Raw genomic sequence first — 288,358 nt, forward strand, 5'->3', positions numbered from 1 at the left:
GTGAGTCCCAGAACCCTGGGAGCAAATTATCCACCTATTAAAACCTTGTAATTATTTACCTTCCCCTTCCTAAAGAAGGGCAACGTCTCTCAGATAAAGAAGAGCCTCTTGCTTTGCAAGTGCTGTTTGAGTTGAGGCTGGAGAGGGCTTGGACTAGACAGACTACAGTTGCTGTCTATTGTCAGAGCAAACATTCGTGAAAACAGGATCACAGCGATGGGTACACAAACTCGCAATCGCCACCCCCCGTACACACACAAACCAACAGTCTTGGCACACACCCACCCACACACATATTTACACACAGGCATTCTTGTCCCCTGGCTGCAAAGGGTAGGTCCTGGTCTGGTGAGGGGCACAGCAGTCAGCCTGGACAATGAACACAATGGCCATTAGGCAGCAACTGTCAAAGGCTGTAGGGTGTGTATCAGCCATCCTCAAGGTCCTAACCCAATATTTGAGCAGGCCTGTGGGTGTGTTGACCACAGAACGAGCATCCTCATGCTTGGAGATGTATACTTTCAGATCAGACGGGGAAGATGTTCCCTCCCTAACAAGCAGGTGAATAAACATAGTGTCCACAGTATCCATAGTAACACCAGTGATGTTTATCAGCTGCATACTCTGAGGACTCTAGGGCTCATACCAGGTACTGGGCTCCATGCCTTCGTGCACAAGGTATTTTGTGTGTGTCACGAGGACAAACAAGTAATCTTGTGTAGGCTCACCCGACACACGTGTCCTGGACTAAGAATTTGTGTTATGTGACACTTAATTTGTAATTTCCTAATGGAAATATGCTGCAGTATGTTCTATTTAAATGAATAACAAATACAGTATATATAGAAATTACTATTATAAAAAAAAGAAAAGAAAGAAAGAAAGAATTCATACTTTTATCCAGCAAGGACACATAAAATTGTTTAAAACGGTCAGTGAATTAATAATATTAATTTCACAATATTGAAAATGAAAATAAAATAAATGAAAATTATCAAAATGATATTACGGTGTCCTTGTTACGGTGTAATTATACATTTAAGTACTGAGTAATATACCTACTATATGGTTAGGGTTAGGATGGGGGTTTGGTTTAGAGTTAGTTGCATGTAATTATGTATAATTTATTGTTACATTGGTTCTTTAGTACATGTAACCTGTAACAAGGACCAAAATTTCAACTAGATTAAATTTGGTCTCATCTAGTGCTGCAAAGCTACAGAGGAAATGCAACCAGCATTCGGTCTTGTAAAGAATCTCTGCTTCAATGCAAAGGCTCTACACTTGTTTGCCAAAGGCTTTAGCATCTGCTAAGATACCATTCTTGCCAATGAAGTAATGTCACCAGACTCCGTTTGGTGCAGACACACTATACCACTTACACAGTGAATGCGGCCCTTAGAGTCCCCTACGCTGTAGTGGCAAGCCCCTACAAGAGCCACTCTGCTAGGAGGGATCAGCCAGCCTGTGGATACACTTTCATCCTGGCAACCGATCCCCCCTTCGTCCCTTCTCCGTACCAAACAGCAGTGTTTACCTAAAGGATGAAGGAGCTGAGCAAGGACCTCACCTGCTGGCCCCGAGGTTGCCATGAATACCCCAATAATCCCTCTAAGTCCATGCAAATTCACCCAGGCTGAGTCCTTCGGCCCAGCAGAGGCGGCGCTCTGTTGTTGATCAGTTTGCCATAGCAGCAGCCCTTATCTCCACATGAAAGAGGAAGCCTGTCATGATGCGGACCTCGTTCGCTGCCTTCGCCGCCCTCCCGCCATCACAGAGCCTTTCACGGGATGCTGCGTGTTTACTCCCAGCGCTCGGCATGTTAAATTAAACCTCTAACAGTAAGCATTCGTGTCCCTTTATGAGCGAGAGAAAGAGCCTGGCTTGTTTTGTCTTGTGAGTGGAAAAGAGCCACAGAGGGATTAGGGAGCCGAAATATAGATTTGCCATCGGGAATCCATTAAATGGCCTCGTTCCCCCAACAAAGGAGCTAATTCATTTATGACATTCCAGGCCATGAGACAGTGAGGTAATCTTATTGATTTTTCCCACTTTTACTATTCAGATGAATAGTGAAGGAAAGAAAGAAAAAAAAATGACACATCCAGCGCTTGAGAAACTGAATCGTGGATCTATTCAACTTCTCCCATAAGCAGTAGGGATATGTGCGTCACAACCGGTGGCTAATATCTATGCTAAATAGTTATAGTAATTTATGGCACGTCCTGAGTCATAGGCCAGGGGGATGGGGTAGAAAATAAGTGACCTTTGTGTCTTGGTCAAAATCCCCATTGGCCTAATTCAGCTGGGGGAATGGACCCCACAGCAGCAATGGGAAGATGCCTCAAACATAATGCACACAATAGCCAATTGTGCAGTGGTTTCTCTCCTCGGCATAAAGCAAAGAGCCCAGGGGACAGTAAAGGGTGAATGAAGCCTGTTGCTTTTCTCAGGCACGATGACACTCGGTGATGAAGGGGTGTCGACTCAGCAATCAAGAGGGGCAATAGGATCTCATCGTGAGATATACAAGGCCGTGAATTTAAGATAGATGCTAAAGCTGTTTAGCACGTTTACAGTAATAAAAGCAGTGTTCTTAAAAGGTTGAGAAGGCAATAATCATTATTTTTCTCTTTGGAAGAGACAGAAAGAATCCATTTGCAGTGCATCAGACTCAAAACTAAAAATACTAATTTGTGGCATTAATTAAAAATCAGTTTGTGTTCATGTGAGTACATAGCTTCTTTATTGTATAAAAACATATATTGTAAAGTGCTATGTAGTATATAAATATCAATTGTAAGCGCTATATAAATAAATTTGACTTGACAATTGGACCTTTGTTACCATTAATAATTGATTAAAATAACAAAACTTGTGACTATTATTGTTAAAATTACACATTTTCACATGAACCTGGAGTCAGTAAACACACTGATGAAGTCTCATAAACCTAAAACATACATCACAGTTTAAATAAATGACTCATTTTTGAGTCATTTAGAATAAATTCAGTGACTGTAAGTCTGATTCAAATCACTAATGCCGTGTTCACACTATTACTTACGCATTCAAAATTTCTATGCAAAACACTGCAACAGTAGTAATAGGAATGTCACATGCTGCATGTTTTTTGAGAAACAATGTATCATAATACATCCAAAATGTAAAATTATGCAATCTACTGCAATACTGCAGATTAGTGTTATTTTAATTCGGCTAAGAGGTCACTCTGTGATGTATCGATCTTTTATCGTAACTTTGCAGGGCACAGTTCACCAAACTAAAACTTCGGAAGGCAGTGAAATTTGCATAAGCTAAATTGTTTTGATTGAGTTTTAAAAACAACCAGTGCAAAAGAGAAATTTGTTTGCAAATCAAAGACTTAGACTGTATTCATTGTTGCTGCAAAAGCGTGCACTAGCGCTCCTGAACAATCATCTTATTTGTCAACTAAAAAAAGTAATTTGACTCATAAATGTCTGTTTTAGTTCTTTTTTTATGAACTGGAGTCCTGCTAAGCTGCTGTTTTATTTCCACATGACAGAAAATAAGGTAAAGTGGTTAGAACAACACAAGAAGAACAATAAAGTCTGTTTAAAATATGTTTTTAGACAAAATAGTAAAAAATCTTGTAAAAAAAAAAAAAAAAAAAAATCCCAACCAAATAATTAAAAGTAAAAAAGAGTTCAAATATCAAGAGATATTTATCAAGAGCACAACTATACACAAAACAAATGGCTTCACTGCAATTGTCATTAGCTTTTGGCCATATCAGGGCAGTAAAAAATTAAAATCCCACCCTGTCTTACAGCCCTTTATCAACTGCAATCTGTATAGGACCGGGACAGCACAAAGCCCAGAGGGGCTGGCCTGTCCCAAAAGACAAGCCTGTGAACAAATGGTTACATGGCCAAAACAGCCCAAGAGCTGAACTGCTGAATTTATTTCCTTTTTCCCAAGCTTTATTCACAGAGTGACTCTGCGTGGCCACCCTCCCCAAAATAGGCGGGCGGTGAGGTAGACTGGGGGCCGATGACAGAAGGGGCATAGACAGAACAAGTCAGTGTCTTTTGAGGGAAAAATAAAGCTTTGTGAGCAACGGCAGTGGTGGCACATTTGACAGGTCTTTACCAGTCTTCAGCTCCTTTGTGTCACTCACATAATGGACAAAAACACAAACTGAGCCACTGTGGCGTTGTGGCCCGGGCTATTAGTCAACGTGACGGCCTTTGGAGATGCTAATGGCCATATAGTGTGTCCTCCCCCGTCTTCAGAAGCCGGTTATCTGATAGCACAAAGGCATTTCGCTGGAGGTTGACTTCTTCTTCGCCCCTATTGAAATGCTACAGAGTCATTAGGTTAAAGTCTTTCTCTTTTTTTCCCCTCCAAACACTCCTCCTTCTCAGACTATCCTTTTTAACAAACGGGGAATATAATCATTCTCCAAGACGTGAGAGAGGCTGGAGCATATGTATGCATGCGGCCCCTCAGGTGCTGGAAAAGAAATAGAGCACTCTCTAAAAAACAGACACCCCGCAATTCCCTCCGCACCCCTCCGGCGAGGTAACGATGCCAGTAACAATCAAGGCCTTGTGAAATGGGAGAGGATGCCCAGGAGTTAAAGACCTCTTGCCCACTGTGTTATTCATCAGTGAGGGCTGGAGCTGAGAGCTCAAGGGCCCCACGCTTCCACACGTAGCCCAGAGGTCTGGCTCCACAACCCTGCACTGATGATGAGCACAGGCCACGGAGCATAGAGTCATACTTCAGAGCAAGGGCCACTCACACCTAACATACATAATTCCAGCTTCATTAGCTGCAGGAAATGCACATTGACGTACATAGACTCGAAAGCATACAGCATCTAGAAATTGCCCATTAAACAGCAATTCAAAATAACACTGTTATATGCATTTTTTTTTTTTTTTTGTAAACTGATCTAGGGCAGTGCTTCTCATTCTGGACGTTAAGTGGCAACAAGCACACTAGCAAAATGTACTGTTCAAAGTTCAGAAATGCCTTTAAAGGCATAGTTAAAAAAAACAAATATATATATATATATATATATATATATATATGTATTTCTTTATTCACTCTCATGCCATTACAAACCTGTACAATTTTCATTCTTCTGTGGAATTTTTTTTCATGAAATGCTTTTTGGTTAGCAACATTATCCAAAATATCTTCTTTTGTGTTCCAAAGAAGAAATGATGAGGTAATGTAATTTTCCCTTTTAAGATCAAACTGCACAACAATTTGCACTATGTCTTCCACATTTAAGTCTCTGCGGCCACCGGAGCCTCCGTCGCAGTGCAGTTATGGAAATTGTGAGAAAATCATACCTTGAAGTGTTGCACAACAGGGTAAAGCAAAATTTATACAATCCACCTTTACACTAAAGGTATTTAAGGCTCGTTACAGTAACTCATTACTGTAATATTGTTTTTAAATTATTTACTAAATGTTACATGTACTATATATACAGTGCCCTCCAAAAGTATTGGAACAGTAAAGACAAAATTGCACTGTTGGCTGTGGAGTCAAAACATATACAAATATGATTAAAAGATGAATATGAGACAAAACTACAGAATGTCACATTTTATTATTGGGTGATTCAACACATAGATGTTTTACCAGCTAAGAAGTTCAGCACTTTTACAGTTTCATCCGTCTATCTGATGTAAGCATAAGTATTGGAACAGTTGCCTCACAGGTCTTTCTAAGTGATCAACTGTGTCCTGTTGCATTAATTCTTCAGATATTAAAAGCAGGGAATGTGTTGTATCAGTTATATCCATTACTGCTGTATTCTGAATCCTGCAATCGATGATGACACACACATACCAGGATGAAGACGAGGGAGCTGACTTTGAGAGAAAAGCAAGCAATTTGGATGCTACACTCTTAAAAATAAAGGTGCTTCAAAAGGATCTTCAAGCGATGCCATAGAAGAACCATTTTGGTTCCACAAAGAACCATCTCTTCCTTAACTTTTTATAATCTGAAGAACCTTGTTCCACCACAAAGAACCTTTTGTGAAACAGAAAGCTTCTTCAGATGTTAAAGGTTCTTTATGGAACCATTTAGACAAAAAGGTTCTTCTATGGAATCATGAATGTAAAAGAAAATCAAATCAGAGTGTAAAAGAAAAGAGGAAGTCAGTTAGAGCTCTTGCAAAATCAAAGGGCACGGAGAAATCAAGAGTTTGGAAACCACCAGCGACACCAGCAACCAACAATGACCTGATCGGCTGAGAAAACAACAGTAGTTGATGACAGACAGATCATAAAAGCTGTGAAAATGAATCCTAAAAGCCGTGTCTGTAAAATCACCAACAACTTCCAGAAAGCTGGGGTGATGCTGACAATCTACTGTCCTCAGGAGACTTTGACACAGAATTACAGATGCTACACAGCAAGATGCAAACCTCTGACCAGCACCAAAAATAGAAAGGCAAGATTAGAGTTTGCAAAAAAGCACAAAGGTGAGCCAGAAGAGTTTTGGAACCGTGTTTATGGACCGATGAGACAAAGATGAACCTTTATCTAAGTGTTGGGAAAGCAAAAATGTGGAGAAAAAAAGGGAACTGCAAATGATCCCAAGCATACAGCCTCATCTGTAAAGCATGGTGGAGGTGGTGTCATGGCATGGGCATGCATGGCTGCCTCTGGAACAGGCCCTCTCAACTTTACTGATGATTTAATGTATGATGACAGTAGCAGAATGAATTTCGAAGGGTACAAAACCATCTTTCCTACCAATATTCAAGAAAATGCCACCAGATTGCATCAGGACAATGAACCAAAACACCTTGCCAGTTCAGTCAAGGAATTTATAAGAGCAAAGAAATGGAAAGTCTTAGATTGCCCAAGTCAATCTCCAGATTTAAATCCGATTGAACATGAATTTCACCAGCTGAAGAGGAGAGTAAAGGCAGAAACTCCCCAAAACAAGCAACAATTGGAATTGGCTGCATTAAAGGCTGGGAAAAGCATTTCAAAGGATGAGACCAAGAGTCTGGTGATGTCTATGGGTCACAGACTCACTGCTGTGATTGGGCGCAAGGGATCTGCAACTAAATAATACCTTTTATATCTGCCTTATGTTCAACTGTCCCAATACTTATGCTCACATCAATGAGTGGGATGAACTCTAAAAGTGCTGTTCTTTTTATTCGGTAAAACATATTTGTGTTGAAACAATAATAAACATTTTGTAGTTTGTCTCATATTCATCTTTTAATCATATTTGCAAATGTCTTGACTCCACAGCCAACAGAGCAATTTTGTCTTTACTGTTCCAATACTTATGGAGGGCACTATATATATATATATATATATATATATACACACACACACACACACACAATCTCCCAGTTTGCTATGGGAGAATATCGGAATATATCGGAAGCTTGTGAACACTGAAACTTTAGCAGAAGTATAGGCAGCTGGAGTGCATAGATCCCATTAAGAATATTAAAATTGTGTGAGATAGAATTGAATTTTTTTTTTTAATTAATTTACATTATGCATTTGGTATATTCACAGTGACATAGATTGCATTCAAGGTATACATTTGATCAGTTTGATCAAATTGATCATTGCATTTCCTGGAAATCGAATTCACACCATTAATATAGCTAGCACCATGTTCTACTTTTTGAACTATATAGGAATGCTGAAATTCCAGGATGGAAAACCCACCAGTTAAGAACTAAGGCCTTTGGAGCAGGAGATTTTCATACTCTTTTTTCTTAATTACAACATTGGGATGAGTGAGAAATTTGGTGTTTATTCTGGTTAGCCTGCATTCATGCATAAAAACTGTATATTGATGAGGCCAGGGTCAAACCGACTCTTTCAATAGATGTTTTCCAATCAAGTGCATCAAGTGGATTCATATGGTGTTTTCAAGTGCATCAAATGCTTTATAATTTATCCAGTGTAAAACATGAGAAAACATGTCAAAAAGTTTAGCAGCAATCGTTAAATTAACGGCAAGCAAAATTCTCAACATTAGAAATTCACACACGTTGGATATTGTCCACACCCACCCACTCTGTTTAACATACATTTAAAGTCACTTTTATTACTCCTTTTTTTTAACACCAATTTAATAAATAAACCACATCTGATGGGATACAACATGCAAACATTACAATCTACAACAAAAAGGAGCCGACAGATATTCTGTTACAAGCACCACACTCAGATATTTTCCCGTTGTGACGACAGATCCATGATTTTAATGAATTGACTCTAGAGATACTTCACAAGTACATGTATATTACCATTTACATTTATGAGCAACCAGGAACAAATGTGTGGTGTCCCTTACACTCAAAATTAGCAGGACATTAATGTGGATTTGATATAAAACCCAGTGAGACCACAAAAATTCTAGGGCACAAAATAGAAAATGTGCAAGCAAAGAACTAAAAGTGCACTAAAGCTGAAGATGACTGATGAAAATCAGAACCATTTGAGTCCCTCCAAGTAAAGAGTCGTAAAATAAAGCAAAACAAAGTGAGAGGAAATGGTCAAAGGAACAAACAGGATATGCCAATGCATTTTTATCCACCTGTGTGAGCAGATGGTGTGATCTTATAAAGAAATGTTCTGCATCTTCAGGACCAACCCTTATAGCCATGTATTGAATATATTAAACTAAGCTAAGGATGACTACAAGAAAATGAGGTGCAGATGAGATCTACTGTACAAACAACTGCATATATCGATGGCAAATTCTACAAAATAATTACAAAGGATTCATATGGTGGTAATTGTAACTGTGACTTCACTAACTGTGAATATGTCATAAGAGAGATGTTGTATAAATGTTGTGAAATCACAGCTCTAAAATATGAATGAAGGCGGCAATTGGTGATAAGACATTTTTGAATATTTTCTCTATATAGCAAGCCCAATCAATAACAGATGCATTTTACCATTTGGCTTCACCATAAACATCACCTTAACTAATAAAGAAAGTCAGGGGAAAGAGAAACCCGGACAAAGTATTTTATTGGGAACGAGGGATTGGGAGATGTATGTGCATGTCTGTCTGACTGGTTTCTCGTAGAACATGTCTGGTGAACACATTGGTGGCTTTGAAGTGCTGGAGGAAGAGAGAATAAAGCACGGCACTGACATGTACCATTCTCCAGTCGAGTAAGTGCTTCTTCTCCAACAGAGATTAAATATACAGCAAACGGTACAGGTTTCCAGCTCACTTTGCTTACTTTCACTGTTTTGAAGGGGGAAGAGTGCGAGTGTGCATGTGTGTGAGAAGACTGAAAGCTGAAGCAGGATACATTAAAAACAGAGAAGACAAGAAGCTGGGAAGAAAGTTAATTTACAAAGGGCAAAGAGAAAAACTGTTGTATTTAATCAGTGCATTTTCTTCTGTAAGGGCATGACTGTCCAGAAACAAGTTGATCCTGAAAGAACACAAAAGATTAAGAATTATTTCTCATAATTCCCTATATACATATATACAGGGCTGTCCCTTGATTAACTTTAACACATTTTTTTAAGATTTTTGATGAGGACACAATGAATTTCTTAGATGTTTTAGCATTATTTTTTAATGTTAATGTGCTACTTTGGCAGCCCAATGTTATAATATTTTAAAATACAGTTATAATTTTTTTTATTAAAATATAAAAATTATATATTTATATAAATTATTAAATAATATTAATAATACATATTTAAATATGAATAATTAATTAATGATACATTGAATCATTAACTATTTCTAAAAAATTCTCTCTTTAACCATGCAGTAGAAATAAAAACCACCTACTGCTCTATTTCTCTTTGTGAAGAGCTTCAATGAAAGCTTCAAGTTTCTCCTGAATTTCACGTACTTTTTCTGTAAAGAGAAATGCAAATGTGAGTAAATCATATACTAATAATGCTACCATTTCAATGGCAAAGAATTACCATTTCATCTCCCCTGCACTGTACTTGACTGAATTCACTAGTCTTCTCAAGTTCAAGCTTCTCCTGGGAAAACCCCTAAACTGGCCACATCATTGCAAAAACACACTTTCAAGTGGACTCATATGCATACAGATATTTCTAGGTTTTCCTAAAGATAAAGTATCAAGTCGTGTCAAGTGCCACTGTGGGTACATTCTCTGACACTCAAACAGCAGATGGTGGCCACTGACAGTTCAGCACTCAAAAGGTGTATGCGGTTGAGGAGCAGATGATGAAGAGGTGGTGTTCTATTGCACCTCCTCACCTCCACATGCTACTTCAAAGCCTGTCCCCTTCAGGGAGTCATGGAGGAGGAGTAGGAATGGGTGACAACTTTTAACCATGTGAAAGAGTGCGGAAAATGTAATGAAAAGGTTTCAAATATGAAATTCTGTTTCATTCTCCATTTAGAATTGATGTTCTTGCATGGGTGAATCCCACAATGAGGTCCAGGTCACAAATGATTCCAAAAGTGAACAAAAAGAAAGAAAATAAATAATAAAATTAATAATTTTTATTATTAATTTTATTATTAACCCCATTTTTTGGGGGGTTGTTTTGCATTTAATAAAAAAAAACAAAAAAAAAATACTTTTTTTTCCCCCAAAATATCTGACCATTTTTAAATTAAAATATTCAATTAAATTTAAAAATAATGAGACAGGAAGCACCTGATATGGTGGTTTGGTGAGATCCATCCATATAAAAAAAAGGGGGAAAAAACATCAAATTAAATTAAGTCAAATCCAAGATGGCCAATGATGTAAGAAATTATAAATATACAATTTTTTCTTTAAAAAAAAAAAAAAAAAAAAAAAAAGTAAATGTAAAAAGTAGTAAAAAATTATTTTTAAATATTTTTGCATTGAATTCAATCGAGAGTCTAGTTGAGAACCTGAAGTGATTTCCAAATCGGTCACTTGTGAGTTTCATTGACCAGTTGGCAGCAAGGCAGCTCAGTAGGTTTTGGAACAGAGCTATTATGTATGTTATCTACGCACGCAAGACCATTTGTGGCCTAATAGTGTGAGAACAAACAATCTGAAGTCTCATATGACAACAGGTTAACTGGGCTTTTCAAGTGGACATGGCTACAAGGTTGTGGCTGTAACTAAATACTGTCATCTGAGGCTCGTGCAGCCGTTTTAGGTGTATTTGTGGTGTGGGGATTCCCCATTCTCCTCAGAGGTGTAGGATGAAAGAACATCTGGCATCTGACATCTCTAAGGTCTGAAATACAATACTATGATCCACACACAACCGCACACGTGCTCACAAGTACAAACACACAAACTTTCACAAACATCCTGAAGCCTGAAAACATGACCCTTCAGAACCTTCTGCGCACACACGCACACGCAATCTTGTGGCTTAGACTTTGAGTATTTTTTTTGTGCCTAGGGACATAAAGATTAATGGTGAAGGTTAGCGAATATAACAGGCATTAGGTTTTGGAGAGGGCCTTATGACACGGCAGGTGTGGAGATGAAACTCAAGCCACCTGTGGTCTTTTTGAAAAATGCAGAATAGCAGCAGGAAAAGATTCATAAAATTCATTCCATCTGAACAATTTGAGGATACTTGATCTAACTTTATGTAACTCAATAACAGTGACGTATGCATTTATTAAAGATTCACTTATATTTACCAATTAACTGATAAGTGTTAACATGTTATGACTGAATATAATATAATATGAATTAATTATTTAAATTTTATAGAGGAATTATAAATTATACATTACTATTATAAACATTATAAATTATTATAAATATAAATTATACATTTATATGTAATACTTAATAAAATAATATTTTATACTTAAAGAAAAAAAATCAGAACATAAATATCCAATATCTGCAAACAGCAATTGATTAAATATAAAACATAGGCCCCATATATTGTGCATTCCTAGCATTTATATACTGTTGGATATATTTTTGTTAATTTATTAATGACATTTCTGGCTTGCTTTTGTTTTGAAACCAGCATAGTAATGGTTGTACCATTTTCATTCATCAAAAAAGACTTTATAATACACAAATAGAGACTCAAAAATACAAAAATACTAGACATGGTATGAATGAAGAGGACGTGATGGAAGCTACTATTCTGCATGGGCCAACTGCAAATCCATGGAAACGGTCAAATTGAAAACGTGTACGTTTATAGTCAATTAAGTTTTAAAGAAGAATGGACAGCTAAGGATGATGTGAACTTGTGTATATATGGGCTTAAAGTGTCTGAAAAGACTGTGAGAAACAGATATTTATTTCTGGTCGCCATCTGTTTGTTTCACATGGAGGAACGCAGAATGACGGCTAAGAAAAGGCCAAAACAAGACGGTCTTTTCAGCGCCTCGGAAATGTGACGCAGGAGAGAGAACTGCTCCTTCCCCTGCTTCTGTGAGTCCGAGAACAGGGTCCAAACTCCATTTAGACCCCTGTTTACCTAAGAGATGAGCTTTTGGACACATCCATTCATAGGTCTTCTCCCTTTATCTGGTCATGAATATTCCCATAATCCTTTGGCCCCTGTCCCAGCAGCCTCCTTTTTTGGGAGGTGTGGGGTGGCTTTCTCTCTTTCAGGATTCCTCCTCAATCCCTTCTTTGAAAGGGTCTCTCGCCTGATCTCCACATGAAATGATATCTCTTTCACTCCCACTCTTGCGGGCCTCTAAGCCTCCTGGGCCGGAGCGGCAGAAGGCTGGAGAAAGCCCTTAATTGACCTGTAATTAGACTGTGAAACAGTGTGGCCGTGGAGAACAGAAGGACGAGGAAAAAAGCGATAGTCAGGGCACGGGATACCGCCAAGGAGATGGAGCTGCAAGGAGCTGAAGAGAAACTCAATCCCTTTTGATATAAATGGTGGCCTTCGGTATTTGCCATCAAGTAGCACGACCGTTAATAGGGAAAATGGCAAAGAAACTAAAATGTGGCAACAGCCTTTTCAGCAGATCACGTTTCCCTCCACGCCTTCCCGGAAACAAGACGACTAAAGACATTCCACAGAAAATCAGTGTCACGTCAGGTGCGAACCTGTGTGATAAAGCTTCTCAAGCAGCAAAAAGACAACCAGAGAGGTTGTTCTCGCACAAAAAATGTAGTTGCAAACACAAAAGAAGATATTTTGTAAAACATTTCAACTGTTTTTGTTCATGCAATGAAAGTCAATGGGGTCCAAAACTATTTTGGGAAGGTGAGGTTGCGTAAACGAGTGAGGGGGACAAAAGTGATGTATAATCCATGGAAAACAGCGTTTCCACAAATCAGCTCTCCAAGTTATCGCTAAAACATCTGGCTACAAGGAGGAAAGAAACCACTGCCGGAGTTCTGCTGTGGAGAACCTCAGGGTTCAACACAAGGGTAGCTTCCAGCTTACCTCAGAAAACAGGCTTATTTGAGTGTGTGAAATCTTACACACGAGCAGTTAAAGATGAAGTGTGTCATTTTTTTATTTTATTTTAAAACACTTACCCCATCACAACCATAGCAACAACTAGTGAGCCACTAGGAGGCTGATTTTCCAGAAATAACTTTCACTGGAAGGACTAGCTGAAAATGACATTCTTGAAGAACAAATGTCACATATATTTATTTTATCCAAATATGACAAAGCCATTCTTTCAGCATTTTTACCTTTTGATCCACTTATTAGAATCACATATCTTAGACCACATACCATATAGAGCTATGCTAATTGTCTCAATCTGATAATGCAACCACTATGGAAAATATATCACATTACTCACAGGGATGCATGATAAATTTGCAAAAAGTTAATTCATTGAAATGGATATATTAAGGGCCTAGTCCACCCAAAAACGTGAATTCTGACATCATTTACTCAACCTCACGTCATTCCAAACCTGTATGCAATTTTCTGCAGAACATCAGGAACCAAACAACATTGGAGCCCATTGACTACCACTGAATAGACCCCAAAAAAAAAAAATCTTATTTTACGTGGAACATAAAAAACTATTTATTAGTTATTGGTCATAACATTAAAACAATTATCATCTGATTGCTTTTGATTATGGTTTCATGATGACTTTACAGGTAATGAACCACTATAGACTTTTGTTACATTCATCTTGACATACCCAGCAGTCAGAACCTTTGATCTGATGGTGCAACTAATGGGAATTTTCTCTTTACTTTCCCCTTGGGCTACGTGAGAGACTCCTGCTTATGAGGGCTGTGCAGACAGCACTGTGTCAGCTCAGGTGTATGCTGAACTCCTCACCTCCCCTTCACAGCCTCCCTCCAGCCTGGCCTCCAATAAGCATCTAATTACAGGGCTTTGGCACAGGTAAAACAGGGGCAAGTCAAGACGTGGAACAGCCCGAAAACAGTCAACCGGACAATAGACGATCGTCCCTTTATTAGCATTTGAGACCAAAAGTTACCCATGCTGAAAAAGAACGATCTCATAGCTGCATGTCAGTCAGCATAAAGATCCAACTTTGAACTTGCACTCAAAATTGCAGGTGGCCACAGTTGGACTCAATCGCACCTATAATTCTTGGCAACACTGATGGTCATCTTAAAGTGAAATTCTGTCATTTACTCATTCAGTCATTTACCCTCATGTTGTGAGTGCCAACCTTTCTTCTTAGTGTTGTTTGTCCATGCAATGTGAAAGTCAATGGGGAACGATGTTGTTTTTGACTTCAACTTTCATTATAAGGACAAAAATAATAAAACTATTCTTCAAAACATCTTATTTTGTGTTCTAAAGAAGAAACAGGTTACACTTTATTTTAAGGTCTCCTTGTTACAGTGTAATCATACATTTAATTACTGAGTAATATTAAGTACATGTACTTACTATATGGTTAGGATTAGGGTTTGTCTTAGGGTTACTTGCATGTAATTATGCATAATTTATAGTTATTATAATAGTAAGCACATGTAACGTGACAAGGACACCTTAAAATAAAGTGTTACCAAGAAAGCAAGTCATACGGGTTTAGAACTACACTGAGGGAGATTAAATGACAACATTTTCATTTTTTTGGGTGAACTATCCCTTTAACCCCACTTGTATGGAAGCTGAGTATTACACTCATTTTAACCGGGTAATGTGTGTGCAAAAATCCATTGAGGCTTTCCATCAGATCCTGATTTAAATGGATCATTAGGTCGGACAACATTTTTACTGATGATGTTGTGCATTGGTTAAAGGGATAGTTCACCCAAAAATGAAAATTCTGTCAATTTACTCACCCTCAAGTAGTTCCAAACCTGTATGAATGTCTTTGTTCTGCCGAACAGAAAGGAAAATATTCTAAAGAATGTGGGAAACAGATCAGTTCTGGGGCACCATTGACTTCCATAGTATTTTTCTGGTTACAAACTTTCTTCAAAATATCTTCCTTTCTGTTCGGCAGAACAAAGAAATTCATACAGGTTTAAAACTACTTGAGGGTAAGTAAATGATGACAGAAATTTAATTTTTGGGTGAACTATCCCTTTAAGGGTTCAACTTTAGGACTCTTTAGGATTTTAAGTAGAAAACACTCTTTTGCTGCTGATGCCGGGACTGAAATTATAGCTTCAGTAAATCCCTTCTTTTAACTATGAATTGAACAAAGACATGATAAAGGAGCAGCACTATGTCACGCAGTGTCATCGCGACTGGGCCAGAAAGTGAGGCATTGCAACAAGCGCTCTATTTTTACTCGGCGAGGAAGGAAATGTATGGTTTTCCTATTACCTCATAACAGACTATCTGACATATAGATGTACAGTGCAGTGTGCGGAGGCTTCGAGAACAGCCTTGCAGGAGACCAAATGGCAATGGGACTCGATCCTGATGACCGCAGAGGCACTTTTTGTGAAAGGACAAATGGTGAAATGGAAAAGTAAGTTCTCTAGGTTAATTTCCCACTCATTTGACTTCCGCTTCCACAGGTTTGAAGGCAGGGTGACGGTAAAAAGGAGAAGAGGGAAATTACTTCCTTCACTCGGACGACGAGTGTTGAGAGATTTATATGTGGGGAGCAGGACCTTTGAGAGCACTTGGGTGGGGTGATGGGGATGCGTTGGTGGGAGTGGGCGGCCCATTATCAGCTTGCATGGGAAGACTGGGGCTACAAGCCAGCTTCGGGGGGGAATGGGGCTCGCTCCAGCTGTTTTAGAGATGGGAGCGGTTTCCTCTCGGCCTGAAAGAAAGGCATAATCGTCTTTCTGTCACTGGAGGGGCAGGCCAAAAATATGCTTTTCACATCAGAGCGATGGGGTGCAGGGAATATGGTGGGAGCGTGTGAGAAAGAGGAGGCGAGGGTGAGAAAAGGAAAAACACAGAAGCTGGCTACAGATGAAAGGCAAGTGCATATAGCGCTCCATAAATTGATGCATGACATCCTAAAGCAGGCCGTTTATTGTTGAATATAAGTTTATTGGTTGGGTTTTTGAATATGTCTTTGCTGAACTGAACATTAATTTGCATAAATCAATAAAAACAAGTTTTCATGTCAATACAGGGCTCAACAGTAAGAATGACTCAATGGTTGCCAGCTGAAGGGATCACAACAAGTGTTCTTTATGGAGTTAAATTATAGCTGTAAGACTTTGTACTGCTGTGAGTTAAGAATAAAGTTTATTTAAAAAACAGGGTCAAAAAATATTAAGTACAAATATTAGTAAATAAATAAACTAATAATCACAGGTTAATCAGGACCAAACAATTGCCTATTTTCACATTTCACATAAACCAATAAAATGCCAAAACATACAGTCAAGGGAATGATTAGATAGAGGACAAAGCGAGTGAGAGAGAACGACGCTGTAAGGAGGTGGTACACCAGCTTCTGTAGTGACCTAACGCCTCATGCAAACACAGTTAAACCCTGTGTATACAGAGTTTGGGACAGCAACAGAGGAAACGGAGGAGTGATTTTCATTGAGCACTAAAACTGGTTTGCACGTCATCCTTTCACAAGGGAGACAAAATGATGCAAAGGTGATGAGGGGGAGTGTGAGACTGAACATAAAAGCGTTTCTTAAGGACGGGCCAGCACAACACTGAGCTAGTTTAACATCTTTATTATCCTGCAGTAGGTGAAACTGTGGAGAAGCTGTAAACTAAAATTAGGGGTGGGTTGATAATTTCAGATAAATGACTTGAAATGATCCTCATTTTAATGAGCAAACAATGATTCTCAAAAGTGCCATAGAATGGAAAACAGTATTTACCTTGGCATAGTTGAATAATAAGAGTTCTGTACATGGAAATGACATACAGTGAGCCTCAAACACCATTGTTTCGTACTTCTTATGTAAATCTCATGAATAAAAAACACCACTGAAAAATAGGCGAATTAGAACATAACACTGACTGTCGGGATTACTAATAGTTACACCCCCAACATTTGCATATACACGCCCATGTTCTAGACCAGCCGCACCAGTCAAACCATCAGAAGTTCTGCAGGTATTGTGAAGAAACAAGCGAGGACAACAGCGAAAATGGCAGATCGTGGAAATAAATGTTATGTTCCAGGCTGTGCAGGGGATGTAAAGTGCAGGGATGGGTTGGTGTCTTTATTCAGAAAGGCACGAAAAGCAAATAACGCTTTCTAATAAAATAACACAAGTCACTAAAAGAACATGGTTAGCTCCTTGCTAGTGGTAGCCTGTTACATTGCAGTACATAAGATTTCACTTGTCACATAAACAGAGTAAGGAGAGATGACTGAGGATGATGGCGAATGATTTACAGATCCTGAGCACCACTTGACAAGCATCTAATCTTGTAAAATGTGTGGTAAGTACTGCTGCTCTATCGTATAAACAGAGTTTGTGCAATCGCAAAACTCGAAAGTGAAAGTAAAAAGCGATTGTGCATTTGAAAGCAGTTTCAGTGCCCCGCATAGCGGCTCCCTGATGAAATATTGAGTACTGATACTCCCTGAGTATTGAAATATATATTTTCCTCCCTGTGAACTACTGAAATGAGCCAAATAAGCCAATAACAGACCATTTCATTCTAGGGAGAAATCCCAGGGTTGTATATCGACATGTAAAACCGTTTCTGGAGAATTTTTGCCCTTACTAAAGCCCCATACCTTCTATGTAGATATCAGAGAACAATTTAAAATATTGTATCAATGCATTCTATGGCACCTTTAAAACCCAAAAATGGATTAGGAGTTTGTAAATTTGAATAAAATTTAATTATAAAATCTGTTATTACAAAGCCTTACTTCCAATGATGTGGTGTGTTTGAATTTGCCATAATCAAGTGTTTTTAAATTGCCAATACAAATACTAACTCGCCAAATCCATGGCCTAATGTATGATAGGCCTGTTGTTGTTAAACCAATTTACAATCACTTCTATCTCGGGGTGCTTTCACACTAGCACTTTTGGTGCACACCTGGGTTCGAATGATGTCAGAGTTAGTTTGGATAATGTGAACGCTGTCTTCCGACCTCGGGTGCACACCCGTGAACCGTACCCAAGTCCGCTTAAAAAGGGTGGTCTGGGGTACGGTTCAAGTGAACTCCGGTACAGTTCACTGCTGATCTGAACGTAATCGTAAGCTATTAATGCCGTATTATTTGATAAAAATGTGTGTTTGTGTGTGTTTCACTCACTTTCCTGATGAGCGTGACTGACGCGCTGCAAGCAGAAAAGCTTTCTGTTCGCCTTCAGCGTTCTTTAAAGCATTTGCAGTACATTCGAAAGACAGACATTAGTGCTTTATGCACTGAAAATTTGTAAACAAAACGAAAATGAAAAAAGTAATGGATTCCAAAAATTACAATTAAAATACAACAATACAAAAATAAAGTAATGGATTCCAAAAAAAATAAGTAAAAATAAAATAAAATAGCTCATATAAACTTTTGCCTGTGCACATGCTGTAGACATGTATTGCTGCAGGGATGCAAGTTTGAAGCCAGGCTATTTTTGGCCTGATTCCCCCTGCCATCTCTCCACAATAATGTCCAATCACCCCATAAAAAGTTAGCGTAATGCTCAAAATGTGGAAAAAACAACCCACATTTTGGTTGCCACGTCTCAAAGGCTAATTTTTGAGTGCTTGAGGGCCTTTAAAAAGCTTAAAAAAAGAAGTACCTAAAAAATAATTACTCTGGCTGTTTACACATCAATTTTCCAACATTAAAAAGAAAAAATAGTCAAATAGAAACTAAAAGCCAAGTCTATGACTGTCATACAGATTGACAAGAGAGGGAGCCACATACACCCTGAATTGCTGTAATTGAATTGAGTCTATTAGGTAAATCAAAGACTCATAAAACCGTCCTGACATGCCTGCAGTTGCATATTAGCAATTTAGGCAGAGTTCCAGCAAAGGCACAGTGCCATACAGCTGCCCTGGCACAGCATACGCACACACGACACATCACCCACAAGCAGCAGCCACAGTAACAGGCCTGAATGCAGCCATCTTGCACATCTAATCCCACGCATTCCCTCTCTCACTCTCTCTCACACACACACACACACAATCCCCAAGAGTGAAACCAGAGCAGCTCACTGCCTGCCTGCCTGCAAGTAAGGGCAAATCGCTCTTAACACCAGACTTTGCCCCAAGGGGTAAAAATTTTTCTCTTTGTTAAGGGAAGTGCCCCTGTCCTCCCCCAGCTCCTCATCTTCAAGCAGGCAGACAGGTGAGGCCAGGGTCAGCGGCTCAGCTCCCTGCACCTGTGGGAGTAATAGCCCCTCACGGCCTCGCGTGAGCCGGACTCAACCCCTGGCTCAGCCCCAGGTTCCATGAGCCCGTCAATACATCTCTCGCTTTATGAAGGGGGCTGTCAGTTTTTCCAATCAGTCTAAAAAAATAAAAAAAATAGGCAAACAGGGAGCGAGACGGAGAGCGTGTAACAACAGCTCATAGGTGGTTTAAAGATCACGGAGCTTGAAATCCCCCTGCTTCCTAACCCCTCCCGTCCGCTACTGGATTCTGGAATCTTTTCCTGTTGGGTCTTGTAAGGTGGGCGACATGGAATAGATGTGGCTTCAAGACATATTCCCAAAATAAATCGTTCACTTTCCAACTTCTAAAATCACCATCCAGTGGAACAAAACAAACCAAAAAGATCCAATTTTGTGAACTCAGTACAGTTCAAGATTGGTTCTACCAATGCGTCATCAAAGTTAACTGAAGCACAACGCTCAGAGTGCTTCGTAAAGAGTAATGAGCTTCACTGACTTGTAAAAACCTCAAGAAGCTCTCCAGAAGTCAGATGTCTATGAGGTACTTGTCATAACTGCTGGTCAGAAAGAGATGCTTCAAAGTGGATGGAACTTTAGGAAGAGCCAACTGAGAGAGTATGCTAGGGTCATTAAAGTTCTGGAAATGTTAAATTTTTTAATATGACAATGTGATTTCTGGGAAGGTGAGAAATGAAAGCTTATGCTTATTTTAGGTTTTAAACAATCTAAAACAGGTTTCAAGTGATGTCATAAAAGAACCATTTTTTGTGAATTTCAGTGAACAGTTCTTCGAAGAACCATTTTAAGTGTGAAGAACATTCAAATAATCGAAACACCCTTTTTCCACTATAAAGAATGTTATGAGTAATGGAAAAGTTCCATGGAGGTTTAAGGTTCTTCAAAGAAACATAGATGCCAGCAAAAAGAGAGTTTGAATCAGCTTGCAAGGTGATAACAGGAAAAGAAAAAAATATATTTTGAGAGTAGCATACCGGTGCTTGAAATCAGGCCAGATTGAAAGCCTCACTGTTTAAATGGTTTAAGAATTTAAGAGGTGAGCACAGTTGAAATAAGAACATTTGTTCTCTCAGAGAGGAAGCCAGGACAGTGCATCAAAATACATCAAAAGCTTCGGGAACCCTGGGAACATGATGCCACCACATGCAGGAAAGGCGGCAAGGCCAGACAGGCCCACAAATTCCTCCCTGTTATTTGTAAAGAAATTGGAAATAGCCAGGATTCTGTCCAAACTCATGTTCTTTGCATATCCCTTCAGGATGTGGCAGAAACTCTGGCCCCAAAAAAGGTGGCAAAACCATTGCATTAACAAAAACATCACCTCTAGTACAACACCACACTGCATATATTGTGTATACATAGACAATTTAGTATGCTCACACTAAACACATTTGCAAACCTCAATTATGCTTTTGATGTATCCAACGTACACCAAAATTGACAGTATACTGTGAAAGAAAATGGAAAAATAAACTCTGACACTGCAAATGATCAAACCATTATGACTCCTGTAACCTGATGCCAAATAGAAAAGCTAAAATATCCAAATAGTAATTTTCTACTTCATACTGAAAACAAAATGGACAACAATGACAATATGACGAAAACAGCTGGGTCTGAAATTATTTAATTCATAAGAAAGTTTCTGCTTCAATTCAGAACTTAAATTATGTATTGCAGTCAGAACCATGCTTAATGTGTATTAATTAACAAAATTCAATAAATTGTTAGGTCTGTCTAGGCCTGTCTGTCAATAAATTAAAACAATAAATCATGATTTATGTTTGTTAAATCCCTAATGTCTTTCAAAATCGACTATTGAATAGTGATGCATGGATTTTCCACTAATGCAAATAATTAAATATTAAATAGCATTACATTTATTTTTATTTCATTTTTAACTTTAAAAATACTTTAAGTATTAACTTTTTTCTTTTTATCTCAAAACAATTTTAAGGCAAAAAGTTTAGGAAATCTGCTAATGGTATTTATGACATGTAACATTAAATCATTCTCAAAAATGACCACTTTGCCAGCCCTAATTGTTAGTTTTTTTAAGAAACGCAGCAATTGTTTTTCATATCATGGCAACCATTATTAACAATCCAAGACCCGTCACTAGAGCCCTCTCTCTCTCTCATAAAGACTGACTGCACCTTAATAGAGTGACCATGTGTTTTGTGCAGTGGCAACAGCTAGGGCACTGATGCATGCATGCATGCCCAGACTTGCTTTTATTAGCATAACAGACACTTCTTGGGAGGTCATGCTTGTGTTTTCCCTAAGTGCTGGTTGTCCACCAGGCAACGTCATGCTTTACAGCACAGGAATCCACTCTAAGGGTTACCCAACGCCAAGCATCAGGCTTAAACAGTGGAGGGTCGGACATTTAAGACTAGTGGACACGCTCACGGGACCAAAAAAGCCCGACATCCTGGTCTTTATACAGTATTCAGGCAGATACAAAAGCAGACAAAACAGACGAAGCACTTCTTACTGATTAAAATCTGGTCCAACTCTGTCCTAAAGGATTGTGTCCTAAAGACTTAAGACCTGTTCATACCAAGATCTAGAATTATAAAGATGACTAAAACAATAACTATATTAGCATCCACTCCAATGCACAATAATATTATTTATTATAAGCACAAGCTACTGTTATGCGGATTCTGATTTGCTGTCAATGTATTTATCATTCATTAGCTTGATTACAACAATATAATTTCTCTGTGCCATTAACATGGTAGTTATGGTGTGGACTTCCCTATTCTCATAGCATTAGAATGATTATCAAAACTTTATAGTTAAAGTTTGTTACAGTCCTTGGTGCGAACAGGCCTTTAAACATGTAGAATATATAAAACTGCACATCAAAACATCTGTGTGAATATGTCTTTGAAAAGATTCAATGCTTTATTGACTGATAAAAATATTCTTGGAAGATATTTGTTGAGTTATAAGACAAAATCACTTCATTCATGCTTTTTCCAGTCCACTGCAAAGACACTTAAGCTAGTCAACCCGTTCAAAACAGACAGTAAGCATTTAGAGAGGCCTCTTATATACACAAAGAAATTCTTCTTGCAAAATGCAGAGAGGCTTTTTATGACTCAAGATAGACCATTGTGTCTAAGCACACATTAACCTGGGCGGCAGTGCCATTACCTCACTCTCTGTTATCACAGTAATGACAGAACGTGTGTGCGAGTCGTGTGTCTGCGCCAGATCAAGTCTGAGCATGTCAGTCGTGCCTCCACAAATTGCTGCTTTAATCAGCAGAGTGTTTAACAGTAACCAGGGCTGAAGACATGACAGACAGCAGGCAGTGTGCAGGCAGGAGCTCTCTCACACTGTGAAGGGCAATTAAGGGTTCAAGCCTCAACAGAGGAAGGAACAGGAAAAAAAAGAGAGAGTGTGGAAAGCTATCCGGTACCCTATTCAGAACTAATATCACTTAAATTGAGAAGAAGGTACAATGGAAAATGCACTGGAAGCAGCGGAATTCCGACGGCAGACACCTGACACTTAAGTACAAATGGGTTTGGTCTTTTTAAAAAAACTTTTAGAATACAAACGTGAGGAAATGCTTAGAAAACGCTGATTTGATTAACCTTTCTGACTCAATGTACGACAATAAAAAATAAGAATCAATCAACTGAATCATTGCACTAAAAAAAAAAGAAAATACACATCAAAAGTATTTAAAAAATGCAAATATTTAAAAATTGTATAAACAAAATAAAAAATAGAAAAGTAATGTTGGAGTGAAATTTGTTAAATTAATAAATTATCTATTGTAGATAACGTGAAAGTAGTCAAGTGCAAAACAACACTGCCCTCTGATGGTCGCCCTGCCTTGCTGCTGTTTCACAGGCTAAATCAGGAAAAAGCATGAAGATGGACTTACTGAGGTCTTCTGCCAACTGAACCCTCCTGCCTGTGATCAGCTGAACTTTCTTCTCAGTATCCTCTCCAAAGTCCTCTAATACTTCTTTAACGTTCTTCTCCAAGCGCCGCACTGTTAAAAAAAACAAAAAACACACACTTATTTGTGTTGTTTGAATGTGGGACGTAATGATACAAGTAGTCTCAGTCACTGTTTCCTCCCACTGAAGCCTGTCTAATTAGTAATAATAGATGATTTGTGCTAAGTAACCAGAACTGAAAACTTGCTTGGTGATGAGAACCCACAGACATACCCTCTGTATTAGTGAGCTGTTGTCTAAGAGTATTGCCTGTGATGGCCAACATCCTCTGGATCCTCCAGAACAGAACCACATCATTGCACTCAAGCTGGAACACAGAGAAATAAGTCAAACCATTAGCTAAATAGACCTTTAACATGACCTAACACAAAAATAAACCGATATTACAGTCTTTGGCCGAAAGATTCTATTACACAAAGAATGCAAATTACTTTTCTTTAGTTATGGTTTATTTATGTTTAATATCTGGTTTGCCTTTATGAATAAATGCCCTGTTAATAAAGTATTGAATATGGACACCAACGGAGTCATTTCACAGCTGAGAATATTTCAATGTTAAATTAGCATTACATTTATTGTACTTGTTCATTTTACTTTCTTTTTTTTACTTTAAAATTCTTAATTGTACCTTTTTTTATCTCCAAACTAAATAATATTTAAATAAATAAATGTATTCCCATAAAACATCTTTATTCCCAAAAGTGAAACGTTTGGGAGCTCTATTAATTATTTTTTAGTAAATTTGACTAAAAAGGTTTCTTCTTTACCTCAGAGTCTACAAAGTGTCTCTGGTAGTAGTAGAAACCTCTCCGGCAGAGGTTACAATGTAATAACGCCTTCTGCAGGAAATGACGTCGATAAAGTTGGTGCCATGTGTCCTTGATCTACAGAGAGATATCAGTTCAATTTAGTGAAAAAATATTAAATTTGATGTCCAGATAGTTATGTCAGATATTCTCTCCAAGCGTCTCACTTACTAGTACGGGGTCCACTTCCACTCCTCGGCCCTCCAGGTTTTTGCGCACTGTAGTGACCTCATCATTGGCCAGGTAGGCTGTGTGATCCTCATGCAACTTCAACAGACGCTCCAGCTCATTTTTGGTCTCATTACGGATGTGCTAGAGTTAGGGAACAAAATTATGTGGACTTTCTTATCACTAGCACCAACATGTAGTAATACCACAAACGCTGACACTAAAATATGGCTTCAGGATCATAAAAATGTATAGTGTTGTCTGTTCAACCTGCTCTGGTGTTCGATTTTTCCAGTTCAACCATCTCTGTTTCCAGTCTGGCCCCACCATATCTGCTATTACTGAGTCAGCTGCAACACAGGAAGATGAGTCACACACTCCATAGACTGACAGATAAGAAAAGCCTTTATGAGGGTAGACATACTGTCTTTAAGGCGAGACTGCAGTGTTTCCTCCATGAACTGAATAGCGGCATCCCACTGGGGCTTGTCTGTGATAGAACGATCCTCCAGAGTGTTGTGTTGAATCACTCTCTATACCACACATACATAAGAAACATTTACCAACAACACTTAAGAAACCCCTGTGTGCTGCATTAGAAAAAATCTATTATTTCTGGTAATTATATGTGTTATATTTACCAAGCTGTCCATTGCTCTTTCATTCCACTGGTGTCGTTTGATGCTTTCATCCCTGACAGCTTCCTTCAGCTTATCAAAGATGTCATCCTGGTCTTTCCCTTTGTATTCTGCCATAAAGCGGGCAAACTCCTCCTGCAATGTTTCCCAAGCAACCTGAGTAGCAAAGAAAAGAAGACAGATTTAAAAACTGATTAAGATAAATATTTTAGAAGATTTTGGTAACACTTTATTTTAAGGTGTCTTTGTTACACGTTACAAGTACTTACTATAATAACAATTAAGTATGCATGATTACATGCAAGTAACCCTAATCCTAACAATATAGTAAGTACATGTAGTTAATTAATATTACTCAGTACTTAAATGTATAATTACACTGTAACAAGGACACCTTAAAATAAAGTGTAACCAAGATTTCTATTTAAAATAAATACTGTTTGTTTGAAATTTCGATTTATTAAAGAATCCACAACTAAAAATGCTAGTTTCCACACAAAGTATTAAGCAGCCAAATTGTTTTCAACATTGATAATAAGAAGAAGAAATAATTCTGGAGCACCAAATTGTTGAATTGTTGAAGGATGTACTGGAGTAAATGTTACTACATTTTTTATGAATATTTTAAATAGTCATTATTTTTCACAATATCACAGTTTTTCTGTTTTCTGATCAAATAAATGCAGATTTACTACACTTTTTATGAATATTTTAAATAGACATTATTTTTCATAATGTCAGTTTTTCTGATTTCTGATCAAATAAATGCAGCTTTGGTGAACATAAGGGACTACTTTTTTAGAAAATCCTACTCCTAACTACATTATATAATAATAATAATATATAATATACTTTTTTTACCTGACGATTTGAGAAATTTAACTACCAACTATAAGCACACAGCAATAGCAGTGGTTCATCAGTGTTCATTACCTCCAGTGCTTTATGAGGAAGTTGTTTGTCAGTCCATTGCTTAAGTTTGATGTCTACAGTGGTGTTGAAAGTGCCTGAGTTCGTGGTCTGAGCTGCAGGCAGGTAGATGTTCTCAATAACGTGTGTCGAGACCCTTTCCCAAAGCTTCTTCTGTAAGATGGACTCCCTAAAATGACATAAAATTATGTTTGTTAATTCTTTATATATACATGACCAAGCTGCTATTAAATGTAGGCCAAGTGCACAATAAACAATGTTAATTACAGTGTTTTCAGTTCTCTCAACCATCAAATGAGAGAACACCAAAAATGTACTTCATAATTCTAAACAGTCAAGTGGAAAGTATAGGACTTGACATTAAGACGAAGATGAGAATATTCTGAGGGTGACAGTGAAGCTCATTTATCATAAAAGGAAACCATATTTCATAGCTTCCTGTTTGCTTTGTTCTAGTGTGGTACATCAATACACACACATCTCCAATACCACCAAACTAGCACTGCTCAGAGAAGCCACCCTCCAGCTATTCATCATGCCATTGATTTGAGAGGCTGATGTGGAGCACACTGGGCCCGCTACAAACATCTGATCTATTTCATTTAGCTTGCTCCTCTGGGTTTTAGGTTCATAACTCCGCGTATGAACAGCTTGCAGCTTTGCATTCTGATAGTAGAGTCAGTGCATTCTGATGGTATATATGTAATGATATTTAAATGCATTTTTAATAAACTGACAACCCAACAATTAATTTTGTAGTTAATGAAAAGAGAAGTGCTCACCAGTGTTTTGGTGTAACTTGACTCAAGCTGATCACCTCATCCAAGATCTCATTTTTGGCCTTCTCATACAGCTCGTTCTATGAATGAGGAACATGACATACACAGCATAAAACATACAAAACATTTCATAAGAACTTATAGTGGATTCCAGGATTTTTAAATGAATAAATAACTAATACTAGAAATATATTATTAACTAATGTTGTTTTTATTATTTACCATACATAAATTAGAATACTGGAATGCTGACACTCGACAAGGAGTCCTAGATCGAAAGATTTAGAATAGTTTAATCAGGAGCCAGTTCTTACCCTGTCCAGCTCTCGTAAGCGAGGATAGTTGTTTTTCCACTCAGTCTCCAGGTTAAATCGGGATGCTGGTCAACAGGGAACATGAAGAAAAGTTCAATTTAGATTATTTTCATTAATATCCATAGATTTTTTTTAAGGAAACTTTTTAATCTGGACAGTTTCAAAGGATACACCATTTAGAATTTTTTTTTTTTTAAACTAAGGATAGTCCACCCAAAAAAATGACAATTCTATCATTTACTCACCCTCATGTCAAACCGGTGTAGAAACAAAAGATATTTTGAAGAATTTTTGGCAACCAAACCATTTCAGTTCCCATGACATCCATAGTATTTTCTGACCAAACAACGGAAATCAATGAGAATGGAAACTCTTTTGTTACATTTTTCAAAATATTTTCCAGTTACACAGGATAAAGAAAGACTTACAGGTTTAGTAGGACTTGAGGGTGAGTAAATGATGAAAGCATTTTCATTTTTGGGTGGACTATCCATTTAATATACAAATTTTAAAAACAGCATTACTTAAGGTCACAACTGTGAAATTTCAGTACCTCTAACAAAAAGGTAAAAAGTGTTACAAAATTAATTACGAAAACTGCAGTAAGTATGTCAGATGTAGTTTAAACACAAGTAACTTGGCTATTAATCTCATACTTAAAAAAAACAAATAAATAAATAGATTTTCTATAAAACAATGTGTTCAAAGTTTGCATTGCCACTTATAATAATACAGTGAACTTTGACTAAAACTTTTCAGTGACAGCATCCCTATTCCACAGACACTTCCCATCTCCCTCTGTCTAATTCCCCATACAGGGACACCAGATAGACTGTGCTGTGGCCATGATCAATGCACCTGGAGCCAGGCGTGCACTGTATCAGCAACCCCACACTCCCCAGGGGCCCTGCGTCCCCAGCATACACACAGGCCGGGTGCCTCGCTCATACAATGGAGATGACGCTAATTGCTCTGGTTATCGGGCCGGCCCCAGTGCAGCCGTGGAGATCGATAGCCCACACAAAGGTTTGAGAAGCATCCCGGGTCAGGCAATAAATCTAGAGGCAGAGCATTAGCAGGGGTGGCCTGTTAATTGGCAGCGTGGAGGTCTACAGCGTGCCCTGTGCAGAACGTCTGAGCTGAGGTGAGGTGTGACGGGAATCAGCACGCACAGAACAGGGAAACGGTTCTGCTCAGGTGGGTTTCAGAGTTAAGTGGCTGTCGAGCTGTTGGTTTGGATTCTATTAAGGTTTATTTACTAGGTCTCCTGAGAGCTGATGTGCACTCCGCTTCTCAAAATGCCCTTGAAAATCAGCATTTTATTAGGGGATAAAAACAGCACAGATCAAGTTAAAGGCCTAAAAGCACGGTCCATGTGCCTTTTATATTTAACAATTTTCAGATATGTTGTAAAGCAGTAGTTATCAACCTTTTTGACTCCAAGGCTTCTCATTGTCGACAACAACAATTAAAGGCCCCATGACTTTTCCAGTTATTTGTGAATAAGAATGGACCCATTTCCCATACTATGACGATGTACATTTATATTAAGTTTTTCACATCTTCATTGTTTAAAAAATTTATGTACATTCATAATACTATACTTTGTTTACATTAATATTTAGTCATTTAGCAGACACTTATCCAAAGTGACAAAGTGAGCACAATAGAAGCATGTAACAACTGTTACATTAACTTAGCAAATTTGACATTTCTTTCTTCTGACCACCGTAAATAATCTCTCAATATTTTTTCCTCTTTTGGAAAGACACAGAAAAGCTATCTTAGCTATATTATCTTATAGCTATCTTTTGCTTCTAGTGCAAATGGAAATTAAAAATAAAAAACAATATAATACATTTTGTGAGTTTTCTAGGGTCCCCCCACTTTGGGCCCTCAACTCCCTAGTTGTGAACCACTGTCCTTTAACGATAAGGTGGATGTCAAATGTTTCTTGAAAACACGAAAAACATATGCTCAGTCTGTTCATTGCAAATGTATATAATATGCTTTAGATGATTTTAGGGGAAGAAGAATTATGATTTTTTTACATTACCACTCGTTTATTATTATTCTTGTACGGAAAAACATAGCCTAGACATTCTGTTTATTTTTTATTTTGTGGTCCACAGGGGTGGGGGGTGTGAATAAATAAGATTTGAATCAACATGTGGGTGAGTAGACAGAATGAACTTTTTTGAGTGAACGATTCCTCTAAGATCTGTTAAGATGGAGTCATCTTACCTTTGAAGGCATCTGCTTGTTGTTCTACTGACTCCCTGACCATCTTCCAAAAGCAGTCTGACACAGCAAGACTCAGGTTCTTTGTGGTCACCTGATGAGCTTTCAACATGCCATCCCTTTAGCAGGTTGGGAAAATATTGTACAATCAAAATATGTGACAGATTATAGAACAGATGAGTTAGAAATATGCATTTGACTCCTACCTCAGCAGTCTTGAGCTCTGAAAGAAGTCCTCCTCATAGTCCTTGATGGAGTCTATTCTTTCATTAGAACTGCCTACAAAAGAAGCATGGGACTGAATGATTTCATCTAAGTGCACCAAATTTCAAATGCAAATGGTTTCTAGAAAGATCTCATGCTTACCTTTGCCAGTTACTACAGCAAAGTAGCCCAGAGCCTTCATAGGGAATAATTTGCCTTCAACTATTTGCTGGATCTACAAATGGGGGAAAAATTAATCATTTGAAGCAAATAACATGAAGTAAAAGAAGTAAATGAATGTCATCATCTGCACATAACTGCAGTCAATATTGCTTGTTTAGTTTCAGAGGACATAAAATGCCTCCCTCTAGTGGCTAAAACAGGAAGTAACATTATCATGAGTTTATGTAGTGAAATATCTAAAGATCTTACTCTGCTTGGACTAGCTAGGTTCTTTTCTGCCAGGTCAACCTTGGTAAGAACAAAGATGGTCCTTTTGCCCTGAGGGTCCATCTGACTGACCAGATCAGTGACTATACTACGCTCTGCGTCTACTGAGCCATCTGAAAGAGAGAAATATTAGCAGAGTCGGCTAAAGAGAGTGCTAGTATTTTCTGACAGATATTTTAATGGAAGAAAACTCACCCTGAATGCAGAGGATGATGGCATTTGGATTCTGCATGTAGGCTTTACTGATGCTAAAAATGGTTTCTTTTGTGTCAGCAGCCATGCCGGTTGTCACAGTCTGTATACAAATGAAACAGTCAGTGACGTCAAACATGTTCTGCATAGATGTATATGGTTATATTATGTGTAAAATTGTATGAAATGTGCATAAAACTTACACTGATGACACCCGGCAAGTCAACGAGCACCATTCTCTGGATCCCTGGACCCTTTACGCTTAAAGAGATGGTCTAACGCAGAATAAAAACACATGAATGATGAATATCAAAGTATACGGGCAGATTCAAGTACAAATGTTGTCATAAAAGCAGTGAAGAAAACAAGGGCTCACTTCAGGACTGACTGTCTGACCTTCCTTCACACTCTTCCTCATCCTGAGTTCGATCTCGTGCCTCAATGCTGCAAGCTAGAAACAAAAAGAAACATAACATCATCTCAATGACCTGACAGTCAAATATAGAGACTGACAAATTTGTACTACTACATCATTTGAGTTAGGAAACTTACATCCTCCTCTTTCCCAAGGTCGAACTCACGAGTGCTGTCTTTGAACATTGCTACATGGTGAGGGCCTTCACTCAATGTCACCTACAGGAAAACACATCACAATTAATATAATATTTACTGTGTAATTATTATTCATGTGTTGTTTAACTACTATAGCCCCGTTTCCACGGCAGGAACTTTCCCCAGGAACTAGGGACTTTGGGCCGGTACTTTGTGTGTTTTCACTGCGGGAACCAGGATCTAAATAAAGTTTTGGGTACAAATTTGCCCATCAGAAAGTCCCTGTTTGCGAGATAGTACTTTTTCAAAGGTCCGGAACTCTCGGGGTGGGACTTGGGCGCTGAGCATGCTGATTGGTAGAGTTCACACAGCATTGCATTTCAACCACCATTATATTCGCATATTTTTTTTTTTTTATTACTGTTATTGTGTCATGAAATGTAGATTTAAAAGTATTTCAGGCAAGAATGCAGTAAAACTCAAATCTACAGTTTATTTATAAAGAAAGTGCCTAACAGGTAATCTTTGGTCGTTATTCTATTAATCTATTAATATGTTAAACTGAAAATGAAAAGAAGCAATGCTGTTTGATATAATATTTTGATTCATTGTAATGTACATTCCCTGAACTACATTTCCGCGGCTATTAGTATGTTTAAATGAAAACGAAAAGAGGCAGTGGTGTTGGGCATCATATTTCATCTTATTGTAAAACAGTGAGGAAGATTGCAGCAGCCAAGACCAGATGACTGACGTTATGAACAACGCTGCTGTTCCATTTGCAGAATTACCGGACTTGCGTCCTCGAGACGAACTTGTGAAGTCCGAATTACCGAGGATGCAAGTCTGAAATTTGCGTAGGCCTATATATATATTGAGAAACGCACGCAGACCTACGTCACCAGACTATTTGCCTAATCTTCTCAGTACTTTAGACTGCGATGGAAACAGGTCTGGTGTAAAAAAATAAAATAATAATAAATTCCTGGGACAAATTGTTCCAGGTAATTTCAGTGGAAAAGCAGCTTATCTGAGTGTAGTTTAATTCACCTTGACAGGAGATCTGGTCATCATTTCTCCAGAGCCTCTGGGGAAGATCCTAGCTTGAGCTATCATCTCCAACACACTTGTCTTTCCTGCACTCTGGTCTCCAACTACCACCACCTAGTGAAGAGAAGACAGAAGCTGGTTATGTCTGAACCATTAAGAGGTGTTTCATATAACCACATAACAGGGAAACAATTAGTTTAGTTTAGTTTATTTCAAATATATATATAATAAAATGCAAGAAAAAAAAAAAACATTTTACAGTGAAGAAAGAGGCAAAAAACACATGGGCTTATTTAAAGCATCCACCTAAACAACATTAAACTTTCACAAAAGTATATCAAAGAAATGTGACGCGATCTAAGAAAACCCAACACATGGTGAAATTTTACTTTTTTTAGGGTTTGATATCATATGAAAGCGGAGTTCAACCCTTTCCATAGCTTGACCGTAACAAAAGTTATGGCAATAAGTTGGCTGACAGCTATAATTTTCCGGAATGGAATTTTGGGTTTCACTTTCACTTCACGGGTTTAACGAGAGCTGTCTTTCAGGAGCACTATACTGCAACATTACACAAACAGACGTGTTACCTTGAAGAGGACAGTTTTCCATTTTTTATCATGGGCATAGTCTCTGAACTTTTGATCACCCCTTGTATGATTAGATAGCACAAATAGTGTACCTTGTAGTTTACATTTAGAAAAGCAAGCGCAGCGCAACTGTTTGCGCACCTGTGCATATAACAGACTGTCATCGGACTCCTCTACTTTAGTAACTTCATCATCTGATCCTTCATCTCTGGATGTGAAATAGTCCATTATAACATTGTTTTAGGGCACTGACATCAAGATTGAGCAGACTGAGACAAGCAAGATCGTTTAAGTGAGCAGCTACTTCAGACTGCGTTGTTTTCAGACTGTCCTAATTTTGACCAAATAAAAATTGACATTCAACCTATTTTTCGAATTCCTGACATCCGACGGGTTTTCTCAGATTGCATCACAAATGGAAATAATGGAACCGGAAAAGAAGAAGAATACTGACTCTTGGTAGATGATCTTGAGTATTGTAGTTGGAGTCATAATCTGAGAGAATGTCCAGGACCTCAGAGTACATATCAATCAAAGACTTCTGCACAATATCAAAAACAGGAGATATGCATCAATGAAACCCTGTGACCTGTTCTTTATGTACAGCAATGAAAAAGCCAACCATTCTAAAAAATAATAATAATAATAATTGGTTTATTGCATGTATCACATAATTGAAGAATGTTAAAATCTGACCTTGACTTTTCTTTGGTGAATACCCTTGTCATCCTTCTGCAACACCACTTTCCTCAGTTCCTTGTTCTCCTTTTCCAGACGCTCCAACATCCGTTGGTACTTTAACTGTATAAGCATGAGGGAAATAGATGATAAAATGTGTATAAATCGATTATGATGATAATAAGTGAAAAGGCTACAAGGTTAAGTATGGAAAAGCCAAGGCTTAAAATTAGAAACACATAGCTGTTAATACCTGTGTTCGAAGAAGTTCTTCCTGAAGCTGGTCAACTTTTTCTTTATCAGATGACTGAAAGCACAAGAAACAATGTAGCAGACTATGACCATGTTATTTCTTTTCAGGACAGCTGATGATCTTCCTAATATCCCCCTGTAAGAGCCACTGCACAAACAATCCACAACTCGTGCACTGAATTCCAGCAGGCATCCCAGCAGAGGAAAGGCAAATTAATGCAAAGAGAAGAAATTTCCCTTCAAGGTTTTTCAAGCATTTAATTAATCATTTATTCTTTACACAAATCACCACACTTCAAAAAATGATTTGTAAATGATGCATCAAGAGCACTGAAAATCATTTGTTGGCCCGCACCTGCAATGCAATTGTTGAGTACCAAATCACAGAAAAGCAGTGAATGATTTGAGGAGAGAAAGACACAAAGGAAAACATCAAACACACAAACACACATCTACATAAAAAGCAAGGGTGTGTGATTTGAAATGGTCTTTGTTTATTGCTAAATAAAATGTCCTATGCCTATGTGCAGATGTAATTAGTTGTGGTGTTAGGCAGGTTATATTTGCTGGCTAACAGCTGGAGCAAAGTGCATTGCACTCCATGTGGCAGGACAGCACACCACTCCATGCAGTGAATTTTAACTGTATACGTGGAACTGTGTAAATAAATGGGTTTGCATTAGAGAGGCAGAATGGATCGAGTTTTGGCTTAGCACAAAAATTGTGAAATCATACAAGTTTCACTTATTCTGCTAGCAATGGGTAGAATGCAAATATGATGTTTTTACTTTCACATAAGAAAATGTTTAGAGCAGGGGTCTTTTGAAAGCTGCTTGAATAAAACGAAGCATCTTACTGTATTGTTTAAATGGATAATAAATTGTTTCAAAGACACGCATAGTTTGACTGTTAAAAATCTAAAGGATTTAAAGTCTATGCCACATACCATGAGGTTCAAAAGTCTGAGACCACCCTAAAAATCTGATTCGGTCATTATAAGTTGTAGGAGTTTGCAGAAATATAAACCAAGAAATGTTTCATACATAAAGATTTTGCACTATTTCTAGGTCACCAATAAAATGAGCAAATTTGTGATACTGATCATGCGAACCCATTTGTGCAAAAGATAAGATTTCCTTCCACTGAAGCTCACAAAATGTTCTTTGGAACATTAACAAATGGGGGACGTTTTGCCACACACACTCCAGCTAAAGTCGGTTGTCATTTCTCCTTTTAGGGAATAATCCTGTTTTGTAAACACACAATTCAGTCATTTACGGGAGTGACAACTGCATTCCACATCCGAATTGAAAAATGCAGGTTATGACATTGCAGTGTATACAGAACTAAACTCAAATGATCTTTTCTGTATGTGTCGTGCAAGAAATCCCAGGCTACACTTTGACTCATTAGCGCAGCCGGACCTTGCTAGAAAAAACAACAAATGAGAGTAAGCACATAATAAAGTCAAATCCAAATGTTTTATCTTGAAAGAAGCCACATACCAAAATATAGCAACCTAAACCTGCCTACTTAACTTCATCAACTGGATCACTGATTGTGGTTCACTGAAGTGTTCACAACAGAAAAAAATCCTTTAAAAAAAACAATTACAGGCTTTTCAGCAACATCTAAACAGTAATATAATATTGAAATACCCTTGACCTGAGAACAGTTTAATATTTTTATAAAAATCTACCTATTGCAAAAGTATGATATAGTCATTTTAGTTTGGCCGTTTTTATTTATAAACCTGCCACAGTATCCCCGATTAAATGAAAAAAAAAAAAGTTTTATCTAGTGGTCTCAGACTTTGGACCCCAAGCTATGGGATAGAATAAGATCACAGTGAAATTTGGAAAAATCACGTAGCCATAGAGATGCTCAGATCAAATTAATATACAAGTGCAGATTAAGCTCTTGCTTAGGATATGATCATTCTGAAAGATGCCTACACTGGAGTTGCAAATGACAAAACTCTTGGATGGTTGGAGCTACTCATCTGGTTTGTAATTAGAGTATATTAAAGCTGTAGTTCTCTCACATCAGTCGTTAATACCTCCACCATTCATATTTTTTTATATTCAGCTAATAAGAATTTGGGAAAAAAATATTACCAAGTGTCAATTCATTATATGCTTTCAAAGGCATAATACGGCAACAAAAGAACGGTGTGGGGCAGTCAAAGACTGGCATGAGGGCCACAGCATCAGAGGGGTGGTGGGGGAGTGGACCTTCACCTTGCGTTTGGACTGCGAGGGGCTGGGGTTCGGGGCCGAGCTGGGACTGGGTTCACGCAGCGGAGGCGGAGCATTATTTGCTGCCGCCCGCTGCATCTCCTCCTCATGCTGCTGGATCTGCTGCTGAATGAGAATGAGCTCGCTGAGCAGCCCCTGCTGAGGGACGGCACAGTGACAGAGACGGGCAGTCAATCAACCTGCTTACCAACTAATAGGAGGACATGGCAGAGCTTTTGGGAAATGGTCTGCCTCAATATACTCCTCTTGGTCATACAGTAGTTTTAAATCTAACTCTGTTATGATGAACCTAAAATCTTGAAGAGCACAAGAGACAACCATAAGGGTTCTCTAAGCAAAAGGCAGGGGGAAGATTTCAACTGCGAAGATCAGAGGGAAATACAAATATTTATTCACACTAATAATGTTGAATCACATTCAAGACTTGCACTCACAGTCACTATTGTCAAGATGCTATAATTGCAGTAAAGGCAATTCTAATAGTTTTTAATAGATGAACTAAGATCACATAAAAACTACTGCTATTAACGAAAGCGGGCATTTAAGGTACAATGAGCGATTTAGTTCCAGAGCAGTGCAAAGCCTCAAGCTGGAGGGAGCAAATCTTACAAGACATGTCTTTCAAAAACATGCTGCTTCTGGACATTGGTATTCATTTGATTTTATAATTATGTCTAAAATTATTTACGCACATTATATCAAACCATGATGCATTTATGATTCTTTTTTGAACAGAAAGTTGAAAAGTAGAGTATTTATTTGAAATTGGAATCTTTTGTAACATTATAAACATCTTTACTGTCACGTATAATCAATTTAATGCATCCTTGCTGAACAGAAGTTTAAATTCCTTTAAAAATCTTACTGATGACAAACATTTGAACGGTTATGTACATGCTTAGACTGTTATTATTACTGCTAAAACCTTTTATGTTAAAAACATTTTATGGTCTATATCTTCTTTTATGCTAATATAATATAATGTAATATAATAATATGTGCTAACATGCTAATAAAATATGCTTATATGAAAAACTTCAACAAGTGCTACTTTAAACTGAAAAGTGTTTAGTTTTGCTGCAGATAATGAGGGATTTATGAGTGAGGAAACAGAAAATGAGGGGGAAAAACAAAAAACAAAACTGACATCAAACAGTAAAATATCAAGGAGTGAATTGCTCTCAGAGAAGCAATATTATTTAGAGAAAGTGTAATGATTATGACGGACAAACACGTAGCTGAAAAAGACAATTAGACAAAAAGAAATTCATCTCCAAATTTTCTGTTCCAGTATGACAGTCCACATACATTTTGGCCAAGCGTATGTTCATTTGTTATGGTGGGGGAAGCTTAAAAAAAAAGCAGCTTCACTTCAGCATTAGCCAGTTGCAACAAGCTACTAAAACAGTGTCCGTATTTAACAGGACTACAAAAGTGCACGATAGCCATTGACCAATGGTGTCTGTGTCTTGCAGTATATTTTCAAAACAAATGGCAAATGCACAGCGGTTAGCACCTTAGTTTAGCACCAAGCAACACAGCTAAGCAGAAAAAAGAAACTTAAGCTGCTTCAATTATTATAATCGCTGGAAATACAAAGGATCAAAAGGATCATCATATCATGGTCAAGCTTGAGCATTCAGAAAACAGTCATTTACCTTCTTAAACTGTTTATCGCCGCTGTCAGACATGGCTGCAGATGTTGGTGGGATATCTGTTGCTCTCAGGGTTGATTCACCCGTGGTTTCTGGGGGGACAAAAAAAAAAACATGCAAATGCAGATGTTTTTCCCCTTCTTGAAATACACATTTAGCATTTAGATTTTACACATTTAGAAAAAATAATTGCATGTCAAGTGACAATAAAAATTTGCATGCAAAAGCATATTAGCTTGCATTTTAAAGTAATTACATTATGTCACCATTTCCCAAAGAGACCCAAAGGTTTGAAAAGTAAATGGTGCAAATGTGCTTGATAAATAGTTTGTACATAATATAGGCACACTTTTAGAAGACCGTGTAATAGAATATAATATCATACTTTTATAGTGTGGTGATGAGAAAATGTGCAATTTGTTATAGAAAACATGAACATTATATAAAATACAGGTCTAAACAATCAATCCTTGTCTAAGATGCTAAGAAGAAAATCAGATTAGATAATCAGTAAGTGTACTTTTCAAAACTCTTGAGCTGTAAGAACTTCAAACATATAGGATAAATTAGTCATGAAGATGGAAAGAGAGAAAGAGACAAACACAGGGAATGACCCACAAAATCTTAAGAGAAGAGAAGGTGAAGTCAAGGGACCAAGTGGCAAGACAATTAAAATCAAGAGTAATCACACATTTACAGATGCTGTTAGTGTCTGGAACTGCATCTGGAACTGACCCATGTTAATTGAATGCTTTAGCATCCAATTTAAATTGGCTAAATTAAAAGTCAAACTAATTAAAACTTGAGTCTTTCTAATCCAAATATAGTCTTTGTAATCTAAACTAAATATACACTAGCATTAAAAAGTTTGTGGTCAGTAAGCTTTTTTTTATTTTATTAATACATTTAATTAGCAAAGATGTATTAAATTGATCAAAACTGACAGTAGGTACATTTACATTGTTACAAAAAAAAAAATCTCTTTTGAACTTCTTATTCATCAAAAAATGCTGAGTAAAAGTATCATAGTTTCCACAAAAATATTAAGCAGCACAATCGTTTTCAACTGTGATAAGAAATGTTTCTTGGGCACCAAATTAGCATATCATAATGACTTATGAAAGACCACATAACAATGAAAACTTACCGACCCCAGACTTTTGAAAGCTAATGTAAATATCAACGCAACACTGTAACGCAACTGCAACAGCAGGCTCAATTTATGTTTTCAATTTGACTTTCTGTGACAAGGCAACAGCTGACTAATAACATTATTATGATATATTATGAGATTATTTCCTTTGATAAGGGGTTTTGCTGGTCCATCCTTTGAGGCGCACACCCCATCAACTTAAATCCATTTTACGTCAGTGCAGCAGCGCAGGAGGAATCAGGGCACGCCAAGTGAGGCGTTTACACACCTAATAACAGACGCAGACCAGAAGCTCCATTGACTTCACTACCCAAACCTGCGAAGGACGTGAAGGGAGGGAGAGGAGGAGGAGGGAGGAAGAAGAGGAACAAATGAAATGAAAATAAAATAAAAAGTCTGTAGAAAAAAGTGTGAAGAGCTCATTCCATTGCACACTGGATTGTGTTTCTAACAGAAGAACAGTGTCAGCACAGTGCATACTGAAAAATATGTTAATGCAAACAAATAACTTGGACTGATGTTAATAATCTTAATATTATCATTAGGAAGATGCTGATTATGCATATATGAAAGTGATTATAAGCAGTGCACAGATGTTTTAAAACAGAATGTACAGAATATTCTAATTCATTCAGGTGACAGTCACAAGACCCCAAGGTTAGATTTAGTACCATTCAACTTTAAAAATCTGGCATTTATGAAAAATAACATTGCAGTGCATTTAATTTTTTTTTATTTTTGGAACTCAAAACATAGATGATACACATCAAACTAAAGAGAAAAACAGACACACACTCACTTTAAACCGAATACATGAAGAGGGAGTTTGGTTATATCTTATATGGCCCCAAAATGTTTTTGTTTTGTTTTTTTTTTACTAAATATTGAATAGTATACACAACCATTCAAACGTTTAAGGTCAGTAAAATTTGTTTATGTTTTTGAAAGAACTCCCTTATTCTCACCAAGTCTAAACAGCAAAAAATAAAAAATATTGCGAAACATTATTACAATTTAAAATAACACTTTTCTATTTCAATTAATATTTTAAATTGTGCTGAGGCGGAAAAGGTACATTTTCTTTAAGCAACCATTAGTGTTGAAAAACAGTTGTGCTGCTTTATGTTTATGAAAACCATTATACATTTTTTCAGGATTATTTGATAAATAAAAAAGCTTGTAATTGTAACATTATAAATGCCTTTAATGACACTTTTGTTCAATTTAATGCAACTTCGCTGAATAAAGCATTCATTTCTTTTTTTTTCTTTTACTGACCAAAACCATTTGAACAGCAATATATATTTTTAATGAATCATTACAATTTTATTTAACAGAATTGTTACCCTGTATTCCATTTGTGTCCATCATGAGGTGCGTTTAAAGGACATTGCTTACCACTGGAGAGGAGGCTCTTCAGGAAGGTGAAGTTCTCTCCGATCTTTTCCATATCAGGTAATAGTTTGGCTATGTCTTCTAATTCAGGCAAAGCACTGGCTAGCTTGTCTTTATTCGGGGACACAGAAATAACATTCACAGCATATAATCAGAAAGTCAACACCACCAAATAATTTGCAACTGCAGCATATGCACGTTAAACAGGTTTGATCAGAATATGATTCTACAAATTACTTACCTAAATCAATATTTTCACTCAGCTCCCAAACAAAGTCTGGCACAATCCATGTGTATTGGCTCATATCAGGAAACATATCTTTCCATTCATCATAAGTCTGGAAACAAACAAACAGACAGGCTACATTGACTAGTGATTCACTAATAAATATTTTACCTGATACCAACAGTCAATAGCATTTTTCTGTTTACAACTGATTTGATGGCTGATACTATAAAGAAAATCAGACAAATAGCAAACTCAGAGTGCTAAAATTCAGATCGAACCTTATTGTGGACTCTGACTTTGCAAGTAAAACAACCTTGAGTCAGTCATTTCATATGCACAACGCAACCAAACATACCTTTTTTGCTGTATATCCACCTCCAACTGCTGAGCCCAGCAAGATGTACCTCAATTTCAGCAGTCTGGCAGCAAGACTGGCCACCCAGAAGGACCGGTGCTGTTGATAGCCGTGGCCTCCTGATCGGGATTTGGGAGGACGCATGGGGAGCCTGGAGAGAGAAGTGTAATGGCGGGCAGCTGAGCAGTGAGGTGGTCTCTGTGGATTGTTGTTAGCAGAGTAGCGGTGATGGATGGCACGGGAGAGTGGGTGCAGTTTCTGCAGCGGAACTCTGAACTTCACCCCCATTCTGGAGGGAAGCAGATTCTTGCAGGCAATGCTGAGGAGAGAAGGACAATGTGATCACTCGGTCACATTTAAACATTTCTGAGTCATACATAACATACATAATAATGCTTGAAGAATTTAGCCTTTATTGTTGAAATGCATGGCTCGGTGGCCTGGAGCTCATTTGAAAGCGTTTTGAGCTAGTACAGAGAACTCACAGAAATCACTATCGTTTACTATTAAAAGGTTGTCAATTTAGAGATGTTATGAATGAGCATTATGGTTTTAAGCAAGAACACAAATAAAAGAACTCAGTTCGTGGTTGCTATTGCAGTTTTCCAATAGCCAGAGTGTTTAAATGGGGGAAAGAATACGTCACATTAGCTATTAATACTGTATTGATAAGAGCGTTCATATGATATAAAAGTAGAAATCTTGTTAAAAATCTAGGTAATGTAGAAGTGATTTCAGTTGTGAAAAGTGGGTCGGTGTTTTGGGTGGTGTCTATATCATTCAGTAGTGTAGCCTGTCAGTGTCATTTACAAAACGATACCAGCTAACGGTAACGTTAGTCATTAAAAACTAATCCTCGCAGTTCACATGTATAAATATAGATTAGTGTATTTATATCAGAGATGTGATAAGCCATTTTATATTGATACATAAAATCACCTAGTTTCCAATATACTGTCTCTGCGTTAAATTCAGTAACGTTAGCTGCTGCTGCAAACGTGCTGCTTTACTTACCAGGTAACTACACTTCCGGCTCGTAACATCCTGCTATTAGCAACTAATGGCAAATATAGGTGTCTATCAGATCTCTTTCCGATATAAAATTCAATTCATCTTTCCAAATGGGGCACTTAGGTTAGCTGCATGGCTAACAAGGGCATACAAGCAGGCGATCACCAGTGTCAAGCGCTGCTCGAGTGGAAAGTAGTTCCTGGTCCACAACGTGACGTCATGTTGTCAAAATAAAAGTAAAACAAAAAGAGTTAAAAGGACTTTTAACTGCGTCATTATACTGGTCTGTCAATCTAATTTTATAAAATGAAATTAAACTTGTCTCTTTTTTTCTGGCAGTAACCGTGTTAATTTCTTTTTCTTTTTTTTTAATTCACAAATTTCTTAACACTTTGCCTATGTTTGAAGTGTTTCTTGCTGAGACTTCCCATATTATAAAATCTCTTAAACAAGAATTATAATAACAAATACCTTAAGGGCTATGATTGTCTTATCTTTCTTACTAATTGAGGTGTCTTTTTTTTTTTACATGTTTGCATTTTATCTTTTCCTTTTTGTTTTATGATGCAATTCACTGCAGTGTAGTTTATTTACAATTGAAAAGTGAAAGAGAAACTAAAAAAAATTTAGGCTTAGTTTACTTTCATGTTCTCAGTTTACAGAATTTTAACACTTTATTTATTATTTATTTATTTGACTTATTTTTATTTATAAATGCAATATAATTAATATATATATATATATGCTACAGTGAGCTCGGAAAAGGTAGAACACCACCAAAACGCAATGATTTATAAATTACATTATATTGTCACAAATAAAGTAGCTTTGAGTAGCAGTCAGATATTTGACTATAATATGATTTCATCACAGTAAATAGACATGACATTTCCTAAATGTCTGCTCCTTAGTTTTAAATTAAACATTCTTTATTTAAAAAAATCTTTGCCTATTAAGAGGGTAATGAAACCTACAATGGTCAAAAATAAAGTAGGATATTACGAGACTCAATCAAGTCCAATTAGTAGGCAGAAGAAGATATAAAGATATGGTTATATTTATGATTGCAGTACAAATATATTCCACTAAAGGGACGAATGTGACAGTGTACAGCATAGATAGATGCTATTGACCACCTGGCTTTAACCTTTATATCTGTAACTTAAGATTTACTCAAATTAATTTAGAATTAAAACTTTAGTCATTCTCACTAGTGAAGGTAAGCTGTAAAAGTAATATATAATTTTCTGTGAATGAATGAATGTCCCCTGTCAGGTGAACAAAGACTGTACTGAGTGTGTTATCTTCCTCTTTTGAGTGTCTTCAGTTGGCAAGGTCAAATTCTATTGAACTGGTGGTGCTCTTTGTCTTGGTTCTGGACTATGAATAGTGTATAGACAAGTTTTTCAGGCCCACTGCAAGTGCTTATCATGTAACCTCTTTGGATGATGCCACAGTATTCTAGACTGCCTATTGGGTATGAAAGTGGAAAAAAAAGTATAGAAACAAGTTTTCACTCAGAAATTGCTGGTATATGAAGTACACGCATACATAGATTTTAGTTTATATATTATAGGCTTCTCATAGAGATGTTGATTAAAATACAAGTTTGATTTTAAATTTCCAAAAATTATATTTCAAAACAGTGTGCATGTTCAGTAGTCAAAAAAGTCTGCTGCACTGTATCTAGGCGCTCTGGTCGACACATGATGTAAAATGTCAATTGAATGCACACTGCCATAGCAAGTTTAGATCAATCATAGCTCTTAGCTAGAACACGAGACATGATCAATTTGTGTTTGCGCTAGTAATGCAGTTATGAAACAGGACCAAGGCTGCTGTCTCCCTGTATATGTTCAGCCTAGAAAAACGCCAGGGTCTCTTCACTCATCTTTCAGCGAAACTAGGTTAAGGCCCTTGAAACACACTGAAAATATATTCAAATTACATACTCCATTGCTCCTATGTTAGACGCCTTGAGGACAGTAGTTATCCTCATAAGACACTCTCATTTTCTCCTCAGTGTGGTAAACTGCGTCACAAAGTCTTCTAAGGCCTAATAAACACTCTCAGGCCATGCACACACAACAGCTAGCCTAAATCTAGTTCTGTACAGACAGAGTATAAACTACTAGTGTAAACTAGTATTGTTACTTCAAATTTCAGGATTGACTTGTATTCCATACAAAGAAAGGAGTTCATTCCCACATATAAATGCTGTTGTCATCAAAACCTCAGAGTGTATATGTGACCTCCTCTAGAGACAATTACTTATACTGCACATATGATTGAACACAACCAGGATTGGCTCCAATTTTAGAAGCATGTCCTTTTCGAACCTTAAGTTCATTATGCAGAGCTCTGTTTAGAAACCAAGAACAAATATTGTCCTCTCTGCTTTTTTTTAGATGGGTGAATATGGGACTAAGTGTATTTTAGTGTAAGAAAACACCTGAAATAGAACCACAAACAGAGGGGCCTTTATATGGTCAAATAAATCAGTTGCTTCATGCAAGTTTGCGCTAAAACTGGGAACAAGACTGGTTTAATAATATACATTATTCATCCATGTTTAATTGCTCTTTTTGACAAGTAGTAATTGTATTCGGTCACACTCAACTCAACCCTGAAAGGCCTCTTTTACTCATAAGACATGAATCAGCAGCTTTAAACCCTTGAGAGTGTTATAATCTAAATTATGTGAATACCTGCATAGGATAGCAGGATAATAAGATTAAGATCCTTGAATAGCTAAAAATGATGGTAAATAGATGGTAAATGGTAAAGACCATCAACTCTACCGTGCAACTCCACCGGGCAGGGACACTGGCAAGGGATAGAAGTATCGCTTTTTATTTTAGTTTATTCATTTCTATATTTATTATTGAAATGTTGTTATATGCATGTGTCAATTTTATGTAATTTCTTTATTTTCTTAAATATGTGAGTATATAGTATTTATAGAGCTGTAACTTTTAGTTTTAGTTACTTTTTCTTATTTGTAAGTCGCTTTGGACAAAAGCGTCTGCTAAATGACAAAAGTAAAGTAAGTAAGTAAGTAAAGTAATAGCTAAAGAGATGGTCATTTAGATTTCTTTGATTAGAAGCCGCTTGTGTTGGTGCATGTTAAGAACACAGTCCTCAAGAGTTGGAATAGTCTAACACTATTTACCCGAAGGTGAGAACAGGTCTTTCTGACACAATAACAATATTTGGAACACCTGAGAGAACACATATAGTATATTTTTAATTACCTTTATTGGATAAGGAGCTACAATGTTATTTTTTTTTCACATTCTAGTACTTTTGTTAGAAACAGTCTATCGAAGAAAATAATATTTACAGTAATTTCTTAGTTTTGGGCTGATGTTAAATTATGAAATTAGCTTCAGTTCTTTTTTATACTGTACTTTTGTATTCGTATTATTCACACACACACATAAGTGTAAACACTTAAATATGCATTTCTGTTCAAAGATTCTATCACTTCTATTATTTTTCTTTCGTTCTTTCGTTCTTTCTTTCTTTTTAGGAAATTAATATTTTTATTTAGCAATAATGCACTAAATTGTTACAATAAAGACGTTTACATTGTTACAAAAAAATATAGATTAAGCAGCATAACTGTTTTCAACATTGATAATAATTGAAAATGTTGCCTTAAGCACCAAATCAGCATAATATGATTTCTGAAGGATCATGTGACACTGAAGACTGGAGTAATGGCTGCTGAAAATTCAGCTTTTTAATAAAATGAATAAATGCAATTTAAATGCAATTTAAAATATATTTAAATTGTAAAAATATTTCACAAAATTACTCTATGTGTGTGTGTGGGTGCGTGCATGTGTGTGTGTGTGTGCGCTGGTATTCCCCACTTTATGGGGACCAAATATCCCCACAAGGAAAGTAATACCAGTAAATTTGGAAAATTTTGACCTTGTGGGGACATGTTTTTGGTCCCCATGAGGAAAAAACGCCTAATGTCCCCATAATTATAGGAATAACTGTGTGTGTGTGTGTGTGTGTGTGCGTGCGTGTGTGTTTGTGCTCTTTCACTCTATTTTTCCTCAAATTAATCATTTTTTACCTTGTCCCAGAATTTTCAATCATATCATCATAAAAATATTAAACACTTTTGAATTTGTGTATTTGTACATAAAATGCTAGCTATGAAAATTGCCTTTGCCTTAGACAAAGAAATTTCCACAACAGAAAAAAAACAAAACATTATTTGACATGGTAGAAAATACACTGTAGTGGGAATTTTCTGTTTTTTTTTTTTGTTTTGTTTTTTTCTTTTTTTTAATTCACATAGTTCACATAGTAACATCACCCTTCTGATTAAGGGCAAGGATCAAACAGACATGGCCACAGGTGTTGTGTATCATCAGTGTCTCTGGCCTCTCATACTGTACGCTCTGCTGCCCCAGAGTCCAGCGGTGGGAACAACTGGAGCAGGACAGTAGACGAGGCTTGAGGGCGGTTGCTGTGTGTCCCAGATTGCTTCTTCCTGAAGGGGAGGGGGTTTATCATATTCTCAAATGGGGTCAGCTGAAAATACACGGGCTACTGAACGTGCAGCTGCAACATTTAGAATGTGAGGCTAATTTGTGAATGGCTAAATGTTTTGTATTTTGCAAATATATGGTGGAGCACACATAATCGGTTATGATTAATCCATACTTAGGAATCATTATGTATTAAAAGGATAGTTCACCCAAAAATAATATGTTGTTGTTTACTCACCCTTGTTCTAAACCTCTATGCATTTCTTCTGTGCAACACAAAAGATATAAAAAAAAAAATAAAAAAAATGAAAGTCAATGGGATCCAAAAATATATTTTGGGATTCAAAATATCAAAATATCTTCAGTAACACTTTGGTTAAAGCCTTTATATATAATGCCTTATAAAGTGTTTAATGCACCTTATAATGCATTGTATGATATTACAAATCATTGTAATTGCAGTTCTAATAATAATAATACTTACAGTACCTATTAGCTTTAGAAATGATAATGCATTAAAAACATGACATATAATGCATTAAAAACATAACAAACAAACAATTTCAGATATAACAAGGAATCTGCAAATATTACAATGCATTTCAACTTTGGTTACAATTATTTATGAAAAGATATAATACTTTACAAACATACATTATATATACCTATATAATGATTTGCTTCAACTGTTACCCAACTGATATTGCTGCTCCAGTGGTTATACTACAAAGCATTTGTCATGATTAGAACAAAGTCTAGCCATTGCATTCGATAGATGTCATAAGCATTGATTAACAGTCTTACTTCACTCATTGTCAGACAGTACTGAAGCATAAATACATAATCACACCGACTCTCTAACACATACTGGTTCTCGCCTGCAGCAGTCCATAATTATTGACAGGTTTGATGTGCTCAGTGAGTGGAAAGTATGGGAGAATTGGAGTTGAACAGAGTGTGTGACTAACTCCCACCATCCCTTCCACCCCCAGGCCCATTGCTCTGTAATGGAAAGATTAAAAGCAGAGCACCAACCCAAAAACACCATCCTCTCCCTCTCTCACTCTTATTGTCTATCTAGCTCGCCCTCTCCCTCCTATACCTCTCCAAGCCCCCCCCCCCCCCCCCCCCCGTACTATATTCTCCTCCCTCTCTCATGTTAAATAGATTACAGGGGATTCACTTATTTAAAGACTTCGACAAAAGCTGTGTGTGCATACTTTTAGGTCGGCTTAGAGCAATTAAACCCACTCATTGTGAGCACCTAACTGGAGGAATCTAATTATAATCTACCGCCAAGCCAAGCCCATCCTACACTGTCTGGAGTCTGTACCTCACATTGCCTTCCACGAAAGAGTTCCTCAGAAGCTCCAGGACAACTTCAGCAGCAACAGCAGCCTCGTCTGACCCAGCTGGATCATTGTACTCCTGGTGCGTTTTTTCTTTGCAGGAGACAGGAGCCTCACCGAGAGCTCCACACATCGGTTCCCAAGCTGTCTCTTCGGCTGCTTCCCGCGTTTATGGACAATGATGAGGACGATGATGGGAACTTCACCAAGTGGATGAGCAGTTACTGGGGGCACGGGGTAGGGGAGGAGCACGCCAAAGATAGGAAGAGGAGTTTTAGGAGGCCCTCGCGCAACAAAGCTGACCGCCGTGCCTCTTTGCCCTGCATGGTAAGGTAGTGATCGCACATATGGAGTAAGAGAATGGGAATGATCAGAAATGCAATATGTAACTGTACAATACTAAACAAAACCCAGATTTGATTATACAGCAAGAGTTTCCTGTTATAAAATTGATAGTTTCTACTGATTAGACAAGCTATATTTAAAGTCATTGTAAAATGAGCCAACAGTTCAGTTAATAGGCTATAATATAATAAAGGATTACTATTCAGAAATGATCATAAGCTATAAACATATTATAATTATAAATGTAAATATGATATAAAAATAACAAAATTATATATGTAATTTAATTTTTTTAATTTTTTCAATATTTTTTACATTTATAATAATTAAATATTATTTTGTAATGTTTAAAATTATTCAACTTAAAATTATGATTTGACAATCCATGTTCAAAGTCATTATGAAACGAGCCAACAACTACATCAATTGGCAGAAATATTGCTTAATATATAATTATATATTAATATATTATTAATATACATAATAATAACATAACATATGTAATTACATAACAATATAATGATTTCAGTTATTTCAAAGGTCCTTACAGCCTACAACAGCAAAACAACCAAAACTCACAACAACACTGACCAAGCAAATAAATACAGTAAACTATAGGATAAAAATGACCGCTTCGAGTCATGGCTGCATCATCACCTCAGATGTGCATTATTGTCTAATAATTCGGCCTGCCATCAATTATTCATTAATATTAAGCAATGATAATAATGTATAAATATATGATAATTGTAAATGTATAATATAAAATAATTCATTTATAACTATTTATAATAATTAAATATAATCTTTGTATTGTTTAAAATTATTCAACTTAAAATCTTTAAAGAACATGGATCATCAAATCAGTTTCATAAATCATATATTATGAAACTATATTGTTTTATAATATAATATAATATAATAAACTATAAATATATTTAAATTATAAATGTATAATATATAACTATATACAAACATCTCATTATTAAACTTAAAATTCTGATATGATGAATAAATAAATAACTGTACAAAGAGCCAATGAGCTATATCATTTGGTAGAAATGTCATTTTATTTAATTTTATTAATTAAATATATAATAATTAAGCTGTAAAATATATAATAAATGTAATATAATATTAATAAATGATCATAATCATAGTAGATTGACTATATAATCAAATTTATAAAATTATAAATTAGAATGAACTTGTAAATTATAAATAATTGTCTTAATTATTAACAATAGATTCAACTGTTTATTAAACATTGATGCCTTTTATTATAGTACTGTTGCTGCCATTTTATAAAAGGAATAAAATATTTTTCCATGAGAAAGAGGAATTTATCAATATGAGCATACTTTGTAAACGTAAATGCACAGCCTTACACCTTATTGCATCTGGGAGCCAGCTAATCCATCGACAATGTCCAGCAGGGGTCTATTACTGTGTGTTTATGGCTTAAGTCATTATTTTTGCTGTGTTTGATATGCAGCCTGAGCTGATTTTGCAAAGCTGGGTAATGCATTTCATAATGGGTTTTGGAAGAGAACCTCTATAAAAACAGGAAAGTGTGCTCTGATTAGCGATAGTGACCCAGCAGCAATTTGTTCTCTTCCTCCACACATCAGTGCTTCACATGCTCTTTCTCACGCCTCACAAACCCCTTATGCGTACACACTGTACCCATGCTGCACATAAACAGGACTGTTTATAGCAATAAGACAAGAGAGAAGAATGTCCAAACAATTGTGATGGATGCCTGATTACTGCTAATTTTAAATTTAAAAAAATAATCTGTAATGTAGTATATACAAACAACAATACAATAATGTAGTATATACAAAACAATACACATTTGCAGGTGAGCCTGTAGATTTAAATCAGAGCTGATTATTTAAGTGGAATATTCTTCATGCATTCCATTTACAAGCAGTCAGCTTTAGATAATCCCAATTGACATAAAAAGTCAAATAAACATTTTATAAAATTTCAGTAGCTTTAGTTACAAAAGAAATTTGAGGCTGACTGTTATTTTCCTGCACTTTGTGCAAAGCATAATTTGTCATGTCATACTTTTTACTGATTCTAGCTTAAGTTATCAATTATGTGTGTGTGTGTGTGTGTGTGTGTGTGTGTGTGTGTGTGTGTGTGTGTGTGTGTGTGTGTGTGTGTGTGTGTGTGCGTGTGTGTGTTTGTGTGTGCGCGCCTGACAATATTGTCTATGTGGAGACCAAATGTCCCCACAAAGATAGTAATACCAGTACATTTTGACCCTATGGGGACAACAAACAAGATTATTAGTAATATAAAATAGCAGAAAGTTTTGTAGGAGAGGTTTAGGGGTAGGGTAACGGCCGGATAGAAAATACAGTTTGTACAGTATAAAAACCATTATATATGGAATATCTCCGACATATGTGTGTGTGTGTGTGTGTGTGTGTGTGTGTGCGTGCGTGTGTGTGTGTGTTTGTGTGTAAACTGGGATTATTTAAAGCTAACTGCGTGTGTTAAAAAACACTATTAAGTCAAATTAATTAATATGCTATGTATACATATATCTACAGTTGGTATGCAAAGTAGATTAAATTAATTACAGTAATAATAGAAAGCAGCTGTTTCTTGAAAACAAAATTAAAATTAAAATCATCAAAATGCTTATACATATTTACCACTTGCTTTATATGTCACAGTATCTATTTGTTTTATGCTCAGATCTGATTGTAATGTGATTAATGTAAAGAGTGCTATTCAAAAAGTCTAAGCTAAGGTGGCTTTGCATAATTTTACATGCACAGAATCTGACTAAAGTGGAGCATAAAACGGGCATTTCTGTGAGAATTTATTCATTCATTCAAGTACTTACTTGCATACCTATTTATATGGATAATTGATTTTCTGCATTCCATAGTAGCATGGAGGCATGTTATACTTTTTCTCAGGTTGTTTTTCTCTAGCAGTTCTCTGCTCATTTTTTTCAAATGTGTATTTTCTGCAAGCAGCAGATAAATGCATATTTGAACTATATTGCATTAGGTCAGGAAACTAGTTTTGGCAATGCATGCATGCTCAGTATGTCTTGGGGAAAGTAATGTAGCTATTTGTAAACAGTGTAATCCAGCCCAAGAGGCAATGCGTCAAGGTTAATAGGTGAAGCTCCGATGATTAGCTTGACTTCAAGTAATACACAAGTCATTATGGGGTGCTCAAGAATTATTAACCTATTTTTGACCCTTGCCATGGCAGAGCTAACAGAATATTCTGTCTATTTAATGCAATTACGTGCAAAATGATTATACACATTTCTAATACGGGTGTTTAAGCCTAACAATATTAACTTGATCATTACTGCTAACCCATTTATGCCATTCAGCTCAATATAAAATATGTACAACACTTCAAAATGTACAAACAATCAATAATAATTAATGAAATTAATTCATTTATAGCATTTAATGTTTCTGATTATTTAAATATGATTAACAGTATTATGAATATATCTTGTATGTAGCTTAACACTTCTTTCTATGTCATGGTCTTTCTCCCTCTCTTTCCAAGTGGATGCTGCACACTGGTGGTGGTTGAGGAGAGACCCCCACATGATTGTAAAGCGCTTTGGGTGTACGGCGATACACAATAAAAGCGCTATATAAATGCATCATTCATTCATTCTCCCTCTCTTTCTGTCTTGGTTTCTGTATTGAAAAGTCTCAGCTGGAAGCCATGCAGGCGAATCATCTCTATGCTAACAGCATGGTCCCTGTCCCTGTCAACCTAAAGGGCCGTGAGGAGAAGGAAGTGCACTCTCATCCTCGTGCCCGCCGTGTGTCTTCAGACGAAAACAGCCGAACCAAAGTGGGGGGACCTGAATGTCACATCAGCACCATTCCAGAGCTCACTGAGTGCTTAGAGAAAAGGCTGCGTTTCAATAAAAAGAATGCGATATCAGTGGTGGGTGAAGGACCAGATGATGTCAAGTCACATACAGTAGGCCAAAAAAAGTCATACTTAAAAATGGTCCAATGCAATCCCATAGTTGCATTCATTTCAAATATCAAACCAACAGGTCTGATGCAAGAGTTAATCAACTAAATTAACCTTTGGGTTTAGGGTACATGACAACAGTTTTTCCTTTTAGTTTTGGAAAAGTTTTGTGTGTTTGTGGTTTGCATGGAGATGATAGCAGTATTGTTTTCAAAATATGCATGTTCAGGCCCCCAAAACACCACTGTCATGCAAATGAATGGAAATGCATAATTTTTTTTCCACTTTTACTTGAAAAAGGTGTTGTGTAAATACTCCCTTAGTTCATCTCATTAATATCCTCTTAAATGGAATTGAATTATTAAATAAAATACTCAATGCACTGCTTTATGCATACAACATTTTCAATTTCAATAATTATGAGCTGTCGGGTCAGATTTCGCGGGCATGCATCATGCATTGCTTTAGTGTTTATTTCATGTCCAGAAAAGGTCTGGCTACTGCAGTATAGGCTATTTAACACACTGAAAAAAACAAGAAGTTAAATTTAGTTAATTTTTATTTTACAAGTTTTTGCACGCATATTTTTTAAGTAAAATTTAAATATGGAATTAAGTCAAATCTACTTAACTAAGTTATGTAAAATTAGCAAAGGAAATAAGTACATTTAATGTGGCCAGGCAGAGTTTGATGAGTAATTTCTACTTAATAATTTTAAGTTTACCCTGCAATACTCAAGTACATTTCACTCAGTCACTCAAACAACATACCACTGAAAAAAATGCCTATAAAGCATGTGGTTAAGTGACAACCACGTATGTAAGCAAGTAGACAACTCGTTATTCTTTTAAAGGCAATATGTTGACTCAATATATTTATTAAAGTCGGCATGAAACGGAAGTAGCGATTGTCTATTTTTCTCTACTGTGACGTCTATCCGAGTGAAACGGCATCTGAAATGAGAGGGCAGGACTTGATTTCGTCCTTTGCAGAGCCCAGCCATCACTACCTGAAAGTAGTCCCCAGCTAGGTAACTAGTTGTGATATAGCTGGGGACTACTTTCAGGCGCTGCGTAATATCACTGCGCCTGCTGCACCCATGGTACGGCAGCAAAGGCTTAGTTCACACTGCAGGCTAAAGTGGCCCAAATCTGACTTTTTGACAAAATGTGACCCATATCTGATTTTCTTATGGCAGTCTGAACAGCACAAATCCCATTTTTTCAAATCAGGCCCAGGCCACTTTCATATGTGGTCCTAAATCAGATACATATCCGATGTTTTGCAATGCGACTTCAGTCTGAACGGCCATGTCGCATGTCATGCGATTTTTACGTCATTGAAATGCGACAGACGTCACAATTCTGCGCTGGAGGAGGCGGGAAGATTAAAATCACAATGGCAGACAATATATAAACAATAAAATCACTTCGTTATTTAGGCTCCGATTGCACATTAACTTCAGAATTGCTAAACACACGCTAACACGAGCAGCATCCGTTTTTATTTCCGCAAACACAGTGCACTGCACGTCTTCTTCTGTGCATGCGGGTCACTTCAGGGCTGTATACGGTTCACACATGAGACTGATGGCAGTCGCATTTAAATGACAATGTGAACAACAGCGCAAAAAAAAAAAAACGGATTTCACCAAAAAAATCCGATCTGAGCATTAAGACCTGTGAACTAAGTCAAAGTTCCTTGATTATTACGCCGGAATGAGAGTATAGTTCCTAGCCATATCGGCCTAGAAAATCGCAGCTTTTCATTTTCCGTCAGTCTTAGTACACGATGTAACTACAGAAGTGTCAAATTTTTAATAGGAAAAATATCGAAACTCTTTGGTCATTTTTGAGCGAGATGCTAATGGTCTAATCAGATTCAATGATCTATGCTACGCTACGCTACGCTAAAAGTGCTACCGCCAGACCCAGAGATCGGCTGAATGGATTCAAAAACGGTAAAACTCAACTGTTTAACTCTTTGGGAGTTGAAAATGAGCTTATTTTCAAAAAAGTGGAGTGTTCCTTTAAATAACTCTTTCGCAAGTGACATGCAATTGTAGGCCTATGTTTTAACTACAGGTGGCGATATAGAGGCCAAAGTGAAGAATATCCTAATACCCAGAATTAAATGAATTCTGAAGCATCATGTGACACTGAAGTCTGGAGTATGGCTGCTTACAATTCACCTTTGCCATCACAGGAATAAATTTAATTGTAAAATGTTAAAATAGAAAACAGTTTTAAAATTGTATTATTAATTAATTTTTTGAGTTTTTGTAGCCTTGGTGAGCAAAAGGAACTTCTTTTAAAAACATGAAAAATAAAAACTTGTAAACTTTATACTTTAATATACTGTTTTAGACACACTGCATCAATGCCATAATATTAACACTTTTGGATGATTTTTTTTCCTGGTTTATTTATAGGGTGATGCAGATAGCATATGTCTTATTTGCCATGAAGAACTACGGAAAGGAAGGGGTGGCATCCAAGAACTTCACTGTGGCCATCATTTTCATAAAGAGGTAAACACTTCCTGCATAATTTTTCCTCTGTTGCCTTCTAACAGTGTCAAATTGTTAATTGAAGCAGTGTGTTAATGGACATAGCAGTTTACGAATGACGCTAAGTGAACAACAATGTTTTCAAAATCTGTGCTTTTCCCCGCCTGGCATGCATGAAGTTTATCTTGTTACTTGCTGCTTTTGTGCCAACTGTGACACTGAATCTGCTGTCGTCTCTAATTATGGATTGGGAAGGCAAAATGGCCAGAGCACGGCACACGTCCACGTAGTGGGAGCTCTGCACCTGCTTGTGAGCGAGGAAAAGAGATACCGTTCTGCCCTGGACAGGAGGAATATCGCTTACCCCGTCGCAAACTATCTTTACGTAGACAACGTTGATTGTTTTCAGTTTAACGTACACTCTAAAAAATAAAGGTTCTTTATTGGCATCGATGGTTCCATGCAGAACTTGTACCATCTGTGGAAACTTTCCATTGCACAAAAGGTTCTTTATAGTGGAAAAAGGTTCTTTAAATTGTTAAAATATTATGTTAAAAAAGTAACCTTTTTTTTTTAAGTGTACTGTATGTATGAATAGTAGTTAAAGTACACAGTAATCACTCAGTATATTATCAAAATAATTGTCAGTTTTACTTTGTGTTTAGCTACACACACAAAATGAACCTGCTGATCTCTTGTTTGCAGGCAAGTTTTGTCTTTTTCCCCCTTTTGAAATCAGAAAAGCAAAGAACAACAGTAGATACCAGCATTTTTATTTATCTTCCCATTCCAAGTCATTTACATTTTATAAATACTGCTGTTTCAAATGCAATGTTTTAGGACTTGTTGTGTTTTTCCTATGGTAAGAATTATAGGAACCATAATGTGGTTATTATAGTAAATGTGTATTAGTAAACTGTTAATCATATTTTGTTTAATGAGTTAATGTGCATTGATCTGATAAAATGTTGTTATTATTTATGATCCTGTTAATCATTTTATACAGCTATTTTGGATTAGAAAACCAAACTGTGAATATAAGATGTTTTGGCTTATGGATGCTGAAACTGTAAATATAGTAAAATCCTGAATTTGCAGGTCATATGTCAGGAGTTGCAGTTATGAAGCTACAGATGTTAAATGCACATGCTGGAAATTAGCTGGTGGCTAATCACGCCACTGTAATGGAAATCAATGATGGGTCACAGTTCTTCCCCTCAAAGGTCAACAGATCTGTTTTTCATGCATGCAGTTGTCATGCAAGTGCCATCATGCCTCTGCTAAAGATTTTCGCGATATATATATATATATATATATATATATATATATATATATACCATTCATTTATTTTTAAATATATTCATAGATATGTTGACAAATTACATTTAAGCATAAATGTGCAAATCAAAAGGTTTGTTACATCATATAAACTTAAATTCAAACTGATGTGTTTTGCTAAGCTTGCAGTTCTTTAAAAGCAAAATATGCAATATGTTTAGCATGTGCAGTTGTACGTTTCAATAGTTATCAGTGTTTTATAAACAGCCGCATTCTGGCTTTGAATGACCCTCCGTAATTTGGCTTTTCTTTCTTTCAGTGCATTGAGAAATGGCTTTGGCAGAAACAGTCAATGTCCCACCTGTCGTGTTTATGTGACCATGCCTGAACCCCTCTGCTGGTCCTCTGCTCCTGTCCAGTTTCCCTGACAATGTCCATTTTCTATCACTGCATGATCATTTCCATGTCTGCTTTTAGCCTGTGCTTTTAACACTGATTTAATGTGTTTATATGTAAATAAAAACAATAACAACAACAAAACATCATCTCTGGGTGGAGGCGAGTGTGTGTAGCAGTCCAGCATGATTATATGGTCTTTTGCTTGAACACACGTCCTAGGATAAGACCGTTATGGATGTGCATCTTTATATGAATCTGAAGAGCTTCAGCTTTATTTGTTCCTGATCCTCCTTTTCCATCTTTCTTGCTTATTTTCCTCTGTGGAGTGATGAGGAAAGGATGTTTGGCTATAGCCTGAAAACCGTGCATGCTAAGTGTCTGACTACAGAGCCTCCATCTCTCTGCTCTTATTGTACAATGCGCATCTGAATTATCCATTAACATACACATGCCAAATTCAAAGCCAGAGAATTTTAGACTCTGTCCAATGTGGTTTCAGAAATGTAAATATACGTTTTAAAGATGTAGAATATGTTGTTTGTATTAAAATCATACTTTTAATTAAATATCCACAGATTAAGAAATACCAACATTGCTGTAAAGTTTTTATATAGTGTCGTCATTTTGAAGGAAGTTGTTTCATACTTTGTTTTTACAAAATTAATTGAATTCAAAGGTTTGGTGCCAAGATTTTGTGTAGTTTAATGCATTCAGTTTCTGTATAATTACTACCTTATATGAGTGCCACGTTATAAAGTGTAAAATAAATAATACAGTGAGGCCCTCTCAACCCTGCCCTCATGTCCCGCCCTATACATTTATAAAACATATGACTTTGTAAAAGCTGTTATAATAAAACAGTATGTCATCAAAATGTTATACAACAATTGGACCGAAGCATTATGAAAACTTTAGCCTTTGGAGAGCCTATCTTCTCTTGCAAAGTACCTAAAACTTTAAAGAGACATGGAAATGAATTGTGAACTGTCTATCCATCTATAACTGATTTACCGAGGTTTAAAATACATAAAAACAAAACAAAAAAATACACAAATACGTTTTCAAAATATATTTTATAAGTTTATGCAACTGGACTGAAATTTCTGTTGACTGTTACAATAGCGGACAATCTTCTGCTGCTTCTTTTGGAGAAAAAATGCACACGTGGAAAAGAGACCAACTGTTGATTGACAGGTAAGCTAACCAATCAAATTCGAAAATAATGACGTCTGGTCCCTTCATGAACCAATCGTTTCATGAAATGGGAGGTTCCCGTGAGAAGACTCACTGAAAAAGATAAGCCCCCAAATCTGGGCTTCGAAACAGCTGGAAAAGTGGAAGAAGTTGCTAATGTGAAAGTTGCTGATGGAATAAAAAGTCATGATGCTGAAAAGGGACGAATAAGAGTCGTGTGGGAATGTTTGAAAGAATTTAGTATATTGCTACAGCATCAGATGACGGTCTCTCTCTCTCGAAAAAAAAGAAAAACATCGACTCTGAGATTTCTTCTCAAAATTTTCAAGAATATACCCATTATCTGGTCAATCTATAAGGTAAGATATCAACTATGTATTCTTAAATCATAATAGGCTACAGACCGCTTACTGTGCCCGAATTAAGTTATTCTTTTTTCCACTTTTATTTCTTAATAATGTTAACGTTACCTCAAACAACGGACCTAGGTGGCGAGCTAATGCAATTACTTGCGTGTAATTTTACCTAGAATATAATTTTTTATAATTATATCATATTTTCATAATTATATAATAGCATATCTCCGTCTGTAGATCTTAAGAAAGCCCAATAAAACGTGAACGCAGCAGACCTTCACCTTCAGATTTCATATATAATGTTTATCCCAATAAAGTTTATATAGTCTTCCACAGACAACGGTGCGTGTAACTTTTTTCAGGTAAGTTAAGGGTTTTATACGATTTAAAAATGTAGGCTACTTCCGTCATTTTATTATGAAGCATGATTGTTGTTATAGCATATTTTTACATCGTTTTTCATGTTTTATTCTTTGTAAAACTGCACTGTGGTTACTCTTATTTGGTTTAGTATTACAAAATGACTGATTGTTTTTATGTACAATTCCAAATAATGTGGTTCTTATGTTGTCATGAATACATGAAATGATCGGATCGGGCCTCTTCACTGGAGAGACTCTCAAAGCTTCAGTGTGTCTCTATGGTAACAGCGAGCATCCTGAAGAACAGATTTTAGACCACTGAAAGACTGATTTGATCAAAGCTGCAGAGATGCTACTAATTTCTATGATTTTTAATATCATATAGTGAAAAATACAATGCAGAAATAGTGACACAGTAATGAACAATGTCAACATTTTCTCACCCTCGTGTCTATGACTTTCTTTCTTCACTTTCAAAAAGGGGGAATTGCTTTGGAATGACATGAGGATAAATGGTGACAAATTTCATTTCTAATTTTAACATTTATGCAACCCTCTTGAAATAAGCTATTACAAAATGAAACATATGCAAAAATGTCCATCCGAATAAGATTCTCAGTTTTGTCTCAAACTCTCATTATTACATCACTTTGATATTTTTTTCTCCAATTGATCATTAAACCAATGTGTTTGCTGTCTCTGCTTTACTGCAGCCCTTCAATAGTGTTTGAATTTAGCTTACTTTCTAAAAGCATTTGTAAACAGAAGGAGATGTTTATGTGATAAGCTGTCACGGTCTCAAGGACACACTCTGATTGCACACTGATTATGGCAGTAATGACCACCTTCCTTTGGAATGTTATGGGACCTGGATGAGTTCAGGGTCAAGAACTGATCAGTCCGCTGATTAAACATTACAGGAAACATCCTCTGCAAGAGGAAAGGAGGAACAGAAGATGCCATTCTTATAATTTCCTTTGTTTTGTTTGGGTTACTTTATATTTCACTGATAAAAAAAAAAAAAACAACCATATTTTATTGATCTTTAAAGTTAAATGTTAAACTCATTTTCAAACATCTGTCAAGAGCAAACAGCTTTACTCTTCCTGTGTCTGGTGAATGTTTAAGACAGGAGACTGCTTTCAGTATGTAGGTTTATATTTCCAAGATTAATTTAGCAGACTTTCTGATTAATCATGGTTTTGGGATTTTTTTCCAGTTATCCCCACATTTCTGTTTAAAAATGGAAATGAAAGGTGCACGCCTGGACCCCTCATTAGGATATTTTGATTTGTAGCGCTGACATTTCCTTAACCCCTGCAGTCTATAGTGTGTGGAATTATTTGTTCAGGATATGCTGAATTGTCATTGATTGTCTAGCACTGTTAGTGTCCACACTGGAGTAACAAACCAGTGCCAGAAAATGTAATAATGGGAATCTTGTATTGATATGCCACTCCTAAGGGGAAAAGTGAGTCTCCAATATCGTCTTTAAGTGTGTCCAGTAAACACTGTCTTTTGCTTTGCCACATTTTGAGATATGGAGTATGAATTTTATAATGAGATATTTTTGTTTTGTAGGTTATTATATTATTATTGAATACAATTGTTATTCTGATTTCCAGGATATTTAGGAAAACATGGGAAGTTTTAAAGGCCATGCATTGCCTGGAAGTTTCTTCCTGATCACCGGCCTGTGGTGGGCTGCAAAGCAGACATTTTTGTACGCCACCCGCAGGAATAAAAGTGCTGGTGCGGGCAGACTTGCATCTCGAGCTACACAACGGCGCATAGAAATCATAGAAGGAGCTGTCATTTTATCATTTTCTATTATTGGTGAGTTACTGCTATGCCTTTATTGATAGAATAAGAAGCATCATCATACATATGGACAAATAAAGCTTTCTGATGTGTCTTTGAAACACCCTAGGTTCAGCAAAGAAACATTTTTGCTGTATAGGTTTAATAAATTGATTGCATAGTTAAAAAAAATGGTATTGCATTATAGGTTGTGTAATTTTTTGTGTATTATTTGTCCTATGGTAATAGTGGTCTAGAATGAGTGGTTCAATGTATAACATGGAGTTATACATTGTACATTTTTAAGATATATATATATATATATATATAATTCTTTCCAGGTTTAGATATCAAACTTTTGTAATTGAGCTTCTTCACATATCCAGGTTTTTCAAGAAGTGGGAAACCTGGTTATTCAAAGAAAAATACATATTTTGAATGGATGAATTAAAAATGGAAATGTCTTGATTTTTAGCTTATTCTTAAAGCTTGTTTTGTTTTTACTTCTATAATATTTTAACGCTTATTTTAAATCATTTTAAGTTGACTTTAGTTCTCCTATAATGAGTCATTTATTAGAGTAATGAAAGCAAGTTTATTTATTATATTTTTAACTCAACTAGTTTTCTTCTGCCCTTTACATAGGTATGTTAGCAGAGCAGCTTTTAGCAGGTGGGCCCAAGTTTCAGCTGTATGATTCTTCCACTCAGCACTGGGAGCAGCTGATGAACTGGCAGCATACCACCATGTACCTGTTCTTTGCCATCGCAGGGGCCATATCTCTCACTGTCCACAGCACAGACATCGCCCCGCTGGCCTTAGACCGGATGCTGCTGGGTCTTGCTTTCTTTAATGAGGGTAGGATCTTGTTTTTTCCCCAGACTGTTTCTAAAATGGTCTAAAAATACTATGCATGTGTTCTATTCATGTTCATGCCTGATGAAGGTCATGGGCCAAAATGTTGTCAGTTAATAAATATTTTGATACTTTTGCAAGTGTGGACAGTGTGCGGGATTTATACTTTTTGTTTTGAAGTTGGACCTTTTTTGGTCGGTTTTTTTTCACGCACCTATTGATTACTTACAGGTGTGCGAGGGTGATTGTTGATCAAAAATACTGTGTGAAAGAGTATTTTATAAATGTGGTTTTTGATGTTGGAGAATGTGTGAACTATTACCCAAACTGAGCACTCTTTGTTACTCTTGAAATTACTTTTTTCTATTTTGTGATAATTCAAAAAATAAAATTCAGCACATGTCTGCCTCCTGCAGGATTACTGTTTCTTTACCATCTCCATGGTAGAGACATGCTTGATGTCCATGTGCACACCCTTCTCCTCTATGCCATCTTTGGACAAGCTTTCATCTGCCTTCTGGAGGTTTTCCACAGAGGGAATATTCTACTCGAACTGCTCCGAGCCACTCTCACCATACTGCAGGGCAGCTGGTTCTGGCAGGTCAGTGTGTGTGTGTGTGTGTGTGTGTGTGTGTGTGTGTGTGTGTGTGTGTGTGTGTGTGTGTGTCTGTGTCTGTGTCTGTGTCTGTGTGTGTGTCGCAAGTGCATACATAAATATGCAAGTCATTTAGACTCAAGACTCTCATTGTTGTATTTTTCTAGATTGGCTTTGTGCTGTACCCACCCAGTCAAGTGAAATGGGATCAGACAGACCATGCCAACTCTGTCTTTGTCACATTATGCTACTGCTGGCACCTAGCGTTTGCAATGCTCACTGTAGCTGTAGTTTACTGGTCTGTTCTCTGGTGAGCATGACATATTCTATTATATTCTATTCTAATGTGAAATACAAAGAAATTACAATTCAGGCATAAAGGAGCATAAACTACACTACCATTCAAAAGTTTGGGAAATTCAGTAAGGACATATTAAATTATATGTAGCAGAAAAGAAACATTTACAATGTTACAAAAGATTTCTATTTCCAATTAATGTTGTTCTTTTGACCTTCTCTTCAGCAAAGAAACCAGGAAAAATTATCATGTGTATTCTCAATATATTAAGGAGCACAACTGTTTTAAATATTGGTAATAATAAGAAATCTTTTTGTGTTATTGTGTTTAAATAAATGTAGCCTTGGTGAGCATAAGTGGTTTAAAAGTTTAAAAATCTTACTGACCCAAAAATTTGACCAATTGTGTACATAGCATATGAAATAATACTTTTACTGAAGTTTCCTTTCTGATTCATTGAGTTCCTTCTTATTTTCCTTCATTGTTCTCCCTCCAGTGCTGTGCGTTCCAGACTAAGGAGGATGCCACCCATGGAAATGGGGCTTTTGAAACCAAGGGAGAAAGACGTAGAGTCTGAAGATGAGATTTTATGAGTATTTATCATTCTTACACATTCATGCCAGCATCCAAATACACTTGGACCTGAATCCAAAGAAAAATATAGAGACAGAGAGCGAGAGATACAGTAGATATGAACAGAGAGGCATTGTCACTAAATATTAGCTCTGTCTTAATTTCCTGAAGAGCAGATGGGAGATGACAAACAGTGACAGTCTTGCTTCCCAAGATCTGTTTCATCATATTATGACAAGGGACTGTAAGTAAATCACAAGAACCATGGTGTTATATCTCTGACTCATTTTCCCAGGATGATCACTCCAGTGATAATTACAACCCTCTGTCCATGTGGTCTGCTATCTTGTGTGGTCATTCCTTTTTTATTTCACTAATCCCTGTTTCTCTGATGCACCTCAGGACCAACCTACTCTAATAACTTAATTCAAACTTGATTATTTTCTATACAAGTTTGCTTCGAGTCAATCAAATATGATGTATTGATTATTTTTGAGTCTTTATGTACACTTTTTGTTGTCATTGCATTGTTTGGCTTTGACGCAATACTGTGTAAATTTGAGATTTTATTTGTGCGCCTTGTCAGTATTTTATATGTTGTCAACTAAGGACAGAGAATATAATATTTTTATCATGCTTTTAGTGGTACTATATGATCTATGTGCGAAAATTGTTATATTTGAATGCCTTTGAGATTTCAAGGTTTGTAAGACATTTTTTAGTCATCAAATGTATATGAATTATGCTTTTGTATTTTCTTGACAGCCAAAGCAGTGCCTCAGCTAGTCTGTTCATTTGTGCCATAGTATTCTTCTTTGCCTTGGCCCTTGACCGAAAAAAAGGCCATTGTATTTGGAATCTTTATAGTGTCTTGATTCCATGCATTTATTGATCAATTTAATTTAATTTGACTTGATATAAGTACATTTTTTTTTAAATAACTTTTTTCCAATAAAATGGTATTAGTGTATAAAAGTGTGCAATAACTGTGTATTAATATTAAATGATTTTTATTTGCCATGTGTTGGTATTTTTTCCCATATGTGACCCTGGACCACAAACAGCCAGTCATAAGTAGCATAGGTATATTTGTAGCAATAACCAACAACACATTGTAGGAGTCAAAATTATCAGTTTTTCTTTTATGCTAAAAATCAATAGGATATTAAGTAAAGATTATGTTCCATGAAGATATTTTGTACATTTCCTACCACATATATATCAAAACTTCTATTTTAATTAGCAATATGCATTGCTAAGAACTTCATTTGGTCAACTTTAACAGCGATTTTCTCAATATTTAGATTTTTTTTGCACCCTCAGATTTTCAAATAGTTGTATCTCGGCCAAATATCGTTCTATCCTAACAAACCATACATTAATGAAAAGCTTATTCAGCTTTCAGATGATGTATAAATTTCAATAAAAAAAAAAATGACCCTTATGACTGGTTTTGTGGTCCAGTGTCACATAGATATTTCTCTCAATGTACATTAATAAATAAAAACAAAAAATTTAGTTTTTGTTTTTAATAATGCTGTATTATATATAAATATAAACATATGGCCCAACTAAAAGAGAAAAGAAAAGAAATTGGATCTCTTAACAAAGTGGTCTTTTAATACTAATATGATTCCTTCGCCGTAAGCCACTTTTAGTGCACCTCAGAAGTACCAGAAGGCGGCGTGCGTGAGCACCAGGTGATAATCATGTTCAATGAAGGGAGCCTAAAGGTAAAGGTAACACGAACAGAATCATTTAATACAGACAGTAATGGACAAACTCAGAGCGGTTCTGAGTGGTCGTGATGGAAACAGTGACAACAGAAATGTCCTGCAGGTAAATTACTGTTTTTGAGCTCTGCTAACAACTCTTAAGATGTTCAAACAATAATATGGCGTATTGACATAACGACTTCATATTTTGAAACTTTTTATTTTGGTGAAAAATGCGCGTGTAAATCACATTCTGTATTTAGGCGGCGAATGAGGCGTCCACGCTGGGATGGGGAACGCGTGTCAAAGGTTTCCTCGTCTGTATGGTCATCGGAGTAGTGTGCACTATCCTGGTCAGTGACATGAACTTTAAATAATTGTATTTTAGTTATCAGTGGACTTCCTGCCTGTTGAGAAGGGAAAGGTGATATTTTTAGAAGCAGAGCTGTGTCACCGGTTTGACCTGTTCTCAGGAATTGATGCACACTGCAAAAGGCATTTCAACTATCTTGATTGAGAAGTGTATTATTCTTTGTTATTGTTAACCAAATTCTATTCTATTAAAAAACATATTTTTTTCAGGGAGTATGTTGCCTGTTTGTTCCTAAAATAGGGGTGATTCTCTTCATTGTGTTTTACACATTTGGCAACCTATGTTCATTAGTAAGGTAAGCTTGCAACTAAACTATTACTATTTATTATTCTGTTTTCGAAGACTTCACTGTTTAATTTGAACCTACCCTCAGCACCATGTTTCTGATGGGGCCACTGAAACAGCTGAAACGGATGTGTGACAAGACCAGAGCCTTTGCTACGGTTGTTATGCTAGTAAGTTATTCCTTTCCGTGCCACACACTCATTTTTTCATAAAACCAACCATGAGGATCTGCTTGAAATTGATCATAATAAAGACACCTATAATGTTCACGATCCAATCAAATTCTTATTGATAAAAGGAAGTACCACCATGCATTATGTATATATCCTCATTAAATGTTTGATTTGGATATACTCTCATTTTGGTAAAATTCATGTAGTATTTAAATAAATAACTTTTACATTTCTCCTAGAATTAGTGCCATTCCAAAACTGTATTGGATGCACCAGCCAGTAGGAAAATTATTCTAGTTCATGTGCATCCTTTGAAAATCTGCCAGTTACAGCGAATACAGATTCTGATTATAGATACAGTATTTTGACCAACTTTGCAATGGATACTGAGAGTTTGACTTTTTATTTTGTGGACTACAGACATGTCTGGTTCTCACACTCTGTGCAGCATTTTGGGTGAGTTGAGTTCTAGTCTATCCTTAATATATATTTCAAACTAAGTCTGGATCAGATGGTACAGTATTATTTGATGCTTTTTTTAACACTGATCTCTGTACCACAGTGGAAGATTTTTGCTCTCACTTTGCTGTTTGTCATTCTGCAAGTCCTTGCATTTGCGTGGTAAGTTTCCATGGATGCTGTGCAGTAAATATATTTTAAGCATGTTATTTAAATGAGTAATCTCATCACCCAATTAATATTGTACTGATCGCTTTTTATTAATTGATGTTTTTCTTCTCTGTAGGTATAGTTTGTCATACATTCCTTTTGCAAGGTTTGTTATGTTCTGTGATTTCAAAATACTGAATTGCACAGCATTAGATATCAACATATTGATGAATGTATTGTATTCAATTATAAATGAAACATTTTGCAATAGTTTATTCTGGTAAATGACAGCAGTAATCAAGCACAGGCTTGTTCGGACCTGTCTGCTTTAAAATATTGATTCTTTTATAAGGCCTTCATACTCTCTTTGCCTTAACCAGAGATGCCGTCCTGAAGTTTTTCTCCATGATGTGCACCATGTGTGTGAAATGAAGAGCTCAGGTTTGGCCTTTCATCACCCCAGGAACTTTCTGCTCAAGTATTTGGTGATTTCAGGATCCACAAATGATCACTGACAGAATGGCACAATGGGACATTGCTGTAATGGCTAGTTGAACATTTTTGTTAAATCTGAAGGCTGCCTTCTACTGAATGTGTTTTATTTTAAACTTGTTGGAAAACAGGATTAAACAGACCTACTTATATTTATAAAATCAAATATTTTGGGGGGGGGGTTGAAAGTTGTACTTTACATTTTTCCTACCTTTTGTCTCAATATTGTATGATTAAAAACCCTGTAAATAAAGATTAGTTTTATCAGCTCACTCTTTTTGTTTGTAAATATCTAAAAAAATAGTTTTTGTAATTGACACTTTCACTGATGATTTGTCTGGATTTTGTGAATTGGCCTTGATTTGTTTTTACGCGTGTGTGTAAAATGCATTTGTCTTTTTAAGGATGGCGCCTTTAAAGTACGTGTGTGCATTGCCGACTAGTCATTGGACGACCTCTGTCCTGGGTCCCGCCCACACTGTTGCAGGAAGTAGTTCATGCCGAAGTTCGCGTCAAACTCTGGCGCGGGCCATTTAATACTCCACTGAATAAAGTGCCTGAAGGTAGAGAGATAAACATAATTAAACCACAAAAAATGTCGACATTTCTTCGAGCAGTCAAAAACAACATACCAGAAAAGGAAAAATCGGAATTAGCGGAGAGTGACCTGAAAAAATGGGGATTAGAAGGTGTGTGAATTGAGAGCTTCTTGGGACTTGTTTAAAGCAAATACAGCAAAGTATTTATATATCATTTAAGATTTTTGAGCATGAAAATGTTTCACAGATTATGTGCAATATACACTATATTGCCAAAAGTATTGGGTCAAAAAATGTTTTTAAAGGCCCATTTTATGATTTGAAATACTCTAAAAGTTGTTTTAGGAACAACACTGCAATCCTTTATCTCCTTCCTAACAGCAATTCATCTGAGGTCTTATCAGGTGGATGGAGTGAGGTGGCTGTCACAGTGTATGAAGGACCAGCAGGGCTGCATCCTTGGTGATGAGATGGGTCACGGCAAGACCTGCCAGGTTAGTAATGGGATGGGTTTATCTTGCTTATAATGCTTGCTTTTAAGTCAGAGATTTATTCCAAGATGTCAGATATCAGATAAGTGAGATGTCATCCTCTGCTGTAGACCATTTCTTTGCTGGCATGTTCCTTGTGCTTTGTCCCTTATCTGTTTTGGAGAACTGGAGACAGGAGTTAGAGCGGTAAGGGTAATGCTGGTATACAGTTAGACTTGTGTGGTCAGTTTAGATTACATATTATGTTGATTTATTACTGATACTGCACTGTGAAATTGCTTGATGAATGTATGAATATTCCAGCATGAACTGATTTTACATGAAAGACAATGTGTTGTCACTGTCACTAGATGGAGACAGTAGCATATAAACGCTAGATTAGCATCTACCTTGAATCCAACTTAACATGAAAAATTAGTTAAGGTTCTCTTATTTTATTTTATTTTTAATTCAGCTTCTGTCCCAGTCTGTCTGTGATCTGTTACACTGGGGATAAAGAAAGAAGGGCAGAGCTCCAGAAAGAGCTCAGGAGTGACAGACACTTCCATCTTCTTCTCACCGCCTATGAGGTTAGTGTACCTGTTTTCAGAGAACATCTGTGATAACTGTATTCAGAGGGGTTGCATTCATTTCCAAGTCTTTGCACTGTTGAATAACAGAAATCATATTTAATAGATGTGCCTCAAGGATGCCAGATACCTGAAAAGGTAATCATCTTTATTTTTATTTTTGCTGTTTTTGGGAAACAGTTTCAAACTTTATATAAATGACTGTACTGTATTTCCACAGTTCTACTACTCAGGCATTTTACACATAATTAAACAACAATATTAGCTGGTTACTGGGTGATATTAAAGTTTTTTTTTTTTTTTTTTTAAGGTGTTACCATATCGGTGATATACAGTGGAGATCAAAATTAGAGAACACAATTTCCTACAATTTCCTTAAATTTTAAGGCCACTGCTTAGTCCTATTTGAAGTTATCTTAAAAGAACTAGAAGGGAAGTTTTTTTTAGCATTCCATAAATGAATTGTATTCTGAAGCACAGTATAAAAATTTTTTTTTAATGAGATATTTGAAAAATAATTAAAGATCAAAATTAAGGAACACTTACAAATACCTTCAAATTATTGGTGTTAATCTGGCACTTGGTGCTAATTTCCTTAAATATATGCCAAACCCTGTTTAACTGGCAGCATTCCAGTTCAGCAACAAACAGGGTATGGATCTGTCTCGGCACGTTTAAGAGAAGTCAGTCTGAAAACGCATTCTCCAGTGACGAAGCCTCTCATCAGTGAAAAAGAATCAGAAGACTAGATTAACTTTTGCTGAAGAGCATGTTGTGTGGACAGAGGAGAACTGGTATAAAGTTCACTTTGGTGATGAGAGCAAGGTTAATTTATAATTTATACTCTTATACAGCCACATAGCAGGGTGAATGCAAATATTTATCAGAACCTCCTTCAGCAACATGCAGTATGTTCCTTGCAAGCGTCTCCCAATCAGCCTGCAATTTTCATACAAGACAGTGCCCCGTTTCACTGCAAAACGGATAAAGCAGTTCCTTGAAGCTAAGGACACTGAAATGATGAAGTGGTTGGCCCAGAGATCTAAACTCAACTGAAAATCTCTGGAAAATCATTGTCAACAAAGTTATGGCTAAGAAACCCACTACAATTACCAAACTGTGGAAGAAGAGTGGACCGAGATCACACCAGTGCAGTCTGAGAAAACAGTAATGTCCTGTAGCCGAAGATGTGCTGAAGTCATTCGAAGCAGGAGCCTCTACAATTACTACTAATTTCTGACAACTGTAACCCTCCAAGATTTTAGTTGTAATCATCTTTTGTGCTACAGTGGTTATTGTTCTCTAATTTTGATCTCTGTGTTTTCCACAAAACAAAGGTTTTTGTTTAAATTCCTTCCTTGGTTATTTTGTCAAACATGTTACCCATAGCTAATATTTCGTCAACTTTTGAACAATGAAGATTAACAATATTTTAGAAAAAAAGCCTATGTCCCCGTAATTCAAAAGGCTTAAAAAACATACTAAATGGTGTTTTTTTGAAAATCTAAGGTCTCCTGTGAGGGCTAAGTTTAGGTGTAGGGTTGGTGTAGGGCAATAGCACACACAGTTTGTTCAGTATAAAAACCATTACGCCTATGGAGAGTCCCCATAAACCACAAAAACCAACGTGTGTGTGTGTGTGTGTGTCCTGTCTGTCTGTCTGTCTGTCTGTGTGTGTGCGCACACCTGTATTAGTGCTGTCAAACGATTAATTGCGATTAATCACAAACGATTAATTGCGATTAATCACATCCAAAATAAGTTTTTGTTTACATAATGTATGTGTGTACTGTATTTATGTATATAAATAAATACACACACATACATGTATATATTTAAGAAAAATATGTTGTTTATATATTAAATATATTTAGATATAATATAAATTATATGAATATAAATGTATGCATGTAAATATCATACTGTATGTGTGTGTATTTACATATACTTAATAAATATACGCAGTACACAAACATTATGTAAACAAAAACTTTTATTTTGGATGCGATTAGTCGTGATTAATGGTTTGACAGCACCAACGTGTATGTGTTTGTCATTTTGGATATTTAATATTTAAATGTGCATGCTCATTGCCCCTATTTTTATTTTTAAAATTACATTTTGCAGTCATATAACACTCGATTAAATTTAATATTTAAAACCTTTACACAGTTAAATGTACCATTTAACAAATTGCTAAATTAATATTTTTCATACTGTGCATTATAAATATTGTTTTTATATGTAAATTCACATATAGTTTTGAGTTGAATTTTTAAGCTTTCTTTTTCTTTATATAATCATAACACTGTGTAAATAAAGAATAATGTTTTATAAAAAATTATGTTTTATAATTTAAAACAAAATTATGAGAGTGACAAAATTATGTTTTATAATTTTATAAAATAAAAAATTATGTTTTATAATTTACACTAAAACTATATCTTTTGAAATTTTTAAAGTTTGGCTTTAGTGTTTTGTGTGTGTGTGTGTTTTTAATTTATTTATGACAAAATAGTGTAGTATTTTAATATCTTACATTTATCAGCCAAATAACATAAAAATAATTATCAGTTTATTGGTGTCGGTGACTGCATTTCATATTTAACTTTACCCTTCCCTCTCTTCCCACAGTTGGAAATGGAAGATTTTAGTTGTCGATGATGCTCACCGGCTGAAGAACCAGGAATCATTGCTGCACCAAACCCTCAAAAAGGTTACATGATTGCATTTTCATTGTTTTTCCAGTCACTGTCAGTCTGTAAAACCCCTGATAATAAATCTAGCCTTGCCTGTCTATTTTTCAGCCCTCCCCTGCTATTAACTGCCATTTGACATCTGCCTTCTCAGTTTACAGTGGGTTTCCGAGTGCTGTTGACAGGCACCCCCATTCAGAATAACTTGCAAGAAGTCTATTCCCTCCTCACCTTCATCCAGCCCAGTCTGTTTCTGCCTGAAGCCGTCGAGGACTTTGTTAGTGCCTACGCAGACGTACAGACTGAACCTGCTCTTGGTAGGGCTGCACAAACCTTTGCACTTTCAGTGTGACAATCCAACTGTTAGCTCCAGAAGATGATTTATATCTGCTACCACCCTTATTAACACTTACTGCTGCCATCGTTGACCTTAAGGGGTTTGGTTAGACAGTCATGCTTTTAAAAACTTGTTCCTTTAACTGGTTTTGCTTTAATTGATATTTGTGATGAAAATTACTGGGCTGTGGCTCACTGTAGCTGCTTATTATAAAAGCACCAATCAAACAGATCTAAGTGACACAGAAACATTTGACAGGTTTGGTGCCAAACTGAATGCCTCAGATAAATCGCAGACATGGCAGATCAAAAAAAGATGTCAGTTTCGCATTGCCAGTCTGGTGTAGAATAGATGCTCTCTCTCGCTCTCTCTCCTTGACTCACCTGTCGGATTTGCTTGAGACTATCAGAGGTTAGAGATCATAAATTCTCATATTTGGACTCGGGTGACCTTGTGTGGGAGTTTGTAACATTGTTGTTCTTGTCTGCAGCCGATGAGCTTCATTGAGTGCTCCAGTCCTTTTTGTTGCGCAGGGTTAAAGCAGAGGTGGCCGCCGAACTGCCTAAGAATACAGATCTCGTGGTTTTTCATGGGCTGTCTGCCCTTCAGAAAAGATACTATAAAGCAATTCTGATGAGAGACCTTGGTAAATCCGCCCCGACATGAATTACCTGTCACAACGGTCAAAATTGAATACTTAAGCAAGATGATAGGTGTTCATTTTAGTGTTTTAATCATTTCAGATGCCTTTAGGACTAATCAAAACACTAAGACCCGACTTCTGAACATTTTAATGCAGCTCAGGAAATGTGTGAACCATCCGTATTTGTTTGATGGTAAACACTCTATCACTTCTTGCGATTTCTTTTTTTTTTTTTCTGTATTCAAACAAAATAAAAACAACTAATTTTCATTATTCCGAACCTTTTCCATGTAAGGTGTGGAACCAGAACCATTTGGGATGGGGGAGCAGTGGAAAGCTCTCTCTTCTGGACACCATGCGGGCTTTTCTTCAAGAGGGGTGTGTCTTGCTCACCTAAAGTTTGCTTCCAGTCACTATAATTCTGTCGCTAACTGCATAATATGCTGATTTGGTGAATCATTAATTATTATTGTGACTCCATTATTATTAATGGTTCTAATCAATAATTTAATCAGTTATCAGTGTTGAAACATTTTTAATCAAATAACTACTGCCTTGTTAACCACAAAAGACTTCTTTCAAAACCTTAATTATTCCAAACTTTTGACCAGTAGAGTGTAATAAACCTAAAATAAACCTATGCTCATAATAATGATTTATATTGCTGTAGGAACAGATTTTGCAGGAAACCGCATGCGTCGTTGCAGATATATGTCGTGTCATATGTCTATACACAGATAAAAGTCCAGTAGTAAGGAGTTTCACACCAGTGCCTTGAACCACATTTATCCATGCACAGAAACAGAGCCAAAGCACAACCAAAACAATGTTCTTTCCCGAGACACATGCAGTTTTATATGTTAATGACTAGAGGGCCAAATGTTACGTAGTGTAGCTTTAAATGCATTTTATTGTTTTGGAGATATAAAATATATGTTGTTGTCTCTGTTTGCAGGGGCCATCATGTTCTTCTGTTTTAAATGACCAGGATGCTGGATATTCTGCAAGATTACTTGGAGTACAAAGGTACTAAGACACTCTTGGACTGTGTTAGAGCCATCGCCTTTACTTATTAAAATGTGGTCTGGTGATGTGCATGACAAGTGCTTACTTCCCTTATCTAAATGGAATCAAGCCAGAAAAAAAGTCAAAACAGACTTTAAATGATGAAATTAAGGTGAAAGCACGAATCACTTAGTGTTACCGCTCATGAAATTTTGTTCACTCAGGATTTTCATTTTTAAAAAGAAATTGTATTAGCTTTGTGTTCTTAAACATATGTTTGTTTGTTCTCAATTTGGAACGTTTATGTAACCATACCCTACATGTTCTCCTAGTAATCTAGTTCTCTGATCTAGAGCAGTTGATGTGGGTTCAGTATCACATCCTGTGTTTGTTGCTGCATGTGTGTTAATGTGCTACAGGCTGTGTAACTGCCAGCTCTGATTGGGCCCTCCTACTTCTCTGCAGGTTACAGTTATGAGCGTCTGGATGGAGAGGAACGTAACCTAGCTATCAAAAATTTCAGCACCAAAGAAGTTTTTATATTCCTCCTCAGCGCCAAAGCTGGTGAGTTCAAAGTCTGGGAAAGCCAATCTGAGATTCACACCATCACACTATAATCAACTGCAGTGCAAACTATATTTTTAGAGTGTTATATTTGAATACCATTCCAGGTTGCAAAATTGTCCTCATGTGTCTGATGCAAATCTTATCTGCATCTTTTAAACAGACACATGTAATTGAAAACTGAAAGTCGTGACAAAAGATAATGCATAAATATTGAGGCCATGCATTAAAACTGTCTCTGTATGAGATGGTGTTGCAAAAACGTAGATGTAGAGGTTCAGTTCATCATATGCCATTTTTTTTTCTCAGCTTTTCAAGATTATAATTACAGCTTCACTTTCAATGCAACATTTTATTTTCACACTGACATTTACTTCTTTTATTTTTGACCTTTCTCTTCAACAAAGAATCTTGGAGGAAAAAAAAATAAATAAAAATATATATATATATATATATATATAAGCAGCACACCTGTTCTAAGCAGTGATAATAATACAAAAAATCTGATTAATTTTCAACTTTGCCATCACAGGAAAATAGTAAATAAATAAAATGTATAAAAATAGAAAAGAGTTATTTTAAGTTGCAACTATATTTCGAAATATTATGTTTTGCTGTATTTTGATCAAACAAATGCAGACTTGGTGAGCATAAGAGACTTCTTTCAAAATCTTTCTATACCCAAATATTTTTGTTGTTTTAGGAGGGGTTGGCATCAATGGCATGACATCAGCAGATACGGTGATATTTGTGGGCAGTGATTTCAACCCACAGAATGACCTACAAGCAGCAGCCAGAGCCCACAGGATTGGCCAAACAAGGTATTCCACTGGCAATGGAATATGTTGTTCCATCTAGTTTGACGTGTCAGGCATCTAAAAAAATAAATAAAATAAAAGTACCACAAAAGTGATCCAATGTGACTACTAATCCCTGTCTTTAGAACCATTCGACCATTTTTGGTACTTGACTGCTCCTGGTCACCATATGCTTTCATTGTATGGCACAGAGCATCATTAACATGCATTAAATGTCCCTGTTTAAGGACACACTGCATAGATATGTAGATTCTGTTTTTGATTGCAGGCCTGTCAAAGTGATCCGGTTCCTCGGTAGAGATACTGTAGAAGAGATCATCTATTCCCGTGCTGTGTCTAAACTACGTCTCACAGACACCGTGATTGAGGAGGGACGCTTTTCTCTGCTTGACCAGGCTCAATCTGCAGCTTCTGGCCTTCAGGTGGAGAGAGAGACACATGTCCTTTTCTCTTAAGCTCATCACGTTGTGACTTTGCCCTGTTTCCTGGTTCATATCTTTGTCTGTGTACTTGTGGTTTCCCTTTTTGTGAAACTGCACGTTAACAGTTTCTCAGTGTGCTATCATTTACATCCCCACCAATCTAGTTGAGTGAGATCCTGAAGTTTGGTGTGGATAAGCTGCTGTCGTCAGAGAAGAGCTCCATTCAAGATGTAGACCTCAGGCTGATCCTGGGGCAGTCTCGAGACGGCCAATGGCTAACAGATGAAGAGCATGTCAAGCTTAATGAGAGCGATGAAGAAGAAGATGAGGACATGGAGGGTCAAAGTACAACACTTAGCTTCTGTTCAGTAATCTTGTTGTAACTGGCACTTGAAAATTAGATGATCCATTAATGTCTTTTCTGACTTTCTAGACCACATGTACTACTTCAAGGGTAAGGACTACTCTAAAGACCCCAGTGCCGAGGATGAGAAGACCTTTGAACTGTTACTTGAGAAGCAGTTAGCTGATCTAGAGGATGCTGGGAAGGAGGGTCGTGCACTTCGTAATAAAGCCGGGGTAACTTATTTGAAAGGTTACACTACTATTCAAACATTTTGGGCCATATGTGTATTTATATATGTATCAGTTTTACTATTATTTATTACTACTATTATTATTTTATTTTTTATTTAGTAATTAGTACTTTTACTCAGCATGGACACATTAACATTTATCAAAAATGACAGTAAATTATTATTACAAACAATTATATTGCAAAATAAATGATTTTATTTTGAATTTTATTTTCTTCAAAGAATCCTGGAAAAAGTATCAGGGTTTCCACAAAAATATTGTGCTCAACTGTTTTCAACATTGATAATAACAATAAGTCTTACTTGAGCATCAAATCAACATATTAGAATCATTTCTGAAGGATTGCGTGACACTAAAGACTGAAAATGTAGCTTTGCCATCACAGGAATAAATTACGTTTTAAAATATATTAAAATCAAGAACAGTTATTTTATGTTGTAATAATATTTTACAGCATTATTGTTTGATTGATGCAGAAATGCAGCCTTGGTAAACATAAGCGACCTGTTTTAAAAGCATTGAAAAATCTTACAAACCCCAAACGTTTGAATGGTGGTGTATAATGTGAATTAAATTATTTAGATTGTTATTTGGTAAATATTTGATTGCAGTCATTTTTTTTTTCATGATAAATGGATAATAATTCATATTTTATTATTTCTTTTCATTTATTGTATTTATTCATGTATTTATATTTAATTAAATCAAAAGTCTGTTGCTGCTCATCAGGTGTCCCTGTCTGGGCCTTTGACCAACCCAGGGAGGAAGAAGAGACCTCTTACAGAATCAGAGTTAGAACAGAGATGTCAGAAGAGACAAGAAGCTGCTGCAAAGAGGGCGAAGCTACAGGAGGAAAGGGAAAAACCAACAGGAAGAACTAAATTACAAGAAGTAAAAAATAATAATAATAATTCTGGCATTCTGTTGTTTTTTTGGCCAGTATATAGTACATTTATCTGCTAATAACATTACAGTCGATTTTGATAATTCATTGCATCCTTGCATTAGTATTCATTTCTGTCAAAAAAAATTTAAAATCTTAATCACCCCAAACTTGAATGGTAGTTTATATTTAACAGTGATATAAAATTATTAGATTTTTTAATCAATTTTCAGTGAGTGACTTCAAAGGTAAGTTAAATATAAAAAATAGGCTGAAACGTGCATGCACAATTCAATATCCAGTGAACAAAATGTATAAATGACAAAGTGATAATTGTGCATTGCAGACTTAGAACTGGGGAATGTTCTGCTTTTTCCTATTGATGACAAACAGTCGAGGATCAGTGGAAGAGACTATGTAAGTCGGCAAGCTGTTTATGTCTTTAATCTATTGCTGTTAATTATTTTTAATCATTAATTTATTGAATCATTTTATGCCTCCTGCTCAGCAGAGGGATGAAGCCAACAATTTGTCAGGCATTCAGCTCACTGCCTTGGATGAGGGCCTTAAGAAGATCTACAGAGATGCCAAACAAAAGAAGGGTACTCGGCACTCGTTTGTGAAACTAGTTGGTTGCAATGACGTGGCTTTCTCTATTCACCTTACAAACAATTGAAAACAATTAATTCTAAAATTAAAATCTGTTAATGTAGTCAAAACAGATGGTACAGCTGCCAATGAAATGCACATCCTTGCTGCAAACCTGTACTGAAACCAAAGTTCACTGCACACCACTTTTTAAGTATAAAGATTTGATTGTTTCCAAGAGGTGGATTCATTTCAAAACGCTTAGAAAAGCCAACTCCCTAGGCCTAGGCATAACAGAAACTTACCTAGTCTGGACTGTACAGCTGTATTTTGTTTTTACTCATGTCTGCAGATTTAAAATGCTTCTAAATAAGAATGTGTGCAATGTAACAGCTTTTAAATGGATCATTATCTAAACAGTCTTTTTAAATGGATCATTATGCTTTTAAGGCCTTTCACAAGGACTTTATGTTTGACAGCTTTTTATGTAAACATGCACTGGGAGGATGTGTTTGCCTATTGTGTTTGTGTCTGGCGCAAGACTTCAGCTTTGAAAAATGTGTTCTGTCTAAATGGCTCTTTAGTTAACACTTTCTGTGTTTTCTTCAATAGCAAGTGTCCATCTGCCTCAGATTGGTCACTCCACTAAAGGCTTCAACTGGTATGGAACAGAGAGACTCATTCGCAAACACCTGGCCACCAAAGGAATCTCCACGTTTATGTATCCTACCCAAGAAGAACTGAAAAGTGTGCCCTCATTTTTCTCAAAAAAATGCATGCTTGTAAAACAATGAACTAAAGTCGCACTTTCCTCTTAATAAAAAAAAAAAACTGACGAAAAAGAAACAGCAGTTAAGAAAGCATCTAATAATATCCAATCAAATCTGGTCACGTTTATTTATATAGCATTAAATATAATAGTTTGCTTTAGAGCAAGCAGCTTTACAGTATTTAGCCTGAAAAACAATGTCAGTGTCACTTTCAATTAGAATTATAACTTCAGTTTTACTAGTTCAGTTTAGCTTTCCAGTTTCCAGATTTTATTGGCATCTGACCTCAACGTTAAAATTAACCTCAAATTAACCAGAGAAAATTTCCACACCAAGGAAGGCAGAGCCCCAGAGCACACCTACTTGTTATGTAATCTCCACAGACGAATGGTATTTGAAGATGGCAATTAGCCAGAGCAAAATTTTCTGGAAAGTTTGCTTTTGCAAAATTTTTAAACAAACTGTTTAGCCTAATTTTGCTTGCGATTTTGTTTGAAGTACATTGGAGCCTTTAGAAACAACAGTGAACATCTTTTGTTATCCTTGACTTGTGTTTCAGCTACTATTATAAACGAACCACTTCACACTCTTCTACAGTTTTTTTCTACCACATGCACATCAGACCCAGCAGCATCCTTGCCATCTGGGTCCCCACACTCCTCCAGCGCCCTTGGTAACAGTGAAGACCTTACAAAGTCACTAAAACCCTCCTCTGTTTCACATGAAGGTCAGGGCGCACCAGGGTCGGCTGACTTTATGAGAGGTGTTGATGTCTACTTCTACAACATGGCTGCTACAGAGAAGAAGAAGCTCGCCCGATACCTTATCACATATCCTTTCACATTCCATCTTTATCCACACGTTCAACAAAGCCTACAAACCACTACACTACACAGGGCTCCAAACTGCGACTAAAATGGTCGCATTTGCGACCAAAAATATTAATTTGCGAGTGAAGTTTTTGCTGAGGTCGCCACTGGCGACTATATATAATTTGCATGAAAGGACTTTTTTCCCGATTGTTTTGCGCTCACATCTTTTGTTATGTTCACGTATTAAACTTACATAAGACCATGCGCATCAAAGTTTTACTGAAAAGAGTTTCAAACAGTCCTCGTCTCTGCCGCACACAGTCTGCTGAACGCAGTGAGAGAGACCTGAAAGGGCCTGTTTACACCTGGTCACTTCATGCATTTTCTCTGATCGGATATCTATATGATTTGTTAAAACGTTTCCCCATTTACACTTGGCCACATAAATGTGTCTTCGCAAAACGGATATAAATCCGTTCTTCAATTCCCGCTTCATATGCAAATATAACGGAGTTCACGTCAATGAAAGCAACTGATAATTTTATTAATTATCAGCTAATTTCAATATCAAGAGAGCGCGCGGCATCAGCACTGGAAAGATAGGCTAGTCTCGCTACTTTTAATGAAGAAGATTGTGTGTTGAGCGTCTGCGACTTACTTTCAGGTTCATTCAGTTTGCGCGTCTCTTGCTGAAGAAATACTCCGCTACTCATCCGCGGTGATGCTTGTTGCATTGCGCTGTCATATCTGACTATAACATGCCATATAGCCTATAAAACGCTCTCACACGTCTATTATTTTAATATTATGGGAGGAGTAAAATTACCATATGTGGTTTCAACAACCAGATGCATTTACACACGTCCGGTCGATCTTCTTATCGAGATCTTAGTCTATATGCTGTGTTCTGTTAATGCATGGACTTCCTGTTATTTGAAGCGCACTTGCCATCCAGTAATCGCAAAAAGCTTTGTGCTGTCTTACTTTTTAATAAACAAAGTATCAGCTTTAAAATGCTACGAAATTCAAATGATGCGGTTTGGGTGTTCTTTAATGCGGACCACAAGCGCACACTTTCGGTAATATAAACACCAGTACCCCGCGTCCACACGGTCCAGTGTATGCGTCCGGATCGCGCGAGCGGAGAGTATCGCACTTAATGCTCAGGCGCGATCTCTTTAGCGCCTCAGTTAAAGCAGCAAGTGAACCCATTATATATGTCGATTTACTACTATAGTATGAAATGAACATGATCAAAAGGTAGGCAATAAGAAAGCCTATAGTACAACTTACTGAAATGTTTTATGTAAAAGCTCATTGTTTCAAACTGAGGAAATGTATAAAGCTTGTAAACATTGCATTGTAATACATTTACCTCAGAATAACCACTCAGTGTCCATAAACTCATCAGTCAGCTAGAAAAATAACTATAAAGAGGAGCGTTTTGCTATATTCATGCACTGTTGCATATTAATATTTTTACTTATTCTGTTGTACATGATTCAACTCCTCCTATAAAATTGCATTTTACTAATGAAGAAAAACAGACTGAATGTGTGAAAGACGTGACAACATTTATAGGATGCACTGCACTCAGTTGCCAAGTGATGCTTATGGTCCATGATATTGGTATAGATTCTGTGTAACGAACAATTCTTTGTGACTGTATATTTCAAGTTGTAAAAGACATTTAATTCACACTTTAAGTGAACCTTGGTCCCTCGGTTGACCTGATCATCTACAAGATGGATTAAAATGCTGATAAAGCCTAGAAAAGATAAGACAAACACATGACAAAATGATTGAAATGTTAAAATAGGGGGGAAAAATAAAATGATAATAATAAAATAAACCACTTTTATTCTGTGGCACCTAAAAAAATTATTTGGCGCCTAAGTTTTTCTTTTATAGGAGCCAATGGCTCCTTACTCGATTTTTTTTGTCTGGAGCCCTGCTACAACAATAAATCTTAATCGCATTTATAAGAAAGCTTGTTGATGTTGGCGTGAGCTAATAGTTTACACCCTAACGTTTCTGCACATATGACGGCGATGAAGAGAATCTCATGAGCTCACACGTCACTCATATTGTAGGAGAGGTGGAAAGTCCTGTCCATGCTCAGGTAGTACAATCAAAACTAAATTTTTAAGGAAGTTTTAATTTGCCTAGTACTCTTATTTTTATTAATTTACAGCAATATGCTCTCTTTTTTTCTTCTCTTTCAGGAACTGCGAGATCTATTGCATCAATACCCTCGGACCCTGATTGTAAACAAAAAGTGGTTGGAGTCTTGCTTTGCTAACCAAAGGAAAGTCATTGTGTCTAAATATGTAATTAGGTTAACTTGACAAAGCTCCTCCTACGTTCCTTTCAAGTCAGTTTGCCTTAGGCTTATTCACAATCTCATTTAGTATCCATTTAGAGTTTGAAATGAACTGGTCTCTCTGTATATCCAGTTACGGCTAAATGACAGTAAGAGGTTTGTCATACTACGGATCAAATAAAGAAGCTTTGCTTTCCATTTAAAGGAACACTCCTTTAACTCTTGGGGAGTTGTAAAATGAGCCTATTTCCAAAAAAAGTGGAGTGTTCCTTTGAAAGAGAAACAACAAAAGCGGTGGTTTCACACTATGGAAAGATTTTACAGTAAACACTGATGCATTTACTTTCTTTTTGCATGGTTAGAATAAGTGCATGAAAAACTCTTACATTATTTGGCAATTTCTACATGATTTCATATGTGCTGTGGTTTAAAAGCAGCAGAAAAAGATGTAATATGTAACTGAGCATTTAAAAAACACTTAGATGCAACATCTATTTTACATACTTTTATTAATCAAAATCCCAGATTAAAGATGTAAAAGCTGTTCAGTGTCGGATCTCAGATGGCAGTTTTACTCAGAAATGCAATGCACTAAAAACCAAACCACTGATGTCTAAGATAATGTGAAAGTTAATAGATGTCTATTATATAACTTGTGTTTCTGGAAAGTCTCATTGACCTCTTTTTAATAATAATAAAAAAGTAACCTCCAGTAAACTACGGTGAGTGAAGCATTGTTTTGTTTATCCTTGTTTTAAACCACAGTGAAATAGTCCTAGAGTAAATATTTTTTTTTTTTTTTTTTTTGTCATTTTAGCAGAACTCTGGTTCATTAGGTCCTTCCTGTTCAAAGACCCAAAATGACTCTGCTGCAATTTACCTTTCATTTTTAGTAAAATTGATGCATATCTGTATAGGTGTCAAATATTGTTTTTATTGTTCAGACAATATTGTTGTCAGTAATGGTAACTATTAGTTGATTAATAAATTATCATTATTTATTGTCAGTATTCTTGCCAATGTTGTTCTCATCAAAGTCATTATTTTGGTGTCACGTGATTTACAAACACTTTGGGAATCGGTTCTTCAGTAAAATTGAGAAGAACAATTCGTTGATCACTTGTTTTGTTGAAGGCTCTGAGTCGAGGACGTGCTTTCTGGGAAGTGGGCGGGGTTTGTGGTGTGAGTACGCAGGTGTTGAGAAACTTCCGAACAGTATGTACTTCGACTGCTACAGCTCGTGTGCTCTATATAATGTCCAGCGGTTTTGTACACGGATATTAGAGTAATCGAAATTAAATAATTCACGCAATTAAATCTGCTGATCAGGTATGTACGTGATTTATGCTGTTTATGTCACGTCAGCGAGACAAAAAAATTGTCGTGTGATAGCTGAATGGGAGTTTTATTGTGTCTTTGTGTTGTCTCTATTATGTTGTATTTAAGCTTTTAATTGTTAACAACATTTTAGTTTTGGGAGTTGTTACGTTACCTGTAGTAATGTAGCCCCGCGGCAGAGCGATAGTTTCAAAGCGTGACACGTTGCGAATTTGGACGAAATATTTACAAAATACTACTTTAAAACTTTGGTAACACTTTATTATAAGATGTCCATGTTACACGTTACATGTACTTACTATTAAATTATGCATAATTACATGCAAGGAACCCCAAGACGCACTAATCCTAACCATAGAGCAAGTACATGGAGGCTATAGTTGATTAATATTACTCAGTACATAAATGTATAATTACACTGTTACAAGGACATCTTAAAATAAAGTGTAACCAAAACTTTCTGTTGTCATTATTATTATTATTATAAGCAATGTTACTAAAATGTCATATATTTATTGCATTATGATACTATAGTAACAGTATTTTGTGAATGTACAGTACACTTTAATGCTTTCGTTTATGCGTTTTAATTAAACATCTAGCTATCATCTGACCTTTTCAGAAAGGGGAATGACATGGTTTAACTTGTAACTCAGCGGTGTCAGAATATTCTCTAGTCAATGAAGAAATTATGTATAATATAGTGTTCAGTGTTATGCTAATGTAAGACATTAGGTATGTATTAGTACCTTCTCTGCTTCATTTGTGCATTTGATATTGACGGCCTTCATTTGGCCTACCTGTGATTTCCCATGTCTCATTTTGGTTTCCACTGCATATTGAGATGTTTTCCGCTGATGTGTAAAGTGCACTAAATTTCATACTGTAAGTTGAGAGAGAAAGCTAGAGAGAGAGAGAGAGAAAAAATTCCCTTAGCATAATTGTGGGTTCCTGTATTCAGTAGCCAAAGGTTGCTCGTTTTTATCAAATGCAGTTTTATTTAACAGGGTGATCATCATTCAAGGTTACCTGTGTTCATATCTTATTTTATTACAGATTTCTGACTGGGGATATGGAATGGCTGCAGCTCTTTTGTATTAGGCACAAGAATGACTTCGCAGTGCTTGCAATATAGGTAAAATATACATCTTATAATGACATAGTGCTCATTAAGGTACTCTATATGGACAATATTGGAACACAACTTAATTATTGTAGTTAGTTCCCCAGTGTATTAAAATCAAGCACCCATTCTGCATTTACAAACATTTGTGGAAAATAAAAATTGATCATTCTGAAGAGTGAAACCGTGAATTTAAGTTGCGATTAAATCAGTTTGTGAAATTTCATCTCTACTAGATATTCGACGGTCAACTGTAAGTGGTATTATTTTAAATTGAAAGTATTTAGAAACAGAAGACTGTAAAGCCATAGAGCGGGGTCACCAAGTGCTGAGGCACATGGTGCATGAAAGTCACCAACTCTATGCTGATTTCATAGTTGAAGAGTTCAGTGGTTGGATGAGTTTGGTGTGGAAGAACTTTACTGGCCTGCACAGAGCCCTGATTCAACCCAATCAAACACCTTTGGGATCAACTGGAACAGAGTTTGCGAGCCAGGCCTTCTCGTCCCATATCAGTGCCTGACCTCACAAATAATCTGTGAATGGGATGAATAGGCAAAAATTCTGATGGAATCTTGTGGAAAGCCTTCCCAGATGAATATAAACTGTTATGTAGACCCCCCCCCCCCTCCAAAAAATATTAATGTCTATGTATTTAGAATGCAATGCTATTAAAGTCCCAGTCGGTGTAATGGTATGGTGTCCCAATACTTCTGCCATATAGTGTATGTTTGTTCTAATTTTTTTGTTTCTTATTTTAAAGCCATTTTGCAACAAAACTAATTTAATTTGCTTACCAAAACCAGTTTTTTTTCTTGCATTTGGCAGCTTCCCAGTGTTAGTTTTTGGCCCTGTATATGTATCGCTTAAAACATATGATTACTGTTTCCTATTCTTGTATTGTGGTGTTTTTAAACCTTTTATATAAGGAAAAATTGTTTTTTAAAGGTAGTTTTGAACACAAACAAACACCTTGTGCATACGGGATAGCAGGTTAGTGCACATAACCCAATATGTAGGAAGAATAAAGTCCCACGCTTTTCCAAAGCTTGCAGGGTTCTTAATACAAGGCTCAAACAAAAAGATTTTGAACTGCAATTTTAACACATTTATAGATATTTATAATATTGTTATTCAGTTTTTTTCTCTCTTTATTTTAATACCTACAAAAGACGATCTTCAGATTAATTGCTATAATTTTATTCTATTGACAGCTCTAGTGTGAAACATAAATGAACATTCATTGACATGAAATGTCTTGAAATTTTTATTTTATATTAAATTCATATTTAGTGTGACAGTTGAATTTAAAATGTTTCTAATATAACAGTGATCAGAAAAAAAGCGAGACCGTTAACATACAGATAATTCAGTACAATGAAAATATATAAAAAAAATACAAGTTAAGTTTGAAACATATATATACCACACATATATAGCAACAACACAGCACTTTCCCAAAACTCCCACTGGCCATATTGCCCTGTTTATTTAAACATTTTAGTCTGACAGCCTTATTCTGGCACCAGTTGTTTTTAAAATGCCTAAAGGGTTTTTTGACTGAAATGACTGTTTCAGTAAATATTGAATACTTATTAATTATTTGGTAATGAATTAGTAATTATTTGGATTTATTGTTTGGTGGTTGTGCTAATTTTCAAAAGTTAAGTTTTTCCCATACTGTAAGAGTGCTCAAGAACGCTTGTATTTCCCCCCCCCCCCCCTCCATTTTCTAGGCATATTTCTCCATTCGGCCACTACAGTTTACAATCCCTCAACTTTCCAGAAGAGAACGACGAAACTATGGAGAAAATCATTACTAAGGACTCCATCTGTGACTCAAACTCCACCGATTCCCAACTCTCTCACGCCGACTGTTGCATGTCTGGAAATGAGTCCTCTTTGAGCGCACAGGCTGACTTCAAGGATGTCTGCAGAGACAGAAAGAGCAACTACAGATCCATACAGACCAGCTACAGCCCTTACCAGCCCCCGCTAGGTCTACCTTCTGGCTACAATCCCCAGACGCCCTTTCCCAGTCAGACGGAAGTATGTCTGAGCACCCTAGAGCCACACAACAGGGACCTGCTCCACTCGAGTTCCGTAGGCAGCAGTTCGGTGGAATATCCCAGTGGCAACCTCCCCTCTTGCTTAGTGTCTGGAAATTACTGCAGTTATCCTGGTGATTCCAGCTACTCTTGCTCTCCAGACAGGCACAGTCTGGGAGAGGGAAGTCTGGAACAGCCGCGTTCACTGCGCTCTATCCCAACTGCATTCACGCCTCACAGCTACTGCATGCCTCTGCACCCCTGCGCGTCCCGTGGGCCGCCCTGCTGTAGTCAATACCCTGTGGATGTGTATCAAATGGATCAGGGCTCTCATTACAGGCCACATTACCACATGCCCTGTTGGCCTTCACGTAAGTCTCGGTTCTTTATTCAAGTGAGTCAGTTTCTTTCTTTTACATGGAACTTGTTAATTTGTTAGTCACATGATGAATAATTCCAAGCCTATTGCTCCTTTCATAAGCCTATTGCCATTAAAATTGCCTCATACTGTATGTGATGTGTTCTTTATCAACCTTACGGGAAATTTATTCAGCCAGTGCCAACCCGATTAAATTGCGAAAACTTTTTGCCAGATTAAGCAACCAGTTTCCATTTTACAAGTGACGCCCATCTTAGAAGACAAACATCTAAATATAAGGATTAGATCATACTCAAAACTACACCTTGTATATATGTTACTGTCCACTGACAGTCCATCTAGCGTGTTCTTTGGCTGGCCTTTTAAAAATGAAAGAGGATTGGTTGCCCCTACTAAATGACCAATTGAATTTTTTTTTTTTAACTTGATTAACAAATTGATAAGGAAAAGCGTTTGATAAAACGTCAAAGAAAAGCAATTGGAAAAATCCAATTTACAATGTGCATTAACAAATTACTTGTAATCTACTATTTTTTTGTATTTAATTTTAAAACATGAATTAAATAGTTTTCATGTCAGTTTATGTTCACCCTTAAAAATTATTTATGATTTTTTTTTATTTACTTCCTTTTAATACATTAAATAAGCACTTTGAAATATGCCTATTAGTCTGTCCATTTAAAAAGTAGTTTCAGTTATAAAACTGATAACTTATTGCTTCATTTTATTTATAAATGTCATTCCTAACCCTCCACAGATTTTTGTTTGGCACAGTTAATGGTGAGCTGTTGCCACACACAAAAGGCAGGTAGTAAATGTAATTTTACAAAAAATAAACGTTAGTGTACATTTTTAGTGAACATGGTAGCAGCAATTCATCAAATGATGGAATAACACATTATAAATGGTCATGTATCTATAATAAAGATAGTTTACTTGATCTGTAAAGTGTAAGTGTAACTCAAATTATCAGGTTGAACCATTTATATGAAATAATATTTTTGGTTTGAAAAATAAAATCAGTTTGTTACTGTATTGTAAATTACCTGACAAAACATGTTTTGAGTGTATGCAGCAGGGCTCAAGTCTGGGACAAGTGGATTTTTTGAAAGGACAAGTAAAAGAGGATTTTATGCCCAAGTAGCCTGAATAAAAGGACAATAACAAAAAATAAATACGAAAGCACCGTAAAATTGAAATGTGTTGACAGTAAGGTTGTGCCAGCTGAGGCTCGTGCAGCCTGGCAGTGTGTGAGAAAGAGACTCATTGAGAAATCAAAACAAATGAGCGCAACGGCACACACCAAAGAACTCACTGAACAAACATACCGTGGTAAAACTTCTAAATGTGGTGTTTGTATTTGTAACATATGATATCACAAATATGTTTAAGTTAGTAAAAGCTATTACATTTGTACCACAAAAAAAAAGCTAAACTTTTTTTTCTATTCTTGACATGGAACATTTTACTTGAATGCGAATGACTGATTTACATGTCCAAAGGACAAGCACATCAAGGCTTAATGTTGAGCCCTGTGCAGATTAATGCCTCACTCACTTCATAATTTCATTTCCAGGCTCTGAAAACAGCAGACAATCAGCCGCGGAGTTCACTTATAGGTAATGTGTGATTGTGATGAGGTTTTCTGTACAATTAATATGGGACAGCCAGTCTTGTAAGTGATTTCAGTATTGTAAATGATTTCATGGCTTTATGATTTTGTGCTGTCTGTGTTCTTTATGCAATGGTTTCATGTCTTCCAGTGGCCACACCTCACCTCATCCACGAGCTAAACTAACCCCAAGCACAGCCCCTCTATCCCTGGAGCAGAGTAAGTTTACACGCTATTGTTGAGTAACACTGAAACAATGTCAAATTTGAATAAGTGGAAGTAACATCAGATAATAAGAAACAAATGGCAGTTCTTGTTTATTTCTTGTTATCTCTTCTTCTTCAAAGTCATGTGATCGAAAAGTGTTTATGTGGTAAAACTGCTATATATAGTAGATTAAGTTTAGTTCATGGTACTTTTTAATTTTAATTTAATTTTTTTAAACAATTCACTCAATACTTTACCTTCACTGTAATATAATGTAATATAATATATCTTGAGGTATATTTCTGGAAGGAATTTTATGTTCTTTTCACTCTTCATTATTGCAGGGAAGGTCTTTGTTACATATGAAGCAGACAGTGAAAAACATGTCAAAGAAATCATCAACTTTGTCGCCTTACTGAGACACAATGGTTTCTACACTCACGTAAGACCTGTACCAGACATTGCCTTGCAGCCATGCTTGTCTCCTGATATTGGGTCTGCCAGAGATCATGTTCAGTCTTTTTGTTCTTTTTGCGCAGATTGACATGTTTGAACAACAGTTCAAGAGCATAAGCAAGATCGACTTCATGGAGAGATACATCAGCGAAGTAAGTAGAAACCAGGCCTGCTAGTATTTCAGAGAGCGTGTTTTTCCTAGTTTGACTTACACAACTGAAGATCTAGTCCACATTGCAGATAATTCTGGCCAAGAACCACCTACAGGAAAAGACTGTATGACCGAAAACTCTGAAGAAACTCAAAACCGTTTCGGTTTTACATGGCATTTTGGAGTAGGTTTTTTGGAAAGAGATGATGTCACAATAATAGACCAGAGTGAAAAAAATAAATATTTAATTAATGGCACAGCAGTCGCTGTGAACACACACAAAAAAAAAAAAACCACTAGAATAATAGTTAAAAATGTATTTAGAAGGAGTGCATGTATGATTTTGTATTTTAAAATGTAATTTATTCCTGTGATGGCAATTCCATTTTTAAGAAATCATTATAATATGCTGATTTGGTGCTCAATTATTATCATTGTTGAAAACGTTTTTTGCTGCTTAATATTTTTGTGGAAACAGTGATGCATTTTTTTGTATTCTTTTATGAAGAAAAGGTTCAACTGCATTTATTTGAAATAGAAATCTTTTGTCACATTATAAATGTCTTTACTGTCACTTTTGATCAGTTTAATGCATCCTTGCTGAATAAAAATATTTCTTCCTGTCTTTCTCTCTTTCTTTCTTTTAAAATCATACTTTTCTCAGACTTTTGAGCAGTAGTGTATCGCGGTTTCCACAACATATTAAGCAGCAAAACTCTTTTCAACATTGATAATAAAAAATGTTTATTGAGCACCAAATCTGCAAATTATAATGAATAGCATATTTAGAAATATTCAACATTTTCAGAAGATATATTCAAATATAAAACATTAAATATATATAAAAAAAAAACATATTTATTCCGGTACAGCATTCTTTTATTATGTTACCAGTGCATTAAAACAAGTTAAATATTTTTGTTTTGTTTTGTTGGTGAGTTTTAAATTTAATGCATTTAAATAACATTTAGTGCTTCTTGGTGTAAATAAACTTTTCATCTGCAATCGTTTATTTAATTTCCTGAATAGACACTGCTGTGTCATCGATACAGGTTATACATGTATCCTTGGCTTCTAAAAAAATGACATGTAATTCCTAATATCATTAATGACATGCGAACTCTGTAACCTCTTAAATAGAAAAGGGCGCAGCTGGGAAAACTTGTTCAATGGTTGCATTTGTACAGCAGTGTTTCCTATTGAATTGCAAACAGTGGAAGAACTAATACCTGTTTATCATCAACACATACAACCTTGGGGTGCTCTCCATTGTTGAGGATGTCTTCAACTCTCACAAATCTCACATATTTTAGTTATTGACATTATATCTGAAAAATGCCACCATTTAACCTTATAAACTTTATAAATGGCGAGGACTGATCCCTGACATACACTTGAACATACTATCATATATTCTCTTTCAAATTTATGACCACAAGTGGTTGCTTTTGGCGATTTCATTTGTGCTGAGAAAATGAACCGGTTTCGTGGGGTTTTGTCTCACAGGCTGTGTTTTTTTTCCTATTTGTGTTCAGTATTTGCTTCTACTTCTAAATGCATTCAGCCAGTTTGAGCGTGGACATCATTTATTTATCTGGCTGATATTTGATGAAAGCATGATGGCAGGAAACAATCCAACAAAACTTTTAATTTATGCATTTTGAGGGGGACGAAAAGAGAACATTTAATTTTATAAAATCATGTAACCCTGAAACATATAATTTTAATTAAGAGCTTAAGTGAGGGAGGACATATTTCTGGCATTTCTTTTTTTTTTTTACAAGAAAACTGTACTGCAGTGAGAACGATAAACCTTGAATGTCTAATTTCAGTAGAGTATCTGAAGTTATTGTTCCCTCATGTCCATTCAGTACTAATTTTGTGTGTTTGTGTTTTGTTATGCACAGAAAGACTATCTGATCATCATAGTCATTAGTCCAAAGTACCATGAGATTGTGACCAATGCCTCGTTTTTCATGGAAAATGATGAAACACTCAACACTGTCTACATACACAAGCAGGTACAACTTGGGTGGAAAGAAATCTAAGTTTTTCTTTATTTTTCTTTCTCAATTGACTCATAAGGGCTCCTTGTCTTTTAGTTACAAAACGAGTTTATTCAGAACGGTGCCAGGAATTACAGATTTATCCCCATCTTGTTTCCCGGTGCTAAGAAGGTAAAGCTGCAACTTATAAACCCAACTGCTTAACAAACAGGATGTTTGTGTTTGCACAAGTACTCGCTCAAGGAGCCAAAATACTAATTTGCAATGAACTATTATGATAACAGCAATAGACATTTGTGATTGTTTGTACAGTACTATAGTAACACCAAAAGGATTGCTCCATTTGATTCCACTTAAATCCAGTTCAGATGTAATGATGCCTTTGTGTTCGTTTACAACATTTCTGCGTCTGCTTCTGTCTCTCAGTGCCACGTACCTTCATGGCTTCAAAGCACACAAATCTTCACCTGGCCCAGAGACCGTGATGATATTCTTCGTCGACTCATGCGTGTTGAGAAGTACAACCCTCCACCCATAGGAGAGCTACCCACCATTGTCTCCATCCCCATTTAGTTGGTTAGGTTTGTTTCTGTATATAGACCCATGATATGTCAGTTGTAAACAGACTTGGTATTCGTTTTAAATTTGTTTACCCCCCTGAGCAACTAGATGAGTGGTTAGTATGTTAAAATCCCTGAAGCTACAGTTATTTGTAATGTTTATAGTAACCTCATGTCATAATTAATATTTTACCAACTCATCAATGATGAATAAGTCAGAATGTGTCCCGACATGAAGAAGAACTGCAAAAGTGTATTAAGTTCATGAGTTACATTAGTTTTAGTGCCATGATTTTTGGAAGTTAGCTTAGTTTTTTCTTTACTTTGTATTAAGTTGTCAAATGATAATTTGGGGGGCAAAAAAGGTCCATTGTCAATTGTGTATTGATGTGCTTCCACAGAACTTACTTTCAAAACAAGCAGCTTTCTGTTGGTCATTGGCACAAATCCAACTTGAACACATTGTAAAATCTACATGGGGAAATCTTTTGCTCCATGCCAAGTTCTTGATTTTGTGGATTTCTATGAAATCAATTTTTTCCACAAACATTCAATGAACAATGATAAATGTGACCACACCTTTAGCCTTAATGAAACTTTGTGTAACGCCCAATAGCTATAAATAAAAAAATATTTTTATCATAGAATCACTAAAGTAGACCAGTAATCTTCAAAGACACAAACCTTTTCATCATGTTTCTCTGCTGTTGTGTGCACCTGAAAGGAACCTGAAAGCAGCTGGCACTACAATATCGTGTCACACTGTACAGAGTTTGTTATAACAAACCACTTGTTCATTGTCCTATAGAATTTCTGTTTGAGTCATTACTATTGTGCCAGAAAAAAACAAAAACTTTTATGTTGTGAGCTTCACATTTCATGGTCATTCATGTTCTTAGATGATCATAATCTGTTTTTAAAAATATTAACCCTTTTAATAAATGAAATAATCCAGATGGTTTGTTACACGACTTGTACAAGAATAGACATCAGGGCTTTGAGGGACAAAAGTATAACTCATCTTAACTTTTATAGAGCATATTTAAAAACAATACACTGCAAAAAATGCTTTTCTTAGGTTTTTTGGTCTTGTTTCCAGCCAAAATATCTATTTACTAATATCTAAAAACTCACTTAATTTTCTGAAAACAAAACAACAATTTTTACTTGTCTAAAAAAATCCTTTTTGATTTAAGAATTTTTTGATACTTTGGTTAAAACAAATGCTTTACTGTACAAATTCAGTCAGAATAACTATGCTCACAGAATAATATACAAGTACCAATACATAAAAGTAAAAATTATAGGAACAGAGCAACAGAAAAAGATGTTTTCAATAAAAAAAACGTCAAGCTGGTGATCTTAATTAAGCAATGGGTGATTGTTCCAAAGTTTAGAGCCTACTATAGAAATGTATAGTTTAATGTAGCATGTTATTGAATGCACTGGTGGTGAATGCACTTCAATCAAAGAAACTGAATTGAGTTGAAGATGCTTGGGATTTCATCGATTAGATAAACAATGGGGGGGGGGGGGGTGAATGCATGTTTATGTAATTGCAGTTGCCTATAAAAAAGTTTGAATGCTGTGTGCTTTGCCAGAAAATATGGTATGATGTGCAAAACAATACCTGCCTGACGCTATTGCCGCATGCTCTAGAGAGACTCAAAATTCCTCACTCCTCACTTTCTTTTCTAAAAAATAAAACTGTATTCCCAATCTAACTGCCTGGTAGAGTTATGCCCAGACTTTTTAATCCTGTTTTATTTTTTTAACAATCTGATGGGTGGATGCACACACCCTCTCACAAACAAGGTTTATGAACTGATAAAATACATCTTGAAATGCAATGTAGGTCGCTTTTGGATAAAATAATTTGTAAAAGGAGCAATGCCAGTCTTGTATAAATTTGTTTTCACTGAAAACAATTGAAGTATTACTATATGGGTATTTTATATATCTACAGGACTGTTAAGGAGTTTGTGTTAAAAAAAAAGGACTTAAATATATTACTTTTCTCCTGCAAAGCTATTTTAGGGTCACCTTTTTGAAGTTTGACAGCCTCAGTCAACCATCTACTTTAGTCTAAAACACCATCTTTTGTATTCAATGGAATAACGAAACGCAGGAATATAAATTAGGCTATGTCAGAACTTTTCACTTTTGGGGGTGAAATATATCTTAAAAGCTTCTGAACTAAACATATATCAACACACCTGTCAAAACAAACTTGTCAAAATCTCTCAACTGTCATGCAGGATGGAATATCAGAGAGCTCAATTCATTTAGTTTGTCTTCAAGGAGTTACTGAAGGTTAATTAAGTCCCATTAAACAAAGTGTAACCCTTCCTATTGAGGCTTATCAGGAATGAATTATTCTAAATCAGCCGTAACAATATAATCAAGAGGATTTGGTCATAGAGAGACTGACATAATCCTCATATGAACAATATTAGCGGTATCCAAAAATGATTTGCTGAGAAGAAATGGTTATCAGTTTGTAATTAAAATCAGATGAGAAACAGAATGATTGATTACTCAACGCAGTGACAGAAAAGGTTATGGGAACAGGATCTCCAACATAGTCTTTTTATAGCTGGTTAATTTCTAGATGAAACAAGTTAATTCCAGGAATATGTCATCCATCAACTACAACACAGCTCTGTGAAATATTTTGAAAGCTTGTCAGTGACAATATGAAGTGACTATTTTCTTACACCTTCACATTCTTTTGGAAAATCTACAGAGTCCAATCATCACTGGCAGGACAAAACTGCTGTTCTTTACTTTATTGTGCCTTAAGATGGCACTCTTTACATGTGCCATTAGATGTTTGGATATCAGGCCTACTTAATATTAATAGTATTAATAAGACATTATTGTGGTGGCTAGTTGTCACACTTTTTACTCGAGTGAATATTTTCCAAGTAGGTTTGTTTTTGCAAGTCGCTTTATGTATGATCACTTACCTTTCAGTGTTATCAGAACACAACTGCAGGGCAGGTGGTCACTTCTTATATTTAACTGACGTAGTCCATCTTACCTATGATGCTTGTACATTAAAATACAAATCTTTACATTAATGTTTTAAATTTTTAGCCAGTGCAGTTGAGATTATAGCTACATTTGTGTCCCAATAAGGTAGTAAAAATATATTATTCATGTTTTTTCCGTCCGCGAGTTGCACTGTAGTCAAATGTATCCCCAGGGGAAAAACTACACAAAAAAACATTAAAATATACATATTGTACATTAGCATTCTGACCTCATCTTTGTTACCCTGGAAAATGATTTTTCACTGAACACAATAGTGGGGCATGTTGTCACAATCGATACCTGCTATTGAATAGCCCTTCTCCCCTATAATGCTGTAAATACATATTACAATATCAATATTAATGCAAATCCCCGCATTAACGCTCAATGGTTTTTGTCATTATTGGAACTCTGTGTTCTTTTAAGCATTTGCCTACTTGATGTTATTTTTCTACGGAATGTTATTATAAAGTATTACCATAATCTCTTTAACTTTTAGCCAGCACAGTAGAGATAATTTGTTTTCCAATTAGGTTGTAAAATATATTATTCTGGTTTTTGTGTCCTCCAGTTATACTGCAGTCCACTGTGATCTTTAAAAAAACATATAAAGGCTAATATTTAATTTTTCTTTCTAATACCAAAGCAATACTGCTGGGAGAAGGAAAAAATGTTACTGTACATTAGCATTGTGACCTAATTAGAACATCATCCATAATAAAAGATTCTGCATTGCCGTGGCTGTCCTTTAGGGGGCAGCATCTCACCAGGACTTTGTTTCGGATAGTTTGCAGTTCCACCCAGAATTGAAGGTTTCACACATTCTATTTTTACACTGCTGAATAATTCAATACAGAGCCATATATGATCAGTGACATTTCCTCTTTTCTAGCAGTCTGACAATGGGGTTGCATCACTTGATCCTCGATGTGGAGTCTAGAAAGTGATATACAGCTGTGAAACTAGGAATAGCTTTGTTCTAGGACACAAAATGACATTAATGAATATATACTGACCTAAAAACCACCCTCGATTTTCAACTTCAATTGACTCTCTGTTTACGGAGATGATATAATTATGCTGTCATAATAGATTTCTTTGAGCATATTCCGTAACGGTCCATTGCCATGCTGCTGAACCCCCACTAGATCAGTGACACAGTATTTCATCATTAAATTACAATTTAATATGTGCTTTATGGAAAATAAGGCCAGGAATATCAAAGGAGGAAACGAACTCTCCTAGGAAGAAAAAAAGAGTGTTCAAATCACATTTTTGACGCTTCCAAAGCATTATTTCTTTCATTTTGATTGCATTTGGTGGGAGCGTTTTATAGGAGTTACTTCAGTAAGTATCTGGGGAGTAATTCTGCGCATGAAATCACGGCTGCTGTTTTGTTCCTGCAAGGGGAAGCCGGGTGATCCTTAAACTTGCCAAGTGTTGTTGCCATGGTAACATCACAGCTCATCAAGGTTCGGTGCTATAAAATGAGTCAAAGTTTAAATGATAATTATGGACCGACGCAAACTACTAAGTAAGGATACAATGACATGCTGGCACTCAACAACTAACTGATGAAATGATACTGAAACTAAATTGATTTCATAATATGTGCGGCACTTTCAGATCGTGTGTAGCCACGCCCCTCACTGCGCTCATTGTCTTCTGTCTTCCGCTTTGTATTTTCACAGCATGAAGGTAAGATTTTATGAATTTATGATTGAACTGCTCGTTTTTAAAATCTTCCTGGTCTACTTACATTTGTTATGACATCCGCTTCAAACATTACATGATACATTTCATTAACTCTACAATAAGCAAATCCACTTCAACAGCGTTAATTTTTAATTAACGTTATTTTTTGACAGCAATGCCATTGACGGTGTATCCAAAATTGCATACTGAGTAGGTACTACATTTGAATTAGCTGTGCGAATGTTAAAAAAGTACATCCGCCATGTTGTTACTGTCACGTGACCTACCAATGCGTTGCTTCATTCCCATTCATGAATCCTCTCCCTTGGCCAAAAAAAAAACCCCAAAAACATTTGTCCTTTCTACTTTATTACTTTTGCGTCAAATTACAAAACTTAATGCTGCTGTCACAGTGTTTCTAATGCAGCAGCTGGTAACGTTGACATCTTTCTTCTGACTACTGTCAATCTCTATATTTCCTCTTTTTGAAAGTCGTGAAAACACTATTGTGGGGTTATTATTTATCCAACTTTCTCACCGCTGCTGAGAAATCCATCCAGTTACAAGCACATTGACCCTCTAACTCTAGCACTCTCGATTCTAATTCTATTCTTAATAAAACAGTAAAGTCGCACTTTATTTCGATAGTCCATTTTAGACATTCTACTAACAGTAAGTAACTTTGCAACTGTCAATTAGCAGGCATTATAGTATAAGTAGACTGTCTGCTTAATATCTTCTAAGTTTATTTTGATGGGTCCCCAACATACAGCATACTGAGTATTAGAAACTTTACATGAGTGTGTCAACTTATTCTACTAACCCTAAACCTACCCTAACAGTCTGCTCTGAGAGTCAGTATCATGTAGTTGCAAATTAATGAGAATTAGTTGACATGTAGTTACAAAGTTACTTCTAGTTAGTAGAATGTCTAAAGTAGACTCAGAATAAAGTGTAACCAAAAAAAAATAAAAAAATTGCACTTTTAGACTTGCAAAAAGCAAAAAAAGGCTTATAACACTAGCTTGCTCTATTCTTTTTCTATTCCATCTCTTTTCTTTTTATTCATTATAATTAAAAGAAAAAAACCCTTGCTACGTGTACTGCGTTAGGCTAACTGAGACTTGCCAGCACTTGCATAGACTATCATTGCTTTTTTGTTGATTTTGATTGCTTCTATAGTCCTCATTTGTTTGTCGCTTTGGATAAAAGCATCTGCTAAATGACAAAATGTAAATGCATATGAATTTAACATGGATAAGGAGGCTGTGATGGATCAACTTACAGTCTTTACAATGACACACAATGGTCGTAGATCATGTTATTTCCACAACTCACAATGTTTAAACCGTTTGATGGAGTTTTTGTGTACTGAAACTTTCATTCCTGTCAAAAAAATTAAATATGGCGCTACTTCAAGTAAATTGTGTTATACTGCTATAAGTATAGGCTATCCAGCTCTCTAGCTTAAAGTACAAAAAAAAAGAAAGAAAAAAACAGCAGATGCACTCACATTTCCTAATTGTGCCTGTTATCATTCTCACTACGTGGACCTCATTTTGGTCAGTGGAATTCAAATGTGTGTTGTTCACAGCAGGTGAGATATGTCTGAGAAAACTAAATATGTGGCCGGCACATCCAAGGAACCCCTCCGGCTCATTTGCCTGAGTGTTTTTTCTGTGACTCACAAAAGAAAAAGCATTACAACTCTCTATAACAACTGACAAAGAAGCTTTACCCATTACATCAATGCAGTCAAGCTCAAAACTCAATGCTTAGGTCAGTCCTGTGTTCAAGGGCCTCCTCCAGAAAAATAACTGCCTACAGCAGCAGTCTTTTGGGAAAAGCCTTCATCTCTTGCCCTGCGGGAAACAATGAAAGCTGAAATGAGACAAAAATCAAAGTAGTCATCTTCCCAGACCTGCTCTTCACTCAAGAGCGGAATGAGTCCTGACAAAAAGGATTGAACTGGGTAAAATGTGTCTTTCTGTATTACTTGTGACTGTCGGATATTCCTGACCTGTAATGAATTCATTTCTAGTATTATTTTGTATTAGGAGACAGTGTGCCAACAGTAATTAAACCTGGAATATGGGAAAGAAACCGAACCAAGGAAATAAACGAAATCCCAGTTTAAACCAATTTGATTCCAATTTATGAATCATTCCAGAGTTCCTCAGAGACAAACCCTCAGAATCACTCTATGTCTTTCAGAAGCCATGTTTCACAGTTCATTTTATACTTTGTTTTCCAGAGCTAGAAAGGGGGAGAAAGAGGCAGATATTTTCTGGGAATGGAAATAAGTCACTGTCACTTACAAGGACTACTTTCAGTTATAGGCTATTGCATATTAATGTTTAGCAGACGTCCTATGTACTTGTTATATATCATTATTAAAATGAATCACTAGCCTATTAATCACTATTGCACAGTGCAAGAAAAAAAAATTGCAGTAGGTTGCCAGAGCTTAACAAAATAAAATCTGGTAGACATTTTAAGTTTTAGAAATGAAAATCAAATTTACAGTAAAAACATATAATTAACTGAAAAATGTTAATATACCAAACAGCATTGTAATACCAATAGCGCATTGTAGTGCCATCCCAAAGAAGCACAAAATCACATCCACAGACTTTTACCTTAACTGTTCCCTCCTGGTAGAATGCTCTGCCCAACTCAATCCCAGCAGCCTTATATCTTCAAGAAACCCATAAAACACATCTCTTCCATCTTCACTTGACCCTCTAACACTTATTCTGTTTCTATTTTATCTACTTGTTTTCTTTGTGTTTATTTAAAAAAAAAAAAAAAAAAAAAACTTGACCCTCTAACATTAGCGTTCTCTGATTTTTTTTGCTATTCTATCTGCTTGTTATTTATTAAAAAACCCTCTAACACTAGCATTCTTTATTCTCTTTCTAGTCTAATTGTTTTCTTTTTATTTATTATATTAATTTATTTGCTATGTGTACTGCTTTAGACTAACCGAGACTTGTCACAGCACTATATGTATAGATTATAACAAACCATTGACCAATTAACAAGTGTTTACCATAGGTCCTGTTGTTAAAATTATGATATATTTTTTTCAATGAACAAGATGCTACATAGCTTGCATTTTACAGATATATTACCTCATATATTTTACCCCAAACCTGAGAACCACATTCAGTAACTGTTCTATAATGAAAGATATACAGTCTTAAAATGGCACTTTATTACATTTCAAATGCAATCTTAAAAAGGAAATAGGTGGTATATCCCATGGTTCCAAGCAGTCAACATAAAATATATCTCTTGGGTTTCTGATTTATTAAAATATAATTCACTATAAACTGTCTACTCTAAAACATATCACAAACTGTCCTTATTTCTGTCTTACTTTGCCCTAAGGCCAGGAATGGACATGAATGGCTGTCCATTATAAATGAGCATAGCATAGAAAACTGGGTCAGTGAACGAAAGGTGAAGGATTACATACATATTGTTCTATCTATCTATCTATCTATCTATCTATCTATCTATCTATCTATCTATCTATCTATCTATCTATCTATCTATCTATCTATCTATCTATCTATCTGTCTGTCTGTCTGTCTGTCTGTCTGTCTGTCTGTCTGTCTGTCTGTCTGTCTGTCTGTCTGTCTGTCTGTCTGTCTATGTCTATCTATCTGTCTTGTCTGTCTTTACAGTCTTTATATTCTTAAACTAGAGGCCACAATGAATCCTGTATTTTTATAACATAAGGGATAAGCATCACACCAGCCTCCAATTAAACCAACCTCTGCCACTTCTTTCTGGCTGAAAAAGGTAGATTTAAAATAGCAGAAAAACACTGCTGCCCTACCGTGACCCCGTCCTGTTATAGGGGATGAAAGAGAGAGAGAAAAAGAAACGAGGAAGATGGATTAATTACCACAGTCACTTTCCACTGTCTGTCCAGGGGAATCTCTATAGGAATGTGGGTCCACCCAGACCCCTGCTGCTCTCTCCATCTGTTCAGCACAGCTCACTCCCTCAACAGTAGGCATATCAAAAGGTGCCTCGTTTCTGATGTGCCTTAATTTCATGGAGAGTAGAGTGTCAAGGATGTGGGGAGGTTGTCTTCTGGCTGCAAGATCAATCATTTCTGCAGCATACGCTTTACTGTTGCATCCACTGTTTTTATTTATGTATTTAAGTGATATTTTAATTTAATGTTTTTTATTATTAATCATTTTGACACAGGGGGAGGGGGGTTGTTCTATTTCATGAAAATGCTAGTAATATTATCACAATGGACTAAAATATACTGACTTTGCTTACAGTGTATAACAACTTTCTAAAAAGAATTGACAAATTTTGTACTTTTCAGGGATTTTTTTTGGTTCACATTGTGGTGCTCACAAATGACCAGCCTACAAAATATTGCTTCTACATTTCTCATTATGCTATACTGATTGATCATATTGCCACCATACGCATTTGGTCTCAGCTTATGCACCTCAGTTTTTGAGTGAACATTGCTAAAATGATCCACTAATAGTGTGTGTGTGTGTGTGTGTGTGTGTGTGTGTGTGTGCACGTTTTTGTGACAAATGAGGACATAAATTTGTATAATGACACAGGTATTACAAGGTGAAGGTGACTTTTCAGGACATCGACCCATGTCCCCACTTTTCAAAACGCTTATAAATCATACAGAGTGAGTTTTTGGGGTGGAAATTTGAAATGCACAGTCTCCTGTGAGGGCTAAGTTTAGGTGTAGGGTAGGTGTAGGACAATAGCACATAGAGTTTGTACAGTATAAAAACCATTATGCCTATGGGATGTCCCCACTTTTCACAAAAACAAACGTGTGTGTGTTTGTGTGTGCTTTCACTCAAAGGTTTTCATTCAAAAGCCAAGGAGTTCCAAAAAGAAATACAAAAGCTGTGCAAATTGAAAGAAAACAAGTTGAAAAAAAAAAATTAAATCCGAGATTTGACCATTAAAAGCTATTTTTAAAAGGCCATTTTGACCAGAAACACAAAATTAGGTGCTGATTTTTAGCATAGCACAAGGGTTATTTTTTTACAATAGAGAGCATTATCGTGTCTCAAACATTTTTAAAGGTTGGATTCCTTCTGTCGTCAATTTAATTTCACCTTCCAGACGCTTTTCACAGAAGGGATGAGATCAGGAGATGGCAGTCTGACAAATGATAAATGGGCACACATTTATTTTCTGCTAACTTCCCCGAACTGTACCAGAGAGCCCTGTAAAGATGTGGTGTGAATTTGCTTTATACAACCGCATATGAAACGTCACAAGTAATTTTCAAGTATTTGGCGAATGTCATTTAGAAGGAAACTTGTGGGGACACCATGTTACAAATCTGCAGAATCTGAAAATGAGACATTCGAACTGCAGGTGGCCTCCAAAGATGACTGAACGTGGTGACACTACAAGGTGACATATTTCCAGGTCATTGCTTTGATGAAGTAGAAGGGGAAAATGAGGGTGTTGATCATAAATAGCCAAAAATATCTACTCTATGGCTGGAAAGTTGTTCTCTAAGCAGATACATATCGAATACAGTCTGATTTGCAAAACGGAAGTCATTACAGCAAAAGATGTAGAGCTCATGTTCGAATATCCGAGGATGTGCTACAAGCAGCCTTTCCTAAAAAAGATTTTACGACAGCATATCTATTTATCTCAAGTTAAAATGTAATTTTGGAATTCTCCATGAAAATTAATAAAGAGTTAAATAATTCAATGTGAATAAAACTATTTGCCGTTTGCCCTTGTGCTATTTTTTTTTTTTTTTTTAGCATTTACATGATTGATGGACCTCTGTGTGCTAGTTGAATGAGAACTTTTGATCATTTGGAACAGAAATAGGAACATTTGCACACATGAATGATCAAACCGAAAGGAGACCCCTTTCCTTTTCACGTGCATACACCAGGAGCGAAATGTTTTTCCACATCATTTTAACTTAAATCAGTAGAATAATGAATTTCACAATCCACTGCCTTCTTCTCTTCTTTTTAACAGTTCCTAGACGTGTGCTATCATTGACTGGCAAGCCGAAATCTCTTGGGATAACAGTACTTTGTTTAATAAATGTCCCATATAATAGAATCACAAACTATATATTGAGATGCACAATATGAAGTATACAACATCTAGTGGTTTAATATTCATGATCCTCAAGATGATGGTTTTAAATATTTATAATATTTTGAATATCGTAGAATATCATCAGTATTCAGAGAAGTAAGTCGGCCGAGCCCCAGCAGTAATCACCTGGCTGAGAGGTTTAGGTTATAACTTTATGATAACAGAATAGGTAATTTAGCAGTTCTTTGTAATTCCCTGCGGTCATTATATGCGATATATTAAAAGGAGCTCTAACCGAAGGTGATGTGGGCTTTGGCATAAATGTATTTGAAAAAAATGAGCTGCGTTATTGGAGAAGACAGTGAGCGGCTTGAAAAGATTAACGATTTGATCCTGATTCTGTCATAATAGGACACTGGTAAATTTGTTGTCTTGAATGCATAACGGCCCAGGTTAACACGGCACCTTTGTTGTCACGTTATATCTGTGAACCTGTGAATGCGACTGAGATAAATAACACTAATTCACAGAGGAGACGTCAGATGGTACTCTAAAACGATACAAGAGCAGTCATGTCAGCTGAGAGTTGGCTATGAATCGAAGAGGAGAAATCAGGCCTTATTATAATGCAAGCAGCAATCCGCGCATTTAAAAAAAAAAGAATTAGTACTATAGCAGGAGAATAAAAGCACCAAATCAAGCTTTATCCCTGGCGCTTGTTTTCACACGAGCAAGTTATGATCACAGAAAGCATGTTGAATATGAAACACTCAAACCTTCATTCAAAAACGGTCCCAGAGGGCACATGACTGTCTTTGTCATCCACAAGTATCTTTGAATCTTCGAAGATGCTAAGGTCCCTCTGCAGAGGGAAGAGAAAACCTAGTTGAAATGCATCAGCTGCATTTAAATGAAGCCAAAGTAAGGGAATCAATTCAGGTGGTAAACTGAATTTACCACATGGAAACACCAGCATACATTTAAATTGGCAAGTAAACTTCGGTGCATCTCCTGAACCGGCTCAGCGAAGATGAAATGGACTCCAACCCAGCTCTTCAACCATAGCACTATATGGCTGTTTACTTGTGCTCTGCTTGTGTGTCTGCAGATATTGGGCCCTTACCACAGGGACCCCACTGGAATTGAATAGCATTTCTCCTCACACAAACATGTTCGCCTCCATTGCTTCTGCTCCACAATGGCTCGCTGAAATTGTCAGGCACTACAAATAAAAGCTCATGCTTATGTGGCAGGAGAAAGCGGACAAAAACAACATGTGTGGATAAAGAGTCGAGTTCTCCTGAACGTGAGGTGCGAATCGTCAATGTGCCCACCTTTAAACGGCGTTCAGAATGCCTGGAGGCCTTTTATCTGGCCTTTCTGCCTTGCCCCATCACTTCTCATTATCTACTGCTGAATATCACAATCTAGCCAATTCCAGACTGAATAAGTTGCTTCCTGCCTTCTCCTAGGGTTTATTTGCCAGCCGCAGGAGCGAGAAGGGAAGAGTCTAGATATTGCTGGTCATTTCCTGAACTACTCACAGCTCTCAGATGTATTTTATTTCCTGTTTTAATGAGCCCCTTGACAGCTACCGCTAAAAATGCTTGCAGTGGGAGCTCTGGCTTGGACGCTCTGTATCTCTGTATACAGAGGGAATCAAACTACTAATCAGAGATATGGTCTTGCACGGAGAGCTACTTCATTTTTTTTCTTTGGACCAATGAGGCCTATCGATCTGAATTAGGTATTCTGAAATGATCAGGCCACACAAAAGATCTTTGCGAGTATTCGAAAAGACTGCCGGAGGGCAGTCCTTCTTGTCTTTGAATGTGAGAAGGTCACCACATTCATATGAATATATTGATCTTTGCAAAACGTGTGACATGGCCTCTTTAAATAGCTTCCCCATCCCTATTCACAGAGAGCCAAAGTTTTTAGCAGAAGGTGAAAATTCATTCTACGGGTGTAATCACATTAGACTAATTTTGCAAAATTTCACTGTCAAAAAAAAGGTTAACTGTCTATTGTCAAAGTACAGCTTTTACAGAAGTTATACTTTCAAACCAAGCTGTTTTTTGTTGGTCAACATCGAATCCAAGTGACAAACTTGAACCCGTTTTGAAATCTGCTTTGGAAAAATTTGCACTCTCACGCAAAATTCCTCATTACCTGGATTGAAATGACTTTTGTCAAAGAAATTACTGATGAAAATACTGTTTTTTTGCTCTAAGCCTTTATGTGTAATGCATTATAAAGGGTTATTGAAGGGTATAATGCATTATTACTATTCATAATGTGTGTTGTAATACATTATATCTTCTCGTAAATAATTATAACTAAATTTAAAATGCATAGTGTAACAATGAAATAAGTGTTGTAATGAATGTTGTTACAATTTTTCAAGAGAATTACAAGGCATAATTAATGCATTCAAACTGAAATGTTTTGCTAGCTAGTTAATTCATTCACTCAAATGCATCATGTACACATAAAATTAATCCCATATATAGAGAAGATATTTTGAAGATTGTGGGTAACCATCCAGTTGCTGGTAGCCATTGACTTCCGTAGTACGTTTTTCCATACTATGGAAGTCAGCAATGGGTTGGTTATCTTCTTTTGTGTTCAACAGAAGAAAGCAACTCAAACAGGTTTGGAACAACATTTATTTTTATGTAAACTATCTGCACAAAATGATGGAAACACACTAGTAAACTTCAGCTGTAGTTCTTGTCAGAATGTGAAAGTTGATGTTGTGAATACACTCTTTCTGTTACAACTTGCTAAGCAATAATAATCCACACTGTATTATGTAGAGTATATATACTGTATGTTTGTTGTATATATATCATTTTATTTAAATTTTACACTGTTATTTCGTAAAACTGACTGAAATTAATGTAAATAATACAACAGAATTGTAGATACATTTGTCATCAAAAGACCAAAAAAAAAAAAGCTTAAATAATAATACTACAAAAATAAGAGTGCATTCTAACATAAGCATACGGAAAGTCTGCTTGCTGCACCAAGACCTTTTACTCATTGTCAGTGTTGGGGGTAACGCATTACAAGTAACGCGAGTTACGTAATACTATGACTTTTTTCAAGTAACTAGTAAAGTAATGCATTACTTTTTAATTTACAAGAAAATATCTGTTACTTTTTCCCCATTTATTGACTGACAGTGCGCTGTGTGAACATACTGTAGTTCTAGACTAAACGTGAATGTGCATTAATTCATCTCACTCGCAAAAAACAGATTTAGTATTCATCAAAATAAATTAAAACAGTGAAATAAAATTAGAAACTGAAATTAGAACTTCTTGTATTAATAACAATCAAGCCCTGCTCATATTTTAAAGGTAATGCAAAAGTAACGGAATGCATTACTTTCCATAAAAAGTAGCTAAGTAATGCAATTAGTTACTTTTTAGGGAGTAATGCAATTTTGTAATGCATTACTTTTAAAAGTAACTTTCCCCAACACTCATTGTTTCAGTGTTGTGTTACTATGGACATTCAGCTCAAGGCAATGGATTTAAATTGCATTTACGTTGAGCTCTGATAAAGCTGTTCTAGGTCTAAGTGCACTGTGGGTAGTCTACCTTTCCATGTGAGAGGGTCAGGCAGATTAAAACCTGCTTTGAAAATCCCAGTCTTCCGCAGCACTATCTGCAGGGGAAACTCAGCCTCTCTGATGACTGGCTTTAAATGAGATGTAAAATTAACTTCCAGTCTGGCATATGAAAGGTCAGACTCTTGAACACTGTCTATTTTCATTGGAAAAATTCCCCTGGGCATGTGTTGTAATTTAGAAAAGGGAACTGACAGTGTAGTTTTCAGTATTTTTCACAAACATGTTGTAGCTTTTATTGTATTCAAATAAGTTGAGCTACAGATAGGCTAATTCATCAAAAAATAAAAATAAATACAATACTAATGATTAAAAAATAACATTCTCTCTTTTTACTTTTAAAAATGAAAAGTCTTCCAAGTTTTTACTTTGCAGGCACTATGTTCCAGTGTATTTTGAAAGTTTTTTTTTATGTTAAAATCAAAGAACTGCAAGGACTCCAACTGTGACCAACTGTGTTTGTACTGGTGGGCAATATCCTGTTGGCATCCACTGTCACTCTCTTTGATGATGCCAATTGAGCATAACGCAGGATAAAATTTTCTTTTTCATTTTGGCAGAACAATAACTGTCAGTGTGGTGGATCTTTGCATGCATAACTAAATTCATCCCGTGATCTTCCTCCTGTAGACCATCTCTGTTTACAGAAATGAAACCTTTTGATGAACATATTAGCGTTCTGAATACATCTTTAAACTAGTCTCATTATGCATTAATTACATCTTGCTTGCCGAACTCCAGCTACTAATCAAAAGTGAAAATGTCACCAAAATGCCACCTTGATAATCAAAAATAGTGATATCATTCTTGTTGATCTCAGCTGTATTTATTGCATTATTTACTCAAGACAGAATCCTTATGTCTAATCCTTAAGTCTCTGAAACTAATAGAATTTGACTTCAACTTCAATCTTTCTTGACTTGGAATTTTACAGTTGAAAATTTGATTATGACTCTTTTTATTTGCCAAACAGCATATCTACAATGAATAATATCTGAATTTCTCCAGACACATCACCCAGTCAAAATGCAATGTTTAAGAGAAGGTTATCTCTAATGACCCCATTTGTCACTGTTTGATGCATCTTAAAGGTCATTCTTGGATCTTGAGATTAATTGAAAATATAAATCAAATACTTCAAAACAGGCCTTGATGTGCACCACGAAAATAATTACACTTTTTGTTAAGATAATAATAAAATAATAATAAAATCCCATCACTATTATTACATTAGAAATATAGTAACACTTTATAATTAGGTTCATTTTGTTAAGACTAGTTAACTGTATTAGTTAAGTTTAACAATAAAAAATACTTCTAATGCCTTTATTAATCGTAGTTAATATTAATTTCATAGCATAGTTAACAAATGTTAGTTAATGCATTAACTAATGTTAATAATGTGACCTTGCTGTAAAGTGTTACCAGATCGCGCTCCTGCAATGATTCAGGGTTTTGAATGAATCGGTTGAATTGAACACATCAGTTGATTGATTCAATGACTCACTGAAACATAATGACTGTCAATTGGCAACTGAGAGTTATAAACTCACAATTCTGAGGAAAAAATTCAGAATTGCGAGATATAAACGAGTTTGAGTTCATATATCACAATTCTGACTTTTTTCCTCTGAATTTTGAGTTTACATCTCTCAATTCTGACTTTTCTCTTTTTTATGAATTCTGAGCTTTTGTTTCTGCCACAGAAAATTAAAAAGGTCATTGGAATTAAAAAAGGTCATTAGAAATAAAAAGAAATTCTCACAATTGCATGTTTATATCTTGCAGTTCTCGCAATTATACTGTAGGCCAATCTCACAATTTTTTTATCACACTGTAAAAAATTTAAAGTTGAGAAAACTTCAAAGTTTAAGGCAACGAGCTTCAGCAGATTTTTTGAGTTTTATCAACTTGTCTTTATAGGAGAGTTTTCTCAACTTGTTGAGAAAACTCATAAATCTGCTGAAGCTGGTTGCCTTAAACTTTTACGTTTTCAAAACTTTTGATTTTTTTACAGTGTAGAATTGCAAGAAAAAAAAAAACCAGAACTGAGAAAATCATAATGAGAAGAAACAAGATTCCCAGTCTTGTTGGCCTGTATCATCACATTGTTCAAGCCATCAAATTCAAGGACAATTACAGTATTATCTGAATAGTTGCACTGTATACGGATGTCCTCTGACTGCATTACATCACTTTTATTGTTGAGTGCATTGCTCTTCTAGTTGCTCTCCCCATACCAGTAAAGTTACTGCAGGGTGCACAAATCATTCCTGGACTGCTCATGTCAGGCATGTAACCGATGTCATGCAAGTGTGAGGAAAAAATATTCTGTGATTTAAGCCTCCAGCCAGGCTTACTTTTCAAGTAGCAAGTTCATGAAGAGATGAAACTTTCCCCTGACAAACATTATACTTTATTCTATTTTACTTTGAATCATTGACATTCTTTGAGGGATATAGCTTGTTTAATACTCTGTGGTATAAAATAATAAGAACTAAGGACTATAAATGTGTCTCTCTCTTATAAAGGTTTTGGCAAGACAGCACAAAACAAAAGACCCTGCCACTGTGGTAGAATCCTGAGCGTCATTTATCTTGTCCATTATTTCAGGAGCTGCATTGTGCAAAAGTGTGAAAAGCTCCCATTTCCCTCATCTTCACAGAACTGTGTTGAGGATGGGGAGTAATAATAATCACAGCTTTCATGCATGAGCAGGTAGACTCAGTTCTGTGTGCTTGAGAGAATTTCAAAAGTCATTTCAGTTATTAAGAGACTGGTTTTGCTGTATTGTTTTGTCTTAGGTTACTTTCGTATGGGTGAATGGACTCCTTTGATCAAGCCTCAAACTCGTTCCCTCGACAGGGAAGACTGCGAGCAATTGTAATACTGGGGTAATTGTGACACACTAAATTTCTAAAAAAAAAGGAGAAAAAGGAGTGATTCATTGATTTTGAGGTATGATTTCTTTATCATGTCATATTATATTATTCTATATTGTTGTTATTTATAAATATATGTTAAGTATTTTCAATGCAGTTGAATTCAAAGTAATTTTTTTCATTTTTCAGTTGTTGTTTATACGTTAACAGGAATCACAGTTGCAAATACTATTGTATCATTATTTGTAATAAAAAGTCACAGAATTGAAAAACTCAAATATGTAATGAACATTATTTCATCCAAGCAATTATGTAATTAAAAACAAAATTGGTTCCTAAAACAGACTATTTAGAAATATTAATAAAGGTGACAATTATTCAGAATATTAAAGCACTCATTTAATTTTGAGACATGCTGTTATTTTATATACAGCGGATTAATATAATTTATTTTTCATATTTTCATGATGTAATAACCTCATTATAACGCTAGTTATTTTGGCACATATAAGTCGTTTCTATGGTAAAAGATGGTAAGCATGTTTGTAGTAGTCTGTCAGTTATGATGGAAAGTGTAAAAATTATAATTGGCACCAGTCTCTCACAGCAGCTGGCAAAACATAATTATGACTATGTTTAGATACTTTTTAACCGGTGAATTTGATTTTTTCTGCCCCCATTATTCTCAATAACTACTAAACCAATATCTCATTGTCGATATTTCTCAATATAGGTGTTACTTTAAAAAAAAGAAAGAAATATGTTTAATATGCATGTATTCTCATCCTATTCAAACATCAGGCATGATGCTAGAATTACCTAGTAATGAGTGTTTGGCTTTTGGCAGTGTAAATGATTAGCACAGACCAACTATCCCAGTCCAATTTAGATACAGAATGGAATGAAGGGACTTTGGTTGCCATTAACACTAATGACATTCAGGCAATTATATCCAAACCATGTCTTTCCCAATTAAAACAAAAATACTCAACAGGAGCAGGTTCAAAATGCTTTTATCAGAGCCATTATACAAATAGCCCAATCATGTCAGTGAGTCAACAGTAAATATATTCCTTATATAAGACAAATCCATTAGTTTCAGCATGCACAATCTATAAAACTAAAGTCAATGTGTATGAAGCTGGTCTAGGTGCACACATGTACCTTAGATCCTCATCTAAAAAAACTTTGGTTCCACCGACACTGAATGTTGTGCGATTGTACAGTATGTTGAGTGTATTATTTAGAATAAAGAAGGCAATACCACAGACTGCAGAGAGAAAAGTAACAAAGAAAATAGATTTTTTGAAAGGAAACAAACAGTACAGAATACCCAGCAAGATGATGGGAACGGAAATCAAAGGAATGGTCATCATGAGGAGAAAATGAAAACATTCACTGAGCACATGAAAACTACAAGCGCAATAAAGAAAAACCTATATCCCTTATCAAAGCCCGTCTGTACACCTTGTAGATTCTTCAACCTCACTATCAAAGAGAGGTAAATGTGAGCAAGCCAACAAGTAGTTGCTGCTGTGGAAAGTGCAGTGTTTCAGATGGCGCCAAAAGGAAAAACTTGCGATGATTGTGAGAAATTCCCCTAGCTTATTAGTGAAAATGCTGATCTGGTCCTCACTTTGTTTTCAACTATACTAGCTATATTGTACTCTATCGTGATTCCTAAAAGCATACTGCTTTTCGTCTCAAAAGAGGCTATAGAGTAACAGCACTGACGATTATAGCCTTGAGCAGTGAGGGAAAAAAGAAAAATGTAGGTTACTTTAAGATTTCGGTGTAGCCTATAGCTGCTATTGTGGGATGTGTCAACCATTATTTTAGCTGTAAATGATTTTTCCTTCAAGCACTTCCTTTGTTCTAAAGCAGTGGCTTTCAACTGGTGTGCCGCAAGTCTGTAATGATTGGGTCATGGACATCAGAGGAAAAAAAATTCTCAATGCAGATAATAAAATGGAAGTATCTAATTGTGTATAGTATTGATCGCAAAAATAAATTGGCTTCCCAACATTTTTAAAAGGTAGAAAATACTTCCCCTATCTTTTGTTGTTAATGTCCAACCTCATGGCCTGTCATAAACTGGCTTATCAACATCATAAATTGGTTTACCATCATATAGGCAGAAAATGATTTAGTTGTTGACATCCACGTTATGACGCAGACCTACTATGTATTCATTAATTAGTATTAGTGCTGTCAAACGATTAATCGTGATTAATCACATCCAAAAAAAATTTATTTACATAATATGTTTACTGTGTTTATTTATTATATATATATAAATACACTCACATACAGTGTACATTTTGAAAATGTTTGTATATTATTATATATTGTATATAAAATATATTGTATAAACTATAAACATTTATATTATTATATTTGATATTATATATAAATATATTTAATATATAAACATAACATATTTTCTTAATATATACTTGCATGTGTTTGTATTTATATGTACATAATAAATATACACAGTACACATAAACTTTTAGTTTGGATGTGATTAATCGCGATTAATCGTTTGACAGCACTAATTAGTAGATATGTTTTTAGTGTGTTTTGTACAGGGAATTATTGGCTAGTTAAAAATAGATCTTCATTATTATTTAATCTTCACTATTATTTATCTTCGCTTATTTAATTTTTGACATGAATGACAATGAGGCTGAGGGATAAAAGTGCAGTGTATTCAATGGATTCTACTGTTGTTTAACAACATACCGATTGTTCAACTGACAAAACATTTTTCCAAAAAAAACTAGGACCTCTATAGAGTGTGTGTAAAACAGTAAATCTATCCCTCACAGCCTTAAATTCAATATGGCGCCTAACCTGACCATTGGTATGGCTTGCTTCTTACATGGCTTGCTGGAATACTTGATTCTTATTGGTCAATTGACACTTCGCAAGGAGTTTGTTTGACAGCCGATCTGACCAATCATCTGCCATTTTTGTCCGACAAACAACAGGGAGAGTAGATTATTGTCGGTGGACTTGAACTTGAAAAATGGTGTGTATTGACATCTTTCTGTAGTTGAAACGATACCTTCTGATGTTCGTTCATGTTTATTTTGTGCTTTAACTATTAGTTAAACTACTAGTTACTATAGTGCCACTTAAGCTGAGGCGCTACAGTGATCTGTCACGGCACATTAAAGAGCCATATAACAGTATTTGTTGTTTGAATTTCTTTTTAAAAATTACAAAATGTAAAAGTTGAGACTTTTATTTCAAAGTAACCTGCTCTGTCTTGTCTGTTGGCGCGTTGTCAGTTTTCTTTTTGCTCTGCGATGTATTTTTCATTAACATGACAGCAAATGTAACAAAGGAGGGCGGGATGGTTTTTGTGAAGGGTCAATTGTGAATTTCAGCACACACTTTCAGGACACTGAAACAAAAACTTTTTATTATGCATAGTAGTAAGCAATTATAGAAATATGTTAAACATATCTCATGGCAATTTGTAACTATTTTATGATTTGAGTGAATTGGTGTATGATCTAATTTGTAGCTTTCTTCTTTTCATGCCCCATGGATGGTTAGGTTTGAACCTTCGTGTTTGTTTTTGTTTTGTTTAGTTTTTTTCTTTAAACTTTTGTACAAATCATATCATACGAATTCATATGAAATCGCCACCTGGAAAATAGTTAGATTTTCTTATGAGATTGGTTTGACATTTATAAATGTTGTTTGTCTGTACTAAGAATATCTAGAGTTTATGAAGGAGACAATTTTGAGAGAGGCCCTGATTTTTCCCGACACCAAACTAGTTTTTTGTTGCATAGAAATGCAACTGGCAATAGTTGTGAAAATTAGGAGGACTTCAGTATTAATATTAGACCTAAAGTTGCAGCTGTTGTTGCAAAGTCAGGACTATTTTGGCAGAATATTTAAGATACATGCTAAATTGTAAAGTAATTCAAATTCAAATCACTATTTCATGTCCACAACACTGTATGTGTTTATTTGATGAGTCACATATTAAGCCTTATATGTGACCCTGGACTACAAAACCAGTCATAAATCACATTTGTAGCAATAGCCAACGATTCATTGTATGTGTCAAAATTATCAATTTTTCTTTTATGCCAAAAATCATTAGGATATTAAGTACAGAGGATGTTTTGTAAATTTCCAACCATAAATATATCAAAACTTAATTTTTGATTAGTAATATGCATTGCTAAAGACTTCATTAAATGCGATTTTCTCAATATTTAGAAATTTTTTTTTTTTGCACTCTCAGATTCCAGATTTTCAAATAGTTGTATCTCGGCCAAATATTGTCCTATCATAACAAACCATACATCAATGGAAAGCTTATTTATTCAACTTTCGGATGTATAAATCTCTCTCTTTTTTTATTACCCTTATGACTGGTTTTTGTGGTCCAGGGTCACAAATGTTTAATTTTAAGGACATTTTTGTTTACTTAAAAAAACACTTGATCTGAGAGAACTATGCAATCTTTAAAGCTACGGAGTCTAAAAATGGATGAGAACATCCAACAGTAACTTCTCGGAACAAATAGCAACCCACTGCAGGGCTGCATGGGCCACCGATGACACAAACAAGACCTGACCTGTGTCATTTTACATCTTGCCCTTTTCATCGACTCGATTTTGGAGACGTCGCACGCAATAGGCTAAAACAAAACAAAGTGCGTGTTTGCAGGAGGACGTCTCGAGGTTGCAGGGCGTTAAACTCCGGGTGGTCAAAACTCACTCATTTAAATAGTATTGCCGTATCAAGAATAACCACCCGCTTAACTGCTCCATCACGAGCTACAGGGAACAGGTTGCCTGGGAAACGGCCGCATGGCAACAGGATCAGAGCCGGGGGGTTGTCTGCTGCTAGCTCTGCTCCCGTTTCCCATTTCCTCACTAGATGGTGTGCAAGCCACTGGAGAGTCGACTTCATCCCGCGGTCAGGTTCCGATCAAAACAAATCTGGGAAACTACACGGAACGCCGTTTCTCGGGGTTTTCGCGGAGGATTATTGTATTTTCATCCAGATATTTTTATTTTTGATAACGGCGTGGATCGTGCTCCATTCGGCGGTGATGGACATAATGATTGCAGTGCAGGATGCGTGCGTCTCCGGTCAGTGGCTCACCGCTATAATTCTTAGTCTTTGCTGCTTTTTACCGTCGTGTTTGCCCGCTGGACAAACTGTGGACTATGCGTCCAGCGAGAGTGTGGTCAGCAGACAGGGAGACACCGCGCTGCTCAGGTAGGAGACTCAAGTCGCTGTAGAAGTGTTCAAACTTAACTTGGCTGGCACCTGCCTCAGTCTCTATGCTCTGCTCTCAGTTTTGTAAACAACGCTCGGCAGATCCCCCAGTGCCGCTCCGTCACTTTTATTTGGGTCATAAACCCTGCTGATTCCCATATAGACCAGAACAGTTTGAGACCGTGATGATTTTTTTCCCGAGTTTGGTAGATGGACTGGCTCAGTTATAGATGTTTAAAGTCTAGGGTCCAGGGTGTCTCTATGAGGGGTTGCATAAGGAGCTGGGGAAGGGGGTAGATTTTTGTAAACCCCGCCAAGCGGAACACTTTGCACAATTACAATGAAGTAATTCATGATTCCCACCGTCCGAAAGAGCCCCACTAATGTCTTGGAATTCTTTTATTTTTTTATAGAGAGAGAAAAGTTGCACACGATTATTATGTGCGAGATTAAAGGGGGGTATGAGTCACGTCAATATATGAGTAACGTAGTTTATGATGAACATGTACTAAAATTCCAACCCATTCGCGTTTATTGAAAGCTTTTTCATGGGTGTGTCTGACGGTAACTGATGCAAGTGTCTGATGATAAGTTCTAATTAAATTTTTTTAGGTTTCACAAGTCTATTCTTGCCGTTTGCAGCTGGATGTTGTGCTCTAATTTAAATAAAATGGATTTTCATAATATCAGATATTGAGTGAAATCAGCCCTGGGGAGCCTATGTATTTTTTCTTCTTAATAATTGACCCACACGTCGTTTATATTGTCCTCCGTGAAATCTAACTTTCAGGATAATTTGAAACATTATATGACATTTTTATATACGTTAGAATACATGTTTGACTCCTTGCAAATTTAGCTTGTCCCCCTTTACATTTCTAAATATATACACAGGACCACTACGATGAACCGACTCATTTCGTGGAGTCGGTTCTTTCGAACAGTTCGTTTCAAAGAACCTGTTCAAAACCCCATTTAGCAATTATTTTGCGTAAGTGCGTCATCACGTAGTCCGATACACTCTGGCGTTGCACGTTGCATGCTCGAAAAGTTTTTTTTTATTTTTTAAGTAATATACACGTTGCTCCAATGGTTTATTGTAGTGTCACGAGTCCAGTATGCTGTAGCTAAAATAATTAAGTGATTTAGAACCTAAAACCTAAATAATATTTGTGTTTTATTAATTTTGATTAGGCCAAGTTACATCTTGCGGCGTGTTTTAAAATAAAATATTGTTTATGAAAACAAACTGTCAGCTTACTCGGTGGTCAGTTTGTTACAAATACAATTTCTACCATTGGTTGTTTAGCAGGATATTCAAACATCAGTTTTGCACCTTGCTGTTTTTTTCCCCCAGAAAGCCTTGATTGTTATCTTAGATTTTTTCTTATCCTCGCTTTGAGTAAAATACACCCTAGAATGTTTCTTGTATTATTGTTACATTTTCACAAGTGAAGGCACTTATGCCACGTAATTTCAATGTGACAACATTATTGCATCTCAAAATTGGGTAAAAGATTGTAAAGGGGGGCTATTGTGTACTGTGAATAGGGCTGTCATCACTGTCCCAGATGACCAGAAAATGTCAGATGGTGGTCTGTGATTGCTTAGTGCCTGTGCTTTAAACGTGTCCCTCACCCGTGTCAGTGTTACATGGAGACTTGGGTGGGAACCTGCTCCCTTTCTCCTCAGGCCACACCTCTTACTGTCAGTGCTGATTAATCGGAAGGATGTTACTGTGAGATTTTCTCCTCTGTTTTATCTCTTCTGTTGTATTATTAACTTGAACACCAACACTTTAACTAAAGTGCTGTGCTCTCTGAAATATTTAATGGATGTGTTCGAATTATTGATGTTTTGCTGATCCAGTTATTACAGAGGGATGTGTCAGTTGTGTCAGTGTATAATGGTATACATATATTGATGAAATATATACAATCAGCTTCTCTTGAATTTTGCTTCATTTGTGGAATCGTGCTGTTTTCAACACAACATGATCACAAATTTAATCATGTACACTGTAGGTATTGAAGAGAATATTTAGGATTTAATATGTTAATAACTTCATAGAGTGTATCTAATCTGTCTTTATCCTTGGCATTGTTGGTCTCTTGAGCTGAAGAGCATAAATTATGACAAATACTGTGATCTCGCTAAAATGGTTCTTGACTTTGTGCCAGTAAGCCCACGTTTAATATTTGCAATTTGGCTGCAATATATCAGCATACTGTATACTACAGATGTGATGCCAGTGGTAGGCTTAACATTATAATGTTCACATTATCAAGAATAACTCACGATCAGAGATTATCAACTTCACCTTCAATATTTAGTGTGCCACGTAGGAGTCTAGATTGTGTGTGGTATTCCACACTGCTCTTATAAATATAGAGAGAGGTGGCTATTAAAGGTGATACAGAAAGCTATAGAAAGCCAGGCAGGAATTTAACATTATCTGACATTCACCAGCCATGAATACCAGAAGGCAAGATGTTATTCTTTGTTAAAGACACTGCAGGAATGTACGGAAAATCTAAAAGAATATGGTTTAGTTGCTAACCGGTTTGTATATATATATATATATATATATATATATATATATATATATATATATATATATATACATGTAGTTAGATTTAATATAAGTTGCTTTTTTATTGATAACATGATATTATACACACAGCTATGCTCTTTTTCTTTTCCAGTTCTTTTCTGTGGCAGTATAATTGTATCATTACAATATTGTAATGGACTATTCCTAAAGAAGCCCCCTTTCCCAGTTGTGGGGGAGGTCACGAGTCTCAGGATAAAATATGCAGAAGAAAATAATAATTGCCACCAGATAATGGTTATCTTCAAAGCAATTATACCTGAAGCACTTCTGAAAAAACAGTAGTGCCTCTCAAGTAGATTTAACCTCCCTTCTCCTCAACCTGTCACTGATTTTCATGGCTTTTGATGAAGCAGGCTCACTAGATACCAGATAAGCTTCTTTGTCCCTCAGGTGATAGACACCCACTCTACTCTCAAACTGGAGAGCATACAGGCCTGCACCGTTCACCTTAACAGTAATCCTATCATCAGTCCTCACCATATTCAGTGTTAATATTTAAGACTCGTTTGTCATTGGCTCAGTACTATATGGTATTGAGTTTCATTTGAGTACAATAAAGTCCTCACTGAGAACATTAGGAACATTTGAACCATTTGTTAATATTTGGCTTAAATGTTTCCATTATTTTCTGTGCAGCATTAAAAGGAAACCATGTCTCAATTCATTTGTGCAGTGCATTGTCATGGCTGCAGGTTTTTAAATGGAGTCATGTAAGCAAGCCTTAAATTAGTCCCTGTCATTTGCATAATGAATCAATGTGTGTGGATTGCATGTGACTGTAAATGTTAAGTAGAGCCGAGTAATTGGAGGGACTGCATTGGTAATTATTAGTGAATGGAATACAAAGCAGTGAAGCAGATCAATAGCATTTAGGCTTTCTTTCCCCCTCTGAGAGCTTAATGTGACGTATCACTATGTTGGCCAACAAAGAAATCAAAAATTGCTTGATGTAAGGCAATGTTGTTCCCTTGTAGAATGGAAAAAAGTAATATTCTGGATGATTGGGCTATTTTATGAGGATTATTTATTTAACATAGATTCCTATTTCAGCTACCAAATTGTGTAATGATATGTTTATTTTAATTTTTTCTGTTATTGGAACCATATAATTCTCAGAAATAACAACTAGCTTGTTAGTCCAGGGCAATTTTCTGAGAATTAATTGCTTTTATTTGGCGTTGCTTACTTCCCATTTATTCATGGTAAACTTTTCTTCAACTTGTGTTTCCTGCAAACTAAACCCATAACTATATAAGTTTTTAGCACCATGCTTTACCAATTGATCCTATAAAGCTCCTTGAGTTCCTGTAGAGTTCAAATGTCTTTAACAGATTAAAAGGTCATGCATTCAAATATTTGAAATATCTGATTGTGTGCTGCTAGGCTTCTGCTAAGACATTTGGCAAGGCTTCACACTGAGTCACTGGTAGTTTTCAGATTTCTGAATGGCCATTGACCACATTTGTGTTACATAACAGACCCAGATTTCCGGCTGGATGGTGGTTGCAGTTTTACTTTGTTAGTGTCTGTGAAAAACACAGGGCAGTATCATGTTGATAGACCTTCCAGAAACTATTTTTAAATCTGAACGGAGAATATATATGTATAGAATATATAGCATAATTTGCAGTACTTGTTTGGTTTGCAATCAGTTTTTTTGATTTATGACAACTTATAACAAAATTATGTTCAACCAGCAAACTAGATTGAGATAGATAAATTTATTTTGTAGATTAAACAAAAATCTTTAAATTGATTGCTCAGAAAATTAAATTAAATTAATAAATTAAATGAATTCTTATTTAACATGTAAATTAAAAAAATAAAAGAGAGATCTTACTTTGTTCATTAAATTGAAGTTATCTGGTCCTATGCAAAGCATGCTGGGAACAACACAATTTCATTTACTGCAACTTAAGAATATTACACTCAATATTAAAGGGGTCCTATTATGCTCTTTTACAAAGTCTTGATTTTGTTTTGGGGGTGTACTAGAACATGCTCTCATGCTTGGTGGTTCGAAAATCACATTATTTTTTTCACATAATTTACATTATTACAATACCTTTCTCCCCAGCCTGGCACAAAAGGCTCGATTAGTTCCAGGTTCGATGAAGGCCCGCTTTCCGTAAAACTAAATGTGTTGTGATTGGTTAGCTGTCCCAGTGTGTTGTGATTGGCGAACAGCTTAGACGGCGTTTCAGTACTACCCCGCCCCTTGCCAAAGCGGCAAATTCGTCCTGATTCAGACCCCGAGAATATTGAACAAGAGGATCGCGCAGAACCTTTGCACGCACGGATATTGCAAGACATTTTAAAGTGGTAACGTTATTGTTTTTTTTTGTTGTTTTTTTCGGCTAAATCACGTTTTAAATAGGAATGTCAACAACAGCTTAAAAATAACTGCATTTACTATGTACAGATAAGTGCAGCGGTAATATGTATTATGTTTATTGTTCTTTAATTATAACATTATAACATGAAATTTCAGTGAAACTGTTATACAGTTGAATTTACTTATACCACAGTCCCACAGAGTTACACTATTTGTGGCGGCATATATATGCAAATTAATTCTCTGCCGGCAGGAGCCGCTGTTGGAGTGGTAGAGAGTGAGGTTTCTCCGGTAACGCTGTACCCAAAGCAGCCTCCTCTCACAAATGCTGCTTTATCAGACATTACATGCAAGATGAAATGAAAATGACATCCAAAATTTTCTGAAGACAGTCGGTTTCCTTCAGAAATACAGTGATATAAAAACACCCGCACCGGGTTTTGATTTTGAAACGTGCAGTGCTCAACCAAGCGTTCTCCCCACCCGCCAACCGTTCAAATTTTATTTGAATGATATTCTAATGGACCGCTTTGTGATATCACAAATGCAGGAAACAACTTTGTAGTCCAAACGAGCCATTTATTGTAGTTCTTGAAAAGGGATTTTTTTTAAACGAAATATCTCCTTTTGGAGTGGACTTTGAGATTTGTAACTTTGTAGATATTTTTATGCCCAAACATACACACTACACACGGACTAAAATTCAAAAAGTGAAAACGCGTATAGGACCCCTTTAAGTTGTCGTAATGATCAACATTATAATGTCAATACAACTGAGCAACTTAAAATGTCTAATTAAATCAATAAATTAAAAATTAAAAACTTGCAAGCTGTGGTGTAATAGGTCCCCTGCATTTTCTTTTTAGAGTGTGGATCTTCTCAGATGAAAACATAATTAGCACGTGATTCAGACTAATCAAACAAGCAAAAATAGCTCATGTGATGCCCCATTTATGGCTGCAGTGTGATTTTTGTCCTTCGGGACTCATTATGTACAAAACATCTATTTCCCCATTTCAGGCAAAGTTCTACCTAACTAGATTTGAAATGAACTGTCACCCGCAAGCTTGATCAAAACATTAAAATGGAAAACTGATGAGAAATAAACTTGTCTGGAAAGTTGCACGCCTGGCAGGTTCATTCAACAGCCTCTGCCATATGAGTGACACCTTACCAGCACGACAGTTCTGGACGTTCATAAATTGAACCAATTCTGGGCAGTTATCAGTGGCTAATTTAGTGGACCACAGTCTCAGAGAAGGAATTTGCAAGGTTGTCCAATTAGTGGTGAAAAGTGTTGGGTTGTGAGTGCATGTCAGCAGGGAAGAGAGGGCCAGTGGAGGCGTGTCATCAATCATCTCAACAGCATTGCCTCTGCATTCTTGGCAGACTGGAGGCACTGCTCAGACTGGGAATACCACACCATCATCACAGACTGTCAGCTGCTTCGCATATCTCGCTTTGTTTTCACGTTGCTTAATAGGTCTCATAATGTCGCATTTTCCATTTGTCAGAACCAGAGAGGATTGGCATTATGACACAATATTAGCCGATAGGAAGTGAGCTTATTTATGAAATTAAAGCAGTTGCCTCTTGAGAGACGGCAGCGCCTGGTTTCCTTCAAGAACATGAGACTTTTAATTGCAACTGTCAAAACCCAACCAACATGAACAATAGCATTTAATTTGTACCAGCTCACTACTTTTAACTTTTAGAACACCCAACTTTTCTTCCCTGATGCTTCAAAGATGTTTGGTAGTTATAGAAACAGCCTGAGACTCTTTAAAAGGCCATTATGAAATTGTGGTAAAAGCAGAGTACTCAAACTGTAATTATTTAAGTGCTGTTCTGAGCTGAGAATATGTTTTAGTCAGAAGAACAAACCCCACAATGCTTGGCATTGTTCACACATTGTGGATAGTGCAAAAGGCTTGTATTATTGTGCCATTTGGATAGCATTCATGCGCTACATGAATTTATCAGATAATAGGATACTGTAGTTCACCCAAAAATGAAAATTCTGTTATCTTTTACTCACCCTCATGTCGTTCCAAACTATAAGACTTTTTCTTTTGTCTTCTGTGGAACTCAAAAGAAGGTTTCAGTTGTTTTTGTCCATACAATGGAAGTCAGTGAGGTCCAAAACAACATTAGACCCCATTGACTTGCATTGTATGTAAAAGAACACTTAGATGCTTTTCAAAACATCTCTTTTTATGTGTTATGCAGAAGATAAAGAGTCATACAGGTTTGGCTCATCATGAAGTTGAGTAAATAATGACCGATTTTTATTTTTGAGCGAACTGTCCCTTGTTATGTAAACGCCTACCAAAGTGTTTGAACTAGTGTTAGATAGCAGAGGGTATCTAGTGCATGTCCATAGGGTGTGTTGCCATGGTTACCATGGCCGGGTGTCATTTTCTGTATTGGGAACATAAGCACTATGAAGAAACCAGTGAGAGTCTCTAATATACATCACGTTGCTTTCTGTTTTTTAAAGATGTCTTAGAATGGACGCATTTTTAACGGATCTTCTGTTGATTCAGCCTCCCTTCTCTGCAGCATTTCAATTTTCCCCTATTGCAGCATCACAGCACCTATCATAGTCCCTTTAAAGAAAATGGTCCCCCCTGTTGACTCTCATCTAGTATTGAAATGCTCTGCAATTGTTTCTCTATTTGACTGTCAGCATGGTGGAATATTTTCCACTCTCTGGCACTATGCTGTTACAGCGTAGCAGGGTTGTTGTTGAAATGCTTTTGTATGTGAACGCATTAATGTTTTAATCACACTGATTACATTTTAGTGTTTCTAATCCCTTTGCTCTGTAGCTGTATCTGATTAAAGCGTTCTCGCATGCACTAGTTACTCCATGAATGTACGTGTGCTTTCAAATCTCAGTTATGAATGAAAGACCTTTGTGGGATGGACGTTAAGCTGGGCGTAATCTCTGCCAAATGGTCTCACAGAAAGCTTACCCAAGGAGGTTCGGTCCCTGCCAAAAACGCAAAGAATGTGAGGGAAGAACGCTCATTAGATTTCCTTATTCATCCAGTCAAATTAAGGGGTCTAAAATGCACGCCTTCATGTTACACGTCTTCCTCTTGCTATAAACAGCAACCTGGTACATGTCTTCTGTTTGTAGTTTGTTATGTCATGATCCATCAGCGAACCTGATTTTTTCTGACAGTTAGCACCTTCAATACTGGCATGAAAACCACAAAGAATGAGTTTCCTTCACTTGCTGCGTCTTCTTTTGAAGCGCTGAGATGATATCTCCCAGCGCAAAGAAAACATCAGCTGAATGATCGAGTTTTTCTATAGCCTAGTTCTTCCACTACATTAGGTGGCAAAGGGTGTGCTGGCTTGCAAGAAATATGTCACTTAAGGAAGGCAGTGAGCAGAATTAGGTCATGCAAAATATGGCAGGGTCCCAGCAGGCCCTCACACATATAATTTATCCAGTATTTGTTGTAGGAATTAGAATTAAAGTTGTGAGACACTTGCCCGTCTCTGTTGATTTATTCACATACCGTTCGTCTCAACAGGGTTTGAGTATTGGTACAGTACTGAAAGCTTCTTGTTCACATATGCTGTTTGTTATGTTTAGTTCAATTCAGTGATATTTGTATGCTGCTTGTCATAATTCAAATCATTCCAAAGCAGCTTTACAAGGAATTCAATTCAAATCATCCTGGACGGAACCACTTGTGTATAATTATTGCATCGATAGCTTTTATAATAGCTTTTTGGGGTATAATTATAAGGCCTAATAGAGTGGCATCACTGTAGTTAGCTGCATATATGGAACAAACTGATGCATCTCTTCCACTTTCACCGTGATGACACTACCGGTTTTAACCCAGTATCAGAGAGATTGTCACAAAAGATTACAGAAAAGCTGCACCTTCTAAAAGCTGAAAATACTGCCTAGTTGAACACACTTGAAACCTGATGATAGACTGGCTAGCTACAAGAAAATGGCAAAAACAAAAAAGGTTATATGTGACCCTGGACCACAAAACCAGTCTTAAGTCGCTGGGGTATATTTGTAAAAATAGCCAAAAATACATTGTATGGGTCAAAATGATTGATTTTTAATTTAGGCCAAAAATCATTAGGACATTAAGTAAAGGTCATGTTGCAATAAGATATTTTACTGTAAATATACCAAAACTTAATTTTTGACTAGTAATATGCATTGCTAAGACCTTCATTTGGACAACTTTAAAAGCAATTTTCTCAATATTTAGATTTTTTTTTTGCACCCTCAGATTCCCGATTTTCAAATAGCTGCATCTCGGCCAAATATTGTCCTATCATAACAAACCATACATCAATGGAAAAATCATTTATTCAGCTTTTAGATGTTGTATAAATCTCAATTTCGAAAAATTGACCCTTATGACTGGTTTTGTGGTCCAGGGTCACATATAGGTTACACATATATTTTATTAATAGAGCTAGGCGCTTGTATTATCTCTACAGTATATTTTTAATCCTTTATGAGTATACATAAATATACTCTAGAATGGCTTTACCCTCTAGTAAATCACACTTATATGCAAAAAAGTGCAATGTGACTAAATAATGTTTGTCTTTAGGCTAATAAATTGTTAGATTTCACTCACTACTGATTTATTGGCTAATAATTAGTGTAGCACAGACTCTGTTTTCGCTGCGTGTTGTGCCCTACGACCGCTTTACAGTAGAACATTCTGACAGAGCGTTAGACAGAAAAGAAGCTCATTAATGAGTATGTGAAAGGAGCTGTGGAATATTTAAATAAAATGAAAGTACATCACATTAGACTGTAGTCGCAGACAGTTGTATTTTCCTTCCTCGTCTTTACATCTTTACAGGGACATGCTTTTTTGGGGTGTCAAATAATGGTGCAAATACCAGTAAATTATTGACTGCCTCAAACCTTAGTAAATCACCTTGTGTTATTTATTTAAATACTCTGCTCCTATAAATGTTGCGTCTGAACAGAAAGCTACTATAAATGCATATGCAATAAGGTTAAAATGCCTTTTCATCGCTCATGTATCACTGCTTTTAGTATTAGCATTAGACAAGCCTGGCGAATAAACAAAAATATTTACTAGGTAAAGGCAATTCTATTGGCAATTTGTGGGTCATTTTCATTTTCAGTTATTGTTTCGACCAAACAGATTTTGCTGCCAAATAAATTCAAAATGTTTTAGGAGCAAGTGAACACAAGGAATAATTATGATTATTTCCTATGCACCAATAGTCATTAATTATTGCTAAAACATGAGAAATACCACATAGGGAATTTTTTTTTTTTTTTTTTTTCAAAATGATTATGCTAGCATACAGTAATGCAGATTAAAAGTGCATTTAAATCATTGCAATATTCACAACTTGTTGGATTGGTTAATGCAGTATGTCCCCGTCATATAGGCCTGTGTCTTAATATAATTTAAAATATACTTAAATATTAAAAGTTTATTAAGAAATAATTTCTCATTTCATTGGATTTAATGAATTATTTTTTATGAAGTTATTTCCATCCTTTTATGCATCCTGTTAATTGTCTTTAATTTTCTATTAATCAAGAGACACAGTAGTTAATTTAGTGGCTGAGCTATTTATGAAAGTCTGGTATGCAGTTTTATAGAAATACCCCCTTAAATTGTTACACAAGCCAGTCTTCCTTTTTTTTTGGGTAACACTTATTCCATATAGTATAGTGTTAAAAATAATTGTTTTCAATTGATAAAAATAACAATTCTTACTATTAACTTGTTGCTTATTAGCATGCCTATTATTACCATATTGTTTGATTATAAAGTTACTTATAAAGTATATATTACTTATAAAGCATTCTGCCTAAACTTAACAACTACTGTAGTTACCTTACTAATTATTAATAAGCAGCAAATTAAGAGTTATTTGAGGCAAAAGTCATAGTTTATGGTTTGTTAATAGTGAGAATTGGACTAAAATAAAGTGTGAACTTTAAAAAAAAAAGAGTTAAAAAAGTACTGCATAATAGTGACCTGCATAATATTATATTTGCAACAAATTTAGCACAAATATATACAGTGCTCCACCCTAATAAATTGTTATTAGGGTGGGGAAGTCGTGGCCTAATGGTTAGAGAGTCGGACTCGTAATCCAAAGGTTGTGGGTTCGAGTCTCGGGCCGGCAGGGATTGTAGGTGGGGGGAGTGAATGTCCAGAGAGAGAATGTCTCTCTCCACCCTCAATACCACAACTGAGGTGCCCTTGAGCAAGGCACCGAACCCCCAACTGCTCCCCGGGCGCCTATCGGTAAGCCCCTCCCCACAAACGATGACTAGCCAATGGCAGTCGTGTATCAGTTGCACGTGGAGCGGAACTCGGACATCTTTAGATTTAAGTACCATTATGGAAGATCCAAAGCTTGCATCGGTTTTATGGGGTTTATGCTTCAAAATTGGAAAAACGATGTGTCTGGGGTTCTTGTAACACTGATTCCAGGTACCCTGAGAGCATGGGCAATATAATTTATTTTATTACATTTCCTGAATCCAAACAAAACAGCAAAATGTCCCGAAGTATTCAACCCCAATTCAAATGAAGACAAAAACGTTCATTTTCTGGTTCATACACTCATTAAGCTACAATTTTCATCTGCTCAAGCAGAACGTTAATGTTATCTTGTGCTTCAGCAAGGTATCTCTGGCTAAAACTAGCTAACGTTAAAGTTAGTAAGTCCATGCTAACGTACAATCCTAAATAGCGGACTGTACAGTGTAGATCAAAAACACATAAACGAAGGTCTACATTTCAGTGCCTCTCCCTATTAAACTGGTTAAATTGACATTAATTTAATCATACCCTGCGATACATGAACAGTGTTGATCCTGCATGTTGTCATCCGCAATCGTGATGACCGACTGTAATATGAGACTTCTCCCGCTTGCATTGCGATCTGTAAACCCTCGCTTCGAGTTACCCACCACATTTAAATCGCTCCATGGAATATCTAATTCCCATTTGGTGGCCTTCTGTGTCCAAAATTGTGCAAAAACATAGTGGGACAAGGTTTTCACACTGCAGCTGTCGTTGTAAGACAGTGAACAACTCTTTCGTTTGTTTGTCAGAGGGAGCAACAATAATTAAGGGGGGCGGGGCTTACCGATAAGTCAATTATTAGAGAGAATAGGATCTCACCATGAAATTAACACTAATTGGAATGATGCATTTGTCTGGCATAAAACAGGCAAATAGCAACAATCATGATTTATTGAGAAATTGTGGCATATAATTGATGACTGATGATAAATGATTTTGGCAAATTTTAGATTTAATTAAAATTTGTCTCACCATGATGCTCTGCTTCCTGACTTACATATAAAATAAATGAAACACAGAATAAACAATTAGCATCAAGTCAAAGTTAAGACATATTCAGAACAGTCACGTTGACAGGAAAGTATAGTTATTATCCTAAAAAAGCATCTTAGGTGAGTGGAATCCGAATATGATGGAAATCCAAATGGAAACTTTAAATTTGTCCTTTGAGAGGTAACACTGTAATAACCATAACTATTAGCTGTCTGATGGTTTGGACTGGAGCACAGATGGCTAGGGGAGGCTGAGATCCCTAGTGGATTATTTGATGTATTTTTGCCGGTTTTGAATGGGTAATTTTAACACAGGAGATACAGTGTTCATTTGAAATAGCAGATGTTGAGATAATATTGTGCATGCATGTGAGAGTATGTGTATGTGTGTGCGAGAGCTAGAGGTAAATGGTAGTTAGCTGCAACATAATGTGCATTTTGCTTCATTTATTAAAACAGTTTTTAAAAAAAACACTGTCCTTTAGAAATCACGACCTATGTGCACTAAGGCAGCATTTTAATAGCTTCAGTCATCTTTATTAGTTTTGGCCATTGTTTGGCATCTGGCATCCATTTTCCATGTCCACGTACATCCAGATGTAATTATCATCATTTCTCATTGCTAAAGGCACTTATGGGAATGTCGCTAGTTGGTTTTCAACACATTAGAGACAATATTATAGCTTGGCTTTGACATTTAATCTGGTGTTGAGAACTTGTGGCACATTGTGAGACAAGATTTGTTGGCTGGGATCGACTTAATCATAAATTTTAATCCTTGGTCTTCACAAAAGAGTACCTCTCTTTGGCACATCAACAGTGGGGTCAACATTAGACAGGCACTATGTCTTATGAAAGAAAAAACAAGAGATAAAAAATAGTGGGAAAAAATGCTCCTTTGGGGTTTGAGGATGCTGCTGCAATCCCAGTGACATTTTGTTCTCTGATCTCTCTGATGTTCAGTTTAAATGTCTTTTGTAATACGATTTTCTCTAATAATGCAATTTTCATGTACGTAGTATGTATGTATTTTGCTGATGTCAAACATGTCAACATGAAATCAAAATTGACCCTATTTACTTGTTCCTGCTCTTATTGTGAGCCATTCATCTTTGCATGTTATTGTCTTTCTAATCTTTAATCAAAAGGTAATAACTTGCTCCATCTCTGAAACGCCTTCTCATTTTGCCTGACATTGTCGTGATCAGCGGGGGAAAAAAGCCAAACATGTTTCAAATACTGTCTGCTGCTTGCTGCAGCCACTGTATGAAACTAGCGTAGCGAACAAAGAGAAGGCTGGTAGGTGCATTTTCAGCTGTTTCCGTCCCAAAACCCTGCTCCCTGCTCCCTATTCCCATTCCCAAACTACCCTGGTTGTGTGCCTGCTGGCTTGAATTGTTCCGCTTTGAAGAAGGAAGAATATCTGTGAGGTTGCGGTTCAGTTTGAGGCATTTCTCTCCTGAATGCTTCCACAATTTGATCATGAAATGGAGTTTGCAGGCATCTTTTCAAGTATTAAAAGGTTTTAGTAAAAAAACAAATATAGATAAATATAGCTGTTTACTGTTACATTCCTATTGTGTGTTGCATATATGCTATCATTCAAGGGTAAGATGTTGTAATATTTTTGAAAAAACTTTTAAGCATTTATGTAAATATTGTGAAATATTCTTACAATTTAAAATAACTGTTTTCTCTTTTAATATATTAAAATGTAATTTATTCCTGTGATGGCAAAACTGAATTAACAGCAGATTTGGTCCTCAAGGAACATTTCCTATTATCAATGTTTTTGTGGAAATGGTTATACATTTTTAAAGAAAGTTCAAAAGATTTATTTGAAATAAAAACATTCTAAATGTTTTTGCTGTGAAATTTGATTAGTTTAATGCATGCTTGGTGAATAAAAGTATTCATTTCTGTCAACAACAAAAAAACTTACTGACCCCAGACATTTCAACAGGAAAAAACTGTTAAAAAACCTCAAAGATTTCTAAAAAAAAAAAAAATCTTTATTTATTATCTAAAATCTCAAATAAACACAGTGTTCGGAATTGTTTAAATCTTTAGTGGAATCCATCCCAAAGTCCCTGCCAGGAAACATACCTTTAGTGAATCATTCAGCTGGAAGGAGTTATCAGAAGAACAAAAGAAATCTGGGTCAATCCGAAATGAAAAGAAAATCCAGTTTAGATTACAGAAAACACCCAGTACATCTGTAGAACAGCAACTGTAATTGATGGAGCTCAGCGTGTTTTAAGGATATAGTACAGATTCAGAGTGTTTAACTTACCTTTGGCACGGTTCTTTAGATGCCTCAAATCCAAAAACTTGCAGCCAAAACAAAACAAAGGCCTCCTCAATCTGCTTTTCAGAAATCATGTTTTGAATCAGAAAATACCAGATGAAGACCTAATCAGTGTTCCACAAAGTGGAAAGCCTCAATGGATTCTGAATAGATCATGAGATGAAAAATCCCACCATGAGTGTGAAGAGGTTTGCCCTCATGAGCTTCACAGAGCAGTGCTTTCAAGGGATGAATAAAGATGATTAAGGGAAATTTCGGGGAAAGAGAAAGAACAAACATGACTTGATTACGGTCTCTTCTCTCTGCTGTTTTGAGACTTTGATAGCAGATTCTTATTTAAATTAATTACAATGCGCATTGGCCTGAAAATATATATTTGGATGCAAAATACATAGGGCTGCTGTGGGGACAGTGGGGTAAGATGTGTCAGTAAGCAAGCTGACGTTTCTATACAGCTGCCTGCGATATGAAAGATGCTCATGGGAAAGGTGATATTTTAAGAAAAATCTATGTTTTTTTCTTGGTAAAAATCTACTTTGCATGTCAAAGCACATTTTCTGCATGGTAGGAAAGATGTCAAAACAAATATATGTCTAATATATATATATCATACATATTACAAATGTAAAACCAGGCTAAAAATTTGCCATGAATTATTAAAGAATGTTTTAGTCAGGTTGTTACTGCTATATAAATAACAGTAAAAGAAATAGTTCACCCCAAAATGAAAATTGTCATCGTTGCACTCTCTCTCAAGTTGTTCTAAACCTGTATGAGTTTCTTTCTTCTGCTGAACACAAAAGAATATATTTTGAAGATATTTTGAGGTAAACGAACAGTTGATGGTACCCACTGACTTCCATACTATGGAAGGGAAAAAAGGAAGTCAGAGGTACTATCAAGTGTTTGGTAGGAAGTCATGGGTCTAGCTAGCCACTAGTGAATGATCTCTGAAAACACACGCACACACACACGCTCGCACACACAAGTCCTTCAGTCCAAGGGTTCAAAGACTAGCACATGCTAGTAGGCACATAAAATCAGCTTTGAACCTTTCCACCTGTTCATTCCAGGTGGTACAAAGGAAATATAGCACACATGGAGGTCCATACTCTTTCTTACACAGTTGCCTACACCTCAGTAGGAAGCACTTATGCCTTTGTGGGGAGTTATTGTGAGGTATGTCAGAGTAGATCTCTGGTGCTTTGACACCAGCCATCCTGCTGTTTCAGGTGTTAGAAATGGTGATGAAACCTTCAGTGTCGGTGATGTAGAGCAGTCTGAGGAGCTTTTATAGGAAAATCAAAAGAGTTTAATTTAGAATTGATCAGTTTGTATTACATAATTTATTAGTGGTCTATTGAGTTTTTGCCTTTATAAATGTTAATATCATTTAACTGTGTAGTGCTAGGAGCACTTTGTAAAATGTTTGTTCTGTTTGTAATCAACAATTTCTTTCTTTGCTCAAAACTCTTGATTTTTATTACATTAGGCAGATTATAAATCTTAGTGTTGTAAGTTATGCTTTTAAAGAGATAGTCCATTCTAAACTAAAAATGATCATCGTTTACTCACCCTTAAGTCATTCCAAACCTACGTATGTGACTGTCACTTTTGGTTACCAATGACTTCTATTTTATGCACTAAAAAACAAAAAGAAATTTCTCCAAATGTCTTTTTTTATGTTCCATATAAAAAAACACTTTAGTTTGGAGACCAATTGTCACTCAACTTTTGCCTCAACTCCTAATTTGCACAAGGGATATGGAAATTACATGAGATGTTTAAAAGCATTAAACATTTCAAAAGAATAACTGGGTTTTATAAGACAGAGTTGAGCATTAACATTTGCAAAATCCTTAGAATGTGCTTCCACGGTCTTCAGTTGTAGTTGTGCATGTTTGGTTGAACACTTAATCTGAAGTCATGGTTATATATGTGTGCTTATTTAGCACAAGTATTTATTTATTTAGATAATTATTTATTTAAGTGTAAAAACCGTTGCACCGTCTCATATCTCTTGTGCCATTAATGTTAATGTGAAGAATATATCATCTCTATTGCTGTTAATTACGTATGCATATGAATGTAGGCCTAAATAAGTTATACTCTAGTATCTGTCATTGAAATTCAGGGATGTGCCATGCATAAAATAGACAAATTATGACATATCACTAATATTTCAGATAGTTTGTGATACATTTCAGATTTAAGATGGTACTAATGGTACTAATAATAACAATAATTAATGTTTTAATAGTTGGTTTTATTGGATTTACAAAGTTGTACACGACATGCAATTTGACATTATGAAATGTTTTTAATTTAAAAGGTTGTATTCTAGAAGCATCAATACATTTTTAATAAGATCTGCTCTAAATCACATTCTCAAGTGGGCTTTTCTCATGCATAATGGTAACTCAACTGTATCGTTTTAAATCTTGTCTCATCATTCTGTGTACACTTTTTAAGTCCTGTTTCACAACATCAGCTTTTTTTTTTTGAGTGGCATGAGAACATATCCAGCACATTTCCAAAAGATCCAGTCAACTTTGGGACAGTGAGTTGAACCTGCAGTGTACTGACGGATATGTTGACTCCCATTTCACCTCTAACCTCAAGAGTATCCGGTGTGAATAACTAACAGAAGACACTCACACCGCTGCTGACAAACAACAAACAGATGTTAGACACGGTACCAGATTGAAGTTCTAAGCCATCTTTTTTTGTTCGTTTGCCGTTTTGAAGTCTTTTGTTTAGAGGTCAGAACTGTCAATTTGAACACGTCATGTTTAAATGAGTACGGAAGACAGGAATCCAGCAGACATGAAAAACAAAATGGGCCTTGGCCTTGAAACAAAATAAAAAACATGGCTTTTAAGGAAGAGGCCTTTTCAAGCAACCTGTCCATGTTGGCTTCAGCATAATTTGGCTTCTGCAAAGTGACGGAGGGATTTGCACCAAAATACTGTGGAGTTTAATTGGGCCGCATAGCTTTTGACGTCAACATCAACAGATATGGAAAGCATTTTCTCCTTTCTCCTTAAGCGTTTTCTTGAAATGTTGATAAGCCTGTTTAATTTGCTGTCCTAAATGCATGATTATACAGTTAGTTGCATTTTACTATTTGCATTTAACATTGTTTTTTTCTGTGCTGTGGACCTGCTGTGGACCTACGGCACATTTTTGGGTCACGACCCACCAGCTGGGGACCACTGCTTTAAATATTAAATAGTTATTTTGTTGTTGTTATTGTTGCTTTTGACAGTATCTTTTGTGCATACCAGGGACTGATGTAGTTTGTATGGTTTCCAAGTCGTGTTTATTAAACATTTTAGTATAACTTTCCTCAATATCTAACATTAAAAGTAGATCTGAACCATTTTTGGTTTGTTTCTGTCTTTCTATTTGCTTCCACTGGTCAGTTTGGAATGCTATACATGGAAATATGGGTTGTTTCTTAACTTTTTGCAAACTGTAAATCATATTCTTTGTGTATATGCACTTGATCTGTATAGATCTGAAATTACATACCGTTGTCCTTGTCCCCCACAGTCACAGGTTTTATCCCTTAAACTCATCTTTGGTAATCAAAATGACATATTTAAACATTTTACCTATGAAAATAATTTTTTTCACGCCTCAAAATAGCTTGAATAAAACATCCTCACCTCATTCAGTATACTTGGAATCATGAATATGCAAATTAATCTCCGCTGAAACTGATGTGCAAGTTATGCAGTGTCATCTACAAATCGATGTATCAGAATGGTAATGCATTTTATGTAAAAAATGCTCAGCAATGATGTTGACGGTTGAATTTGGACATGGTTTGTCTCGAAGCATTTTAAAAACACCATATAGACATGTAAACAATGCTAAAAGCTTGATTTTCACCACAGGGTGTCTTTAATTATCTGCTTTCTTTCTGGTTTCAGATGCTACCTGTTGGATGGGATCTCAAAAGGAGCATGGTTGAATCGTTCCAGTATCATTTACGCAGGGAATGACAAGTGGTCAGGGGATCCTCGTGTGTCTATCGTATCAAATGTGGGGGATAAACATGAATACAGCTTACAGATACAGAAAGTGGATGTAACAGACGAGGGCTTGTACACCTGCTCAATACAAAGTGAACGTAATCTACGCCCAAAACTCATTCAGTTAATTGTAAAAGGTGAGTGTTTCATCTACAACTACTTATTTCATCATGATTTGCCATGTTTTTTATTGATTATAAACTAATTTAGCATTATATTTGCACCTAGTTTGTTTTTTTAGTTTTGAGGAGGGACTTGAAGCTCTGAAGTATTGCATTTGTCCTCTTTATTGATAATATTTATTTATACTGATGAAATGAATTTGTGTTTACATCCATATTTATGACACTATATTTTGACTTCAAAAGGCCCAACCTCTTTGTCAAAATGTCAAAAATGGTTTGAATCTCTAGGCCACTGCATGCAATTTTACGTTATTGCTTAAAGCTTAGAGCACTTTTTCCATATGTGCATGTTTGCAGTCATACTGAGAATAAGGAGTGAATGTGTTACTAATGACTATGAAATCATCAAACGTTAGTAAAACCCTTTTTAATATTTCATTATGTAAATAGGGATTCTAGCTCTACATGTGTGTGTCCCCCTTTTATGGAATTAGAGTAAAGTCTGTGAATTAGCCTATAGGCTATAGATAGAAGTTGGAGTGCAGGATCGAGAGTGAGATTTGATGTTATGTTACATAATGATTAAATACTGCCACGTTTAAGTTGATCTAAATATACTTTTTTATGGGGGTGGATTGTTACTTTCATATGTATTGATGAAGTTTCTTCTTCACGGTGGGCAAATAAGTTAAAAGTAAATGTAAACTGCAAAAATTAGAGTGTCTTCAGAGGAGTGACTCCATTTGTCAAATTACAATTTTTTTCATCCTGCTCAGCAGCATAATTACTGATAATGTCCATATGGAATAACATTTTACATCATAGTAGTTTGTGCATATGTCTACTCTGCAGGCCTCATTTTTATTGTGTTAAATGGGCATTGGTTAATATGGTATATATATATATATATATATATATATATATTATTCTACTGTTAGCTTTGCATATTATCTTTGGCCGTCTATTCTAATCAATACTTTTTAACTCCCTGACTGAATGGTCATTAAGAGAAGAATTCCACCAATGAACAAACCTCCAGTTGCCAGCTGCAAATATTGGCATAAAGCTTTACATGTCTGCCTGATAATCCCCTCTTCTCAGTGAATATGCATAACCGTGAGGTCTGCTCTCAGAACTTATGTACATAAGCTTTATGTGTATGAAGAAAATGCTTTCGCTATAAACAGGCAATTAAAATAATGCTATTTGTGTCTTGCAGGTATGCTATTTGTGTGTCTTGTTTTTCTGGAGAGGTTTTTTTTTCTCAAATAAAAACTAGTTGGAGTTCTGCAATTTAGCTAGGAAAATACATTTGTATGTGTGTATGTATTGTGTATACTGTCGTTTCCAAATATATTGTTTTTAAGCATTCTTCACAGATAATAGAATGTACTTTTATGCATTTACATATTACTATTTATTTATTTTTTATTACTTCACATTTGTTTTACTAGCTTTTCAATTTAGTCACCTATTAACTTGATAATAGCTCTGCACAATCTGGGCTTTCTCTCAAGCAGTTTCATGAGTTGCCACCTGGGATGCTTTTTAAATTATATTGAAGGAGTTCCCATGTATCCCGGTTCCCTTGTTGGCTGCTTTTCCTTTACTATCTGTTCCAACTCTTTTAAAATTATTAGCTCATTTAAATTGGTTGCAATTTTAGTTTTATAGAGACATTCATATTTAGGCACAATATGTGTTTGCTGCAGCACATAGAGAAAACTGATGATTTTAATGAATATTTCATAGCTTTTATGTAGATATTTGTTTGGTCGCTGGCTTCATCAAACATCCTAGTCATTAGAAGATATTTCAATGATGGATTTTTATTTGAATTCTCTGGTAGGCTTAAATTGTGTGTTTCTTTTATAGGTTGATGTATACGGTTGACACCTCAGTAGGAGGTGCTGCTGATTCTCAGCAGTGGCAAATTTGCTATTTTTTTATCCGTATAAATCCACTGTCTGTAATTAACTAGAGAAAGATCACTGCAAGCACCCTAAACCTCCTTGAGATAAAGCAAACTTATACAGGCCAATCATATCTGAAGATGTGTATAGTTTTAGAGGCCGTAACCTGTATCCTGTCGCTGAGTCTCTTCTATGTAATTATAATCAACAAAATGAATGTCCTCCTTTTTCACTCTCTTAGCCGATGGCTGTTTCATGATCATGATGGATCTTTTGTCCTTAATAGAATCCATTACTTGCATGTATCTCTACATGATCTGGGATAATTAATAAGCACTGGTAAGAAAATATACATGCACTGTTGGGGTAATGACAACAGCTAAAGAGAGAGCGACAGGAAACACATGATGAACAGCGGTCTTGTAATAGAAATCGGTGAGTGGTACACTTAATCTCCTGCAGAATTGTATCAAAAATGAAATTGCTAGATTGACTCTTACAGTGGCACAAATCCTGGAACACCAAATCGTATGTAATACGATTAAAACGTCTTATTTGTCCTTTGTGAAATTTGAACAGACTGTACTTGCGGTTTCTTCGAGCTCTCTTGATGTATCCTGCACATTTGTGTGGACGAAACAGTTTCGCTAGGTCATTCTTTCTTGCCGACGGGTCAATACTGGGCATCATCAGAGAATGAGGGTGCTTGTTTGTTTTGTAGGGATCGAATGAGGATAGCCCACACACATTTTTCGGAGAATAATCACCTATCTTCTCCACCACTTAAATCTTAGCCTTGTTTGCCAGACAGTACCATTTGTCATAGTCCACAGTGAGTCACCATTAAATAGAGCAGTTTGAGACCACCATATTATTCTTTTATAGATGTGCTCAGTTAGTGAATGACAGATCAAATGTATTGCTATTCTGCACATAGGCCCTATATATCTAACTTAGCTAAATGTTAGGAGTGATGGTCTGTTTGTCATCAGCAAGCACCATTTTGTTTATTGTGGAAGATGAACCGAAGAAATAAGGCAGCTTGTCATTGCGTCCGTTCGAGTATTGCGCTTACAATGAAACGGAGCACAAAAAGACTTTTCTGTTGTGGCGTGTTTTGAAGAGAATGACTTCTGTGGAAGAAGTTCAGTTATGGTATATAGTGAGATATAGCTCTACATTTCAAGGGTTTCTTTAACGTTGAACTTCTAGGTCTTTTGAAGTCACAGTAGCTTTTTTGGTGAACACACTGAAATCTCAAGTCGTTATTCACAGGAAATCACCTCTCCTTGACTCTCTCAAATGCTGCTATGCTAGTAACTCATGCTAATGCTGTCTGCCTTGTATTTCTTTTTATTTTATTATGTTTTTCTGATCTACTTCTGTACTGTTTTCCTTTTATAATTTAGATTTTTTTGAAAGAGAAAGTTCAAAAGAATATAAATAAATTAGAAACAAAATAAAAAAAAGAAAAATGTAGAAACATTAGAAACATTTTTTACTGTCAATTTTGATCAATTGAATCAATATGTAGTAATTTTATTCAATTAATAAATCTTAACTAATAAGTCATAATATTGACTATAGTGTGTTAGGATCATACACTGTATATAATATTCAGTTCATCAAAAGTTACAGTGAACATTAATATACATACATATACATATATTGATATATACACATACATATTTATATATCAAGCAAAAACACTGGTATCACTAGTTTGAAGGTCTCCAATCCAGCCTGCTGACTTGTTTTTTCTTCTTTTCATTAAGCTAGGTTAAGATGTTTTGAACTTCATCTAAAATGTCATGAAATATTAAGCCTCATTTTAGATTCTGTACCAGTGAGTCTGCACCTCACAGCAACTCTGCAAAGTCTTTAATGTGAAAGTTGATCCTTTCATCCCAATGAATGCCCAGTGTTCCTCTCACTGATATCTCTGTTCATACTGTAAGCACTCCTGCTTATAGATTGAACTAATACAGTGTGCTGGAGAACAAAGCAGCGGGTCTACAGCAGAATGTTTCTTGTGTACCTTTTATATTGTATTAATATCTGATATAAGAGATGGATACATGACGGAACCGATATTCACAAAGAGCACCAGAATGTTATAAATGGTATTTCTTTTAATCATGCACATATTCAAAGTGCTACATATTCAATTAACTTTTCAAATGGACACGTGCACCAAGAGAGCTCATGTACTGGGTCGTGCAAATTCTCACTGTCTCACGTTCCGTGGCATTACCAACTGAAGAAATCCCAGTGGGTAGAGCAGCCTGTCAGAGTTTGTGTTTTGTTTCTGTCTATGACACCTAATTAGGGATCTAAGTTGGTTGGTTTTAGCAGCCTTCAGGTTGTATGGGGAATTGGGAACCACTATGAATGAATGTGGAATCTAGCAGTTTTGCAAGTGTAGCATATTTCCACTTCCAGCCACATGAGTATATTTAAAATGCATGTGCATATTTTTATCACAGTATAGTCATTGGATCAAAATATTCAGTATTCCCTTGTAATGGTGTGCATGGATGAATCACAAGGAGTATTCCCAGCATGCACTCTGTTTTATAACCTGTTAAGCTGTCTATTAAAGAAATAATTCACTCAAAAATGAAAATTTGCGGAAAATGTACTCTCCCTCAGGCTATCCTAGATGAATATGTTTCTTCACTGGAACAAATTTGGAGAAATTGAACATGACATCACTTGCTCACCAATGGATCCCCTGCAGTGAATGGGTGCCGTCAGAATGAAAGTTCAAACAGCTGACATTTTGTTAAACATAATAAAAATCTATCTATATGTTGGTGGATTTGGATATAAGAAGACAACATGGGATGGTCTTTATCACAAATATTGTGATATTTTTATCAACTGTTTGGACTCATTCTTATGGCACCAATTCACTGCATAGGATCCACCGGTGAGCAAGTGATGCAATAATCTGCTCCAAATCTTTTCTGATGACAAATTAATAAATTAAAATTATTTATTTTTGGGTTAAACTATTTCTTTAGGGCATCATATTAACTGTTTTGAAACACATTACCAGCACAAGGCTAATTTGGTGTTAGCATGTTGCTAAGCTAACATAATAATACTCTAATAAGCATAACAATATAAACACTAGCTCAATTGCCATTTTTTAATTAGACTGGATTATATTGATCAATGTTTTCAGCATTGCATAAATTATATACACCATCTTACAACACCTTCTTTTATTGAAGAATACATGTGATGTATTTTTCTTTCATTTTCTTTTTTCTTTGGTTTAGAAAAAAATTATGCATCTTAGAAGGCACCATAATCATGCTTCCTACCTTTTCAAACAGCCGTAGCGCTGGGTTTGTGCCTGTGATTTCTTCAAGTGCTGCCTATGTTGGCAGCTCGCTAGCATTTGGAACAGAGCCGCATTGTGACTCACAAGGGTTGTTCAGGACACACAAGAGTTTATTATTTTATTCAAAGTTGTTACTTACCCTCAGTGTCTCTTTCAGCTCAATTCAATGAATGTAATGTCTATCCTAACAGCTTCTTAACTGGTATGTTTTGTCTTACAAGTAATTCATAACAGGATTATCAGACTGAAGGCTTTTCACACACGAGTACATTTTTATTGATCTGTATCCATTTTTCCTCCTCTGACTGATTTATATTATTTGACTCCAAAGCGCAGTAGATTTGCATCATCGATAATGCTGTATCTCTAGAGGAGAAGGCAAAAGAAATGGAAACATTCGCTTTTTTTACTCCCTTTGGTTTTACTACCATAAAGAAAAACGTATGAACAGCACTTATATTTCTGATTTGTAAGACAAATGAAAAATGTGACTTGCTAAAATGTAATTTTCTGTGGAGAATAGTAGTAATTAGAAATACATTATTGTAGGCAATAATAGACATTTATACGTCATCAACATTGGTTCTCTTCCGCAAATTAGACCCAACTGCATTTAAACCAACTGCGTATCGTGCTGAAGTCCAAATGAGCCATCCTTCCTTCAGGCAAACTTGTGCACGCCAAAGTTCACAAAAAAAAAAGACCAAAAGAACTAAAAGCTCTAGTGTGAAAACTCATAAACTCTATTAATTTCAACGGTAATGCAGTAATGTTTTACTCTGTAATTTAAACATAAGTCAGCAGTTCTTGTGGAAAGGATAGAAACATTAATTTACAGTGGTTTCTGCATATTTTTTTGGCATGGCATGCAACAGATATTAAAGGTTAATGAAGGGCTCAGCTGTGCAATAGAGTGCATCTTTTATTGTACTGCCTACTATTGTACACTAATAATTTACCAACCAGAGCCCTCATATATAATCTAAATTCACCTCATTTATGCTATAAATATTTAGACGATACTGTAACATACAAGTCCATTTATTGAACATCAGTCTTAACTTTTTTGTTTTGTATTTTTTTCATTCATTTTCAGCCGGAAGACAACAAATAGATAAGAAATGCATCTGATTTCTTTGCCTGTCTCTGCTCGGCTCTTTGCCTGTGCTAGTCTGCATTATGACAGGAGCCCACTTTTCCCTCAGCTCTGTAATTGGAATGTGGGCTGGCAGTAGGTGTGAAGCAATGGGGTCTTGGAATTGGGTGGCAGCAGTCAGCCCTGGAGAACCTGTCAGAATTTATAGAAAGGCAAGCCATGTACTCTACTTTATTCAGAGGAAACTCTGCATTTTAATAGCTGTAAGCGTTTCAGTAATTCAAGGTGGCGTCATTAGAGGCTTATTTATTCACTCTGGGGCTGAGAGACTGATAATGCCTCCCCCGTCAGCTGTGGCAGCTCCATCTCAGCGCCTCCCGCCGAGGAGAGGAGGGAGAATTAGAGTGGAATGGGCAAACATGACAATCGTGCAGCAGTTAATGAATTAAACGGAAAACAAAGCATTAGGTTGTCTTGAATAGGGCCTTGGGGTAGGGCTTTAGCGTTGTCTTGTTTTTCTCTTGTCATCATTACCCTACCAATTGAACAGGCTGAGTGGAAATAAACAGGTTAAAAATATCTATGGCCAAAAGCGTTGAGGTTGACGCTCAGAAAGGATTCATAGAAGTCAAATCGCGGTCAGACCTTGAGCTTGAGATTAAATAACACGTGCTTTCATTATGAACTTAGTGATAGTTAAAAGAGCATATGGGGATAGGTTATTGACCTTTGCATCTGTTTATGCTGCCGTGTTCAGTGGAGTGTCAAGGCATACCGGTCCTTTCGGCTTTTCAGCTACTTGAAAATACAGAGAGGGTTTCATTTCATCTGATAATATACTCTGTATTCACAGGGGGTACACACAAGACCAGTAATGAAAGTCAAAACTGTCTTGGGCTGTAATGAGAGATATTCCTTCAATGCACCAAATCCTCTTGACTTTTTTATAAGCTCAAAAAGCTCAATTGTTTCGACACAATTTTGCCATTATTGCATTGTAAAAGTAAAGAAGTGTCTGGAAAAAAAAACAGCAATAAAAGACTTCAAATCTAAAGGTGAGCATTTACCAAGTTCTAGAATAGATGGCAAGATGATGAAACTGATGTTTCTTCGAACATGTTCAGTTTAAAGATCTGCAGAGGCCGCACATCTCATTTAAAAGGCCGGAACCTGACTCCTCAGGCGTTGACTAATAGGGTCTTGATCCTGTTGAAGGCAGATATGATCAGTTGACGAATGCAACATTTTCCATTTGTGCTATCAGTGATTGTGGACATTTGTCAACAGTGGGAGGAAGTTCAAGTAAACCTGCAGTGGAGAGCATGACAGTCAGAGCAGCGCTTTCAAACAATGAAAGGGTTCATTAGAATTTCAACTCAACCACTTAGTGCCAGCAGATTACAAAAACCAAGATAAGAAAGACCTAAACTGGAGATCAAATAGTGTAGGAGTAAATAGCGTTGCTGTTTCTTTGGAAGGTGACAAATGGCCGAATGTTTGGTGTCCTTTTGTTCGGAAAGAAGAAATAGCACCATTTATTTGAAGACTTGAATGCCCTGTTCAGCATGCTTTAAAGGATTTTATTTTAATTCTGTCAGTGTCTTGTTTTCTTCTAACTGATTTTCCCCAGATGAGTATTGCTTATTCTATAATAGCGATCATTCATGATTATATATATTGTGTCTGGTTATGCATGGATGCAATGGGGAGTCTGCCTGTCAGGAGAACTATTAATTAACATTTAAATAAAATTAAAGTAAATTACAACTCCATTTACTGTTTGAGAAGAACATATATAAATAGCTCTTGAGAAAGTTTGGTCATTATACATGCATCTTCAGTAATGCATGGTGTTTAGAATATTATATTGGGAGGAGGGAGTCAAAGAATCATAACCAGTCTAGTTAAATGCAATCCACTTCAAACAGCCTAGCACAGAATCACCGCTGGACGTCAAAAAATGAACAAAGGGAATAGCTGATTTTGCAGACTCCTGACAATTTATTGCCTTTTTATGTAGGAAAGCAAAACCAGGAGGTCAGACATTTATTCATAAACCCCTTGCCAACTGACATGGTGGTTTTGAGAAAGAGTGGAGGCTCTGTGTGATGAAAGGTGGGATAAAGATAGATTTACATCTAGATTTTTTTTTTGTTTGTAGTTGAGTTTGAGGTGCACCATGACACATTGTCGCGACAGTGTCTAGTTACCCTCTATATATCTATCAGAAAACCATCACTGCAGTTTTATCACCAAAATGTTAACAAAAATTCATTGAAGCGTTCTAAATAGGACTAGAAAATGTTTGAGAATACCAATTAATTTCTTCTTTCTTATATTTTTTTAGAGGTCCAAGCAGGACATGCTGGGAATCATATTATTTTTGTCAGCATTATTAGGTTATGGAAAATACTGAATCATGGTAGATCATGGTAGAAACGCCATTATGATTAAGTTATAGTTTTTGGTTATACACCATGAAATTTTTTATTTCACCGCTCCTTGGCTTATGGACTATGCATATCATTTATTAAATCATATTACACTTAGACTTTATAATTACACTTGTGAACTAATCCTAGAATTTTCATACTGTCAGAATGAAACCAGTGAAATAAGATTTTCATGTAAAGTGCTGTAATTCCTTAATAAAATGACTGATTTTCATGAAATTTGGTACACATGCTTAGAACATCATTCTAAAGACAAATTACAGATGTTTGTGGGGGTCAGTCCTGCTGTAACAATGAAAATGACATTTACGCTGGGCAGATCTGAAACTATATGGCTGCTTTTAGCTGCTTTTATTGCAATCAGCAATAATTAGACAATGTGAACAAAGCCCGACAAAAGAAAACACTTATTCTTTCAAAATATAAATGACAGACCTGTGACTTTACTGGGATAAAGTAGTATTGTGTTTGGACCCTGATAATTGCTGCTTGCAGCTATATTGGCTCTTATTGTTGTTCACATACTTGACTTTCTAGATCCAGACTTTTGGCATTGAGCTGATTTGTAGCTTTGTGTATCTAACTGTCTGTTTTGTTCCACAGTTCCTCCCAAAATCTATGACATTTCATCTGACATTACGGTAAACGAAGGCAGCAATGTTTCACTCATCTGCTCAGCCAGTGGGAAACCAGAGCCCAAAATCTCTTGGAGACACATCTCCCCATCAGGTAAGTTCAAATCAGTTAAAATACGTCACAATAAGTTAGACAGAATTTGACATTGACTTTGAAACACAGCAGGAATGTCTGTCCAAGTTGTTCAATGTGCTCAGAAGATTATGATGAAACTAAGATGTTTATTTTTTAAACCTTCTATAATGAACTGAGTTTAGGAAAAGACTTTTAATCAATTATCGCTTCAATTTGCTGTTGTTCTCAAAAAGTCTTCTTAGTTTTAAGTTATCACTCTGCTTCAGAGTAAACAACATGTGAGGATACATCAACCTCATTTTTACCTTTCATAGTTTATATTCAGCTGTTAAAACAAAATATTTGGCACATTTTCAAAGCGAATTGAAAATTCAGTGCACAGCAGTATTTTCGAGTGCTTGTGAATTTTTATTGAAGTCAGCTGTACTTATCTTTTGCACTGCCATATTTATTTCATTCTCCAGTGTATTTTGTGATCGAGTTGCTTTTTGAGATTCTCATCAAAAGACTTTGAAGTGTCATGAAACCACTACTTACCAAAGGTAGGATACTTCAAATTATAGAAACACTTTAAAACAGACGATAAGTGCATCTGTAATTAAAAAAAAAAAGTCCTCAGACAACCGTCCCGCAAATGGTGAACTTTCACTTTTGGTCAGCAGATTCAGTCTGGCCCAGATGTGACTGAAAGCCATTTGTCTGAACTATTTTTCTTCAGGCTAATTAACTTCTGTGTGGGCAGAGAGGATGACAATGAGTAAGAGCCAGTGACAATTGAACATTTTTTAAGATACTGCTGCTTCTGCCACTGAAGTTTGTGATGTACTGAAAAGATTCATTTACAGTATTTAAATAGTCGCTGTGATATTGTCAATGAGTCACATGATGACAGAGAGCAAAGTCAAAACGACACAAAAAATGTGTTTGAAACTTTTCTAAGAGTTGTATGAGGCTACAATATTTTTTCCTTCTGGATGAGTCAATATGTTCAGACTGAATACATTATTGCACACCATCACGTATAACAGTAATTGGTGCACATATGGCAGCACTGTGGTAATTGTCAGAGCTGTAATCACAGCAGTTCCTGGACTGTGATTTCCAGTAGTTCTTGAATGACCCTGCAGGAGGCTGAACCTGCAGCCTAGCACCACTAGATTTAATTGCCGAAACACTCTAAGTGCAGTTGGACATTTCTTGTGTGTGTGTATCATCAGACCTTTGACTTCTGTACCTCTCACTATTGCTTAGAATATAGACTTTTCATCAATATAAATGGGGTAATTACCCTTAAAGACCATTTAAAGACATTATGAATTGAAGACCTCTCAAAGATCTCTGACATGTAATGATGAACAGATTTCAATCTGACTCAAAAGTTCAGCCCCCAAGAAGCATTTGTTATAAATGGTAGTTGACTGAGCTGCTTGATTGCATTAGTATGCTGAAAGGGATAGTTCACCACCAAAACCAATATTTCACCAATATTTTGCAAAATGCACTTCATTTCTCTAGCAAATAACAAGCTGTAGACACTGATGAATTTCTTGAGGTAAGTGAAATGCTATGTGACATTTTGTTTACAAGCTGATTTAATGATGTCTTTCCATAGTTGAAATGCTAATTGAGCGATTGCGTGAAGGGTGAGATGTTCATTCATGTATATTTTGTGTTAAAACTAATAATAAAGAGGAAGGGGTGATCACGTTCACTCATGCTCCGCGCTGCTGGTAGAACGGAGACGTTAGTATGCGGTGATATGTCGCACCACATCAAAGAGCATCGAAAATGGCATTTATTGTCTGAATTTTCGGAAAAAATGAAACGATTTGTTCGGTACACATGCGTACCAAACCGAAAGACCCCTACCAAAAGTTTCGGTACGAATATGTGTACCGTTACACCCCTAAACATGGAATAAAAAGCCAAATTAATTCTGTTCATCATATAAATCAATCATATGTCTTCACAACACTTCACTGAAAGAAAGAAATCTGTAGAGTAACAGAAAAAATACTGGCAGCTCATTACTGGGTCATTATGCATTCATTTTAGGGACATTTCCGTTAACCCTAAAACACAGTGCAATAAAGTTGAAAAATTAAAAAAACAGGTAAAACACATGTAAAAAATAAACACAGAAAATTCCTTCAAATTAATACAGTACATTGTGCCTCATTTTTTTGTAATTTTTTAGAGTCTTACATTAAGAACTAAAAAAAAATCAAAAGTCAACCTATCAATTCCATGAATTCAATAATTAATGATACATTACTGTAGCTGATCATGAGCAAAATGCTTGTTTTAGACACTGTCAATAATGTGCGCTTCAGTTTCTAACACACACTTGCGCTAGAACCACACATTGGACTGACTCGCGAGTATATACAGCACATTCTTCTCACCGCTGTAGATTTTAAATGAGAACTAAAGAACTTTAAATGAGCAATTCCTTGTCAAAGCTTTAAATCACACTCTTTTAATACTTTCAGTGCTCAGGGCATTTAAAATTGCTTCACAGACATGATTTCAAATCCTGTAGACTAGATGAAGATAGATCCTAAAGCAAGCCCTATATAGAGATGTATTGAGGCTACAGGGCGGCCTCACGCTCTCTGTACAGCCTGGCCCAGCACGCTTGATCCCAAACATGCTTTCATAAGCTTTTTCCATTGTGATTTAAGGCCTCGGGATATAAGGAACTCTGACCTTTCAAATAGCTGACTATAACACTTCAGATTAGATTTTTTTTCTCATATGATAAGGCTACAGTGAAGCGTTCAATTGTCCTTTGTCAATCCTTTGTTCGTGCCTCTGCCTCCCAAAATTGTCTTTACTCTGGTTTATTGTTTCCTGAACAATAGCTTCGTACTCGGCACTGACAGTCTGTCTAAACATTGCCAAATGGTTTCAATACAATGACCAGCTCTTAAAGAGTGCTCGGACCGATATTCAGCAATTGTTTTGGGGCACTTTGGGACAATGAGGAGGCTATCAGGGTTAAGGTGAGATACGGGGAATGGAAAAGTGGAGGCGGCTCAGGTGCGTGTGCGAGATCGAGCGAGCGAGTATGTGTGGCGGTTGAATGATGGTTGATGGTTCATTGCTGACAACTCAATGAATGCCTGGGGGAAGCCTCTCATAATGCAACATTTGGGTTGCCGCAATATTCTCTCACGGGTTAACGGAAGAGATGTACAGAGAACTGCCACCTTAGCCCATAATGTATTCTTCACCAGCGCTCATCATATCAGCAGCAGGCAGACCTCAAGGAAATGTACTTTGTGCTCTTCACACAATGTGGGGAAAGTGCTTAGTGTGACTGCACTTAACACAGAGCAATGTGGAATCCTAGATTAACCTTGCTGTGATTTGGCTAATTTGGTTGGAGTGACATTTCCCAGAGGCTACGACAAGTCTCTCTTGAGCTTTCAAATAACTCTTAACGCACAATTTTGGAGGTGGTTGAGATTGCGGATGATAAGGGGCAAGTTTACATTTGAATATATTTCTGGCATGTAATTGGTGTCCATTAAGCCTTTAAAATGCTCCGGTTTTTGGTTTATAGCAAACAAGTTGGTTGATATAACAAAGGTTGATTTCACAAAGGGATCCATTCTTTATTAAATGTCACTAAACCTTGGTAATTTCCTCTTTTGGTGTAATCAGGAAGATAAATGATGGCTCACTGTGAAGTCTCTGTTAGGAAAAAGAAAATAAATGACTGAAGTAAGGGAATTATGGAGGGAGTTAATCACCGATAAAGATCCCTCTGGTTTTTAGCTGGAGGAAGAAATATGGTAAGTTATAGTCAATGTTTGTTAATTTTGTAAGTTTGCCTTTTACCTGGGAACAGTTGTTTTGTCATTGCTGTAATTTAAAACAGTTTGCCCTGAAAAAGTATACATTAAGTGTGTGGTTTTCATTTCATCACATAAAAAAAATAAGTGATAACTGTAAATAAATAGCTTTACTCAGAAACAACACTTTTCTTGGCTATTTCTGCAATATTGTTTGACTAACTGGACTCAAGGTCTTTTTTCATTTAGATGGTTGAAGTCATTTTTCTCACAGGTGTTTTAGCACCTTTTTAAAATTATGTATTATTAAAAATATATAAAAATATTTTGTTTAAAGTATGCACATGCTATTTTTATTTAAAGGGGACCTATTATGCCCCTTTTTTACAAGATGTAAAATAAGTCTCTGATGTCTCCAGAGCGTATATGTGAAGTTTAGCTCAATATACCCCACAGATAAATTTTTACAGCTTGTTAAAATTGCCACTTTTAGGGTATGAGCCAAAACGCGCTGTTTTGAGTATGCTGCTTTAAATGGGAGTGAGCTGTTGCTCCCGGAGAAGAGGGCAGAGCTTCAAGAGCTCAAGCGCCGCATTAGCAGTGCTAGCCTTTGCAAATAAACATTCCACTATTAAAGGCAGGGTAAGCGATTTTTCAAAAACGTTTTAAAGAAAACTGAGTCGGGGCCGAGTACCAAAACAAACTTGTAGCCAATCAGCAATAAGGGGCGTGTCTACTTATTATATGGAGGAGAGAGTGTTCAGTGAACAGCCGAGCAACAGAAAGATAGAGATGGAGGATAAAAAACAAAAGAGGAAAAATGTCTGCGTAACGATAAGGCAGGGGTCCTACTAAGAAGTAGGACCCCTGTAAATATCGGATCAGCTTTCCAGCACTAGAGAGAACTCAAGGAGCGGAATGCCTGCGATCGGACGCCGAGGTTGCCTTGGTTCTTGTCAGTAGGTGAGTAACACCGCGTCTACACTGGACACTGCGCACCACAACAACTAAAGCCTGCCTACACTGGACGTGTGTATTTCAGGCGAGAATGTAGTTGTTTAAAACTCAAATCTGCGGTTTATTTATAAAAACAGCGCCTATTTGAAAATGTGCGATTTCGGAGACGTGAGCTCCACGCGATCACCAGGCGCTCAGTGCTCATGTATCCCGAAGGGAGGAGCATAACCTCGGCTAATCCTTCTTACGTTTGCTGCTGGCTCTGATGTCTCTGTAGTGGTTAAACATAAGATATAATTGTAGCAACGTTCATAGGTCGGGAAGAAGGAGGCGGGAACCGGCAAACATTTAAGAATTTAATACCCAAAATAAATAAACACAAAAGTAAAGCGGCAGCCCCTCACGGACGACTGCCGCACACAAAACACAAAATAAATTCCAGGCCTGGTCCTCTCTCGTCTTCCACTGTCATCACTCCTCCTTTTATCCTTCCGGAGCTCCTCCGTGGGACTCGAGACCGGTGAGTGGCGCAGGTGTCGCTCATTATCATTCACTCCACCGGCCTCGTTCCGCTCCCATGGCTCTCGGCCCCGCCCCACTCACTACTACATACCCCCATCGCCCCTCGCAGGCCGGGGGGTACCCTCGAGACTGCGCTCTACTCCCCCCCCCCCCCCCCCTCCTCCTGGGGGGGCCCGTCAGGGCGGCCACGGCGTACCTGGGGGTATGGACAGACGAGGCGAGAGAAAAGGAGACGGAAGGATGAGGAGAGACAGCGACGAGAGAGGGGAGAGAGAGAAGAAAAAAAACATTCGGACCGGTTCCCAGACACACTGCTGGTTGGTCCTCAACCAGCTGAGAGGCTCTCCCTCACGGTGCCATGCGATGGTACTGGACCTCTTTGGTGGACGGCTCGACGCTCCGCCTCCTGGCGCACGGCGATGGCTCCTCCGGTCGAGGGCAGCCGGCAGCGAGTCCCCCACTCCCTGCTCCTCCCCAACATGGCGGATGGCAGCAGGCTACGGCCACATGGCAAATGGCGCCGACTCCTCCGCTCCCTCTCGGACGGCAGCCCCCCTCCTCGACCCAGGAGCACGGCAGCGAGCCTTCCGTCCCACCTGTTGTTCCATCGCTCCAGCACCACCGTCGCCTCGGCCGCCCCCGCTACTCCCTGCTGCCCGATCTCCTCAGCACCGCGATCCCCCTCAGCAGCGAGGGCTCTCTGACAGCGTGTCCCTCCTTCCTCCCGGGTTTCGGCACCAATGTAGCAAAGTTCGTAGGTCGGGAAGAAGGAGGCAGGAACCGGCAAACATTCACAAATTTAATAACAAAACAAACAAACACAAAAGTAAAGCGGCAGCCCCTCACGGACAACTGCCGCACACAAAACACAAAATAAAATCCAGGCCTGGTCCTCTCTCGTCTTCCACTGTCATCACTCCTCCTTTTATCCTTCCGGAGCTCCTCCGTGGGACTCGAGACCGGTGAGTGGCGCAGGTGTCGCTCATTATCATTCACTCCACCGGCCCCGCCCCACTCACTACTGCAATAATTTGTTATGGGTAAATCTAACAGGTAATCTTTGGTCTTTATTCTATTGTTATATTAATATGTTAAAATGAAAACAGGCAATGTTTAATATAATAATTTGTTTCATTGTAATATAGGCAATGTACGTTCCCTGAACTACATTTCTGCGGCTATTAATATGTTTAAATGAAAACGAAAAGAGGCAGTGGTGTTTGATATATTTCATCTGTAAATACAGTGAGGAAGATTGCAGCAGCCAAGGCGAGCTGACTGATGTCATCAAGTATGCTGCTCTTTGCAGAATTACCGGACTTGCATCGTTCCGTCCACGGGAGCTCACACCCAAGTCTAACTCATGAAGTCCGAACTACCGAAGATGCAAGTCCGAAATTACTTGGCATTGAGAAACACGCGCAGACCTAACGTTAAGTCACCAGACTATTTGCCTAATCTTCTCGGTAGTTTAGACCGCGATGGAAACGCAGACAGCAACAGGTCTGGGGGAAAAAAGTTCCTGGGACATATTGTTCCAGGTAATTTCAGTCGCCTTATGTTTCACAGAACTAATCGTTGTCTGGGTTGCGTAGGCTATGTATATATGTGGGGCGGATCTATCAAAATAGGGGCGAGACCCTTTTGGGGTATGGGCGTGTTTGTTTTGGTGATTTCAAATATCAACATTGGCTTCCAGAAATTGCTTACCCTGCCTTTAATTCAAGCCTGTTATCTTTACAGAAAACTACTCGGTTTAAAAGTCAGTCATCGGATTATAATAAATTTGCGTTTATGAATTACACAGATGGGAGCACGGCGGGATAAAAATAACAACATAGCTGATCTCATGCTATCACAAACTTTATAAGTCCCACTTCTGATTATGAGCTCGACAACTTCAAGCGATCGACTCACATTGCTTTCATACGCAACTTTTAACGACCACATTCCTGTTCACGATCGATCTGGCAGCACGTGGAGGCAGCATCAGTGCAAACACACAGAGACAATGATAGCTTTAGCAATAAGCCTTAAAGAGTGCCAAGAAGCTCTTTCAGAAAGGCAATTTGGAAAACAAATGCATGATTCTTACTTTGTCTGGAGCTGACGTTCGTGCACGAAGCGTTGGTATTAATTCCTAAACATATAGGGGACGTTACCGATTTTTTTCTGGGATATTTCCTTCAAAAATGAAATTTAACCACAGTGTCCTTGGCTCAGATGGGGGAGATTATGGAGACTCCTATGTTCATTAGTGCATCCCAAAACACAACACTTGTAAAGCCTGACATTGTATATAACTCCAGTAATGGCGGACCACAGCTTCTAATAGGCTAATAGGGCAGGGAGCGTCACAAATGGGCAGGACTTTTTCCCCTCAGTGACGTACACAGAGGGAGAATCTGAAACGGCTCGTTTGGAGAGACACTTGGTTTGTCATTCAGCAATCAAATGCTATTATTTTACAGTGTTATATATTTTTAAATAGTGGGTTAAATGTCCAAAAACATTTTGGTGCCACTGTATATCAGAACAGTATTTTATTTGTATTTATTTAAGTATTTTTTATAAGTATTCATTCATATTATGCAGTATTTTTAGATAAACTTTTTCATTGTTGTTTTAGTCATTTTATATGCTTTTACCAGTTTTACTAGTTTTAATTTGATATATTTTTGTTTTTATTTTAATTGAAGTAAAATATAGCAATTCAGCTTTAATTTATTTTCATTCTGTTCAACTGTTCTGATTTAAAAAAAAATTCACTTAATTTAAACATAAAAAATGAAAATCAGATTAATTTTTAGATTTATTTAAAATAACGGAAACTAGTTTTAGTTAACAATAACAACAATTCAGTTTAGTTAACTGCATTCTGCATACTAAAGGTCATTGCACACTGAAGGCCATTGCACACTGAGTCCAAAATTTTCAAAAATTTCGGACTCAGTGTGCAGTGACCTTAAGTCCAAAATTTTCGTCCGTCAAAAAAAATTTGAATCCGGTTCGATTTTCTGCGGTTTCACATCCGTAGCATGCATTTTGATAGGAAAGACAAAAAAACTGAAAAACGCATGCGAAAATTTCGGACTCAGTGTGCAATGACCTTAAGTACTAAGAAAAGCATGCAATATGCTTGGCTTAAATCTTATATTTATGCTTTGTCAGCAGCTGAGCTGTTGTGTCATGCTAAATACCATGTAGTTTTAATGATGAAAAAAAATGAAACACTCTTTATGTTATGGGTGAATAATGTCATACTATGATGTTTACTTCTTTTGCTCTGATGTCCTACTCGCTTTTTCATCTGTGTATAGCCAAATATGGGTTGTTTTGCATGAATATGTTTGATGCAATTTATCCTATTTTACAGTCTTTGCCTCTATTCATTTGTAAAGCATTAGGAACCAAATAGCACCTTGTCAGCTCAGATACACATCTTAGTCAGTTCCTTGATAACCCCAAAGAAAACTATTTTGTTCAATTGTTCAGTTTGTTACCTGCTATACAGATGTAATTGTTTTCATGCAACACACAAATATTTATGCAAATTACAAAAGGATGGAATAATTTGGACTTGGGGCTCCTTTGTTTCTATCAGTGTTGTAGCAGCTAGTCAGAATGATATTTGAGCAAGGTACAGATCAAAATGTCAAATTATGAGAGAAGTAGTGATTAGTGAAAGAATCAATCTTAAGTCAGATCATTTCAATAAATCAGTTGATCCAGTTTGCAAAACCGATCTGAATGATTCTTTCTTTACTCAGATTGATCTGGTTCTCAAGATGAACTGACTCAATAATCTGATCTCAGCTGCTAACATCTGACTGGACAGCGATATTAATTAAAAAAAAAAAAAAATCCATCTGTTTGTCATACAAAGCTCCCATATGGCTTCAGAAGAGTTGCAATAAAACACTACAATCCCTATTCATTGTAATTGCATGAAAAACTGCTATGCATAAGGGTGAGTAAATTATGTTTTTAGGAGAACTATCCCTTTAAAGCTTTCTTGATCTCGGGTCTTGAAGCTCTATGATGCTTTACACAAGACTTGGTAAAACACACCCCTCCTAAAGCCTCTCCATCCTCCTTTTTTTTTGGATCGCTCTCCATGATTTTTTTATTCTGTGGGGGTTTTGCTGAGTCAGAGGCTTCTCATCCATATGCCAATGCAGGATTTACCTCTCTGTACCATGAGAAAGATTCACCTCACTGTAAAGTGGGATATAAATAGGTTTCACTGAGGAATATTACAATAAGGTTGGATCCTGGTCTGGGGAACCTGGGGAGGTTTTTAGTCCAATAGAAGCATGGCAGCCCCACGCTGTGCTATATTGCCTCTCATTACTCAAGGACCTCAAGTCATATTTGTCATATTGGCACAGTTCCGATTTCCTCACAGTATTTGACTCCAATAATATTCCTCCCTGCGTGAATCAGGCTCACAGGGTAGATGCTTCCCACTGGATGTCTAGCCAACAAAACAATTATGTGCCTTAATAAAGCTTTTTCCAGTTTTCTGGGTACACTTGGGCATCTTTTACTGGCTTTTAAGACTCAATGGTGTTTGTACCTTTAAGCATTTAACCATTAATTAATACATGCCTGCAAAAGAACATTTCTGAAGGATTGTGCTTGTTTATTTTCTTGCGTTCACAGCCAGGAAGTACGAAAGCGGGGAGTATTTAAATATCACAAGCATCACTCGGGATCAAGCAGGGGACTATGAGTGCGGCGCCGAAAATGACATCGCTTCACCCGACACCAAGACCGTGAGAGTAACAGTCAACTGTGAGTACCATATACTACTTCTTTTGTTTCTGTTTGTGTACTGTCAGACAGTGTAGAATCACATGCACAATGACATTGAGTCTTTTTCCCTCTTACTGGAAATACCAGCTCTGTTCCATAACCTAGTGAGGCTGTCAACTGTCTACTGCATCCTAACTGAAATGGGACTTTGTAAGTGACCGATTTAGAAAGCTCTACATAGGCAGCAACTCCATGCATCACATAAACAGCAGTCCTCTTGGAAAGCACACAGAAAACTTGACTCGCAGTTGATCTATATAGAGCGCGTTGTTAGCATGTTGCTAAGCTAATGGCACAGTACATGTGTTCAAATCATTTTTAAATTACACTAAATTATCGATACTGACTGAAATATAAAGAGATTGTAATTATATATTATGTAATTCAAATTAATAATGTAATGATATATATTATTATATAGCCTAGTCACACTTTAGTTTAGTGACCAGTTCTTACTATTAACTAACTGTTAATTATGAATTTGGCTTCAATAAACTCCTAATGCACTTAAGTTTATGTATGGGGTAAGATTAAGGGATCTAAAATATGGTAATGCAGAATAAGGCATTAATATGTGCTTAAAAAGTACTAATAAACATCCAATATGCTAGCTAATTAGCAAATAAATTAATAGTGAGAATGTATCCTTAAAATAAAGTGCTATCATTGTACTTATATTAATATAATTATAAGTAATTATAGTTAACTAAAACTGAAACTAAAACCATAAAAAGTTACTTCAAATAAAATAAGCACCTTTTTTAGCTAGTTGCCAACATTTCACATTTTTATTCAGTTTAACTTGATGTACTAAAATAACTAAAACTGAAATAAAATTAATAAAGACTATATGAACATATAAATAATAAAGACTACTCAAAAGACTCATAAAATTACAAAAAAAAACCACAACAAAATTACTAATTTTATTAATAAAACCTTTAATAGTATCTTAAGTACTTATCAAGGACTTAACATTGATTTATATATAATTATGTAACGTATTACAATTTATAATCCACATTTTCATCCATTTTGAACAGTTTCAGCTCATCGCAGTACATTCTGGAATTGTTGTCTTCACAAAGAATACATGCAGTGCTGCTTTCGAATTTGGCTTTCGTAGGCTGCTCACTAGAATTTGAAACAGAATTACAGTCTTCCTTCTGTATCTCCAAGGTAGGCTGGGGTGGAAATTAGAATAGAATTCATGGTACTGGAGTTTCTTAATATTTAATGAGAGAATTCCCTTTTTTGTCTGGGATGGGATGATTAATTTTCAGTGAGGAATGGTCTCAGTGTTATACGGAGTCTTCTATTATGCAGGTAATGAGTCTCTCAAAGTGTGAAAAGACAGTAATGAGCACTCCAAGCATTAATGAATTATACTGACTTTACCCATCATGCTCATAGTGAGGATCTGCCTGCTACCAAATACAAGGGGAAGGACACTTGACAGTTTCTCTTCCTCCTCTTTTCTCTTTTAAGTCATTTTGTCTCATCTGCGGTCACAGGGATCATTAATCTCTTTGTCTCCGTATATACCATATGCTGAATCACGGCACACCGAGAGCACATAAATCAGATAGGCCGACACTCACACCAGAATAAATGTGGCGTTCAGACCATCAAAAGCCAGCTCCCTTTACTATCATGCAAACACAGACTAATGGGCAGATAACCACTTGGAAATGTCAAGATTTGAGCAGGAATGGCTGGATGACAAGGATGAAGTCATAAGTCATATCACATCTCCTCCCCGTCGATTGTATTGACACTCTCTAATGAGGAGTGAAGCGGAGAAGATAGAGGAACGGCTCTGTGCTGAGTCTGCTGGGCCGCAATTCTGCAGCTTAATGACCATTTTCAATGAGCAATCCATTTATTTTATAGCCACTATTTTTGCTCTGTTCTGCATATGTTTGAGTTTATCGGCTTGGATGGAGGCAAGGGGTCAGGGTTTGTTTGGTTTGCATGGCCCAGTTTGCTCATGTGGGTAGATGTCGTATCTACACCATCTGGGGGCATATTTCTCCATTGGCTGCCATTTGGATCCAAGGCTACATTTATTTTATGAAATATAATTTGATGAATACAGAAAAACAGTGTGACATCCTTGACACTTTCTTTGAATGTGTTGTTTTATTAGCCTTACACGAATGCAGATAGTGTGACTCGACTCTGACATTTCAAGGGTAATCAGCGTAATTAAATACACGCTAAAATAATCCGGTTTGAAAATAATTACAGCTTTTAGGTATGTGCGGAACTGACCTTCAGGTTAATTGCAGATTATGACCACTAATTGAAATAAGCTAATTTATTTGATGAAAACTAATTCTGTGCATGTGTTTTAATGCATTTAACGCATGTATAAGTCGTAACTTTATTAAAGCCACAAGGACTTGCGCCAGTTAATGCACTCCTTTTTGCAGCGGTATTTATCTCAGAAATAATAGTAGAAAATGGTGAATAGGCCTTATTTTGCTTTTCAGGGATTTATACCATAATAATTTTGAAATGAAGACCTACAGGTCAATGCCAGAATTTTGTAGGTATTATAACTGTCGACTTGTGGTAAATAATAGCCTAACGGACCCATGTGTGACAAACACCTTGAAACATTCACTGTTATTGTTGCTACTCGTTCCCTAGTGAGTGCTAAGATAGTCTTCTGTCAGCATTCTGTGAAAGACATTTAGATCACTCAGCTAACTGAAATAGTGTTAACACTTTAAATGCACATTACGTCACTTCAGTTTATAACCTTTATATGTAACCTCCATTCATGCAAATAAAAAAAACATGTTGTTATTGTTCCGGTTGGTGTGCAGCAATTGTATCTTTGGGTAAGCTTGCTAATTCCTAACATGCTGAAATTCGGCCTCTCGTAAACATTAGTCAGACCTGGTGCTCAATTCCAGCCAAATCAAACATTTAGAAAAAATAAAATGAAAAGAGCATTTTGCATACTGGGGTAGTGTTGAATTGTGAATGCCTTTTAAATGTCAGAAGTAGAACTGAATTAATTAGGTGAGGAACTGGGATTGTTACTTGTATAGTTATAAGGTATATTTATATATATTCATAATGTAATTGTTTATATATTATAAATATATAATGTAAAATAATATTTAAAAAATGTCAAATATTTTCTAACCGATCCCGATCCCAGAGAATCCAATTCTCGAGTCATGGCCAGGAATGCCGATCCCAGAGAATTCAGTTTTCACACCACGGCCAGGAGCGCCGTTCCCAGTTCCAGGGAATCAAACTTCCCATTGAGCCCAAGAAGGACACCTGAACCCATTCCAGTCCTCCTTTATCTTCACTAGTCTCTGCCAGCTCCGCTCCTCGAGCGCCCTTGAGAGCCCATTTCTCAAGTGCCCGTTCCTCCCGAGAGCCCTCAAGTGCCCGCTCTTCCCGAGCACCCCACAGAGCCTGCTCCTCCCGAGCGCCCCACAGAGCCCGCTCCTCCTCAACGTCTCCCAGAGGGAAACTTCCCCAAGAAAATTTTTGGGGGGGCATATAGTCATGGCCTGTGTGGCCAGGCCAAAGGCCAAGGCCAAGGCCATTGAGCTCTCTGATCCGCCATGGGCGTCCAAGCTCCCGGATCCGCCATGGTCTCCCGAGTCTCCAGTCCCGCCGTGGCCTCCCCGAGTCTCCAGTCCCGCCATGGCCTCCCGGGTTCCCTGATCCACCATGGCCTCCCGAGTGTCCAGTCCCGCCATGGCCTCCCGAGCCTCCAGTCCCGCCATGGCTCCCCGAGGCTCCAGTCCCGCCCTGGCCGTCCGAGCTGCGATTACTGCAGTTTATACCTACTTATACTCTTATACGAGATAAATAATATATACACGATATATAAACCGGCTGAAATCCGGCTGAGTTCTGATGTGTCAGAAATCGCCTGTACCCTACCTGATCGAAAAAAATCCAGTCTTGGATTTGAGTCTTGTTAAAGATGCCGCCAAGATGCTCCTCTGTCGGTCACGGATTATGGAAAGTGAAACTTAAATCTATAGGGGTGGTTGGATTTATTCACGCACATTAAAATATTTATTTAAAGCTTCCTTCTTTTCAGATTCTTATTTACTGCATTATCACAATAGGCTGTATATTAGCTAATTGGGAGAAAACCGTTAGTTCTATGTGAAATTGGACATCTGAGCACCCCCATATAGCCAAAATGGCATGATCATAACACCCCGCAAATATTCGACTGTAAGACTGGGAGTCGAATCAGTCTCCTCCTATCGAAGCATCGAATCGTCAACTATTCGGGGTCACCTCTAATAAATAAATATATATATATATATATACATTTATATATATTCCAACTCATAAATTGAAAAGTAATTTAATTTTGCTCAATTCTGCATACAATTATACAATTTACCATGGCTTTGTTTCTGCAACAGCTCTTGTATTTTAAGTCTGCACTGTTCTGATGTGAAATTAGTTGTCATAAAGCTCAATTTATCCTTTTTGTTATAACTATATGCCTCAGCGTTCTTATTTTCCTGTTGAAATTCGCACCAGATGTTTAGTTTTAACTTCCACTTTCATACAGGCGCTGCCTCTAAAGACATCAAGGAAAATAAATATATAAATAAGACAGATTAGGTGATGTCACATAGCTCACAGATATTAGAATGTTTATGCAAAATGCAATTGGTACAGTTTCGAAGAAGCAAGGTAATGTCATTTTGTCAAGACACATTTTGAGCTAATGTGACCTGGAACAACCACTTTGTTCTGCAAATTACATAGAAAGATATAGTCTGTTTACATTCAGATTTCACCTTCCTTTAAACCTCCCAGTGGTTTTTAAAGGAATTAGTAGTCAGAGAGGGATTGGTGTTATTGTGTTGCATAAGAGGTTGATTTAAGCTCTATAGCTGCATGAATGATTAGTAAAATACTAATCTTTAATGGATGTTAATCTTGAACTGGATAAGGTCATGTATTTTTATGCATACATGTTTTGTATATTTTAAACATGATGCTATGCATTAAAGGGGACCTATTATGCTCCTTTTTACAAGATTTAAAATAAATCTCTGATGTCCCCAGAGTTTGTATGTGAAGTTTTAGCTCAAAATACCCGATAGATACTTTTTTATAGCTTGTTAAAATTGACACTTTTAGGGTATGAGCCAAAACGCCCTGTATTTGAGTATGTTGCTTTAATGCAAATGAGCTGGTGCTCTCGGAGAAGAGGGCGGAGCTTCAAAAGCTCAAGCTCCCGCATTAGCAGTGCTAGCCTTTGCAAATAAACATCCCACAAGTAGTACAAGCCTGTTATCTTTACAGAAAACGTACTCGGTTTAAAAGTCAGTCATCTGATTGTACTGTGCATAATAAATTTGCCTTTATGAATTACACAGCGCGATAAAAATAACAACATAGCTGGTCTCATGGTGCATGGCATGCTATCACAAACTTTATGTCCCACTCGTGATTATGAGCTCAACAAACTGAAGCGATCGACTCACATTGCTTTCATATACAACTTTTAACTACCACATTCCTATTCACGATCATTCATGAAGGCAGCACCAGTGAAAACAGACAGAGATAATGGTAGCTTTAGCATCAGTGCAAAGAAGCTCTTTTAGAAGGGCAATTTGGAAAACAAACGCGTGATACTTACTGTCTGGAGCTGACGTTCGTGCACAAAGCGTTGGTAAGCGTTGGCGACCTTGTACCGTAAATGAAGAGGTAAGGGAGGGATGGTGGGGACTTTGGAGGAGGGCGAGGAGCTGGAGAAGGGCTGAAAAGGAGCAGGCAGAGGGCTGGTGAGAACGTCTCGGTTACGTACGTAACCCTCGTTCCCTGATGGAGGGAACGGAGACGTTATGTCGTGACGACATAGGGGATTTACTTGGAAGCCCCAATCATCTCTGACTTAAGAGAAAACGCCAATGAAATTGGCTAGTGGATTTTGCATACCTGAGCCACTCCCCGTGCATACGGGTATAAAAGGGCGACAGGTGCATCCACTCATCCGGTTTTACCCGCTGAGGAGCCGAGAACGTGTCCCTGGCAACCAGCGATGGTTCAAGATTGTGGCATGGGGACATAACGTCTCCGTTCCCTCCATCAGGGAACGAGGGTTACGTACGTAACCGAGACGTTCCCTATCTGTCGGTCACTACGAGTTATGTCGTGACGACATAGGGGTCATATGGAAAGCGCCACAACCTGAACCCCGTCACGACCTTGTGCATGCAAATGTTGACAAGCTAGTGCGTGACAGACAAATGCCATGCGAAGGTCGCAACCTTCCCATCGCCCCAGCGCAAATTCGCTAACCTTGGTGCCCGCAGGGACCACTGAGTACATTGCTGCTGGAGATAGCCAAGCCGCTGTTCCTTTCCCCAAGAAATCGGAAGGGATTTCGACCTTCTATGAAAGACTGCTTCAAGTCTTTCCTATTTGTTGTTACAGCTTGGCGGTAACGACGGGGAAGCGAGCCTTCCGGAGAAGGGCGCTACGGAGGCCACATCCTGCCCGAAGGGAGGTAACATGTGGAGACACTGATATGGACTGACCCAGGCCTGGGGCAGTACTACATACGACTGGACCCTGGGGCAGATCCTACCTAGGAGTAGGGAGGAGGGCTGCCAGCAGGGCCTGACAGAGCTCTGCCAAAGGGAAGACACGGGTTTACCGTGAGGGAAACCGTACCGTGGATGAATACACGTGTGGGATTACCCGAAGGGAGTCAGGCCATACGGACACCTAGCCGAGTACAGGGGCTGACCGGAGACCCGGGCGAGCTAGCACCAGTACTGGGCCTGGCGTCAGACTGCTCCGCCCAGTCTGACTGCCGGGGGTGCTGGAGGTCTCCACCAGGGTTCGCCGTCCGGGGAACTGAACTGGAGGAGGAAAACAGGCGCTCGTATCCCCGGGTGAGGGGGAATGGCGCAGCAAGCGTGACACCGGCCAACTCTTCCCGCCACTTACCTGTTACCCAACACACGGGAAGAGACTGGCTCCACGCGGAGACTGTAAAATCTCGCGAAGGTGTTCGGTGTCGCCCAGCCCGCAGCTCTACAGCTGTCTGCCAAAGAGGCACCGTGCGCCAACGCATAGGAGGAGGCAACACTCCGTGTGGAGTGAGCCCTCACCCCAAGGGGGCACGGCTCGCCTTGGGATTGGTACGCCAAGGCGATGGCCTCCACTATCCAGTGGGCCAACCTCTGCTTGGAGACAGCCTTCCCTTTCTGCTGACCTCCGTGGCAGACAAAGAGCTGCTCAGAGCTTCTGAAGCTCCGGGTGCGGTCCACGTATATGCGCAATGCTCTTACGGGACACAGCAACGCCAAGACTGGATCTGCCTCCTCCGAAGGCAGTGCTTGCAGGTTCACCACCTGATCACGGAAGGGCGTGGTGGGAACCTTGGGCACGTATCCCGGCCGGGGTCTCAGGACAACGTGAGAGTAGTCCGGCCCGAACACAAGGCACTCTTCGCTCACCGAAAATGCTTGGAGGTCCCCGACCCTCTTGATGGAAGTGAGCGCGGTCAGGAGCGCTGTCTTAGCCGACAGGAATTTCAGCTCGACTGAGTCCAGCGGCTCAAAGGGACCCCTCTGAAGTCCCGCCAGGACGATAGAGAGGTCCCAGGAGGGCATCAGGGGTGGCCTAGGCGGATTCAACCTCCTGGCACCCCTCAGGAACCTCACGATGAGATCATGCTTTCCCACGGACCGGCCGTCCACTGCATCGTGATGGGCCGCGATAGCAGCCACATACACCTTCAAGGTGGAGGGTGACAGCCTACGCTCCAACCTTTCTTGCAGGAAAGAAAGCACTACTCCAATCGTGCATCTTCGGGGGTCTTCCCGGCGAGAAGAACACCAGTTCGCGAACAGACTCCACTTCAGAGCATAGGCTTGCCTTGTTGAAGGAGCTCTAGCCTGAGTGATGGTGTCTACCACGGCCTGTGGTAGACCACTTAAGTCTGCCGCGTCCCGTCCAGGAGCCACACATGGAGGTTCCACAGATCTGGACGCGGGTGCCATATGGTGCCGAGCCCCTGAGAAAGGAGTTCCTTCCTCAGAGGGATACGCCAGGGAGGGGCTGTCGCGAGGAGAATGAGTTCCGGAAACCAGGTCCGGGTGGGCCAATACGGCGCGACCAGCAGGACCTGCTCCTCGTCCTCCCTGACCTTGCACAGTGTCTGTGCGAGTAGGCTCACTGGGGGAAATGCATACTTGCGTAAAGCCCGAGGCCAGCTGTGTGCCAGTGCGTCCGTGCCGCGGGGCCCCTCGGTCAGGGAGAATATAGCTGGCAGTGGGAGGACTCGCGGGAAGCAAACAGGTCTACCTGAGCTTCCCCGAATCGACTCCAGATCAGCCGGATCGTCTCGGGATGGAGTCGCCACTCTCCGAGAAAGTGAGCTGTCGTGAGAGCGCATCGGCCGCACGATTGAGCTCCCCCGGATTGTGGACAGCGCGCAGCGACCTGAGCTGCGTGTGACTCCAGAGGAGGAGATGGCGGGCGAGCTGTGACATGCGGCGTGATCGTACACCTACCGGCCGGTTGATGTACGACACAGCCGCAGTGTTGTCCATGCGGACCAACACATGCTTGCCTAGCAGCAGTGGCCGAACTGCCGCAAGGCCAGATGCACTGCCAACAGCTCCAGGCAATTGATATGCCAAAGCAGTCGAGGCCCTGTCCAGAGCCCCGAGGCTGCCTGCCCGTTGCATGTAGCGCCCTAGCCCGTACTGGAGGCATCTGTTGTGACAACAACATGCCAGGACACTTGTTCTAAGGGCACCCCGGCCCGTAGAAAAGCACGGTCCGTCCAAGGGCTGAAGGAGCGGCAACACTCGCGCGTGATACTCACCCGAAGTGAACCGCGGCGCCATGCCCACCTCAAAACTCGGGAGTGCAACCAGTGCTGAAGTGGTCTCATATGAAGCAATCCGAGCGGCGTGACCGCAGCTGCGGATGCCATATGCCCCAGGAGCCTCTGAAACTGTTTCAGTGGCACCACAGTCCTGCCTCTGAAGGAACTCAGGCAGTTCAGCACTGATTGGGCGCGCTCGTCCATGAGGCGCGCCGTCCTACTCACCGAGTCTAACTCCACACCGAGAAAAGAGATTCTCTGCACAGGGGAGAGCTTGCTCCTTTCCCAGTTGACCCGAAGCCCCAACTGGCTGAGGTGCCGTAACACCAGCTCCCTGTGATCGCACAACTGCTCTCGGGACTGGGCCAGAATGAGCCAGTCGTCGAGGTAGTTGAGGACCCTGACGCCCACTTCCCGTAGCGGGGCAAGGGCGCCTTCAACGCCCTTCGTGAAGACACGGGGAGACAGGGAGAGCCCGAAGGGGAGGACCTTGTACTGCCATGCCCGACCTTCGGACGCAAACCGTAGGAACGGTCTGTGCCGCGGAAGGATCGAAACATGAAAGTAAGCATCCTTCAGGTCAATCGCTGCAAACCAATCCTGGGGATTGCACCCCAGGATTGGTCGAAGACCACCGCCTTTCTTGGGTACGATGAAGTAAGGGCTGTAAAAACCCCTGCCTCATCTCGGCTGGAGGGACCGGCTCGATTGCATCCTTTGCCAGGAGGACAGCAATCTCCTCGCGCAAGACAGGAACGTTCCGAGCTACCACTGAGGTCTCGAGAACGCAGCTGAACTTGGGAGGTCGCCTGGCGAACTGAATCGCATAGCCGAGTCGAATTGTGCGCGTGAGCCACCGAGACGGGCTGGGCAGCGCAAGCCACGCTTCCAGACGCCGTGCAAGGGGCTCCAACGGCACAATCGACGTACCTGCGGTGGTGCAGCGCAGAGGAGTAGGGCTGGATAGTACAGAAGGCAGCGCGTTCTGAAGCATCCTTACCGAACTCCCTAGGTCCCAAAGGGGACTGGCTAGAGGTGCGTGGGGAGGCACTGCGTCCCCGAACCGCACTCTCTTGGCCGCTGGCAAGATGGGTCGCGGGCGAGAGTGAGGAGGCAGTGCGTCGCACACTGTCAACCCGCGAACCTGATAACCCGGGGAAAAAGGGAATTGCTCTTCTTTTGACAAAGTGGGTACCGCTGGCTTTCTTGAGCCAGCGGCGGAACAGAATGAATGATTCTCCCCCCAACCCTCCTTCGGGGGAAGGAGCGGCGCTGATCCCGCCATCTCCTGAGATAGAGCAGCTTCCCACACCTCCGGGTTGCCCGTGTCAGGGCCGTTTTATCGCCTCCTTGGACGATATCGGGGCCAGTTGGAACACGGGGGGGGGGGGGGGCGCGCCACGCTCCTGCAAGAGGCTCGACGCCCCAGCACAAGGCGGAGCAGCTCAAAGGGACACAGGAGGGCGCCCACGGTGACCAGCAGACTGGGGCTTGCCCTGTGGCGGAGCGGTGCATCACGCCGGGGCAAGATGTGCTGGACGGCCTCGGTCTGCTGCAGTACTGCCGAGAACTGCTGGGCACAGTCCTCGACAGTGTCGCCGAACAGTCCAGCCTGGGAGACAAGAGCGTCGAGAAAGTGTACTTTGTCGACTTCGCCCCTCTCCACAGGCTGAGCCACAGACGGCACTCTTGGACCACAAGTGTGTGCACATCGCCTTCCCGAGGCACTGCGCTGTGACTTCCGTTGCCCGTAGGGCAAGGCCAGTCGCTGAGCGCAGCTCCTGCGTCAACCTCGGGTTGGTACTACCCTCGTGCATTTAATGCCTTGGCCTGTGTACTCGCAGGATAGCCGTGGCATGCAGGGCAGGGGCGGCCTGGCCCGCAGCACTATAAGCTTTGGCCGAGAACGGCCATCAGCCTATAGGCTTTGGACGGGAGGCGCGAACGACTCCCCTAAGTGGCGGCGTTTCGCGGGCACAAGTGCACCGCGACCGCTCTCTCCACCTGGGGAATGTCCGCGTCACCCTTAGCCGCCCCGCCATCGAGGGTAGCGAGGATGGAGGAGGCAGACGCGCCGCTTCTGGCCGTAAAAAGGGGCCGTCCACGACTTCATCAGCTCCTCGTGCACTTCCGGGAAGAAAGGAACCAGGGCAGGGCGTGGTCGCGAGCCACAGCCTCTGCCGAGAAGCCAATCATCTCACCGCGAGGGCTCAGGACTGAGAGGTGTGCACGCCTCCAGCCCGATCTCGCGGCGGCCCGGGAAAGCACGGCCGTCAACTCTGGGTCCGATTCGGCGGCGGCCGCGAACCCCGCAGCTGCGCCGAACCTTCATCCTCAGAGGACGATTGCCCATCCCCCGATGCCGCGATCGACATCTAATCCTCTATCGGCGCGCCGAATGAAACTGCTGGGCACGCCGTGAGACGGCACAGCAGAATCACCGGGGAGCCGCACAGAACAGCTGCTGCAGGAGGAGTGAAAGGTCCGTGGGGACTGGCCCGGCGGAAGGCTCTCACTGTAACCCTCAGATCGCCCAGAGCACTAGCCGATGGTTCTCTGCTCGTGGCAGAGAAGCCAGCGCGGGTAGTGACAGAGGGGGCCCCTCCCATCCCCGTGAGGAGAGAGAGGCGCGATCGCAGCGCTGCTATGGTTACACGCTCAATGAACGCATAAACCATCCACGAACGCAGCTTCAGCGTGCTGGAGCCCCAGACACTGAAGACAACGATCGTGGCTGTTTACGGAGGACAGGAAACGACCGCAACCAAGAGGACACGGCCGGAACAGCGTCTTTAAAAAGACGTGAACCGACCATGATTTGCTCTTTTAGGAAATTTGCTCTTTCAGTTGAAGTGCCCAGGGGAATCGCTGCAGACAGGACACCGCTGTTCGCACCGTAACGCCAACCAGAACAGCTTCCAGACAGATGATGAATGGCTTTGTGGAGATCAAACGTTCATCCACTCGGCTCCGAAGCAAAAATCGGATGAGTGGATGCACCTGTCGCCCTTTTATACCCGTATGCACGGGGAGTGGCTCAGGTATGCAAAATCCACTAGCCAATTTCATTGGCGTTTTCTCTTAAGTCAGAGATGATTGGGGCTTCCAAGTAAATCCCCTATGTCGTCACGACATAACTCGTAGTGACCGACAGATAGGGAACAGGCAGACAGATAGGCAGAGATTCCACGGAGGCACAGATGGTGGGATCAACTATGGGGGCGATGATGAGGGGAGTGGCCAGATGTTGCAACCCCAGAGCACAGCAAGAATGACAGCGCATGGTGGAGTTGATGGAGGGAAGAGCCAAGGTGTTCGCATGGCCGACGACATCCACGGGACGACCGAAGGAGGCAGAGTCAATGTCAGGGGATCCCAGGGCAACGACGGAGAGCTGATGGAACCAAGCAACACTGCTGGCACTGAAGACCTAGGTGGAGCTGTGGCGACGAGCGTCTGAGGTGGAGCCTGAGTGGCCGAGGACTGAGGCGGAGCTGGTGTGTGGAGCCGGGGGGGGAAGGAGGAGCCTGCCGAAGCCGTAGGGGTGGAGAGACGGTGCACAGCGGAGGGACTCGCAAGTCCGTGGCACAGGCAGAGGGACGACTGACCAAGGTGGAGCCGGAGGGACAAGGGAACCCAGTGGAGTCGTAAGGCTGAGGGTCTCTGGTGGAGCTGAGGGAGGGAAGGGATCAGAGGCTGGAGGACTGGCTGGGATAGATAGTGTAGGTAGGAGAGTGAGGTTGGTTGGGATCACAGATGATAAGTCACAGTTCATGTCAGGTGATGAATCAGTCCTTGTGCTGGCTAAAACCAGCAATGGTGAAGAAAGTGTAGCGGGGGGCAGGGTGGGAAGCAGCAAGCAGCCCCATTTTATATCTGAGAACTAATTGTTATCGTTTAGCACACTATAAAAATATATTTGTGAACAGATTATTAATAATAAACATGGTCTAAACATTCTTAGATGCGTAGCATTCATCGTGTTGTAGTTTGAGAAAAACCCAACTAGTAATGTGTTCAAGTTTATGTCACAATAACACGTTAACTAATGCAAAACATAAACATTACTTACTCATCAGATCGATCTTCTCTACTTGATGAACTCTTGCTCTTATTTTGAGGGAAATCCAGCCTTTACTCAGCGCGTCTTCTTCCAGAAACTAACAGTATAGCAGCGATGAACAGTCTCCGTGTTTATGTTGCGTGTCTCCACGCGTGCGCGGGTCACGTGGTTATTTACATGTGAACACGAGGGGGCGGGATCTCATTAAAAATAATGAGTTAGACGGGACAGACTGAACATCGTGTTGGTTTCATACAGATTACTTCATCACAGAATATTTGTTTTCGATATAACTTACTTAATTTGAAAGAAGACACTTCAAGCTTTCTATAGAGATAACTCTCATGTTTCTGTGTTGAGTATTCGCAGAGTTACACTTCATTTTAGTGACGCATTTCTGAAAACAGATCGCGGAGACGGAGAAGACAGAGAGCGCACCCTGTTTGTTTTCTTTATTCTTCAAAAGCACAAAGTTTAGTTGTTATTTTGAGTGTATACAAATAAAAGTAGACCCCTTACAGATTCGAATGGTGTATTGCTCTTATCTGAACTATCAAAAATGGCAGAGTAATTCAAGCTAATTTCTGCCTTATCAGGAAAATCTGCCCCAAAACGCGTATTCGCGTTTGTCGGGCTCAGAGGGTTAAACGAATTACCAAGACAACTAAAGAGTGGTGGGAAAACTGAACAAAGGAATACATGTGACTGAAGAAAACCAATGACAAGTCCATGAAAACAAAACTAATAGTCCATCATAATGAAACTAACTAAACATAACTGTGACAGCTTGTGAGAAGTCATTTTGTTTTTAAGTTGTTAAACTATGTTACTGATCAAATCTTCAGAGTTGTGCTAAAAATATTAGCACTTATGTGTGCAAACTGTTGGCCTATGTGTGTGCGTCTGTAAGTGAAGTGACATACTGCCAAGAACATACTCGGAATTCGTGCTCTGCATTTAACCCATCCAACGTGCACACACGCAGCAGTGAACACACACCCAGAGCAGTGGGCAGCCATTTATGCTGCGGCGCCCGGGGAGCAGTTGGGAGTTCGGTGCCTTGCTCAAGGGCACCTCAGTCATGGTATTGAGGGTGGAAAGAGCGCTGGACTCCCCCCACCTACAATCCCTGCCAGCCCGAGACTCGAACCCGCAACCTTTGGATTACGAGTCCGACTCTCTAACCATTAGGCCACGACTTCCCACCGGGAGAGAGAGCGGGAGAGATAAGAGTATGTGCTTTCCATACATAAAACATAATTTTGTGGCAAAAACATGGATATGATCTGTAATTTTTATCCTGTTGTTTACTATATTTATTTGTTTGGCCAGTGTCGTTTTGGTTTGAGTTTTGGTTCTTTTGCTGTTTTAGGCTGTAAGGATCTTTGAAATAACTCAAATCACTTTGCGAAGTGATATTGATATGTAATGTGGTCAAGAGCTGCCTCGAACTTCGTTCGCTGTGCATTTCCCTGAAAATAATTGCACACCTTAGAACATTCACCAGCCAATCGGATTCAAGCATTCAGCGGCCCTGTAGTATAAATACATATTACTTATTTTTTCTACATGTTCTAATTTCTAAAATATTTTTCTAAAATAATTATCTTTTTTTTCAGATTTATTTTTGGCATCTTTTGCCTTTATGAAAGAACAGTTAGGCTATCAGCGCCGACACTAAAATAATTCTTGAAGCAAATTGGAATTGTGGAATTTGTGTGGAATTAGCAGCAGTAAACTAAATTGCAAAAATATGGACAAGTTCCTGAACACTCCCCATGTCTGCTATTGGTTGACCAAACAGATAGTCCCGCCCCCAAACTCACGCAATTAGTTGAAGTAATGTTGCAGTGTTCAGAATGTGCAAACAAACAGTCTCCATTCATTGCAGTTGAATTGAAAACAGCAACTGAGTCTATAGGCAATATATTTTCGGTAATGTGGCAAAACTTGTAAATGTCCATGTCTCAAATAGATGTTTACATGGTGCTTTCCTGTTATTGTCCTAATGAGGCCAAGAGTCCACTTCTGCACACTGTGTAAACATAGTCAGAGTAAGAGGTTATAGTGCACCTTAAACTTCAGCTTTAATTTAAGGTTATTTAAACTATCTGTGAACAATGTCGCAATTACTGTCCCTTTTTCATGCATTCTTTCCATTTTAAATTGGCTGTTCAGCCAGTTGTTTTTGCCCAAGTGTGTGCTGTTGCATTTTTCATGCACAAGAAAGCTGTCAGAAAGTCGTGAGTTAATTTTAGGCATTTGCATTTCGAGTCTTTTGCTGAAGTTTCTCAACACGAGGACCAAAGACAAGTCAGTTCTGATAAAGCATGTTGTCATTAAGCCGAGCAGCAGGATAAACTGATCAGAGGCAAAGCAGGTATGTTCAAATCACCTGTTTGAAAAACACAGAACACGGAAAAAGAAGTGCTTGTGATCCAAAGCATACCACCCTATTTGTGAGACATGGCTGTATGCTATGCCCCAGGCATGTACGGCTAATTCTGTCTCCCTTGACTTTAGTGATGTGATTGCTTATTAATGTAATGTGAGGTGTAATGAAGATGAATGCTGCTAATGCAACCAAGGAGTTTTTCAGAGGCCAGTAGGCGAATAGTCTTGACCATGCGAGTCATTCCCTTGCTTAATCCAATTGAGCCTGCTTTTCATTCACTGAAGACAGTTGAACATGCCTTTCAAATGCCCAAAACAAATTGCTGTCACTTTCTGAATGCTTGGGGTCTTACTACTATGTAATAAAGTGACTTCACTTAGGGGTTTTAGTTATTGTAGTTAACTAAAACCATAAAATGTTAATTAAAATAAAAAGTTAAATTATTTTATTTTTTTTAGTTTTATTTCAGCTAGTTGGTAAGACAGCATTTCTCCTTTTTATTTAAATCAAATTGATTTACTAAAATAAATAAAACAAACTAAATAAAAAAAAACATATAAAAACTAATAAAATTGACAAAACATTAAAATTAGTAAATGTAAAGATTCCACTGGAGGCAAGCGTAGTGATGAACCCAAGTGCAGTTTATTTGCAACGTGCAATCCAAACATCAAACATAATCCGAGACTTGACTTGAACAGACTCGACATGAAACAGACTTCGCATGAAACAGACTTGAAAATGGCCCTATTCGTCCCTAAATGGACATAATTTTGAGCTCCAATGTAAGCATCATCATTTATAATTTTAGGTTCATGTGTAGTTTGTAACACCTCCATATGCGTTTTCTAATATTAGCATAATGCATTTGTATATATTACATTGTAATTTCTATTCTCTGTGCAATTTTTCTCTTTCATAGCTATTATTGCCTGAACATTGTATATGTAAAAAGTCAAGGCTTCATCAGGGTTGTCCTGATTTGTATTCACCTTATTTGTGGTATTTGTAAATGCAATTAAAGACTTTATGCTGTTACTGGCTTGACATTTTACTCTAATGATTATATCTATGTACGGACACATGCATTTATGATTTGACATATTCGTATCACTGATAGAATTTTCAACTTGTACAGCTGTATTCATTGGGTTATGCACTACATTGCAGCCAACCAAGCATATGCTAAAAGCACGGCCCGATTTTATGGAACATTGAGATTTATCAGAAAAGAAATGCACTGTTACTTTGCACAGTCCGATAGTGACCCATCATTTCTGTATGATTTGAAGTGTGACTGAAATTGTGGAAGGTTTCCCAGTTAGGAAATGGCAAATGTAGATTTGTGAAAATTCCTGAACGTTGTAAAGCAATGAAAGGGCATCTTTGTCTGCAAGACTGGATAAGAAGGATATGGGGGAGGCCTCTGGATGGTATTCGGTATAATTTTACTTCAGTAGAAACCTAGCATTAAAAAAAAAGTAGCCAGAAGAAGTCAATCTTAACAGTTGTCCAGGGCTTACAATACGCTTTTGAAATCAATGAATGTCAGTACCTCTTGTTCCAAAACCTACTGAACTGACTTGCTGCCTGCTGCCTACATAGGCAGCAATTGATTTCAATTTTCAGTTGCTGTTAAGATGTTGAGGAAAATAATCTACAGTGTTTTAATTTTTATTTCCTTTTTATAATGTGCTGCTTAAACAGTAAAAAACTGAAGTTGTAAATAAAACAGATTATTGAAATGAAAGCCTGTGTTTCACAAGAAAATGCTATTCAATCTTTCTCTTTTTTTCCCATTACATATTTTAATAATCGTCCTAAATTGGATATCATTTGAAAGCTTAAACAGTCCAAATTCATCTTTTGAAAACCATTTTGAAATCAGACATTGTCGTTTAGCGAGCTCCTCCTCAAAGTTTCAAATATCATATAACAAAATTTATTAACCAAATCTTCTTGGACATTCATTGGAATTTAATTTGGACAAAACACATATAATTGAAAATGTCTGAGTCGCAAGGTTCTATATTCCAAGGTTCCATGTTTGACTATTTTGTGATAGAATTAATATTACGACAGAAATGTATACATTTGTGACAGGAAAATGCATGAAAATACAATAAATCACAGGAACATAAATGTTTGTGATATCAACTTTAAATTTGGAACATAACTTTGGCTAACTTTGCATAACTTTGACAAATGGCTTTGATTTGAATCAAAGTGTTTTGTTACATTTTTATTTATTTTAGTTAAGAGGCTAATTCAGTGTGATACTTGCTGTTCCTTTGTAATAGTGTTTTGTCAATTTAGTAAATTACTTTTTGTTTTCTGTGTAGTTCTCAATAGCCACAAACTAAAGATCTGTCTTTAGTGTAGTTTTGGCATGCACTGGACACACATATTGCTTTGTCCTTCACCATTTGCTGTGATGTGAATGTCGGTTTTGAAACCAGAAATTAAAAGTAATGAAAGGCCTCACTGATTGAACCACTCGGCCCCCAAAAGTGCAAACTATGTACCTCTGACGCACATACTAACGGAAGACCGTAATGCATTTCCATAAATGACTCTATGAATTATGCCCCTTTGATATTATAAGGCTTCACAGACAAATAACGGCTTGTCTGGAGTGCCCATCTTCACCGCACAGTACAATATGGTTCCTATTCTTCAGCATGATAGGCTAAAAGCCTATTTGTCTATTTACATAGATTTGTGACACTGTGGTTAATGATTTCATTCAACTCAATACTTTTCTCCACAGTGAATATTCTCTGTGGGACATACAAAGCCTGTGTTCCCTTAGCATGAGTGTTATTTATAAGGATTTGATATGTTAGAGAAAGAACATGATGTTATTCTTGAATTTTAAATGGAAAACTTAATGAATTAATAAATCTTGGCTGCTAAACTCAGAGCTGGCGAACAGAATAGGACAATGAGGTGGAGACAGCAATTGAAGCAGTCTCCCTGTTTATAAGCTGATAAGTCATGGACTGATGAGTCCATTCCTTAATTGTGAAGAAAACTCATTTTAGCCTCTGGCTGAAGAGGTGGGTTATTAATCGATCTTGTAATTAAAATAACATGTTATACTTGTTGGGAGGATAAAGGTGCAAGACTGTATAAATAATCCCTTCCTCCAAAGCGTCATGTGATAAATTAATTATTGTTGGTTCGGAGATGTGCCAGTTAGTCATTCTGTACATCCAACCGACACCCAACATCAGCGAACTTTAAAGTCAGACATGCTGTGATGTTATGAAACTTATTAAGAGGAAAAATAATAAACTGGATTAGCATGCAGTTTCAGTTCAACCCACTAACCTCTGGCTTCAGTGTGATAATAGAAAATCCTATTTAACTTGATTGAACTGGGGCTCCTATTCAATTTTTTCCCTTGAAAGATCAGGTTATACCATGCCTAGATTTATCCCAACAATAAAAATATCATTCAATAGCAGTCTATTTTGAATTAGTCAACCTGCGTTTTTGTATGTGTCAAATCTGTGCATGAAAGACGAATCACAAAGGCGCCGAACCCTAGGGAACCTTGTTTGGCATATATTGACGTATTCACCGATTTGCGAGGTGCTGTGTTCACAGGTATTCTAAAACATAATTTCTGCCTTGTCATTTTAATTTGCGTTTGTGATCAAGCCGCAACTGGCAAATTTGTCAAACAGTAAGCCCCGCAGCATCCATTTTTCATGCCAACTTTGCTATTTTCAGACCCTCCCATCTGGTACGAGCTTAGAAACTCACCAATGATTTACAGTTGCACTCTTTTGTTATGAAGCCTGTAAATGACTTGGATTGTAGGGCTTTCATGGTTTTTACACCATGATTCTGCATCAGCCTGTGCTGATGTGTGATTGCTATAATGAGAACTCCTTAACAGACTAATGTAATTGAATCTTAGAAGCCGTGAATATGGGTTTAATAGGGATTTTTTCTTCATGATTCATTGTGTGGATTATTACATTAGAACTTGTGCTCTCTTAACACAAATATTTAAGAGTATAGTTCACCTAAAAATGAATACTGTATTGTGTCATCATTGTACTGATAGCTGAAACATTCTTCATCAAAAAATATTCTTTATTGATCTGCAAAAGTGAGAGTCGTTTGATGTGAATGATGACAGAATTTTCTTTTTTGCATGAGTCATCTCTTTAATTCTTGATAAATAATCTGCTTTATTTACAGTATTATAAACTGCACTTTGCCGATGGTTTTTGTTGTGTATGCTCTGCTGGTTTTTATTCAAAATCAGTCAGGTGAGAATTTTGTGATTTGGCACATCAGTTCTGAAGCTTTATTTATTTGATCTGATTTTTTAAAGATGTATCCAAAGACTAGTTGATACGTTCATTTCCATTCTGCTTTAAAATATATTTTGATGTTTAAAATTGGATGACTTGCATGAATTCTGTCCCTCTGGACCCTTTATCACTGCAGTATATGTGCTCAAACGATTTTAATTAATGTGAAAAGTTGTGGTTGCAGTTGTGGCTAATGCTTTGTTTTCCTCCCTAGGTAGTTCTTGCTAATGCAGCTTTATAATGAACTGGATCATCCCTCAGTGAGGACAGATGCATTGGTTTGTTAGATAGGAGAAGTTAGCCGTGTGGATATATATCAGAGCCAGCTTCTCTTGTGCTATTAGGCAGCCTGCCAAGGCATGCCAATAGCTTACAATACAGCACAAATCTCAGTGATGAATGACACAGACAGATATATGCCATATCTCACCCTCAGCAGATTTCAGCCGCTCTCAAATCTCTTGTTTTTATGTGCAAAACACATAAGCTGAATTAACTTGAAATCCACTTGTGTAACCTCCAATATGGAGGTGTTCCGTTTATGTCTAAAATTTTAGAAAAAGTTGTGTCTGCTCAATTGTGTTCCTACTTGCAAAAAGTGATCTCTATGAAAAATTTCAGTTAGGTTTCAGGCCTCACCATAGCACAGAAACGGCACTTGTTAAAATTACAAATGACTTGCTTCTTGCTTCAGACCAAGGCTGCATCTCATTGCTAGTATTACTTGATCTTAGTGCTGCGTTCGACACTGTAGACCATGACACACTCATAGATCGATTCCAAAACTATACTGGTATTCAAGGGCAGGCTTTAAGATGGTTTAGATCCTACCTGTCCGATCGCTACCACTTTGTTCATTTAAATGGGGAGTCATCTCAATTATCATCAGTAAAGTATGGAGTACCACAAGGATCTGTCCTAGGCCCTGTGCTATTTTCAATATACATGTTGCCCCTTGGTAATATTATTAGAAAATACGGGATTAGTTTTCATTGTTATGCTGATGATTCTCAACTATATATCTCAACAAGACCAGATGAAACTTCTCAACTATCTAAGCTAATAGATTGTGTAAAAAATGTAAAAAATTGGATGACCAATAATTTCCTCCTATTAAATTCAGATAAAACAGAGATATTACTTATTGGACCAAAAAACAGTACACAGAATCTCTTGGATTACAATTTGCAACTAGACGGATGTACTGTTACGTTCTCTAAAGTCAAAAATCTGGGTGTTATATTAGACAGCAACTTGTCCTTTGAAAATCATATTTCCCATGGTACAAAAACAGCATTCTTCCATCTTAGAAACATTGCCAAGCTTCGAAACATGCTACATGTTTCTGATGCAGAAAAGCTAGTTCATGCATTCATGACCTCTAGACTGGACTATTGTAATGCACTGCTAGGTGGTTGTCCTGCATCTTCAATAAACAAGCTACAGATAGTCCAAAATGCAGCGGCTAGAGTTCTTACCAGGTCAAGAAAATATGATCATATTACCCCAGTTTTACAGTCTCTGCATTGGATACCTATTAAGTTCCTTATCATTTACAAAATATTATTACTTGCCCTATAAGGCCCTAAATGGTTTAGCTCCTGCGTACCTAACTCGCTTTCTACCACGCTACAATCCAAACCGCTCCCTAAGGTCGCAAAACTCTGGACTTTTGGTAGTACCTAGGATAGCAAAGTCCACTAAAGGAGGTAGAGCTTTTTCACATTTGGCTCCCAAACTCTGGAATAGCCTTCCTGATAACGTTCAGAGTTCAGACACACTCTATCTGTTTAAATCTAGATTAAAGACACATCTCTTTAGCCAAGCATTCATATAATGCATCTTACAATCTTTTACTGCAGTTATATCTGATCAAATGTACATTATTATTATTCTATAGCTTGGGTTGAACAAATAATTTTTGTTTAGATGGAACAGCAGCTACGCTAATTATATCTCTATTTGTTTCTCTGTTTCTGTCACGGGATTAACATTGTAACTAGGAATTACAGAAGCTTCAGTCTGGATCCAAACCTTAAATGATCTGAGATGACCGAAGACCTGAGAAAACATAATGACAACCCCTCAGAGGACCTCAGGGGATGCCAATGCTCAGACAACATACAGAATTACCAAATTTTGCCATAAGTTAAATATATTAAGGTTCTGCAATATAGAAATATATTGTGGAAACTTAATTTCCTGTAGAGCTGCTTTGCAACGATTTGTATTGTAAAAAGCGCTATACAAATACACATACAACAGATGCATATAGATGTTTCTAGTAAATGCACCCTTGGATTCTCTCACGTTGGCTCTATATGCAGAGAATTTTCTGGTTCTGCCTCTCAATGCCATATTATAGCATGCAAATCCATTTAAAGTGAGCTCACACTGATTAACGGGCCAGAGAAGGTGTGAAATATTTCGACTGCATCCCAACTAAAATGTCAGATGGTGTGGCAAATGTTTGAAGTGAACGGGGCTAGAAATTCAGTTTTCTTTTAAAGGCTGAACTTGGCGTCACAAATCCGGACACTTTCATATGACCTGACACCTGATTTGAATTGCTAGAATCTTTTTCACTGCAGAAACTGACGGTTCTAAATATGCGTTCACATGTATTTTAAATTGTTTTTGACACCCGATGTCAAGTTATAGAGCATGATTGTAAATGAAGAATATAGACTTATTTGAATCATCAGCATGGAGATATGTGTATGATTTAATTCTATTTTCATCTCGATGCATAAACATTTTATGGTGTGTGGATCTTATTTTCTTTCTTTTATTTATTGTATTCACTTTATTATATCTTGTGTCTTGTAATTCAATAAGGTTCTCACAATGTTTTATACATACTGTACGTACTCTACTGATCAAAAGTTTGGAATAATTTAAGCAATTTTATTCAGCAAGGATGTATTAAATTGATCAGAAGTAAAAAATTAAGACATTTATAATGTTACTTATTTAAAATAAGAAACCTAAAAAAATGGTTTCCACAAAAAATGTAAAGCAGCATAACATTAAAAATAAGAATTTGTAATTATTTATATCATATTCCCATTTTCACAATCTAACCCCATTTATTTATTTATCTTCTCATGTTTCACTCACTGACATACATCAGATTACTGCAGTAAAATGGGTTGCAAACGGCAGTTCACTTTGATTTAAAATTCTCTGCACTCTCAGCCTTGTCCTTTCTGCACCCATATATTATAAGCTCAGCAGTCATTTGTCCTCGCCTTTGTCATCAGCAATGTGTTCCTTTAATCTCTTATTTTATGTTATCCTTAAATCTTATGCTAGCCTGCTTCTGTGATGCTCAGGTTATGTAATGCTCCCTAGGCATTTTCATGGGTTGATGCCTGTACTGTAAATGCACGATCCAGCCAAAGCAGAAGATTCATCCGTTGCCACTTTTTTGGATCAGACAGACTTCTCTTCCAACATATGCCAAAACACTGCATTCAAGCTGCGTTGATGTGTCACACTGCTATTTTCATACCTTCCCAGGAGATTGTGCAGTGAAGAAATGATGAGCAGCACAATATCACAGAACTAAATTTCTCAACACAGTGATTACAATATCCATATTCTTTTTGCACGGTTCTCACACCCATGCACAACATTATAACGTTTTGATTTCTAGGAGTAAAAAGAGTCATGGAAATTTCTTTAGTGAAGATAATTATTATTTAATTCAAGTGATTAGTACCTGACATGCAGATGGTTATCCATCTAGCAAATACTGTATACATTTTTTCTGATCTCAGTGAATGTTTCTGCTTTTTTCCCCCTCACACTTACTATTAGATCCTTTGAATTTCAAATGCTGCAAATTAGTTTTCCTGTACAATGTGGGGAAGAGCATGCCTTCACATTTGGTAATGCTGTAACATATTTACGTGCCATAACTATGGAGCCCAAAGTCTGAGAACATCATTCTTAAAAATCCTTGTTACTGTTCTCACCACAATGGTGGAAATTTCTTTTCAGCCCTCAGATAACATGAAATGTATTACATTGAAGGCCTGGAGAACTTCATACCTTCAACTGTGGGGTTATAGAAAAGAATGTCCAAAATTCAATGAGGAAAAAATAGTCTGAACACAGACCTCAATAACTTGCAGGTGATTTTCAAAGAACGAGTTGCCTGGAATATAAATGTCCCCCACTCAAATTCAGACAGCAAGTAATTTAACGCTAGCTAGAAAGACATAAGTGGATCACCTGCTTGAAGGGAGTTATTTTCTGATATTTTTTTTTTATATATATATCGTGTTCAACTTAGTATTCTGTACATGCCTGCTTTATTTGTGTGTATATTAAGTACAGTGTTATTTCTTTCATAGCCTTTTTCTATATGTCATTTTGTATTTGAAAGCATGCCATTCTAGTAGCTTACTCTGTTTACTCCTGCTATAAGAAATAATATACAATGAAGATTTATGTATGATAAACATTTATTTTTTCCCATTGAGAAAGGATTGTTGCTTTTTGACGAGCTGGAAAATAAAAATTCAGCCTGTAGTTCAAGCTCTCTCACTGACACCGCTAGAGAGATTTACAGTGCATTTGTGAACATGAAAGGGCCCTCATTTTACATGCACATATTCAGAGAACCTTCCTCAGCTCCCCAGCCTTTGAACAGCCATTAAACAATTTATCACTGAGCAGTTCATTTCATTTCTCCAACCCTTGGGATGAATGGTATTTCTCAGCATTGCACCCATAAGATTTACACGTGTTGACCACTCTGAATCTAGTTGCTAATTCATTTCTGCCTCATTCACACGACTGTGAATGAAAACTTTGCGTTTTAGAAGGATTTTCCCTCTCTGGCTCGGAGGGTTAGTTTATTTGAGTTAGCTTGTTACGTGTGTTCACTCTTTCCCTAAATCACATTGGTTTTTATTTTCTTTCTGTAGTTCCTCCAGCAATCCATGAGATGAGAAGTCACGGGGTCCGACCCGGTCAGATTGCCCTGCTGAGATGTGAGGCAGCAGCTGTCCCCTCTCCAGTCTTTGAGTGGTACAAGGGAGAGAAAAGGTAAAACCAAGAGTGATAAATGATAAAAGCCTTCATTTCATTAGCTTAGCTGTACAGTGATCATTTATCATACATTATGCATGTGAAGTGAGTTTATTTGCGATCCAGAATGCTCACCACAGAGAAGGTTAACGTCGGTCGAGGCCACTTTTTGTGGCAAGTGTGCTTGCGGAAAAAATTCTATATTTTGATCAGTATTCATTTGCGGTCACTGCCTTTGTTGAATCCGCTGAATAATTACAGTACAATCAAACTGTACAGCAGTTTTTGAGAATTTCGCCTAAGGTTTAATCGCTGAACGTTGATCTAAAGCTGTATTACAGTTTTTAGTAGTATTAGTTTAATAGCTATGGATCTGCAGCTTATCAAATATTACAAAGTGTCTTATTAAAGAGTCTTAATTTCAAAAGATAGTGACTCTTGGCACAGCGTAAGCTCATGAAAATCACTTTTGAAACTTAACCATTTTTAACTTTTAATTAAAGTCATACACTTCTGGCAAAATACTCTAACTTTCTAAAAGAGCTTTGAAGCAAAATGTACCATCTGAGTCAATGGAGCACAAAAACATGTCCTAATTGATCAGTCAGCATTATGTATTATTTTAAGCATCGGTTTAAACACATTATGTCTTTCGGGGAGGGACAATTTTTAGTGCCCAAAAAAGTGCTAAAATGGTGACTTTCTAGAAGGAAAGACTAGTGTTTGCAAGACAAGGAATAGTTTTAGGGCTGCTTCGGTTGTGTGGAAATGAAACGTCAGATCCATCTTTAACTCTGCCATTGTCATGGCACTCAGTACGCTTCTAGTTTTCTGTCAGCTGTGTACAAGTATCAGCACATAATGTGGCTTTCACTCTTTGCAGTGTAAAGTTGGCTACAGATGGTTAAGTAGATGTAAGAGAGATAAGACCGATCACAATTCAATATGCAAATGAATGCAAGAAAGAATGCCAATGTGCAAATTCATCACTGTCAACACAATAAAAAAACACTGGCTCACTGCTAGTTGTTCCAATTTTTTGACAACATTTCGACCCCTTTCTGGGGATTTCAGTGTTTTTTGGTTTTTAGGGTTTTTTTGTTATTTTCTGTGAACATTCATTTGTGGCTGTGCACCAGAATTGTTTTTTCTAGATGTGTATATATTATTTTTAGGTTTCTACATTTCCAATACCAAACCTTCTTTCATTATGTCAGTAAGAGATTTTCAGAATTTCATTAAAAATTCCATGAAGTATTTGTAAAATTGAATAAAGTTTTATTAAAAACTAAAAATAGAGAGCACACTTTAGGCTGACATTACCTACGGACATATTTCTAGCTCTAGAAGCTCTAGTGTAGGTTTTTTAAAAAACTGTTAACAACATTTGATTATGTTTAAAAATAGCCAACTTAATGAAGTGTTATGGAATGTGATAAAATAAGAAAATAAATCAGAGGTATACTCAAGTCTACTTCTAATTGCACCATTTTTATACACTTACAATAAAGTTGAAATGCATGCAAACCTGTGTATGTTAGGATGATCTGTCTTACTATCTTACCTCTGCATTTTAATTGTATGTTTGTATAACCTCATCACTAGTAAAGAGCATTCCAAGTCTTCGCACCAATCAGCGTTGACTCAAGTAGTGGTTCTTGAATTTAAATACCAAATTACCCCATTACCCGTCATTTACCCACTCTTGCTGAGTACGATCTGAATCAGCAGTTCACACTGTGCTAATTGTAATTATAGGCTTCACTCAATTTATTCAAATTGCAAAGGAGGCTTATTGGCATTGGGTGTGTACTCTGCTTAATCTAAGGCTTTACATTGAGCATTGTTGCTAAACTCTCTGTTTTACTGTATTTGTCTGAATGTGCCGACTCAGTGCTGAGCTAACAGCAGGAAACAATAGTGAAAGAGAAACCAACAGGAATGATGCAGAATCATGTACTAGTTTTGCTTTTAAAAGATAAAATAATCATGGAATTTATAATAATCTATTTCTTGAGCTAAATATATGTCAATTTTTTGTAAATCTAAAGATAGTTGGGTCTCCCTATTAGATATTTTTTGCAATGGAAAGCACTTGTTAAATTGCTTCTCCCAAAAAACATTATGTTTTCCAGTTGCTTGCTAATAACAGAGGCTGAACAGAATGTTATAATGTATAAGCAAGGTGATTCTGAATAGATTATTTAAATTTTTTTGTGTATAATGGCCTATAACACTAAGATACAGTGGTAGCAGTGGTCTTTTGTTTTAAGAAAAGTTTTTGTTCTTATTTAAGCAAGTGTCAGCAGGAGACAAGCTACTTGAGAGTTAGGGGACAAAAGGTCAGCACATCACTTTACCTGTGAGAGTAACACGGATGACCCGAAGTCAGGACTCTTGAGCAACTGCAGCTGAACTTTAGACCTTGACAAAGCTACAAGCCATGTGCAAATTGTTCTGCTTCTGATTTTCCCTTTGGCTATTCCCTCAGGACCAGGGACAATTGTAAAATTTTTTACATTTTCCTTCATAACTCACATACTACCATATATCTACCTGCCATCTTTTGGTGTAAGAAACATTAATGTGTCTCCAAAACATTAGTGCGTTATCATCCTCCACAACAGTGTGACACCTCAGAGAAACATTATTACTGTTAATATTTGTCCATATCTTTGAATAGTTTTCACATTTATTTGGTGGTAATTCCTTTACTTTGCGGGAATTATTCATGTTTAACCCTTATGTTCGAACTTTATTGTCTTTATGTTTGGGGTTCCAAACTGGGAGAAAAAAAAGTTATTTACTTTAGCAGATGTTATTGAAACACTGATCATCAATTCTGTCATAAACTAGGCATGTATCTTTCCTAAAATAAAAAAAATAAGTAAATAACTGTTATCCAGATAATAATAGTTCAGTCAAATAGTAAAATAGTGTGACCTCCACAAAAAGCAGTAGAAAAAATTATGAAACAAAAAAAAGTAGAAAATATCAAATTAAACAAATGAGAATAGGCAAATGGTTTATATCTTGGCGTATATAATTCAAAAATTTAAATTTGTTCAATTCATCACTTTATATATGAAAATATAGACTTATATTTATACACTGGAGAAGAGAAGCCATTTTTCATTTAGCTTACTGTTTTTCTTTGTTTTGTTTTTTGTTTTTGTATTTTGCTTGCAAAGGCTGCATTTATCAATAATAGAATAAAAACAGTAGAAATGTAAAACACTGTTACAATTCAAAATAACTGTTTTCTATTTTAATGTTATTTAAAGTTCAATTTATTCCTTCTGTAAATGCAAAGCTGACTTTTCAGCAGCCATTACTCCAGTCTTTAGTGTCACATGATCCTTCAAAAATCATACAAATTAGTTTATTTGGTGCTCAAGAAACATTTATTTTTATCGATGTTGAAAAGTTTGTGGAAACATTGATACATTTTTTCCCAAATCTTTCATAAATCTTTTGTAACTATGTAAAAGACTTTGCTGTAAAAAAATAAGTAATGCATGCTGTACTTGCTGAATAAAAGTATATAATATATATATATATATATATATATATATATATATTCTCAAATAGATTCTGAAATTCCATGTAGCCTCTCTGCATGTATAAATGAGAAGTGTTGCTAAGAATACTTTTTGATGAATGGATTTATAGCATGCCACACTGCAGCAGGTGTCACTGCTTGACGTGTCATGTCAACTCATGGTCCTATTTTCAGGATTAACATGGGCCAAGGAATAGACATCAAGAACCTCAGCTCCAGATCAATTCTCACAGTGAAGAACATGACACAGGATCGCTATGGCAACTACACCTGTGTGGCCGTCAACAGGTTGGGAACAGCCAACGCCAGTGTGCCTCTGATTCGTAAGTAACAAGCATTACTCTCCCCTGGCTAACTCGTGTTGTGCTGGTACAGTAGTTGCTTTTTCACATATGCTGTTACAGTCATCGCAGAGCTCCTCTGAGAAAATGCAGTGTTTTCCCCCATCTTCAATGCATATGTTGCAGAGGAAATGAGAGAAGATGCTACTCAAATAGGTCATTGTTTTGGAGCCTGAATATTCTGTGAAGCATTTTCAAAGAGCTCTTAAAATGAGATGCAATTTCTTTGAGCAGTCTGTTTGAAGTGCTTAGTGTTTTTCTGATTCACTGGCCGCTGAGTCAATAATAAAAGTAAGTGGGCTAACAAGATAAATAAATGAAGAAAAAAAACAACGTCAACAACAACACAAAATAGTGATAGTCTTAAAAGTGGCAGATGGAAATGTTGAGTCCCCTGCTTTTAAATGAAGCATATCAAAGGCCCAGCTGAGATGAAAAATTCCAGTATCTTTCACGTTCTACTGAAGACCGACAGTCTGTGATGCGAGAAACCCAGAATAGACCAGAAAGCTGCATCTTCTCCTCCCACCAGAGTTACTCGGTACCTCTTATTTTCCTCATCGCTAATGAAAAGGAAACCTACCCTACTGTGCTCCTAATGAGAAATGGCAAGCAATTCCTCCACAACACACACATCTCCACATCTGTAGAGATTGCAAATGCAAGAGCTGGTCATTGTTGCCTGGGACTAAATTGCTGTTATAATATTGGTCAATAAGTATTGATGAAGCAAAGGTGGATTCAGGGACACATTAATATTTAATGGAGGACTTCAACCTCAGAGACAAGGTGTGGAGTACTAATCAAAGTGCAGTGTTTGATTTTCTCTTCAGCATGGAGAAACCTATCATTTCGTTCTATTTTTATCCCGCCCTCATATTTTATACCTTGTATTGATTGAAAGTGTTTCTTAGATTATTCCCACACATTTGTTTTGTTGACTCTTCATCCCAGACATACAGTATCCCCAGCCGAAAGCTGTAGATGCAGAATTAAGTACTTTTCCCCATGGAACCAACCTGGGTCATTTATTGTACTGTACGTCTGCCAACATCAAGGTGATTGAGTGCTTTGGCGTCTACAAAGGGTATTTAGCATAGTGAAATGCTCTTTAATGGCATGAGCTTCCATTAAAGGTCTTCTGTGACAAGGTGAATGTAAAGGGGTAAAGGCCATTATTCTTTACTTGAATGTCAAATTCAGTGTTTTTGGACAAAAGGGGGATTTGACTTTTTTCACCCAAGTTCACCCAAAACCCAAAAATTGGTCATCATTTATTCACCTCATGTCGTTTCAAACCTGTATGCATTTCTTTATTCTGTGGAACACAAGAAGATATTTTGAAAAAGTAGAAAATGTCCAACTCCAGTGTTGGATCCAGTGTAACTTTCTTTGTATGTACAAAACACTTAAACATGCTTCAGAATATCTTTTGTATTCCACTGATGAAAAATGTTTTGAACAATGCGAGGATGGGTAAACATTGACAGAATTTTAACTTTTTTGGTAAGCTCTGTCTAAAACGAACCCTCAAAACAGGTGTTTTTAGTGTTGTTATCTACACTGCTCCAGTATTACTGCTAAAAGAGAGCTGGTGCATGAGTCTAAACGCCATTAGGTCCTCATTGGCCTGAATGCTTTATTTCTCATTGTTTTATGCTTCATATAAAGTACATTTTTGAATGTAATTCTTAACAGCAGAATTAGAATGTTAACTGACATTATGCTTAAGAGATTAAATTTTCATTAAGAAAAAGTGCACTTTCATGAAACGTTGGCGTTGGCATGCACTCTGCTAATGACGTTACAGTCAGATACACTCAGAGATCGAACCACATGTTTAAAAGTGCATTATTTAAGCCTTACCAATTTCCAAATGACCTCAATATAGCTAATGGCATTGGTTGCAATAGTCAAAGACAGATTATCTTCTGTAGATATAAAAAAATGCATGTCAAAGCAACACACTCAGTCTTTGTTTTCCTCAACGTCTCAATGGGAATTCATTAATGTGAAAGATATTAACTCTCAAGAATGAGTTTAGCAATACTAGTAATTGACTATAATGGAAAAAATCTCACAAAATGCTGATTTTAGTGTATAGTGTACAGCTGTGGCAAATAATTATTTGCGCTTTAATTGACAAACAACCACAAATTTCTCAGCATCATACAATATTGCAGTTGTACTGTATTTCTTATTTTATATTTTTTCTTCAGTGAGCACACATTCCCAAAAGTGACAAACGGTTTTGTGAGGGAACAAATGTCTGGCAGTTAGTGTATCTCTTTTGTTTAATTACTAAAACCTTCCTGACCATTGTCTGTGAACACTAGTTCACTGAAAAGGCTCTTTTTGAAGACGAAAATCTGCAGGCATTGGGCAAAGGTGAATTTAACAAATGGTTGTTTTTTTAAAGTCCTTTTAATGTTGTATTGAGAAAAATGGGTGATGCGTTGCACATGTGGTACGAATTAGAGTGACTTGACATTTACGTGGCTCTTTCTCCATTACTCACTGTCATCACGTTTGATTGGACTATTGGCCCTTTTTGCACCTGGCATTAAAGTGCGTTTTCGGTGGTCGGATCACAATCGGATAGCATTTAACCACAGGGCACATTGTGATCGGATCACTGAAACCACATTCAAATATGGCCAGGGACAGTGGTTTGAGGTTGTTTTTAATATAACAATACTTTATTTCAAGAACTTCTGGGGCAAAAGCTCTTTTTGGCTTACCAGGCACCTGTGTTGTGGTTTGCTGTCTTTTTTATTCTGTTTTACACTGTGGTTTTAGGATCTGGTCACCCAATTTAATGAACAATATCCCATGAATTGTTCCACTGCACTACACTTGAAATCTCTCATTTCTCTCCTCAAATCCTCACTCTCGTCTCTCTCCCGGTCTGTTTTCACGTGGGCGCTTTAAAACTTTATTTTCCACCCTTTTCTTCACTTCTAATCCTTATTAGCATCCTTTACTGTGGGAATGTTTCTAAAGCAGCGAAACGCAATAGACCAAATGACTTATTTTAATCTGTGAGCGTTTTGAATTATCCGTGTTTTACAAATTCGATGAACGATGGAAATTTGTTTGTTTATGCAACCTCTGATGTAAGTTCCAAGTGTAAAGGGGGCCAACATGTCCTTTAATTTTCATTCATGAGGGTTAATCTAGATAGACAACTGATACTTATCTTTGAATTTGCTGTTTTGATCTAAAAAGTGTGCATGTGAGGATTTTCACATTATGCATATTGCTAATTTCAGCATATTTTTTATAGAAACAGTGAAATGTAAATGTGTTAACAACCTAGCTTTCTATTTTTATGCCTTGCATAGCATGAACAAGTTTGTATGTGCGAGGAGGTAAATGTGTCTCGCACGTTGTACCAAGGTACATCGCAAACCTGCTATTTTCCGTATCTGGTGTGTTTTCCTGCCTGAGATTTTCCGCAACTCTTTCTTCTACATTTTGCTGTCCTGACTATAAGGCGCAACGCTGAGGAGCAAAGATTTAGTTGTCCTTAATTGGCAGATTTTGTCTGCTCTGTAATCCAAGCTATCTTTCCCCCCTCATTTTTGCTTATAGCACAGTGTAGGCTTTGCCGAATAATCTCCTCCAACCTGTCATTGGAGTATGACTAAAACAGACTAGAAACACTCATAGCCCGAAGAAACTTTCAGCCTCCCTTGATAAAGCCTCCACATCTTCTGCAGGCTAATGGAGACCTTGATCATTTGCCATGCCTATCAATCATAACCTCAGTGACATCTTTTCATATCTTGCCATTTCTTCTTGTCCTGGTTTTCTTTACCGCTCTTACTGAGTTGTGCCGGATGTTGTTGTCGTGGTTACCATACTGTGACCCTGTCTGAGTCACGAGGTGGAGGCATATAAGGAGGGATGAAATGGAAGGTGAACTAGAACAGAAGATATGATGTCAATTTATTCTCATGAATATCGTTTTTCTCCAGGCTGGGAAACTCATGCATTCATCTAGCCGTTCAGCCAGCCCTCCTGATCCTATTCTTATTTCTCCATCAATCATATATCAGGTTACCTTCCCCCCCAAGCACCTCTACTTGCACTGTAAAGAACTGCCAAATACAGACTGTGCACAATTTATGCTGATACATTTAAGTGCTGTGTTAAGTGCCCATGAATTATGAATCTGATTGGCTGGTATATGTGCTATGGGTTTTCACTTCTTCCAAACACAATTCAAACAAAGTTCCAGATAAGATAATGTAGTTTTGCATAGCCTTGTAAAATCTGGTCCACACTGCAACTCTTCTGAAGAACCGCCGATATAGATGTATGACTGGCATTTAAAGAGACTAGCCACGTTCTGTTTCTTTCAGGGTTAACCATTGTTTGCGTCAGTCTCCGTAATAGTTAAAAAAATTAAACAGAAAAGCTAAAAATGGATGTAAATAATGCGATCAACCTGGCCAAATATAAGCAATGATTATTTTACAGACATACAGTTATACTCATGGATATCAAGTTTACTTGCTTCTGAGTGCCTCAAACAAAACTCTGGAATATCTTTCAAATTTGATGCCAGTGACTTTGCAAACTTCTGCAAATCCGGTGATTTGATCTTACTGAAAAGCGCTTATTGTATCAGCCGTGTAAACTCGACTTTGTGCCCGTAGTCCCAGAAGCTGCATAAAACCAGCCAATCAGATTAGAGCTTGCCAGACTGAGAAAGTGCTCTCCAGCTTTTTGTGCTTATGCATCAGACAGTCGGCAAACAAAGTGATCTGTGGACGTGCTGTCTGAGGCTGAGATTGGAAATGCTATTACATTAACCCATTTCGTTGCTGTTCTTTTGATGCTCATGCTATATGAGAGATTGGTATTATACTGCATTTTCATGTTGAGGTTGCATTTTGTTGTCTTCATTTGCAGTGGTTTTGACGCTCTAATCAAATTCAGTCCAGCGCTGAAAAGGACAGCCGAACAGATGGACTGACATTTATCTTTCTCATTGACTTTTATCTTGTATTACAACAGTCATCATTTTGACGTCTTAAAGGGTGCCGCCTTTCCGTTTGTTTGCTGAATGTGCAGCGAGCAGGTCCTTGAAAAATAAGGTGTTTGTGATGCAGAGAGTCTGTTTTGGCTATAAAACACCTCCTGTCCAATCATTAATGGAGACGGTGGTTAAAACCGCCTGGAGAAATAGGCAATCCTTTTCTGACCATGCATGAAAGATAGAAGGTTTAGCCGTTCAAGGATGCGGCAAAAGTTTTTCTTCATCAGTACTGTGCATTGTGCTTCTGAAGATTAGAGAAAATTAGCCCCTTCAAATAATTCATTTTGACCTTCAAGTTTTAAAATCCATCGTTAAGGGGCTGGCGTAAAATAAATGAATTCAAGCGCAGCTCGTAGTCTCGTTTTTAATTCGAATCTCACAGTCTCAGGGTGGTATAACAATGCACATCAGATAGCACTCCACTCGTATCTTGGTAATTTACCTTTCTGTGAATTGTATAGAAGCTGGATGTTCATTTCTTTGTAAAGAGAAAAGGGAAAAAATTAGATGTTATTATAGAATGAAATGCAATTCCTCCCACCATGATGATGTTTTTTTTCCTTGCAAGTGAGAACAGAGGTCATCCAATGTACACATCTATCTGCTTTTACGTGGATGCAATGCAGGCTACTCAATTTCTCTATACAGTGCCTGAATATTACACGTCATGCAATACTGTAATATAAAGGCTGAGAGCTCCACATGGAAAGAAATTTCACAAATCACATTGCGTTGTTCATCTGATATTAACAGAGGGAGAAGAAACCTTCTTAGAGCTGCATGAAGATCATCAAAAACTATGACTATGATGAGTAACATGATCTTTGTTTTAGAAGAACCATAGTTTTAGCAGAATTTAGATTCTCAACTAAGATTGCAATGTAGGCCAAATTTGGTAAGTATGAAAAACATAAATATTTATCATTAAAAACGCCAAGGATTTGTACCCATCCTAAAGTATCCCTACTAAAGATTTATGAATTTTAAGGAAGAAATTAATTTCTTGATTTTATTTATCTTTGCCTGAACATATTGGTCTTTTTCCAGTTATAGGTTGTATCGTTTTTTTTTAACCAGGAGTTGATTTTTATTATAACTGGCAGATTTTTTGCAGAGCTTTTCTTAGACTTATATGAAGGTCACAATTAAAACATCTTTCAATGAAACCATGAAAAAAGAAAATATTCAACATAAATAGAACTATAATATTCTAACCAAAATGTAATCATAAACCATTTAAATATGTCTTAAATTGATTTATATGAATTTTCACAAAATTAAAGTTAATGTGCTTTCTTGCTGTATCAAGGAGACAACAGTGGTGTGCTTAAATTATGCATAAAATCACTGTAATTGTTTGTAGGAAACATAAAATTCTAGCTATGAAATTAACCTTAGCAAAAATATCCATCCATCCATTTCTTGTTTAAATAGCAAAAATAATTAAAATACAATTTCCAATACATTATAAATATTTGATAATGCTTGAGGTATGCTCAAATTATGCATAACATAATTGTAACTGTGTGAACAGAAGGAAACACAAAATGCTGGCTGTGAAGCCTAGACAACCATTTTATAGCAAAAGTATCCATCAGTCCATCCCTTTTCTTGTCTAAATAGCAAAACATATTTAAAATGCTATTTCCAATACAGAATAAATAGTGATTTGAGATGTGGTGGAAATTTATGGATGGTGAAAAATAAAATGACTTTTGATGAATTTTCCTGTCATATGTATATACAATGTTGAACATTAAGCAAAGTAGATAAACTAGTGAAAGTTTGTTTGCATTCTGAAATTCCATAGGCCAATAGTACCCACAGTTGAACAAACCAAGAATATATGCATCTATGTACATCTATATACAGTGGGGCAAATAAGTATTTGATACACTGCCGATATTTCAAGTTTTCCCACTTACAAAGAATGGAGAGATCTGTCATTTTCATCGTAGGTACACCTCAACTGTGAGAGACAGAATATTTAAAAAAAATCCAGAAAATCTCATTGTATGATTTTTTATTAATTTCCAATTTATTGCATGAAATAAGTATTTGATACAATAGAAAAATAGAACTTAATATTTGGTACAGAAACCTTTGTTTACAATTACAGAGGTCAGACGTTTCCTGTAGTTCTTGACCAGGTTTGCACACACTGCAGCAGGGATTTTGGCCCACTCCTCCATACAGGTCTTCTCCAGATCTTTCAGGTTTTGGGGCTGTCGCTGGGCAACACAGAGTTTCAGCTCCCTCCATAGATTTTCTATTGGGTTCAGGTCTGGAGACTGGCTAGGCCACTCCAGGACCTTGAAATGCTTCTTACGGAGCCACTCCTTAGTTACCCTTGCTGTGTGTTTGGGGTCATTGTCATGCTGGAAGACCCAGCCACGACCCATCTTCAATGCTCTTACTGAGGGAAGGAGGTTATTGCCCAAAATCTCGCGATACGTGGCCCCATCCTTCCTACCCTCAATACGGTGCAGTCGTCCTGTCCCCTTTGCAGAAAAGCACCCCAAAGCATGATGTTTCCACCCCCATGCTTCACAGTTGGGATGGTGTTCTTGGGATTGTACTCATCCTCCTTCCTCCAAACACGGCGAGTGGAGTTTATACCAAAAAAATTATATTTTTGTCTCATCTGACCACATGACCTTCTCCCATGCCTCCTCTGGATCATCCAGATGGTTTTTGGCAAACTTCAGACGGGCCTGGACATGTGCTGGCTTGAGCAGGGGGACGTTGCGCGTGCTGCAGGATTTTAATCCATGACGGTGTAGTGTGTTACTAATGGTAACTGTTCAGCTCTCTTCAGGTCATTGACCAGGTCCTCCCGTGTAGTTCTAGGCTGATCCCTCACCTTTCTCAGGATCATTGATACTCCACAAGGCGAGATCTTGCATGGAGCCCCAGTCCGAGGGAGATTGACAGCAATCTTTAATTTCTTCCATTTTCTAATAATTGCGCCAACAGATGTTGCCTTCTCACCAAGCTGTTTGCCTATTGTCCTGTAGCCCATCCCAGCCTTGTGCAGGTCTACAATTTTGTCCCTAGTGTCCTTAGACAGCTCTTTGGTCTTGCCCATAGTGGAGAGGTTGGAGTCTTATTGATTGAGTGTGTGAACAGGTGTCTTTTATACAGGTAAGGAGTTCAAACAGGTGCAATTAATACAGGTAATGAGTGGAGGATAGGAGGGCTTCTTAAAGACAAACTAACAGGTCTGTGAGAGCCAGAATTCTTGCTGGTTGGTAGGTGATCAAATACTTATTTAATGCGATAAAATAGAAGTTAATTATTTAAAAATCATACAATGACAGTGATTTTCTGGATTTTTCTTTTAATATTCTGTCTCTCACAGTTGAGGTGTACTTACGATGAAAATTACAGATCTCTCCATTCTTTCTAAGTGGGAAAACTTGAAAAATCGGCAGTGTATCAAATACTTATTTGCCCCACTGTACATGAATAAATATAAGAATGTTTTATTATTATTATTAAATCTGTACAAAATCTAGCACTTTTGCTTTTGCCTCCTTCGCTAAATTTGCTTTTGTACCCTTTCTCTGATTTACAGAGAAATGTCAATTTACTCCCAAAGCGTGCAGCGCTGTCAGTGGTGATGATTGCTCCAGGTTGCATGCCTGTGCGCTTAGCATGAGCGGCAGCTGAAAGCTGCAACACACATCGTCTGTGTTTTGGCTTCACACACACTGTCTCAACCCTGCCCCTGAACCTGCGAACAGTAATGATGTGAACTGTCTCTAGGCGCTGTGATTTCAACTCCAGGGCTCTCAATTTAGCAAAGAGCTTACCAGAGAGAAGCCTCTGTTGAGGTCATTACACCCCTTAATCACAAAGTCACTCTTACTGTACGGAGTCACTGTAATGTTGATTTGAACAATAAAAGAGAAAACACGGATCCTGACTTTTTTTTTTCTTGTGCAGTTCATCTCTACTGTCACAATGAATTTTGAAAGGGAAGGATAATACTTTTGATAAATGTCCAGATGGTTTGATTGTGGCCTTAGTCCTTTTTTTCCTTTAAAAAAATGACCAGCGTCTGTCACACAACCACTTGTATGTTTTCAAAGAAATATGTTGTTCATGTGATTTTATTGATACAGGTTCATGAAATTTGATGAAGCTGGGCAGAAGTACATTGTGTTTAAAGGAAAATAGTGGAAGGACCTTTTTGAATAAAGCATTTCACAAAAGGAAGTTTGCTTGGTTTTAAATTATGGATAATAGATAGACTGTTCAAAATTAAGAGACAGTAGGACATTTCCTGGTGATATAAAGGGATAATTCTTTCAAAAATAAAATTTTTGTCATCATTTATTCATTGTTCCAAAACTTTTATGCATTCCTTTCCTCTGTACAACACAAAATAATAAATTTTGAAGAACACTGTCGAAATAACATTGGACCCCAATGACTTTCATTATATGCATGAAAAAATTGAGAGATAAATATCTTCTTTTGTGTTCCAAAAAATGAAAATGCTGTCATTTATTCACCCTCATGTCATTACAAACCTGTATGACTTTCTTTGCAGCATAAAAGGAGATTGACATTTTGAGAAATGTGATTTGTGTTTCCTTTCTCTATACAATTTCAATTGGTCAAAACTCAAAACTGTTTGGTTACCAGCATTCTTCTTTTGTATTGTACATTAGAAAGAAGAAAGAAAGTCATACGACAACATGAGTATGAGTAAGCGAAGACAGACTTTTCATGTTTGAGTGAATTATCCCATCATGTTTCATTCACTTCCATGTAAACGTGGGAGACTGGAAATAGAAACGAGCAGAGAGTTTGCCCTTTCGGTGTGAACTCTGAACGCTGATCTACAAGTTCACATAACGGAAAGATGTTTGGCCAGTAGAGCACCTCTTGGTTCAATAGAAAACATATGAATTTTAAAGCTGCATTTTGTGCATTGTTTGCGGGAAAGTGAAGTAAATGACATATTTTAACAATAGAATTTATTATTATTTGAGGTGTGTTATTTATGCTTACAACCTTGTGACCTTTAGTGTGTTTCTGCACCTGAAGCTACTGTACAAGGGCACTTGTATGAACTTATGGGGAAATAAATTCATACATCTACTAAAAATGACCTTGCAGGTGGTTAACAGTAATGGCTAGGAAAAAATTAAGTTAGCCACTTTTGTCTGCAGATGTCACTTGGTTTAGTATTTTGTATCTAATGCAATGACAGCCTGACCTTTTTAAGTGTCCAAATACATTTGCTTTGGCTGTTGGATTCATTTTCCATTTTTTATATTTTACTTTTATGTACATGCAGCAGATGGAAAATGTGAAGACATTCATGTTTCAGTTTATCTCCCCCAGATCTAGACGTATCCCCCCAGTTAAGTTTTAATTACCATCAGTTAAGTAACTCACTGGAAAATATCGAGCCTATATGAGATTAAAAATTGATTGACATTAAAGTCCTGCTTTTAACATTTCCCAAAAAGGGAGCTGGAGCAATTGAGAGAGTATGATATTAATAATATGAAAACTATATTACATTGTCATGATTAAATGACTGTCTGCTAGGTGCAAATTTAATTTCATGTGTTAATTGAGCTGAGCTTCATTCCAGTCCGTTGAATTGAGTGATGCTCAGAAGCTTCTAATTTGGAGTATCAAAGATCAGCGATCATAATATGATTTGAAACCGACCCTCTGAACATAAAAACCAAACAAAACCAGACTGAACATTACATTTTGATCAAGATGATCAAGCTCAGCAGGGATTTGTTTTATTTTGCAGTGTAAAGGGCCCTTTTGTTGCCTGTTGACCACAAAATTTTCACACCCTTTTTTCCGGTCTTTACATGTTTTTGTTCTCTTTTCCCATCTTTTGTGTCTTCGTTTTGTAAATAATAATATATAAATGTCCTCTTTTCCCTCTCCCCTTCTTTTCCTGTAGCAATTATTGAACCCACAACAACTAGTGCTGTCTCAAGTCCAGGTCAGTATATGTCACATGCTGTACGCAGCTCAGTAAGGGATCCGAAATGCTGCACTAACCAAAAATGACCTCTTCTTCATTGCAATTTCTCCTTCTCTCGATTGGCCAGGATGCCTGCTGACGTTCAGCTTTGTGTGTCGTCACTTTATTTATTTATTTTTTCTAGGGCTGTCAATCAGTTATTTTTAAATCAAATAAATTACATTATACGTCAATTAATTCATCCCTTAGCAAAGTTTGCTGAGATTTGTATAGCCATGACTCAGCTCCTAAAAAAATGTCAATTAGGACCTAAATATAAACTTGCATTTACAATACAAAATATGATCATTTATTTACTTATTTACATCAAATGTTTTTGTATATTTTAATATGCTATTCATTAAAATCCAGTATGTGTTATTTGTTAGCATTAATAGCAGTTAAATCCTTGGTTCATTCTAAATGCTCTTACTATCAAGTCGCTCATCGGTGAGTGGCTTACATTATGAGACTGACATTTCCAAAAAAGATGGTCCTTGGTTCAGTTAATCATTGAGTTGTAGTCAGGGCCGGCGCTAGCCATTTGGGTGCCCTAAGCACAAACGCTTGGCGGTGCCCCCCCCCCCCCCCCCCCCCCACCACCACCACCAAAGAAATAACTACCATTCAGAATTTCTTAGTTAGGTTCTCTTTACTTCCAAAATAACTGCTGCAAATAAATAATTGGAACAGAACAATGTAAACACAGAAAGTTAAAAGTGCAAAAAAAGTTTAAAGTGCAAATAACAGTATAAGTGTATGAATTTTATGAAGTATGAATTTTAAAGTGCACATTTTAAACTGCAAATAACCATACATAACTGCACAGTAGAATTTACTTCTACATACTCCTGGCCTTGAGTTGCTCCTTGCATGTATTTTAGCATTGACCCTGCATTCAGAAATACAAGACAAAATATTCAGGGATTCTACTGAAATGCATTTTTGATTGAACCATCAACCATCATACAAAAATATTGCACACATTAGTCTTTTATATAGGCCTATGTGTCACTGGAACATTTAAAATTCAAAACTCTATTTTACCTTTAAAAGAGGTCTGATGAGGCACAATATAATAATTCTGTACATAATTTGTAGGGCTGGGAAAAGATTAATCGCGATTAATCGCATCCAAAATAAAAGTTTGTGTCTACATGATATATGTGCGTGTACTGTGTATAATTATTTTGTGTATATAATTTATATAATTATTTTGTATATATAATTTTGTATAATTATTTTGTATATATAATTTCTATATACAAAATAATTATACACAGTACACGCACATATATCATGTAGACACTAACTTTTATTTTGGATGCGATTAATCGAGATTAATCTTTTCCCAGCCCTAATAATTTGACAACTCTGTGAATATGAAAATATACAAACACTGAGATTGTGGGGGTTTTTTTTCTAATTTCAGTTTCACCAACAGATGTCGCCCTTGGCCGAACCTCTTGAAAATGACCACATAGAACAACAACGAAAAAACTTTATCTAAGCGGTCTAATTTGGCAAAATCACATCACGTTCAGTTGCAGGGTTTTTCTAAAGTTCACCTTACCAAGAGGCAGATAGGCATTATATTGAAGCGAAGAAATTACAATAGGGAACGTTCTGCACTAATAGCTATATGCACACACATCTGTAACGTATAGCCTACCTAGGGGGAAAATTAGCTTTATTTGTCATTCAAATATGACGATGAGGACCCCAACGATTGGCCTTCCTTTCCTTCTCAAACAAACTGCATCTTTAACAGCCCAAGTTTCAAAATTTCCCGGGGGAGAAACCCCCGGACCCCGTTAAAATAAAAGACTCAACATGCAGGGCTAAAGCCCCGGATCTTTTGCACTACTAGCGACGCGGACGCGCCGACGCCCCTGGACATGCATACTACACGCACAAAACTAACATTTTTATTTAAAACATTGTCTTACCTGCAAGCGACGCGCGAGCATCATCCCGCTGTCTCTTCTTTTTTCTTTTTTCCGCCCCCGACTCTTGGTGCCTTTTCGAGGCCATGTCTGAGGTCGGTGTCGGCCAAATTTGAAATTGATTGAAGCATAATTGAACAGACCACTGGAAGGGGGGGCACCAGAGGGAGACTGGCACAGAGATTCACCTTTTTCTCGACTAATTTGGTCTAGGCCTATATTACTTTTGTATTGCGTTTGTATATTAACATGCTAGAAATATTTTATTTGTTATTTATACTAGTAGCCTATATTGTGATGATATTTTCACGACCCAGATTTTTTGGTGCCCCCCCCAAGCACATGGTGCCCTACGCGCAGTGCGTGATGTGCGTGTGCGGAGCGCCGGCCCTGGTTGTAGTCTCAAGAACCCTCTAGACCGATTCAGTCCAGTTCTTAAATGAATCAATTGCATCATTTAAAGATTCAAATCAAAAATTAGACATAAGTAAAAACAGAGATCAACTTTAGGGCATTCTTTTTGTTTCTTTAATTGTGTTATTTAAATTGACAGCCCTAATTTTGTCACTTGATTTCTTTGTGTTTCTTTGTGTTTTATTTAACTTGTGGCATTGCACAGTACAGCACTGACACCCCTCTGAGCGAGCACTGTGGCGTTATGGTGGGCACTGTCATGTGTAGCGCTGGGGCGAGTGGCTTTCCTAAACGCTGACTGCTTCTCTCTGGCTTCCTCATTCTCTGCTTTAGTGCGGGCTGCATGAAGGGCGGGATATTGATAATACGCCTCCTAAACTTCTCTCTTTTATTTGTTGTCTGCCATTTTCTCTCCTCCTGAGCAGCAACTGACTCCGCCGTCTCTGAACGTCTCTCACTATCTATGGCGTCGCTGTGTTTTCGCTGTTGTGCTCCTTACTGAAATCACAGACCATGATATTCTCTTTCTGGGGGAGCGGGGAGTATGTGTGTGTGTGTGTGTGTGTGTGTGTGTGGGCCTGTGTGTATTAAAGGGATAGTTCACCCAAAAATTTTAATTCTGTCATTATTTACTCACCTTCATGTTGTTTCAAACTCATATGACTTTAATATTCTTGTAACACAAAAAGACAAATGTTATGGAATTGCATTGGTCATTGTTGGATATATATGGTATATCACCCGGTTTTAGATATTTAATTGTGCATTCACATTTCAGATAATTTTACATTTAGATTACCTTTACCATCATCCAATGTTCACTTAGTTATCTTTAAAAAAATAAATATTTATAAATATTTTAATAACACTTAAACATACAAGTAAATCTCAAAATGAATATCCATTTCTTAATATATTTTTTATCAGAATCAGAATCAGAATCCGAATGAGCTTTATTGGCCAAGTATGTTTACACATACAAGGAATTTGTTGTAGTGACAGAAGCTCCACAGTGCAACAGAAGGACAGTAACAGGACAGGACACAGGTAATGAAACAAAATAACAGGAAATAGCCAATGACCAATGTACAAAGCAGCAAAAAAAAATAAAAAAATACACAATAATAATATATAATATAGGCGACTATGTATGTACAGGTCAAGTATGGGCAAATTAGAAATGAGAAAATAAAATAAGTGAGTGTGGTGAATGGATAATGAATTAGTTGTGTGTTCTACGTTTATTTATTCTACGTTTATTTATCTACGTTTATTTATGATGCATTATAATGCTGTAATTCACTTGTAGCATTTAAAACAACTGATTTAAATTTTTTAGTGTTTTGTTTTTGATTTATTTAGGCAAAATAGCATAGCATTTTAAAATTTTGTTGGAATATTATAATATCCCATTTAACAGTTATTGGAACAAAACATGAAAATAGTGATTGGCTTAAGGTTATTGAAATCTGTTACTAGAATAACACATTACAGGGTGCACTGGTGGTTACATTGTTTTCTTTTTATTCATGTTTAAAAAAAAAATTATTTTTGAAAATGCCACAATAGGGTTACAGAATCAAGAAATTCCTTATCTTTATTTTAGTCATTATTATGCTTGTGTTATTTACTATAGTTAATTAAGTTAAATGATATGATTTCACATATAACAGTCATCGGCCACCATACTCTATAAGATATTGCCAACAAAAAAATCCATATCTGTCAACCGCTAATCATAAGTCTTGTGTGCTATATTGCGCTATTATAGTCTTCTGAAGCTTACTGTAGCTTTGTGTGTGGAGCAGTCCAAAGTAAATGAATCAGCTGATCCAGTTCACAAAAACTGGCTGATGCATCCAGAATAACCAGTAGATTCTTCAAAATGTCTCCTTTTGTGTTCCACAAAATAGAGTAATTCAGACTTGGACCAATATGATTGTGAATAAACAATAACAGAGTTTATTTTTCTTTTTTTTTGGTTGAACTATTCTTTTAAGACATACCTATTAAAAGTGTGTGTGAAATGTAATCCCTCAAAAGGGATACATTACTTCCCCTAATGCTTTCTCTTTAGCACATATACGGACACAATGCACACACTAACAATGTGTGTGATGTGTTGTATTGCATGACTGCTCTTAGTAACCACAATGAGTATCATTCAGCGTTACAGATCTTAATGCATTTTCATACTCCATTTTACAGATATACCACTGTATTAATAGGTATACCATTTGTATGGAATGGATATAATTAGCCATGGGGTCCTCTCCCTGCCAGAGTTTAGACCTTTGCTAGTGTGTAGCCCTTAACTTTCATTTGATGCAACGTTTGCAGAACAAATGACAATTTCATGGTCCACTGCAGTAGCGGCAGTATCAATCGCTGAGATAAACTGTCTCGACGTCCCACTGTTCTTGTTTTGTTCCAAGTTCCAAATTGTATTTCTAGTTAATTTTGTGCTGTCCTAGTTGAGCGACTTGGCTGAGAGAGGATAGTTTGAATTCCTTGCAACAGGTGCACTACTTATTTGACAAAGAATATCAATGAATTAATAAATGCTAATTATGTTTTGACATCTCTTCACAGGAGGGTTGGATTATGTGTATTCAGAAAGAAGCAATACCTACGGTATGCAAACGCAATGATGTAAATGTATATGAGCATGTATCAGGGGAGACCGAGGCTAGTTGTCACGCAGGGAACTGAATTGAATTTCGAGATAAGGGTATTTTCTTGTTAATGTCAGGTGTCACGACTTTTGCACTGTATGTTGTATTTTTTTAATTATAGTATTTATCAACCATTTCTCATAATTGTTTTATTGATTGAATTAAGCTTTAAAAACTGTTAGAATGGCAGGTTCTATTGTGAAAACTTATTGCCTCTACCTTTTATCCTGAACAATATAGTGGAATTTAATTTAGATTTCACAGCTTTTTTGTAGTGAAGACTGACTATTAGCCCCAGTCTCTCCTATATATGAATACAATTAAAACATTGCACAACAGCTATTAAATCTATTCTTTACTTTGTGTAACACATTTCATATTTGCTAGAATGGAAACAGGAGGGGATGTTAGATCTTTACAGAACAGATGCTTGTCACTAGTTTTTTTGCGTGATTTTGAAACATTTTGGCCTTTCTTTTGCACGTTTACAACTGCGCTAAAAATGGCTATAACTGACTGTGAAAATCAATCCCTACTTCACACGCAGTGTGGGCTTTTCTTCAAATTCACTGCCAATACTTTTGTGTTTCTCTGCATGTTGGCTGAAATAGCAGCTACATTCAGACATGCTTTTGATTCCACTGAAAACCAACCTGTCTCTTATCGGTAGTCCTTCTGACAAATAGTTCAGACAGCTTCCACACAAAGTGAGATTTATGAAGCATTTGTGCTATTGGGATTCATACAAGATTTATTCGCTGAAATAGAGTGTGTTTCGTTAAAAAAAAATTATAATAAATTTATGGCTCAAGCCACAACACTGAAGTTATGATTTATGTTTCCCTTGATGTTTTGTCACATGGATTGTACTGAAGTTGTATTTTAGAGAAAGTGCAACCATAAGTGATTGGATTTCCTGTTTCTGTACCCTATAGGTACATTACTTGAAAATTGTAGTCTGTTACTGATTACAAATTGCATGACAAATTGTAGTTAGTAATGGAATTTAATAATTAATTTAAATATTTTAATAATTCATTCTGAGTACTTTTTGATTACTTTTAAATTATTGTGTAACGTATTGATATAAAAAATAAAAAATAAAAGAAAATATATTCCATTCTTTATCAACAACATGAAATGCGACCCGTGCTGGCAAAATGAGTCTACAGGCAAAAAAATGTCTATTTTTGTCGATTTTGATGTTTTCATAAAAATGAGTTCATTAAGCCCTCCTCTAACGATCAAAATAGTATTTAAACTCGCTTCTCGCGCTGACTGTCACCCGAAGCGCCCACATAAAGACCCTAGATATATACACAGAATTACAGTTTTCAAGTATTCACGCAAAAATCTTTTAATGGAGAATGTGAAAATAAAAATAGCTCATTTTTGAAAATGTTCTCATTGTGACTCATTTTGTCAGTACAGGTCACAAATATATTAAGCAGTACATTACACAAGGGTTTCCCAAAATGGGGTTAATGAAGGAACTGCAGGGGGTGGGGGGGGGGGGGGGGGGGGGGGTGTTGAGTTGATGAAAAGCTATGATTAATGAAATCATAAATATGTAAAATTAAAATGAATCAATTATTTGAAAATCAAAACAAAACAATTAAACACTAAGAATATAAATATTTGTGACTGATAAAGTGATGGTGTGAATGTGTTGTGAAGACACTGAAATATTTACTTAATATCTCAGGGGTCTCCAAGTAAATATTTTCGATCAAAGGAGATTTGCTGACCAAGAAAAATCAGGAATCCCTGCATTACACGAACAAACATGAAAACAGCAATGACATTGCATGTGTAATGTTTTAAGCATTTTTGTCCAGACTTTTGTCCAGATCAGTAATTAGTGAAGATCACTGGATGTAAAAACATTTCACAGCTGTATATGAGCTGTTTTTAGTAATAATTATTATTCCTCTCATACATGGTCTAAATGACTGAGAGGTGCTTTTGTCCCCTAATTTATTTACATAGATAAATGGTAGGCTAAACGGTGCAACACCCATTAGATATTTCGAAAAATAATAATAATAAAAAAAAAATAATTAGGAAGAATCATTAAATTATGAATAATTTACCGCCATTGTGTAAATAGGATGTAATCATGTAATCCTTAAAAACTAATCTGATTAGGAAATAGCATTTTAAAGCATTTATAGCAATAGCATTTTAAAACGTAATATAATTTAGTTACAATCCTTATTTTCAGAAATCTGACTAGATTACTTACAATCAGTTACTGCCCAGCACAGGCCGTATATAATCATAACCTTATTCCTGGTTGTTAGACTTACTGTAGTGCTTTTATGTTGTGACTTTTACAAAAGAGAAATTATCCAAAGTGAAATATTTTAAAATGAATGTTTTCACTGGGAGCTTTTTGAGGATCTCAGTTTGACACTTTGTCCACATTCAATTGTCTTCTCTTGATCCCATCCTTCATAGCTCCAAATGAGCTTAGTTACAGAGCTTAATCATGTTTAAGAGCATAACTATAGCTCTGATATCCTGCCCAACTGTGTCTCATTCACCATATCAACAAACGAGGTTATTAGTTGGATGTCATTAGTTTGACATTGCTTTTTCTTCTTCCTCTGAGACTCACATCCCTAATTTTTCGTGTCTACAAAACAAAGCAATTACCGCTGTCAGCAGATCAAGATACTCGCCTTTTTTGTTCTTTCAGCATTACAAATGAAACTTTCACTTTTTATCTCCAGTGTAAACTAATCTGGCAAACTTGATGGAATAGTGTTGTCAGTTTTTTTCTTGTGAACTGTTACAACGCTGTGTACTAAATCTTTGCAGTGGATTCCAAGCATATGGGAGAACATATGTCAAGCATGCATGGTGCATGAATACTGATTATTATTGCAAACACAAGGCCTTTTTGACCAAAATGAGCATCAGCGTGAGAGAGAGTTATTGCCCATGGACATGTGCTTGCTTAGAATGGAGATGTGGTTATAATTAGGTTGTTTACCTCGGATATGGTCTGCAGTGGAATAGTGAGGATATAATAATTTTCTAATCTATATTTAGTTTTTATTTGTAGAAATGTCATTTCATTTCTAGTTCATTATTTCATAAAAATGTGGTTGTGCTGTTATAGGCCAAGATGTGAAAGATTCTTAGCATGAGATACTGGTGTTCTGGTGTCCTCAGAATGTTTCTTAGCCTGCTTGACTAGCTAATCATCCAGTCAATCAACAAAGAAATATTGTCCTATTTTTACTAATAAAGAAATATTTGTTTTAATAATAATAAATAAATAATTTAATTAATGACAAAATGGAAAACATGATATTAATGTTTTTAAAGAGGTATTTTATGCTAACTGAGGCTGCTTTCATTTGTTTAAAAATACAGTAAAATTGTAATATTGTGAAATATTATTACAATTTAAAATAACTGTCTTCTAGTTTTATATATTTTAAAATGCAGTTTATTCTTGTGGTAGAAAAAACGAACTTTCATCAGCCATTAGGCTACTCTGGTCTTCAGTGTCATATGATTCTTCAGAAAACATATTAATATGCTGATTTGGTGCCCAAGAAAAAATATATAGATTATTAGCAATGTTGAACAGACTTGTGCTGTCTGATATTTTTGTAAAAACTTAATAATTTGTTTTATTTTCATGAATTTTTGATGAATGGACAGGACAGTTCAAAAGCACAGACTTTATTATAAATCTTTTGTAACACTGTAAATGTCTTTGCTGTCAATTTAACATGTCCTTGCTGAATAAAAGTATTAATTCCTTTAAAAAATAAATAACTAAATATTACTGCCTTTTTAGAAGGTAGTGTGTTATATTTATGCATCTAGGGCTCTTGAGCTCAAATTAATCTACATTTTTTTATTTATTTACTTACTTTAATACTCTTAAAGTTTAATACTCCCACACATGTGGAATCTCCTCTTGTAGTGTTTTATAATGTACCACATTTGAATAGAGCACTTCATATGAGACTTTTACTTACAGCCATTAAAACATTTGTAATCACCTACATGTCTTCATGTTGCATCTATGATGGAATACAAAAGGAGTTTTTGAATAAGTTGCTTTTTTTTTTTAGACCTTTTCCATACAAAAGTGGACCACACAAAACTATCATATGGCTCAAATCGCAGCACATGAGTAACATGAGTGTGAGTAGATGAGTGTGAGTTACAGACGATTTTCAATTTTGAATAATCTGTCCCTTTAGAATGTTTTAATTACATTGGTAAATGGTTGAAAATATTGAATTGATAATGTGCTTATAAAATACGACATGTTGAGGCAAGTCCTTCTTTCAAAACTAATTGTCCAGCATCACATCATTTATTCCCATGTGTCAATTATTTTGAAATAAGTGAAAAATTATCATTGTCACTCTGATATAACCCTTTGATGAGAATAAAGTCTAGAATGTACCATATTCGTGTCAGCTCAGGTTTGTCAATATGGACAGTCATTTCAGTCTAGAAATGTTATCATTTGGTCTCTTTAATATAGGATCAGGATTCGGGTTTTAAACTTTTGTCCTTATATCAGTATGATTTTATTTATTTATTTACACTTTCATTCAGCAAGGCCATATTTAATTGATTAAAATAAACAGACTCCTACATTGTTACAAAAATATTTTTATTTCTTTTTTTTCTATCACCAAAGAATCCTTTATAAAAGGACACTAAACACTGGTGTAATGGCTGCTAAGAATTACATTTAAAACATTAAAATTAGTCATTTTAATTTGTATACTATTTGTAATTTGGAATACTATTTTTACTGTATTTGTTATTAAATAAATGCAGCCTTGGTGAGCATAAGAGACTTTGTACTGACCTCAAACTTTGAACAGTAATGTGAGGGTGTATAAGTATTCTAGTTCAAAATCAAGTCCCACGTGAAAGGCACAGTATGCTTCAGGCTTGCTGTGGAATTTGGCATTATATTTGGTATTAAAATTCACTTTGTCACTCCAAAGTTCAATATTAATGAATTCAGAATTTTTCGCTTACCTGGCTGTCGTTCAGCCACTATCCACATATCTGTCTTTTTTATTTGTTTAATCCTTCAGGCTTGAGGTCTCCAGGCACTCCGTGAACTCTCTCAGAATGGACCGCATGGGGCATAGTGGCCTATCGGGGAATAATCCTGTTTAGCAATTCTTTCAGGTGCGCTTATCAGATTTATGCTGCATCAGGAAGGGCAAGATCAACGGAGGGAGAGACCCCTTGTAAAGACATAATGTGGTGCTACCTGACCTTCATTTTGCTACGTGTTATAAAAAAAAAGCGCCACCATTTCTGGTTGTGGATGATAAGCGCGTGGCATGTCATAAATCTTTCTTGACCTCTAGATTCTAAACAGGCATGGCTAGAGCAATAACGCTTGCATTCAATGTGGTTCAACTGGAGTCTCGTGTGCTTTTGTGGAAGACATCCCCAGTCTAAATGATCCTGTGTTTACACGAGCCCTCGGAATAGCTCAAAAATCAATACTGTGCCCTGCTCTGCATACTGATGTGCTTTGCTTTGATCTTGCATTCAGGGGCGTACAGTGAATCGGTTTAATTGTAATCACAGAAAAGCTTTCTGCTGTATTTCACTATCTTGCTTTCTTTTAATGCTTGTGCACCAATGGATGAACTCCCTGATCAGATTTTGTAGCAGTAATACTCTGTAGAAGATTTCTTGTAAAATCGATGACTCTCAGCCTTAATTATTTTAGTTTCAATGTATATATGCTTGTTTTAGGATCTGAATGAGTTTTGTTTGAGGTTCACCCAACACAAGAAATTTGAATTGGAAACAAAGCTTGCGCTACAGAAATAAAATAGCTAGATTACAGAAGAAAAAAAATATTTACAGGGTAATACAAACAAGATTATTATAGTGCTAGAGAGTGCTATGTATAGATATGTGAAGCAGAAAATGAATATGTGCAGGGCAGATGGATCTGTACAGCTAGTATGAATTTGAAGCAATAGAAATGTCAAACAAATGCTAAAAATATCGAATTTGCATAAATATGAATTTACATATTGCACATTAATTTTATCATTCACTAGAGATGTACCCGAGTATTCAGTTTTGCGCGGGTTTCCAAATTAACACTCAGTAAACGCCAATTGCAAGTAAAAATTGGCTTTGTAGGGAAAGGAAAACAAACTTGTACAATACGCCAGTTGGCCGGTATTTTTTTTCTTCCGTTCTCCATGTGGCAACACATATGTGAAATACTCCTCATATTAGGTCACCAAAACAAAAAAATGAGAAACAAAATGTTGTACATAGAGATGGAGAGTTGATCCGTCTGTGCTTCCTTGCACTAAATTGTCAAATCATATATCACGTAAAATAATAATTGTTATACTTGACAAAAACAGAAACAAAACTGTCTCCATTTTGTTACTAACTACTTGCAATTAAGTGAGTCAGATGGTGAATCTGAACAGTAAGTATTCATCAAACCAATAACTCATCCTTTTGAACTATTCATGCAAAAAACGAGCTCATAGGAGTCATTAATTTAAGAAATTGGACTACATTGGTCAGATGCATTCTATGTTTTTTTGTGTGCAGCCCACAAGGACAACTCCATATAAAGATGTTTCCTGCTATTATTTCACGGTAGACAGATTTTATTGCATCACATTCAATACAGACTACAAGCGTACGTTCACAACTCAGGTAAAATATGATGTCTTTTACCGTGGCGCTGACGAATTAGTTCTTTTTGTCATAAATATGCAAAGAAAAAACTGCTAAAAAACTTTATTAAGAGCAAAAATAGGCCTGTATAATAAGACAATAATGCAAATTCCAGTATCGTGACCGGTAAGCAATATTTATGAGCATAAATTTTCATTGCCAGGTGTGGCAAAAAAAATATATATTTTTTGGACCCTGTTTCTGCATATGTGTGTGTTGTTTTGCCACTAATGTTGCTTTCATCATTTTCCACATGCATAAATTAGCATCTAAGCACACATAAACACACCGAAACTGTCCTCGCCAAAGTATTCTGAGTTCTGTGAGCCAGCGCTGTCTCTCTTTTTTCTACCTACACTAAACACAAACGAAAACATGCATTTTTCATGGCCTAAAATCTCCTACCAGGGGCAAAAATGCACTCTTCCTCTTGTGAAGATTAATCTTTAGCCTTGAGCTCTGTACCCTCTCTGAGATGTCATGTTCCGCCACAAATGGGCAATAGCAAAGGATCACTCGCATCCAGTCCATTCTCCTATACTGAATCACCCCCACCTTTCCTTCCCATCTCTCTCTCTCCCTCTCCTACGCTCAATTATCTGTGCTTCTCCTACATGCACTCTCGGCCTGATTATCTCACCCACTCTGGGACTCCTTCACTGGGCTGTCCATTAAATGGTATCCGTAGCTTCTCTCTCCCTTCCCCCCACACACACCAGCACCAGCTCTGCACAAAAGCATCACGGCCCAAACAAGTGCCTGGGTGCAAAGGATGAGCAGGTTAATGTTCAGGTATAAATGCAAAAGCTTTGCAAAAAAAAGTCAGCAGAGAGGCTTTTTCTGTGAAATCTCACATGCATTTAGTTTGTAATACAACATATGCAGGTAAAGCTGAAAACATTGCTTTTTCGGGGGCTTCGGGGGAAAATGTATACGCGAGCACCTGCTCAGGATTGACGAGATGTTGCATGGAACTTCCTTTGTTTTGACAGGGTCCCATCTCCTCTCTGTCGTATCGGTTAATTCGCCTCCTCTTCTTCTTTCTGCTCTTGATCTCAAAGAAAAGCTTTTATCTTGTCAGTCCCATCTTAAATATTACCTATCATCCTTTCTGTCTACATATGCACATACACAGACTGACATGGATGTGCTATATATGTACTGTGTGCATTTTTATGTAGTTGTAGTCCAATTTTATTTTATTGATTGAATGATTGGTTGGTTGGTTGGTTGGTTGATTGAAATGGCCAACTCTGATATTGCTTGATTGGAAATGCAATAAAACACATAGATTTTACACATAGTTTTATATTTCATCGCTTTGCTTATGCTTATGTTTTATATTTCATCTCCTCACTCCTTGGTAGCCCGCTTATGAAACTGAACTTTATTAGATACAGATGATTCCAAAACTGAATCTTAATTTGTGTACAAATGTATATAAATAGGTTTTTATGGTGGATTTTGATCTTTTAACATTAAAAGAAATAAGTCTTTGGTAACCAACTTGTAAAAATGAACTTATACAGTCCTAATTTGTGTAAAAATGTATAATGCTTTTATGATGTATTTTCATATTTTAATGTTGAAAGAAATAAGTAATGGATAAACTTAATTTTTGTGTCCAAATTTTAATGTGATCTTCAGAGCAAAACAGAAATCTGTTAGTGCACAAAATGTCCCAGAAGTTGAAGAAACACTTGTTATTATACTGCATGCCTACAGCAAAAGGCCATGGTCTGTGTTCCTTTCTTCTCGACATCTGAACGTTAGTCAAATTTATACTAACGATGGCCTACTAATTTAAGATGCGCATGGGATTGTATTTAAATGATAATGTCATAGGGAGTGTCATTAGGAAGTTGGTTTTCAGTGCTCTTTCAAGTGGCTAAGCTGAAGGGGGAAATAATGTTCTTTCAGCGTGTTTTCAAGCCGCAAACTAATGGATCTCACTTGGAGAGTGTTTTACATTTTTCTTTCTTTTTTTTTCCAGAGTGCAAAAACCCCTGATTAGTCAATAACTCTCAATCTGTTTCTCACTGACGCAGTTTACAATATGTGTGCAATGGTTTTATGACATGAGAATGACAGTGTCAGTGGATAGCTCTTTGTTGATGATACAGTAGTTACACTGTGAAGATGCATAATCGCTCTTGTCATTCTTGCCAGAAAGCATTTTTTGTTCCGCCATCTAAACGCAGCTCAGATTTACTGGGCTTTAGCTGAGAACAAACTTTGTTTTTATGCAAAAAAATTATTCCTTTAGCCACTAATGGTGATGGTGGTCTCAGAGAACACATGCTTGTAGCTATTTTAAGGTTTTGTGGATGAACAATTCACAGTTTTCATGTTGGTGAGGTTGGCGGAGACAACTTGTAGCCGAGAGATTAATTCAGACTTTCAAGTTTTCACGCCAACAGGGCTCTTGTTATCTTGCTGTGTCTAAAATGGCCTCTGAACCTCAGGGCTTGTATTTATAAGAATATATTTCCAACCTTATTTACATGTTTTAGGGATTTAAATTCTTTGCCTCAGAATGATGAAATGGGAAAGTTGCATCATAAAGCTATTGTCCTCCTTACTACAATCACGGCTGCTTCTCACAGGGGCTCATTAAATGACCATTTCACTGCATGGAAAATGGCAGCTAAAGCACTGAAGAGCATTTGATTGAAAGGAAATTCTAAACCCGACCTCGGTGAAATGGCATGAATAAGTTGCTTCGTTTGTGGAAATACACAATTGTCTGCCAGCAGCCAGTGACAAAAATCTGTTTTAGATGCAGAAGAAAAACCAAAAATCTACAATAGTTCACAAGCCAACTTCTGAGAATTAAGAGAAATGGTGTGAAAGTAAAATGCAATATTATTGGAAATAAGCTGCTGTTCAGCCACATTGTGACATTTGTTTGTTTCTAATGTTACTAATGAGCTATTTTGGTAAAACAAAGAAGTGATATATGTAATATACTAGCTAGATCTAGATCATTCTTCACTGACATGACTTGCATTCAAGCGGTGTATACTTTCATTACGCCGACTTTTACAGTCTTATTAAAGTCAAACTTCTTTCCAGTCATTATAGTCTGAGAATCTCACTCTCCTCTAGAAGTTTTTTTTCTTATTCTGCCATCCAATTATCTCTGAAGCCCGGTGAGGCAGGTTGTGCTCTCTCCTGAACGTGGAAAAACCTCTGTCACTCTTCACCTTTTCCCCATCTCTCTCTCTGTCTTTCATTTCGTCTCTCTACCAGCTGCTCCGCCCTTCCCCAGCCTTTCCTGCTCACTTTACCTGAACCATAAACAAGCCTTAAGACACGCTTTACATCCTTGTTGTGCCATGGATAGATTCAGTTAAAGTGATAGTTCAGCCAAAAATGAAATTTTAGTCATTATTTTCTCCAAACCTGTATAACTTACATCCTTTGTTGAAACATTTTTTTTTTTCTCCATGCAGTGAAAGTCAGTGGGGTCAAAACAACTTTCTATCACAGATATTTTCTCAAAAAAGGCTACATTTTAATTTTTGCCTTAGATATTCCTTGAAATTTGGATCTGTTCCTCATACAATCCATCAGAGGACAGAAATTCATTTTGTTTTTTGGTTCAACTGTTTATTTTGAAACTCAAACTATATATTAATGCATGCACGAAGGTATGTGTACAGTGCAAAGCATAGTATGGACACAGCTAGATTTATTTTGCATTAATCAATTGGTTCACTTGGTGACAACACTGTGCCGGCACAATGTTTCACAGTCAAGAAAGAAGCAAAGGAGAGTGAACCACAATAAAACTTCTGGATCAATGTACAATCGCATTAAAAAGTAAAGATGAAGGGGTTAAAAGATAGACAAATACATTTTTATCAGACATAACCTCTGGAGAGAAGTTGCAGGCACCGTTCACAGATGAAACTTTCTAGTGTGCATACATTGAGAGCCTGTGTTTGAAAGCCTATGTGTTTGGCTGTACACATATACTAAGCATTTGTGTTAACGCTACTGTATACTTTGGGCTTGAGATTATATCATGGTGATGACAAATGCAATATTCTTCATTTCAGATATACATTTTTTTCCAAAAAGTCAAGACATTTACAGACACCCTTTATTTGTATTCCTTTCTTTGCCTTTTAACATGGAGAACGACCGAAAAATGGATTGCGAGAGCTGGAATGACATTTGTACATATTGCAGGCAAGATTCGAACCTGCATTTCTGTGAGCACGACTGTTTTTAAATGTCATGAGCACAGCCAGGCACAAATGCTTTTTTTCACATGATTATGAAAGTTAATGTAATTTTACAGACAGCTGTTCCCATTTAAAAGGTGATGTGTGTAATTGTTTTGATGTTAAAATATTTTCTCCTATCCCAGCTTAATATGCAGAGACAACTATAAGCAAGCCATTTATCGCTTGATTTCCTTGAAAAGTGTAAACACTTTGGCATTATCAAAACATTGCTCTGTTTGTTTGAGCACCCCGACAACAGCAACACTGGCTCAACCAATGGCATGAGTTTGGGGCGTGGCTATCTGACCAATGGCATGCGGAGGGTTGATTGGGTAACCAGTAAGTTTTTTTGCAACTCTACGAATGAGGATCTTTAAAATGCAGATGAAATTAGCGCTATAATATGCTTGAGTAACACATATTGGAAGATGTTTTTGTTGTAAGCTTTATCACTGTAGTTACTGATCTAATTCCTTCATCAAACCAATCACCTCTCGCTCTTTCTCTCTCGCCTTCCCTAGGCTGGAATGGGTGCTTCTTTAATCAGATCTCTTTAATCACAGATATCATGCGCGCCATCATCATAAGCTCTAAACATTTTTTTTTTACTTCAAATTAAGAAATATGCCTTGAGGCCTCAGCTCTCCCAAGGGCTCAACATTTTCATTTTCTAAACACCTCAGATAACATCAAGACTACACACGGGCATGCAAAAGTCTCCTTGGGACGTGTCATTTTCTCTTTCTGCGCTGTGCGAAAGATTAAGGTCAGTTAGCAGTGTGATCTCTTTGACAAGAGATCTTAAGGTGCGATTCCCAAGACCTTGTTGCCGCCGAAGTTTCAAATGCTTTTTGGAAGATCCCGCCAGAATGAGACTAGTCAAACAGTCGACATTAATAAGTCCCGTCTTACATCCTGTCCACACTGACAACGCTAATTTGTATGCGAAGGATTGGCAGACACTTTTGTCTGAGCTGCTTTGAGAAAAGAGGATTAGTGAGTTTGCTTTGCTTTCGTTTTTATAGTGTTTTACTGGCACAGAACCTTTTGAGTGTTACAGCGTTACCCCGGTGGTTCTTTTTCTCATGCGCCATCGTCAAAGTGAAACGGAGGAGTATTAAAACCTTGACTTCCCTCACCCAAGAGTCTTGCGGTTCTTTTGGGGGGGCTTTTTTATTATTATTCCCAGAGATATGTTTGCTACCTTGGGTTGTTTATTTCTAACGGCTGTACATGTTTTCCATGAGATTAGTTTTTGATAGTGTATCGTCAAAGTGAAACGGAGGAGTATTAAAACCTTGACTTCCCTCACCCAAGAGTCTTGCGGTTCTTTTGGGGGGGCTTTTTTATTATTATTCCCAGAGATATGTTTGCTACCTTGGGTTGTTTATTTCTAACGGCTGTACATGTTTTCCATGAGATTAGTTTTTGATAGTGTGTCCTTTCTTTTTTTTTGTTGACATTTGGATGATTGAAGTGGGTTTATTCTTTAGATGTATAGGAGGTCTTTTGGAGCGCTGAGACGGAGGTGTCGCTCACTGTCTGGGGAAAGAAGAAGGAAAACAGTTTCACTTAAGAGACTTTATTTTACAAGCAGATGTCAGATATTGTTTGGTGCTAGTATAAACACGCAATCTATTGATACACAGAGCGTGGCATTTTGACTGCGCTTGCATTTGGCTCCTTTTGGCTCCTCCAAGGGTTAATCTCAATCAAAGTTATTTAAATAACTATAATTGGATTTTTCAATCATCCTGAGAGAAGAGCACAATTTGTTTTTGTCTTGTATTGGTTTCTTTCGATGTCTTTAATGAAGGACCCTGTGGGTGGCGGGTTTGTTTGGATGCCACATTCATCAACTCTCTCTCAAAGGCAAAGGAAGATATTAGCTGAGTTTTGCTTCATGGCCATGCCACAAAAAAAACCAACAAGCAGCCTAATCGTCTCACAATTAGCCAAATTTCTCTTGACCAAAAAAAACAAATACTGATGAAAATTCCTGTCTGTAGAGAATGTGTGATTTGAAGTATTATGCAGGTCAAATGATTACATATTTAGTCAATGTTATTGTTATTTAGTCAATCTTATACAGCACAAGAAATTGTTTTAATCATAAAGTAAGATTTGTGAAAGTATACCTCACTTTTTGATTCAGATTTTCTTTTTGTAGACAATAAGTAATTTATGATTTAATGTCTAGTTTGCATTGAATAAATCAACAATAATTTTTATGGAACTGTGTTGTATATGTACTGCATTTGTGGCATCTTAGTATTGTAGTGCTATATATATATGCATACATGCATTCATACAGCACTTAAAGCATTGCCCTCTTATCGTTTTTATGTCAAGAAAGTAATTTTCTCGCAAATTTTTTCACAAAGAAAAAGGAAAAAAAATTTTAAATAAACACTAAAGTGAGGAAGATTCTGTCAGCGTAAACTAAGTAGCCTATGTTTTATGTAAAATTTTAAGGGGGTAGAATCATTCAGGGGTTGGCTAAAGATTAGTTATGCTACTTTTTGACTTTGGTTTATTTGTATATTTAGTTATTCTTAAATATTATTCAAAGCACATACTATTTACTTTTTTCATTATTTATGCTCTTACCACCAACAATGTAGACTTTGTCTCAAATTCGAAAAAGTAAATTAGAAAGTAAATTTTGAAGTAGCTGTATAAATAATTACTGAAATGAAAATAAACCAAATTCTTCTTTCTAATCCCTTTTTAAGAACAGCCAGGATGACTGATTTTTTTTAATTGTACACAGTAGTCTGAGGTGCAAGAGAAAGGTACTGTAGAATTCAGGTTTACCTCTCTCTGTTTTGAAAGAGCATATTAATTGGCAGTGAACCACCACAAAATTGGATTTTCATTATGATGGGAGAACTGACACTTTCAAAAATGCTTGTGAACATTTTATCATTAGCTTCTTGGCAGAAGGCAATTTGGCTGCTCCCTGGAGATTAACAATACCTCAAACACCACAAATCTTATTCATGAACATAACTTATTCGAAGGGCTTTGTCAGCTCCATAATGTGGGAATAGGACTCTATGTGGAGAGGAGTGGTACAAGCAGATGAATACTGGAAACACTGAATTCTGTGATTTTACTCATAACAGAATCTGTTGTCATGAACAAGAATTGCCCTTATGGTAGTTGTCGCTGTGATCAAGGGGTCAGGTTTGTCTGGTTAGCATGGCCCTCGTAGCCCCTGCTGGTAGATGCCACAACCGTCTGGCAGTGAAAAGCATTCCAAAATAGCTGTGTATTTTGACTGAATAAAATCAGATAAAGTATATCACATTATGTTGTTATGTTGTGTTTTTTGTTATGTAAGATCAGAAATTAACATTTCTATTTGGCGGCAATATTTGCCCCCTGTAACTGATTTCATATGGCATTTTTTCCCTATGTATTTTTAGAATTACATTATTAATGTATATCTGTTGTTTTTATGTCAAATATTAACATGCAATCAATTAATTAATTAAATCAGAATACTTTAGTCCTCTGATCAATAAAACATGTTGTAATTAATGTAACTTAAAATAGCCTACATAAAATATATAAATCAAATTTAAAATCAAGAGCTCATTACTGGGTGCAGCTGCAATTTGACAAAAAAAATATTATTGTTGATTATTGTAATAATGATTATTAATGTCGATTTACGGAATGCATTATACACACTTTTTACTTAATTTAATTTTATTCATTTTCACATTTCATTTCAAGGGATCGTTCATCCAAAAATTGCATTTGTCATCATTTACTCACCTTCAAATTGTTCCAAACCTCTATGAGTGTCTTTCTTCTGTTAAAATATATTTTGAGGTACGCGAATAACACTTTCTGGTCATTTTTGGGTGAACTATCCCTGTAATCACGATTGCTTTAGGTTATTTGTGTAGGAATTTTTGGTGGCATTTTTTTTTATTCTCATACTATTAAGAGATCCTTCACTAGTACAACAGCTTTTTTTAAAGTATTCTTAACACACGTTTGTGTTCTTTCCAAGCATTCATGCAATGTTTATATACAACTTTTGAGCTCGAATGTTACTTTCAACCACAGAATACCTAGAGTAAAGGGTCTCTGTGTTGTTTCTCCAGCTCTAGTCTTGATTTTTCCCCGCGGTGGATGTATTTCTAACTGGGCTGCAATGTAATTTGCACCACGGCTGCCAGAGGGGGTCGTAGAAAGGGTCAATATCCTAGCCTAATTTGTCAGGAATCATCAAGTAAGGCTGATCAAAAATTTTTGACCCCTTCCAGAAAGGCTCAAACACAAAGGTATAAAGCACTTCCTGGCCTGAAGCGATGGGAGTTTGACAGCATCCATATCAAGCTAAAGTGCATGTGTCACTGTGGGGAGTTTGGTATGTATGCAGTGCTGTAAGTCCCACAGATAGTGTCAGAGTGCCTGAAAGGATAGAGCAACGGAAGAAAGGATAGACTGGATTTGATGGTGATAACATTTGAAGGTTTGTGTGCGCGGAAGTGCATGTTTGCGAGAGTCATTGTAGTTGTTGTAGAGACTGCCTGGTGCTAGCAGTCCTGTCAATCAATATGGCCTACAGGCCCGGCGACATGAATTTTGAATTAAAACAAACAGCAACAGAAATAGATAACTCTGAGGTACCACGTTTCATATTTCATGAGATACAGCGTCTGACCCAAAAGCTTCCACAGTCCAAAGACTCTAATGGTCTGATATCAGATAAAAACCACTAGGCAAATGTTCAGCAAATAATGTAACTTCGAGCTTATCTTGAGAATACACTTTGTTTGCCTGTGGTAATGGTTTGTTGCATTACGTGGCTAAAAGCACCATTTCCCCCTGTCCTTGCAGCCGTGCGAATTGTTTGCAAAAAACCATCCTGAGCGGAGAAGAAGAATAGAAAGGAATAATACATATATTAAATTGATTTTTAGTATTCAGCAGGTGATCTTTACGCTCTTAGAAGTGCATAACACAAATAGTGCGCTGAATGAATATAGCTCACTCGTGAACACTATGGCTTTCATCCGTGTTTTTCCTCGGTCCCGAGTTTCATCCTCATGTAATGGATTCATATTTCATGCGTTGGAGTTTGAAGTATCTGATGATAAGAAAGCAGTGATGATCACAGATAAAAGCTTAAAGTGGCTGTTGCTGTTTAAAATTTTGTACAAATGCTAATTGGTGAATCCCCTCCCAACCCAGTATATTTTAACTTCATTCTTCATAAAACATAAGTACACTTATTATCTGGGCTTAGTGCATGACTGTGCTTAGGGAAATTTTATATTGCATATTAAATTCTTCACAGTTGGTGGTATTATATTCTGCATTACATGCTGCGTTTAATGTTATGCTTCTTTTACTTTTATATAAAACAATAAATTCTTTATGTAAATGGGTAGTTGAAATGTCAAGCAGTGACACGAATGTCCTGTATGGTGATATGCTGTTAAATGTTAATAAATATTTACACCACTGTTTAAAAGTTTGATATTGGTAGGATTTTGTAATGTTTTTCAAAAGAATTCTCTTATTCTGACCAAGGCTAAAACAGATATTGAGAAATATTAAATACAATAATAATAATCAAATGTACACCTCCTGTCTCTTAATGCATTGTGTTGCCTTCTTGAGCATCAGTACATGTTTTCACCTTTTGTAATAGTTGTGCATGAATCCCTCAATTGTCCTCAGTGTTAAAAGATGGATTTCAAAATCACTCGCTCAGTGTTGGAAAGGGTTCAAATATGCAGAAGATGCTGGAAAACCAAAGAATGTGCAGGAACTGGAGGGTTTTTCTAAAGAACAGCAGGCAGTTGAACTGCTCAGGACAAACTCATGAACAACTATCACAAAATATAAAAACAGTCGTGGATCATCTAGGAAATGACACACAGTATTAAGATTCAAGGGTATGTAAACTTTCGAATGGGGTCATTTTTATAAATTCAATTATTTTGTCTTGTGGAGTATATGTAAACATCTGTTATGTGAAATAATTCATTGAGGACAGTACTAAATAGGCAAGGCAAGGCAAGACAATAAAATAACAAATAACATACAAATTTCATGATCTCTCTTATTTTGTTTCAATTATTAACATTTTGCACATTCTGCAAGGGGTATGTCAAATTTTGAGAACAACTGTATAATAAATGTAAGATTATAGATATAAAATTAAAGGTGGTGATAAGCTAATAGACATGTTATGTCATTTATCCCCCCAAAAAGCATATCTATATCAGTGTCACAGCATGCTTGAAAAGTGAAGATGCAGTACAGGGAATCTCAAACAGTTGCATTTCAGTGCAGAGTTTTTCATTAGTCGTCTCATATAATGAGGAGGGACAAGAATGGACAAATGGCCAGATTATACCAGCACTGGCTGATTCAGCAATGAAGCCTTGCGTTACTTCTCCAATTCATGGTACTCATTATTTACACCACCCATGGGACGCTTGTTGATGAAGGAGGCAAAGACACCGCATCTCCCATGTTTATTCCACAGCAGATGTGTTTCCTTTTTGTTTTTCCAGAGGATTCTCAAAGAGCTCGGTGACGTCTTTAGCTCACTGCGATCTAATCAAACCCCAGTAGGCATAATTATGTGCTGGAAATAGTGGCGTTTAAAATGCAGCACAATGATCAATCGATACATTGGGTCAATTACCGGCAATAACTTCACGCTTCCTCGCTCTGAACAGACAAGCCTGAAGATGAGACATGCTTTGAGGGGGAAGAATGTTTGGTGAAATTTAAAAAGTGACTAGGCAGCAGATGGTTATCACACAAAATATGTCTCTTTTTAAGGAAGTCCAGTACGCGAGTGCCACCTGTGCTGAAAAGTGCATATAATAAGGGAAGTGAAATGAAATGTCTTTTTGTTGTTTTTACGTTGTCTGCCGCAGTCTCGTATCAAAAAGAGTTCCTGCTGTGTTGGTGTTCAGGTGAAGCTCAAGGCCAGGCAGAGACGCAGTCGAGTCTTATTCAATACCAGCATGTCAGGTGAACTCCTTCTGTGTAGAATATTGAAATGAGCTTTTAGTCAGCGCTGAATCAGAAATTAGCTCATTTCTATCTCATCAGACCATCACACATAGTGTTAGGCTCTGTTTATGATAATGTATTCCTGGGATTTCAAACCCATTATCATTATCGCAGCAGAAACATCATAAACATTTGTGTCAAAAATAACAACCTCTTTCAGTGTCCCAAGTTGTAGAAAGGTGGTTAACTCAAAACTGATCAGACAGTTACACAGACACTTGACTTTCTCCAAGTGCTATTAAATTTTGACTCATAGTTGTGGCTTGTTCACCATGTGTTTGTTCTGTCAATTGCTGTTCAGATTGTAATTGCAGGCGTTGAGTTTTGTTTTATGTACTGAATCATTTATTCTCATTGTTAGAAAGTCTTTATGCAGTTTTTATTGTTTCTTTGTTTCACATTCTTTCAAAAAAAATACTGAAAGCGCCATGTTTTTTGGACATGGAATTATTTGAGGTGCCACATACATTTCAGCATATAAATATTAGAGAGATGAACATTTTTAAACAAGTGGATTACATGGTATTCTGACTAATTGTTGGAATTATGTAACAATATAATACATGAATCAGTGTTTGCTGAGAAAAGCCAATAAATAAATGGAATTCGGTTACATTACATTGCTTTAGAAGTGATTATATTGTTTGGGTTTTTTTCTGTATCATTCAACATCAGCCTATCACAGGCCTACAGTCCACAGCAACCCATTTTTGCATGTTCCCGCTGTGCTATTTTTTAATTGTAGGTCTACATAAATCATTCAGACTGACATCTTTTTCCATCATGTCATGTCTTGTTCATGCTGACGTCTTTGGTTGTGTTAAGTTTCAGGTAATTCAATATTGAAAAACATCTCGAAACCCCTGCGTTCTGTTCTATTTTGTTTGCGCTCCATCCAGCTGTTTTTGAATTCAATAGCGGTATGAACAACCCCTTACTCATTCTGTGCTGCTTAATTATACTAAATTAATGTGATAAATTGACAGCCCTAATGAATAAATGAAGAAATCTTTCTTTCTGAAACAGTTTTATTGCAGTATTCTGATTTTACGGATAGGAAAAGAACTTTGTTATAGTTTTTCTATTGCTATTTCTATTACTTAAAATTACTCCACTATCATGTAAATAACAAGGAATATTAGAGCTGTCAGACAATTCTAATTGCATGATAGTCATATTAATTAATCAGATTATTATTGACATGATAAAATCACATTTATCAGTATTTGCTGAAAAAGCAAGAGCAGTGTGAACAGGGCCATACTTATAATGGTCTGCTTAATTGGGCTAAATGAATGTGTTAAATTGACAACCCTTGAAAGCTTTCTTTCTGATGCTGTTTCATTGCAGATTTAAGATAAGGACAGTACTCCAAGCGAAGTTTTCTAACCTCCAAGTACATGCCACGCAATTGATACCAACCGGCTGAATGTTTGTGCGGAAGCAAGCCGGGGAAAACAAAACGTTTTTCATGTTTGTTCTATTATGAGGCAGGGAATTAGGTAGTTTATCATATGGAGAGCAGAAACACTGAAAGAGGACTTAAAGGGAATATTTGTCAAATCCAAGATTGGAGATGTGGGATTTACGCCAGTTTGCCAAGGACCCGGCAGAAGCTTAGGCCCCTTTCTCTGGAGGCAGTAGAGGGAACAATAGGCCACTGATTGATGGTCAAGGACATTGAACCCTTTTTTCCAAGCCAGAGAAGACTAGCCTCCAGGGAGAAGGGCTGCAGCCAGCCGTCGTCTGTGCAGATTACCTGGAGATACGGCCACCCTCACATAACCGCTATTGAGATGATTGCTTTCATTTAATTATGTAAACTGCTGTTTCGTTTGCCACTGCTGTACTGCATGTGTTTTATAGAGGAATGATTCTGAATTTCCACAACAGTACACATTTGAAACAATTTACTTTATGTATATCAAATATGATTTATTTTATTGGATACTGAACCAACATTAATGATGCAAAGGGCCATCAGGGTTGTGCAAAATTCAGAATTAAAAGACTGCTTCCCTTTCAGTTCAGATTTGAAAGAAACTGACCATCCCACACAGGAAGTTGAAGTGGAATTTCAGTTAAAATGTCAGGAACTGGAATTTACTAAATGGCAATTGAAAGAAATTCAACATACTGGCATTTTGGGAAATTTAATGTTTTTTCACCCATTTAATAATTGAGGACCTATTGGGGTTATATGAATATATATTTAAATTTATCTGCACTATGTTCAAAATCAATAATACAGTGAAAACAGTAATATTGTGAAATTATATTAAACAAAAAATGGCTGTTTTCTATTTTATCATTTCTAATCTGTTCCTGTGATGGCAAAGCTACATTTTCAGCAGCCATTACTGCAGTCTTCAGTATCACATGACATTCATAAATCATCCTAATGTGCTGATTTGGTTTTCAAGAAACATTTCTTAGTATCAATGTTGAAAACAGCTGCATAATATTTTTGTCAAAACCATGATACTTTTTTTTCAAAATTCTTAGAAAGTTCAAAGAAACATAATTTATTTAAAATAGAAATCATTGGTAACATTGTACATGAGTTCACTGTTACTTTGGTCAACTTTAATGAACCCTTGCTGAATAAAATTATTAATTTCTTTTTAAAAAAATCTTACAGCCCTCAAACATTCAAACAGTAGTGTACTTTCAATAGTATTTCAATAGTAGTTCCTCAAACTCAATTCAGGAATTGATTAATCACAACCAAAATTATCTATTTTAGAGTAATACAATAAAAAAATGGAAACTGTGGAAATAGTCTTATTATAACTGTAACTTGTTTTATCACAGCATAAGAGCAGCACAAAGAGGGAGAGCATTGAATTGAAGGATGAAATTCATTAAGCAGCTTAACGATGGGTCTTGTGCCAGTTAAAAGGAATGGTGGGACTCGAACTAGCAGCTGATTATAGGGTGGCAGCCCCTCTTTTTATTCTGCACCGTGTCACACCAACAACATTATGCCTAAAAAAACTTAAGCTGTTAACTAAATCAACCAAAACAAATACACACATTAGAACAGAGGGAGAGATCTCATTTGCTTTAATTGGAGTCTTGTACTTATATATAGGCAATCCAGAAACTTCTGTCTGTGGCGATCATTATGCAGAATTATAATACGTGCCCTCTTCATAATCATACGAAGGGAAGGTTTCGCGTGCTTTAGATAGAGTGCAAAACCATGATTTAGACACACATGACTGATTACTCCCTGATCCGAACTTAATGAGTAAATTGACGCTCTTGTATTTCAAAATATGTCGTCTTTAGATGGTTAATCTGAGGATTTGTTTTTAAGTGCGAAATGTCATGCCGTTCCTAATACCTGCACTTCGCTCTGTGTATCCGCCATGTTGTTGCAAAAGCCAGTGCAATAACCTCTTTTCTCACTGTATTTACACACTTTAGATTTAAAGCAGAGTAATCACAAGGCAACCACTGTCTGGATGGGGAGGGGTTGAGTTAATTAAAATGGCAAGTGCAGTAACAACCTGCACCGTCACAACAACAGACTGATTTAGACGCAGTGGGACATTAAACAGCTCCCTAACTCGCTCAACGCAGCCAGGCAGGTAATATTGGTGCTTTCCTTAATTACTTCTATAGTGCCAGATGATAGGATGTTTCTGGCACGACCCTGAATCATCACCAACGTTCCAGTAGCTATTAGTCCGATGGGATGCTGGAAAGAAATATACTGTAGGGACAAAGCGTTTCGTCCTTTTACCTTTCACAGGCCATATGGCGTTGTTTGTTTTTTGACGAAGAGCGCTTATAGTTAGGTACTGCAGCAGGTGCCTATAGCCTAAATGATTCTGTTCCATTGGTAGCACTGTGCTCTGTGGCTCTGGCAAAGGGACCAGCGCAGGATGTGAGCTGTTTCCATGGTTACCGGCTCCACTCTCTCTTCCTAGCAAAAACTGTGTCATTATCCGGTGCTTTGGATGGAGGCAGAATGAAGCCGCAGTGTACAGGGCAGTTTGCTCTCCTCGTTTCCTGACCATGCATCTCGCACGCATCATCACAATTTGCATCATTTTCTATCTCATATACCCATTTCTGATATTCCGGTCTTCCCGTTGCAGGTGGCTGTAATTTTTTGGTATAAAGATTTTTAAGCAACACTGGTAATTTAAAGCCGTAAAAGCTGGAATGGAAGCGAAAATGGATGCGCGGCTTTTCATCTCCCATTTTTTGCAATTCGTGAGAGGACTTGTCACAAAGCAATTATTTTATCAACCTTCCGTGCACAAACATACTTATTACTGTCAGATGTGCCATTTGATGCCGTGATTCAGCCTTATTGTGGCTTTCAGTGTGGGGAAAACAGTTCAAACAAATGAATCCATATCATAATGACTCCATTAGATACTGTCATCACCTGTATTCGCAAATAACTTGCACAACGAAAATTTGCTGGATGGATGTAAAAGAAAGTCTGTGGTACCAGCCAGGACACATAATCTCCTGAGTGTGTGTGTGTGCGCGATTTACTAATCTCCTTAGGTAGGCCAGTGTCTGTCATTAACAGAGCTGTGACACAAAAACTCTCATGAAGATGAATGCCTGTACACTCTCACACCTGTTCTGAAGCGCCTCTCCTGAGTACTACACTCAAGATGTTTTGCTTCAGGGACAGACCTGAAGGCTTTCAGCCACTGAGATCTGTATTGGCTGGGAAAAATGAACATACCCAGCGTCAGCAGCACTGGCTTATCAGTGGGTTTGCTAAGGCAAGCGTCACTATGACTATTGCTCATGCTTGGAGATTAAACTTTGCCTCATACCATGCTACGGATGTGAATAATACTTTTTTGATTATCGACCACCAAGCAACTGCACAGCAACATATAAAGAACCACTCGGTGCAATGTGTTAATAAGAACTCGGGGCATCTTGTGGCTAGAATACATTACAGATTTTTGTTCCGATTTACAGTCTGGAGAAATTGACGCTAGTTGCCAAAAATCAGAGCCAGTCTGCAGATTTGAGTTGGCAGATTGCACAATAAATTGCGTAGTGTATGATGGGCACAGACTCTGATTGTTTTTTAGTTTTTTTTGCTTCAGACTATGAATCCATCTAGTCGGAGGATACCAAACATGTTTGATATTTTGGTTTTAGAAAACGTATAGTTTTTTTTTTTTGTCATGTGTCTCTTAGCAAAAAGACAAGTTTGTTGTAATCGGAAAGACTATAAAGTCTGGTGGTGTATAATCGTCAGTCGTTTAGTGTGTGATGGCCAGTTTTTCCTCTAACTATTTCTAAAGTTGGCAAGTATATGATGCCTAGTGTTTTAAAATCTGTTCACACTTTAAAACTCATGTAGTGTATTCCAGCCTTTAGCAGCTGCATAGCAACTCCTTGGCAATCATCCAAAACACCTTTGCAATGGCACAGGAAAGTGGTAAGAATCTTTGAAAGGCACCTATCATGCCCCCTTTTACAAGATGTAATATATATGTCTCAGGTGTTGCCAGAATGTGTCTGTTAAGTTTTAGCTCAAAATAGCCCACAGATCATTTATTATATAATTTTAAAAATGCCTATTATGAGTGGAAGCAAAAACATGCTATTTTCGCGCATGTCTCTTTAAATGCAAATGAGCTGCAGCTCCCCGCCCCCTTTTCCAGAATAGGGCTGTGACTTTACAGCTCGTACCTTAGATATTAGGCCAAAAAGCATCTGTTTGGTTTTGATTATTATGTCTATCGTGCTGAAATCATGTGTTTTAAAGCCATATTAATTTAAACTTCTGATATATCTCTTTTAATACAGCATTGTCTGTCAACAGTCGTGGGTGGGGCTTGTAAAATGTTACGTCACATTTTACAGATTCTGCAAACGGCTTGTTCTGAGACACTGATTATTATTTATGGGGATTAAAAAAAAGGAGCGGGTGGATTTTTATCATTATAGGGTGGTAGTGTACACACACACTGCCAACACACATTTATGTCCACACAACATGTAAAAGTGAACTTTGCATAATAGGTGCCCTTTTAAGGTACCTTGGTGATATCCAAAACACCCTTGCAAAGGACATAGCAGATTTTAACAGCTGCATAGCAACACCCTTGCAACCACATATTGTAGCAGTGCATTAAGAATCATTCAAAGTTCCTCAGCGACTGCGTAGCAGCACCCCTGGTGACCATCCAGAACACCCTAGCTCATAACATCTTAACAGCTGCATAGCAACTCCTTGACAACCACCCAGAACACCCTAGCAATTGCACAGAAACGTGACAATACTGGCAACCACCCAGAACAGCCTAGAAGCATATATTTTAAAATGTTTTATGCAAATATATTTTCATTAGGGATGAAATGTATTTCATGTGTTCTAGCAGGTTCAAAGGTAAAAGCAGAGAAAGCGACATGATCACATCTTTGAGACGAATTGTTACGCCCTCTTATTTTGAAGTACCCAGCGCGGGTTTAAAACAAGGCGTCTTATTGAAGGACTCCTTCCGGCGTGCGAGCCCGTCGTGAGTCTTGATTTGAGAGCGTGAAGGCAGGCAGCGTGAGCTCCGCTCATATGAAAAGGGAGGAGGTACTGCTTGACTGAGACTATGACTCGCTGCCAGGAGAGAGGGAGAATCTGCTAATCAGCGTGTGTCTCTGCTCTGTTGTTTACAGCACCCAACACCGCTCCGTATGGAAGTACAGGAGGCGCTGAAGTCCTGCTGGCCTGTCGGTACCTGATCCTGGCTCTCTCTTCTCTCGTCAGCGTTTACTAGCCGTGGGGACGGCCATACACAATGACTGTAAAGAACCCTTTTGAGCATTTACAGATCCTTTGACATTGCTGATGGCTGGATCCAATCTGGTACAGTGTATTTGGAAAGCAGCGAGGGATTTTAATCAGCATTGCTTATGTTGGGATGGTAATTTTCTTCTGTGGTTTCTGTCATCATGTAAATACATATGGTTTTAGGGGGTTGGTTTTCTTTCTCTTGTCTTATTTTCTATTCTTTTCTTATTTTCTTTTCCTGATTTCCCACTTTGTGAATCAGCACACATTGTCCCCTTCGAACGCTCACAAATTAGCTGAAATCACGCTTTGGAAAAGTGAGGGTGTGTGATGATAGTGTCTTTATTATTGAAAAAGGAAAGACGCCCTAGTGTGTCACCTTGCTCACCGTGCTGGTACATCATTCACACACCCACAAAGTGTTTAAATAGTACGGTTTTTGCCGAGCTCATTTAAATCCAGTGAACCAAGAAACACTGTTTAAGATTTTACAAAGGGCGAGATATTGAAATATCAAACGTAATACAGTCAAAGGCGAAGTGAACAATTGAAGAGCAGCTTTAGTTTAATACGCTAATGCGTGTGGTTTTTCCATTGACGGTGAAATATGATTATTCATTTTCTAGACCAAAACTACAGCCATACCTCAACGGTTTAGATCTCTGGGCTATAGACCCCAATTGTATTTAACTGAATTATGCAGTGTACGATCATAAACCTTTCTAGTTATTCTAGAAGTACATGAATTAGTTGTTTTACTGCAGGAAAAATCCTAGGTTGCACTGGAGATTCCAATATGTAAGCGCATGAGATAAATTTGCCTCTTGTAAAACTATTTGTGAGCCTAATTGTAAAATTAAAATGAGCCTCTTGCAGTGGTCAAAAGGTTATAAAACAGCTAAGCAGAGTTACAGAGCTGTCCTTTCCGCCCTGGGGGTCTTTAAAATGAGAGCTCTAATGTGAAAAAGGAATAGAGAAAATGCCTGTGTTGCATTTGCTGTTATGTTAAATAAGATATCAAATAAAAATAGCACAGAAAAGACATTCTTTAGTTTGCAGCATGCAAAATAATGTAACGGGCCAATCCAAAGTAAAAAGTGGAGGAAAAGTGGGTCATATTTGATGTGCACTTTGATTAAATGAGGAAATTACGAACAGTGTTTAATGGAACTTATCTGATGATCATTCAAATCATTATTGGCTTTTTTTCTTTAATTTTATGGAGTATGTTTTATGGTTGTAATCATTTGAACAGGATTTTTATAATGTATTAACATATTACCTGCTTTGCTTCTGTCAGTGTGAAATAGTTTTGAATAGGGAAGCAGAAAAAAAAAGAATATGCACTTCCCTTGTGGGGACAATATGAAACTTTGAAGTGTGGATCCAAACCTGTGAATGAATATTATTTCAAAATACGTATGCAGTATGGCATAGTTTACAATGTTGTCTTTCATTTTAGATGCCACAACTGTTGTTGATTCTTGTCAAACGAGTAGAAGTTGGAAAAAAGAACCGTTTGTAATCAAATAATCTACTTTTAACTCCGAGGGTGTGAACCAGTCATCCGGTATAATAGAAAACGAGTCACGTGTGTGTATATTCGAAGAAAGTAGAATTCATTTTATCTTATTGGTAGAGCCAGTGTCTAGGTTTATTTTAACCTCTACCCTAGTTCCCACACACTTGTTGTATACTAAGATGTGCAGAAATTATAAATGTGCTGCATGTCAAATTAATATGTATGTTAAGGTGGCCACTTACCATAAATCGATAATTTGAGAACAAAACCAGTTTGGAGGCTGCTTTGACTTAATGAAATGTGTTCCACACTACTGAACATCACTAAGCCTGTCTGTTGAGCTATGATGAAATGTTCTTTTCATGTGAAAGTCATCACAGAGTCGTTTCTGCTCAGTGTGCAATACTGGGTCCTTTCCTATGGACTGTACTTAGGCTATTTGGTTAACACGTGACGAATTTGCATTCTTTTTATATATTATTTCTTGCACAAAGTACATTTTCAATGACAGGAAGTGTCGGAATATTTCACTTACAATAGATATATTCTGACGAAGAATCAGTCACAGAATCATATAGGTCTCACCTATATGTCCCTTTGCTTATTATAGACCTGAAAGCCTCAAAGATCAAACTGAGGGATGTTTAAATATTCATCGCTGTGAAGGCCTGGCTGTCGCCGTTGTGATGTATAAAGTAACATTGCATTTGCTTATCATTACCACAAACCTCCATAATCGCAGATTAACACCAGTAGTTTTGACAGTTAAATACGCTGCATTTCAACATTCTGAGTCCACTCTAGAAGCAAGTACTGTATAAAATGTGCCTTTAAAAGTATTAATTGATATGATCTGTTGCCATTCCATGTCAAATGCCATGTCTAAGCCTCATGCATTTGCCATTCATAGCTAGCATACCAGACGAATCAGTGTTGCGCAGTATTTCTGGCTTTTTTCAGTCCAAACTAATAGCTGATAAAAGGGGCATTTTTTTTAAAAGTCTGCCAATTTTGAGTTTTGTAAAGATATAAAAGTAACCCATGCTCTTTTAATAAATATTGTGAATGAATCCTTAACAAGGAGCTCATTAAAGCATCATTAAAACTGCGTAAGTGGATATCAAGATTTAAAAAAAGCAGACAAGAGCATTCATGCATGCATAATTCTCCTGAAAGTTACAGCCTTTCAAAAGAGTCTGTAAATAACAGGCAAATGTGGTGCAAATTTTCACTCTGAGCATCTAATGACTCGATAAGCACATTCCTGGACATGCATTAATATTCAGTGACGAGTTTCGAAATTTCTCACGTCAGCCAAGCGACAGATATACAGAACTTGCGTAGTGCCGGTGGTCACGAAAGGCCGGTGCTATTTTCGAATGGGTTCAAATTACTGCAAGCAGCACAGTATGTTTGGCCTGAGGTGACCCCTTGGGTTCCAACACCTTCCCGGAGTCCTCGCCGTGTGGTATGAGGTAGCAATTTCGGTACTTTTTTTTCTCGAAATCCTATGAGCACATATCGGCACAAAAAAAGTCTTCGGTGGATGTGTAACCATACGTGTATGCCTGTACAGTCCAAAAAACCCAAACATTTAAGATACTTCATCTCTTATCTCGAGCGAAGCTGCTGGCGAGACAGAATGAGGGTGGGAGGCGGTATTTCAATGATTAAAAACCTGTCAGCTCCATCTCTGTCTTGGCCAGACTCTTTTGAAAGTCGGTTTGAGAGTGCTGTGTGTGCGGCCAGGGGAGGTGATTCTTCTGACCTGGCAGTTAATAAAATTCTTCCTGTGCCTTTGTCAGTTTCTGGAGGATGATTTTGTGAAATGCTGGAGGGTGCTGCATTAACCAGCTGTGAGCGCTCACTCTCCCAGCAGCACTCTGGCAGGGCTGACAGTAATCTACATAAACCTCTGTCCTTTTCAAAACGTTTGCCAGTAATTGCAGTTTTGCAGTATTCTAATTGACTCCACGGAGCACCGTAAAGAACAAAAACCTGTAATCCTTCGCGAAGCCCATTTGGTTTGCGGCTATTGCGTTAAACCTTCGAATGATATGAAACTGATGACAAATGAAGCGGCCGCCATGACTGTACTTAGCCGTTAGAAACATTCATTGGCAAAATATTCGTCTGGATAATAAAGTAGCTGCCAAAACAAGAATGAGTGAATTCTAAAGCTTTTTTTGTTCCTCGCCATCAAGTGTTTGTCGGCCCCCTCGCTCATTATTTTCACTGAGCTGGAAAATAAGTTAGCCAAGCACTGATGCATTGGTTTTGATAATGCTAAGGTTTTAGCAGAGCCGTCTTTTCGCTGTGCTCTGTTTGAAACCGCAGATTGTGTCTCATCAGGAGAAATGTTTTACGTGAAAAGCAAGGGATCAATTTAGGTACGCGAGTCCAGGGTTTTAGAGAAACACACCGTTCTCTTTTATTCAGCGTTATGTCTCATTAGATGTTGGTTGGCCTGGTAATTGTTGCTAGCTGTTTTGAATGGCATGAGCTATTTGTGTTGGCACCATTCATATCTTAAGCAGTTATTTTGTGAAGTGGAATAAGTCCACCAGTGAAACCACCCGTCTTATTGAGTAATTGAGCACAGAGGACACCCGCCAGAACGATCCAAATTTACACTAATGCTTTTGGGAAACATTTGGTGAGCTTTGGTTACTTTTGTATATACATGTTTATTTGATTTCGGTACCTTTTATTTTGTTTCGTTCAATTTGGTGACTAAGTAAAATGGACATTGTAACCATATTGGGATGGCTGTACTTTTATTTCCTCAACTCTTGAAGCTGAAATTTCTGTGATGAGAAATTTGAAATGGTCATCTTTACTTACATGTGTATGGAGATACTTTAGCCACCAGGGATATAGTTGTATATTTTAGGCTCTAGATCACTGGAATGACATATATGGCTTTAAGTGGCATTGATATATATTGATATTGTCAAGAAAAAAAAAAGAATCATATACTTTAATTACTTTAAAGCTTACATTGTGTATAGCACGTATGCAAGTTCATTTTCATCATGTTTGATGTAATTTTGTAGCAGTGGTTTGATACTAATAAAGTTGGAAGTTGGTGATGGAACTGTGAAATGTGCTTTACATGATACTTAATGAAATGTTATTATTTTAAAATACTGTACCTGCATATGATATAATTCAGCAAGAACACAAGATGGTGTGTTTTACTGCATTTAAAATAAATATGAATACATTTAAATTAATTTCCAGTAATTAAGACTACCGACTGGTATGCCGGAATACTACTTCCCACGTAAGTGAACATGTTGCACTGTAATAATAAAATGAAAACAACTCATTTGTTAGCTAATTTGTTTATTTTGTCTGTCCCTTTCAATCAAGTGCCATAGCAAGACCCGTTTAAAGTGCATTTACACTACAATGATGATCGTGTAATTGACAGTGATATTTTCCATCTTTCATGCTAACATTCCTCGTTTGGTTTCTCATCAGGAACATAATGTACTGGCGGGTCTGTTGAAATCTAAAGAGTTAATCCCCGTCTGTTTGAATTTCCATGTCAGTGGTGCATGGCCTGCTGCACTAGGATCCAAGCAGTGCCTCATGAGAGACGACGTTTTATGTGTGCTGGAAACAAGCTGACCTCCTGCGGCACTAGATGAAAAACCTAAATTGCCCAAAAAGACCATTCCCCAGTGACTACATTTGGTTACATCTTGTGCAATTCATGTTTATAGAGTTCTTTCTACACTTAAAACCTTTCACCTTTGGTGGTGAAAAACACGTTGTGTAAGCGCGGTCACAAAGTGAATCATATCCAGAGTTCAGTGTGGAAATGATTTAGTACTCTGAGTCTGTCAGCCTCCTCCCACATCCCCATGACAGATGTCCACACTGCAGCATATTTATCTTTCATTTGGAGATCAGGCCAGGTCATTTTCAATGGCCCTCTTAAAGCCTCAGTTAATGGCCCACATCACAGTGTTCCTTCAGCTTCAAGAAAAGGCTGCACTGAATAAAGAACACCAGTTAGAGGAGGTGCGACGTTGCAGTGGTTTTTGTTTTGTAGTTGTATATTTTTTGCAATATACATCTAACATTGTGATATTTCTACATATATCTGTGACAAATTAAAATAGAAATATACTACTCAGTATTTAGTGGATTCAAACGGATTAAGTTTATGACATTAAATGAAAACAACATCAGTTTAAATTGTATCACTGAAAAAAATATGTAGAAACAATTTTCACTCAGCAATTGCTAGTAAATTTCACAATTAATTACAAAGAAATGGAAAGTAACACTGAATTAAGCATTCATTTTTGTAGTAGAAAAACTAAAACAATATTTTATTTTAGAACATGCTCCACTTTTTTGTTTTATTTACAACATTTTTTGTGTGTACATGAATTTTACATTTCAAATTATTGAAAATAATTTAAATTAGTTATTTAACATCAAAATTAATAAAGCATACAGAATTTTTTTTTTTTTGTGATCTTTGTGAGTGCTGTAGAAACACATTGGAAAGTAGTGTTACAACTTTCCCCATGTTCTGCGATATTGCAATTTTTTTCTTAATTGTAATTACATATGAAAAGCTTGGATGCTATAAATTAGAATGCTATTATGCTATTAAATTGGATGCTATTAAATTAGAAAACCAGATGTAAGATTTTACTTCACAAACAGTCTTCTAACTGCTGCTCTCACCTCAGGAGGGTGGTGGTCATGTGTGATAGTGATTTCACCCCTGTAGCTCAATTCTAATTGGTTGAACCAATGGTGTTGCAAATCACTCAGTGTGACAACACTCCCCAGTCTTCCCTACTAAGTACAGCTCCAAACCCACAGTAGTCATAGATCAGTGATCCTCCCTGCTGTATTTACAATCAATAATGGAATTATTATTTTTTTGATGTTGAGTATGAACTTTGTGTTCAACTCATTGCTTGTATGCAGACAATGTGGAAATGTGGTTTTTATGGTTTAGTTTCCATTGTTGAGATTATTTGGTTTAAATTTGTTTGATCTAATGTGTTGGTAATTCCTTAATCAACCTGATTTCATGAGAAAAAGATATTGTTTGACATGCTATATTGGGAAATATATGATTTTTAGAAAAAAGTTCCACCCCACTCCTAAACGTAACCTTCAGTCGTATGAAAATGTACAAATTAGATTGTACAAATTCACCAGAAAGTAGAAAAAGTTACAAATTGCCATGAAAGTGTGTTGCTTTAACTATAAATTTACATATAAATGTCAAATGTTAGCAGAAACAATACATTTGTTATTCATTTGATTTAATTTGCATTCATTTAGTTATTTTTTTATTTGTATTTAATATAACTTACATTAATTTACATAAATTGCATATTTATTTTCCAAAATTACAATATATTTTAAGTAGCCTTGATTTGAAAATCAGATCATGTTGATTAAAAAAAATAATAATAATCTCTTCACCCTATTTCATGCATGAGCAAAACTGACATTAGCATAATATCAGCCTAATTTAGAATTTTGGGTTGCATTGTAAATAATGACAAAAAAAATTACATGGAACCACCTTTACACAAAAGTTCTCCCAGTCTGCACAATTTCCTAAATTCTTTGTGTTTCAGAGTCTCGTGCTTCCCTTATCTACAGCTGTCCTCCACTGGAGGTTCTTTCAGGGATCATGTGATTTCTGCGGTGGACTAATAAGATTGAATTGAGTTGGCTTCTCGTCGATCTTCTCCATGTGCAGACGGAGGGAGAGAGAGTGGCAGGAGAACACCTGCAAGCGAATTAATGAGGGAGAGACTGCTCTCCGAGCTGCCCATCCTACTCCCGCTAATTAATACTGCTGGTCATTAGCAATAACGGTTAGCTTCATTCAAATAGCAGGCATTTGATGTTATCTCCATACTGAAACTTGCACAGTAACTGTGCCCTGATTAACATACAGGCTGAGATGATGAGGGCAGTGGTTATATTCTGCCATTATTTACTTGCTCATTTTAACTGTTTCAATCTGCTATTCTAAAAAAATGCATATAAATTCATAGTGACCATTTCAGCTAAGGCATTACATCATTTGCTCACCAATGGATCCTCAGCAGTGAATGGGTGCCATCAGAATGAGAGTACAAACAGCTGATATAAACACCACAATAATCCACATGACTCAAGTTCATCAATTAACTGAACTTCACAAGTTAACTTGTGAAGTGAAAAATTGTGTGTTTGTAATAAATCCATCAAGAGGGTTTCAACTTCAAACTGTCACTTCAGCCTAAAATACGATAGCTTTGTGTGAGAAATAGACAAAATAAAAGTCTTTATTCACTAATTAACTTCCAGTGAGCTGTGAACTCCAGAACCACCTTAAACTAATCATTGACTCGGTGACTTGACTTAAGAACTGAATCAGCAAAATAATCATTCTTTTGAGCATGAATGAACTGGTTGATATGGTTCACAAATTCGATGGAACAGTTCATCAATGAATCGCTGGACTGATTCATTAATGAATCAGCATTTACTTACTCAATTATCTGGCCTCAAGTTACCAGCTCACTGTGTTAAAAAAATCAGTTAAGAACAGCTAAGTTTCCAGATTCCATGACAATATTTTCTTGGAGTTTTTGGTTGTTTTTGGAGTACGGAAATGTTGGTATGTATGGAAAAGATACTTAGATTCTTCAAAAAAAAAAAAAATTGTTCCAAAATTGAAAAAAAAAAGTAATATGGGTTTAGAATAACACAACAGTGAGGAATGAACTATCTCCATAGTTTGAAAAGAGATTTGTGGGATGTGAAAAACATGGCTATTTCCGTTTCTGAGTATGTGTGTGTGCACGATCGAATTTAAATAGATCTCTTAACACACACAGACACGTACACACTTTCTGTCTTTCTCTATATGCTTCCTTATTGCTGTGCTCATGGCAGATGAGAAGCAACTCCACACAGAGAAGAGGAAGACTGAAGCGGTGAGGGAGGGAGCCGTCACACAGAGCACTTCCTAAAATCATGTTACTGTGTCATTATCCCACCTCTGCTCTCTTCCCAGCAATCATATTTGGAGAACATCTTTCAGGAGCTCTCAGTGCCACAACAACTGGTAAGCATGGCTAATGGAAATTTAATCAGTGACAAGAGTGGAGAATCAGTCATAATGCATGTCAAACTGAATGCACCCCGATAAGGAATAACAGAGAGATGCAAATAGTGGTTAAGGGAGGCTTCGCTGACAGACTGATAATGCCCTCGTACTTCCTGCGGTTTTATGTCTGTGAGTGTTTTATTTAGAGCATGGCTTATGAATGTGTTTTGGGATTTTTTTCATTGATTTTAATGCTGCAAATATGAGCACTCCAGCAAAACCAGAAGGCACAAGGATGCAAATAGCCCTCTGTTTATGTTTTTTCATTAAAGCAATAAGCCAATCTAATTAGGACGTCAAGATTTCAAGCAGTTGTTCCTTGGCTTCTTGTTTATTTGGTTGGTTTTCATTTTTTATACTTTCTCCAGGCAGAACCTTGTAAGATTAAACCAATAAATTGCTTGCAAAACTTGGGGTTAAATTGACTACACATGACAAAACCTAAACAAATCCCTCTTATCCCATTTCAATTTCCCCACTGGTAAACAGAGCGCTATCTTGTTCCACCAAAGAATTGCCATGAGCAAGACAGCACACAAAAACCCAATCTACAAAGGAACAAAACTGGGATGCTCCACCAGCACACCACGCATCCTCGGTGTCTCAACTTACCCATGAAGCAGGTTTCTTAAGGCTAGAATCGTGCAAACGCTCAATAAGAGTTTCAAGTCAAGCTTGCGTGAGCGTGAATGGTATTTAACCCTTTCTGTCTTCATGCTTTGATCCTGTGAGCTGTGGCATGTAACAGGTTTCTTTTGAACATTGTAGAACAAGACTTCATATGTAATCATTTGTATTATTAATTGTCTAAATGTTTATATTCACTTGTAGCTTACATATGTTGTGTTATAGTACTGCATGAATTAAAGTTTTGGGATATTTCTGGTTTACGCAAGTATTGAGGGTTGACTTTCACTATTATCACTGTTTTTAAAATAAAATTCATAGGCTCTACTTTTACTCAGATACATTTTTCCATACCCACCTGTTACATTTCCACTGTAAACCACAAAAAAGTAACGGTAGTAGTGAAATTCAATTTGCAAATGATTCATTGGAATTGCATCTTTTGATCAATTCGACTTTTTTGAATCTGTAAAACTGGTTCACAAAGATGTTTAAATAATTAATTTCACAAAGAGAAATACACTGGACAATGCATCATGCAACAGATCTTCCAACCTGATCTCATGCAAAAAAACAAAACAAAAAAAAACATATTTTAACCAATTTGTAAGATGTGAATCATAGAAAACAAAAGTAAGCAAAAAGATCAGCTGTACAGAGAATTCATCTATTTTGTGTGTGGGTGGGTTTTAATGGATGTAAATTAACTTATGTTTGTAGCTTAATCATTATTAAGCTTGTGAAATGCTGAACTCTCACATGTTTCATAGAACTGTTTGTATTTCAAAAATAGATGTCCTTACCATTCATGTTTAATCAGTGTCATACATGAATCAGCAATGATCAGATGCAGGGCGACTAAAAACTCGTCACCAAACACCAATGACTTGTACATACACTATATGGGCAAAAGTATTGACACCCCCTTCTTTAGAACATAAAAAGGCACTTCCAAAACTGTGGCAACAAAGATGAAAACATAATTCATGTATTTAAAAATTGTATTTCAATCTCTGTTGAAACAGTTTTGGACGTGTCTAAAATGACTGTACCCATATGTACAAGTCATTGGTGTTTGGTGATGAGTTTTTGGCTCAAGGCCTGCATTTAAAGTCACACCAGAGGTGTTCAGCTGGGATCAGGACTTGGCTTTCTGCAGACCAGTCAAGTTCTTCCACACTGACTCAATCAGTAATTTCTTTTTGAACCTTGCCTTATACACAGAGGCACTGTCATGTTAGAATAGAAAAGGGTTTTGTCCAAACTGTTGCTATACAATTAGAAGCACACAATTCCCTAGAATATCATTATATGCGTAAACATTAAATATTGTACTCATGGAAATGACTAATGTAGTCAAACCTGTTCATTAGAAGGGGGTGACTCAATACTTTTGGCAATATAGTGTATATATCTTCTGATTTAGGACAGAACTAGGGTCAGATGCACTATTCCCTAAATTCCCTACTTAAGATGTGGAGACCAAATATAACACTATAATGAATTTATCATATTTGTATACACACTACATTATATTCTATGGGTTTAATGTATTTGCAGACGGTGTCATTACCTATAACTGTCATATAACTGTATATTCAATGTTTTAGAGGAATGTGCCATTGAATGTGTTGCTAAGATGAAGTGAGTTTTCATGAAAAGAGAATCTAACTAAAATCAGAACTGAAACAAACACTGGATTTAAAAAATATATATAGATAAATAAAATAAATAAAAAAACTCCCAAAAAATGTCCAAACAGTGATTCTATCAGAGCATTTAGTGTGTTATGATACCATCGTTTACAACTGTTTTTGCATTTGATGTTGTTTGATAGGAATTGTTACTTTCTATTGCCAACAACTGAGAATTTATTGCAATGATTTTAAATTCAGTGGAGATATCTGACATAATATGACCTTTTATATTAAGTCTTTAGAGCCATGGGCTATTTTTAGATATCCCAAGTACACAATACATGTATGGCCACATGAATTTTAAGAATCATATACTTTTTTGTTTGTTTGTTTAGATCGTTTAGCGGGGTTTGACCAAACAATTAGACAAACTAGTTTTTTTTTTTTCATCATCCAAGCACCTGATTCCTAGCCATTTCTAATATACAGGGTGGGCCATTTATATGGGAATATAAATAACATGGGAATGGTTGGTGATATTAAAGTCCTGTTTGTGGCACATTAGTATATGTGAGGGGGCAAACTCCTCAAGATGGGTGGTGACCATGGTGGCCATTTAGAAGTCGGCCATCTTGGGATAAAACTTTTGTTTTTTTCAATAGGAAGAGGGCCATGTGACACATCAAACTTATTGGTAATGTCACAAGAAAAACAATGGTGTGCTTGGTTTCAACGTAACTTTATTCGTTCATGAGTTATTTACAAGTTTCTGACCACTTATAAAATGTTTTCAATGTGCTGCCCGTTGTGTTGGATTGTCACATGGCCCTCTTCCTATTGAAAAAACAAAAGTTGTATCCAAGATGGCCGACCTCTAAATGGCCACCATGGTCACCACCCATCTTGAGGAGTTTGCCCCCTCACATATACTAATGTGCCACAAACAGGACTATCACCAACCATTCCCATGTTATTACGGTGTATCCATATAAATGGCCCACCCTGTACATTTGATATGACTAAATATTATTAACTTGTAAAGAAATTCCAGGATCAGTTACCTCTTCACTTAGGCCTAGTATTTTCATCTAGTCAGTCATAGAAAAATCTGATTGGTTGATAACTTTTGACGTTTAATCTAGGTGTGAAAATAATTAATATCTAGCGCAAGTGCACGGAGAGATGTGCGAGTGCACAGGACAATGTTTGAGCGCGCACACGCAGACTTGAGCGAGAGGAGAGACCATTAAAAAAAATATATATATATATAATTAAAATCATGCAGCAATGCATGCTGGGAGCCACTGATGAGTTTACCCAGCATGCATTGCAACATGATTATTATTTTATTTTTATTTTTTAAATGGTCACCATTGTTGAGGTTCACAAGCTGATTCTTGATGTCTGTGTGAGTCTAGCTGCTACCATCGATTAAAACTTTTTTTGTGGACAAACTGTTTGGAAAGTCCTTTATATTCACTGACTGTCACAGAACCGCTGGCTCTTAGAATCACTTTTACTATAATCAATACAACATCCATTTAATCAGAGAATAGACACACAATGAGTCTATGTAAACTCTCAATAGGATCAGTTCGCTAATCGATGATTGTTACTATAAATATATAACAACCAATAACTGATCACTTACACTGGGCTTTTGAATTGCAACAAATATGTTCGTGGAACATTTGCTTACAACAGCCAGAGAAAAGAAGAAAGAAAAGAAACAGCTCAAGGGTCAAGAGCCCAACTAAAGCAGACACTGATCTCTAACATGGTTACTTCAAATGAAAATGAATCAACATCTAAAGCTTAGTTAATTCTCAATAAGATCTTCTGTAGATGTCTGACAGAAATAAAGTCAGTCTGGTTATTAATAAGTGGAGCTGGTGATGCTGTTTGTGGGGTTGTTTAGATCTTGAGATTGAATGTATTTTATTTCAGTTAGTTGTTGTTCTTGTGTTTCTCTTTCTGTCAGTGATTCTGGTTGTTAACAGCAGGTGTTCATCACTAATGCTCAATCAGCACTTAATTAATCACTTAATTACTTAGTGAACTCAGCTGAAATAAGTTCAGAGCTCACAGACATATGAATGCAAATACAGGAGTTAATCAGAACGGACTTGTCATGTTGGCCATCAGTATATATGTTTATTTGTCTGTGTTTCTGCATTTTGGCACATGTAAATATTGTCACCTCCTTTACTTAAGTTTTTTGTTTTTTCTTTTCTCATATTTTTGATCTATGGGCTTCTGTATTTGGTACATGTAAACATTGTCACATTCTTTACTTGCATAATAATAAATAAATGGGTTAGGAAGATGCAGTTGAGGTCAAAACTTTATACACCTTTCAGAATCTGGAATATGTTGATTATTTTTTCCAAAATAAGAGGGATCATACAAAAAGCATGTATTTTTTTAGTACTGACCTGAATAAGATATTTCACATAAAAGACGTTTACATATAGTTCAAAAGAGAAAATAGTTGAATTTATAAAAATGACCCTATATATTCAAACATTTACATACCCTACTGTGTTGTTATGATCCACAGCTGTTTTTTTTTTTGTTTGTTTGTTTTTTGTTTGTTTAGTGATAGTTGTCCATGAGACCCAAATTTGTCCTGAACAATTAAACTGCCTGCATTTCTTCAGAAACATCCTTCAGGTCCCACAAATTCTTTGGTTTTCCAGCATTTTTGTGTATTTGAACCGTTTCCAACAATGACTGTGTGATTTTGAGATCCATCTTTTCACACTGAGGGACTCTTATACAGCTATTACAGAAGGTTCAAACTCTTTCTTTAGGCCTACTGCCCTTTAGAAGCTACAGAAGATACTTACATGTTTTCCAGAAGACAAAACAAAATTTTGACAAAATTGTCAAAAGTTTTCCAGAAGACAAAATTTTGAAAAACCAAAGAATTTGTGGGACCTGAAGGATTTTTCTGAAGAACAGCAGGCTGTTTAACTGTTCAGGACCAACGAGGGACTCATGAGTAAATATCACTAAACAAACAAAAACAAAACGAAAAAAGCACAGCTGTGGATCATTCTGGTAACAACAAAGTATTAAGAATCAAATATGTAACTTTTGAACGGGGTCATATTATATTATTTTATGTTGTGGACTATAATGTATTTTATGTGAAATATCTTATTAAGGTCAGCACTAAATAAAACAACATGAATTTTGTATGACCCGTCTGATTTTGGTCAAATAAATAACATTCTGCAGATTCTGCAAGGTGTATGTTGCATCCAGCGCAGTTCCAAATGAAATGTCCCTATCTAAGTAAAAGGGAACTGTATGGGAACATTCTGTTAACGTTCATGTTTTCTTTGTAACATTGCTAGATGACCATAGAATAACCAATACAGAACGTCCCCCCTAAGTCATATCGGGAACGTTATTATGTGACCAACAGAGGACCATGTGGGAATGTTCTGTTAAAGTCCCAAATGTTCTCTTTGTAACATTGCTAGATGACCATAGAATAACCAATACAGAACGTCCCCCTTAAGTCTTATCGGGAACGTTGAACAGCAGCACTTTCAAAACCAAAAGTTTCAAAACCTAATGTTCTGTAAAGGTTTGGGACTTTCGTCACCTTTACAGGACTTTAAGGGAACGTAACGTTACGCGAGAACGTCCCCTCCTACCGGGGAAGCTGTTTGTGCATAGATAAGATCCCAGAAGTTGCTAGTATTGTTGCTGCCGCTAGCACCATGTCCTGGAGACACTGTGTTTCGTTGTGAAAGAGAAACTACATTGTTTGGGCTTCCAAAAGAGGACACAACTAGAAATCAGTGTTTAAATTGTATTTACAACACTGTTCCAGAACAGTTCAACCCAAATATTAGTGTGCGTGCAGCGTATTTTAACAGAGGACTATTTCCTGAACCTTTGAGTAGCCTGACAGCTATGCTCAAAGGCTGTTTCTATAAAGTGGGGCAATTCCTACTTTGCTAGGACAGTCTGGCGCTTCAGACTCACAGCCTGTAATGTTTTCATATTTAAAGAATTTGCCACTTATGATTCAAATGCGAGTTTTGAGCAGTGTAGTGTACACTGTTTAAATCTGTTATAATGGGTTTTATTGTTTTTGTGTCGTTGCGCCAGGATACGGCATCACAATACAGTAAGGGGCGTAACATTTCTGTCACACGTTTGAGGTATTCAGCCAATCACAATGCACTGGATAGCTGGCCAATCAGAGCACGCCTCGCTTCTCAGAACGATGAGCTTTGTAAAAATTGGTACGTTTCAGAAAGGCGGGGCATAGAGGAGCCACAATAATGTACAGTATGTGGAAAATAATGTGTTTTTTGAACCTTAAACCGCATAAAACCATTGCATTACACCAAATACACAAAATAAATTTATTTTAAGCAACATCATATGACCCCTTTAATTTAAAGTAATGATTAAAACATATTTTTTTAGAAATATCTCACAATATCTCATCCATGTTTTAATTAGATCTTAAAAGTGTAGTTAAACTGTTCAATTGCATTCATTTGATTACTACAGTTTTTGATAATGCATTTGTATTAAATCATAAAACACATAATCCAAAAACATTAAAACCATCAAAACAGAATTTCTGGAAAAATAAAACACATATTGTAGGGAATTATTATTGTTAAATTTTTTGTAGGTTTTTCAACATAAAAATAGGCGCCAAATATAGTATTACACAGTATATTTCAATATATCATATTATATTATATTACTGGGCCATGCTAACCAGACAAACCTTGAATCCTTGGTTTCCACATCACAAAAGAGCATATTGCAGGAAATTATATGTTGCATCATGTAAAACTGCTCTTAACACGTGAGATAAAGTGACTAGAAGGCTCATGAAGTATACCTATTCAGAATCAAATGCTCTCTTCAGATGCAGCTGTTGATGTTATTTCCCAGGTATAGTTGTTTCGGGGAGTATCACACACTGTCATTAACACTAATGGAGCTGTCACACTGACTGCAAAAGTGGCCCTGGAGTCAGTAGGATGCTCAATGCATACCTCTAAGGCCTGTCTGACTTTTATTGTCTGTTTTGTTGCTGACGTACAATTACTTACCGACTTCACGTCAAGTCATGTGTGCATGTTTACAGAATTGCATCTGTGGTGTCACAATGGCATCAGTAATCTATAGTTGCTTTCTTCCTCCCAAGAGCTACAATTGAATTTGCCAACATTTCCTTTAACACACACAGACACAGTTTTTTGTTTTTTTCTTTATTTCTTTCCTACCTTCTGGCACTAAACAAATTTCAACCTCAATGCAGACCAAACTGATTTATGTCAACAATATGGATGGGGATTCTCTAGTCATAATCCTGCCCTCTTTCTGAGGAAAACTCAAGGTTTCCCTCATTCCAGGAAGTCTTGTAACAGATTTGATTCATAACTTTTTTCATCTGGTTTGCCAATATGCACTCGTTTATCTCCCTTTATTAATATAAGGACAGAGATACGGCCACTGTGACACGGAAAGATTTAAATAAGATGAATATCCCAGCAACCTAGTGATTTGAACATTATTCAGCTAGAAACAATATCACTCCCATATGGAGTCCTCCTGAAATGAGCTAAAATGAATGTTTGTAATGTTTTCTCATACCGACATATGTTTTTCTGTTTTCTGTAAAATAACCCTGCCACTAATCACATGAAGCTCTTCTAGAAACAAATGCTAGTGATACACGTATTGTGTTGAGCTAATTTATTTATGTTTTAAAGCCAACATTTTATATGTATATTATATATAATTATATAGTTTTAATGTTTTTATTTATATATTGTTTAATTATATATATCATTTTTACATATTTTTAATTAATGTTATTATAAATTTATTAAGTATAATTTTTGTTGGTTAAAAACATTTTTTATGTTTTTGCTTGTTGCCTTTTACATTTTCATGGTTTTATTAATTGTTTTAATCTTTAAATTACCTGAAAAGCTTATAATATGCTGTTTAATGGCCGTCTCTGTTGTAACAACATACCCCATAAGGTGTCAACAAAAGGTCAAAATGTGTTCAATGGACTCTATCTCTTTTTTTCTGGGTAGAAATCAATAGTTCAATACATTGTGAACTTTTTTGTAGCCTAGACTTTAAAATATTGACCTGTTCAGAAATTGATTTTCACAGAGAAATATTCACCCGAGTAAAAAGTGTGACAATTAGCCCCGGTCTCTTCTACTTTATGAGGTAAAGATGTGTAAAAGCATAAATTCTCAACGCTTTAAATCATTGTAAGGATGTAGAGAATTTAAATTAGCCAGCATAATAAATATACCTGATAAAATATGCTCAGTTTCGCAGTCTCGAGACACAATTATTATAATGATATTTAAATTTTTTTGACAGAATTTTTCAATCATGCCTTTAGGGACATCTACCATCCGTTTCAGCAACAGTACAAAAAAAGACATTTTTGCTAATTTATTTCAGGAATGTCTCCAGGGAGATTTGAAAATGACTACATTTCTTCTTTGCTACCAAAGGCTCTGTGTATTGGAAAGTCATCCATTTCAATGGCTTTATTTTCCCAGTGTTAACTCAGGCCATCCGTATGCAGAAAAACTCTCTGTGAAATAAATGTCACACTTTAATGAAAGATAAAGGCTTAAAGTAGTGAAACAATAAGATCCATCATTGTGACAGATGAGAGACAGAGAGATTAACATTCTTCGCCAAGAGATTACATCACAATGAATGAACCCGCAATGGTGTTTTTTTTTTTCCAGCCACACAATAAAAAAAAAAATGCTAAAGTAAGGACTAGTTCATAGAAAAAAGAGTTTAGGCCAGGCTCCGTCACATAGCAAACATTGATTTGTGGTGAGTTCAATACTGTTATCATTTTGCTCTGTTTAATCTCAGTCTGAAGTGGCCGATAGCCATCGGAAACAATTTCAAACAAATCCGAATGCATCCTTCCATCGCTATGGATATTTCCCAAGGTCATCGTTCCTCAGACGCCACCCGGCATTTCAGAAAACACCTGCTGTTGAAAATATTAATGCAGCCACACTATAATAAAAGTAAATTCAAATCTGCTGGCTGTCCATTCTTATTCAACGGTAATGGGTTTGACTTGTTATCTTTGTGAAACCGCACCACCTGATCCAATTACTCGGAGAGACCCTGCTTTTTCTTTTTTTTCCATTTCCGAAAACCGTATTGTCAAAGACTAACCCCAACATTTAAAAAAATACACCAGTCTAAGAGAAAGCTCGAGCATGGACGATGGCGACCACAACAGTCCTAATATTCACACTGCATCATCTGGAATATAAATGGTATTTATGGGAATAAATTGGATTTCAGATCTGCTAACACAAACAAGAAGTAATTTATTGCCATTGCACATAGTTTTCGCAATTTACACAGTTTTTGTAGACATTACATCAGATACATAATGTTTGTCTTGGCTTAACTTTAATATTAGCAATGCAGAGGTAGTACAGAGGACATAAATCAGTGCACTGGTGATCAAACATATAACACTTCCTGAAATAGTCTGTTTATCTAAGCCAGCTTCTGCTGCCCTCATAGGGAAAGCTTGGCGTTTAAGTCATCCGATGTAGGCCCATATGCATGTTGTTATGTAACTGATGTTATGGTCTCAAAATTCACTTTATCCTGTGACCCTAACCGCAAAAGCTCATGTGCTTACTCAGCACGGATGAGTCATGATTCTTCAACCTCCATTATCATGTAAAGAGGATTTGCTGTTGCATGTGTAGCATGTGTATTTCTTCTCAGGCACTGCTAGGCACTTTTTAACAAGGACAGCAGAAAATGGCTTGATTTTTAAACTTTAAAATAATTGTCAACCTAAGGAGTTCAGATTAAATATTATACACGATTTTTTATGTTTTATTTCTTCTTAAATTAGGTTTGCTGTATTGGCAGCACTGTTATCAAAAATTGGGACTAAATGCTGTCTAAATGCAAATTAGAAACTTAACTTGATTGTATGTAAACATCTCTCGTTCAAACAGGTTAGTGTTATGTCTCAAAAATAAAGTTAAATGACAATTATAAATTAATTATTATTATTATGAGTTTATGGGGTGGTTGTTATTGTTGTTAAAGCTAAATGAAAACAATAGTTTGATTATTTGCAGTTATTTAAATCTTATAAATGATCCTTGGATGATTATAATTGATCATTTTATCCGCAAAATTTAAGATAAAAAAATACCAAATGTATTTATAGAAAAATTGTCATTAAAAGTACTATGTAAAATATACTTGCTTATGTTGATCCTACATTCATTTAGAGATTCAGTGTGTAATTACTGTACAGTATATTTAGGATTAGGTGTTATGGTCACACTATATTTTAAGATACAATTCTCAATATTAACAAACCATTAACTACAGTACGACTTTTGCCTCAATAAACTCCTAATTTTGTTCTTATTAATAGTCAGTAAGGTAGTTGTTAAGTTTCGGTATTGGGTAGGATTAGGGATGTAGAATATGGTCATGCAGAATATGTGCATTATAAGTACTAATAAACAGCCAATATGTTAATAATAGGCATGCTAATAAGCAACTAGTGAGAACTGGTCCCTATACTAAAGTGCTACCGGTGTGATTAATTGTGATTATTCACAGAAACCGATGTGAATAATTTAGTTTGTTAAATCTCCTCACAGCCCTAGTTGAAAACTGCATACTTTCCATGCTAAGTTCATTTTATGTTACATAATAGTTAATACACATTTTATAGTCCTCACAAAACAATTCAAACAAAAAAAAGTGGTATTTGTGCCTCTAATGCTTTTTTATAAAGGTCAAGTGGCACCCAAGTGTACCGTATCTGTGGAAAGTGCCTCCAGCTGCGACTTAGATCTAATGAAATGTATTAAAAATGGCTGAAACAAAGATCTTGAAAAGATAAATTTGTATACAGTGTGTACATCTTTTCTGATGGCGTTTCGTCATGCATTCAGAGCGGATAAGCAGACCCGCACTACCCCTACAAATGAGCTCTATCTAGATGTATAAAAATGCCCCTTGAGGAAATAAACATGCTAAACAGGATTGCATTTCAAGTGCAGTTGATGCTATTGTTTTGGCCTCTCTTGACTGAAATGATCTAGACAGTGCAGTGCACCTTTCAAGACATCGCCTGTCTAAAATTTACTGACAGAGAGGTAAGCCCTAGGGCTAACACACCATCACTAAACAAGCCAAACCTTCAGTTCACTTTTCGGCTGACTCTTGTCCTTTCTTCCATTTTCCCCAGCTGTGTCATCACAGGAGTTGACATTTGCACAGGTAATATAATGAGACCTGTTCCTGTTATTGGGAAACTAATGCATTTTGAGCTTGGGCTATTTTTTACTTGACATTTACATACATTAATACCTGATTAGCTCTCATTTTCAATGCCAGCTTGCATTTTGCATTTCCCGTATGGAAATAGCATTTTATTTCTTCTGACGTTTTTACACTTTTTTTAGTTACTCCAGCACTAAATCTAATGCAAAGTGTTTATGGCATGAGTGTTTAGAAGGTTCTTGGGGGAGATTAGCTTTGCTGAATTACCGATCAAGCAATCTGAACCCTGATCTCTGTTTTTGAGCTAGCAGCGCTGTACGTCTGACGGTTTTTAAGATGGAGCGGCCGATAGAGATCAGATTCTTCCTCTGTCATGCCGGCTCTTAAGAACATCAAGGCCATATCAGCTATCATATCACTTCATATTTTTAAAACCAATTTCATTTCAAAAGAAATGCGTCAGATCTGCATTTTTGTCAGCTCTGTGCCAAATTCCTTCATTTTTGTACGGTATAATAAGGTCATGTTTGCCAAATGGTTTAAGAAAAAGCATCTTCTGTTGAAATGTGTCAAAGCCAGTTAAATGTCAGGCTCTTCAATGATGTTTCTGTTTTTCACATTTCTTCAGTAACACTTTGCAAATATTTTCCCATTTGGGATCAATTAGCCGTCAAACCCTGCGTGCACCTTCATTGATAGTTGAATACATTTTCAATAATCTCTGAGGCAACTAATTCTATCAAATGTATTAATTTGCTCCTCGTACGAGCCCAATGCACTGATCTTTTTTAATTAGTGAGTAATTGGTGCTTAATGTGATGTAGTAAGAGAGCCATTGAATGTGGTGCCGTGAGGGGACGGCAGCATAGATTCCATTGTGCATGAATGAATAACGCCATTGATCCATCAGGCTTGTGACAGGCAGTCAGCTTGGGCAAGGGAGTCAAAAGCATGTTTGTATGCCAGTCGTCTGTACATAAGCGGGGCTTGTAATCAGGTGGAATCTAATTAACCTTTTCTCCACAGTGATTGTTAAAGTGACTCTCACGACAAAGGATACTCGCTGACAACAGAGTGGCCACTTTTGAACTGTGAAGGTCCCAGTGAAGTACTGTATCTGAGGGTTGCGAAACGTGTATGAGCCAGTGACTGTGAAATCTCTTGGCACTTGGAAACAGTGGTGAGTGAAAATCATTGACTTAAATGCTAATTTACTGCTTCAAATGATTCATTCGGCTCATGATCGAAGCGTAGAGACACTCTGTGGTCAACAGTCATGCTTAGTTCTTTTAGTCAGTCTGAGTTTATCTACACAAACAACTTGTAATGACATCTAATGGAACAGAATAACGCTGGGGTAATAGGAGTATTATTGATCCAATTTCACTGATTCATTTCATAAGTATAGATTATTGCTTGTAAACTCCTGCTTTGTGATATCCCCTTATTCATATTCGCAATAACTGGGGCAAATTCTCAAAGCCTCCGATAATGATTTGGACATGAGAAGAGGATAATGAAGGCCTGTGGCACATGATCTGACTATCTTAGAGTGATTTCCTTTAATAAGAAGCAAATCTGTGTTTCTCACTTCCACTCTCTTGGATGAACATGACCTGTCGAATCGCTCAGCACCCGCCGTCTGACAATATAATTTATACCTTGGAACGGTAATTTCTTCAATGCAGTCGCGAGTCTGAAATACAAATTAGGAGCAGGCGTGAGATTAACTCCAATCACAAACACTTGTGGTAGGCCATCTGAAGTGAAAATCCTTCCCTTGGTAATCAAACCAAATACTCCACACGGCACAATAGCCAGCTTCCTGCTTTCGTTAACCCTAAACAGCAACGAAATGACAGGTGAAATCGGAAAGCGCTAACTAGTCATTAGCATACGCCGAGGGTGGATTTGCAAAGCCTCTCTTGTGTGCTGTTGGTTCGCCTGCTCCATCTGCCCGCTTCTGTCTCGGCTGCTTTAATGGCTGTATAAAAGTGTGAAAAAGAGCACAGTGACAGTTCCAAAGTAGATCCCCAACCATCCTTTCCCCCTCAGAGCGATTAAAGAGCCAATGTGAGGTGGTGACAGTTCTGGCTTTTGATCATGTTGCCTGTCAGAGGAGTGTTGACTGGTAGGGAGTCTGGCCAGTAGTCGTATAAAGGGGCAAATCATGAGGCAAGGAGAAAGAAAGACTTTGGCAAATCAATGCTTGCAGCTCTTGAGAGTAAAGACAATGGGTACTCTTTGAGTTTTGGTTTACATTTGGCTGGATTGTGTTCGTTTAACTAATATTCAGCACATTTTAACATCCGGGATGAAAGCAGCGTAATGTAATATACAATGATATATATTGTTTGGGGTATGGGTTTGGAATACCTAGTAGTTGAGTTTGGTTTCATGAATTGGAAGACATAAATCATACCTAATCCTTTCATAATGTGTGACACTAAGCTGAGAAAGTAAATACAAATGAGAGGATGTAGCCAGCATGGGTGGCTGCTGGATTCAGGTACTCATTATAATATCAATGTGAAAGGAAATTCAATGTGGTAATAAAAAGTAGACAGAGAAAAATAATAGTATTCCGGAATGAATAATTGATGTGAGCTATACGAAGATGCTGTAATGTGTTTGCTTATTTCAACACCAGGTCTGCACTATGGGTGAGACTGCGATGAGAGAAATGTGATGTGGCAATGTGATTATTAATTGTCTTGTTTCTAATAACATTGGTATCTGCATGTAAACAATTTGTGTGAATAAAAACTCTGAGCTATGTGGAGTGTGCATGAAACGCAATGAATTATTTCTCATCTCATTTTGGAATATCTAGATCAGTGTCTCTTAAGTCGTGGGTTGTGACCCAAAGATGGGTCACAGATCGGTTCTAATAGTATACAGCAAGAGAAAAACAATGCTATATGCTAATATTACAATTCAACTAACCTTAGAGTCATGCTCAGAAAAGATTTCTCAATCCTTTTTGTTGTTGACCAATCAAATTCTACAGCATTTGGCTGCAAATTCATCTGTAACTTGACATTAGCTTGTCAGATTAGGCAGATGCCAACACGGACCAGTTGGTTGACAAGCCCTCGTCAAGTAAAATACAACCCAGACCACGTAATATTAAAATGTAAGATTTTAAGGATATATTTGTTTACTTCTTTATAGATCCAATGTAAAATCTGTATCCTGAACATATGAAGATATATTCTTTTTTTGTATTCTTTCTTCTTTTAGGTTTATAGAAAACATCAGGTGAAAGACCTTTTGTGCTTTCGCCATTTAAAAAGCTTTCTCGTAGAATCTCATTTCTTTTTATTTTGAAGAAAGCGCCCAAACAAAATTACATCTCACATAAAAGCTCAGATATAAAATGCTGGCCTATTCTGACTGCTTTTTCCTCCCATTCATCAGGGTTTTTAATGTTATCTGCAGAAATCAGCTACGGTGTGTCTGGAATTCACACTTTCACAGAGGTCGAGAAAACCTCCATAAATGGGGAGAAAGAGTGCCTTGTCATGTCTAAACGAGCTAAAAGCATGTATTTAATTTCCTTCTGAAATTAAAGAAAGTAAGAAGTAAAAGACTGTCTCCAAAGGTCACACTTGTTTTAGTCATTTTCAGAGAGATTAAAACCATGTCACTTATTGTACTAAAACTCCATTATGCCATCATTGCAACACCCCATTAATCTCAAGCATTATGCTCCCTATAAATGCAAGATGTTGTGCTGTTAGTCTGAGAGCGTCTTCACCACAGCACAAGTTACTTTACAGCTCTTGTCTGAACATGTTCCCCCATAACTATCAAGGCATGAAAGAGACTATAAACCTGAACATCACAAGTTGAATGAAGATGATAAAACTCCACTGTTTAGCGTGATGGGATTTAAAAATTGCATTCTGACAGAAGCCCCTTTGTGCTTCGGTGGGTAATTAGAAAGTGTGCACTACAGTCGCGCAAATTAAAAAAATAAATAAATAAGTGGAGGGTAGCTTGGCATGGTTCCTCTGGGTATCCATTAAAGGATGTTTTCTTGAATTGAGGTTAGGTGCATTGATCTCTGTCGAGACTGCCGAAGCTGGGAGTTAACGTTCCTGGCTGCAAGCATGACTCATTTCATACATTATTCCAATTAAATCGCTGTGAATCATGACCTCTTGGGCTGGCAATGTACCAAACTCATCACGATGGCCCCTGTCACTTTCCGGTCATGTTTCTCACATTCGACATAAAAGACAGTCGAGTATATTAAAATGAACAGAAAGAATAATGCTTTCCCTATTCTTTTTATAAAACATCTTTGTCGTCTTATCATATCTCACCACCAGAAAATGTCTGCTTGGATTTTGTACAAGCATCAGTTTTGTCTTGAAGGATGGTATTCGGTGTAAAACAGACATGTAATTTGTAATGTGTGATGCAACAAGGTTATTTAGCTAGTAATACTATGTGCTGTGTTGCTGGAAGAACTCGGTCGGTTATTAGGTGAAGGACATTCAAGACACGTTCTCAGGCTATTCATGGAGATATCAGTCATCTTTTTTCCGTTACACAGTTACATATTATATCATCTGAGGCAATTGTATATAAATGTCTCTTAAACAACAATCTGATTGCCTTCTGGAGGCCTCAACCTGGTTAAAATCAATTGCTTTATGGCACATTTTCAGTGCTATGCCAAACATGTGCCAATTTCACCGAAAACTGCCTTGGGTAGCATTTATTTACTGCAAACCTGAGCACCTGTCCTCTAGAGATAAGTACCAATGTGTATTATTTAAAAATCCTTAAGCATTTGTAAAACATGTCGCACCAGATTTTTCTATTTTCTTCAGTGTAGTTGAACAAACTATTTGCCCTTTCGCCCTATAGTTTTTCTTATCTTTAAGTGAAATGTGATGACTCAATATGGGCACTTCGTTCTCAGGGTTTTTCCACTTATAAATTCATGATCATTTGTTTAACCTGAACACTTTTGCAGCTGCTGCTGCTTAGCATATTCTGGTCTGACAACAAGCATCAATTTAATAATTGATCCAGTTTAAATTATTAAAGAATCTAAATAAGACTGGTAAACAACATAAAGATTGCTGCAGTGGATGTAAAATAAAATATATAAGCATTTGACACTAAGCAAATTTCCACTTAGCCAGTTTACTTTAATATTTAAATATGCATAATTTTATTATTTTCAATAAAGACTAATGTTTTAGAAAAATATATTATTTTATTTACAATATGTTTCATACATATATGCATAGAATGTGTGATTTGCTTTTTGGGATTGAACACAGTCTTTTCTTAAATTGTCTAGGGTCTAGAAGATCTATATTATTTGTATTTATTTATTAATTTCAAATATTTCGACATATACTTCCAGTATCATTTGTTTGATGAAAAATACATTAGGTATAGACATTCTGTGCTGAGATAAATCTGCCCAGCATCATACCAATACTCTACAAGGTTTGCATTGTCATTCAGTCATTCAGTCCTCAGCAAAACTGAATCTTTAGAGGAGAATTTTTATTATGTTAGCTTGTCATGTAACATTCAGAAGTACTGTGCATGCCTGACTTTTTATAGATGCTTAAGTCATCAAACTTGCTCTCTTGAAAGCTGCCAATTTTGTCTTCCTCTTAAGAAGTGCTAATCAGACAACCACAGTAGTATGTGCAGAAAAATCGATGACATTTAAAATGCTAGTTTTAGTGCTGAGGTGCTGTAATTTTGTCATCCAGACTACTCTGACACTGATTACACTAACAGTGAACAGAAACCTGAAAACCACATTGTAATTCTCTTTATTTAGCGTGGTTAAAATAAGGGACACATTATATTTGAGCATTTCCATTCAGTTTTATTTGCCTTCAGGATTCTGCGACATTAAAACCCGATGTATCATTACTCACAAAAAGGCTTTACAAATGTTTACACCAAGAGCATTTACAAAGTAATCCAATCTATCCTTCTAATGTGCAAATAATGCCCTGTAATTAGTGAACTTTTATCAAATAGTTTCCAGTTTATTTCTACCAAAACAAAGACAAGTTGTTACTCCAGTGACTATATCTCTGGCTAACTTTATTTTTGAAGGTCAGTTTTCTATTGCTACATACATTGACTATAAAAAAACTATTGAACATTTCCACTGTTATTGCTCAGGAAAACAGATAGAGTTCATTGAACATTTTATGAAAACATTCCTCAATAGAAGAGAAAGCTGTCACACTGTATGGGGTAAGTCGTCACAGTGGAACCTGCTATTAAACTGTCAATTATAAGCGTTTCAGCTAAATTTAAACAGTAAAACAATAATGAAACCCTAAATAATTCATGCGGTAGCACACAGAAATGTCAAACCATTATTAAGACCAACAAAAACTGAGATTAATAAACTAAAATGTTTTTGAGGTCATATAACTTTTCTGAGGAGTTTCTCTCTTTATAAACCTTATAGTTACTTACAATCCTTGTGACATCCCTGTTTGAATGAACTAATGATCTCTTAAGCCCTTTATCATTTCAAATGTGTTAATATTATGAATGAAAATGTTACCAATTTCAATCATCTCTGAATGATTAGAATTTTAAGCCTATAGATGATTCCATTTGCCTTGGGTTCGAAGGGTCACTGCATTTTGCATGTGAAATCGGAGAGCCTTCTACAAAACATCATCTGAGAAAATCTCACGGGTATATTTATGCATTCCAAAATGCAAATGGCTTCTGCTAATTTAGTAGAGCTGAAGATTATTCGACATGGCTGTAATTTTGTGAGCTCATCTCATCAGATAAAACTCTTTTTTTTATGTAGCAGAGGGCGAAATGTGTTTTACTAACAAGCTGATTTAAATGCTCTTTGCCAGGTCTCAGTGGTGGCAAGTGTTCCTTACAGTTCCTCAGATCTATCGATATCTGGCTGACGAAGACATCAACATCAGGGTATGTGAGGAGTTCATCCTGTTTTCTGTCAGCATAAGCAGGTCTTTGCATTCTCAGCTAGCACTCATGTGTGTGCAAGTTCCCTAATGATGCCCCGCTCCTGTCACAAACATTTAAAACAAACCACTCCGAGCAAGGGAGTGCAACTCAACACAGCTGCTCTCCTCATCTCTGATTGGCCCCGTTGCTGTTACTTGGGGAGAAACTAAATGTCATGGCCAAAAGGTGGAGAATAAATGATACAGAAGTGTCAGGAGCACCTGCACTCCAAAAGAACCTTCAAACTGTCCATGGGGATACCAAAGATTGATTCGCCAAGGCAGGTTTCACCACATTTTCTTTTTTCATTCCACATTTATTTTTTATTAATAAGAAGATAACAGCTCCCATATGATGCCCTAGAACTGTTTAACCATTTGAATCATTTCAATGGCAGAATGTTTAAATTCATCACCTAAACTGCCTTTCTGTTGTAATTATCCACTCAAGGACCTTGCAACCAGGCTGTCTAATAAAATTCACAATGGATCTCTAAAGGACGACAATCCATTTTAATCCTACATGTAATTAAGACAAGGGGTTATGGGTCAGAGCTGTTGTTGACAGGCAGACAGAAAGCTAATTCAGTACAGCTGCCTAAGCAAAGCTTATGTGTTATACCTTCAGACAAACAAAAAATAAATAAACCTAATATAAATTAGCATATTTTTGCATAGACCGTTTTACTTATGAAAACTTAAGATCTATAAAATATCCACAGAATCTGTCGAACAGGCACGACAGTGAGCATGTAATAAAAATGAATATGAATTCAAAATATGACTTTCTTCTTTCAAATGGATTCAATCAGTTATATTAAAAACCACAGGCTTTTCCAAACTTTATAATGGTAGTGAATGGGGGTCGAGATTTTGAAGCCCAAAAAACGGCATCTATCATAAATGTACGCCACACATCTCTGGAAAGGTTGATAAAGTGCAGTGAAGCAATGCATTTGTTTAAGAAAAATATTCATATAGTTAATTGCGCTAATTGTTATACGCATGTTCACGAGAGAGTGGCATTCCAGGGAATGACGTAGGTGTCACAAATCCAGTCTGCTCACTACCAGATGTCGTCTTCTCTTTACATTGACTTTCACACCACACAGACTTTTACGTTTCACTCCGGACTACAGTTCCCATGATCCATTGCACACACACACAGCTGAAGGCACTGATTACACATACACAGCTGAATACATTCTGACACGCTTTATACGCCTTGGACTTCCTCTTCCAGATCGCTGGGTATTGTTGTAGCGTTTAGCACTCTCCTAGTGTTAGCTGCCTTACCGAGCAATTCTGTGTTAGTTCTAGTTAGTCTTGTCTTTCCGTGTTGCCTTGTTTCCTGATTCCTGCCTGTGTATCTTGAACTCTTGTCTCGCCGTTTGGACTCTGTTTGGATTATTGCTCATGTTATTGGACTACCCCTCTTCTCAAGCCCTCTGGATATTGTTTGCTGATCAAAGACCCACGCTTGCCCTAGGATTACTCTTTTTGTCTGTTATACCTGTTTGCTGATGTTTTGACCCTGCCTGTATTTTTGACCACATCTTGGAATAAAGCTTGCAAATGGGTCTGGATGTCTCACGTCTCATTCGCCCCGTTACAGTAGACGTAGCGTGAGCTCCGGTGAGTATATGCTAGTCTTGCGAGAACCAAGTTTTGTTTACCACATAAAGTGAATTGTTTTAGTTATACTCTACATTTTATTAGTCTTAAAATGGTGCGTTCGTGTGTATATCCGTAATGCTTCAACATAGCTAAAGTTGCGTTTGTCACTTCTCGTGGAGCTTACGCTACGTCTACGTCCTACATCATTCGCTGTAATGCCACTCTATCATGAATGAGCATGCGACAGTTAGCGGCAGCTAGAGATTAGTTTACAAAGTTTTAAATATGGATATTTTTGCATCAAAATGCATCGTTTGGCTTCAGAGGGTCTTTGTTAACCCCCTGGAGCCATGTGGAGTACTTTTTATGATGGATGGATGCACTTTTTGGGGTTTTAAAATCTCAACCACCATTCACTGCTATTACAAAGCTTGGAAGAGCCAGGACATGTTTTTAATATAACTCTGATTGTATTCGTTTGAAAGAAGAAAGTCATATACACCTAGGATTGCTTGAGGGTGAGTAAATCATGGTGTAATTTTCAATTTTGGGTGAACTGTCCCTTTAATATACATTTATTGATGGAAACGTGTTGTATATCAGACCGCTGATCTTGGTAACTGAAGCTGGCACTGCTTTCATGTCTCTCGTTTATCACAATTCTTACAAATCTCATTTATGTTGTGTCCCAGTTTTTGATTATATTAAGAGACATCTTAGAGGATGTATTTATTAATATTGCTTTAATACTTCTAATACTTTTTTACTATTTAAAGGCTTTAGATTTTTTTTTTCTTGCTTGATTCTTCATTTATTTTGTGTTCATCTTGGTGGTTGTGTCTTACTCTTAGAAGCTTTAGGATTCAGATAATTTCAGTCAAAATCCATAGTTTATGTCCACATAATTAGTCATCTGCCGAGTAGCCGCCAGTATCCTGATCAATCTGTCATGGTTTATTTCACAGCACTGTACATTTATTCCTTACACATAATATAACTTTGGTGTTTAAAGCAGACAAAAGTAGTTTCTGTGTATAGTGTTTGTTATTGCCTCCTATGCTGTGTTTTGTAGGTTAGAGAGAGCAAGCTGAACAAAAAAATAAACCAGTATAGTTTGTAATTATTTCCATTGATCAGCTCTTTCATCAAAGCCATTAGTTTCAAGAAATCTCTCTCTTCCCAATTCTCTCCATTCTTCAGAGCTCCCTTTAAGGAGCCGTGCTCTGTATCCTAGCAACAAGGCTCACTCTCTCATAGATCTACAGTGTCTGTGGCAAAGGGTGAGTGCATAGTTACCATCTCATTTCACTGACATGTCACTTGCATGCTTAAAACATGCAGCTCGCAACAAACTTATCCTTGCACTACAATTGTTCAGTAGCTCATAGATTGGTAGTAACTGATGAAAGTGCCTCTTCTTCAGGTGCTCTTACAAACCCATTGGAATTACCCATTTCATAGAAGGCATTGTAATAGCACACTAAAATGTCATTTTTGAGTTGAGGGAACTGAAATGATACATAAGTAATCATTAGAGTAACTGCCAGAAGCAATGAATATGATAAATATTTCTCTAGAGAATATTAATCCTGAAATAGTTTCCCAGAGACAACCCCTATAGCCACAATCAAAATTAATTATGGGATTGAGGTATGATTTGTACAAATATGAAATTCATTCATTCAGCAGTCAACAAGACTGGCATAGAAGGTCTTATGCTGCCATTGCAATAAGATAGCTTGGGTTGTGGAATAATTCTCTGTGGTTTCCACCAATAAATGAGTTTTCAGCTCTTCCATGCAGCGCGCTAAGAAAAGCTCATCAGGCCATGCGGTGTAACAGCAAACCCCTTCAGGCAAGGAACTGACCCTTCACTGCTGGCTTTTGTGTTCACACTCCTGCTGAACTCACCGGGGAAGAAAGACCAGGTCAGTCTGAAAGTGCAAATGACACTTCAGTCTCTGTTGATTGCAACACTGAAAAAATGTATTGAGGATTAATGATATCTCCCAGTGAGACCGGAGTAGCCTAGATTAGCATATGGAGTGGAAAAATCACGGTCAGTCTCATTCATGTTTTAAAGAGGTATTGCTTTACTAAGAAAAAAGTAGCTAAAAATATCATGATTCCAGACTTGGGTAAAATGTAGAAATTTACTTATTTTTCAGTTTAGGAGTTAGAATTCTATTTGAGCTGGCCACATATAATATTAAATTGAAGTGTTAATTCTTCTTAAAATGAACGTTCTGTCACCCTCATGTTGTTCCAAACCCGTATGACGTTACTTCTTCTGTGGAGCACAAAACGAGAATTGTACTGGTTGCTCTTTCCTTGCAGTTATTCCCCATGGGACAGAAGCTTTCAAGCCTCAGAAAAGGACTCAAAAGCACCATAAAAGTGGTTCATAAGTCTCTTGCTCTATATTCCAAGCCGTCTGAATTTACTGAATTGCAATTCAAACAAACCTTGTAAGCCTGCTTTATTTAGAAGAATTTGGGGTAAATTAAAGCATCTAGGAAATGATATTTGTCCATCAGTGTCCAAGTGAAAGTTAATTAATGAAAATACCCCTTATGTTTTATGTATAACATTTTTCATACTGAAAAAGTTTTATAATTTTTCATATACAGGTTTGCTACATCAATTCAAATCAAATTTTGGAATTTAAACAACATTTTAATCAATTCAATTCTGAATGGCTTGTTATTATGAAATGGTAATCATAATCTTTTAGCAAAGTACCGAGGTATTACTGTAGATGTCATTGTATGGCAACACAGAAGATAAAAGGTTAGTTTAATTTCAGAAACAGCCCTTGTGTGACATTGTCCTTTTTCCTTTATTCCCTTTATTGAAATAAAAGAAACATGTATTTTACCAAGGGCCAAAACAACAATTTGTAACATGCTGTAGTGGCAAATACCAAAGCAGCAATGGACCACCTTATTGGATTTGTTCTTTGTTTATGCAAAAAGCTTTGTTTAATCCTGCATATTATTCCCTTTCATCATAGTGCTTCATGTCATTGCAAACACAATGTTTTTCCTAAGCACAAATAATTTTTTGCTTTTCTATTTTTTTGTTTGTTTGTTTGTTTTTTGCCATGCAATCATGGCTTGCTGTAACTTCAGGACTGACTTCATAGCATTTATATTTAGAGCAGAATTAACATTTCCAACACTTGATTTTAGTATTAAAGCTTTCAGGTGCATTGTGAAAACAATAGTATTGTAGCAAAGAAACAAATGCAATCACCTTAAACTACCTTCAGGCTGTTATGAATGTTGTGGGTGGTGTTTTCCACAAGAACTAACTATATATAAGTTGTAAGTGTTGTTTCTGTCTAAGTTTACATGGACTATTCTTTAAATGTCCCTTTTTTTTCTTCTTCTTCTGGTAACGGTGCTGAAATAACCTTGGTTATTAACTCAATTTGTCAATGGTTTCATGAAGAAAATGGATTTGTGATGACTGAGTCGGTATCCTAGTGTTTGAATTACGCTGTGTGAAGCGCTGTGCGCCTAGGGCAGGAAACAGCTGCCCTCCCTCTGGCTTCACTGATCTGAAATTTCACCTCTGGATTGAAGAGCAACTTTTATTATTTAGTTTTAATTACCCCTTCAACCCTCTCTCACACAGGTTAGTGTAGAGACATAATCCCCCGGAGGGTCAGCAGCCAACTGGAGCTCCTGGGACCCGCACATACTGACTGTGAAGGACAGCGAAATAGACCTGTCAGGCACAGCTTAAAGCTTGCCAAAGCTTTGAAAGGAGGAGGAATAGTAGAGAATGGACGTGAACTGGGTGCTCGAGATTATACGGTGCTCTTTCCGCGGGTGAACGGAGGCATTTGACAGCAGCCGAAATTTATCTGATGTACATGATGGTACTTCAGCTCTGAAGACAACAGTGCCTCTTCCTGGCTTACCAGTCCTCCAGGTGCTCTTTCAGGGACAGAGGCTAGTAAATGGCCTAATGGAGTACAATTATAACTCTGGAATTATGCATCCATTAGCGGTTGAAATGGCTATTTGAATTTAATTTATAGGCAAGACGTTAAGATCATAACCGCCTCCTTTTTTACACACCGGGGCCAATTTCGCCATTGCTCATACACCAGTTGCAGCCTTATTTACTCTTTCACAGACTCTTATGTGGAATAAAATGCACAATAATTCACCTAACACTAGTGATAGAGTACTTCGGTTCTTTGGGATTGTAATTGTAGACATTTCTAAGTGGGATATACATAAGGTGCATCTCTTGTCAGGAAATCAGAGCTCAGTCAGTTTATTAGATTACGATTTTAAGGAATTTGTACATTAGAATGGAAGGGTGTGATCCTTGCAACGTATAGTCGTTCTGTTATTAAATTGCACATTTGCTCTTATTTTGCAGCAGGCATTATCCCCATGACGGAAATCTAGGAAAGTATTAAAGGGTGGAGAAAGAAAAATTGCTGCACACAATCCTGGCTGCATCTCCAAACAGTAATAATTTGGCAATAATGGGCAATTCATTGCTTGATTCTTTGACGTATTTCCGACTTAATAATCTCAAAGCAAGGCCGAACCTCAAAGGATTTTGCAGACTGCATAGAAAAGCACTGAAGCCAGCCTTTTATGGCTGCCTACTCATATCAGCAAGCTCTCTTTGTTTCCTTCCCTGACATAAAAGATCATATTGAATTCAATTATAGCCAACCGCTATGGCCAAAGTTGCCTGTTTACTTGTGGCTCAATAATTCCGCTGTGCAGTCACATTGTCCATCTGATTAAAAATGTCAGCGGAGTCTCATAAGTGACAGATGGACTTAGATATTGTTCCTTGATATTTTTAGTACAGAAACAGGTGTGTGTTTCCAGGGAGCGCTGCGAGATTCGGTCGTGGTCTGTTAGCGATGAGGCGTGCTCATAAGCGACCGGAGCCTTGTCCTCCTTGTCAAAAACAGGATGGTGTCCGCCGGTCATTTTTGTCAGAGAACAGCCTGATTTGCCAGCCGTGATTGTCGAAAGCTGCTGTCGACACAAGTGTGAGGTGTTATGGAGGCACCAATCAGGCTGACAGATCTGAGCGTGGTGAGAGAACTGCCTGAGCTCATTTTCAAACATCAGGAGAATGAGCAGACAAGAGGGTGTCTTTGACTTTGCCAAACCCCTCAGTGAGGTGAAACGGCTTTGCGGCTGAAGTGTTTCTGAAGCCCCCTGAAGACCTTGTCCATCTGTTCCCCCCGGTCTCTCTACTCCCATTTGTCATTCACAGAGTAAACAAACAATCTAGTGCTTATTTATCCTGGACACTGCAGGCCACCAGATACCAAAATCTTACACTGTCTCCAAGCCATTTCATTGGCCTGTAAAGAGTTCCAGATCAATGACAGAGACAGATTTCATAAGTCCATGTGGTTAAATGGAGTATTTAAGAGTCTTCCAAAAAAACATAATGAATATTCAAACTGATTTTTAAGCCAAGTACATTTAAATGCAACTGCCAACAATAAAAAATATTCACTGGCTGTCAAATTCACTAAAATGTACTAAAAGGAACATTATATTATTAATAATAATATATCAATTATATTAAAAAATAGATAATTTATATATATATATATATATATATATATATATATATATATATATATATATATATATATCTTCAATGCATTTAGGGGTGTGGTCCTGGTCAAGACAATCTCCTGAACTCCAAACTGAATGTCAGAATGGGAAAGAAAGGTGATTTAAGCAATTTTGAGCATGGCATGGTTGTTGGTGCCAGACGGGCCGGTCTGAGTATTTCACAATCTGCTCAGTTACTGGGATTTTCACGCACAACCATTTCTAGGGTTTACAAAGAATGGTGGGAAAAACATCCAGTATGCGGCAGTCCTGTGGGCGAAAATGCCTTGTTGATACTAGAGGTCAGAGGAGAATGGGCCGACTGATCAAGCTGATAGAAGAGCAACTTTGACTGAAATAACCACTCGTTACAACCGAGGTATGCAGCAAAGCATTTGTGAAGCCACAACACGCACAACCTTGAGGCGGATGGGCTACAACAGCAGAAGACCCCACCGGGTACCACTCATCTCCACTACAAATAGGAAAAAGAGGCTACAATTTGCACGAGCTCACCAAAATTGGACGGTTGAAGACTGGAAAAATGTTGCATGGTCTGATGAGTCTCGATTTCAGTTGAGACATTCAGATGTAGAGTCAGAATTTGGCGTAAACAGAATGAGAACATGGATCCATCATGCCTTGTTACCACTGTGCAGGCTGGTGGTGGTGGTGTAATGGTGTGGGGGATGTTTTCTTGGCACACTTTAGGCCCCTTAGTGCCAATTGGGCATCGTTTAAATGCCACGGCCTACCTGAGCATTGTTTCTGACCATGTCCATCCCTTTATGACCACCATGTACCCATCCTCTGATGGCTACTTCCAGCAGGATAATGCACCATGTCACAAAGCTCGAATCATTTCAAATTGGTTTCTTGAACATGACAATGAGTTCACTGTACTCAAATGGCCCCCACAGTCACCAGATCTCAACCCAATAGAGCATCTTTGGGATGTGGTGGAACGGGAGCTTCGTGCCCTGGATGTGCATCCCACAAATCTCCATCAACTGCAAGATGCTATCCTATCAATATGGGCCAACATTTCTAAAGAATGCTTTCAGCACCTTGTTGAATCAATGCCACGTAGAATTAAGGCAGTTCTGAAGGCGAAAGGGGGTCAAACACAGTATTAGTATGGTGTTCCTAATAATCCTTTAGGTGAGTGTATGTATATATATATATATATATATATATATATATATATATATATATATATATAATACTATTTCAGAGGTCGCGTTAACTGAAAAAAAAAAATAATTGACAGAATTTTTTTATTAGTGACAAAAAAATCTGAAGGCCGTCCATCACTTTGACAGACTACATTAATAGGGGGGATCTACTGTAAATTATAACTATAATTCCCACCCCGTCCAGTTGGTGGCGAGTGCTCTCCAGTGTGGCAGCAGAGCGTGGGATCATCAGCCTCCAGAACAAAAATAAAACTGTCACAATTATTTTGCTATGCCTTTGATTACGCACAGGCAAGTATCCACTAGTAAAGCGAAAGAGATGATCAGTTCGGAGCATTATAGGCTACTGTTCATTCATCAACTGAAAATAGCTTCGATTGGGATTTAAGAATAGATACTGGTTCATAAAAATGAGAATCTATTCAAATCGAGAAATTTATTTTATTTTTTTTTCTTTACCTAGCCCTAGCATATTTTGTTGTTTTTAGTTGCCTCCACTTTCACTGCGGGGTGTGGTGTTGAACATGAAAAGTGACGCACAGTCTTTTTATCTGTTCTCTTCGTAAATAAATAAATGCATAAGCCTATATGTGTGGCTTATGCATTTACGTGCTGTCGGTTCATTATTTAAAAATGAGAATGTGAACAAAAATAAAAGCAATTAAATGTTTTATTATAATTAAAATATAAAAATTAAAATGACAGTTAATAATAGATTGACATATTTTTTATGACCCTGTCCATCAAAAATGACTGACAATGTTAAAGTGTAACACAACCTTATTATTATTATTATTATTATTATATTAGTGTTATAACCTGCATAAAATTGATGCATTAAAAATAAAACCTAATATTCAGCTTTGCCGTCACGTGAATATATTATTTGTTAAAATATATTAAAGTCCAAAAGTTTTTTGGATTGTTATATACACTGAACAAAATGATAAATGCAACACTTTTGTTTTTGCCCCCATTTTTCATGAGCTGAACTCAAAAGATCTAAGACTTTTTCTATGTACACAAAAAGCCTATTTCTCTCAAATATTGTTCACAAATCTGTCTAAATCTGTGTTAGTGAGCACTTCTCCTTTGCCGAGATAATCCATCCACCTCACAGGTGTGGCATATCAAGATGCTGATTAGACAGCATGATTATTGCACAGGTGTTCCTTAGGCTGGCCACAATAAAAGGCCACAATAAAATGTGCAGTTTTATCACACAGCATAATGCCACAGATGTCGCAAGTTTTGAGGGAGTGTGCAATTGGCATGCTGACTGCAGGAATGTCCACCAGAGCTGTTGCCCGTGAATTGAATGTTCATTTCTCTACCATAAGCCGTCTCCAAAGGCATTTCAGAGAATTTGGCAGTACATCCAACCGGCCTCACAACCGCAGACCATGTGTAACCACACCAGCCCAGGACCTCCACATCCAGCATCTTCACCTCCAAGATCGTCTGAGACCAGCCACCCAGACAGCTGCTGCAACAATCGGTTTGTATAACCAAAGTATTTTTGCACAAACTGTCAGAAACCGTCTCAGGGAAGCTCACCTGCATGCTCGTCGTCCTCATCGGGGTCTCGACCTGACTGCAGTTCATCGTCGTAACCGACTTGAGTGGGCAAATGCTCACATTCGATGGCGTCTGGCACTTTGGAGAGGTGTTCTCTTCACGGATGAATCCCGGTTTTCACTGTACAGGGCAGATGGCAGACAGAGTGTCTGGTGTCGTGTGGGTGAGCGGTTTGCTGGTGTCAACGTTGTGAATCGAGTGGCCCATGGTGGCGGTGGGGTTATGGTATGGGCAGGCGTATGTTATGGACATCGAACACAGGTGTATTTTATTGATGGCATTTTGAATGCACAGAGATACCGTGACGAGATCCTGAGGCCCATTGTTGTGCCATTCATCCACGACCATCACCTCATGTTGCAGCATGATAATGCATGGCCCCATGTTGCAAGGATCTGTACACAATTCCTGGAAGCTGAAATCATCCCAGTTCTTGCATGGCTAGCATACTCACCGGACATGTCACCCATTGAGCATGTTTGGGATGCTCTGGATCGGCGTATACGACAGCGTGTTGCAGTTCCTGCCAATCTCCAGCAACTTCGCACAGCCATTGAAGAGGAGTGGACAACCTGATCAACTCTATGTGAAGGAGATGCGTTGCACTGCGTGAGGAAAATGGTGGTCACCCCAGATAATGACTGGTTTTCGGACCCCCCCCCCCCCCCCCCCCCCCCCCCTCATTGTAGCAAAGAGGTGGTTGTAGTGAGGTGGACTGATTATCTCGACAAAGGAGAAGTGCTCACTAACACAGATTTGTGAACAATATTTGAGAGAAATAGGCCTTTTGTATACATGGAAAAAGTCTTAGATCTTTGAGTTCAGCTCATGAAAAATGGGGGCAAAAACAAAAGTGTTGCATTTATAATTTTGTTCAGTGTATATGTGTGTGTGTGTGTGTGTGTGTGTGTGTGTGTGTGTGTGAGTGTGAGTTTGCACCTAGTATACACAGTATATGTTGTGTTATATATATTGTTAGATATTTTAATATACGATATTACTGTTTTGACAGTATTTTTGATCAGAAAAACAAGAAACGATGCTCCTGGTCTCTGCACGTTAAGTCTTGTAGCCTGAAAAATGAGAATACCATTTCAGATTTATCTGTCAGAAGTGTGAGAGAGCGTGAAGAGTTGGAATTTTAACAGGCCTTTGGCTGTGTTTTAATATAGATGTGCAAGTGTAGTCGCACTGTCTACCTTAGGCAAATGTTTCTATTCCAGAAAAGTGTTGTCACAATATTCAGAGACTTAAATTAAAGCTTTTCCTGTGCTTCTAATCTCATCAGATGTATAGTCTACAATATATGATTGCAACAAATTATTAAAGCACAGTGCAAAATTACATTTAATTTATTATTATGATGAATCTTAAAGACTTTGTTAGCAAAAAAAAAACAGTCAGTGTGTTCAAGAAGGAATGATGGCAACCATGCATTAGACAATTACTTGAAATCAATTGGACGTAAATTGAAAGAGAAAAGCTTGTTTCCACACACCAGTTCCTTGTAATTTCCTGTCTGTCTGTCTGTCTATCTACCTATTATTTGATTTGTGGTTCAGCACCTCAGCACATCACATGTTGTTGTGAAATTCTCCACCATCTGAGTCGACTCCCACCTACGGACTCACAGTCTTACCCTTAAATCCTCTCGCTAATGTTTGTTTTTTGTGATCCCTGCATCCTCTTCCCCCAAGGCCTTTACCAATCCTCTAGCACTTCATCAAGGATTGATATCAACACTCAATTGGTACTTGGAGAGGTGTGCTTGTAGGATAGTGAAGCTGAGTGCCTTAAGGACTCCACTGCTGAAAGTACAGAGAAAGCCTGAGGGGGTTTCAGTACATCTGTAAAACATGTTTCTATCTGAGCTTAGAAGGACATCAGGGACAATGATTGGCCGAGATTACTCAAAACCTACTTGTTCTTCATAGGCTGGAATCTTGTAAAACCTTAGGTGGGGGTTGTTATTGTATTCCTGTGTCAAATGAGGGGCAAGAGCAAAAACAAACATGCAAGCATTTATTCAGCTCGCTGCGATTTTTCCAGCATAGCGGTGTCTTGTTTTTCCGAAAGAGAGTCTGCTGTCCTTAATCATAAAGAGAGCCTGCTGACAAAAACAGATGCTATCCAGACAAAAAGATGACCTAGTCATTTCACTGTAGGAATGGGGTTGCACTTGTTTTGGGAAATCCGTTTTGAAAATGTGGAGCATCAGAGAGGAAGGATAATCTCAGATTATTTCCGCATGGATTGCTTGAAGTGCAAGCAGTCAAATCTGCAGATTGAACTGGAGCACAAATAACTTGAATTAATATTCTTGTGAAGGAATACCCCTTGGACTGAGGCCTGGACTCTATCCCATTTCAAAGTGCTCAAGGAAAAATGAGCTCACAAATACTTAGAACTCACTTTCATAGCACCTCACTTAATTTATTTACTGCTTTTTGCAGAATCAGCAAAAAACTACGGAATCCATTTTCAGCACAAACAGTTTGGCATCACTCAATGTCAGAGTGCTGGTGAAACTGAATAATCAAGAGAAAAAAAAAAAAATTATGCAATATCACATGAGCAGGACTGCTGTTGTACTAAATCAGACACATCAGTGCTGATATTTCAGAAGAAAATGCATTTTTACTGCTTTTATACTGCAATAAATATTCAATTAATATTTAGTAACTTACATATTAGACACAATAGGTACCAGTCGGTCTGTTCTGGCCCTGTTAATGAAAATAGTTTCCAAACAAAGCCAAAGCAGAATCAAACGCTGTGCATTTCCATGCAACTCATCAGCTATAATGCTGAATGAATTGTTTGAGTGAATAATTCAATGACTCGCCCATAAACACATTGGATTTATCCGAAATTGCAAACTCTCTGAGCAGGTATTACATTACTTTGCGACTGTTAACAATGGTTAGTATGAAAGTGCATAGTATAAATTTAATTAGGATGTACAATATGCATCATGTTGTCATTGTCATGTAACCTACCCACAGCCATTTACAAATCCTCTCCCATAGCCTCATGGGATAGTAAAGTCTTCAGTGGCACCTCAGAATCTAGCTGGTCATCTGTGTACTTTTTGTCGTACTGTTTCATGAATACTGGTAATTTGGAAAGACTACTGATTGATATACTGTACTGTTTTTCACTTACTATATAGTAGGGAAGTATCCATATTTGGATGCAGCCCTTCGCCTGTTCCACTCCTGAATGAATCCGCATTTTCGAATGAATCAGTTGAATGAATGGTTCTTAAAGACTCGCACTTGGCGCCACCTACTGGTGCACCAACGTAACTTGCAGAAGGCGTAATTGAAAAAAATCCCCTCCTCTAATGCTCAGACTAACAATCTGTCTGGAAACAGCAAACTCAAGCAAACTAAGTCATGGCCTACAAGGGAACAAAGATATTAAACTGTAATACTAAACATCAGCGCTCTTGGAAAGCTAATCTTGGCCAATCAGATAAGACTGGAACTAAGTGTTCTATAAGCTAAATCATTACTTTCTTCACATCAAGGGAGACAACAGCATCAATGAAAAGCTCCTGTCAAATTAGATGAGTTCACATCACTTCTGAGCGACACCACAGGAAGCACCGAGGCTCTTGTAGCTGACACAATCGTTTGAAAACTTGAGCGTGACATCCTCATCAAAGAAAAGAGCTCTCAAAATTGGTGTGAGAGCATCTCCTGTTTGTTTTATTATATTTGTATGTCTTCTTATCACAGAAACAGACATGACCAACGCCCTGCTCGTCCTGAAAAAAAGCTTGAAGTTGGTATCTCTCAAAGTCACCAGGGATATCTGTGGTAGCCACGATAGCTTTGTTGTTGCTGGGAGTTCTTTACCATAGTGACGGCATGTCAACTGCTCCTCTCTGCTCTAAGGCACTTGGGGCAGAGAGCATTCATGAGGTCTTTTTTCTCTTATGAAGTGAGCATGACAACAAAAGAGAAATGGCTTGCCATTAGAACAGGGTGAGAAGTGGGTCACTGGCCTATTATACAGAGGTTGGTGCACAATCTGGGATGAGTGAACTCGTTCCATTGTACAAAGAAATAGCAACATATTGAGATGTTTTCTTAAAGAGGGCTAGCATTATTTAGCAGTCTAACTGAAATCACAGAACAACTTCATAAAATAAAGATCCAAATTCACTGTAACTCACATTGTACTGAAAACAAGCACTCACAAATATATTGTTTTATGTGAAATGTTTAATCAGAATGGCTGGAATGACAGTACTGAATATAAATAGTGCATAAAGATTGATGTCATCATCAAACCTGCTGAGGATAGAGTGTCTGTGTGTGTCCTTCTCAAATTAACACTCACACATTATCAAATAAGATATTTAAAGCTTAGTTGGAGATGAAAAGGGGTGGTTCCCCCCAGTAGAGAGGGGATGATCAGCAAAAATGGGTGCATCAATAGTGCCCCCTAGTGCAACCAATCCTTTTTGGACTGGGGCCTGCATCTATTAAAGGAACATTCTGTCATTTACTCACCCTCTTCCAAACTCATATGCTCTTATTATTTCTGTGAAACACAAAAGCTGAATTTTTAAATAATATCCTGGCTATTGTGACTATCAAGCTCTTAAAGTACATAAAAAAGTATAAACATAAAATTATCATAAAAGTGGTCCATATGAATCAAGCACTATATTACAAAGTCTCTGAATACATTTGACAGCTTTATGTCAAACATTTAACATGCATTTAATCTACAAATTGTTACATCTATCTTAACTCTGCTTCACATGTTCTTGAGAATTCATAGAAAAACTAGATTAACAAATCGTTCTTTTGAATCAGATCTTTTCAGCGAATCAGTTCATTCAAACCTTTGCTCTAGTTCTCAAGTTCAACTCAATGACTCACTTATCCATTTACAATGACCAACAGACTACTGGACAATTATCAGTGAATTATTTAGGTTTGTTCGTCACACAATGCCATCATATGACTTTGAAAGACTTGAAATGTAGAGCATGAGTCATACAGATTTATATTATGGTTTCTTTTCATTATTTTTCCAGCTTAATAGCTCCATCCCCCATAATTGTAATTATGTAGAAAACATGAACCACGCATTTAAAATGTCTCCTTTTGTGAAGAAAGAATGTCATACAGGTTTGGGATTTGTGTGTGTGTGTGTGTGCGTTTGCGTTTGCGTGTGCGTGTATTAAAATATATAATATATTTTTTGTATTACAAACATTGGGATTTATATGGAGGCTGTAAAGAGTCAAACCTGTACCTGTGAGGTTCATTAAGTCAGGATGTTATTGGTATCTTTGGGTTTTGATGTTTTCCATCATCACCTCGAGCAGTCACTCTAATGGAAGGTGGGTTGAAGGCTTCGTCATCAAAAACGACCTTGCGTCCTCATTACACGTTGCACCGCAGACTGTGTAACTGAAGGTCTGAAGACACTTTCTGGTTTAGAAAGAGGAATTCATTTTTCCAGCGGGGAGTTTTGTCATGCAGAAGAAAACCTCAAAACAAGACACAAAACTGCAACTTCCAACACGGTTGCAGCAACACCGTTTTCATTGATTTTTAAATGACACAAAAAGCACGTGCTTTCTGCTCTGTGAACTTGCCTTTGAATAAAATACCCATTCTGCTAATGACAAGAATTGCTTATTCCTTATGAAAAGAATGTCTATGAATTTTTAAAAGGGTTCATATTAAGAACTTTACTGTAGAAGATGTTACTGAGGAGAAATGCATAATATTAATACATAATACATATTTTAGATACCAGACAGCAGCCTTTTTATGCATACTATATCTATATGACATTTTGAAGTAACAACAATGAAAATGATTGCTGTAAATTTTACAGTAACTTACTGGCAGCTGGATGAAGATAAAGACATTTATAATGTTACAAAAGATTTCTATTTCAGATAAATGCTGTTCTTCGGAACTTTCTATTCATCAAGGAAACCTGAAAAAATTAGACTCAGCTGTTTTCAACATAATAATAATAATAGGTTTTTTGTGAGCAGCAAATCAGAAGATTAGAATGATTTCTAAAGGATCATGTGACACTGAAGACTGGAGTAATTTAAAAATTCAGTTTTGATGACAGGAATAAATTACATTTTTAAAATATATTTGAATAGAAAACATTTATTTTAAATAGTAAAAATATTTCAAAATTGTACTGTTTTTGCTGTACTTTGGATCAAATAAATGCAGGCTTGGTGAGCAGAAGTGGCTTCTTTAAAAACATTAAAAATCTTACTGTTCAAAACCTTTTGACTGGTATTGTTAATAAAATGAAATTATACAGTAAAAATGAGTTTGTGTTGTTGTGTTAAATTTCAGTAAGTTGACAAGCTCTCCGATGAGAAACAGCAGGATGGGATTCAGGCAGATCCTTTTTCTTTGCACCCTCTTTCCAGAATTCCAGCTGATCTGTGACTTTCAATGCATTTGGTGCCACAAAGATTGACTGTCTGAATGAACCTGCAAGCACAAGAAAAAAAAAACATTATTTTTCAAAGCGGTGTTTACAGAATTTGCCACAACTGGTGCTGTATGCACTTTGATGTTAATAAAAATGGTATATACTACATCTGAACGCACCTACAAGGGAAGGTACATAATTAGTTGATAATCCATCACATGCAAATTATTAAAGCTCCATTTTAGAGGAAAGTGCTAGAATGCTGAATTAATGGGTTTGATTCCAGGGGCGGTTCTAGAGTGAGTGGATATCCGGGGCTTAGCCCAGAGACATTCATTTATGTATCAGAATTCATGGGATACAAGTCAAATAAAACAGGCTATGCTGAAAAGTTACGCAGGCTAAGTGGCTTTTTTTTTTTTAAAGCGACAAGAATAATTAATTATAATTTGCACTTACAAAGTGCATAAATAATATTATGAAATCAATGTTTTAAATATAAACATAAAAAATTTGAACACAAAAATATGTAATGATAGAAAGAAATTGAATGATACTTTTAAAAATGATACTAAAACCAGTACCAGTAGGTGGCAGCAAGCCACTGTCTTAATGACTGAGCCATTGAGTCATTTATTCAATCAATTCATTAAAAACTGCTGATTCATTCAGGAATGAAGAAACTGTTTTTATGAATGGAACAGTGAATCACTGATTCAAGGCATTCAGAAAAGGTAAATTCATTCAGTAATGAAACACAGAGACGCACAACACGGCTTTGTTTAGAACCATTTTTGCAAAATAGAGCAAAAAGACAATATTTTCTTCCCGATTTAAATCACTTAATATTAACTTCTTGTTTATTGAATTTTGTTGCCCTGTCACTTAGTAAAGTCTGCCACAGACCATGCTAAATACTAACCAATCTGTTCATATAATCTAGTCATTCTAAATGTGTGTGTGTCCTAGAAAATCTGTGCTTATAATACCATGATTAAAAATCTATATTTGTTGCTATACAGTAACAGTAATCTAATTTTGTCAGATGGAGATATTATGAATTTATAGGCTACAGTAAATTAAAGATACCTGAAGCAGCTTCATTTTGCTGTTTAAGTGCTGGTTTAATAGAAATCATTTTAATGTGCATGAAAACTCAATCTTGATGCGCACAAGACATGGTAATAAAAACATTCGGGGCTTCAGCCCCCTTAACCCACCCCTAGCGCCGCCCCTGTTTGATTCCCAGGGAATGAATAACTTAATAAAATGTGTAGGGGAGAGCAGGGCACAAACTAACACGGGGTTAGTTGTAACACACATGGTTTAAATATTTCCACACATGCTAACATAACCAAATTACAGTATTTACTAGCTGCCATATCAATGATCCGATATTCAATGATCTACCATATATTAGATCCGATAACATTTTAAGCTGTCATATGGTTATGTTATAACGTGCCCCTCATATGTTACAATGTACCCCACCTACGGGGCATGTTGTCACATTTCACTTCCATTCTTTTGAGATAAATAGCGAAAAACATATACACTGTAATTATGAAACAACGCAACATATTTGCACTAGACAAGTGTGAAGTTAAAGTGTATGAAAAATTATACTCTGAACCCCACGTGGATTTACACAAACTAAGAAAGTCAAACAGTGTTAGGTTGTGCCCCATGCTCCCCTGCTTTGGAGAAAAGCATCTGGCAAATGCATGAATGTAATGCAATGTATAACAGAATGTATTTTGGGTTACCTAATTCTGCATTTCTGTAAAATGGACAGCTGCCTGTATGATGATTCTGCCCTCATAGTCAGGAACCTGTTTTTGCTTGGAGAAATCTGCTGTAACAGAGTCACAACACCCTTTTAGTGTTACTATAGTTTATGATCAGAAAAAAACTACTGTACAGTAATACAAACATTTTTAATAAAATAAACATTTTTGGTAACACTTTACAATAAGGTGTCATTTGTTAACATTAGTTAATGTATTAACTAACATGAACAATGAACAATGCATTTATTACACTATTTATTCATCTTTGTTAATGTTAGTTAATGAAAATACAGTTGTTGTTTATTCATGTTAGTTCACAGTGCAGTAACTAATGTTAACAAACACAACTTGTGATTTTAATAATGCATTATTAAATGCTGAAATTAACATTAACTAAGATATAAATGCTGTAGAAGTATTGTTTATTCTTAGTTCATGTTTACTAATGTTTTTAACTAACGTTAATGTTAACTAATGAACCTTTTATTTATTTATTTGTTTATTTTGTTTGTTTATTTGTTTGTTTATTTTGACTAATATAGGTGACCTTAATTTACTCACCAGTCAATGTTATCACCGTTATGGCGGCGTTAATCCGGCCGTCAGTCAGAAAAAAAGGCCCCAACTCCCGACATGAAAAAAGACACAATGAATAATGTTAGTTTGCTGTTAACAAGTTAAAACATCTTAAAATATCTCAGTTTTGCATAAAACACAAATAATATACTAACCTTTTTATCCAGTTAACAGTGCAACATTTCTCTTTTGTCCTATTATCGCTGCTTCCACCAAACAGTAAATAAAAGAAATCTCCCTTGCCATTGGTCAGTTTTTCGCGGGCAAGTTCACTACTGTAAATTTACAGTAGTTTACTGTAAATACATATATTTCCCCACAATCATTTGCAGTTTACAGTAAAATACTGTAAATTTACAGTAGTGAACTTGTACATTTTACAGTATCTTACTGTACATATTACATATTACAAAAATCGGTTACAGTGAAACCAAGATAAGATTATTTAGATATAGCTGAAATATCAAACTGTCTTAAAATATGATTATTTTTGAGACTGCATTTATCAACATCATTATCATATTTTGAATTACCTTCCTTAAACTGCTTTCATTTTTGCATTCAGCTCTGTTAGAAAAATAGATTTTTCTTTTCTGCTGATGATACTCTTGCATTGTACAAACATTCATGGCAGCTTTTATGTTATCTGTGGTTTTCAAAAGGTGAACAAGAGGAACAAACACAGGATTCTAGATAGGTCACCACATGTTTTTACTTCCATGTAGCCATGTATGTGTCATTCCTCTTTACCTAGAGCTGCAAATCACAGGAAAAACTGACATTTAAATAATTACCTGCCATTTAAGGATTGCTTTTCCCCCTGCTCATCTGGTTGCTTTGATCAAGGTAACTTATGTTTCAGAAGTCCATGTGAAACGCAGCTATGAAATTCTACAGTCCTCTACATCGCATGTCAGGACACACATGTCTGTATACTTATGCACTGACAAGGAAGGAGGCATCTATGGGTCATGTTGGGTGCATGCTGGGACATCAAGTGTTGAATAATTATTATGCCTTATCTAAAGATTCTGTCATATATTATTCACAAGATTCACAGGATTACCATTTCTGTGTTGGTAGATTACTAATTAGTCCAGAATAGTGTGGGGGAGTAACTAGTTACATGTAACGGAATTATGTAGTTTAATTACAAAATAAAAGTAATTGAAATTAGTTACAGTTACTAAGAAAAAATATGTAAATTACAGTTACTTATGAAAATGTTAAAGATTACAAAGGGGGTTACATCTGATTTTTTTTTTTCACACACACTCCCACATACAGATTTAATTGATTTTAGAGCATATTTTAGAGCAGTGACTGCACCAATGTTTCAGAAGTTTATACTGTAACATGCTTATCCGATTACTCTTATATTTCCTATGTGGGTTTATGTATATGCTCTATTTTTTTTTTAAGATTAACAGTTTTTTGTTCTAAGGCAATGTTAGATTCCAGTGTTTCTCGTCATAGCTATGCAAAGATTTGATTTCAAAAACAGTATCATAGCTATTAAACTATACCTTGTTATGATTTTAAATCTGTATTTAACCTCTGATTTTAAAGTTAGTCTGATTTTGTGGTAGCTGTGATTCAAGGCGGACATCGGATGCCCATTTTCCACAAGTTGGTATGATTCATTAGGGTCTTCTCGAAAGGATCTCAGTGGTCGTGAAAAACAACACCTTTTTTACCTTTTTCACCTTAAAAACAGCTCTGTTCACAGTGACTCGTTTCGGTGCATATCTCTTTACATGCTAATGCGCTCTGCTCACCCCGCCCCTCTCTTCTATGGAAGAGCAAAGGCAATTCGCAAATAATCATTAAAAAATATATAAAGTGTGAAACTTACTTCTTCTGGAGGTGCAGCTGGATTATGAACAATGGGTACTGCGCCATCCTTGAGTTTTAACTTTTTAACAAAACCTGCCTTTAATTGTCCCTCATTCAGAAAACAGCCTGGAGCAAAATGATTTGCGCAGCCAGACATAAACAAATTTAGTGAAAGTGAAGTGACGTGTGGCCAAGTATGGTGACCCATACTCGGAATTTGTGCTCTGCATTTAACCCATCCAAGTGCACACACACAGCAGTGAACACACACACACACACCCGGAGCAGTGGGCAGTCATATTGCTGCGGCACCTGGTGAGCAGTTGGGGGTTCGGTTCTTGCTCAAAGGTCTCACCTCAGTCGTGGTATTGAAGGTGGAAGAGAGCGCTGGTTATTCACTCCAAAAATCAAAATGGCTTGATAATTGAGACTGTTTAGGTTTTGGGGGGATTAAAAAAGGGCTTTTTATCATTTTTTAATTTTTATCATTGTAGGGTGGTTGTGTCCAAACACAGCCAACACACATTTATATGCAAATTAAGATATTTAGCAGCCGATGTCTCCTTTAAAATTAAAATATTATAATCTTAATTCAAGTGATGAAGGATTTTGAAAGTCTGACAGTAATCAGTGTTGAGTACTACTGTAAGGTTAACCCTTTACATGTTTGAAAGTGATTAACAGTTGAAAACATTAGGAATTTAGAAAAGTAATCAAAAAGTAACCAAATGTAATCAGTTACATTACTTTAATAAAGTAATTGAAAAGTTACACTACTTATTACATTTTAAGTAGGGTAACTTGTAATCTGTAACTTATTACATTTCCAAAGTAACCTTCTCAACACTAGTCCAGAACATTTCCTATGGAAAAATCATATGATGCTGAACACTGACGATGCTCAATTCAGCAGTTTTTATTGTTCAATAGTATTGGTCAATAACCGGTAAGGAATACGGAATTATGATGGAGTGTGTGTCTGCACCTAGTAATCTGCATAAAACATGACCAAACATATGCATACAAGGGCTTTCTGTGAGTGATTCCTTTCAATGAACTTAATCAAAAATCCATAAATAAATATACAAATGTTGTGCTTTATTAGCATTCTTTGAATATGTTTTTTTTTTCATATAGATTTTTATTGTGATAACTTGTTTCCCAATGTGTGCAATGTATATGTTCATTCATCTCTTGGCTCAAAGGATTTTTGCATGTTTTAATAAAAAGTTATGAAAACCAACTTTTGGCTTTCTCAGCAGTTCTTGGGTTATTAAGACAGTTCTCGAGTCACTGGGTGCTTCTCAAACAGAAGGCTACATCCTTCCAAGTCCAGTCCTTCTGAGACTTCAAGGCTAGAGTCCTGCTCAGCATTAAACGCTATTATGAGACTGTCTAGTAATTGCACAATGTTGCCTGCGGTCATGGCAAGAAAATGTTATTAGAATAATTTATTAAAATAAACATTTTTCTATTAACTGAATTTCTATTAATGCGGTTCATTTAATGACAGCATGACAGGTTTCCCAGTGGTTTTCACTGTGCACAGTTTAGCATTATGTTCATGTAAATAATTTTTTTCTTACATTACAAAATGAAATCGAATGAGCACAATGCCAATTAATTTTCAGCTTTTTTTGTGAATTGTAATGTGTGCAAAGCATTGTGGGTGATCGAAGAAAATGAAGTCTACACCTGATGCATTGTTCAAAACAGGCCGAGTGAAGGACGCAAAGCTACAAAGATGTCCTTCAACTGGGCTTGATGACGTGGCAGCTGAGATATGCAGCCTTACACAGCCTTCTGACTGAAAATCACCCATTGACTCAAGAAGTTGAGTTGCAAATTGGGTATTGCTACAACCTTGTCTCTCTCTCTCTCTCTCTCTCTCTCTCTCTCTCTCTCTCTCTCTCTCTCTCTCTCTCTCTCTCTCTCTCTCTCTGTTCACTCGTGCTCTTTCTCATGGTCAGAATGTCCAGTCAAAATGAAATATTTTTATTTTATGTATTGTTACTCAGAAATTATGATAACACCTTTAAAAAGGAATAGGAATATTTAGCTTACCTGCTGAGAAAAAACTCAGCAAGTTTGTCAGATCAGTTGAAACATTCAGACTGAAAGATTGGACGAAGATTTTACGGTCCTGAGACTTCCATAGAACACAAACACACACACAAACATATATATATATATATATATATATATATATATATATATATTAACATGAACAAACAATGAACAGTACTTCTATAGCATGTATTTATCTTAGGTAAAAAAATATATATTTCTAATTGATTGCTCATTTTAGCTAATTCATTAACTAATGTTTACAAATGAGACCTTATTAGCTGTGTCTCATTTCGAAAGTTGCACCCTATGGAGGTCGCATTTGTTTCCCACATATGTCATAAGTCATGTTGACAAAATAATCATTTGTTTATAATACCACTAGCACTATGGTATTTTTGTGTTGATTTGAAATTTTAGTGCAAATCTATTAATAAATGAAACTTGATCAACCAGTATCACCATTCAAGATTTGCTGGTGAATATCTTACCTATATCGGTCCACCAGCTACACCACCACTAACCAGTGCTGTGTTTTCCAAAAGAATCATAAGCCTACATTGATCATAGCTCCACTGGTGATAATGGTTCTACAATCAACTTAAGCTTAAAATGCTTTTGGGAAACACAGCCCAGTGTGGTCCAAAATGGGAATTCATGACCTTGTCAGCAGGATAGAGTTGTACTTGTTTTAATGCAATGTCATTGTATACCTACAGTGATGGCACTGATGTTGTTAACCATGCAGAAGGCATTGTGTATATGTCATATGTCCTCCATGTCCAGGAGCTACAGTGTACTGTATGTGTCGAGGGCAGAAGATCTCTTAACAACAGCTGTATATGAGATGACAAGGAACCGAACACTGATGGCTCTATCGTGAGCCAGCTGTCCCTCAAAATCTTCCAGCATCAATCACAGTGTCACTGATGTGCTGTTATAAATCCTCTGCCGTGGCGTCTTAAGAGGTCACCACGCTCAACTGCACCAGCGGGGCTTTATGCAGCTTAGTAAGGCTAACGTAATGTTTTCACTGTTTAACAGTCTACAAAATTGATGATGTTATCGCTGAGAATCTCTCAGGGAATATTAATTAGATATATGAAGATATTTATCAAAAGTGTAAAAAGTGTTTTTATTCCGTGATCTTCTTCAAAGCAATTACCCGACACTATCCAAGTATGATAGCGATAAGCATCTTGTTGAATGTATTAACTCTATGAGTGTCTTGCATTCAAAGCAGGAGTGAAGGATTTATTCTACTGACACAAGGGAATCAATTTGCTGCCAGTTTCATCCATTACGTTAATATGTTAAAGTGATCATTTGGTCTTCAGCAGCAATAGCGTTCAAGGAGGAGACTAGCAGACTGATGCCAGTGCAGGATAACCAGACCGTTGTCTGCCTCCATGCCCCATCCACAGGGTAAAAGCTGCTGGATACGGGGGAAGGTGGCTAAACTGGCTCCAATTTAACGCCTCATTATGCAAATTGATCATCTCAATTGACCATCACTCTGATAATGGCAGGGCCAGACTGCAGGGGAGTTGAGATATTCCTCCAGAAAACATCAGTTAAATGTCCTGAGAGCTAAAAATAAGATTTGGATGTGAATTGAAGGAGACACTCTGGATGGTTTTCAATGGGGCATGACTATGCAGAGTGGCAATGAAGCTAAGAGTTACCTCAGCGACCCGATGGTCAGACACCCTGAAATGTCACCTGTAATTTGGTTTTAAAAGACAGCTTTGGCAGAAACTCTGCCGGCACGTCTCAGCACAGAGTTAAAATGGTATTTTGTACTATAACCAGTTGCTGCGAATTAAGACGACGTGCAATTGTGATTGTTTGCATGCGATCGCAAGCACCATGTGGATGAGCTGGCTCTGTCAGGGCTTAATTGCATTGATTGGCCTGGCCAGCTCTTCCTAATCTAGGATTATTATGATACATTAACAGCTGTGACTTGTTGTTTACAAGGCATTTATCAAGTGTTGTCAGTATAATGGGACAAATTCCCACCTATCACGTTTATCACTGACTGAATCAGTCCTGTCGTATCCAGATGATGAACCAATCTGGGAAAAAGGCTTAACTGGGAGCCTTCAGATGCTGCCCTGAAATGATCTGTTCTAAATTAGGAAAATAATTCAATTGTTTTTCATATTTGATTGAAGAGAGACAAAGATTTTATGTATGGTTTACATAATTGATGAGGCCGCATGCACTGAACGGACTGTTCAATATATAATGTGCAGTACAGAGTCTAATTCAGGTTAATGTGCTCCCTGAACCCTTCATGCTATAATGGACTATAGATTGTATGTGCAGAGTTCATTATGATGAAATATTATTTATGCAAAATTACAGTAAATTCATTCCAGATTACTATACTGTTGCTAAATGACATTACCCTTTAAGTGTCAGTGTAATATTCCTCAGTGTAATATCAGTAAATCATTCAAATGAACACTCATTAAAAAAGAACCAAGGATTTGACAAACATATGTTGTACCAGACAGAGCGATGGATGAAGAGCGAAGGAGAGAAGGGGGTTGCAATGCGTCAAAGTGTGCCCCTAGTTGTCTGAGTGAGGATGCTTCATATTCCACCGTATCGATTTTCACTTCTTTTTGAAGTGGTTCCCGAAAGTGAATCATTCCAATTACACAAGAACTTGTGTGACAGCTCTGACAGAAACATTTGAATTATGACTGCAGTCGATCCCTTTGCCTTGTTTGGGAATGAGGGGTTTGGATATTGCATTTTGCTCAGTCTCACCGGCACGATGGTACATGTTGTCATAAGAGATTGCCTTTCAATCTGTAAAATGCTTTATCTGTGCAACACTAGATCTGATTGTAGAGCAATGGCTTTATACAGGTGGGAGTGTTCTCTTCACATTATATTTTTCTAGCCATCAAATAGGGATGAATTTTACAAGTGGGTGTCATGAAAAAAATGACATACATTCAAAATATTACAAGAGCAAATTGTAGTTTTGTGGTTTCGGACATTTTAAGATAGAAATAACTTTATTTGTCTATGTGATGTGATTGGCTCATGAAATAACATCTACAAGATTTTTTTTAAATAAAATAATATGTAATATAAATTATATATATAAATGTGTAATTAGGTGAATCTGTGATCACCACATCAGAGCGAATCTGTCATTCCCATATGTTTTATACTAGGCATAGCCCTTCCCAAAAAATGTCATCTGAACAAGTAACTTGTAACAAGTAACAAGTAATCTGATGCTTTTGTTCTGACCAAATAAATGTTTTAAAATAAATTACGTTACTGGGGTTTAATTTTAAAGATTGCTCAGGCAGATCCGATCACACAGATCACAGAGCACAATTGCTCTCTCTCACACACATAGCTATAGCAGAAATTGAGTGGAATTTACCTCACTGACCATAGCAAAACGAGAAAAATACAACAACAAAGGAAGCTCAATGCAAATCTGAATCAAGCAAATAAGTGTGCTAGTGATAGCTTGCTACCTATTGAGCTACAGAAATCTCTTACCTGTTCAGCCAAAAAAAGGCCATCTGCATCATTCTTTAATTCCTTCTGCTGTCTGAGTTTTCACCACCTTTTAAAAGCTATGCCGATATTTACTCTCGTTTAGCACAGAAGTCTGTCGCTTTCTTTTTTTGACTGCCGAATCCACAGTTTGAGGTTTCTAAGTTTTGACAACAGGTGTCCTAGATGTTAATTATGACTCTCATGTAGAACTTTATCGACTAGAAACAGACATCCGTCTGCATACAAGTCCTCCCTCTTTAGTGATCACTCTTTCTCATCAGTTACCGTTTGAGTATGCGCCTGCATATACAACATTATGCGACAGGACGTTTGTGCTCAATGAAGTCCTCAATGAGACCTCAATGTATCATCAAAGCCATGAATATTAATTTAGTCTTGTCTGTAAATGTTTTATTGACTCTCAAACCAACAGCCACTGATGTGCACATTGTGCAGTGTATGAATTGCCAATAAGGACAACAGTTTCACTTAAAAAACTTCTTTACTGTTCTACTGAAGAAAAGAGTTTCACCTATATCTTGGACAGCCTGAGGTTGATTTTGAATATGACAGCAAATTTTCATTTTTGGATGAACTATCCCTGTAAATTTTAAGCAACTCTTGTAAGAACAAGCTACAGATGCCCCACACACACCAGAGTAGCTTTGTCTTCTTCTTTCTGTGTATGAACGCGATGAAACCATGAAAAGACTAACGGCGTTAAACTGACAAATCACGTCAATTTTCCACTAAATCATACCCGACACCTCAAATTATAAATCGTTATTATAAGCTTGGCCTTGCGAATCGATGTAAGGTAAGGAGACAGTTTTGAACACTGACATGCTTGCTCAATGTACTTATGTTTAATGTATATTACAACAGAAAGTGAAGTTTGGTGATGGATAATAAGTGTGTCAAAATCCTAATGCCCCACAGGACAAAACATTTGAATTTCTGGCCATTATTTTCACTATAATAAATATTTTATATAAAAATAAGATATTATATCTAAATAAATTATAGCTCACCTTTTTTCCACCTCCCTGTATAATGTACTGTTATGACATGGGACATGCAATTTTCTCACCTCACAAGCATTACTTTAAAGCAGGATGCATTATGTTATGCGATGTCACTTTACGTTACACTGTACATGACATTATTATCCGCTCAGCTTTCAAGCATGAGGTCACCTCTGTCAAGAGAAATGAAGACATGATAGCACTCATCTAGATGGGAATATTTATCCAGTGTCGCTGTCCTCCCCCTGACTTATTCAACGCACAAAAATCCATTGCAATGGAGCCCCACTGCGGATGACCTTCTGAATGAGAAGTGCTCCCATGCATTGATAATGAATATGCATTAGAGAGATTACAATGAGGTGACAAGGCAGGAGCTCTCATCCAAATACCAGCACAGCTGGCAGCCAGCTTTCCTGAGATACTCCTCACCTCTTACATAAGAGCACAGCAAGCTGACAGCACCTCACCGTCCACTCATGCAAACCAAAAGATCTCTATTGCTGTTCTCAGCTATCTCGCCTTTGATTCAACAAGAGCAGCTGCACATAGAACTTCCTTGAATTGCACAAGGAAGGAATCATTTCTTGCATCGGTGCATGTTCCGTTATTAGCTTATTATGATGATGTTAAACTAAAGAGTCAAAGTAAAATAACCCCATTCTATCAAGAATAGCTTCCACCATCTGTCAGATCCAGAAATCCCAGGTGGCTTCATATGGGGATTCAAACCTTCGTTGGTTACCCTTCACTGTCAAAAAAGCACCTGAGTGTAACATCCCAAGGATGACCAAGCACTAGACTGGACAGTGACATTCACAGGCCCAAAGACTCATTTGCACCCATGATCGATTATGGCTGTTAGTTGCGTTGGCAACACATTATCATTGATTGTTTAAAAGCACTAGGTGCAGATGCCGAAAAGTGTTGCAGTAGTATTTTGAGTTTTATATAGTAAAAAAAAAAGCACTCTCAGAAGAGTATGTTCTTTCTCATGATTCTACTGATAAAGAAATGTATTATTCATAATCCGAGTTCTTGTTTTCATTTCAATGAGCTCCTGCAGAAATTTGTATTTGTCCTTTTTATGCACACATACACAAACATGGTAGAAAGGAAAGCTAATCTTAATACATTTACATATCTTTTCTTGGCTAGTGCTGTTTTACGAAGTCAATTTGATATAAGGGTGTGAGCTAAAAAGCCGTAAATGCTAAATAAATTCTGCTATTACGGTTTTGCCATTTACATCACTTTTACATTCAGTTATTTAACATTTATATTCTTCAAAAAACTGTCCATCCAAAAACGTGTTTATGTAAATGGCCATGGTAAAAATGTGGGCATCAGATATTTTTAAACACCTCCACTTGAAAAACAATGTGGGCATTCTGACTCATAAGCAATGCACCAGCTGTGAGAGAGACCTCTGAAACAGCGTGAGTTTGGCAGAGAATGGAGGACAGGCTTAGCTTGGTGAGCACCAGCAAGGATGGGTCCTATCTAAGTCCCTGCAGGACTGAGAACTCGCTGTGGGAGGGATGTCTCAACTCCATCTGGCCCAGCAACGTGTGTGCCTTCATGCCGAACCGAACCAAGGTCTGCAAAATGTTGGCACAACGTGTGAGGCATTGCATAAGGTTAGCATTTGAAAGGAAAGATTCAGAGATATGTCACCATATGTCTGTGGATATCTGCATGTCCCTCACATATGGCAATGGCATGTAGGTCTATGATTTTTACTCTTTTCTGAGATGCATGTGTAAATGTTAACATGGGAACAAGCCTGTAGTGAGCACAGAAGTATGCTGCCAAATGTACGAATTCTCCAGGCTGTTGTGTGATGAACATAATCTGCCATCTAGTGGACACATTTAAAGCACAAGTGAGAAAGTGAAAACTTGAAGCGAATAAATAATGTCTATATTTATTCCTTACTGGAAAGATTTTGGCTGAACATTTCACACCTTAATTTTGTGCACAGGAAATTTTGTGTTTGTTTTATCATTATATTTACACAAGATTATTTTAGATGAATTTAGAAACCTATAATAACAGAATACTGTGTATGATTGACATTTGTGTCTTTGATGCGTTTTCTTTTTTTTCAGAATGACATTTTAGACATTAAATAAAAATACATTATACAATTATTTACCACTTCTTTTTACCACATACATAAAAAGAAGTGAAGTCTTTGCTAACCTTATTTCTTACTTTATAAAGATTTATATATAAACCTTATGAAAGAAACTGCTGAAAATGTAATGTTTTAAAAGCACTGAAATGTATGTAACTTTTTTGGCAGCTAATGTTCTTAATAATGTTACAATTGTGTAATTGTTTTTTGGGGGGTTTTTTTGGATATTGTGCAGTTGCTTTGACACAATTTACATTGTTAAAAGCGCTATATAAATAAAGGTGACTTGACTTGACTTGACTTAATACCTCTTAAATAGGTCCAGCTATGCTTTCTTATGGCATTGAATTAAAAAAAAAAAAAAAGATGTCCAATTATGAGAATTACTGAGAATAATATCTAAATAGCTTTTATTTAGGCCTTTTTATAGTAGCTTATGTCGTCGTTGTAATTGGTCTTTGGTTTTACTAAGACTAATTAGTAAATTAATTACTTAGCCTACTGCATTTTTATTATACTGCATTTGGTCATATTTGTTATTATATTGACTTATTTTATTATTATTTGATGCCTGCAAAATAAAATAAAAAATGATCCAGGGAATTAAAATGAATGTGTTTGGTCTGCTTTGATCATCTGTTTGAATTATCACACGTAGTTTAGATCAATTGAATCATTTTAGAAATAAATTCAATTAGATTTCACTGCACGTATTAATGATAATTGGAGCTAGTACTGCTGCAAGTCAAATTTGTCGCTGTGGTTCAAAACCTAGCGAGCCACCTATCTATACAGCATCACTCGACGTCTGGATTCCGCGTGTCATTTGCAAAACTGGCCTAGGTAGGGAGCTGGTTAGATAATGAGACGCAACCCACGTGTCTTGCTGCATACGCTCTTTCACACTCTGTAAAGTGTTGGTTTTGCCGTACTTTTAGGTTCAAACGCTAGTATTGGTGTAATAAATACATATCAATACTCATAAAGAGTTCTTCATTTATCTGGCTGAATTGTGGCGGGGGCAGCTGAGAGGACGAACATGTCGGGAAAGAGTTTTCGCGTTAGCGACGGAGACTGGATTTGTTCTGATAAAAAGTAAGACTCGCTTTATATAATGCTTTACTTAAAAGCCCAATAATTAATATAAGCTTGTATTTGCATTACTTAGAAGGTAAACCTTCTGGGAAAATTCATGTTGCCTGAGAGAAGATCACACGTTTCTGTTAGCATAGCACTTGTTAGCTTTAGCACACGGCTAGTGTGTGAATGGGCCTGTAACAGCTATTGAACGCGATCATTTCATTTTCCTTAACCGAATTAAACGGTGTATTAATTTCTTTCCACTGGAGCACTGGTGAGCAAATTACACCCTCATAAGTTTTAGGTTAAGCGATTAACGTTAGCTAGTCAGTAGCCTCTGTGCACGAGTCTGCTAAATCCAGATTGCTAACTAACTTCATTAGTAGTCGCAATGCATTGGGCTATGTGAAATGTTTGAGGGGGAAAAAAAGTATTATTCATCTATTTCAGTGTTTGCACGTCTCACTTTGCACGTCTCAGTGAGTTGGCCTGTTTTTTTTGTGTGCATGAGTGTTGAATGATGCTTAATAATGTCTAGAGACCTAACCAGTTTTGCCTTTGAAATATTTTAGGTGTGGAAATGTCAACTTTGCCAGAAGAACGAGTTGTAACAGATGTGGCAGGGGTAAGTGTTTATAATTGTTTGCCATCACGTTTTGTATAATAGGGGTGTGTCACAAAAAGTAGTATCAGTACATGCACCATGCTTACAGTATTTTATCATGATCAATCTAATTAGCCAATTTTCTTTAAACAGAAAAGACAACTGAAGCAAAGATGATGAAAGCAGGGGGAACAGAGATTGGAAAGACCCTGGCTGAGAAGAGCAGAGGTCTCTTCAGTGCCAATGATTGGCAGTGCAAAACGTGGGTATTGCTATAAAATTACATGTCCAATGTGCATTATTAATACGTTCAAATTATTAATATCACAAATTCTTACCCTTCTGCATCGACAGCATTCTTTTACATTTGTTTCAGTGACATTAAAGGAAACCATTGCTTCCAACTTCTTCATATTTTACTTCTCATTTGAATCCCAAACTGTTCAACCTGCTTAATGGAGCAGAATAACTGTACACTGTGTAATGATATCTTGTCATGGAAAGCAATGAATGGGGTTGGTTCAGTTGAAGATGTTGAAGTAAAAAAAATAAGTGACATGTCACAAAGCTTTTTGAGCAGTGCTGCTTCTAAATCAACCACTTTTCTGTGGATGTAGAGTTGTGGTTATGGCAGGCCTGGTTCTGCAAAAATCTCCATCCCTAATCACACTCATTAGAGAAATCAAACAAAATTCTTCATGTGCATCTGGGAAACTTGTACCTGTGAAGGGCCAGTCACACAACACTTTTTGTTCCATTGACTTCCATTCATAGACTTGTGAATGCAGGAGCCTGGAAACACAAGCTCATGTGAATATCACTGCATACCAAAGTTCAAGTTTGGTGAACTCTGCCCCATGAATTTTTGTGATGTGAATACAAGACCAATAGAAAATTGCGCTTTGTTTTTGGGAAACACACCTTCGGACTGGAGGTGCCTATTATTGGCTTACTTTTTTCCAAATCCAACCCATATTGGACTATATGCTAGTAATGACAAGAATGGATTTTTATTTTATTTTTAGTTTCTTTAGGTTGATCACCCCTTTTCTTGTTTAGTTCTGAAAGGAGATTCAGATTAAAAGAAGTCCAATCTTGATAGTCAATAACTCATACCACTATTGAGAGTTGGTCCGCTCTTGTAAATAACCCAGAGGCCCTCTTCTCATTCTCTTGCTTATGAATTTAAGACTCTAATATACCAGTGTTATTAATAGCTGTACTTGTTCTTGCTTTAAATCAAGGTGTGGCAATGTAAACTGGGCCAGAAGATCAGAGTGCAACATGTGTAACACCCCTAAATATGCCAAACTAGAGGAAAGGACAGGTATAGCTTTGACTTTGTTCAAAATGGAATGTTAGCGTGAACTTTTTTGCATATTGACTGCAACCTTATGAGTTTTTGTTTAATGTCATATGCTTGATGCATGTAACAGGATATGGTGGAGGATTCAATGAGAGAGAAAATTTAGTCTACAATGAGCGAGAGGAGTCTGATGGCGAGTATGATGAGGTTAGTGGGTCAGTTTTTTTAAGTACACACACATGACATTTTCACAATATGTAGTTTACTAACATAAACTTAAGTTTTAAAAATGTTGTTGGTCTTCTGGACAGTTTGGGCGCATTAAAAAGAAGTATCGTGGAAAAAGCAAGAAGGACGATGAAAAAAAAGAGGAACCAAAAAAAAAGGATGATAATGAAGACGATGAGGATGAAGACGGAGATCTTTCAAAATACAAACTTGATGTAAGAGATTTTATTCTGTAGTTCTGTGTTGGTGGTCCCCTAATTTGTTGCTGTCTGAAACTTGACCACACTGTCGATTGTAAAATTACTTCAATAGTCACTCATAAAGAATGGATTTGAAAAATCGCAATAAGGTGCAATGTAAAAAAAATCTTTGGAGGTTTAGCAGGTATATGAATCTACCAACACAGTTTTTGATGTGTTTTGATCTTAATCCTGTTAGGATGAAGACGATGATGAAGATGAGGCAGATTTGTCCAAGTACGATTTGGATGCTAGTGATGAAAAGAAAGGGAGTCGCTCCGGCTCCTCGCGCTCATCATCTCGCTCGTCCAGTTCAAGTTCCCGGTCTAGGTCCAGGTAAAAGGGTGCAGGTCAAGGGTAACTCCAGGCAAATGTCAGTATCAGCTCAAATCTTTATTCAAATCTCATCGCATAATTCTGTTTTAATGTTTAATTTCTTTCTCTTTCCCTCTTTGCCTCATATTTTAATTGCCTTTTTGATTGACATGACAATATAAAACTTGATGGCATGAATTACTTATAAATAAATAAATTGAACAGTAATGACCATCAACACAACTTGACAAGTGTTTTAACCCTTTAAAAAAAGCCTTTAACACTTATTTTTCTTGGGTTTTCATCAGAGGATCTTTAAACTTTCTTGGAAAAATTGGAAATTTGTTGTTTTGTTTTGTTTTTTTTGTTTATGTTGGTGTTTTACAGATCCCGGTCCAGGAGCTCATCCAGTTCCAGCTCTCGCTCTCGCTCCAGGTCCAACTCCAGGTGAATGAGGTCACATGCTCTCTCCAGGAGAGAGTGCGTGTATAAACAGCCAGTGGCTGTAGTGAACTCTTTGTCCTTCAGAGTCTGAACAGAAGTTGACTTTTGATCACCATAAAATCAGTTGTACTGATTCTCTCTGACGGGTTCAGCTTTGATCTTCTGAAAGTTCAGTTGGTCAGACCTGGAGTTTTGGTCTTTCAAAGAAGTTTTATTTAGAGATGTTGGGGGATGTTTTCCTCCCATTTCAGTACCTTTGATAGTTATTATAGTATTTGGTGTAATGATATTTGTTAACCTCATGGGAATGCTTATTTATCCCCTTTGAAAGATCCAGCTCCAGATCTGGAAAGGGCTCTGCTTCCTCAAAGAAGAGGTCTCGCTCCCCTTCGTCATCACCTGAGGGAGGCCAGAAGAGGAGTCGCTCCAGGTCCTCCTCTGGTGGCCGCAAAAAAAGACGCGCACGATCGCACTCGTCTGAAAGGTTTGGTGTAACACATGGTGTCCTGGATACCAGGCGTACTTCTGCATTATACACAGGGCTCAGTGATATAGCAGTGCATTTTTGAAACAATGTGACAAAATTGCGCTTTTCTCGGTACAATAAATTTTTTTTATGCTTTGTTTTGATTTTAAGACGCAAATCACTTAATCGGTCATGGTCTTTCTCTTTCTCTTTGTCTCTTTCTTTCTATCTCTTTGTAGGCGCAGAGGCTCATCTGGATCATCCCACTCTGGCTCAAGCTCAAAACAGAAATGATTAACAAAAGAAACAAATCTTTCTAAAGCTGCATGTTTTTTTGTTGTTTCTTTCAAACTCCAGTTTTTTTGGGCTATTGCAACTACCCAGCTGTTTGAATTCACATTGATTTCAATGAAAGAAAAAATACTTGCACACTTTTAATATAACCTCTTCTCAAAGGTTTTCTGCCTTTTTTTTTTTTTTTTAAACATCTAGCCAAATCTCTTCAACAGTATAACTCAATGTGTAAAGTCTGTAGTGTCATTGGGTTTATAGACTTTAAATCTGTGACCGCATATCTTCTGGAGATAATTTTGTTGGGAAATTATGCAAATTATTTTGCAAAAGTAGTTTTATTCATCCATTGTCAAGCATTGCCGTCAAAATAACCAATTCATTAGCAAAACATTTATATTGATTTAAAAAGTACTCCGATGCTGGTTTTATAGTTCTTTTATATGAAACTCCTCACAAGAAATCTTGATGGCTTAAAAATTGCTTAACCACCTCAGCAATGCCAGCATCTTATAGAGAGCTTTTCCTCGAGGCATAACATTGCCTTGTCTAATTGTGTGCGTTAAAGGTAAGTATGTTTTTTTTCTATAATTGTAGAGATTTTTCTTTTGGCAAAACAGATAAAATGCAAAAAAAAATTGTTTGTTTGTTCTTAATTTTATGATCGATCATTTGTGGAAGTAAGAAACTGTAGATCAACTCCAGTGGATGAACTCAAATTACTGGTTTGGTTTTCTCTTCTTGTGGTCAAATTAAATTTGGAACATGTGAAATAGTCACTCTCCCTCTTCTAACTTACAAAATATAAAAATGTTTTACTGTTCATTAAATTCACCTAACTGTAACCAACATGAATAAACACTTGTTAATCTGAAACCTTTGTATTGTTTTTATCTTTCCATGTTACTGCATTGGGTTATGTAGTGTTTAAGATCTTTTTCCCCCAAATATATGCTCCTCGTTGAATTATCTCTTCCTTTTTAAACTAAACATTAAGCAAAACCTATAAAGACCGATGTTTTTAATGATCCCACTCTGTTACTTGTGGAGAACTAATGTTTGTGAAATTAAACATTGTTCAGTGTGTTTCTTTCCTTTTTCGTGCGCTAGGTGGCACTTGTTGCGTTCAGACCCATCTGTGAGCTGGTGGATTAGGATTTATTTTACAATAAACCATTATCCGTTATTATTTATCCCTTGTTTGAAGAGTTGCCTATATATATTACCAAATTAGTGTTTTAACACTTTAAGCCATAATTTAGTTAATCCTCAAATCTATTTTAAAAAAAGTTTACCCACCGAAAGTTTTCGTAGGCTGTTACGCACTCTCGCTACAACGCTTGTTACAAACTACATTTGGTCAGAAGTGTCCTTTTTTACAATTCCTCCAGTCATACTAAAACGAGTGTGTTCTGTTAGCTTGGGAATGAAAGTCATACTATTTTCCGTACAGCAGAAAATATAAAGAACTAAACGTTTATTTATCTATCTGCATATAACAATGTTTTCCTTTGCGTTGAAGTAAAGATATTTTTTGAATCTTGCACTATTTTTCAGTTGTCTTTCTGAGCATGTTTTACATTTCCATAATGGTTCCTCCTCCCCTGTGTTTATAGCGCGCTCTCGGAGAGCCGAGCGCACCTAGTGAGACAGAAGTCAAGCGGACTTCACTGAGGACTCAAAGGCTGCTCTGGCCATGAGCACACTTCCTGAAAAAGGATGGCATCTAAATGTCAGTCTTCAGATGTCCTGCCGCAAAACCTGACTGCTGGAACCACGATGTGGGAGTCGAACCTCTCCAAATCTTCACAGGACGGCACAGGCAAGAGCGCCAGCTGTGGCTCTGTGTCCGTGTTTTTTCCCATCACTATGATGATCACTGGAATGGTCGGAAACTCTCTCGCGATGCTGCTAGTTTATAGTGCATACAGAAAAAAGGAAAATAAAAGGAAGAAATCCTTTCTACTTTGCATCGGCTCGTTGGCGTTAACTGATCTTTTCGGCCAGCTGCTCACAAGTCCGATTGTCATTTCGGTGTACAGAGCAGATCTGAAATGGAAACGCGTGGACCCTTCGGGAACTCTGTGCGCTTTCTTTGGGGTGTGCATGACCACTTTTGGCTTGTGTCCACTCTTTTTAGCCAGTGCCATGGCCATTGAGAGGGCCTTGGCCATCACTGCTCCTCACTGGTACTCAACTTACATGAAAACTAACGTGACCAAGCAGGTTCTGGTCATCATCTGGTGCCTGGTTATGCTTTTTGCCTTATTGCCCATTGTTGGGGTTGGAAAGTATACTTTGCAGTGGCCAGGCACTTGGTGCTTTATAAGTACAGGTGACAAGGACGTAACGGGAAATACATTTTTTGCCACGACTTTTGCGGCATTGGGGATATTTTCTTTGCTGGTCACGTTGTCGTGTAATGTTGTGTCCATCCGTGCTCTGGTTACACGTTGCAGAACGAAGGCAACCTCGACCCAGTCGTCCAAGCAATGGGAGAGGTTAACAACAGAGACTGTTATTCAGTTGATGGGCATTATGTGTGTGCTGTTGACATGCTGGTCACCTCTACTGGTATGTATCATATCAGCTTTTGCCAGATACACTTACTTGTAGTTAAAGCATGCATGGTGTCAAACCTAAGTGTGCCCAGCTACAAAATGCTGCTATTTGTATTGGATTAAACAGAATGTATGAATTCCTATGTGGTGAACTCCACATGACCAAGTGTTTTACTGTACATGTTGGTGGGCCACTACTTGTTATATTTTCATGTTTTTGAGCAGTTATTTGAGGTTAGTTGCTGTTTACACTGGGATTTTTCCCTAGACTCTATCAAAAAAGACTATTTTGTCAGTCTTGAGTCATTTCTTCCCAGTTATGTCATTTCAAAACTATAGTTCACCATGCAATAAGCAAATTCATATTTTGTGACTGTGGAAAAATTTTGTGGATTGGGTTGAAACTGATTATGTTATGGCTGATAACGATAAATGGCAGATATTTATATTCTATACAAGTTTGCATAAACAAATTAGAAAAAAAATAACATCACAAAAAATGAGTAATCAGTCATTTTAAGCATTAATGTTATCATGTAGGCTAGAGTATGAAAAATGGAAATTCATTTTGATATCTAAAGATAAAATGTAACAGTTATTAAATTGTGATTTTAAATATTAGGTGCTAAATTGTGACAAAGGTCATCTAAATGTAGAAATAGGGGAAATGCATAATGCACAATTACTTGTCCAATTTTAGTTAATACATATCCAGTATAAACTGACATCAATATACTAAACATTATTTTAAAAGAATATTTATAATGTAGCATTGCCTGGAACTGAGAGTACAGAACTTTTACTGGTAGCTAGCTAAAAAAAAAAAAAATGCTGTTTAGAATTATACAGAAATCTGCTGAGCAGAAGTCTATAAGCACAATTTTTTGCACAATCTTAATTTTAAAGAAAACAATATTCATGTCATATAGCCATTGTGGTGTTTCCTCCCATTTTGCAGGTACTTATGTTGAAGATGATCTCTACCCACACATCCTCGCATCAATGCAATTCTGCTGCTGTATCTCTCTCATCCCAGGACTTACAGATGGACTGTAACTTCTTTCTCACAGCCATACGTATGGCCTCGCTCAATCAGATTCTGGATCCATGGGTTTACCTGCTCCTGAGAGAGATTCTCCTGAGGAAGTTCTGCCAGGTGGCCAGCGCTGTATCTAAGTGCTCACTGGATGTGCAGAAGGAAACTCATTGTCCTCTAGATGCTCTAAATAAAAAGGCCATTCAGAATGATAATGTTCACAAACAGTCCCTGAACATGGAGAACAGTAACTTAAATGGGGGAAATGAGGAACAGTGACTTGATATTGGTAGAGAATATTCCAAAATGAGGATAAAATGGCAGAGGGTATAGTCACCCACGGTCAGAATAATAATGAGCTGGAAATTTTCCATCGCTGTATTGATGTAGGGTGATGTCAGCATGCTACCACGTAAACCCGCCACTCTTGTGTTGTTGTCACAGTCAAAGAGATTTTGTTCATGGTTACTCAGCAAGCTTTGAAATGCAACAAAATGACAAGACCTTAAAATAATTACATATGCAGGGTTCCCCACTGTTCTGGAATAATTTGAATATCATGCATGTTACAAATGGAAATTAATTGTTCAAAAGACATGGGAATCCTGCATACACAACAGCAATATTAACTAATTAGATCTGGATAAACCAAAACGGAATAGTTCTTGATGCTAATTTATGATCTGTTATGTAGCATTTCAGAGCTGTTTATTGTGCAGTAAAGCACTAAATGGATTCGGATACTTTTCTCCTCATCCTCATGGCTCATTTTTAAACCTCTCATAAACTCTCTTTAAACTTATTGTGTGCATTTCTCAATGCCAAGCCTGCAGAGCTCTTTTTTGATGCTGATAACTGTAACCTTGTGCACGTTTAATTGAATTCCATGCTTGAGTTTTTCAGTTGGATTCCTGAAGGAAGTACATGTAAAAGTGCAAACTAATTTAATAGTTTAGTGAGACACTTCCTGGCCTTGGAACAGTCCATTCAGAGTGTTCATTTTAATAGCCAATTTTTGATACACCGAGTGCCTCATGGTGCTACATCTTTTTATGTGCAATATTCTTGATCATATCAATTGCCATCATAAACCAAAAAACAAAAGACAATTTCAACAGATGATGATTAGTCATTCATGGAAATTTCTTTTTTATACCAGTTGTTGTCAGGAGGCCATAAAAGCTTTGTTCTGTTCTTATTTTGCATCAGTTTAGTGTTAAATTACAACATTTGAGGTAGTTTGACAAGAGAAATATTTAATGACTGGTATGATTGGCGCAGCTGTTACATATTATTCTTGGCTGATAAGACTGCATGCAGTAATTTTAGTTTGTTGAATTTTAATTGAACATACATAAATTATTGGCAAAGATGATTGAAGTTGTTCTTCTAATTGGGCCCTTCAGTTGCACATCTATAGTTATGCATCTTACTATGTGTGACTGAACATCATCTTAGCATATTAAATGTTTGCACTGTGCAGTTGGTTATTGTTTTAGAGAGGACCCATGGATCATCATTTATGCTAAACTTCAGGTTATTTTCATGGCACTCTGCAAATACGTTTGTGATTTAATATATTAGAAGGAAAAGGCGAATTGTATTTATAATTTCTTTTGGAAAATACTGTCAAAAATAATGTTTTCTAAAGTACTCTCTTTGTGTTTCAAACTCTTTGAAACCAACTTAAATCTCCACGGCACTAAAAAATGTTTTTACACCCTGCCGATTAAAAGAAAATGAGCGAGGAAGATGCAAAAGCAGTGTCTAGGAAAAAAGGAAGAGGCAATGTAATGTATTTTCCTGGTGGTCAGAGCTCTATGAAATCGGTGGATGTGAAAAGGTGCCATGACCAGTAAATACATTTGGAAGATTGCATAAGGGGGTAAAAAATTGCTAGTTTTCTGTTTCCACCAAAAAGGGCTTTTCGCAAATCCAAATAATAACCTCGGAGAAACATCAGAGAAAACTGATTTCTGTTTTCTCTGGAAATTGTGGTATTTGCAAAAGTGCAGTTGTCAGTGGGAACCAGAATACTTTTGTAAATGGATTTAACATTTGACATATGCTCTCAGGCAGTGATTACAGAGTAAAATGAATGAAACTGACATGGGACTTAATTAATAGTGAAATGAATGTGGCTCAGGCTGCACTGTCAGACACCTAGTTGTGCTTAACTTGCTGTTGTCTGCTTGGGTAGCTGCTGAATAGGGAAATGGAAAATAGAATGATTGCATAATACTTCATTTCCAAATTAAAAGTTCCAGTGTATCCATGAGTACAAAAGCAGGTCTCCTATCAGCTCAACGGTGCATTGAGCTGAATAAAGAACATCTGACTTGTGGCCATTTCAGTGTATGAATGTGACTGATTCCTAGTTAGTCCAGTGGTACACTCTACACTAAAGCTGTTCAGAGCATTGTATTTATGTTGCCAAAGGCATCTTATTTGAGTTTCTTTCATATAAAGGTTCATTCATTATATTTTTCTCTCATCATATACTCGCCCTTACAAACCCAATTGATTTTATTTTTGAAGGAGAACTTTCAAGGTTCAAGTAAAAACACATCTGTTCATCACACTAAGCTAATGTATGGCTTCAGAGGAAATATATATTTAATGCAAACATTGTATGGACTACTTTCATGTTGCTTTTGAGCCTCTTTTGAAGCTCCAGTCACTCTTTGTAATTTCATGGAAAAAACATCCATTCATCCATTTTCCAAACTGCTGCTGCTTTGTAGAGATGGGGGAAAATGTACCCATAAATGTACCAGAGGAAAAAGAAAATCATATGAGTTTGGAATTGAGTCTTTCTTGTCATTGTATTATTTAATGCAAAGACTTTCAAACATTTTTAATGTGTAATTAAATGTCAGTACTTCTTGAAGTGGAACTACAGAACATAATCATAATTCATATGTACAGGCAATAAGAGCTGCCAGGTAATATTAGCATGTGAAGCCACCAGCAAATCATTTTAAATCGTAACCCACCTGTGAATGTCCTAATGCCAGATGCCAAATCACAGATGCCACAAAGTGTGGCAAGTCTGCATTACA

At 37.1% G+C, this 288,358-nt stretch overlaps 8 protein-coding genes and 1 pseudogene across 15 annotated transcripts in view; 8 read left to right on the top strand and 1 right to left on the bottom strand.

The window, feature by feature from the left end:
* Positions 1-7,521: 7,521 nt before the first annotated feature.
* On the bottom strand, positions 7,522-41,818 carry LOC306844478 (dynamin-like GTPase OPA1, mitochondrial). Of its 4 annotated transcripts, XM_079376639.1 has the most exons (31): positions 41,595-41,818; positions 40,581-40,899; positions 40,238-40,334; positions 40,000-40,107; positions 38,870-38,917; positions 37,452-37,540; positions 35,776-35,931; positions 33,537-33,590; positions 33,302-33,406; positions 33,060-33,146; positions 32,016-32,129; positions 30,966-31,046; positions 30,790-30,864; positions 30,617-30,688; positions 30,417-30,516; positions 30,204-30,334; positions 29,934-30,006; positions 29,774-29,846; positions 29,571-29,686; positions 27,327-27,391; positions 27,016-27,092; positions 26,237-26,402; positions 25,307-25,459; positions 25,090-25,198; positions 24,936-25,015; positions 24,669-24,809; positions 24,459-24,575; positions 23,905-23,998; positions 23,613-23,723; positions 9,817-9,885; positions 7,782-9,448 (listed from the first exon to the last, which is right to left on the bottom strand). In XM_079376639.1, the coding sequence occupies exons 1-30, from the start codon at positions 41,621-41,623 to the stop codon at positions 9,821-9,823; spliced, it is 3,105 nt and encodes a 1,034-aa protein (XP_079232765.1). In that variant the 5' UTR covers positions 41,624-41,818; the 3' UTR covers positions 7,782-9,448; positions 9,817-9,820. The 4 variants fall into 4 exon arrangements, with proteins under 4 accessions (XP_079232768.1, XP_079232765.1, XP_079232766.1 ...); XM_079376640.1 differs by lacking the exon at positions 38,870-38,917; XM_079376641.1 differs by lacking the exon at positions 35,776-35,931.
* A 5,450-nt stretch (positions 41,819-47,268) lies between these two features.
* On the top strand, positions 47,269-55,269 carry LOC306844550 (uncharacterized protein). The gene is made up of 4 exons (XM_079376772.1): positions 47,269-47,778; positions 51,505-51,747; positions 54,212-54,310; positions 54,545-55,269. Exons 1-4 carry the CDS (start codon positions 47,623-47,625, stop codon positions 54,686-54,688), a joined length of 642 nt encoding a protein of 213 aa, XP_079232898.1. The 5' UTR covers positions 47,269-47,622; the 3' UTR covers positions 54,689-55,269.
* A 1,962-nt stretch (positions 55,270-57,231) lies between these two features.
* On the top strand, positions 57,232-63,420 carry LOC306844933 (transmembrane protein 45B-like). 2 transcript variants are annotated; one of them, XM_079377381.1, is made up of 6 exons: positions 57,232-57,519; positions 59,504-59,714; positions 60,324-60,536; positions 60,950-61,134; positions 61,296-61,438; positions 61,923-63,420. In XM_079377381.1, exons 2-6 carry the CDS (start codon positions 59,519-59,521, stop codon positions 62,017-62,019), a joined length of 834 nt encoding a protein of 277 aa, XP_079233507.1. In that variant the 5' UTR covers positions 57,232-57,519; positions 59,504-59,518; the 3' UTR covers positions 62,020-63,420. The 2 variants fall into 2 exon arrangements, with proteins under 2 accessions (XP_079233507.1, XP_079233508.1); XM_079377382.1 differs by lacking the exon at positions 61,296-61,438 and having other exon boundaries at positions 57,265-57,519; positions 61,923-63,017.
* Positions 63,421-63,746: 326 nt separating this feature from the next.
* LOC306845071 (vesicle transport protein SFT2B-like) lies at positions 63,747-66,273 on the top strand. Its single transcript, XM_079377628.1, has 8 exons — positions 63,747-63,838; positions 63,978-64,067; positions 64,297-64,382; positions 64,461-64,542; positions 64,966-65,001; positions 65,108-65,166; positions 65,291-65,320; positions 65,535-66,273. The coding sequence occupies exons 1-8, from the start codon at positions 63,773-63,775 to the stop codon at positions 65,584-65,586; spliced, it is 501 nt and encodes a 166-aa protein (XP_079233754.1). The 5' UTR covers positions 63,747-63,772; the 3' UTR covers positions 65,587-66,273.
* Positions 65,571-79,884, top strand: LOC306844801 (chromodomain-helicase-DNA-binding protein 1-like; annotated as a pseudogene). Its single transcript has 23 exons — positions 65,571-66,335; positions 66,567-66,695; positions 66,787-66,862; positions 67,131-67,245; positions 67,352-67,383; positions 69,880-69,961; positions 70,096-70,236; positions 70,795-70,924; positions 71,022-71,114; positions 71,217-71,299; positions 71,877-71,947; positions 72,392-72,490; positions 73,194-73,311; positions 73,577-73,730; positions 73,895-74,075; positions 74,164-74,309; positions 75,057-75,218; positions 75,722-75,812; positions 76,411-76,519; positions 77,128-77,429; positions 79,440-79,502; positions 79,606-79,647; positions 79,837-79,884. The product of its transcript is annotated as a chromodomain-helicase-DNA-binding protein 1-like (transcript).
* Positions 79,885-80,887: 1,003 nt separating this feature from the next.
* On the top strand, positions 80,888-92,805 carry LOC306845072 (uncharacterized protein). Its single transcript, XM_079377629.1, has 10 exons — positions 80,888-81,032; positions 82,098-82,176; positions 83,901-84,583; positions 86,168-86,210; positions 86,355-86,422; positions 86,755-86,852; positions 86,950-87,018; positions 88,925-89,038; positions 89,120-89,194; positions 89,450-92,805. The coding sequence occupies exons 2-10, from the start codon at positions 82,151-82,153 to the stop codon at positions 89,594-89,596; spliced, it is 1,323 nt and encodes a 440-aa protein (XP_079233755.1). The 5' UTR covers positions 80,888-81,032; positions 82,098-82,150; the 3' UTR covers positions 89,597-92,805.
* A 19,030-nt stretch (positions 92,806-111,835) lies between these two features.
* LOC306845363 (neuronal growth regulator 1-like) lies at positions 111,836-224,536 on the top strand. Of its 3 annotated transcripts, XM_079378120.1 has the most exons (9): positions 111,883-112,179; positions 130,732-130,970; positions 140,376-140,501; positions 150,428-150,559; positions 175,167-175,287; positions 179,006-179,154; positions 190,164-190,205; positions 195,179-195,220; positions 219,945-221,078. In XM_079378120.1, exons 1-9 carry the CDS (start codon positions 112,010-112,012, stop codon positions 220,043-220,045), a joined length of 1,122 nt encoding a protein of 373 aa, XP_079234246.1. In that variant the 5' UTR covers positions 111,883-112,009; the 3' UTR covers positions 220,046-221,078. The 3 variants fall into 3 exon arrangements, with proteins under 3 accessions (XP_079234248.1, XP_079234246.1, XP_079234247.1); XM_079378121.1 differs by lacking the exon at positions 195,179-195,220 and having other exon boundaries at positions 111,897-112,179; positions 219,945-220,158; XM_079378122.1 differs by lacking the exons at positions 190,164-190,205; positions 195,179-195,220 and having other exon boundaries at positions 111,836-112,179; positions 219,945-224,536.
* A 53,026-nt stretch (positions 224,537-277,562) lies between these two features.
* On the top strand, positions 277,563-282,572 carry LOC306845364 (zinc finger Ran-binding domain-containing protein 2-like). Its single transcript, XM_079378123.1, has 10 exons — positions 277,563-277,821; positions 278,379-278,431; positions 278,564-278,672; positions 279,655-279,737; positions 279,847-279,923; positions 280,028-280,159; positions 280,383-280,519; positions 280,886-280,945; positions 281,274-281,426; positions 281,648-282,572. Exons 1-10 carry the CDS (start codon positions 277,766-277,768, stop codon positions 281,700-281,702), a joined length of 915 nt encoding a protein of 304 aa, XP_079234249.1. The 5' UTR covers positions 277,563-277,765; the 3' UTR covers positions 281,703-282,572.
* Positions 282,573-283,313: 741 nt separating this feature from the next.
* LOC306844928 (prostaglandin E2 receptor EP3 subtype-like) overlaps positions 283,314-288,358 on the top strand; it is a 6,525-nt gene continuing 1,480 nt past the window's right edge. Inside the window, exons 1-2 of the mRNA XM_079377375.1 lie at positions 283,314-284,273; positions 285,219-288,358. The exon at positions 285,219-288,358 is cut by the window's right edge and continues 1,480 nt beyond it. Coding sequence (XP_079233501.1) covers positions 283,419-284,273; positions 285,219-285,575 — 1,212 coding nt within the window. The 5' untranslated portion in view covers positions 283,314-283,418 and the 3' untranslated portion in view covers positions 285,576-288,358. The remainder of the gene's footprint in view (positions 284,274-285,218) is intronic.

Source organism: Barbus barbus (assembly GCF_936440315.1).
Source record: "Barbus barbus genome assembly, chromosome: 25".
NCBI lineage: Eukaryota > Metazoa > Chordata > Actinopteri > Cypriniformes > Cyprinidae > Barbus > Barbus barbus.

What these genes read in the sequence shown, in the direction of transcription:
- LOC306844478 (XM_079376639.1), bottom strand. Translation starts at nt 41,623, where the DNA reads ATGTTACGAGCCGGAAGTGTAGTTACCTG. An exon ending in CATCATCCTCTGCATTCAGG is followed by an intron (nt 30,335 to 30,416) that starts GTGAGTTTTCTT and finishes TCTCTCTTTCAG; the next exon opens with ATGGCTCAGTAGACGCAGAG. An exon ending in ACCTAGCTAGTCCAAGCAGA is followed by an intron (nt 30,007 to 30,203) that starts GTAAGATCTTTA and finishes CCCCATTTGTAG; the next exon opens with ATCCAGCAAATAGTTGAAGG.
- LOC306844550 (XM_079376772.1), top strand. Translation starts at nt 47,623, where the DNA reads ATGGACAATGATGAGGACGATGATGGGAACTTCACCAAGTGGATGAGC. An exon ending in GTGCCTCTTTGCCCTGCATG is followed by an intron (nt 47,779 to 51,504) that starts GTAAGGTAGTGA and finishes TGTATTGAAAAG; the next exon opens with TCTCAGCTGGAAGCCATGCA. An exon ending in GCCATCATTTTCATAAAGAG is followed by an intron (nt 54,311 to 54,544) that starts GTAAACACTTCC and finishes TGGATTGGGAAG; the next exon opens with GCAAAATGGCCAGAGCACGG.
- LOC306844933 (XM_079377381.1), top strand. Translation starts at nt 59,519, where the DNA reads ATGGGAAGTTTTAAAGGCCATGCATTGCCTGGAAGTTTCTTCCTGATC. An exon ending in TTTATCATTTTCTATTATTG is followed by an intron (nt 59,715 to 60,323) that starts GTGAGTTACTGC and finishes CCCTTTACATAG; the next exon opens with GTATGTTAGCAGAGCAGCTT. An exon ending in GTTTACTGGTCTGTTCTCTG is followed by an intron (nt 61,439 to 61,922) that starts GTGAGCATGACA and finishes TTCTCCCTCCAG; the next exon opens with TGCTGTGCGTTCCAGACTAA.
- LOC306845071 (XM_079377628.1), top strand. Translation starts at nt 63,773, where the DNA reads ATGGACAAACTCAGAGCGGTTCTGAGTGGTCGTGATGGAAACAGTGAC. An exon ending in CACTCTGTGCAGCATTTTGG is followed by an intron (nt 65,002 to 65,107) that starts GTGAGTTGAGTT and finishes TCTGTACCACAG; the next exon opens with TGGAAGATTTTTGCTCTCAC. An exon ending in TCATACATTCCTTTTGCAAG is followed by an intron (nt 65,321 to 65,534) that starts GTTTGTTATGTT and finishes TGCCTTAACCAG; the next exon opens with AGATGCCGTCCTGAAGTTTT.
- LOC306845072 (XM_079377629.1), top strand. Translation starts at nt 82,151, where the DNA reads ATGACTTCGCAGTGCTTGCAATATAG. An exon ending in CTGTCTACATACACAAGCAG is followed by an intron (nt 89,039 to 89,119) that starts GTACAACTTGGG and finishes CTTGTCTTTTAG; the next exon opens with TTACAAAACGAGTTTATTCA. An exon ending in TGTTTCCCGGTGCTAAGAAG is followed by an intron (nt 89,195 to 89,449) that starts GTAAAGCTGCAA and finishes TCTGTCTCTCAG; the next exon opens with TGCCACGTACCTTCATGGCT.
- LOC306845363 (XM_079378120.1), top strand. Translation starts at nt 112,010, where the DNA reads ATGGACATAATGATTGCAGTGCAGGATGCGTGCGTCTCCGGTCAGTGG. An exon ending in CATTCAGTTAATTGTAAAAG is followed by an intron (nt 130,971 to 140,375) that starts GTGAGTGTTTCA and finishes TTTGTTCCACAG; the next exon opens with TTCCTCCCAAAATCTATGAC. An exon ending in AGAAAGAAGCAATACCTACG is followed by an intron (nt 195,221 to 219,944) that starts GTATGCAAACGC and finishes TGTTGTTTACAG; the next exon opens with CACCCAACACCGCTCCGTAT.
- LOC306845364 (XM_079378123.1), top strand. Translation starts at nt 277,766, where the DNA reads ATGTCGGGAAAGAGTTTTCGCGTTAGCGACGGAGACTGGATTTGTTCT. An exon ending in AATGATTGGCAGTGCAAAAC is followed by an intron (nt 278,673 to 279,654) that starts GTGGGTATTGCT and finishes CTTTAAATCAAG; the next exon opens with GTGTGGCAATGTAAACTGGG. An exon ending in CGCTCCAGGTCCAACTCCAG is followed by an intron (nt 280,946 to 281,273) that starts GTGAATGAGGTC and finishes CCCCTTTGAAAG; the next exon opens with ATCCAGCTCCAGATCTGGAA.